General features: G+C 36.4%; 13 protein-coding genes, 1 non-coding gene and 1 pseudogene across 17 annotated transcripts in view; 9 read left to right on the top strand and 6 right to left on the bottom strand.

The window, feature by feature from the left end:
• Positions 1-33,498, top strand: part of LOC113504177 (neogenin-like) — a 191,824-nt gene extending 158,326 nt beyond the window's left edge. The window contains exons 2-22 of the mRNA XM_026886345.1: positions 18,612-18,801; positions 19,420-19,550; positions 20,209-20,393; positions 20,692-20,846; positions 21,125-21,225; positions 21,959-22,046; positions 22,491-22,632; positions 23,094-23,260; positions 23,794-23,915; positions 24,672-25,056; positions 25,699-25,822; positions 26,629-26,781; positions 27,119-27,331; positions 27,823-28,047; positions 28,637-28,757; positions 29,282-29,437; positions 29,775-29,965; positions 30,362-30,427; positions 31,202-31,346; positions 31,993-32,163; positions 33,166-33,498. Coding sequence (XP_026742146.1) covers positions 18,612-18,801; positions 19,420-19,550; positions 20,209-20,393; positions 20,692-20,846; positions 21,125-21,225; positions 21,959-22,046; positions 22,491-22,632; positions 23,094-23,260; positions 23,794-23,915; positions 24,672-25,056; positions 25,699-25,822; positions 26,629-26,781; positions 27,119-27,331; positions 27,823-28,047; positions 28,637-28,757; positions 29,282-29,437; positions 29,775-29,965; positions 30,362-30,427; positions 31,202-31,346; positions 31,993-32,163; positions 33,166-33,398 — 3,464 coding nt within the window. The 3' untranslated portion in view covers positions 33,399-33,498. The remainder of the gene's footprint in view (positions 1-18,611; positions 18,802-19,419; positions 19,551-20,208; positions 20,394-20,691; positions 20,847-21,124; positions 21,226-21,958; positions 22,047-22,490; positions 22,633-23,093; positions 23,261-23,793; positions 23,916-24,671; positions 25,057-25,698; positions 25,823-26,628; positions 26,782-27,118; positions 27,332-27,822; positions 28,048-28,636; positions 28,758-29,281; positions 29,438-29,774; positions 29,966-30,361; positions 30,428-31,201; positions 31,347-31,992; positions 32,164-33,165) is intronic.
• On the top strand, positions 33,463-36,488 carry LOC113504316 (the record flags this gene model as incomplete). Its single annotated transcript, XM_026886572.1, has 4 exons — positions 33,463-33,638; positions 34,342-34,457; positions 34,875-35,015; positions 36,316-36,488. Coding segments are annotated over 4 exons (606 nt in total), but the record flags the coding sequence as incomplete, so codon positions are not given.
• Positions 36,489-37,753: 1,265 nt separating this feature from the next.
• On the top strand, positions 37,754-43,335 carry LOC113504315. The gene is made up of 6 exons (XM_026886571.1): positions 37,754-37,855; positions 38,327-38,417; positions 39,027-39,153; positions 39,829-39,983; positions 40,899-40,976; positions 41,786-43,335. Exons 1-6 carry the CDS (start codon positions 37,754-37,756, stop codon positions 41,926-41,928), a joined length of 696 nt encoding a protein of 231 aa, XP_026742372.1. The 3' UTR covers positions 41,929-43,335.
• Positions 43,336-65,096: 21,761 nt separating this feature from the next.
• LOC113504176 (RYamide neuropeptides-like) lies at positions 65,097-75,390 on the bottom strand. Its single transcript, XM_026886344.1, has 5 exons — positions 75,010-75,390; positions 67,745-67,886; positions 67,095-67,173; positions 66,334-66,462; positions 65,097-65,810 (listed from the first exon to the last, which is right to left on the bottom strand). Exons 2-5 carry the CDS (start codon positions 67,839-67,841, stop codon positions 65,777-65,779), a joined length of 339 nt encoding a protein of 112 aa, XP_026742145.1. The 5' UTR covers positions 67,842-67,886; positions 75,010-75,390; the 3' UTR covers positions 65,097-65,776.
• Positions 75,391-80,308: 4,918 nt separating this feature from the next.
• On the top strand, positions 80,309-81,505 carry LOC113504175. Its single transcript, XM_026886342.1, has 2 exons — positions 80,309-80,395; positions 80,731-81,505. The coding sequence occupies exons 1-2, from the start codon at positions 80,342-80,344 to the stop codon at positions 81,001-81,003; spliced, it is 327 nt and encodes a 108-aa protein (XP_026742143.1). The 5' UTR covers positions 80,309-80,341; the 3' UTR covers positions 81,004-81,505.
• Positions 81,506-83,443: 1,938 nt separating this feature from the next.
• Positions 83,444-84,464, bottom strand: LOC113504174. Its single transcript, XM_026886341.1, has 2 exons — positions 84,340-84,464; positions 83,444-83,963 (listed from the first exon to the last, which is right to left on the bottom strand). The coding sequence occupies exons 1-2, from the start codon at positions 84,388-84,390 to the stop codon at positions 83,655-83,657; spliced, it is 360 nt and encodes a 119-aa protein (XP_026742142.1). The 5' UTR covers positions 84,391-84,464; the 3' UTR covers positions 83,444-83,654.
• Positions 84,465-84,774: 310 nt separating this feature from the next.
• Trnav-aac lies at positions 84,775-84,847 on the top strand. Its single transcript has one exon. It is a non-coding gene; the product is annotated as a tRNA-Val (tRNA).
• Positions 84,848-85,395: 548 nt separating this feature from the next.
• LOC113504173 lies at positions 85,396-86,717 on the top strand. Its single transcript, XM_026886340.1, has 2 exons — positions 85,396-85,420; positions 85,846-86,717. The coding sequence occupies exon 2, from the start codon at positions 85,879-85,881 to the stop codon at positions 86,701-86,703; it is 825 nt and encodes a 274-aa protein (XP_026742141.1). The 5' UTR covers positions 85,396-85,420; positions 85,846-85,878; the 3' UTR covers positions 86,704-86,717.
• Positions 86,718-106,908: 20,191 nt separating this feature from the next.
• LOC113504171 lies at positions 106,909-112,515 on the top strand (annotated as a pseudogene).
• An 878-nt stretch (positions 112,516-113,393) lies between these two features.
• On the bottom strand, positions 113,394-117,499 carry LOC113504172 (dihydrofolate reductase). Of its 2 annotated transcripts, none has more exons than XM_026886337.1 (4): positions 117,196-117,499; positions 116,393-116,564; positions 115,751-115,861; positions 113,394-115,343 (listed from the first exon to the last, which is right to left on the bottom strand). In XM_026886337.1, exons 1-4 carry the CDS (start codon positions 117,279-117,281, stop codon positions 115,155-115,157), a joined length of 558 nt encoding a protein of 185 aa, XP_026742138.1. In that variant the 5' UTR covers positions 117,282-117,499; the 3' UTR covers positions 113,394-115,154. The 2 variants fall into 2 exon arrangements, with proteins under 2 accessions (XP_026742138.1, XP_026742139.1); XM_026886338.1 differs by lacking the exon at positions 117,196-117,499 and adding an exon at positions 116,707-116,768.
• Positions 117,500-124,169: 6,670 nt separating this feature from the next.
• On the top strand, positions 124,170-242,251 carry LOC113504265 (diacylglycerol kinase 1-like). 3 transcript variants are annotated; one of them, XM_026886481.1, is made up of 25 exons: positions 124,170-124,848; positions 187,369-187,440; positions 191,861-191,945; positions 195,224-195,291; positions 229,722-229,795; positions 230,140-230,260; positions 230,892-231,006; positions 231,388-231,555; positions 231,656-231,778; positions 232,212-232,336; positions 232,899-232,975; positions 233,331-233,491; positions 234,293-234,406; positions 234,629-234,720; positions 235,206-235,346; positions 235,753-236,011; positions 236,464-236,550; positions 237,058-237,148; positions 237,735-237,837; positions 238,348-238,440; positions 238,852-239,007; positions 239,533-239,677; positions 240,381-240,449; positions 240,836-240,948; positions 241,791-242,251. In XM_026886481.1, the coding sequence occupies exons 2-25, from the start codon at positions 187,426-187,428 to the stop codon at positions 241,881-241,883; spliced, it is 2,688 nt and encodes an 895-aa protein (XP_026742282.1). In that variant the 5' UTR covers positions 124,170-124,848; positions 187,369-187,425; the 3' UTR covers positions 241,884-242,251. The 3 variants fall into 3 exon arrangements, with proteins under 3 accessions (XP_026742282.1, XP_026742284.1, XP_026742281.1); XM_026886483.1 differs by lacking the exon at positions 124,170-124,848 and having other exon boundaries at positions 187,111-187,440; positions 230,140-230,251; XM_026886480.1 differs by lacking the exon at positions 124,170-124,848 and having other exon boundaries at positions 187,111-187,440.
• On the bottom strand, positions 205,655-209,163 carry LOC113504264 (uncharacterized protein K02A2.6-like). Its single transcript, XM_026886479.1, has 2 exons — positions 209,045-209,163; positions 205,655-208,628 (listed from the first exon to the last, which is right to left on the bottom strand). Exons 1-2 carry the CDS (start codon positions 209,089-209,091, stop codon positions 205,853-205,855), a joined length of 2,823 nt encoding a protein of 940 aa, XP_026742280.1. The 5' UTR covers positions 209,092-209,163; the 3' UTR covers positions 205,655-205,852.
• A 20,380-nt stretch (positions 242,252-262,631) lies between the features above and the next one.
• Positions 262,632-267,596, top strand: LOC113504257 (cuticle protein 1-like). The gene is given in 4 exon segments (XM_026886473.1): positions 262,632-262,866; positions 262,869-262,892; positions 266,487-266,665; positions 267,166-267,596. Coding segments are annotated over 4 exon segments (414 nt in total). The 5' UTR covers positions 262,632-262,731; the 3' UTR covers positions 267,242-267,596.
• Positions 267,597-270,961: 3,365 nt separating this feature from the next.
• On the bottom strand, positions 270,962-272,598 carry LOC113504147. The gene is made up of 3 exons (XM_026886310.1): positions 272,504-272,598; positions 271,956-272,105; positions 270,962-271,229 (listed from the first exon to the last, which is right to left on the bottom strand). The coding sequence occupies exons 1-3, from the start codon at positions 272,549-272,551 to the stop codon at positions 270,990-270,992; spliced, it is 438 nt and encodes a 145-aa protein (XP_026742111.1). The 5' UTR covers positions 272,552-272,598; the 3' UTR covers positions 270,962-270,989.
• Positions 272,599-277,077: 4,479 nt separating this feature from the next.
• LOC113504230 (glucose-6-phosphatase-like) lies at positions 277,078-288,080 on the bottom strand. Its single transcript, XM_026886406.1, has 7 exons — positions 287,742-288,080; positions 282,954-283,115; positions 282,200-282,391; positions 281,686-281,816; positions 280,689-280,885; positions 279,606-279,727; positions 277,078-279,177 (listed from the first exon to the last, which is right to left on the bottom strand). Exons 1-7 carry the CDS (start codon positions 287,801-287,803, stop codon positions 278,931-278,933), a joined length of 1,113 nt encoding a protein of 370 aa, XP_026742207.1. The 5' UTR covers positions 287,804-288,080; the 3' UTR covers positions 277,078-278,930.
• Between the last annotated feature and the right edge of the window lie 278 nt (positions 288,081-288,358).

Here is a 288,358-nt window from a genome sequence, read left to right as displayed (position 1 = left end):
TAGCCCTTTTTTTTATTTTGATCAGGCTGCACTTCTTTTTTTTATAAGGTAGATTTGCTTAAAACCTTTTTTTCTTAAAGAAATTTGTTTGTTTTATGGACACAAACGTATTATTTTAAGACGTGGTGGTAAGCCCCAGGATCTTTTTAACAATTTTTTGTTCCATGGTTCAGATGCTTAAAAAGACAAGTCGAAGAAATCATCATCATCATATTAGCCTTTCCCCAAATATGTTGGGGTCCAGGGCTGGGTTGGGCTTCCAGTCTAATCGGATGCAGCTAAGTACCAGTATTTTACAAGGAAGGTAGGACTGCCTATCTGACCTCCTCAACCCAATTGCCTGGGCAACACGATACTCCTTAAAGTCAAAGTCAAAGACGTATGAATAACAGCCGGGACCCACAATTTTACGTGCCTTCCCAAACACGTAGAAACTCCTTATGACAAAGATGGTCACCCATCTATGGATCGACCGCGTCAAGCGCAGCTTAACCTGTGGTCGATCAAATAATGCAGTTATAGCTTAGCCAAGAGCTACTTAAACATATCAAAGAAGTCACGTAATATAAAACCCATGATATATTATAACAAATATACATGTTTGCTTTTTTCACATTGATCCATTGTAAAAGTATCAGAACTTCATTCAACACTGCAAAACATTTAAAATAGTGCTTGAACTAATCTCAAACAAAATGCAGTCACTTTATTCTTAACTACGCCATTTTCCACCCCCCCCCCCCTTAACCTGAGTAGCAAAGCATAAGATTATTCTTTTTGAAAGACATCCATCCCCTTAATTTATTCCTCGCATTTATTTGTAAGATAAGGGTGGGTAGGCACGAGCGACTTAGTCGCAATCTGCGACAAATTGTCGCAAGTCTAGACGGTGCCTATTTAGTCTTATTATAGAAGACTTTCAGCGGACCGTTTTAAAAGAATAATTGTACAGGTAAATCAGAAGGTTTAGTTATGTTGATGGCTGAAAATGAATGTTTTCAGAAGTGGTGGATCGGGTATACATGTTTAAGTGGTATTTCTGGAACCTTTTGCTATAGTTCTCGTTGCAAATGTTGTGGGAATATGATTATTAACTACCACGTTCTGGATTTGTCTGAAAATTCAGTTATAATGACACAGAAAGTTAAATTCAAAATATGGTAAATTAAACATCCGATGACTATCATTCAGACATCCCTTGTCATCCCAATGCTGGACCTTTTCTTTTTCATGCCAAATTTAATCCAAACCTTTAATTAAATTTAATTTTGTAATAAAAATAACAAATGCCCTCTAAAAACATCATTTATAATTAGAAATTTCGACGTCCAATGAACTTCCTATTCCTCTGTCATATGACATCACAGGTTGAACTTTAATTCAAAGAAACACTTTAAAGTCTTAGAATTTTGTAGTCCGAGCAAAAGTAAGCGACGCAAATAAATCTCGCTACAAAATGTTGACAGAACATAATAAATGGTAGGTGTATTTAAAAATGCCAGCCACTTAGGGATCCCTAAGAATATTGTATATGAACAAAAAACTATGTCTGTCATCAAATTTATTTACGTGCTAATCGTTGCCTAGCCTAGGTTGATTTTCGTTTTTGCCATTTGTTATTAAACTGTTGCAACAGGATACATTATCTGTAAAGATTTCGGCTGTAGAAAGCTATCACGATTCTTGAGATTACAGCCTGGAAAAAGAAGAGCGGGCAGACAGACAGATGGACAAAGTTACTGATTGTCTTAAAAACGTCTTGGCGCTTACTTGAAACAAGACAGTTTTGTCTCAAACAAGTTTGTCTTATTCGACTAGTCACCGAGCAGTTTATTTCAAGTTGATTCGCCTTCAAACCGTTACTCTTAAATGAGCACTTACCCTTATCTATTTCAGTAGTACTTCTAACGTTTATGATACCGATTTCCTCTTGGCAAATGTAGAAAAGAATTATTCTATGTTTGTCTGTCTCGTTCTCACAGATAAACCACTAAAAGGTTATTGATCGGTATGGTTTAAGCTTGGTTGTCAAAATTGATATAAGATATATTTCCTCTACAATAACTGAAAATGGGCATGTTATGCGGAGGAATGAAAATCATGTGGTAAGGAAGGCGTTAAGCATGGATGTGGATGGATATAGGGGAAGAGGACGACCAAAGAAACGATGGATGGATTGTGTGAAAGACGATATGGCTGTAAAGAGTGTTTCTTGTGAGATGACGGCCGATAGGAAGGTATGGAAGAAGATTACATGTTGCGCCGACCCCAAATAAAATAATTGGGATAAGGGCAGGGGAATGATGATGATGAACTGAAAAATTATATCTTTCCCAGTTCAAGCTGATAATGCATGTTTTCAAATACATAGTTACAAGTAGCTCTTCCCTCATTCGATTAAACCTCGCTTCTTCATTAAAAGCACACTCTACGCAAAGTCTTGAACATCCTCATTTAACTAGCAAAGCTAATACAGAGACTGCGTGTAGTACGAACTCTCTAGGAGCAGTTGTGCGAGCAAGATAGCGCATTACATTTTGTAGCATGCTTTCTCGCTTCCACAATTGACAGAAGCTTCCTATAAGTACTAGTACAGGCATTATTTCCGGTATCGTCATTATTAAGTCGCGTTTGAACCTATAATCAGTCTGTGATCAAGTGTTACGCAGTTAACTGTATACTAGCTGTTGCCAGCGGTTCTGTCCGCTTCAAATCCAAAATGATCCCACAGGAATTGTGATAAAAATCCAATAACTATTTGTGAATCAGATTTCATCTAAATCCGTTCAGTGGTTTTTGTGTGAGAGTAAGAAACTTCTATCCATCCAAATAAATTGTAATGTTTATTAAATTAGCAGGATTTAATTTACCACCACGTCAAACCCATTGTTCGAGATTTATCGCTCCTTTGATCCCCGCGTAGGACAAGCGACTGTGTGATCCACGAATGCTTACGTCTAGTCTGGGTGTCATTGTGCATGTGACTTGAATATTTGTGAAACTCCTAGCGATACAAGAGTTAGATACCTAACATTAAAATAAATAAATAAATGCGGACAACATCACATACATTGTTCTGAACCCAAAGTAAGTTGCTAAAGCACTTGTGTTATGGAATTCAGATACAACGAAGGTACCACAAACACCCAGACCCGGGACAATGCAGAAATGTGATTTTTTACATTGACCCGACCGGGGATCGAACCCGGGACCTCAGAGATAGCGACACCTTGAAACCGGTGCGTACGCCACTCGACCACGGAGGTCGTCACACATCACATTACGGGCTCACGGACGTTTACACATAAAATAGGGTACCTACTGCAGCCATCAAAGGGCGAAGGCAAAACAATTATTAAAATTAGTCAAGTCAGAAGAATATATGTGTATAAGTGCGGAAGTCGTTTACAAAAAAAAAATTTTCGCTAAACAGTTTTGAGGCGACCTCCTTTCATTTGTATTTCTGGTTTTGATCATCTACTTTTGCAGTTGACTGTACAAACAATGTAAATTTTCTCATTATAGTTATTCGACAACGTTTTAAGTCGATCCCGATTGAAGGAAATAGGTCGCTTTAGTATTCCTAGAGTTTACCAATGTTCTAGTTTTCTGAGAAGAAACATCTTGCTGTTAATTCTAGGTAATTGTGTTGAATAGGTACTTTTGGAACGATTGTCTGTTTATTGTTTTGTAGCAAAAGTTTCCTTTAATTTTTGGAATTAACGAAGTACTGGTGAATGATATATAGTGTGGGTAATAACGTCACCTGTTTTAGTCTATACAGGCCATGCCATGTATTTAATTGACTGTCCTGTTGGTCTAATGGTTAGTGACCCTGACTGCTATACCAAAGGTGGAGGTTTCGATTCCCACCCAGGACAAATGTTTGTGAGATGAGCGTGATCATTTGTTTTGTCTTTGGTTGCTATTTATCTTTAATTTGTATGTATTTAGAAGTTGGTATCTAGTACTCATAATACAAAATTTATATCATTTGAAACTAGAAGGCGTTGTACGAAATTTATGAAAAATAACGTATATCAGTTTTTTTTTAAATGTTATTAAATAATTTCGGTTTGTTAAAAAGGAATCCTTCATATTTGCCATAAAACGTTGTTTTATATCGAATATCAAGATTCTGAGTTCACGAAAAGTCAAGCAGTTTTCAAAAGTTAAGCAGTTTTCAAACGTAAAACCGCAGAACACACCCATTTGATAACTACAATCACATATATCTCCCTTAACTTTACCATCTAATCAAAACTTTCCAATTTCCATGACTACTAAAAGACAACCTTATCAATAAAGGTCATCCAGTTGTTTGACACCTGACACTAAACGGACTGATGGATGTCATACCAGCTGTCAATATCATGTCAAGTGGAGCAGCTCTATTATTGATTGATAGAGTGGTGCCGACAGCTAGCATTAGGCGATTGAGGTATGGGTTATAGTTACGTGGCCTCAATTTAGATTGAGATTGCTTTTTAATCCACAGTTTTTTTGTGTAGATATTAAATTCTGGAACCTCACAATTAACGTAGGTAACGAAAATGGTGAGTTTATTCTATGAAGAACATAAATTTATGCTAATATAAAGCTGAAGGGTTTGTTTGTTTGTTTGAATGCGCTAATCGCAGGAAATACTGGTTCGAATTGAAAAATTATTTGTGTTGAATAGACCATTTATGAAGGCTATATAACATCACGCTGCGACTAATAGGAGCGAAGATACAATGAACAATGTGGAAAAAACAGGGCAGGTATAAATCATGACATATCTTCTAACCACGCGGACGAAGTCGCGGGCGACTAGTATGTAATAAGAGCCAAGTTTAATATCGTACAACACGTTTTATTTTTAATTCATTTTTTGAAAGGAAACTTATTAAGGGCTTCCTGCACTTATTTGTACCTCCAAAATTCACTCAAAATTGCATTAAATTACAAGCACGATTACGTTTAGACTAAAAACCAATTTAGGTTCTAAATCGATTCCATTTTACCGAAGCAAACAGATTACGAAATAACCGAGATGCTTACGACATATAGACTAGTGTCGCAGAGCATAAGAGAACACATGGAAGTGCAACTACTATGCCGTAGTATTGAGGGTCAACCACCAAGTCTTACAGTAATATTATTAAAGTAGTAGAAGAGAGATGACGCTCTATGCTGTGTAGTGCGCTGTCACCCTTTCACTACTGTTATAATACATTTTCAAGTCGTGATGGTTAGTCCCCTGAAACCATTGTTGACAAACTTATTTGTGATGTGTGTGTTTGTCTAGGCGGTTTGTCAACTACCAAAATAAAGTCATTAGTGTTAGAGTTTAATCCGCCCTTGATGTGGCTAAATGCTGGCTTGTACACGATGTTTAACGTTACCTTTTTGAGCAAGTTTTTTTTAGTCTATATGTCTATGCTGGCCAAAAGCCTGCCCAAATCCTTCCACGATTTTCTGAAATGAATAAAGAAAATTGACACGTTCCGACTGGTCGGATTTAAATCTATACGACTATCAATCTATCCTCCGGTAGTGCATGGTCATACTATACCTCCTAATGTTAACATCAAAGCCCTCAAAGATAGAATGCCACTTCCGTCCACTTTTCTCTTCCATGTCTACATATGGAAAATGAATGCTAACGTTATATTTATGCAGGAGCAACGACCTATACGCGTAATGTTTTATTGATATTAGGTTTGTGACGGAATAGTTTTATATTGAATTGAATGTGTTGATTGTACAGAGGTAGGTAGAATATTTCAAATAGTTCATCATTTAAAAACGTAACGGACACTCGGAAATATCAATAAATCGGCCTTCGAAAAAATCGGCAAAAGCTCATGTTTGCATTATGTGATCTACACATAAAACGTGTTCCTGTTTTTGGGGTCGTGTACCTAAAAGGTAAAAACGGTCTCTTTTACTAGGGCTACACTGTCTATCTTTTTGTCACTAGGCTGTGTCACATGATAGCAAGACAGTTAAAAATTACAAATAGTATAATGTATTTCTGTTGTTGCTGCAACAAAAATATTTGATGTTTGTAACAGTTTTAAAATTGATGGGTGATGTATTTTGGTGTGGGTGGTTCTCAAGCTTATTTGTAAGGAACCCTCAGTGGCGCCAGTCCGACTCGCACTAGTTTTTAATAGTTGTTTTTACGACGTCAACAGAAATAAACAACGCTTGACAATTATAACTTAGTAATTATAACTTAATTATAACGAGTTCATAATATACACCCTTGTGATAGATGGATAAACAGACAGCTTACCGAAGGAGTTTGGTTACGGTAATAAAAAACGCCCAAAATGAAAATCTCTATAATTAATAAAAGCCTCTAGAACTTCATCACAATTTGCCAACAAACAAGAGACTGTGTCATATCCAATAGCAGTGTGGTCCTCAGGAAATAGTAATACTGGCTAGTGACGTCACAGGCTAGTGTGCTGTAATATCCGGCGAGCCCCGGGGATGGCCGGTCTAGTATTGTGCGGTTGTACAGCTGTTTGTCGACACTCAAGGATAGCTATGTGGCTAGCTTGTTATATGATGAAATGCCCAAGAAGTTTGAAGTTTATTTGTTTATTTTAACTATGATGATTAATCATTTGATTTAATTTCATTCATTTATTTGGCTCGTCAACAATGACTACCCTTTTTTTTTCGGTTAGGCGGGGAATCCTCATGGACGCCCACCTCCTCGGGCAGGAAGTGGGTAGTGTCAGACTCTTACTGACTAAACCTGAACCGCCGTACTGCGTCCCCGTATTTAGTAGGTGCGCGGGCATGCATAGCATTTCAACACGCACCGACTGCGGGGCACCGTCGGCTAATAGATGCCGACAGCTTCCTTCGTTTCGGAGGCCGACGTGTAGAGAGCGCCGGCCTCTCCCTAGTACTAGGACCACATCCACTGCACAAAATATGGCCCCCAATCAACAATGACTACCCTGTTACAAACCCAATGTGAACGACGTGTCGCAGGTTCGATCACCGGATGAAACCGTTTGTGTAATCCATGAATGCTTGTCCTGAGTCTGGATGTCTTGTGCATGTGATATATATTTGTGATAGCCCCGTATCATAAGGAATATATTCCTTAAAACATGAGTTGTTAATAAAAAAAAGATAGCGAAAATTTATGAATTACTCGTAGGAGTATTTATTTTACTGCTGCTCATTATTTATTTATTTACGGCGGACTTAACGCCTGAGAAATTACCTACCAGTCAACCAAACTCATTTCTCTTTTCTTTAACAAGGACAAAAATTCTCCAAATGCAATGCAGAAAAGGCTACTCTTCAAAACATTTCTCACGTCCAAACCTCCCCCATAAAAAGATAGATTGCGGTACAATACCAAATTGGAGATAGATCTCCCGGCCTCCCATAAGTGGGTCCCTTCGATTGAATCATTCGTGCCTCGGATATGTCACGGGGTTGTAATAATCGTAGAGCATAAGGGCAAGAGGAAGTGGCTATAGGATTATGCTCGGAGGTGTTAGGTGATGATGATCGATGAAGATTTTTCTTTTTGAAACTGATATTTTTTACTCACTGCTGCTAGAGTGTCCTCTGGTGAGTCCAACTCTCTCTTTAGAATTGTTATCTATTCCGTTACAGAAACTGACAATAAACTGTTTTGGAAATGAAAGTTTTGTAATATTATATTACATTTTAATTATTTACGATTAAGCGGAAACCAGAATAAGACTTAGAATAAGGTTTCTTAAAACTTGTTCCTGAATGTCTACACAATCTAAAATCACTTTAACGTAGTCACAGGTGAAAAATTACATTTTAAATGTGGCTGACGTTCCTTTTCGACAAGAGATCTATGCTCTAATTTTTTGGCTCTTCCACCTACTATCCTCTGGTCTGTGTCAATAACTATAGTGATAAATAGTTCGGATGTGCTCGGGTCTCTTCGTGCACTGAATCCGTCACCGGCCGTCCAATCTGGTGAGCTACCATTTTTTATAAATCCGATTGAGATATCGGGAGGTCGACTTGGTGTTTTTTAGAGATTTTCAATATTTTGCTTTGGTAGGGTAAATGAGAAATGGTTTTGAAATTGATTACCCAAGTCAATGTACTTGATGGACGGATGATGATTCGATTGCTAAAATGCTTTTTGATGTTGAGTCAAAAATTATTTCGGTCCCCATTTCTACAACAATGACTTTTTTCTTCGGGTAAGGAAATATATATTAGAACTACAGTGACATAAATTCCCACGTTTTTATAAACTCACTTTCTTGTTTGTTTGTCATTCCGGTTGTGTTTTTGTAACTCAATTTTGAGGCACTTCCCGATAAGCTAGCAGGCTGAAATTTTCAGGATAGCTTCAAACCCGATGACAAGGCAATTTATAACTATAAAAATGCTGGATCGATTTAATAAAATTTGAATGGAACAACATTTAAAAACGTGGGTAGAGTCTGGATGAGGCTAGCACAGGACCGTAGAAATTGGCTCGAGAAAGGCCTATGCCCAGCAGTGGAAGGATAAAGGCTGTTGATGATGATGATGATGAACATTGAAAAATGAGGGTCTTTAGTTTTTTTCAAATCTAATAATTTTATCTTAAAATTCTCTTGCATATCATTCAAGCTAACCTCGTTCAGTAACTCTGAAATCATGATAATATAAGCATACATCTTAAATCTCGTTCTACAACAATGCGATCTTCAGACCATCCTTCTATAAAGCCTTCGCGGTCTACACACTATCGTCACCTACCTCCTACCCGGCTACCTTAACCACCTGTCCACGTGACAGAACCTTAAGGACTGTCCCGTACTACGTGACGGATACGTGACGAACGTGAATACGTGTTTTGTAGCTAGTGGTAGTGCTAAAAAGGTTTCAGATATTTATTTAGTTATAGCTGGTTTTCAGGACATTTTCATTTTCAGGTCATTTTTTATCGGCTCCCATAGTAAGTATATTATCCCACATAGTATTTCTATCCTTGTAGAGGTGGTTTCATAAACATTTTCCGTTTTAAAATGCAGTATTTAGCTATTATATGTTGCGAATAATAGTAACAATTATAACGAATCGCTTATGTAAAAAGGAAATTTTGTTTCAACGTGACTTAGACCTGTCTTTTCCATAAATTCGGTCGTTTTCTACTGACGTTAATGATTCAAGAAATGTCAATTGAATAGAGCTGTTTTTCATGTGTAGGGCGGGTGTGTAGGATTTTTTATCCATTTTAGACTAAGGTCTTTAAGGACAGACTCTGGGTTTTTTTTCGAATCCTTTCAAAGGACTGAGTTATCCTATTGTCGAGGACATCCCATATAGAGTAAATAAGTATTAATCGTATTGTACTTTTTCAAAGCTTTTCTAACTCTACAAATATATTTAAACGACTACCAACTATAAACAGGCTGGCAGGACCTGGATGCGAGAAGCCGAAAATCGATCTCAGTGGCGTGCACTTGGAGAGGCCTATGTCCAGCAGTGGACTGCGATAGGCTGATGATGATGATGACTACCAACTAAAATAAAACCAAAACAAATCCCATTAAAACGAAAATAAATCGAAATCAGTTTCAAACAAAACCCTTTTTCTGTAAAATTCCCAACATATCCAAATTAAATATACCAGGAAGATATAAAATGGACGAACAGACACTTTGTTATTAAAGTTTAAGTTTATTTGTGTGGTGGTCCGATGAAGAAATGTATTAACTGTTTAACGCATTTAAAGATATGTGGACTCTTTCGTTAAAAACTCTTTGTTATTCTAGCTAATATATTTGTTAGATTAAGTTTATGATGTCATTAAAGAAAGGAGGAATTTCTTTATAATTCTGTTTTAAAAATAACTGGTAGAATGAGAGGATTTTAATACTTTTTTTGTAATGGTCATTGGACTGTAAATAATCCCGTTATTGTTTTTCTTTTATTTTAGACTAGCTGTTGCCCGCGACGTCGTCCGCGTGGTTAGAAGATATTTTTCCCCGTTTTTGCCACATTTTCCATTGTATCTTCGCTCCTATTAGTTGCAGCGTGATGTTATATAGCCTAAAATCTTTCTCGATGAATCGTCTATTGAACACAAAAAGATTTTTTCAACTTGAACCAGTAGTTCCTGAGATTAGCGCGTTCAAAAAAACAAACAAACAAACTCTTCAGCTTTATATATTAGTATAGATTATTAGCGATTGTTTTTTGACTTTGCTGATAGCTTAGTTATCTGTTACAAACCTTTATAAGGTTTAACCGTAGCTTTGGCGTGAAAACGAGACAAAAACGACAGACATACACGGATACTTACGCATGATTAAGGACTCCGGTTGGGTCCTAAACTACTCGGGCTACCCTGATAAATACGCGTGAGTAAACCGTTACATCACTTAATAATGAATCATTCTTACGACAGTTACTATTTAAAAAGTTTGGAGATATCTACTAGAAAAACAAATATTACTTATCGGCGTTTTCTCTATACAACAAAATTTCAATTTTTCAGTTTTACAAACAGTATTTAGACACTTTTAAAGAAACAATAGCTACATCAAGGTACACCTATCTCATCACTGGCACAGTCCAACTGACCCACATCCGCCATTTTTCAATCATGCCCACTCTTTGTTACTTTTTTTTCTATGACGAAGGCGCGCATCCATTCTGCCTTTGTACTGCGATCGGCCAGTGACACAGATCTCGGTTTTATGTTGGATTGCCGTCTTTTTTAGGTTAGCTGTCGAGACGGATTTATTGGGGATATTTTGAGGGATTCGTTTGTGTTTCTTGGAGATTGTTTTGCAGACAATATTTTCTGTGGTGATGATAATTAGATTTATTTTTCGTATTGCTTTGTTAGTATTCCGCTGCGGTTACGGTTGCATCTTAAGTAAATAAATAATTCAAATATTTTTAGTCTTTAAAGACGTTCAAAGACTTTTGAGTCAAAAAGCAGTTTCCATCCTCCTAATATTATAAACGCAAAAGTTTGTATATATTAATGTTTGTTCGTCTTTCACGCGAAAACCACTGTTCGAATTTGGGCGAAACTTACACGTACAGAGATAGATTATAACCAGGATCAGCTCATAAGTTTTTATCCCGACTTTAGGTCCTCTTTGGATCCTTTACGAAATGTAGCAAGCGCGCCCGCGGGCTATACCTAGTTTTCTATCTTTCACAGCTTTTAGACGCTCACCATCGCATTCGTGCTATCATCATATGTTACTGACGTCACACTTCTTTAAATATTCTATCTCGATAGCGAAGCTTACTCAGCTGAGTCAGATGTGCATACGTAAATAGCTTAAGTAAAGCTTTTAACACAAGTATATGCAGTAAGGGATATATTATGAAGTTCTATTATAGTTAGAATGGTTTAGTAAGTGAGATGGGTAGGAAGTTAGCGTCCTCCTCTTTTCTACATTGCCGTGCCCTACAGGGTCCATAGTGTACTATACTTATATTATGTAACACCTGTTGAACATATGGAGTGCAATAAAATATTGAGTATTGAGTATTGAACAAAATGTTTCCGCAACATAGGTTATAATGACGTCAGCTTTCTAAACTGCTCTTATTAAAAGAATAGTTGGCTAAGGGTTTCGGACCAATTTGCTATAAAATATCAACTTTGTAAAATTGTTTGCCTATCAAATTTATGACCTAATCAATCGCTGCTTAACTTCGATATTTATTTTCTTTTTATAGCAGCAACACAAATTCGTCATCTGTATAATCTCACATGTCTGGCTTCATGGTTCACGGTTCAGATAAAGCCTTGCGAAAGTTTTTCTGTAAGTTTGTTCGTCTTTCACGTACAAACAGATAGTTAATTATCAGCATTACACATAGGAAAGTTTCCCGATTTTAAGTTCCCACGGGATCATTTTCTAGCTAGTTCCTAATAAATATCAAAAAGAAGAGGTTCACTTTCTAAGTTAAATTACAACCTACCAACCTAATTGAATGAAAACTTTCACCTTTATACATCATAAAGATTTTACAAGGCTGAAGCCAGGCAAAAGTTTTCATAATAAGCCCCCGAGCTATGAATAGTTCACGACTTGTCAAAGTTTGTGGCAAATAGCGTAACTTTAAGACCACTTTACCATTGATAAGGTTGGAGGTCTACCACGATCTATTGAAGTTATTATTATTGTAATAGGTTATTTGATTAAAAAAAAAACTATTTAATTCGTCTAATAAATATCTAGAAAATATTGAATTTTCTATTTTATTTCGTAAACAAAAAATCAAGGGGATACGGTGATTTAAAATCTCGTGTGATGTCATTTACCAGTACTAGCAAGTGATGTCACTAGCCCCCTTCATTGTATGAAGTGCTTATAATCTTGCTTAATTTTTAATCTATACTAATAAATAAAGCTGAAGAGTTTGTTTGTTTGTTTGTTTGAACGCTCTAATCTTAGAAACTACTGATTCAAATTGAAAAAATCTTTTTGTGTTCAATGGATCATTCATCGAGGAAGGTTTTAGGCTATAAACCATCACGCTGCGACTAATAGGAGCGAAGATACAATGGAAAATGTGGAAAAAAACAGGGTAGATATAAACCATAACTTTTATCTTCCAACCACGCGGACGAAATCGGGGGCAACAGCTAGTGATGTGATAAAATGGAAGATACTTATTCATTATTTTTTGGATATCTGTCTTACGGACTAAACCGGTTTATATTATTAGATTTAGTTAAATACCCTATTGTAGGAAAGAGGTGGAAGAGAGAGCACTAAGCCGTGTACTTTACTATCTCAGTTCCACAATTTCGAATACTACTGGTACTTTTGGTACCAATAGGGTGAAAGTTTGAAGGGCAAGTTCTAAGTAATAGACTTCTTAAATATGAAAGTTTTGTAGAAATAGAAGTTTTGAGATGAATTAGAAATTTCGTGACTGTGATTTGGTTTGGAAGTTTCAAAGGGTATACATATAATTATTTATAGATATGTGTGTGTTGTTATCATTATTAGAATAAAAATAATTACCCTCTAAAAATTCAGAATTCGCTTCGTAATTGCTCATTTTTTTATAAATAACTTAATAAAGCCAGTTTAACGCACGGGTTACGAGGAGTCTTTAAAATATTAACACAGCAAGGAACTATTTTAAGAAAAGAAAATCAATTTTACCGCTTAAAAACAAACTATACCTAAATTTAAAGCGCTCAATTACTATTAACAAATCTTCGTACATTTTAAACTAAAAAAACCTCAAGAAATACACATACCATACCCCACCCCCACAAGAACTCCAAAAATACATCGTTATCACACAAAGTATACTAATTTCATACTCCCCTCGTCTACAAAGTTAGGACGTTGCCGACATGGTTTTTCTGATAGGGATGCCTTTGGAAGCAAGGCGATAGTCAACTTGATATCTTCAAAGAATTTACCAACAGCAGTAGTGGGGATGCGTTTGTGGGTCTATAGCTATCAAATAGAAGAAAGATTTAGGAAATATTAAGAAATCATAAATATTTACGGCTATATTTTAGGTTAAAATGTAAATATAACAAAGTCGTAGAAACCTTGTGGTTCCATCTACTGATTTGTTTGCATGGATGTGGAGTTTCAATCCCAACTCTTATTGAATAGACCATTCATCGAAGAAGTTTTTAGGATATATATGTATATATAACATCACGCTGCAACTAATAGAAGCGAAGATACAATGGAAAATGTGGCAAAAACGAGGAAATTATTCAAGAATTCCTAACTTACATCTTCTATATCACGCGGACGAAGTCGGGGGCAACAGCTAGTTAATAAATATAAGGAGACTAGGTGTTATAACGATTTTATAAACTTAAATAATGTGTGCCTATTACAATCTTAACTTATCAGTGGTAGTAACTACAACGTCTACAACAACCATAGAAAAAAATATAGATGAAATAAGTACCTCCTCCTTCCGAAGTCTGGTTGAAAAGAAGGCTTATTTCATAACTTACCTCTGCGGTAAACTTATTATTATTCAACCTTATATCAGGAGGGACGTTGCCCTGACGTCGACTCAACCCCTCTTCACATAGTTTAGGAAGTTCAACCGAAAGTATTCCTCTTGTGTCAAGTATTTTTATCGAAAAAGTTCGAATGAAAACCATCCCTTTGAGGACGGTTGTTTTAAGATCGATATTTTTAGGCGTCTTTAGAGGATCCAGGACTATCAAACAGTTTTTGGTTTTGATTGCACGGATAGCAGAGTGGTATCGCCAATATCCAAACTCACTGTACGCGACGTGTCGTGGTTTCGATCCCCGTGTAGCAGAAGCATTTTTGTGATCCACAAACGCTGATCAATCTCAGTCTGGTTGTCTTTGTGCATGTGACTTGTATTTTTGTGAAACCGCCCTGCGATACAAGGTTTAAATTCTTAACTATGATAGTCGTTTAAAAATATGGAAGAATGGAATATGATTGATCATTATAAAATAAATTTGCGTAGTAATAAGTTAGTGGAAGCAATGATAGCCTCGTGTTATGACCGTTGGAATGCCGAGTCAAAGCTCGTAAATTCATATCCCGGTACGTCTAGGTGCCATTGTCTTTTTAAATGTATATGCTTATTCATCATCATCATCATCCACAGCCTTTATCCTCCCACTGCTGGGCATAGGCCTCCCCTTTTTCGTGCTAATTTCTACGGTCCTGTGCTAGCCTCATCCAGATTCGACCCGAAATAATTTGCTTATTACAAAGTAATTAATTAGCACTCGCTAAAAAAGGTAAATGAAAAAATCTTGAAGGATTACGAACACTAAATTAGGCACATTGGATAGTTTTTATCCCGATTTTATGTCCCCTCGAGATCATTCTCGATATATAAGGGCCCGTGGGCATCAGCTAATGTTTAATATTATTTATAGCCTTTTTAGAAACACATCATCATCATAATCAGCCCATATTCATCCACTGCTGGACATAGACCTCCCCAATCACACGCCATCGAGATCTATCTTCGGCTGGTCGCATCCAGCTACTGCCAGCGATCTTGCGCCAACATCAACACCATTTTAAAACACAATTCACCTTAAAACAACCAAAAACATAAGAAACTCATTATGAATCATAATACAACAGCCGTTCTATCGCTCGCCACTTGCTAATTGACCCCGTTACTGTGCCGACTCAGCTCGTCCACTCAGAGAGTCTGCAATCAGCTGATGGAGATAGAACATGTCATGTGTTTTAGTTATTACGTCGATGGACTAGTAATATGACGGCTTGGTGGTCTTGTGGACACAACCACAAGTCCACCAAGCCGTGTGGGTTTTTATGCACTAGGTCCGGGTTCGATCCTAACGAAATAAAGTTTAAGTGTGACTTTTTCAAAAGTTAAAGCTATTTTCTTAATTTTTATGTGACACTGCCGACGGTGTAGGAAAATATCGTGAGGAAACCTAGATTTCATATATCGGAATCTGTAATAGCTAATCTGCATTGAGATAGCGTGGTGATTAATATTCAAACCTTCCCTATATGGTAACACGCCTGTGTCAAACTTCGGGAGAAATATACAGGTTGATATAATAATCTAATAATATTAAATTCTCGTGTCACGGTGTACTTATTAACTCCTTTTATTTAACTCCTCCGAAACGGCTCGACCGATAACAATAGGTCAACATTTATTTTTCATACTCTTTTTTAACACTCTTTAACTCATTAGTATGGCAAAACAACGTGTACTGGAACAACTAGTAATATTTATAATACATATTTGCTTGTTAAAAAGACTATTAAACTAAAAATGAACACCATTATCTTTAATTTATTTATAACGTTATCAGAAACCGTTTCCCTGTCACCCTGGCGCCGTGGCGTTATAAAAACGGGCTCTAAATGACAGCTAAGGGATCGTTGTGTCAACATAAATGACAAATGTCAGTTCAGGTAGTCGAAGTTTGTTGGTTTTGCAATTAGGATACCGTATGTTAGAAGTACCCAGATGGTATGAGTATTACATTGATTGATATGAATGAATGTTTTTAGTCGCGTATTTATTTATTTCTGTACACTTTGATATTTTGTTCTTAAAGTACTCCCGCAGTTAGGAATCTAATCCTTGGGACGTTTCTTTTTCATTTTTTTTATTTATGAAAAAAAAAAGAAATATAGAGAGAGATGGAAAATGCTACACCGACAAGGTGTCCAGCACTTAAATTGAGATGTTTGTAGTTTTTTGTATGATTTCACAAATAAATAAACACTATAAAATAAAATTCTATACAAAGAACCATTATTTTTTTATTGAATTAGAGAACAGAAAAAAGTGCACATTGTACATTTACGAATATAAATATTTGACTGACACATTAAAATCATAAAATTGTATACATTGAACATTAAATTTCTTACACAATTCTTTTTGTCTCTTATTAACTGAGCATTAATATTTGTCACTTTAATTCATTTTTTTTCTATAACTAATACATTAAGAAACTAGATTAAATAAGTACTTTTACAATTTAGATAACTAACTAGTCACCCAGATACGATCAGGACGATACACTTCGGTCTATAGCATCCGACATTAATTGTGTCGCCTTATTGTGAGCAATGATTTACAGAAGCTACGCGTGCGCATGCGGGCATACAGGACGCCATCGTCGCCATCTTGATTTGATGTTGTAGCACTATGTGGTGGTATGCAGAAGGTTCAATCGCTGGTTAGGGGAAAAATTTGGCTTTAATATTTTGTACTGTTTTTTTTTTTCGTTTTATGTTTTTGTCGAGAGTGCCTCCTTATATATAGGTGGTATATAGTATCTATAGTTAAAAATATATTATCGATTCTATTTATTTAAAACTTTTTATACAAAATATTTACTGAATACTTGCCGACCAGCCAATATCAAACGGTAAGACTGGATTGGATTGGAAAAAATCAATTTTGACTAACAGCTTTTAAAAAATAGCATACAAATAATATTTTATAAAATATAGGAAATAATTCCATATTTATTTGATATCTAGCCAACTGTGTCCCACTGCTGGGCAAAAGCCTCTCTAAAATCCATCCACATTTCTCTAATAAAAATCAAAAGTCGGTTTTGTAGTTACTACATGTCATTTGTCAAGTAAACTTCTGTTATGAGACCGAAAACTATTCAAAGTGATACTTCTGCCCTACTCTGTTTTGTGACTTCATCTATTTGCAAACTACTCAAGTATTAGGGTGCGATGGTTCGACAGATGGACAGTCGATAATAAGAATTAATGTAATCTATGAGGTTTGAGTCCACTTTAATGTAATTTGGGTGTAGTAGTCCGATGTTCGTTTATTGTAGAGATAAAATTATATTTTTGATGGGGGCTCTTGATGGTTTTTTCTGTGTTAACTGAACGTAGTTTTCGTAAATAATTCATGGTTTTATTAAGCAAATAATTATGATTATCTTGTAAGCGTTCGAGAACGGGTTTAATAAATAAAGGCGGACAACATCACATACATTGTTCTGAACCCAAAGTAAGTTGCTAAAGCACTTGTGTTATGGAATTCAGATACAACGAAGGTACCGCAAACACCCAGACCCGAGACAATGTAGAAATGTGAATTTTTACACTGACCCGACCGGGGATCGAACCCGGGACCCCAGTGCTACCGACACCTTGAAACCGGTGCGTACGCCACCCGACCACGGAGGTCGTCTAATAATGTGAATATTAAATTTAGTTCAACGATGTAAGTCATGCATAAATAAACAATTGAGAGAAGTTTATATTTATTACTTTAATTTATAACGATTCTTGAATAAGCCCGAAAAATGTTCGTCGATTATTAAAATATTTTATGAAATAAAATATCGGCGTATATGTTTAAATCAAGCTTGGCTCAGTAATTATTTGAAAGCATTTGTACGTTATTGTTGTTAAAAAAATATTTTTTTTTGGTACCGTTGCTTGTGACATATTTTTGAAAATACATAAATGTTTTCATATTTAAATTTTAAACAAAAAGTATCTCATTTTTTTATTATTAAAATTGCAAAACAAAGCCAAAAAGTCAAAGCAGAAAGTTTTGTATTTTATGAAACATGTCCCAAATGTCTAAAAATGGTTGAATTTGAAAGTGAAATGCATTAAGATGCTGTTCAGAGTCATGTATCTACCCACGGCGCCGTATAAGACAAATGTTATGACTTGTCGAGATTGTAGTGATTTGAAGGTATTTTTGAGACAATGTCGAAAAAAAAATTACAAAAATTTCTTTAACTTGCGAGATTAGGGTATTTGACTAAAAAGCGAATTATTCCGTTACACAGTTTTCCCAAAAATATTGAATACGTTTTTTAATTTTATCGCAGTGAAAGTTAGGTGGATTTCAAGCACTTAAGATAATAGAATGTATGATAGTAGCTAGTAACATCACTTGCTAGTGAAAACCGTACTGGCAAGTGACGTCATGCGAGATTTTAGAATCACTGTATCCACCTTTTTATTTACGAGATAAAAGAAAAGGATCATATCCAATATATCATGTCCATATGTTTGGAAATCTGCTGGATGAACTTAACAGTTTTTTTTCTCAAACACCCGACCGTATATAGAAGTGCAAAACAAAGTCACTTAATTTTGAAATTTCCTCGACAGGTGGCGAGGATCCTCTAGACTTCGGCGTCCGCTTTACCTCAGAGCCCAGCGATGCGGTGATAGCACCAGGCGAGGCAGCGCTGCTGGCTTGTTCTGCGACGTCACGCCGCGCCATACGCCTGGCGTGGAGACACAGCGTGGTGTCACCACCGACCAGGGATCATGGTATAACGGACACGGATAAATATAGGTGAGTCATAGTTAGAATCACACGTTTACAATTCTTTCTTTAAGATAAGCATGGGTAGCCGAGTGATGTAAGTCATCAGAACGAACGTATTGAGCACGAGGTGTAGCGGTTTCCGTCTTCGAGTAGTACAATTTGTGTGATCCACGAATTGTTCTGAGTTGTTCGTGTCTTGAGCATGTGACTTGAATTAGAGACAAGCATGTAATTGCTTCGTGCAGTTGTCTTTTTAAGGAATATATAAATCTGGTTGACAATCTACTGTAGAGGGAGGGATGTCCCTACCCTAGTAGAAGAATCTTGATCTGGAAATAAATAGCTAAAAGACTGGTTTGGTCTACTTGAAGATCCTTAGTTTCAGTTCCATATACCCATTTTATTAAGACTAACATGTCTTGTTTTTTAAGAGGAGAAAAATTGTATCGTTAATTATCACAGACATTCAACTTACATCCACAAACTCAAAACAAATCGTTTTTGTCTCACACAAAAGCTTGTCTTACGCGGGGCTCACCCAAGACTCTTCGTGCATAATGGCTGTGGCTGTGCCTTATACCACTCGGCAACCCTGTATCCTTCGTAAACATATCCAAAACAACATTTCATAACTTGTTTCCACAGAAAACAGCTCCCCAATGGCTCTCTATCGATCACGGAGATGTCAGCATCGCTGGCTGGGCAGTACCAGTGCGTGGCCACTGTGGACGGCGTCGGGACTATACTGTCGAGAGTGGCGACGGTGTTTTTGGCCGGTGAGTACTATTTGTCACTTCTAAATCCAATCATTATAGGTCTGACTGATGTATTGACTGGGCTATTAGAGTTGAGGTCTAGTATTTTTTACCAACTAAAGAGTTGACTTCTGAATGATTGTCACCAGGCTCTATCTTATGAACCGTGATAGGTAGACTGTTGGAAGTTCAGTTGGAATTTTCAGAGATGATGATTTTTTTACGATTGTTATCTACGGCGTCGCCATAGGCGGTCTAGGAAACGTCGGCTTTGATCTAGGAGCTTACTGCGTGGGCTAGTTGCATGTGGCCCAGAACAGAGAATCGTGGAAGGATTTGGGAGAGGCCTTTGCGCAGCCCGCAGTGTGCTAAAGAAAGAAAAGAAACTGTAAAAACAATAAAAAAAAATGTCGAATGGCAAGTTATGTTTTTAAGTTAGTTCTCCTTAATCGTATTAGTACAGCGTGGCACGGCCACCCGCCAGATGGACCGACGACCTGGTGAAAGCCGCTGGGTCTCGTTGGGCGCTGGTAGCAATGCACCGGTCGCGCTGGAGAACGTATGGAGAGGCCTATGTCCAACAGTGGACAGCTATAGGCTGAGATGACGATCAGTACAGATTCTTTAGTGTCTACTTGACCAGTTTACTTTTCTAATAAACATTTTCCATAATTTTCAGAGGTCCCCGACGTCGCCGGCGGGCCCCGCTCGGTGCTGGGCGCGGCGGGGGGCGCGGCCCTGCTCGCGTGCGGTGTCCGCGCGCCCCCGCGCCTCGCGCTGCGCCTACACACGGCCGCGCCGCCCGACCGACGTGTGTACGGCGCGACGAGACTTCATAATGCGCCTCCTATGCTTAAGTTGAATGTGAGTTGTGCTTAAATTCTTTTGTGATGTAATTTGTATAAAGATATGGTGGTCTTTTCTCCTGAGCGCATTGAAATTCGCTTTTTCAACGATTCCACACCCCGTGTAAGTTGGTGCGAATTGGCGATTTTTCAATCCAATATTTGTAATCTAGGTCTCCTTACGATGTTTCTCAGTGATTTGATTGAGGAAGTACATGTAACTGTGAAAACGTCACATTGGTACTTCACCTGCGTTGGGATCGAACCAGCAGACCGTCATTTTCTTCATAGACACTGATGTTGAATATTTTACCCAGGTGACCTGGCTGAAGAACGGTTCCCCGATGCGTGTGGACAGCGCTCGCATGTCGCTGACGCCGAGCGGCGCGCTCGAGATCGAACCACTCCGACACCACGACAGCGCGCGCTACGCCTGCAGGGTCGCGCTCGCCAACGACCCGCAGATCTTCAAGTAAGTCTTGTAACTATAACAGGATAGAGGTCCTTTTTTGGATGGGAAATCATCAAATGACGCTTCCCGCTTTGGATTGAGCAAAAAGGAGTGTCACTTTTACTGACTGAAACGCACGGGGTGCTACGATAACCCTTTCGAAAAATCCTCTAAAACAGCCCTATTTATGTACATGATAATTTGTAACCGCTTTCCTATATTAAACGACCAGTAAACCTGAGAATTTTTCCTCATGATATTTTTCGCATTTTTAATATTAGTGTGTTGTACTTTTACAGAACCAGTGAAGAGACGGAGCTACGTGTAAGCGCGGAGACACCGAACGTGGAATCTCCACCTCGGTTCATAGCCACTCCACAACCCGTCACCGTCATGGAAGGTAAGAGATACAACCATCATCATCGACATCCTATTCCTAACTATGTTGGTGTCGGCTTTTAGTTTAACCGGATTCAGCTAAGTACCAGTGTTTTGCTAGGAGCGACTGCCTATCTGACCTCCTCAACCCAGTTACCTGGGCAACACGATACCCCTTACTCAGACTTTCTAGCTTCTTACTCTCAGTATCGTTTCATCATTGGCCTAGCCTTTTCCCAACTATCTTGGGGTCGACTTCCAGTCTAACCGGGTGCAACTAAGTACCAGTGTTTCACAAGGAGCGACTGCCTATCTGACCACCTAATCCCAGTAACCTGGGCAATTCGATACCCCTTAGTCACACGGGTTGTCAGACTTTTTAGCTTCGTACTAACAGTAATAACTGTCAAAGATGTGTAAATAATAGTCAAATCTACAATTTAACGTGCCATCCGAAACACGGATAAACTCGTTATGAACTACCGCCAAGCAGAAACTGGGGTCCAATAGTTATTAATCAGAAGGCTGGTCTGTTTTTTACTCAAAACATTTTCATTCGACGTGTCAATATTACGAGCCTTCTTAGCTTGCTTTCCGCTGTAAGGAGGACTTTAATTTTAGGTAATTTTTGTATGTTATTTTTAGTATGTGATTCAAATGTCTGTAAAACCAAGAAGTATTACTACATTCTGGTCATATAGGTCAAGAGTCTATTGTTTTTGATCAAGATGTTAATAATGTGTTTTTGATTACAGGTGCATCAGTGACTTTTGACTGCGCGGCCGTGGGCAATCCGAAGCCGGAAATAACTTGGCTTAATAATGGAGCTGCGATAGACCTTAGGTGAGACTAAAACCTCTTCGAGTTTCCCAAATATTCTCGCTTTCCATTCTCTTCCCCAAAGATTTTCTTCCCTTTCGATCGAAGAGGCAATAGTAGGGACTATTGCTCCTTTTCGATCTGTCTCCCACCCTCCTACTTCTTCCATTTTCCACCAATCCTCATTCTCCGCCCTCCTCCTCTATGCTTACTTCTCCTTCTCCATATACTTGTCTATCTACGACCTCCGTGGTCGAGTGGCGTACTCACCGGTTTCAAGGTCCTGGTTTCGATCCCCGGTCGGGTCAATGTAAAAATTCACATTTCTACATTGTCCCGGGTCTGGGTGTTTGTGGTACCTTCGTTGTATCTGAATTCCATAACACAAGTGCTTTAGCAACTTACTTTGGGTTCAGAACAATGTGTGTGATGTTGTCCGCATTTATTTATTTCTTTCTTATTCCCCAGTGACTTGGACTCACGGTTCTACCTGGTGGGATCAGGCTCTCTACGCGTGCAGCAAGCTCGTGCGTTAGATGCAGGCGCGTACACCTGCCGCGCTCACAGCCGACTGGACTCCGCCGACCATACAACACAGCTGCATGTCTTGGTATGTAGTAATAATAGTAGCTATTGCAATGACAATTACGTTAAGGATAACGCTTGCCATCGCCTCGATGGAAGATGTAGCTGTTCTTTACGTAACTGCTTTTCTAAGTTGACCTTTGGGTTACCGGCTTGAGTGTTGTATTCAAAGCGTTATTTTCTGGCCTGATGGTCTAGTAGATAGTGGCTCTGACTGCTATACTGGAGGTCGTTGGCTCGATTCCCACCCAAGACAAATGTTTCTGTGGTGGAAACTATGATCATTTGTTATGTATCTGGGTAAATACTGAACAAATGATCGTGCTCATTATGTATTCATATAGAAATATAAAAGTATGCCTATCAGTTGTCTAGTACTCAAAATACAAGCTTTGCTTAGTTTGAGACTAGATGACGTTGTGTGAAAGTTGTGGAACATTAAACTATACTATCATACTACAACATTATCACACGTTCGTTTGGCAGACTTCCCCGCGCGTGCAGATGGGCGCTAGCGGGGCGCTGGCGGCGCGCGCGCGCGGTGACGTCACGCTCCGCTGCGAGGTGCGCGGGCGGCCGCCGCCCAGCGTCACGTGGCTCAAGGACGGGGACCCGCTGTCGCCCAACAACCACGACATCGCGCTGCTGGACGGGTGAGTGTGACACTTTGGCACCGCGCGAGTTGAGGCATCATTGTAACCTTTATAAGTGCCCGGAAAACGGCGCTACTTGAAATAAAAACTTTTGATTTTTGATTTTGATTTTGACAGCGTAGATTAGATTAATACTCCATCACATCCGTTTGCCGTCCTCTTTATTCCACTTTCTTCTCTCCTCTCATGACCTCGTACTAAAACTCTCATACTCTCAGATATGCCTGTTGCCACACCCCTTTTTTTTACTGCCTCCTTCATGCTATACCCTACTTAATCCGATTTGTCTCCACCAAACGACATATAAAATTTGAAAAACTACGAGATTTCGTGTGACACGCTGAAGGCTGGCTTTTATCAAGCAAAGATCATTACCACAACTGGAATGGATAGCAATCATCTTGACAAAACCGCCAGCCATTGGGGTACTCTATCAGCCAAGAGTGACGAATTTTTTGATGCGATTTTTTGCGCGTTTTGTTATTTGAAGTTAACACTTATATATAGTAATACCATGCCATCATCTTCTCTAGCACATCGCTGCGTATCCAAGGCGTGTTGCGTGTCGACGCGGGCATGTTCCAGTGCGCGGCCACGTCCGCCGCCGGCTCCGCGATAGCCGCAGTCAGGCTCATGGTGCTACCGCCAGATGACGGTAAGAATATGACTGCACGGATAGCCGAGTGGTTGAGGTCATCACGCCAAACCCAGCCGCGCATGTGTCGCGGGTTCGATCCCCACGTAGGACAAGCATTTGTGTGATCCAGTGGTATAGTTCACCACTCCCGTGTTGAACGGATTCGATCGCCGCGTAAGACAAGACTTTGTGTGATCCACGAATTCTTGGCCTGAGTCTGGGCGTTTTTATGTAACCTAACAGGGATCAAAATTATAAGGACGGGAAATTAAAAAAAATAGCCTTGCGTCTTAGCATCCCTCGTATAAAACATAATTCTTAAATTCGTAGGAAAAACTAACACACAAGTGCCGTTCTAAAATATTTCTCTGTTTCTACATTCTACGTGATAATACCGAAGAAACGATGACAGCTAAAGAAGACATTTTGCTGTGCGTCTGCTATGCCTCGAGCTTTACAGCTGTGATTGACGCAAGAAAAACACGATGAGATGGGAACTTATTTCGGTTATGTTTTTGATAAAATATGTTGAACCTAGATTCTATGGGTGATAATCGTAAGATCATAAAAAATCTCTTTGCGGCAATAAATGAATGCCGATTAGCAAGAATGACTTATGTTATTTTTGTTGTGTTTTTATGTGTTATGCTTTATTATTAATATTTTGTTTTTTTAATTTATTGATTGTCCTTACTTTATTTTACATTTTATTTTCTTAATTTATTTTTGTTTCGTTTTTTTTTATTTAGTTCCGCTAACCAAATTGTATTCCAGACATCAGCAACATAACTATCGAGGTCCCAAACTCGACGCACGATATATTCACGAGTCTGGTCTCGTCAGACCAAGACCACACTCTAGACCCGACGCCCGAAGACCCGGACTTCCTCGGCGAGACCTCATCAGCGTACACCTCAGGCCCAGACTTAGAGTACGATGACTATGATAGTGATGTTGATTTCCATGCTGCTGAAGGTCTGGATTTGGACCTGGATCTGGATTTGAAGTCTGGGAACGCGAGTCTGGTGTCGGCTCCTAGGGGCCTGAAGGCGGTGATCGTGAAGCATCGGTTCGTGACCTTGAGCTGGGAGGAGCCTCAGCATAAAGCGGAGGAAGTTACGGGATACGCTGTCATATATAAAGTTAAAGGGAGTGAGAGGTGGGTGGAGTTTAAATATGTAGTTTTGACTTTAATAGTTAGTATATAAAGGTTATTTTATCGGCATTGTCCGAATAGTTTCGGACCCAATCGGAGTCAGCCAGTGGAGTCAGTCAGTTCAGTTGGCAAAAAGAATAATTTATTAAAAGTTTTTGTAGTTTATACTACTAATGATACGAAACTTATGGGATTAAAAAATAAATTCAATTTTAGTTATCAACTTCAAATCAACATTAATCCCACTGGAATATAAAATCGGGATAAAAACCATCCTATATAGTGTTCAAGGTTATAAACTATCTGTATCTACTATATTCCATTAAAATCTGTTCAGTGGTTTTGCATGACAAACATAAATAAGAGTAACCAACATCCACATATCCATACACCCAAACATACAAACTTTCACGTTTATAATATCACTTCATCATAATATTATTATAAAACAGAAGCGCTTTTTCTGTCCCTATTTCCCCTTGACTACTTAAATCTTTGAAACTACTTGACGGATTTTGATGCGGTTTTTTTTAACAGATGTAGTGATTCATGAGGGAGATTTTTAAGTTTAGATTTTTGGAGTCTATTAATTTTTCGCAAATAAAATTCTGATTCTGAGTATTTCATCTTCTTGTAATCCCCCAGAGAGCGCGTGGCCCGCGGCGGTCCGTCGCGTCACGAGATGAACGTGGCCTCCCTGCAACCGAACACGACCTACCAGTTCACTGTCCTGGCGTACACTGAGCATGGCACTTCACCGCCTACTGATGTAAGTACTAGTTGTTTGAAGGTACTGATTCATCATTGGCCTAGCCTTTCCCAACTATGTTGGGGTCGGCTACCAGTCCAACCGGTTTCAGCTAAGTACCAGTGTTTTACAAGGAGCGACTGCCTATCTGACCTCCTTAACCCAGTTACCTGGGCAACACGATACCCCTTGGTTAGACTGGCTGTCAGACTTTTTCAAGCTTCTGACTACCTGTAACGACTGTCAAAGATGTAGGAATAACAGCCGGGACCCACAATTTAACGTGCCTTCCGAAACACGGAGGAACTCGTTATGACGAAGATGGTCACCCATCTACAGACCAACCGCGTCAAGCATAGCTTAACCTGTGATCGTATCACTTATGCGGTTATGGCTTAGCCACGAGCTCCTCTTGAAGGTACTGATTCGTTATTGTAAAAATTATTTCAGACTGATTCGTATTAAGATGCAAAAATATTGTGAACGTTTTACATAGTTTTGATTTATTTCCTTGACTATTGAATTTGAGGTTTGCCTTTTGACGTTTGAATTTTATCTTTGACCATGACTTTTGACTTTGATGATACAAAAGATTACTCAAGCGTAGTTATAGGCATCATGCGACCAGTTTCAAAGCCAACTGGAGTGTTTAATCATGAGCTAAAATTAAAGGCTACTTCAAAGAGTGCGTGGTTTCGTCTGGTGTCTAAGACAGTGTTAAACGTTTTAGTTTAATATACCTCTTCGTTTTGCCGTCTCTTACTCTAGATTACCATCGACTGGAAGATTTAAAAATCTTACTCATGCCTTCTATTTTCACCTCTCAGATGGTAGAAGTCCGGACCTCAGAAGAGGAGGTCACTCACGGCCCTCCGCTGAACCTCCGCGGGGAGGCCGTGGGCCCTCACACGCTACGCCTCACGTGGTCCCCTCCCGTAGCACAGCCGCCGCCTACGAAGTACTCTATACATTACACTGAGGTAAGATTTGTTTTAAATAGAACTGCAGTAAGCATTTGATAAGGATATTGTTATGTTTTTCTTTTGTTAAAGTAAATTATATTTTATACTTTATAATAATATTCATGTGAATATCAATATTAGAGTACTTACAAAATACTAAACCTAACTTTTTAATACTAAAACGTAAGTACAATCAGTTTTCGCATAAGGTGTTCTTCAAGGAACACTTTTAGGTCCAATTTTAATTTAATAATTATTCATGTGGTACTTAATTTGTAAGTCTGAAAAGGGTTGAAAGAAATTAACTTAATATTTTTTCATGAGGAACAAAATTTTGATGTCCAATTTTCAAAAGGTGGACAGCGGCCGCGAACAATTCCAATGGGTGGAAACGGAACCCGCGACCTCGACGATCACGAGCACGCTCACCGGTCTGCGTGCCGCCAGTACGTACGTGCTACGTGTAGCGGGTGCGGGGGGGGCGCCCGCAGAGCTACGAGTGAAGACGCCTGCTGATGCGCCAGCCGCCCCACCTGCTAACGTCACTGTTGTTGCTACGAGTGCTACGGTATTATAATGATAAAGATAAGACCAGTCTATAGACGTCCCACTGTTGGGCACATTCCTGTTCCCCTATAGGTTGAGCTACGATCACTACTTTAGCTAAATGCGGGGCGAATTCAGATTCCCGTATTTGGATCAAGTATCCTCAAGATGTTTTGTGTAACCGTTTGTCAGAACTGTCTCAGAATAAATAAGGAAGTAATTAGTATTATTATTCCGTCAGCTTTGCTTTTTGCTTTAGATAGCAAAAATTTAAATACGTATTTTTTTATGATTATTAAATCATATAATGTGACGTCATAAGAAAGCTTCATTTACTTAATTTTACTTACTTTCGTTGTAAAAGATAAAACATGTTTCTAATTCCACCTGCCTAATAACAAATCTTAAAATTGTCTCATTCATAAAATTGAGTAGTCATTTTTGATCCAGATTTTCCTAACCTTCATCTACCAAAGTGAAGAACCTAACATACCATAATTTCAACCCTTCTAGTCGATCCTAGTCCGCTGGGAAGCCCCTCCGTCCCGCACGCACCGCGGGGCCCTCACGGGGTACAAGGTCCGCTACCGCGCGGTGGGGGCCGCGGCGGGGGGCGCGGGGCCCGCCGGCAGCCCCCCGGGGTCAACCGCTGGACGCCGGAAGGCTGACTCTCTGACCACGCCGGCTGATCAACGTCGCGCTGAGCTGAGAGGACTTGATACCGCTACTACTTATCAGGTATGAGATATAATACTTACTACATATATCATCATCATCTCAGCCTATAGCTGTCCACTGCTGGACGCAGGCCTCTCCATATGTTCTCCAGCACAACCGCTGGGTGGTAATCCATTTTGATTTAGCAAACTTAATCTTATTTTCAAGACAGCTAGAATTTTTCAATTTAGTGAACTATTTCAACTTTAGTAGAATATCTTTATTAAACATCTCCGCCATTAAGTAGGTAATTTAATTCTTGTGTCGGAGTTTCACAAACATACAAGCACAAAGACTCTGCTTAGTCCGTCAGACAAATTTCCAAAAAAAATATTGTACAGGTATTTTTCATTTTAAGACATCATAAAAATCAAGAAGAGTAAAAACCTTACTGGTGAGTGACGTCACACGAGTATTTAAATGACTGTATCCCCGTCATAATTTGTTTACGTGATAAAAGAAAATATACATACCCAATATTTTTTTGAAATCTATCTGACTGACTAACCAGATTTTGTTACGTTTTTTTGTTGAAAGACAAAATACCTATCTTTGTTGGAAATCTGTCTGTCTAAACAGATTAATTTATCAATTAGATACGTTTTTCTAGATCCGAGTGTGCGCTATCAACGTGAACGGCTCGGGTCCGTTCTCGGAGTGGGTGACGGCGAGCACGCAGCGGCAGGAGCTGGACGAGAGCAGGGTGCCGCCGCAGCCGCCGCCGCTTACCAGTACGTAGCATAACCCACTGCTGGGCAATTACACCGTTTTGCACTAGAGAGGGGTTTCTGACGTTTTTTTTGTTAAGGCGGGGAAATCTTCATGAACACCCACTCTCTAGGGGGAGGAAATGGGTAGTGTCAGACTCTCACTGACTAAACCTGAACCGCCGTGCTACGTCATCCGAGTTTTTGTGACGGTGTATGGCAATGCATTGCAATCCTTCAAACACCGACCGCGGGCCAGTAGTGTGAGCCGGTCGGTCACTTTCTCGTGTTGCGTGGAGGCTGACGTCTAAAGAGCGTCGGCCTCCTCGCCTCATGTTCATGGGAGGGAATTTCGCCTACTATTTCGATAAAACCTACCTTGTACTACAATCTTCAAAGTTTCCGGATACGAGACTGAATTCAGTACATAACAGAGTGCGCATAACCGTCACACGCGATTGGAGAAAAACTTTTATCTAAATTTTTTGATGCATTTGTTTATAAACTATCTATTGATGAAATAGTATAATATTTTTTTGTCTGTTTAGCCCGCGCCGGGCGCGACTGGATCTCGGTGTGGTGGGGGGAGGAGGAGGGGGGCGTGCTGGTGCGGGGCTACGTGCTGGGCTGGGGGCTCGGCGTGCCCGACGACGCCGCGCGGGAGCTGCCCGCGCATCTACACTCACACGTCATCAGGGGGCTGGGTCAGTACACTGCTTGTAACTGGTGAGGTGGGGGGAGGAGGGGGCGTGCTGGGGGACCTGGTGGGGCAGGAGCCTGCAATTATTTGTCGGAATCCTCATGGATACCCACCTTGTTGGGGAAATGATTGAATTGAAGACTGATTACTTATTCTAGTCAACCAAATGTCTCGTTCGCACTCGGCTATCCGTGCGACTGTACGGATACTTGTTAACCAAATTATGTTGGAAGCATAGGACCATTTTTTTTACAATTCCTGATTAAGCAACCTGACTACTGTAACGAAAAGAAACATATTCATCCCACAAACTCAGACAAATTCCAATTTCCCACCCACAGAATCGAACGCGGAATACGTGATATCCCTCCGAGCGAGCAACTCCCGTGGTTTGGGTCCCGCTGTCTATGCGACAGTGCGGACCAAACCCCCGGCGGCTGATGAAGACGAATTAGACGATGGGGATGAAGAGGGGGACGATGAAGACGAGAGGGATGAACCCCCACCGCTTATACCCCCTGTAGGGGTTAAGGTGAGAGGTCTAGTTATAGGGGATAAAGGCGTTATTCCAGTTATAGTTGTAATAATGTGACCTTTTAAGAAATACCCGTTTTTGTTTATTATTAAAGGAGCTGTTGTGCTCGTAATTTCGTCCGCGTGAATAAGTTTAAGGGGGATCAAAGTTTGTTTGAGACCTTCTTTTGAATAGACTACGGCTTTGAAATTTGTCTTGAATATTTAAGATTTAAAATAATAAAATAATATTTGCACAGCGGTTTTCAGGTATTGTGATTTGATGGAGGGGTAACGGGATCCTTGCGCTGTAAACTGAATTCCACGTGGACAGAGTCGCGGGCTTCAACTAGTATTACATATTTTTTCTACCCAACTTAGCTTACTCTACAACTAATACTTTTTCTACATGCAGGTAATCATGCTGAGTGGTACCACCGCAGTCGTGTACTGGACAGACCCCACACTACCTAAGGGACAGGTAATAACCATATTAATAGACTTTAGTTAATAACAATAATATTCCACAACTTTATTTGAAGTGAAACTTCAACAACAAGATGGAGTTTTTTTAAAAAAACGACTCCCACGCTTAGACATGTATCGCTGGGATTTCACAAACATTCAATGACTGCTGTGCCGGAGATCGTGGGTTCGATTCCCACCCAGGACAAATGTATGTGTGATGATTTGTTCTGTGTCTGGGTGTAATTTATATACACGGTGATTTTTTAGTCGTCTTACAAAAGCAGCCCAGTTCATGTATCCGACGTAAAATACCCCTAGACGCGATTATTATTTTTTTATCATCAACTAAGATAATAAGTACGAAGATAATTAAACAAGAGAAATCTGAAATATACTCTTAAAAATGTTAAAATTGCCGCCGCCCGCGCCCCTCACTATTGTTACAAGACTCGGACCGCGCTCGCAACAGAGCTGTGTTTTGTTTCTAAAAAACTACGAATTGCATCATAATATTAAATAAAAATTGTATTTAAATTTTTTTCAAATCTCATAAATACCTATTTTTTTATCATGAACGTGTTCTAGTCATTGGATACATGAACTGGGCTGCTTGTGTAAGACGACTAAAAATCACGGTGTATATTATGTGTGCATTTAGACAACTGATAAGCACACTTACGTAGTTATCAGTTTTCTAGTACTCGTAATACAAGCTTTGCTTAATTTGAGACTAGATGGCGTTGTGTGAAGGTTGTGGAATATATTTTTAATTTCATTTGTTCTACAGACGGCGACCGATGGTCGTCGCTACGTAGTTCGGTGGTCGAGTGCGGGCGGTCGAGTGCGCAGCTTCAACGCGACTGACCTCAACTGTATGCTAGACGAACTACGGCCTTATACGCAATATGAGTTCGCTGTGAAGCTCATCAAAGGTGAGCCTTATGTTTTTTGGAACAGAGTCGATTTTTCTTATAAATGATGTAAAGTTATACTCGCGGCGTCAGCTCATGAAGAAGGTTGGGTCCGAAACTAGTCTTGTCTCCCGATAAATACGCGTGAGTAATCCGTTTCAACATTTAATAATGAATCATTCTCACGATAGTTACTTTAGAAATGTGTTGAATTTGTGTTTAAAGATTGTTTGGGATTGTAGGAAAATGAATTATAAGCCTTATTACTAAAGCTCGGTGGTCTTCTAATCCGTCTATCACAAGGCAGCATCATCAGAATGGTCATACCAGAAGCATTGCCATTGCTGCATTCTCTGTAAAAATCTGGGTAAAGTTACCCTTGGTAAAGCCATAAATGTGATAGAAAACCCAATATTCTTACACACTTTTTAGCTTTATTCTGCTAAATATGATATAATATGACCCAATATTCTTACCAACTTATGTTCTTCTCCATAAGAATGACACTTTGACACCGTGCACCTAGAGTCAGTAATGTAACGTTTTAAAAGTGCCTGAGAAACGGCCTATTTGAAATAAAATCTTTAAGCTTTAGCTTTATATTATTTGTACGGTACTTACCCGTCGAGTCGGACTCGCAGCTAACCAGTCCCTGCCTACCCCGCAGGAGGTCGCGAGTCAGCCTGGTCGATGCTGGTGTCCAACACGACGCTGGAAGCGGCCCCGGGGTCGGGCCCGCGCGAGCTCCGCGCCGCGCCGCCCCCGCCGCCCGCCTCCGCCGCGCGCGCCCTCGACCTCGCCTGGCAGCCGCCCGCCAAGCCCAACGGACTCATCACAGGTCAGTATTATGCCTCATCTCATACTGAATACAAAAACGAAATAATTAATGATGGATGGAGAGAATGGATAAAAATATACAAGTGGTTGTAATTTATTTCGGTTAAAAAGAAGCTTTTGATCCTGTTGATAAAGTGTTGCTACGCAAATTAAGCGAGACAGGCTTTTCACCTAAACTCCTTAAATTGTTCGCTAGTTATCTGCGCGATCGGCAGCAATATGTCCGTCATGGTTGCTTTGTATGTGAATTATATCACACTCGGTCAGGCGTTAGTCAAGGTTCAATTTTAGGACCACTTTGGTTCAACATAATGGTAAATAATCTGGAGACTATACTTAAACATGCTAAACGCCTATTGTACGCGGATGATCTCAATCTGGTTCACGGGATAGAAAACAGTTTCGAGAACAGTTTTGCAAGAAGACCTAAATTCAGTATTTTTTTTCTTTTTAAAACGACTCCCGTAGTAAGGAATTTAATCCTTGTGTCGCGGGGGGTTTTACAAACATACAAATCACATGCACAAAGACACCCAGCCTCAGAAAAAGCATTCGTGGGTTCACACAAATGCTTGTCCTACACGGGGATCGAACCCGCGACACGTCGCGTACAGTGGGTTTGGTGTGGTGACCTCAACCGCTCGGCTATGCGTGTAGTCCGTTTCGTTGAATACATTCGGCGTTTCATGTAATACGGCCAATTTATGTACGGGGACAAATGACAAAACACGTATTATTATACATTAAACTACAAGGCGGACACTGAAAAAAAGCATTTCATCCCTATCACCCCTATACAATGTTAAGAAAACTAAATTTGAATACAATGTGTCGTACACAAAAGCGAAATAATTAATTAATAAAGTATAAAACAGAGCTCTTCCTCTCTCCTACCATAGGCTGTGCCCTACGGGGTCCATAATTGTTTATTGTACCTAAAATTACCACCTGGAACTACATTATGGAAGCAATAAAGTATTGACTGTTCTTATTATTTTCCCAGGCTACGTAATAATGTACGCGGTGTCTCGCGGCGGGGAGGAGGAGTGGACGGCGATAGCAGCGCTCGGGGAGAGAACCCGCGCTCGGGTGGAGCGACTCCGACCTCGCACCACTTACCTCATCAAACTGCAGGCGCGGAACTCCAAGGGACTGGGGCCCTTCTGTCCACCCATCACATATACCACTGCTATGGGTAAGGGAAACTTGTATGATGATTTAATATGTATTTTTTGATTTATGACACGTTTTGTAGTTATTTTTCTTAAGGCAGTGTAATTTTTACGTCAAATGAATTACATATCACCATATATTTATATATACAGAGTCAGGTGAAGGCGGTGGTCTGGCGAGCGCGACCTCCGCCTGGTTGTGGGCGAGCGCTGGCGGCGCATGCGCAGTACTAGCGCTCGCTGCTGCGCTTGCGCTGTCGCTGTGCTGCCGACGATCACAACCGCCGCTATCACCAGATACTAGGTATGCTACGCAAGCTTGCTACGTAACTAGTGCTACGATTTGCTACGAGACTAGTGCTACGTAACTATTACTACGAGACTGTAACGCTACGTAGTGCTTGCAACGTGTTTGCTGCTACGTTGTATAGTTGATGCGCCATATCCGATATGCGAATACAGGCTATAATTGACAATCTCAGTGAAGTTGCCAAAGGTAAGTTTTCGATGGCTTCAAAATATCAAATTAGTACATAAAAGAAATGAAATCGGATTGATAAATTTTTGATCACTTGAATGTAATTTGCGTTACAACGAATTTAAGAACTGTTACGCATATCATCATATATACACACTCTGACAAAATAGAGTCTATGTTACAAACTTTGATGAAATGTTGCAGCTGATACATTGCTTTTAAAACGTTGTATTTGCTATCCCAATGAAACGTGGTACCTGCTACGAAAGTTTTTCGATGTTGGCTCTCGTAACAAAAACCCTGATGATTCGTAGTACCTGCTACGTCAATTTGAAGAAGCACCGTATCTGCTACGACAACATCATAAGACGCAGTTGCTTCTTCATCACTCAGATATATTGTTTTTGTATTTCTCCTCACAAATATTCTCATTGTATTAATATTCAAATGGAACTTTCCAATAACATATTCTCCAAGTGTGTATTTATGTGCAATAACATAAATTAAAATATTCAAATATTGTTCACAGTACCTACCAAAAATCATCGGCCTCAGCGGGAATCAAACCCCCGGACCTGTGGATACATCACGACCAGATGGAGTTGAAGCACATGGATAAGAGTCTCCACAGCTCCGCTAGTAAGAGTACGACGAGTTTATTTATATAACGAATAGAGAAAAAGTAGATAGGAGAAGTTAAAAAGAGAGTATGGAGATTGAGACGTGACAAAAAGTGTACCTAATGGGTGAATTTGAACGGTCGGTCATTGACCTTGATAGCTTAGTTGTTTAAGCGACCTGAAGCTGATTTTGCAGGTTCAACTTCTATCTTCTATCTTTAATTCATAAGATTAAATTACATGAGTTATTGGTTGGCCATAATTTGAGTTAATCATAATTTAAGCTTTATGCGTAATCTTGAAAGTATTGGAAGAGTTCCAAAAAACGTTTTTGCGTACCCCAACGCGTACCAACTTTCACGCGAACTTAGCCGCGGGTTAATCCTAGTTTATAATATTGACACAGACTGCAGGCTTGTATACTATGTCCTCCCGCTCACAGTGTCCGGAGGCAGTGCGGAGGGGGCGCTGATGTCGTCGACGCTGACGCTGGGGCGCGCGGCGGGCGCGGAGTACGAGCCCGCGCGACACCCGCCGCCGCCCGCCTCGCTCGACCGCCGCCATCACGTGCCCACATATGTCGGTGAGTCATCGATTATGAGCTGATATAACTGTAAAAAGGTCAAGTTTAATCTGCTTTGCTCGTATATAGACTCGTTCTGTTGGACTGAGTGTGATTTAGACTGACTTGGGCTGATTTCGACCGACTCGGGCTGATTTAGATGGATGAAGGGTGACTTGAATATGTGAAATGGACTGATTTAATATGGTTTGGTCGTATAAAGACTAGTTTCGTTTGACTTATTATGACCATAGACTTATTTAGACCAATGTAGGCTGACTTAACAGTGAAATGGACTGATTTAGACTGGTTTGGTCTGATATGGACTAGTTTCGTTTGACTCAGTCTGATTTGGACTGACTTGCTTTGATTTTCCTTTGATTTTGACTGACTGACAGGTCAAAGCACGTGGTTGCCAGACCTGACTACTTAAAATACGCTGCCCTATAGTAAGAGGAATTCAACGTGACTTTTCAAGACTTGATTTGACTTTGTCTAGTCTGAGCCTACGACCAAGTCCAAAAATAATATTGCATAACTTAAAAAGTCGGACAGTGATTTTGAGTTACGATCTTGACAGACGTAATGCATTTCAACTGCAGACGGTGAGCAATTGGACTGCAGTGTCAACTGCAATCAAACTGCAATTTGCAGTTTGAGACTAGAGCCTTAGACTTGTCTGTTAATTATTGTTGTAATAAATATAATGTTAGATGTTGCATGTAATGTTTGTAGACGCCCCTTTTTAATCTTCATTCATTGTTTTATTTTGTTTCTCATCAATCCTGCCATATTTTTTTCTTTGACTTGATTTGACGATTGTTCCTTTTAATATTTTTTTTATATTCGTAATACTTTTGTAACACTGTTTTGCTATTTTATACTCTAAATAAAATTTATTAAAAGTAAATTCTAGAAAGGCTGCAAATGAAACAAGTATGTTAGTTGTTCCTTTTACTTAATCGCCAACTCTCAAAGAGTTTGATCATGTGTCTGTATTGATCAGTTTTCTATCCTTGTCTATATGAAAGAAGACTCAATTTTCCAAGCAGTGAGATCTTAAAATATTTTTTTGAGTTTTGATTTTCGGTTGTTAGAATTAGTCGAATAAATCGCATTAAAAATTGTTTGATGAAATATCAAGAATAATACCTATAGATACATTTATTCACAAAAAATGCCTTTATAAGTCTTCTTAACCAAATAAACCTTAATAAAAGCCAATAACTAATAAAAAAAAGGAGTCTATCTTATCAAAATATCGTCAAATCAAGTTAATAACAGATCATTTATATAATTTGCGCTTAATCGGCACTGCTAGACTCGCGGTCCGCGTCCGCGGCCGGCAGCGACGACACGGCCGTGTTGCGCGCCTCGCCCGCCGACCTCTGCCGCCGCTGCGACCGATGCGATGCGTGCGACTATATGCCTAAACGTGAGCACATTAGAGATCATTATCGCTTACGCTTTGAGCTGTCACTTGTGACAATTTAACAGACAGTTATGATTAAAAACAAATATGGGTAGGTAATCAAAGTCTAAAATTATGTTGCTCGGAGAGTAGTGTTGCGACCGATGCGTGCGACTGTATGCCTAAACGTGAGAACATTAGAGATCATTATCGCTTGCGCTTAAAGCTGTCCCTTATGACAAATGGAATAGTTCTCGAATATAAATATAGGTATAAAATAATTGAAAGATGGTTGCTCGGACCGTCCGATGCTCTGCGTGCGACTATATGCCTTAATGTTAGCACATTAAGGATCATTATCGCTTACACTTTCCGTTGCATAATATTATGCAGAATGTAAGTTATAATTACTTAGGTAGACCGGGCACTAAAGTTAGATAATTATGATTATAAGATGATGTAAGAATTTCGTTTATATTGCTTCATCTTCGGTGCGTTCGAAAAATCATGAGTCAAATCATATACAAGACATTAAATCTGAACCATTTTGATTTAAACGAGTAACTAACTGCAAACATATTGTATGTGGTTTCACCGTTCACAATCACGCTTATTTTTTCCCTATTTCATCCATTTTTCGTTTAAAGTTTTGCTTGCTTTTTTCTAGTAATAATAATTTTGTTCTTCAAATAAACTAGTATTGACTGGCCTGTTGGTCTAGTGGCTAGTAGTGGTGACTGCTATACCGGAGGTCGTGGGTTCGTTTCCCTCCCAGGACAAATGTTTTTGTGATGAGCACGATCATTTGTTCTGTCTGGGTATAATTTATCTATATTATGTATGTATTTAGAAACATACAGGGTGTCCCAAAACTCAACGATAATCTGAGACCGGATGAAAGGCCAAGTGATATCAGATCAGGGAAAAAAAACCTGTTTCTATTTTTTGAAAAAAAAAAAAAATTTTTTTCATTGCATTAATTTATAGTTTCGAATAATAGAATCGTTAATCCGGAATTAAAATACTCACAGCGAAATTGTCTCATTGGTGATCACAGGACTTAAAAATGCGACGAGGGATGTCGAATTTCAACTTTTTAAATGTCTCTTATCGCTGAACTGAGTGATATGGTTTTTTTTATATTTTTCCCTGATCTGTTATCACTTGGCCTTTCATCCGGTCTCAGATTATCGTTGAGTTTTAGGACAGCCTGTATAAGTATGTTTATCAGTTGTCTAGTACTCATAATACAAGTTTTGCTTAGTTTGACACTAGATGGCGTTGTGTGAAAGTTTGGCTATATTATATTAATTAAAACTTACTTAACTGGTGACTGTGCTGTGCAGCAATGACAGGCATGGGCGTGGGCGTGGGCGTGGGCGGCGTGGGCTGCGCGAACACGTGCGAGCGACGTGCGCACGCGCGGATGCCGCATCCAGACCAGGTACGAGTACGTATTCACCGATGATATTATTATTATTAATTTAGAATATATTTTTCTTAAGCAAAAAAGGTTTTTTTTCGTACTGATTGACCTATATACTATGAGTGATTTAGTTAATATTTTTACATAAACGACTATACTTAATACACGAATTTATGTATCAATATTGACTAACATTATTGATTCATACAAAAAAACACATTGGCACAATTGTCATTGCTGATAAAGGTACCCAAATGGCTAGTATTTCCAAGATGAATGGTAATACCAATCCTTTAAACAAAAAAATTCATCCTAATCGAAGACCGGGAAGTGGGTCAAATTAAGATTCCGAGATTTTCTTACATACTTACTAGTGAAGCTAATAAAAGCGTGTTAAAAACAGACATAAACTTGACTTTTGTATTATTCCAGTGTCAGAGACCATTGAAAAGAACCCTTAACTTCTTAATAATTCGGTTTATTTTCCCTTGACAGAGCACCCCCCTGCTGGCGGGCGTGGCGCCGCTCGGCTCGCCGCAGTCGTCGCTGGCGTCGCTCGCGCCGCTTCACCCGCCACCAGCGCCCTGTAAGTGTCTACAGCATTTTATATTTCATTTTACTCAAAGATCAATTTTTAACTGCACTTAGAGTCATTACTGTAACGTTTAAGAGAACCTGGTTAACGGACTATTTTTGATAGTATAATAACTGTCGTGAGATTGGTTCCTTATTGAATGATGCAACGGCTTACTCACGCGTATTTATTCTGATTGCTTGACTAGTTTCGGACCCAAGCGGAGTCCCAAGATTGTGCAGAACTAGTCCAGCAATCCCAATAAATACGCGTAAGTAAACCGTTGCATTAAATAACGGAAATATTTTTTTTGATGAATGACGATGATGACTCTTTTTTTTAATGTTTATTTTAATGCTTATCGCAAAGAAACAAATTTTGGAATGGAGAAAATTGAGTCCTTTAAAGTTTAAATGTCGTACGTGCCGTCCGAAACACGGAAGCCGTGATATTGATCGTTAAAACGCATACAACATTCGAAAATTCTATGTCTCACCTTGGAATACAACTCGAGGATTTTGACTTGACAGTTTTACGGTCTCACCACTAAACTACCTTATGTTTAAAGCTTAAAGTAATAATAATAATGATGTCTTAAATGTAATATTTGTGATGTCCTAGGCGGTTCAGGTGGCTGTCCACTGGGCGCGGCGTGTTCCGCGCCGGCGCCGGGCGGCGACATCTACGCGTGCGCGGCGCGGGAGCGAGGACACTACGTAGCTTATGAACCGCTGGGACACTATACACAGTGAGTAACTACGTCCTAACATATTGTGGGTCTCAGCTGTTATTCATACATCTTTATTAATGGTAGTCAGAAGCGGCAAGTCTGATAACCTGTCTTACTAAGGTGTATCGTGTTGCCCAGGTAACTGGGTTTAGGAAGTCAGATAGGCAGTCACTCCTTGTACTTAACTGAATCCAGTTAAACTGGAAGCCGACCTCAATTTAGTTGGGAAGAGGCTAGGAAGATGATGACCACTTTTTATCTTAAGGATCAAAAAAAAATTCAGTACCAACATCTATCTTGGTCCCTGTCCTCAGCGACTTTCTGTCCTATCGTTATTTTGCTAAACAAATAGTAAGGCCAGCCAGACGAGATAAAAACGTAAACAAGCGGACCGTTACTGAGTTAAACAGCGATAGCGAGGGGTTATTATCACAGCATAGTTATGGTGTCAGTTGGTCGTTATGTGTTTTGTGGTTGAAAAAGCAGATTGTCAACGTCTGATCCGCCATGTTGTGAACAAGTTCATTCCTTCATTTTTGTCAAAATACGGACTTTATAATAATTTTTCAAATAAAAATGTTATGAACCCGTGAAAATTTATTTTCAATCTTTATCTCGTCTGGTTGGCCTTACTGATGTCTTCTGTACAATTTTCCAAAATACAGACTTTATTTAACCCTTATTTATCCCCAGTCGCGACTCGCTGAGCAGTGAGTCGGGCCCGGTCCCGGCGGCGGGCGGGTCGCTGCAGCGGCGGCCCGCGCCCGCGCCCTCGCACGCGCTACACAGCTTCACGCTCAGCGACAACGCGAGCGACCACTCCACACCTACACATTCACATTCGAGAGGTATTGTGTTGATGTTAATAATAATAATAACAGTTTTCCATAGCTTGTGAATGAAACAATTCCAATCAACATTATTATACCAATAGCAAGAAAAATAGTAAAGACATAGGATAAAGACACGTCGTAGAGGAAGCGAAGCGTACAAATAAGGATAGGGCGCGGACAATAGGGATGTACCTCTGTCAGATAAATGAAAACTTTCAGACACGTTTTTGTACCTTTTTCTGAAAAACTTATATTGATAAAGATAAACTGCTTTACAGTTAAAGAGAAATGGCTTAATATAAATTAAAACGTAAACGATATCGCAAAATAACGCATGACTCATACACCCTTCGCGACGTCATGCGTAAGTCCATATTGTTATACACTAAACTACAACACGGACATTGAAAAAAATCTTGTCATCAACCCCATTTTGTAGATACATCTGTTAGCCCTTGTCTTACGACTTTTAGATATACGTGTGCAAAGGTTGTTCATACTCTATATATTTAACTAGCTGTTGCCCGCGACTTCGTCCCCGTGGGTAGAAGATATTAGTTATGATTTATACCTGCCCTGTTTTTTTCACATTTTCCATTGTATCTTCGCTCCTATAAGTCGCAGCATGATGGTTTATAGCCTAAAGCCTTCCTCGATGAATGGTCTATTCAATACAAAAAGATTTTTTCAATTTGAACCAGTAGTTCCTGAGATTAGCGCGTTCAAACAAACAAACTCTTCAGTTTTATATGTTAGTATAGATGGTGTTAATAATAAAAAGGCTTTTGTTTCCTGTTTATACTACAAATCCCTTTAAACACACACTTAAACTAACGTCAAGCACTTAACCTATTGAAGTGCAGTACACCATACCCATATTTTAATACCTTCATATTTTATTCTTTAAAAAATCATTCATCTTATTCACAGGGAGCGTAAGAGAAACCTCTCCTTACAAGAAGAGCGCGAGTTCGTCCCCCGGACACATACCTAACAGACTTCAATTAGGTAAGATACGTTTGAGTTTTTTATTCCACTACCCTTACTTCTTAAATTAAATGCACTGTTAGTCGAGTGGCAAATATATGCATGCTATGCGCGACGTGTCCTTAGTTCGATCCTCGCGTAGAATAAGCATCTGTGTGATTCAGGAATGCGTGTCCTGAGTTTGGTAGCCTTTGTGTAAACCTTCGCGACACGAGGATTAAATTCATTAGTGGGGGAATTTTGTAAAAAAATACAAATAATTTTCACAAACTATTGAAGAGGAACATTGAAAAAAATGTAAAAAATAATTGAAAACCGGAAGGTTCGAAAACGTGACGTCATATAACCATAATGGACTTGCGTTGCATTGTCGTTCTTCAATATACACCGTGATTTTTTAGTCGTCTTACAAAAGCAGCCCAGTTCGTGTATCCAATGACTAGAGCACGTTCATGATAAAAAAAATTGTATTTATGAGATTTGAATAAATTTAAAATGCAATTTTTATTCAATATTGTGATGCAATTCGTAGTTTTTCAGAAACTCAGCTCTGTTGCGAGCGCGGTCCGAACCTTGTAACAATGGTGAGGGGTGCGGGCGGCGGCGTTTTTATCATTTTTAAGAGTATTTTCAGATTTCTCTTGTTTAATTTTTCTTCGTACTTATTATCTTAGTTGATGCTTAAAAAAATAATAATCGCGCCTAGGGGTATTTTACGTCGGATACATGAACTGGGCTCCTTTTGTAAGACGACTAAAAAATCACCGTGTATATGAGTGAAAAAAGCTCTTCCCATATAGCTTCAATTTAATTCCACATTTGACACGCAGGTGGCAGTGTAACCCACTGCGCGGAGGAACTCGAACCCCTGACCCCGTCCCGCTCGACGGAACGCCTTCACCGCGAGATGCAGAACCTCGAGGGTCTGATGAAGGACCTCTCGGCCATCACCCAGCAGCAGTTCCACTGCTAGTGCCGGCGAAGCTGCCGCTGCGAGCCTCGCCGTGACAGCCGCGAACGATCCGAGTACCGGTATTGAAATATAAACTTTGTTGCAACGGAATAAGACTCGATTTCCTATGATTATATGGTGAGAAAATTGTATCTGCCCTGGGAGTACCGGTATTGAAAACTAGATTTACTTGTAAAGGAGTAAGAGTCAATTTCCCGTAATGATATTGTGAGGTTTGAGAAATTAGTACCGGTATTAAAAAAAGAACCTTAGGCAGCAAGGCATAAGACTCGATTTGCCATGATAATATTGTGAAGAAATCATACGTGAAAAATGTATATTATAAAATGTCCTCAGTTGACTAAAGTCGAGCCTAATATACGGGTATGTAAAACTCAAATTGCTTTGACAACGAGCTAACAGTCAGAAGACACAGGTTTCTCGAATAGCAATGGGACTGCGACTGGAAATCAACCTTAATAGTCAACAAATACGACTTAATTTACAATGAAAGGATGATTCAAAATTTGAACAAAATACACAGAAATTTAAGTCTTATATAAAATCCAATATTATGACACGATGAAGAATGGAAATCGGGAGAAAAATATAATTGTGACGTCAGAAGTAGTAAAAACGGGTGACGTCACTCTCCTTGTGAGTCGCATAAGCCATAGAAAATAAATAAATACAAATAAGAAGTGATATTGAAAATAATGTGAAGAAAATAATAATAAAATTGTGACGTCATCAAACATAAGTTGCTTATGAAGAAGACAAAAAATAAAGTCAATTTAAAATACGCGAAAGAGAGCATGAAACTGAGAGAGAAAGAGAAAGATTGACTTATAACGAAAGAGTTCGATTTAAAGCGAATAGAACGACAAATTAAAGTGTTTTCGAAAAGTTGGTAAAAGCGCCATCTAGTTGTTTCAATCGGAACTAAGACAATTAGTACAGCGTTATAATAATAGATGGCGCTTATCAGTTTTAAAGTACTGGTTTACTAGTGGGACGATTTCGGGCATTTATAAGCATTCAGCAATTATTTGCTGTTTGCTAAAAACAATATAAATATTGTGACTAAGATTGTGACGTATTAAAAAGGACTCGATCGATAGTGATAAATTTTGGTGTATTAATAGTTCTGATTGCGAAAAGTGGTTCTAAGATTTGTTGATTTAAATGTCTTGCTTGTATTTGTAAAATTCGCACAATTTTTTGTCTTCAAAACCGTTTTAAAATCTGTGACAATTCAGACCTCCAAGATTGAAAAGGCGCTTATCCTAAGCGTGGAAAAGAGATGCTATATATTGCTATCTCGCTCACACAAATATAATACTCTTAATACAAGAGCTTATAAATCTGTTCACAGCAATACAACGCGAAAACGAAGTAAAATAATTTTGAAAAAAAAAAGATTTTGAAAAATGATTTCAAGTGACATTCAAAGCTTTATTATTTTAGTAAAATAAGTGTAAAATAAAACGATACAACTTCCAATAAATTTATTAAAAAATATATACATAATTGTTTATACAATTTGTTCAAAGAAATTTGTATAAATTGTTTTGTATGAGATTCCATTTATACATTCATTTTTACTTAATTGTATGACTATATCCCCGTGCCATCAAACTACTTAATTTTAATTAAAATAAGTTTATAATTAAATAGTTTTTTTGACTTTCACAACACTGCCTATTTTTGAGAATTTATAGTTTTTTTTTATTGTTTTATCTAAATATATTTGAACTATAAATATTAAAATTTGGGTATAAAAATCCCAGTGCTGGGCAAACGTAAACTACAATTGTGAAAATCTAATTTTCTTTGCCCAGCTGTGGGATTATACCTACCTATGTTAATAGGTACCCTGAACTTATGCCCACAGCTGGGCTAAAGATTATTGTTGATATATTTAGATAGTTCAATAACAATTTAAATTAATTTGTGATCTTATGTATTAGGTATAATTATGTATATATTTAGTATTAATTTAGTGATATAAGCCTAGAATAAATATTTCTTATTTTGACTGATAATAATTGAGTTATTACTATCGATGTTTGTAGCGTAATACTTTTCGAATCCTACTGTTGGGCAAAAAATATTAAAACTTAAAACTACAGATATACGTTACAATCATCGTTATATTAAAATGTCCTTTAAAATGAAATCGATAATCTCGATTCTAATCGATTTCTCAATCGATTCTTGAAACAACTCGCTCAATTTCTTTACACGGCCTATACCGCTCAACTAACTATAAAATAATGTCTTTACTCAAATATGAAAAAAATATTTCAATCTAAATTCACTTTTAAAGAAATTAAAATAAAGTTCAATTTTGCGTATCACTATTTGTACTAAAATTTAATCAATATAAATCGGAGGCTTACCCACAAATAAACTAAAAACATTGTAATTCTTCAAATGTCTTTATATTCAAAAATCAACTTTAAATGCGATGTCGTAAGGGTGAATTTAGCTTGAAATCACAAGTTTGAACGGGAGCAATACGTCTGTAGCTGTCAAGGAATTTCGACACCTATTTGAAAAACTAATTATTGTATGTATGTAAAAAATAGGCAAGAATAGGCGGAAATAGGCTCACTGTATATGTTAATGTAAAGAGCTAGTCATAAAGAAACGGTGTAGCCAGTGTAAGTTGACCTCCTTAAAGTATGGTATACTATAGATAGCAGAGACCAAGTAAGATGGACAGGGCTTTGAACATGGATACTTTTAAAATAACTAAATTTATGTTAAATAGAAAACAAAATGGACAATTTGTACAATGTTTACAGACGATATATCAATTTTACGATCAAAATACGCTAAATATGGTCTGTAATAGTAAGCGAGTAGCACAAGAGAGAAAAAGACGGCGTATACAAGCCTTAAGAGAGACAAAGACAGCTATATTTTAGCACATTCGGGACACAACTTACATTGGCTAAACTGTATAAGTACTCTACATTAGTTAAGTTTGTATAAATATTGCGGAAGATGTATAAATTTTGTCACCAATGTAATGTATGTAAATGTTATTTTTTTGTAAAATTAACAGATTTTTAATATTATGTATGTTTATCAATTTTTTCTGTGTACTTTTTCTCAATCGGAGTACTTTTTTCATTTTTTCTATGGGTGCTTTTTAAATACATTATTTTTTGTAAAAAAAATTACGAAGAGTTATAATTTATTACATTGGACATCCTATTTTAATAGTATTTATATTATATTGGTGACATCATAACATTGTATCGTACGCGTTAAAACAATGTTTTTTCATAATTTTCTATAGATAAAATTTCTACCCTTTTACTAAAGTCGCGATTCTTCGATAGTTCTAAGTAAATTATTGTAAAAATGAATCTTTTGATACGATTAAGTATATTTGTAAATTTGCAATTTCATACACGACACGTATTTTTAATATAAATAAACTATTGACGTATTCGCGCGATAGATTACAAAATATTTAATAAGTCGAAAAAAATTGTATAAATTATGTATAAATTACAAAAAAAACAGTAATCATTAATTTCTTAGGTATTTGAAATCCCTACTAATATTATAAATGCGAAAGTAACTCTGTCTGCCTGTCTGCTACGCTTTCACGTCTAAACCACTGAACTGATTATAATGAAATTTAGTACAGAGATAGAGTTGACCTTGAGAAAGAACATAGGATAGTTTTTATCCCGGACTTTTGAGCTGCGGGCGAAAAGCTAGTGTTAATTATTATTATTATTATTTTTATATTTTCTTTATCACTTCCTAAAACTTATCTAAATATTAGATAACAACGAATGTATACAATTATTTTTTTGTATAAATTACTATGAAAATGTATATCGCGTGAATATTTGAGTAGTTTAGCACACACGTTTGTTAATGTCATCCTCGAATCGATTGAAAAGGTTATCAGATCAATGAGGTCAAAATTATTAGGGTCAATTTAAGTGACCTTTACGCTTATTCCTTAATAATAGTTCATTTTTTATTTCTATGAATACATGGGGAATTAAACCTTATTTGAATGAGAATATAATTTTAATTCCAAAAAAAAATTTAAAGTTATCACATTACTTTTGAATTTAAACTTTATTGCTCTAGAAATTGGGTTGAGATTTTCTTAAAGCTGTGTTTTTATCGTATAAAAACGTTCCTAAGCCACATTGATCTGATAAACGAGAAATTTTGTAAAAAAATTATAATTGGATCGTCACCCGACGTTTGTCTAAAATTTACTAAATTATACCTATTTGTAAATAATTCTGTATTTACCAGTGAATTTATACAACAAAGCCCTTTTTACACGAGACTAAAGTTATCAAGGGCTACATAGGGCTAAATACTGATACACTAAGACATCAATTACAGATTTTGAACTCTATTTCTTGAAGTATAGAGTTGGTTTTTGTGGTGTCAAGTGACAAATCTAAGGAATTGCACGTGAATTGATTACGTAGATGTAAAGGTGAGGTCGTGTGATAAGCGGAGCGGGGAGCGATAAACGCTCAGCTTATCGCTGTCAGTACGACCACACCTCAAACTATCCTAAAAATATATTTCTGAAAAACCAAACTTCCACCAATAGACAAACAGATATTGGAGCCAATATTTGTATAAATTGTTTTATATCTTTCAATTGGTAAAGTGCTTTTTAAAGGCAAATTATTATGCCTTCTAATATTTTGTCGTTTATGAAATAAAATAGATTATTTATTTGTTGTCAAAAATAATTAACATGAAAACAACATAAAATATATCTTAAGTTTAGTATTGGTTCCAATATTGGACTGAAAAAAACTTCCTAAGCGTTGGTTACAATTATTGGTCCCAATGTTTGTTTGTAATACTATTCTCGTAATTATATTTAAGTGGAACAATTAGACTGATTTGATGATTTTACTGTCTTTTTTATAATTATTTGCAAATTAAATAAAAAAGCGTTGACTTTTTAACACCAGGGGGCTCAGGGCGTATCACAACCTTTTAAAGTAAGACTGCACGAATAGATGAGTGGATGAGGTCACCACGCCAAATCCACTGAGCGCGACGTGTCGCGGGTTCGATCCCCGCATAGGACAAGCATTTGTGTGATCCACGAATGCTTGTCCTGAGTCTGGGTGTCTTTGTGCATGAGACTTGAATGTTTGTGAAACACTCCGCGATACAAGTGTTTTCTTTAGAGCTTAAATGAAGAGAGTTATGAATGTGGGAACGAGACAGCGTTATACATTGCTAATAATGCCAGCTATCTCCCACAATAAGAATAGTTTCACTTAAATTCTAAAAGGTGGTTATAAGCCTCAGCTTTGGGTTGGCTACTTAAACTTTGAACTTAGTAGCATTTTTATAAAACCATCAAGTCCAAATTATAAGAGCATTTTTGACAACCTAAAATAGCTAAATTAAATTGTCAACGCTTCAATAAGAATGTACTTTATTATTTTGATTACTGTCATAAGAATTTTATGTAAAATGGATTCATTGAAATAGGCATTTATTTCACATCTATGATTCAATTATTAATTTAGTAACTGTCGTGATGAATTATACTTAAATGTTAGAACGGTTTACTCACCTAAAGATCGCACGACTAGTTTCGGACCGTCGCCTCAGCTCTTGATTAAGGACCTCAGTTGGGTCCAAAACTTTTCAGTTAATCCCGATAAGTAGATTCATCTATCTTAAAATTAAATTATTTAAATGATACAACGGTTTACTCGCGCGTATTTATCGGGATCGCCCGACTAGTTTCGGACCCAACTGGAGTCCTTAATCATGAGCTAACGCGACTGGGTCGCGAGTTGAACTAAATAAACCTAACATCATAACTCACGATAGCCAGTCAGAAACTTGAAAACTGTGACAACCAGCCTAACCAAGGGGTATCGTGTCGCCCAGGTAACTGGGTTGAGGAGGTCAGATAGGCAGTCGCTCCTTGTAAAACACTGGTACTTAGCTGAATCCGGTTAGACTGGAAGCCGACCCCAACATAGTTGGGAAAAGGCAACGATGATGATGACTCACGATAGTTACTGTTAAATAATTCGTTTTTTCTTTACTTAAATGGACTTTTTGTAAGTTTTTCAAGTCCCCACCCACAAGAGACTGGTGTTTCATTATTTATTGATTGCGACATCTCTGTATATATTCCAATTTAATATCCCTTTTTATTGATGTCGTTTGTACTATCGTATGTTATTGTGTACAGTTGGTGACAGAAGTGTGTTAGGTGTAATTAAAGAGAGATTTTTTGTGGTGTAAAAATATAGTAAATTTTGTTGTGGTTTTTGTTTTGAGCCATTTTCTTGGTTATGTTAGTTTGAGTTTTATTATGGATAATAATGCATAAAACAGAAATATAAGGTTAGTTAATAAACCTATTTTGCAAAAGCAGTGTATAGTGCTTTATAAAGAAAAGGCTTCAGTAAAAAACACAGCATAACAACAAAAATCAACTTTACTTATTTGAAATTAAAGTTGGTTTTGACTTAAATGCAATATTCAACCTTCAAATTTGTCAAGACTATTGTCATGTTGCATTATTTAATACATTTTTGTCATCGACTGTACTCGTCCTGTGTACACTCAGATATCTTAATTAAGTAGTTCGATATTGTATGACGCGACATTCTGTACAATTAAAACATACTTGTATTATTTATTGATATTTGCTGTTTCATTTTAAACTACAATCCAACCAAATCCTACAATGACTGGACGGATAGTCGAGTCGCGGGTTCGATCCCCGCGTAGGAAAAGCATGTATGTGACCTAACAATGCTTTGTGTGCGACACAAGACCGCGAAACAAAAGATGAAAAGCCTTAATGCGAATTTTTTTTAATTAGATTAGTTGAAATTGTGTACATTAATATAAAGAAAAATATATCAAATTCATTAAAAAAAAATACTAATCCAAAATTGATGATTTTTCATAGGATTGAATGACAGCTATTTCACGTGAAAAGAATCAACAAAATCGGTTAATGCAGTCCGAAATAACAAACAAAAAATAAAATTCAGACGATTTGAAAACCTTCCGTTGAAAAACATCCGAAGTCGAAAATCTTGCTCGTCACTGGTCTGCTGACTTAGTTTTTGGTTATCCTGATTACTAAACCCGGTTCGATTCCCATTAAGTACAAATTATGTGATCAGAATATAGATGTTTGCATGTATTTGGTGAGTATATCTACATGTAAAGTCAAAAGTCAAAATTATAGGCAAGTATTTAGAAATTTATAAGTTGTTTGGATATTACAACCTCCGCCTAGTCTGGAACGACCGAACGTTTTTTCAAGTCATGTTATTTTTTTATGCCGACACATAAAAATAAATGTAAGAGTAACACAATTCAGTAGTATTTTTTATCATTATCGTTTTTGTATATTGGTATTTAGTCGCGATTTGTTTTAATACTGAGTGTTTTAGCAAGACCAACCAATCTCCTTTTAAACACCATAAGAAAAGGAATCCAGATAGGACTATGTAACCCTACCAAACTAATTATTGTACTATATACCCTTAATAAATAGCATAAATAATAAATAACTATATATTCCATGTCACCAGCAAACCAAACAATTCCCTTATAAATAAATCAAAAACAAAAAGCCCATATGTATGCAAAAACGGAAAACATTGCCATCTTCCTCACAATTATGTAAAACTAGGTGCCTTTGAGAACAAAGTGGTAATCTCAACGTGTTGCACACAAATTGTATTGACGCCATCTTTGTTATAAGACGCCATCTTGTTTTAAATGTAGTTACGGTATAAATAGTCTTAGGATGTTATTTTTTTAGATTTTAAGATAAATTGAAATAAGATAACACGATCAATTGAAAGAGAGTAACCATCCCCTAAAGATTAAAATTCCATGGCTATCCTTAATATCCTCATAATGTGTTAGTGCCCAGAACTTATGCGTATCTATACATCTTTTATGGGATAATTTGTATGGTTCACATCTATTTACATTGTTTAGAGTTGATCTCATCATATTTCTTTGAATTCAACGTTTACAATTTAAATATAATAATGAGCAATGAAGAGAGATACTGAGATATTGAAAATTCAAAACACTAAATGAAATAAATTGCATCCTACTGGAACTAATATTATAAACGCGAAAGTTCGTAAGTATGGACGTTTTTCCCCTTTACACAAAACCACTGAAAGTATTTAGACGAAGCGTGGGACAGATAGTTTTTTTATATCCAGGATTAACACATAACATATTTTTTTAGGATTAACGAAAACCGAGTTATTCAGCTAAAAAAGTTAACCCATAACTGTATTTTTAAGCTCTCTGTTTATTATTAGAGTTAAAATCAACCTGTCATGAATCAGTTAATCATGTGAATAATTATTTTTCTAATATCGGTAAGACCTTGGCTGAAGAAATCCCTACTTCTAACCATTTAGAACCCCACGATGATAGTCCAGAAAATTCACATGGCACTTCGTTTGTTCTTTTTGAAACAACTGACAGAGAAGTTTATGAAGCTGTGATGAGTCTTAAATCTGAAAGCTCTCCAGGTTGGGATAACATACCAACAACATTTTTAAAACTTGCCCACGAAGTAGTCGTACCTTTAGTATCACATCTGACTAATTTATGTTTTAGGAAAGGCATATTTCCGCCGGCTTTAAAACTAGCTGTTATTACTCCCGTGCACAAGGGTGGAGACAACAAGTAGGTAATTATATTAGTGAGACTGCAAACGTAAGTTATGGTGTTCCACAGGGCAGCGTACTAGGGCCCACTTTATTCTTAATCTATATAAACCAACTTTGTAAAATGAAACCTGAAAATGGCCGCATTCTCTCATATGCAGATGATACGGCAGTCATTTTTGAAGGAGACTCATGGCAGTCTGTATGTGAATCGGCTGAAAAAGGTCTTTCGCAAATTGCTTCTTGGCTAAACTCCCATCTCTTAACACTCAATATATCTAAAACTAAATTTATAACCTTTACAAATTACAATAGAACCCAACCTAACAATCACCTAGCCCTTAAAATTCACACATGTGGCGCATATTTCACTAATCGAAACTGTTCTTGTCAAGGAATTGAGAGAGTCGCACACATCAAATACCTGGGTGTAATGGTTGACCAACGACTGTCTTGGCATGACCATACAGATATGGTTATGACCCGAATAAGAAAGCTTATCTGGTTATTTAAGATGCTTAGACACGTTACAACAAAGCGCCTTCAAAACATGATTTACCTTTCTCTGGCTCAATCTATCTTGGTTTACTGTATACCGGTATGGGGCGGTACCATAAAAACTAAATTCATTGAATTAGAGAGAGCACAAAGGGCTCTTATAAAAGTCATGTATTCCAAACCATACAGATTCCCTACAAATGAACTTTATTCTCTTAGTGGTCTACTTACAGTGAGAAAATTATATATCCTCAACACTCTACTAAAATTTCACAAATCACTTCCGTATAACCCTACAACCCAGGAAAAGAGAAGAAAATACTTAGTAGCACCTGTAAAATATGTTAAAACCACCTATGCAAAAAGACAATACGTCCAACAATCAACAACTCTGTACAACAAAATAAATAAATTATTAAATATATACCCTTTGACATCCCGAGACTGCAAAAAATCTTTGGTTTACTGGCTGAAATCTAAAAGTTACGATGATATAGAACTGTTTCTGCAAGCAGCAAGTATATGAGCTAGCACACACACACACACACACACACACACACACACACACAAACACACACACACACACACACACTAACACGCACACGCACACACACACAACGCGCACATATTGATCTCAATTTGTTTATTAATGTTTTATAAGTAAGACTTAAGTTTAATTTTGTTTTTTTTTTAATTTGTAATGTTTAATTTTTATCTACTATTAATTTGATACACAATGTTTATGATGTCATTAGGAAGAGCGAGGCCTCCTAGCACAGGTAAATACTTACTTAAAAGGAGGTCTCCATGTAAGATTTTATGATTATGTTTACTTGTGTCAAATAAATATATTTTTTTTTTTTTTCTGTATTCATGTCGCATTTTAAATAAATAATAAATGCGGACAACATCACATACATTGTTCTGAACCCAAAGTAAGTTGCCAAAGCACTCGTATTATGGAATTCAGATACAACGAAGGTACAACAAATACCCAGACCCGAGACAATGTAGAAATATGATTTTTTACATTGACCCGACCGGGGATCCACTCGACCACGGAGGTCGTCTATTTTACATAGCTAATTATAATTGTCTCATGCAATATCAAATATTTTGTTAGAAATAGATGAAAGTAAAGTAGAAGGACTTGCCCTGAAGAGGGGCAAGATAGAAATAACAATAAACAGTCTTTAGGTATAAATATCTGTCGGTCTCTTTAAGTAATAATTGGGCTGGACGTCAGCACCTGCGCGATACTCATTGATCATTGTGACATAGCGGAGAGCAAAGGCAAAAGGACAGACACATTAATGTATCACAAACATTTATATCTCTCGTCTGGATACCTATACTATAAGTGACACTTGACACTATGAATGATACTTTGGAACCGTGCAACAAGAGTCAGAAATGTAACGTTTTTTGAGTTGTTTCTGTTTATTCCTTTAAATAGAGAGTAAAATCAAGTATCAATTTTTTTTTAAATTTTTATTACTTCTTTATATTCTTATTATAAGTCACCACACTATGGGAGCCAACGGATGGACGGCGTCGTCGTGGGCGACCTAGGAAGCGGTGGCGAGACGACAACTTACCAACCAGGCTGGTTCCATGAGGCCCAGAATAGAGAGTCGTGGAAGGATTTGGGGGAGGCCTTTGCCCAGCAGTGGTACCTTCTTATAGTACAAACAATTACCTATAATGGTGGATTTTGAGGTTAGAGGCATTCACTACCAGTCAACCAAGAGGTGGTGCAGAGAAACAAGAGGTAAGTGTATATAGGTAATTAGAAAAGACAGTCGATGACCTAAAAGTATACTAAAGTTATGAGTGAAACAATCAGAAGCTCTTATCTAAGTTGCAACTGCACAAATTGATCTGTCGCAGGTTAAGCAAAGCTTGATGCGGCCAGTAAGTGGATTGTTAACCACCAATGTTATAACGAGTTCCTCCGTATTATGGAAGGCATGATATATTGTGAGTCCCGGCTGTTATTTACACATCTTTGACAGTCGTTACGTGTAGTCAGAAGCTAGAAAGTCTGACAACCAGTTTAACTAAGGGGTATCGTGTTGCCCAGGTGACTGGGTTGAGGAGGTCAGATAGGCAGTCGCTCCTTATCAGGAGGTACATTATAGGTCTCTCTCAAGTTGCATCAGAATGCCCGATCCGCCTTCTGTAAAGATATATTTTCCGTATTAAAGAATACACACGCTATATTTTCGCCAACATCACTTATCACGAAAATACACGTTTAAATTTGTTTGTAAAACATAACGAGTGGATTTAAGATACGTATCTTAACACACTTTATAGATTTATTCATTTTATCGATTTATACTTCCTTGGTAGTATGTTGGGGAGCATTTAGGAAGTGGGGAAAAGGTGGACGAATAAAATCCCTACTAATATTATAAATGCGAAAGTAACTCGGTCTGTCTGTTACGCTTTCACGTCTAAACCACTGAACTGATTTTAATGAAATTTAGTACAAAGATAAATTTGATCTTGAAAATGAACATAGGATACTTTTTATCCCGGACTTTTGAAGTTCTCTTGGAAACGCGATATAACCGACCTCGACGCGGGCGAATAGCTAGTTCCTTATATTTTACAACGCCACCTAGTCTCAAACTAAGCACAGCTTGTATTATGAGTACTAGACAACTGAAAAACATTCTACTAATATTATTAACGCTAAAGTTTGTATGTGCAAATGTATGGATGTTTGTTCCTCTTTCACGCAAAAAACCACTGAAAGGATTTAGACGAAACTTGGTAGGTACACAAATAGTTTATAATCAGGATCGACTCATAGGATAGTTTTTATCCCGATTTTATGTTCCCGTGGAATCATTTTCTATTTGTCCGCGGTCAACAGCTAGGGCCTATATGGTTTCAAAAATACATAATTACCTCTACTAATATTACAAATGTGAATGTAATTTTCTTTTGTACGATTTTACAACTCTTTCAGTGGTTTTTGCGTGAAAGAGGAACAAACATCCATACATACAAACTTTCGCGTTTATAATATGAATAGGTAGGTAAGTGCAGACATTTTACCTCTGTCAACACCGAACCTGAACAACTTTGAATATATAATTAATATCGGCTACTTGGGGAGCATGTTGCAATTAGCGACTATCTCAACAGCTGCTGTTATCACCCACTCCATGTCCGCTGTTTGTCTCGCTTGGATGAACATGTGTCTGACGGTTACACACTAAATAATGTACGATTAACTTTGTGTTGATATATGACATCGATATTTTATAAACGACTGCCGCCGCTCAAAAACATACAAGTCACATGCACAAAGACACCCAGACTCAGGACAAGCATTCGTCAATAACATAAATGCTTGTCCTACGACAGGTTTGAATCTGCGACTCGTGGCGTACATTGGGTTTTGCGTGGTTACGTCAACCACTCGGCTTAACATGCGATCAAAATATAGTTATAATTGTGATGGCTTAGCGGTATGGTTTATAGATTTGTTTGTTTGTAATTGGTAAAAAATGATAAATTCGCGACAGGACGGATGGAGAGACACATTCGTGCAAAATTATTCACTAACCATTCCAAAATATCAAAAATATACATCGATAATATTCAAGTTTTCACTTTTAGCAACACTCTCAGAGTGCAAACAGTCGCTTTCTTATCTTTTCTTAAATAGTTAACCAAAGGGCAGAATAACATTAAAAAAAGAACTAAAATAACGACTGTCAGATCGGTATAAAGTTCGCAAAGTCATAGAGAAAAAGAAAAGTCAAAAAGTCACATTGCGTTTACAAATGAAATCAATTTCCATTCTTTAAATAACTAATTTAATTTCACAACAAAATCTAAAAAAATACTTCTTCATAATCCTTTGTTTCATCACAAACTTTAAACTAATACTCCATACTAATTATTTCCAATTAAGATTACTGCTAATGTTAAAGCAAGACAGAGGATCATTCAGCATATCTTTATCTCGCTTTCACAACTTCAAGTATATTGTTGAGAGCTCATAATTGCGCTGTTTTTAATTAACAATAACTCAGAAAGAATAAGTTATTATTATGCAGATACAAGAGTAATGAAATGTCAGATCATATTAGCCATACGACCGCGACTGTCAAATGAAGAAACTGCGTTTGAAAAACTTTTGAAAGAGGTTTTGTTTATTTTTTAATCTTATACGTCTAGTTATTTATTTTATTAGTTACTAGATCAACGTCCTCACCTTTTATATTTAGTAATAAGAGAAGATGGCTGGAAGATATCACCTACTTGGGATCCAATAATAAATAAACTCAAGGCCAAACCGAAGAGCAGCGCTGAACACAGTGAGCTCATACTGCGTAGGTCGGACCACAAATAATTAATTAAAATATGAAGGTAGAACGAGCAACTTCTTCTGTCAAGACGAACACCATCTCAGTCTGCCCGTGACCATGATACCTGCAAAGGTTTCGAAACGTCGGGAACTGAAATCTAAAATTAAACCGCGAAAAAATCCGTAAAAGTAGTTTCATTTCAATGTCTAACATTCGCGTAAACCTAAGAAACCACTTCTTAAGTCTAATTTATTTCATACTTCATTTCAGTTTATTATTAAATGATGTAACGGTTTACTGTCTCGTATTTATCGGGATCGCCCGACTAGTTTCGGGCCCAACCGGAGTCCTTAATCATAAAATACGCGCGAATAAACCGTTACATCATTTAATAATGAATCAGTCTCAGGATAGTTTTTATAAAAAAATATTTAGTTTAATTTAAATCTTAGTTGATCATCAAGAACCCCACCTCTTCCCTATTTTAAGATCCAAGAAAGACCAGATATCTTAATGATTTCGTATGCAAAACACTCTGTATACCGACATTAATATTTTCTTAGCTTTTTACCAATGTAGGCAGCTAAAACTTAGGTGAAAGAAGATAAAAAATATAACTGAATCACGGTCAGGGACCATGCCTTCCGTTGTACATTTCCTTACGCCGGTAACTGATTTAGAACATCAACTTTTTCTTATTTACGACCTTACGAAACAACTTCAAGAAAAGTGGCGTGAAAGAGACTTTATTATTTCCTATTTATATTGCCTTATAAGACATTTAGGAAGATTTAAAAAATGGGAGGTTTTTTTAAGTGGATAAATAATAACGAAACACAAAGATCGTAAAACGTAATTTAAGTGATTTCAATCGAATTCACAAATGTGAAACTATGTGGCAGAGGTTGTGGTATGTGGCAAACAGACGTCACGGGTTTGGTTCCCGCGTGATTTTTTAGTTTATGCTGTTTTTTGGAAATCTGTCTGACGGATTTTTTCGTCAAATACCTTCTTTTGACTGTTAACAAAAGAATACCTAACTTTCAAAATTAAGCTTTGCGGTTTTCTAGAACCGTAATAATAGCGTAGTATCTTATCTAAGTATTTAATAATAAACAATTTTTTCAGAAAAAAAACTTACAACCGACTTCAAAATGTTAAATGAAAAATAATCTGTTCGTCCAGTATTAATTTCTAAGGTGATAAATATTACAAAAGATATGACGAATCGAGATTAATTAAGCACATTATTAACAATATTAGACAATGGTATCTCAATCATTACTTCAATTTCGAAAGGTCCATATAATATGCAAATCTCTTTGACCTGATATACGAGTATATGCGAGGGATGTAGGCAACAAAACAAAATGAAACAACTTTCATGTTATCATTACCTGTCCAAACATTGTTAGAAAACATTCTAAATATTATTATATTGTGTGTTTCGTTTTGTAAAAGGTAAAATAAATAATTGTGTTATTGTGTTAACTGTTTTTAATAAGTGTAAACCGAATCCTAATATATTTGAGCAAATAAATCTTATTCTAATTTGGATTGATGTATAAAATGTATTTAATACTATTTTAATAATAATATATTTTTTGATTACACTCTAAAATGCGTGAAAGTTGAAAGTGGAGGCTGGAAACGTCACTTACAAGTAAAAATAATGGTATTCTCGTCATACGAGATAGCAGCATACTGTGTCACATTTAAATTTTATTTGCTTAATTTAAAGAGTTTTTTTTTTTGGATTTTTTAATCAATCCAAATTACTCCTTTGGGTTGAGGGGAAGGGAGTTTCAGACTTCTAATGCCTAAAACCCACCCATGTTCCTTCATTTGCCTTTCGTGTACCGCGGCTACGGTAACCGTTTCGGACAATCCCGCTGCCCCGGCAGGCCTCTACCCTAATGGGTCCACAGACAGTTCAACTCCGGTTAAAAAAAAACAATCTTATAGCTTTACAAGATTACTTTTTTATTACAAATAACTCGATTTGACGAATTAAATAATAGAAAACATCCCAGTAGTTACGAGAAACAAATTATTTCAAATAAACTCCAATTACACCAAAATATACCAAAATGGTAGAAAATCCTCGGAATGATTAAAACAATGCTACTGTTAAGTAATTCGATTTGAACCAGAATTTACTGGAATTCAAAAGTTTCTTTTGACAATCATTTTTAGTGATAACGATATTACAAAGGGTTAGTTTCAATTAGTATTAATATGTTATTTATTTAAATACTAGCTGTTGCCCGCGACTTCGTCCACGTGGTTAGAATTTTCCCTGTTTTTTTTCACATTTTCCATTGTATCTTCGCTCCTATTAGTCGCAACGTGATGTTATATAGCCTATAGCCTTCCTTGATATATGGTCTATTTAACACAAAAATAATTTTTCAAATCGAACCAGTAGTTCCTGAGATTAGCGCGTTCAAACAAACAAACAAACAAACTCTTCAGCTTTATATATTAGTATAGATGAATTTTCGTTGACAACTGTTTGAACAGAGCCATATAAATATTTTTTAACTACAGAAACATAAACTTTCTTCAGATAAAAAATCTAGTGAGCGTCATGACATTTTGAGTAACCAAATGATAGCTATTTTAGGCTAAGCGACTGTTTAACAATCATTGATTGGCAACTTTCTGGCAGATGAATAGGGATGATGACAATTTTTTTTTACAGTGTCCGTCTTGTAGTTTTTTGTATAATAAGGGATACTTATTTTTTTTTTGTCCCGCAAACATAACTTGACCAAATTACAGAATGATAATTACTTAGCTACTTAATTTTACTCTATCGTTACGTCACAAGCCCCCTCTCCTAAACTTTAAAGCAGTTAATCTTTGTCAATTCTAGTTTTTCTGAAAAAGGAAAAAATACGTGTCTCATACTTATCAATAATTTAACTTTAACTAATGAGATTTTTTCTTTTTATACCCAGTCATCATCCCTATTGAAAATTTGATAAAAATAAAAAATCTGTCAAGTCATTTAGCGGAAGTCATGTGTGTATACTTAACTGTGTGAAACAGGCCCTAAATGGAAAAAGAACCAAATCGGTTCATCGTGTGCGAAGTTCTGAGATAACAATAAAAAAATAGAAGTATTGAGAACCTCCTCGTTTTGAAGTCGTTTGATAACTATAGGCGGTAAACTATGAAATCGCAAGAATATTGAATAGGGAAAGTAATTCGAATTGGTATAAAACCTTCTTGGTCTGTTATTCAATTAATAGGGACCGATTGCGATGCCTCAATAAAAGGGTATCGTTATACACTTTAGCATGAAACCCTCAAAATGATCTCACCGAAAACAAAATCTGGTCAAAATCTAAGAGTCAGATACTGAAAAATAAAACAATAATTAACTACTCACATAAAAATATAAGATATTATTAATATCAACTTAATTGAACAAATATTTGCCTCAAACAGCGTAGGTGTCGCTTAGTTTGTTAGTCCCCTATAAATAATGAAAGGGCGGGGGGGGGGGGGGGTAGGAGAGGGGGGCTATCAAAATACGAAGATAATAATTGTTTTACGTACAATGAGAACCGCTTGAGGCGTTTGTCCAAGGGATGTCTGTTACACCGTAGTGTAATAACCGATGGAGTTAGCAGGGCCCCGATTCTGATATTTGCACGGATAGCCGAGTGGTTGAGGTCATCACGCCAAACCCACTGTGCGCGACGTGTCGCGAGTTCGATCCCCGCGTAGAACAAGCATTTGTGTGATAGATAGTCCTCTCTCCTATATTTTTTGCGTGCCCAACAGGGTCCATATTGAACTGCTAGTTATTTTCTACCATCTCTGTAACATATGGAATGCAATAAATGATTGAGTATTGAGTATTGAGATGAATGCTTGTTCTAAGACTTTGTGTGATTGTGGATGTGATTTGTATGTTGTTGAAACCCCACGACACAAGGAAAAAGTCCTGAAAGAGGGAGTCGTCAAAACAAAAAAATATAATGATAAGATATTACAGTACGGTGTAAAGGCGGCCTTCAGTTACTGCACGAAGTTAACCGGTGGCTCTACAAATCAAAATAGTGAGTTCTTTGTATTGCCTTATTTATATTACGCTGTTGTTTGCTTACGACTTGAGGGTGAATCCTGAAGTCCAAAGCCGAAAATGGAAGAGAAACAGCCCTATATTTTAACATTTATCGTAGGCAGGTTAAACTAATAATTTGTTGTATTTTGGACTTTCAAATGATCCTATACTGGGCAATGACTCTCCAATTTAAAATAATTAGACTTTAATAGACACGCTTGGTTACTGGGTCGGAAAATATTTTACAAATACAATGTTGCGATTATAAATATGAATCTGAATGAAATAAGAGCAAAATTATGTTTTATCACCGTTTATTAGGATTGCTTTCCTAAAAGTTACAAACGAAAGCCTATTATTCAGGATCCGATTTTTCTCTGGCCATCCGTCTGTCACCAAGCTATATGTCATAAAACATAATCTCTAACTGTTTAAATTTTTACAGATGATGTGTTTCTAGTGCCAATATAACAACAAAATAGAAACGAAAATCGAGGTTAAGCAACCCAGCCGCCGTTAAATATATGTTGGGTGGATTTTTGTAAAAAATTCCTTTCATCATAGCCTATTTGTACGGAGCCCCAGTGCCACGAGTGCGACTGGCTATGGACCACATTTTTTTCAATATCAAATTATTTTTTCTTCAATGAAAAGATGTTACCGAGAACCAAAGTTCTAATTTAACTTATTGCCTTTCACAAACTATTGCAGTTAAGCTTCTTACTGTAATTAATATTTAACTACTTCACTGGAAGAAATATTCAATGGGAGCAATCTGAAAATATTATTTTCACATAAAGATGCGGTCTGAAGACTAAAAAGAAATATAATTAAACTGACTGCACGGGTAGCCGAGTCGTTGCGGTCACCACGTCAAACCCACTGAGCGTGTGGTGTCGCGCGCTCGATCCCCGCGTAGGACAAGCGTTTTTGTGATCCACAAATGCTTGTCCTGAGTGTATTTATCTTTGTGCATGCGAATTGAATGTTTGTGAAACCCCCGCGACACAAGGATTAAATACCTCAATGCGGGAGTCGATAAAAATAAAATTAAACTTTTGTGAACTTATTGAATTTTTATTTTATTCATCACCCAACTCTGTTGGGATCGGCTCCGTAACATCTACCTATCAGCTCCAACATAATTTTGACTTTCTGTCGAATGTTGCACGAAAATTTTGCAAACCGGAAAAAATTTGACCCATAGATTTTACAGACAGGTTATAAATAAAAGAGCTAGGATAGAAAATAAAAACCGGTCAGCAGATGACTAAGGACTCCGGTTGGGTCCGAAACTAGTCGGGCACGATAAACCATTGCAGGAGCTGGATGCGAGCAGCCGAAGATAGATCTCGATGGCGTGCTATTGGTTAGGCCCATGTCCAGCAGTGGTCGAATATGGGCTGCTGATAATGATGAAACCTTTTTGCATCATTTAATAACTAGCATAATTGGTATAAAACTCTCTATTTAATGTGACTTCTACCTTGTCTGAGCCCGCAACGGGCGCGGTGAATGCGACGAACCGACTGAAAGACAAAAACTCACTTTTACGGCATCTTTCTAGACCTAATTACAGCTTCGAGGAAAAACTAATATTCAAACCGTAACGTAAACAGACTGCAGTTTAATTTAAATTACTTTTCAAGTAGTCTCGTGTTGGCTTTGAGGTTATTATTGATTACTATGAAGGTGCAGGTTTGATCTAAACGCAGACAAAGTAAAAGGGGGGCCTATTTTAAAGTTTCATGTAATTTCTCGATTATTTTAAGACATCACTCACAAATGGTGAAGGAAAGCATGGAGAGGTAACCTGGATTCTACATGTTAAAATCTGAAATCACCCGCAGTGAGCTAGCGTGGTGATCAAAACTTCTGTATGAGGGAACATGATGCAGTTTTGCTGAATTATTTTTATTTCAAACTAGCTGTTGCCCGCGACTTCGTCCGCGTGGTTAGAAGATATAAGTTAGGAATTTTAGAACGAAACGCCCTCGAAGATTAATATTTTTCCCCGTTATTGCCACATTTTCCATTGTATCTTCGCTCCCATTAGTTGCAGCGTGATGTTATATAGCCTAAAACCTTCCTCGATGAACGGTCTACTGAACACAAATAGATTTTTTCAATTTGAACCAGTAATTCCTGAGATTAGCGCGTTCAAACAAACAATCAACCAAACAAACTCTTCGGCTTTATATATTAGTATAGATATAGATTATCTATTAGTTCATTCGTTATTTTAAATAACTGGTTCGTGGAACTGACTGCTATACCGGAGGACGTGGATTCGATTCCCACACAGGACAAATGTTTATGTGATGAGCACGATCATTTGTTCTGTGTCTGGGTGTAATTTATCTATATTATGTATGTATTTAGAAATATATAAGTATGTTTATCAGTTTTCTAGCACTTATAATACAACTTATACTTAGTTTGAGACTATAAGGCGTTGTTTGAAAGTTGTGCAATAATATATTGTATTATTTCCTTGGTCACGTGACTTTCATTTCGCAACTTCTACAACATTTATTGTTTAATAAATCGAAATGGTTCTGAATAATTCATATGTAGTCTTTTCAAGGAAACTCTTATATTACTTACGTGTATCATATTTGTCATATCATGTACCCTGTACCATGAGAAAAGTCGACTCGAAATTCGTTTCAAGCGTCCCACAAAATGGTCTGTCGTTTTTACTGCAAATATCAAAATCAAAAGTTTTTATTTCAAGTAGGCCGGGCACTTTCAAAACGTTAAGGTGATGTTTCTAGTTGCAATCGTGATCCATGCCTTTGCTACGATTGTCAAATGTGCTACGAACGTTGAATCATCTTTACCTGCCTTCGTTGTATCTGAATGCCATAACACAAGTGCTTTAGCAACTTACTTTGGGTTCAGAACAATGTATGTGATGTTGTCCGTATTTATTTATTATTATTTATTATCTTTGCTACGCAATTGTGCTACAAAGTTTACTTAATTTCATAAAAATGATGATGATGATGATAACGATGATGAAACAATCCAATCAAGTCTTCTTCTTGTGAATGTCAACTCAGAATCTCGAATGTGTTACTAATGTTAACAGTATAGTTCTTTTATTTTTTTATTTTTTCTACACTTATATCTTTACAAATATATAAAGTTGAAGAGTTTGTTTGTTTGAATCTCATCGAGGAAGGTTTTAGTCTATATACCATCACGCTGCGACTAATAGGAGCGAAGATAAAGTCATAACTTATATATTCTAACCACGCAGACGAAGTCGTGGGCAACAGCTAGTAATTGAAAAGCCCAGGCAATTTTCATCACTGTAAATGTTTAGAGCTAGCTAGCACGAGCCCGCGAATTCATCTGAAATTGAAAATAATAAAAATAATTTATCACGTAACCACCATAAAGATGGTAGATATTTTTGTGCTTGTAATATTTTTGATAATTTACACGATATCTCTATAAGTACGCGTTGTTCAGATGTATAAGCTATAATCAGTGCGTAAGGGCCACTGTCACCCCGGGCGAAAATATTGTGGCGCGCACTTGAGGGAAGCAATATCAAGTGTTAGTTTTTTGCTGATCCCAAGTAAAATTATATTAAGAATTTCATGTTTCCTTTAGCGTTACGTTTGGCGGTGGAAGTATTCCACCTCTAGCGTAGAGCACAGTTCTGAGGGTTTGCGCTAGGAGATGCAAGAGACTCCAACTTCAGACCTTGGCGCCCCCCAGAATTTGTCGCCCTGGGCCATCGCCCCATCACGCCCCCCCGTAACGCCGGCACTGGCTATAATGTTGTAAAGTTCCAATAAAAGCCATTCAGAAGTTTTTATTTGAAAGTACAAACATCAATCCGTACTTACAAAATATCGCGTTTATACAATTACTAGAGCAGCTATCTAGCAACGACCTCCGTGGTCGAGTGGCGTGCGCACCGGTTTCAAGGTGTCGCTAGCTCTGAGGTCCCGGGTTCGATCCCCGGTCGGGTCAATGTAAAAATCACATTTCTACATTGTCTCGGGTCTGGGTGTTTGTGGTACCTTCGTTGTATCTGAATTCCATAACACAAGTGCTTTAGCAACTTACTTTGAGTTCAGAACAATGTATGTGATGTTGTCCGTATTTATTATTTATTTATTTATTTATATTTAAAAAAATAAAAAAAATAAAGCTATCACCATAACGGGAATCTAAAATTAGGATAAAAACTATCCTTTATAATATTATCCAGATTGTAAGCTCTCTGTGTACGAAATTTTGAAAATATCCGTTGTGGTTTCGTGTGAAAGAGTAGCTATCGCGTTTTTAATATTAGAGAACTGAGTGGGACACATCTATACTTCTATATTAATATATAAAGCTGAAGAGTTTGTTTGTTTGAACGCGCTAATCTCAGGAACTACTGGTCAAAATTGAAAAATTATTTTTGTGTTGAATAGACCATTCATCGAGGAAGGTTTTAGGCTATAAACCATCACGCTGCGACTAATAGGTGTGAAAAAAACAGGGCAGGTATAAATCATAACTTATATCTTCTACCCACGGAGACGAAGTCGCGGGCAACAGCTAGTTAAAGATATTTAATAAGTACAAATACTTTTTAAAGGGTAAAAGGAAAATAGAAATGAAAACACAAGTATATGAGCGTCAGTTTATTATGACACAGTGCTATACAGGCACCTAACAACTTTGGGCTTAACATTAATCAGAATAATATAAATTAATTACCACTGCAACTATACACACACTTATTTTTTTTGACCAATCCATACATCGCAGTATAAATACAAAAATAACTGCGATTTAAAATTAACCTTTAAGAATTATAATTGAGAACAGTTTTTGAGATAATTTTTGTATAAAAAATCTAAATTTAAGTTAAGTTTAAATCTGTTTTTGGTATGTATAAAGAATTCGTGTATTTTTTAAAATAAAAATTATTTGTTTGTTTCATAAAATATATACTTTACTGAAAAGACAAACAGGGATGAAGTCTGATCCCAAAAGGATTGACAGAATCTATAGTTTATTCAAATTCGGGATAGCTATGATCAGTGCCTAAAATATTGAGTTATGTATTTTCGACCGTCAAAAGATTTCGTTATAAGCCCTGTTAAACCGGGAGATTTTTAAAGGGAATCACGTTTGTGGCGTGTAGTTTCAGTGGTTAGCGGTCTTGGCTGCTAAATTTTAGGTCGTGGGTTTGATTCCGACCTAAGACAAATGTTTGTTTGAATGATATTTTTTTAGTGTTTGGGTGTAATGCATTCGTTGTTCTTTGCTGACTGATGTAAATTTAAATTCAGGAATAATAAAACATAACAGTTTGATTCAATTATTTTAACATTCACTTTATAAACTTCCTTGGTCCTTGGTCTTGTGGTTAGTAGCTAGTGGTTAGTAGCTCCGGCATAGCTGACTGCTATGCCGGAGGTGGGGGGTCGATTCCGACCCAGGACAAATGTTTGTGTGATAAGCACGGTCATTTGGTCTGTGTCTGGGTGTAATTTATCTATAATATTTAGAAATATAAAGTATGTTTATCAGTTGTCTAGTACTCATAATACAAGCTTTGCTTAGTTTGAGACTAGATGGCGTAGTGAAAAAAATAGATTTCATTTGAATAAAACACAGATCAGAATATATAAGTTTGTGTACGTTGCAATAGTTTTGCTCCGCGTCGTGTACCCAGCCACTACAAGACGCGAATATTATAATTACTTATTTATTTAATTAATTAAAGTTTAATAATTACAATATTATTATTTTTACATATAAGGAGTGTACAATGTACGCACACCGACGAGCCACGCGCTGTCGTAATACAAAAGTTTACGTGTGTGAGTGACGATTTTCATTACGTAATAATGCTGACATATTTTTGTTTTATTTGGTAACTTTTTCAACTATTAGAAGCATGAAGAACACTTTTTTTCTTCAATTATAAAACAATATTATCTAAATATGAACAAAAGGTTTTTTTTAATTTAATAAATAACAGTCTTATTCACCAAAATTCTCATAACCTAATTTTCAAAAATGTTGGCAACACTTGTTATTTTAATGTAGCAACACAATAACTTACAAAAATCATAACTAACCATAACGACAAATATTAAAGTTATACATTAATATTTTTAGATCTTTTTGTCGGATTAACCGCATGTATCGTATCGTTCGTATCGGGCGTGTCGTGTTAGTCGTGCGTCGGTCGCAGCTGTCGGTGTCGCGTCGGTCGTGCCTGGTCGTTTGTTGTATGATTACTCGTCTCTTACAGCCTCTTCAGTGCTCCGTCTGAACAAAAAAGTAAATTAAAGCAAAAAAATGATTTTTGAAATCATAGAATATAACTATTTAAAGAAAAAGGTTAGTTAGCATTCTCATTTTATTAAATAATTTACTTCCCCAATTAAATAATTTAAACCTTGTGTCGCGAGATGTTTGACACACATTCAAGTCACATGCAAAAATACACCTATACACAAAACAAGTATTCATGGATCGCACAAATGCTTGTCCTAAGCGAGGGTTGAACTCGCGAAATGTCACTAGGCTAACCGTAAATTCAAATCAGAGAAACATCATTACAACATCAGCCTTAAATATCCCACTGCTGGGCATAGCCGTCCCATTCTTTACGCCATTCTCTTTGTCTTCTTCGTCTCTTGCGGTGCACATCCATCCCATTCCTGTTATCCTTATCCCATGGATATAAACTTTAATGGTAACAACTTATCGTATTCTAGCAACAGCCTACAACTAGTGGTACTAACTTATCGTATTTTAACAACGACAGCATACAACTAGTGGTACTAACTTATCGTATCGCGACAGCTTATGCCTGCACCGGTACAGCGGGAACACGCCGGTGAACTCGCACAGCAGCGCGCGCTCGCCTCCCAGAGACACGCCGGAACGCTTACCGTAGCGAGAGCTCATGAAGAACCTGATATATTAAACTAGAATATAATAACTTAAAACAAGAAATTAAAGACGTGTACTTCATTTTTTTAGGTAATTAAATAAAGGTAAATGATGTCGGTGTGTCTTTTTGTCTAAATAAAAATAATAGATATAAAAAATAAAAAAAGTCAATCAGTCATTCCATTAAAATTGTATCAAATTCGGTCCAGCTTTTTTTATAGTTTTATTGCATTGTCAACGGGTTTACAGGTACCCTGAAAATTTCAGCCTGCTAGCTTATCGGGAAGTGCCTCAAAATTGAGTTTAAAAATCCAACCGAAACGACAAACAAACAAAAAACAAAAAAACGATTTGATTTGATTTGAAAAAGGGAGTGTATTCTTCATTAGTGGAGAATATTCAAATCTAATATATAAAATTCTCATGTCAAGGTGTACCTATATAATTGCTCGACTGATTCTCATAAAACTCTGTGTACATATTCGGTAAGTCTGATAATTGGACAATATCTATTTTTCATATTCCAATGAGCATTTTTTTATTCAAATATATTAAATTACTTACTGTTAAAAAATGGAATTTGATAATCAAACGATTCAAATTATTGACGATATATTATTAGTCATGAGAACTGAAGCAGGATATGTAAGTTACCTGTCATTTCTTGGCGCTAGATGGCGTGGTGCAGAACTTCTCCCATAACGAGTGGCCATCAGGAAAGGCATTGGAGACACTGCATCAAATTAACATTAATTACAATTTAATTGTCTTATACCTTAATTTTACCCCTAATATGTCAGCTACTTATGGCTTTGTGTAGATTATATTATTCGTTTTAAATTTGATTGTTTTCATTTAAAATGTAGCATTGATCACCCTTCATTACCCTCCCTTAGAATATTTTTTTTCATTACGTATTTAAACCTTATGTGGACTTTAAAGAAAACACACAAAAAAAATATGCCATTTGGTCTATCCATATATAAAATATCATTATTGTTTTATTAATGACATAGTCTCATAGTATAGTATTTTAGTTATATACTATCTCTTTCTGTTTATCAATGCTGGTTAACCTATATTTGACCAAAGCATAAGTAATCATTAACTTAAGAGTTACTATTAAATGACGCAACGGTTTAAGACTCCGGTTGGCTCCGAAACTAGTCGGGCACTCCCGAAAAATACGCTTGAGTAAACCGTTGCATCATTTAATAATGAATCTGTCTCACGATAGTTACTATAAAAATTAAGGGTTACTGTTTAAACCTTTAATAAATAATCAAAGTTTTTCAAAAACTCACTCTCAGCCCTCTTGTCTTCCTGCGCGGCTGCTATAGCGAGCAGCAGCAGGAGCGCGCACGCGCAACCGCGACACCAATACCCGTAGCGCACACACATAACACACTGACGTACATACACTGATGACGTAAGAGTGGGAGGAGCCTGAAACAATGAGGAAAATGTCATTATTATTAGCCACTGACTGACCTGTTGGTCTAGTGGTTAATCGCCCTGGCTGATATACCAGTGGTCGTGGGTTCGATCCCACCGAGGACAAATGTTTGTGTGATCAACATGATTTTTTCTGTGTCTGGGTGTAATATATATATATATATATTGTATGTATTTATTAATGTATGTTTATCAGTTGTCTGTACTTATAATACAAGCGTCGTTTGTAGACTAGATGGCGTTTTGTGAAAAAATAGTATAAATTACGGTCACACACGATTATTATAAAACTCCTTTGCTTCTATTATATTGACCAGTTATTTTTTGCAATTCAATTCATACTTATTGATTATTTCAATTATTATTTGCATTATTTCAATTAATGTATATTAATCAATTTCATATTTATTTCTTTTTTCATTCACGGGTTAACTTCATGACAAGAGACCCGGTCGTTTTTAAAGGCGTGCACGGGGACACACGTCCAACGTGCAGAGAACCTTCTCGAGAACTTTAATCTATAATGTGATGGGGCATCTACTAGGGATCATTCACCTCCGCTCTATGGGAGAACAGAGATGAAGAATCCAAAGTAGATACAAAACTATTTCAAGAATGTGTGAAAGAAAAATTAGGCTATTATATGTCATAATTATTATTATTTTTATTGTATTTGTTGCGTCAGTCTATTGACAAAATCAAATAATTAAAAATGTTTTAAAACCGAATGGTATTTGGACTTGATGTAGGTAAGCCTGTCTCGGGTATTTGATCGATTTATATCAGCGTAATTATTTCAGGGCAATACAGCGTGATCGTTACATTTATAAAAATAAGTTTCTCTGTAGAAAACATGGTAAATTATTTTGGGACTTCAAAAGGTAAATTTATATGTGTCTTAATTTAAAACTCGTGTGACGTCACTGATTGGTAAATTTTTTAATGACATGTCACGTTATAATCTATATCTATACTAATCTATAAAGCTGAAGAGTTTGTTTGTTTGTTTGTTTGAACGCGCTAATCTCAGGAACTACGGGTCCAAATTAAAAAAATCCTTTTGTTTTCAATAGACCATCATCGAGGAAGGCTTTAGGCTATAAACCATCGCACTGCGACTAATGGGAGCGAAGATGAATAGAAAATGTGAAAAAAACAGGGCAGGTATAAATCACAACTTATATCTTCTACCCACGGGGACGAAGTCGCGGGCAACAGCTAGTACTCTATATACCTGGATGATGATTATAGCTGCAAAAGTATTATTCGTTTTTTAACGCTGTCGGATAAACCCAACTCCATACCAAATTTCATTGTAATCGGTTCAGCCGTTTATGCGTAAAAACACACACAAACGCTCATATCTGCACTTTTAACATTACTTTGATCACATTCTTGCATGTCCTACAACACCGTATCGATGTTCTATCCGACAACTATTTAGTTAAATTATACGAAGTTTCTTCGAGGGGAGTGGGGATGGGGGGTATAATTATAACAGAAACTTGTGTCGAAGTGATTTGAATATTCATATATATTTATCTTCGAGTTTAGATCCCAATTCTCGGGATAACGGCCTTAAGAAAGCGAAAGATATCCTCGTATTGAAATTTACTGGGCTGGTTGAGTGGTTAGTTGAGCTGATTGCTGTATGGACGGTCGTGGGTTTGATTCCGTGGAATTGTGTACTTAGAATCAGTAGTTCTGTAATTTAAAGTTTCTTAAACGTCTCTTTTAGGTCTATTTTAAATAAAAATAAAATATTTTTTGGTGTTTGAAGTTCCTAGCTTGGCGATCGTACTACTAATAAAACGCGAAAGATTGTATGTATGGATGTTTGTTTATCTTTCACGCAAAAATCACTGAATGGATTTAGACGAAACTTGGTACACAGATAGTTTGTAACCAGGATGAACACAGGATAGTTTTTATCCTAGTATTTCTATGTTCCCGTGGGATCATTTTCGAGCAGTAACTGGTACTTAAATAAAATAGTATATTTCTACTGTTTCTATACGTTCATCATTGACACTTTAATTACTACTGTCAAAGTTCCACGAACCATCTATGTATACAGTAATACAGCCTTCGGAAGAGCCTTAAAAACACGCTTCCGGCGGAAAAATAACGAAAGACCTCAGGGATATTTTTGTATCCGGCGTCCCGATATTACCGGCGTATAACGGGCTTCGTACACGTGGCGACTTCAGGCTTTAACTCGAAACGACTTTAATCTACAAGTGACTAGAAGTAAAAATCTAAATACCCACGTTTTTAAATGTCACTCCATTCTAATTTTGCTGTTTTTATAGTTGCAAATTGCATTAACATCGAGTTTGAAGCTTTCCTGAAAATTACAGCCTACTAGCTTATCGGGAAGGTACTCAAATTTGAGTTGCAAAAATCCAACCGTAACGACAAACAAACAAGAAAGTAAGTTTATAATGACGTGGAAAAAATCAAGAGGTGTTGCGTAGACATCTGAGTTGTACATGTCACAACCCATAAGATGTTTGTTTCATCTATATCTATACTAATATATAAAGCTGAAGAGTTTGTTTGAACGCGTTAATCTCAGGAACGACTGGTTCGAATTGAAAATCTGTGTGTTGAATAGAACACTCATTGAGGAAGGTTTAAGGCTATATAACATCACTCTGCGACTAATAGGAGCGAAGATACAATGGAAAATCTGGAAAAAACAGGGAAAATTATTCATCTTCGAGGGCTTCCGTTCAAAAATTCCTAATATAACTTATATCTTCTAACTACGCGGACGAAGTCGCGGGCAACAGCTAGTAGGTAATATTATGGAGACAAATGACAGCTATTTCACGTCAAATAAAACAGTCCAAAGTTCTAAGATAACAGACGAATTGAAAATGGCTATTGAAATCTATCCTAGTGTATAATAGTTCGAATGTAAGAGAGAGATAGATATACTTTCGTGTAACGCTGTCTCTTTTTGTCTGTTATTAGTTTGAGTTATATTGCTTAGTTTATTGAATTGGCGCGTGGATTAATGAAAATGTTGAAATTGTGGGCATGGTTTCCTATGGCGTAGGTTTGATTCTCGTTATTTTGATAAATATCAAGTGGTTTTATCGGCAATATATATAATAGTTAGTGTTGATGATTATGACGATATTGAAGCCAATTTCGGCCACAGCATCCACTTTAACTCCTTAAAGATTTTCTAAATTATTTTTGACTCTTAGAACTTTCTTAAAACTATCTTGTTTCAATTATAATATTCATCATCCTAGCCTTTTCTCAGTTCAACTATGCTGGGGTGAGCTTGCAGTCTAACCGGCTGCAGCCAAGTACCAGTGTTTTACAATGAGTGTCTGCCTATCTGACCTCCTCAACCCAGTTATCTGGGCAACACGGTACCCCTTAGTTAGACTAGTTGTCAGACTATCTAGCTTCTAACTACCATTAACAACTATCAAAGATATATAAATAGCAACCTACAAATTAACTAACCGACTGTATCAAGCGTAGATTAACCTGTGATCGATGAATTTCTGCAGTAGGGATGATGACAATTTTTTTTTGCGGTGTCCGTCTTGTAGTTTTTTGTATAATAATGGATACGTATTTTTTAATTTGTCCCGCAAACATAAATTGACCAAATTACAGTGAATGAAACTTACGCGTGACGTCACGATTGAGTATAAATTTTACTCTATCGTTACGTCACAAGCCCCCTCTCCTAAACTTTAAAGCAGTTAATCTTTGTCAATTCTAGTTTTTCTGAAAAAGGAAAAAATACAGGTCTCATACTTTTCAATTATCTAACTGAGGGACTGATGATTTTTTTTCTTTTTATACCCAGTCATCATCCCTGTTGTAGCTTAGCCACGATCTCATCTCTTATACCTTAATTATAATTAACATACATTAAGACAGCGTCAAGGGACTTGATGTCAGTCATACGATTGTCACTTTGTCAAATCATGAAACTTTTAATTAAGTTTGACATATTATATAATATATGTAATATGAAGATGTCTATTAGATGACAAACTTGTGGAAAAAGAAACCGGATTTTTTTATCATATAGTATTTAGGGGTTTATGCAACGTTAATTAATAATTAAATTATAATTTTAATTAATAAAATTTAGTTAATATATCCCCACAATGTTGTAATTGCTGGACCGATTTTTTTAAACATATCTTTGAATATGTACCCGCAAATAATTCACCTTCAATAAAAAAACAAGCTGATTTGAACTGAAATGAAAAAGCTGAATCTGGGCCCCAATTCTGCTATTTACAACGGCCGATGAATGAATAAAATTTGGCTTAAAATGACTATTTTCGAATTGTCTTAAGAATTTTTCTACACAATAATTGTAAATTCAGTACGGGACGGTACACTCAAAGTCAATACAATTAACTTCCAATTATTGTATTGGCAAAATGCTTAATAGAATAGGTATAATTTCAAATTTAATCCAACTGCTATTCATTCATCGGCCGTTGTAAATAGCAGAATCGGGGCCCTGTTCGGGAGCTATAATGCTACACACACTTCAAACAGATAACACCCCTCTTTTTGCGCCAGGGGTTAAAAATATTGCATCTTAACTAGTTTTTTACCATCCTTGTACTTAACATATGGAATGCAATAAATAATTGAGAACTGTGAATAAAAAGGAACAAAAAAAAACATATGAGTATTAAGCTTATCTTTGGCACCCGATCAAAAGCCCACAATAGACTACTATCTATCAATACCTACCTTAAATACAAAATTTAAACTAAATAAGTCAAGCAGTTTACGAGATTTCGTGTATACACCTGTTCTTAGATTACATTGCCCTGCATGTCACCCTTGTTTTAATAAATAATAACTCTACAAGATGTTATACCTATGAAATATTCATTTTAACTACAGTTTGCGACTTCAAGCCGTAACTTGCCCTTAAAGATACTGACTGAAGCCTGCTGTTTCGGTTAATTTTCTTGATTTTCCATAAACTATAGTTGTTTAGGATTTTGTCCTCAAAAAGTATAATTGGATCTTTATACCTACGGCTATATGTCCGTAAATAATTGAAAATAGTTAAATAGTTGAAATGTAATGAGGTTAAGGCGCGTTTGGTACGATCATTAATAGTTGAGTGATGAATAGCGTGTTAAAGTGTATTTCTTCTTATTTCCACGGAACCCTCGTTGGCAAGTCATACTCGCACTTGACCGGATTGTATTTCTAAATAAGATAAATTAATTATATTAAAATGGATATACCTATCATCACTTGTAGATATCAATTTTTTAAGTTTCTGATGTCGAAAATTTCCTATTTGACTACCCTGAGAAGAAATGTCGGAACATTTGCAAATATCTCAGTGCCTTTTAAAGTCTAAAAAGTTGTTGAAAATCTTCTTTAATACCTTTTTATGCTCATTAACACCTAGAATTTCATTTAAAAATACAGTTTCATGAAGCGCCTTTATAATAATTGTTTAACCACACATATTTATCGGGATAACCCGACTAGTTAAACTCGCGACCCAGAACCGACATGCTTATGTTTAAAAAATACATGTTGAGTCCAAAAGTAGTTGTGCTAAAGTAGATTGAGACTGTTACAAAATGAATAAATAATTACTCCTATAATCCGGCTATCAGGTCGTAAAATTTTATCAAAACTATTTAATTTAAAGATTAGTCAGAAAAGACAGTATATTTTTTACAAAAATGGTATATTGTAGTTTTCTTCGTATTATTAGACACATTAATCAAAATCGTTAAGTTATTTTTTAGTATTAAATATAAGGGCACCTCAACAATTAGGACAGCCAATTGAAGATCGTTTGATTTTAGTGAATTTTGATGACACCATAACTTGAATCAATGCCTTTTAAGGACCATAACGTTTTTATTGTTTTATTTTAAGGTAATTGAAAAGTAAAAGGTGAAGTTAAAATAGGTTGTATGTATGTAGGTAAAGATTTTAAAACGTAAAATGTTTAGCAGCAATCTTCTAATATAAAAAATTCCCGTGTCACGAAGTTTGTTACCGTACTCCTCCGAAACGACGTAACCGATTTTCACCAAATTTCATATGCGTATTCAGTAGGTCTGAGAATCGACTAACATCTATTTTTCATACCCCTAAGTGTTAAGGGTCGCTCACACTAATGTTTTATTTTTTGGGCGAAATTTGTAACTTTTATTTTTTTATAATGTGGCATTAAAAATACATAAAACTAGAAATAATGTATTAGACAAAACAACGTTTGCTGGGTCAGCTAGTTTTAGTATATTAGGCAATGCAATAGTTTAAATAGTTAAGTTTTACTTATATTCAAGTGTAGTGTAGGTATTTAAATATTGTTAACCGGAATAGTTTACATGAATTTGTGGATTATTTATTTATTTTTTTGTTTTATAGGCTTTTTATTTTATTTTAAGCTCACAAGTATACAAAAGACATCAACGCGTTTTCTTTTAAACTGAATAATTTTAACATTTTATATTGTAACGGACATTCGTTAGATTCATTATCTAATGTTAATTTATTTCGATGTACATACGATTATAAAATTACATAAACTGTATAATTATTTATAAAATTAACGGATTGATCTAAATATATGGCACATACATTTATTAATTATTTTTAAAAAAAATTATATCGTTTATTTATAATTTTTATTTTATTCTCACTTCATGCATAAATTAATGTAGAGCAACTTATAAATCATGAAAAAATAATTCAGTTTTATCAAATACCATGCTTAAATAAATATGCACTTTTATTTATATTTTAGTACACAAATAATAGCAACACTATTTATTACGAGAAACTTCTATGAATTATTTCAGTCGTCGTTAATATTTCATTGTTAGCATTTAATTATATTATCTATAGGATATTTATTTAAAAAAAAATTGATTGTTGATTTATGATTAATTAAATTTTACTTTAAAAGAGATCCCATTATAACGTACTAGAAAATTTATTTTCAAAGTATTTATTAGAATTTTAATAGTATAAAAATCTAATTAATAACGCATTTTTTTCAACCACCTCTATATAAAATTTATTACATTTAAATCATCACAAAAAATAATAATTAAATGAAATATAACATTACCTGTTACCCCCTGCACTGTAAAGGCACCGCAGCGAGCGATCGCCGACGCGGACTACCTCCGCGAAAGCCTTCCCGCCCTATATAAACCGCCCGCCCTACTGCGAGCAGCCTTCGAAGCCTTATTATAAATAGGTTTATGATTCTCGAAACTGCATTTTAAAAGAGTTTAATTAACGTTAAGACAAACGAACGCGGAGACAACGAAGAGATGTTATAGGGTTTCCTTTTAAACTTTGAAGGCACGGAACCCTAAATATAGATTCTTAATTTAGCGTCTACAATGTAATAATTGCTGCATTCGGATGTTTAGAACATATTGAAGAGAAATCTTATCTGTACTAATATATAAAGCTGAAGAGTTTGTTTGTTTGAACGCGCTAATCTCAGGAACTACTGGTTCAAATTGAAAAATTCTTTTTGTATTGAATAGACCATTCATCCAGGAAGGTTTTAAGCTATATACCATCACGCTGCGACTAATAGGAGCGAAGATAGAATGGAAAATGTGGACAAGTATAAATCATAACTTATATCTTCTAACCACGCGGACGAAGTTGCAAGCAACAGCTAGTATGTTAGGTATATAAATCTATTTAGTCGGCTAGCGTGCTGATCAGTGTTCAACTCTTCCGTATACGGGAATAGGCCTTTGCCCAGCAGTGGGACCGTATATAGGCTGGTATTATATTCACTGGTGATACTTTAATCCTTAAAACTAGTGGGTCTAGAATATGCTTTGTTTAAAATAACAGTTGAGACAGTAGAACTTATAAGCTTTGATGTCCATAGTAAAAATGGATACCGACCAAGTTAGAGTCGAATTCATAGTAAGGGTTCCGTACAAATAGACTGAAGGAAAAATAACAAGAAATTTATGATTTTACCAACCGTTGCTTACCCTTATGTTAGATTAAATGACATCAGAACGACGATTTACTAAAATATGATGAAGGTTAAGTGGCAACAGAGAAACACCAATGTGAAATATCACGGTTCTTGAGATACCGACTGCTGACAAACGGACTGACAGGCATAGTAATGTTGTTCCGTTTTGCCCCTTGTATGCGGAACCCTAAAAAACGCTTAGAAAACAATTAAGCAGTTTATTTAGCAATATTCGTACGAAGTAAAGAATTAGTTCACACTATATTAAACTACCTACCTATATGTTTATACTAGCTGTTGCCCGCGGCTTTACCCGCCAGGATATCGGTTTTAGCTGCAAAAATATAACCCTCTTCCAACAAAGTCTGATAAAAGTAGCCCATGTATTCGCTAGCTAACGCCATACCAAATTTTATCGTAATCGTTCCAGCCGTTTAGGCTTGGAGAGACAACAAACATCCCTACTAAATCACTTACATACTTTCCCATTTAGAATATCTAGTGTGATGGATACAAATACAAAAATTTAGTTAAAATAATCCAACCGGAACGTCAAACAAACAAGAAAAATGAGTATAAAAACGTGGGAAAATTAACCCATCTGTCCAAATATTGTTAGTTAAATTTGAACCACTTCCCGGTTTCCGATTGAGATGTAATGTTGCATACATATGCATGTTGCGTAACTAAGCAATATTATGATGACATGCCGCTGGCAGATGGCCATATGAGGGCCGTAATACCATATAATCCCAATGGTTTTGTTTGATTCATCTGGGTGTACTTTCATTCTAAGTGAGGAAGGGAGTTAGAGAGCTTGATTTAAAAAAATGTTTTCTTTATCCGGTTATAAACGATTCTTATCACTATGCTAAGCTGTTATGTTCGACCATCTGTCTGTTAGTCCAATTATTACCAGGCTGTATCTCAGGGCCCCGATTCTGCTATTTTACAATGGCCGATGAATGAATGGCAATTGGATTAAATTTTAAATTATTCCTAATCTCTGTGGATTTTTGCTAATACAATAATTGGAAGTTAATTGTATTGACCTTGAGTGTACCATCCCGTACTGAATTAACAATTATTTTGTAAAAAAAATGCTTAAGAGAAAACAAAAATTGTCGTTTTAAGTCAAATTTCATTCATTAATCGACCGTCATAAATAGCATAATTGTTTTGAATTGGAACAAGCAACGAAATTAATCAGAAGTAGTAAAAATTCATATTCTATTGGGAATATTTATTTTAAAATCGTCGTAGGTATTTTTAGACTAAATAAATACCTATATTTGTTTATTAGCTTGCCTGTAGGACTAGCGCCCACTAATCGCCCACCATCTACTGTGACGTAGCGTATTGGTCCGTTGATAACAATTACATGTGATAAGAAACTGGTATTCTGTACTGTGAAAATTACACAGAAGGCTTTATTTAGTCCTTTAAAAGAGTCATCATCATCGGCCTAACGTTTTCCCAACTATGTTGGAGTCGGCTTCCAGTCTAACCGGATTCAGCTAGGTCCCAGTGTTTTACAAGAAGCCACTACCTATCTGACCTCCTCAACCCAGTTACCTGGGCAACACGATACCCGTTAGACTGGTTGTCGAACTTTCTAGCTTCTAAATCTTACGGCTGTCAAATATGTATAAATCAAAAACATTCGGGACCCACAACACAGAATTTCAGACTGGTGATCCGATTTCGTTGACTCTTTTTATTTAACTTGAAATAGCTGTAATTTGGTAAGTAGCTCGTGGCTAAGCTATAACCGCATAAGTGATTCGGTCACAGGTTAAGCTATGCTTGACGCGGTTGGTCCGTGGATGGGTGACCATCTTTGTCATTACGAGTTCCTCCGTGTTTCGAAAGGCACGTTAAATTGTGGGTCCCAGCTGTTATTCCTACAATAAATAGCTGTAATTTGGTCCTATAATAATTTCATCCAGTGAAGATCAGTATTTCTTATTTAAAGTCGTATGTTTTGCATGTTCTCAAAGAAGATTATTATGAATTTGAACCATGGCGCCACCCAAACGTGTACAAAAACTACATTAAAATCGGTCCAGCCGTTTAGGAGGTGTTCAAAGACATCACACGATTACACCTACACCAGAAGAAAGTATAAGGATGTATATTATTATAATAACTATCGTGAGACTGATTCATTATTAAATAATGTAACGGTTTACTCACGCGTATTTATCGGGGTAGCCCGACTAGTTTCGGACCCAACCGGAGTCCTTAATCATGAGCAGACGCGGCGGGATCGCGAGTCGAATTGGTCGGGCTACCGCGATAAATACGCGTGAGTAAACCGTAACATCATTTAATAAGGATGTATATTCAATAGTTGTACAAAATAAACCTTCTGAATATACTTTGCACGATAGAAATGTGTAAATATTTAATTACTTTCAAAATATGATGTCAACATGTGCCGGTGGACGCGCCGTTATGATCAAATGTATCAAGATAGTCAGTAGGTTGTATGTGCTACAGAAAATACATTGATTTGATAATGATATCCTGTTGTTAATGCTTTGGAGATGCCGATCCTTCATACCTGGTTAACGGATGTGTGGGCGTTTTGTTTTGATGCTTTTGAACATGAATATAGAGTAACTAAAATGTTTTTTTTTTTAAATAACGTTTATAAACTTATGCTAATAGCAAGGTATAGCAAGTTAATTATAAGCTCTGTTGAACAAATATTTCTCAAAATTGACCTTGATTAATTTACAAAAATATAATTATTCTATTTTTTTTGTATTAACAATTAATATCAGCTGATAAAATGTTACGATAAATCTAACTGTTACATTCAGATAAATGTAAAAAACCTATAAGTTGGCTCAGCAGTGAACTCAAAAAAACCTGAGCAGGTTTCAGTTACTTCGCTATATTTCTGACATAGCGCCATCTAGTTATAAAACATTAAACTAATACAATAACCTTGTACTAAAGTTGTTCTTGAAAATTCCGCTGCTTGCTAGTGGCGCTGGCTGGAGATTCATGTATTCAATTACTTGTTTTAATCGTTTTGAATATTCTTTTTATTTATATTTATTATATAAATAAAAAGTCTCGTTACTATACGCGGTCGAGAACTATACAAATATAATTAAGTTTTGAGGCTATAATATTAGTATATAAAACAGGCTATATTAATAGGCCTTTTTGTTCTGTTATGGAGATATATTAAGTCTCACCATATTTATTAATAAGTAATTATTAGAAAAATACTTTCAACCAAATATATTCGGATAAACTTAGCTGTTAAATAGTCAAATATCTGTATGCATACTAAAGTTTCCTTTTGAAGTATAGATATTACAATGATTACGTTACGGCACGTTTTGCAGATAAGCATAACGTAATATTTTCTATTTAAAAAACGATGAAATGTAACGCGAAACTTGTAATTTGTGCAGAATTTAAGTAAAAGGACTTAAATTAGCTTAGTGATTAGATTAGTAATTAGCGTCCGTTGCCCGCGACTTCGTACACGTGGTTAGAATTTTCCCCGTTTTTTCACATTTTCCATTGTATCTTCGCTCCTATTAGTCGCAGCGTGATGTTATGTAGCCTATAGCCAGCCTTCCTTGATAAATGGTCTATTCAACACAAAAAGAATGTTTCAATTCGAACCAGTAGTTCCTGAGATTAGCGCGTTCAAACAAACAAACAAACTCTTCAGCTTTATATATTAGTACTAGCTGTTGCCCGCGACTTCGTCCCCGTGGGTAGAAGTATAAGTTGTGATTTATACCTGCCCTGTTTTTTTCACATTTGCCATTGTATCTTCGCTCCTATTAGTCGCAGCGTGATGTTTTATAGCCTTCCTCGATGAATGGTCTATTCAACACAAAAAGAATTTTTCAATTTGGACCAGTAGTTCCTAAGATTAGCGCGTTCAAACAAACAAACAAACAAACAAACTCTTCAGCTTTATATATTAGTATAGATAAAATATTAAAATCAAAAGTCATGGTTTGAGTATTTTGAAAAAAAGAGACACCAAGATTATTGACCTATAAGTACCTAAAAAAAATTAGCATAGGTTGCCAATTAAAATTGTTTTTTTTTCCTTTTCGACGTCAATTGAAAATTTATTAAAGCATTTTTAAAGCAAATTGAAGGTAAATTTGTGTTAAAATGTTTTTTTTTTCAAGTTTTATAAAACGTTTCATGGTAGACCTATTTGCAATGTATTTAGGTAATTAACTATGAGTGCTGGTTTCATTGATCAATATTTAATTCATCACGATCTTTTCCAGTAGCATTATCTATTTAAATAGAAAACAGATAACGCATTTAGACTTAATATTAGGTAACAATTATCACTTATCGATAAAATTACATTCGATTCTAATCGATTTTGTAACGATCGATATATAAAGTGGGTATTGACATTTGACATGTCAGTTATTTTTTTTAATATCTCATGATGTTCGGCAAATGTGTTGTGTTATTCTGCCTTCTTGCGACTGTTATTCATGTAAGTTTCAACTGTTCTTCAAAAAGTAAATAACCCTTTTTGTTATAGTTAGAAAAAAATATTTTTTAAGTTTATTACCTCCAAACTTCTGCAAGATCCAATTTTGATAATTATCCTTTTAATGAAAAATGGCTGCAATTTGGTCCCATCAAAATTTCATTAACTTAGGCTCAGTAGTCAGCTTTCTATAAACCGATAAACCGGTTTAGTGGAGCACTTCATATTGTAAATATATATATTTAACAAATAAAAATATATAAATAAATATTTTTGTTATAAAAACAAAGTATCTCTTGTTTATAAACAAAAATTATAAATTAACCTTTCCTTTTCAGAATACCACAGCCCTGCCAATCACCTACCCATCGCTCAACTCCATTTACAACCAAATCCCGCCAGACGCGATCGCTGGCACGCCTGTCATAACCGAGATAGAGCCAACATTACAATTCGGTGACATGTCAGTTACAGGCGAACTGCCGGTAGGTGGCAGCATAAGAGTGAAGGGTATCTTCCCTGTTTATGGCTCCGTAGTAGTCGATGGCAGTCTGCCTTCATCAGGCACGGCTGTTGTTAACACCGGTTGTGTGAATACGCAAGTTATTTAAGAGATTAATAAATTATTTTTGTTCGTGTTTATTTGTGTTTTGTTTTATTTATACTGAGTTTTGTTCGTTGTTATGTTATTCTTTATAATAATGTCTGCTGAATGTTTGACTGGTAATGGACTCTTAATTATAAGGGACACTTAAAATACAGAGGAAAATTGATTCTTAAGCACCTCACATGGTAATTGCGAGCAGGCCCAATGTTAGGGCGTGATTGTTCGAAGGCCTATTAAGCCAAATTTAAGATGCTTTAACGTCTGGAGTCTCCTACCTTCCGTGGTGCATATCGTATACCTATACTGTTTGTATAAGCTAAAAACTGACACTTGATATTAATTACCTAAGCCCTAAATACTTAAGTGACACAATGTTCTCCGCTGGCTCTGGGTAATTCTAAATTTCAATGTTTTTTTTTATAAAGCTGGTGGTTTAATTGACTATTTACTTGTAAGGGCCTTAAAGACATTGAGAAAGCAAAAGTAACTTCGATTCTTTGCTTGTACTATTTAAAGACAGTTTTTCTCGTTTTTTCAAAAAATCACACCCCTTTAACCAAATTTCAACTAGGTCATTTCAATAAATAATAATAAATCGTGTATCGCAGACTCGATTCGACAGAATATACGCTTGTGCTGGTGGCGAGTCTGTTGCGCCATTTCCTCTCGCGCAGGGGAAGCAGTTAATCGGTGAAGGATGGGTGACTCTGGTTGCTGTCAATGGCTTGAATGCACGGATAGCCGAGTGGTTGAGGTCACCACGCTAAAACCACTGTACGTGTCGTGTCGTGGGTTCGATCCCCATTTAGGACAATCATTTGCGTGATCCTCGGATGCTTGTTCTGAGTCTGGGTGTCATTGTGCATATGTGATTCGTATGTTTGTGAAACCCCCCGCGACACTAGGATTGAATTCCTTGGTGCGGGAGTCTTTTTTTTTAATTGCAATTTCACATTTAAGTCTAGGTACTTAGTAACCTTATTGGAAAAAATGATTTTTTTATTTGTCTTTCGCAAAAATTCAAGTCATGTACAGAACACACCCAGACTCAGAACTAGCACTTGTGGATAACACGAATACCTGTATTACTCGGCTATCGAACCCGACTCTCAATGCAGTCAAAACAAGTAGATCAAATTAAAGACTAATATTTTGCTGACGTCTTCAATAAAAGCGATGATTTAAACAAAACGTAAACTTACGATTAATTTATTAAAAGTGTATGCGTGTGTATAAGTGACCTACAAAACTCAATACATAATTTAAATACTTACACATAATGAACAATTGGTTGGGGACATGTGACTTTAAATTCACCATTACTTTTGAATGGTCAAACTGCTTTTCAACGTTTTCAAATATACTATCTTAATATAAATTCAAATATATTATTAAATATAAATATTATTTCAAATGTACTATATAAATTCGACGGTTGTTGGATCTCTCGTACGGATCAATAGATTTTGATTTTCGTAGAAACGATAATTTAGTTTTCTTATAAAAAAATATATTAAAATACGACTAAATTTTTTTTTTCAATTCTTTAACAATGGGATTTTGATTGAACGTCTACCACAGCAACTTCAGCCCTTTGGACGTGAAAAGTAAATAAAGATACACAAGCAAATACAAACACACTTACTCACATACATTCGTATTTATTACATTAGTTAAATTACAATATTTAGATTTCTAGTCTAGATTTTGTTTGGCTTTGTGCATGTTGCTTTAATGCATGTGAAAGGTAAATAAAATAAAAAAATAGTTCCACAACTTTTAACGAACGCCATCTAGTCTCTAAAACTACTGAACGGATTTAGATGAAAATTGGTACACAGATAGTTTACAACGAGGATTTACATATAGAATAATTATCTCGATTTTATGTTCCCATGGGATCTTTATCGATTGGTAACGTGCGGGATATCGGTCTGTATTCAAAATTGAAGATAAATTTCAACCAGATACAGTACCAATGTACGTGCTCATCGCATAAACTGTGATCCCAAGTTCGAATCGAGTTTATTATTCGTTTTCTATTCTAAAACTATTAGACTTTGTCCAGACAGTCTCCTGTTGAGAACTATATAATCAGCTTAACATAATAATAACAATAACGCTGTATTAAGTCACTAATATTCACGTTGACATAACTTTCTTTCACACAGAACGTGCTTTATCAGCAGGAGTGAAGTAAAACAATGACATTATGACAAGTTACTTTATTACAACATGCAAAGTAATACATATTTTGACACACTTATCAGTATTACACAATATTTACTAAGTCATTATGATTGGGGAAACTTTTAAACTGTTCTACAATTTTCTTTTTCTTTGTACCAACCTTCAAAACGAAATGTTTCAAAATTCTCGGTATAACAATTAAAAAGTAAGAAAAAAACAAAACAAAATTAAAAACAAAAATTTTAAAATGGCGTCTATTAAAATAAAGAACTATGAAAACTCTTCTAAAATTGAATTTTTAAGGCTCTTACTCAGATCTTAGATCATTTTCCATTCGTTAAAGTAAAGAAAATTTAATGCCCATCAGTACTCACCAGGCTAAATCTTCTAGAACGAACTGAAGCTTACGATTGAGTAAATCATACAGAAAGAGCCATAAAAAGGCTGCCAATTACTTGACCATACTTAGAAGATGTAAGAGTATCCATTGTAACCCCCACAACCGCAACCGCACCCACCCCCACAACCACCATAGGCGTATGTTGGGGCATAAGCTGTGGTGTACGCAGGGGCGTACGCTGGGGCCACTGCAACCGGTACAGTAGCGATCACGTTGGGGTTGAGGGGGAGGCTCTCAGCGAGTAGACTGCTGACGGTAAGCAAGGAGAGAGTGTCGGCAAGGCTGGCCGCGACGCTGGGTTGCGCGATGGTGGAGACCAGGGGGGAGGAGAGGGCGATGGGGGAGGGGCCGCGGATGCATTGTGAGAAGGCAGACTGTGGAAGTAGAAGGTGGTTAGAAAATTGCAGGATTGTTGAAGCAGTTGTATATTGCAATTGTAAATGGATTTTTAAATCGTATTATACTAAAAGGAGTGTAGTAGGATTACATGAAAAGCAGGATTGAAAATAACAATTAGGTTATAATCATACTGATGTTCAGTCTTGGCACATCCTGTGTACTTATATGACACGAGTAGAAAAGGGTAGTAAAACCTATGGTACTCATATTTTCAAAGCTATTAGATAGATATAGATATTGATTTAAAAAATACAGACTATAGTATACTACGTTTAGGAAAATAACGTCGTTAGGAAACTTGTTAAGGCAAACAAAAACAATTGATATTTTTCGAAAAAATTCAAAACGTACCTGGATAAGAACAGCCTGCACAATGACGAATGCAAATGCGAAGGATTTCATTTTGATTGATTGATCTTCAAAACTAAACTTTGAATGTACTTTCTCTATAAACGGCACACTATTTATATGAAATAATTTCATAATTATAAAAATTTCACATTTATTAACACGTGAAATCCTTTTCTTTTAAATATGAAAGTATTGAAACGTATATGGAGCAACCTTCGCCGATAGCACAGTTGCAAAATTAAAAAAAAAACGAATTGTTTTTTTTATCTGTTAAATGTCTATTTGCATTTCTGATACAATGCGAAAATCACTCTATTGCAATTACGGTAAAGTTTAAATTCTTTTGAATCGATAAACAAGGGAGTTTTTAGCAAAAATGTTTCGTTTATGTTTCTTGAATTTTGTATTGACAGCTGTTTTGACAATGTCAGTCAAGTTTCCGTGGTGTAGCGGTTATCACATCTGCCTAACACGCAGAAGGCCCCCGGTTCGATCCCGGGCGGAAACATAGCTTTTTGCGATTATAAATCGAAATAATGAGAGTACTTACTTTTTTATCACTCAAGCAAACCTGAAAATTTTCTGTTAAAATGACAATCAAAATTTTATCATATCGCAAAACAAATTGCTGAATTGTTTGATTTTACGTAATAACTTCTTGTGGTCTAAGATTAACCCATCCATAATGTAGCTTTATCAGCTTTCTTGTTGTGGTTTCTTTATCAATATTTCTCTCTTAAAAGATGTGTTGGTTTCATTCAATTTCGGATATTCGGACATTTTAAAAATTACGCAATTTGTATATTTAAAAATAAAACCAAATTTATAGTAAAAAAAAACTTTGTATTGACATTCGAAATTTCGAATTCCGGTGTAATTAAAAAGTTATCAAATAGTGATGCGAAATACATTATGTCATACCGATTATTGAAATCGGAATTTTGTAATCGATAAATTATATACAAAAACTTGCGATTAATATCATTTGTTTTATTGATAAGTTTATATTGTTAAAAGCGTGTTGTATTCAAGAAAAATGTTTGAAAAATATTTAGTTCTTGTTTTTTGTGTTATTTTCAATGTAAGTTTTATATGTTTGTATTTTAAACCTAATGAATTCTATTTTGTTTGCCCAAAGTAATATATTGGTTCTATTTTTGAGAAAGCGCTTCGTTTTGTATAAAAGTGACTTAGAATATTTAACGTTACAATTACGTGACGTGATAAATAGCGATGTCTTTGACAATGAGAAAATAATCTCTTGAGCTATCTCAAAAGTATGCATCATTGTGACCTTTATACTGTTGCGTTAAGGGTAAATTTGCAAAATCTTGGCGGTTGACGTTTTGACACAGTTTGACTCAGCCGTAGTAGGAATTGAATTCCAAGAATATAACTTGCCCTACTAACACAATACTGTTTTAATTAAAAAAAAATTAATATCTCACGTCAAATTAGCCAGATTTCAGTACCTTTTTATGTACATTTTAAATGATCTGTTAACAGGAAGTGACGTCACAAGTTGATGATTCAGTCCCAATGCTCATCAAGAACCTGAAATCCTCATCTGGTTCCACGACCACAGAATGGGAAGAGCTCTTACCACAGCTACAAATGATCAAAAATACATCGAAAATCAAAAAAGACAAACTTTACAAAGTCGCCAAAATCGTGAAGTATCTTTTGACCGAGGAAAAAGAGAATAAAGAAGCAACAGAAGATGTTAAGAAGGAGCCAGAACTTCCAGAACTTCCAGAAATTGATATTGATAGCATTGTAGAAGAAAGACTTCAGCCAATCAAAGAAGTGGTAGAAAATCAATCGTATATGCTAGATACAGTCAAAGAAAATGACACAACAGTTAAAAACACAACAGACTTCTCTGAAGTATTCAAGAAAATCGCTAAAGCCTTAACAAAATTAAAAGATCAATGCGAAAAAGAAAAAACACCAACTATGATGCCCATCTTTCGACCCACAAATGGCGGCCGCAGTGATTTTACCCCGCCAATTGAAACGTCACAATTTGACAGCCCGAAGCCAAGAACTTATTTTGACATACCCTGTCAAAGAGCTTCCGACATCTTGGGTGAAACTGCAAATATCCCGTTACCAAAAGAAATGTTTTGCGATAAACCAAATGTGAATTTAAAATCTTTAGCTAAAAATACGAAATTAAATTTAGATAATCTCCCTTTTAAAAATATTGTACCGAATTCTGTATCAGTTGTGGATTCGGACGATTCGGTAGCCATTTTGTTTAAGCCTAAAAATGTTTCTTTCATGCAAATGTATGGGAATCTGTTAAAAAAGATAACTATAACTGTTTTGGTACCTTATTATGTGTCCAAATTGGCAATTTAGAATTTGACAAGTTATTTAAAATAATTTATTGTATCTAGTCTAATTTTTGTGTTATTTATTTAAGACAAGATTTAAGAATAATAAAGTGATATTCTAGAAAGTTTTTGTGTTTTTTATAAACCAACAAACTTCGCTACAGCGATATTCAGGCTTAATGTTTTAAGAGATCCAAATTTTCTTATTATTTTACTGATCAAAAAATCACATTGGTATCAATTTCACAATGGATTTTAATCTGTAACCTCAACACAAGTTACTTATAGCATAACATTATTTTTATCTCTGAGTGATCGGTAATAAATATAATTTGTCTTCATTGTAATCTCCGTTTCTTTAATATTAATATGTAATAAGTTATTATCAAAATTTGATAAATTTGTTTCGGTATTTAATAACGAAGCAAATGTGTTTATTTTGCAACTCGCACGTGATAAAATGCATATTTCGGATGGCGTTGACTTGAAATACATATATGACTCAGTACATACCTATAGTTATCACCTACCTACCGTCACCTTTAAATGTAGAACTGTTGAAGTTACATGAGTGAGATAGCACTCTACATTGCGCGTAGTGGCATCTCTCTTTCACTACGGCAATAATTCTGCTTTAATAGTGACTGGTTTTGTGGTAGGCCGGCCATAGATATCAAATTACTGGATGATACGAAAATAAATTACCTCCTTTTAGAAACAAAAACATATTCTAAGTATTTTCGGTCCTCTCATATAAAATAATAAAATAAATTTATTAAAAACCTAGTTCACATTACTTAGTTCATGTACGAATACAAATGAATCAGATGTAAAACCAGTAAAAATATCTTAATAGTTATAATCATAGGAGTTGAGTTAATCTACACCAAGACGTAATAATATACGAGAAGGATGGTCTAAAGATAATATAGGGACACCCGAACTAGGTTTGTTTTAAACCTGTGTTTCGGGTTATCACAGCAGAAAAATGATTGATGCATATTTTAATTGTAATTCTATCACATAATTGTATAATAACAGACTAAGCAGGACAGGCTGTCCTGAATTATTTAATTACATTAACACTATTTATTATTATAATTTCTAAGCTAAACAGTTTATTGTAATATTTCTAGCAATATGGCGTATTCGTATAACAAAATTACTTTTTAGTTTTCAGGATTTCTGGGTATACAGTTATATACCCTCAAATTGAGTAGTCCCCAACCGATGCGTCTTCGGATTTTTTAAGACCGCTTCTTTTATTTTTTTAACTTTTTATTTGTACTCAATTTTGTCTGTAATTTGTTTGTTACCTCAGAACTTCGGACTGTTTTTTTTTGGCCTAGCCTTTTCCCAACTATGTTGGGGTTGGCTACCAGTCCAACCGGTTTCAGATAAGTACCAGTGTTTTACAAGGAGCGACTGCCTATCTGACCTCCTTAACCCAGTTACCTGGGCAACACGATACCCCTTGGTTAGACTGGCTGTCAGACTTTTTCAAGCTTCTGACTACCTGTAACGACTGTCAAAGATGTAGGAATAACAACCGGGACCCACAATTTAACGTTACCTGGGCAACACGATACCCCTTGGTTAGACTGGCTGTCAGACTTTTTCAAGCTTCTGACTACCTGTAACGACTGTGAAAGATGTAGGAATAACAACCGGGACCCACAATTTAACGTGCCTTCCGAAACACGGAGGAACTCGTTATGACAAAGATGGTCACCCATCTACGAACCAACCGCGTCAAGCATAGCTTAACCTGTGATCGAATCACTTATGCGGCTATAGCTTAGCCACGAGCTCCTCTTACAAACCCATAAGTTTTCGATTTGAAGTCTATTTTATATATTTGCTGTTACCTTAAAATCATTTGTTTAACTTATCAAACGTTATTCATAAGCAATAATTGATACAAAAACGTCTATTAATCCATATTGTTGATACTTAATCTACATGAACGAGGCATATACACATACATAATATATTGCTATCCCATATATCTACAGGTGGGGTTATAAAGGAGTATTGCGTCAATCGGTAACCTAGTTCTAGTTCACTGGCCTATATTCCTCGGAAGCGAACCGTACTGTATTGTCATTTTCAGTCAATACGCAAACATCTCAACTGCAATCACACTAATATTATAAATGCCAGACTATGAGAAAGCGTTTGTATGTGTGTGAGGGTGTGTTTATGTTTGTAGCGCCTTTGCGTCTAAACGGGTCAACCGATTTTGGTGCAATTCCGTTTGAAGGTAGCTGATATCTTGGATTTACATAGAGACTTCTCAGGCATAGACTTTTATCCGACTTCTTTCAAGGAGGGTCGATATTTTTGCAGCTTTAACCGAAATCCTAGCTAGTTATTAATAGTCATATTTAATTGTTCAATTAAACGAGTTATGGTACAAAACCAGCCTATGCAGTATTTGCAACTGCGATACAAAGGATTCTTTATAAATTGAAGTATACCTGGGTACCAGTGATCATTTATTTGCTACTCAAAGTACATCATACCATTTAAAAATATAGGTTTTAATGAATTGGTTAGCTACGCTGAAACCTGAGAAGGGCTGGTATGATTCAGCGCGTTTTGCTGTTGCCGTATCTAGGTATTACAGAATTCTTCTGAAAATTTAAATAATGAAGTAATTACGAAAATATGTTTTTTTTACCTGCTACGAAGTATGGTAAAAACAACAAAAACAGTTTTTTAATCAATAATAATAATAGAATAAAAAGTGCAAAATCTAATGAGAAAGTTGGCTTTACACCGCAATTCCTTAGCTATGGTTATAAATTAGCTACATATTTTTCAATGTTTTTTGTTTTTCTATATTAAAGTCTTTTTTGTTTAGTTATGGTACAAACCAGCCTATGCAGTATTTGCAACTGCGATACAAAGGATTCTTTATAAATTGAAGTATACCTGGGTACCAGTGATCATTTATTTGCTACTCAAAGTACATCATACCATTTAAAAATATAGGTTTTAATGAATTGGTTAGCTACGCTGAAACCTGAGAAGGGCTGGTATGATTCAGCGCGTTTTGCTGTTGCCGTATCTAGGTATTACAGAATTCTTCTGAAAATTTAAATAATGAAGTAATTACGAAAATATGTTTTTTTTTACCTTGCTACGAAGTATGGTAAAAACCGTTTTTAATCAATAAAATTCTTAGGTATTTAAGTAGTGCATGAATCCAATAAGTCTGGCTGGAATAATGCGACATAGAATCGCTGCGTAACACAGCGTGCTGCGTAAATCGATCAACGCGTAAGTCAAATGAAAGTTAAAAAGTCGAGAAAAAATGGTTGGTACGTCAAAATTGAGTCAAATTAGCAACTTATTCAGTTTAATGAGCTGTTTAATTGGTCTTTTTGAATGTCGTATAGGTTCAAAACGAAAAATAATTAAAATTGAATAGTTTTAAATGATTACTGGCGATTTAAGTAATCTTTATTGAACAGAAACTGTTGGCTTAAATAAAGCTTGTAGTCAAATTATTTTTGACATTTTCGGCGGTCGATTTTTCGTGTCGTATTATATTTATAGTTATGATTGAAAAGAGAATCTATTTTTATATATTTTCTTGTCGATAAGGACTATTATCCTTTTGGGAACAAAACAATCGAATGTGCTAGAGGTGGGTGTAAACAGTGTGACGTCACGGGAGACGGGGCGCATGCGCGAAAGTCCGAGACGGACCACACTAGGGGAGATTTTGGATAGCGATATTGAATTTAGTAAGGAATCTGTTTAACAGATTATATAACCACAGTGTGGTGACTAATAGTAATTCTGTACCACGCAGTCACAAAAATTCAAATCGATAGGTACCTACTCACTTCCCTAACTTTGAACAAGCCGTTAAGCTACAAAACTAGCTAGATAAATTATACACAAATAACTAAACTAAAAACCCCACTTGGACATTGAGAAACTGAGCTCATGTATCTATTTATTTTCACAGTTGGCATTTAATACACGCAGTGATCACAAATATAAATAAAGCCGTCAATACTAAATACTAATTAATTAACCTTGAGGAACATTTCACATGTAGCTTGATTCACAAAAAACGAAGACTGAGGCCGGAGAACTCTGGAATATCTGAGTAAACTCTATGGCTTTTTGCGGATATGGGACTAATAATTATACTTAATTACTGATCTTGGGCTGCCCATACCTATGTATAGCGTTGCCAGGTCGCCAAACCTAATAGCTGGACAGACCAACCAGTTTGGCCGGACATTTGGTTAAAAAAGCCGGACACCCTATATTATTGAGGATTTAGGTACGACAATTTTATGTAAAATCAGGTCTTTTTGATTATTAAAATAAAAAAAAATCTCTTTGAGTTGCACAATAAAATTAAATTCAAGATAATTAAACATTTATGAACAAATAAGACATTTTTAACTCAAAAAAAACTTTATCGTAAAAAGCCTAACAAAAGCCGGACAAGACGGACACCGTTTACCTATTTTAGCCGGACATGTAATCAAAAAGCTTATCTATGTCCGGCTTTATCCGGAAGCCTGGCCACGCTACTTATGTATGTACTTCTATAGATATTTCGTGATTGTATTTAGTGTCACTGAATTCTGGACACCCTATTTTACCTGAATTGGCTAAATATCTAAGTTTCACAACCTCTTTTACTAGGCAAAAATGTCTCATGACAAGGCTGGTGTTGTGAATTGCCTGATTTTTTTGTAATTGCAAAATGTTGTCAGGCATATTGCCAATCAAAAATTATTAGGTAACGGGTAGTAGGTGATTTAACTCAATCTCAGAGAAAAGATTATACAAAATATTATAACAGAATGCTTTGAAATTTAGTATCTTCAAACTGTACCCTTGTCGTTACCCGACAATTCTTTGAGACCCTTTATGATGTATACCTTTGTGATGAATTTTAGTTACAGACAGATTTAATTCTATTTTTATCCAGAAACCTGACAACAAAAATCAACCCGTGTAAACCTTCCCATCCTCCCTAAAAATAGAGGGTGGAGATCCCTCTACGTATATCGTACCTATAATACCGCCGCTGCGGCGACTAGCACAGCACTAGTCGTGACCACGCTGCCAAGCCTGAATGTCGTTACCCAGGAACCGAAAAAAATCTAGAAAGTACCAAAAAAGTATAAACATTGATGTGCGGGCCAGTAAAAAAACTAAGTATTCCTTAATTGGAAGGTTTTTGACAAGTGAAGTGTAAACTCAAAGTGAAGTTATGACGTTACATGCCTTACCGGCATCAAGTTACATGATACAAAAACAAATATTAACGAACATTGAGCCGTCAACGAGTAGTATGCCATCGTTAATTTTTCGTAATCGGTAAGTTTTTAATCGATTTTAGTTGTTATGTATGGTACGCATTACGGCGCAGCCCAATCGATAGTGCTGCAGCTAACTTCACTATGGTCAGCATTGACGTTATGTTTTCAGAGAACGGAACGTTATCCTAGCAACACAGTTGTCAACGAAAGTATTGATCGTCAATTTTAAGTCTCGTTTTTGCTTATGTAGCTTTTAAAACACATCTTTACGTATTCTAGTAGAATTCTAATTAAACAATAGCTGTATTTCGAGGAACCGAATCACTATTATGTAACTAAAAAAATTATGGATAAAATGTTTTATCCTTGCACGTGGAATGGAACGTTTTTATCTAGAACAGAAACGTCACGTTTCCGGTGGCCATTATGGAAAAATTGTGTTATGCGACCAATTTCAGACGGCTTTCTGCACGTGCGTTTTGTATGTAAATAGTATACCACTTAATTTTATGGTTAACGCCTTTCGCTCGGACTTCAAGTTGATTATTCATCAAATCAAATTAATTTACACTTCGCTTGTTCGTGTTCGTGTGAACTACGCAATTCCTGCGATCCTCTACGGTCCAACCGTGTTTTTCTTCCCAAGTATTTCCAAGGCTTAAATACGACTTGTCAAGATGACGAAGTTAATACAACAGTTAAATTTTAGTAGTAGTATTAGTAGTAATTACAATAATTACTACGATGTCGTTGGTTTGGAACCCCCCGCTGTCGAGGAGAAAAACTACTAGTAAGTGATTTCTTTTGATAATTATCTTTATTTCTTATCATATTTGTAATTAAACCCGTCGTAGCACTGATAGATTGTTCTGTGTGCTTGTTTGAATTTGGAACGGCACTTATTACGTATTGCGCCGTGCATTGTCCTTCTATTTCAATACGTCATCATGTAATTGGCTGATTACCTTCGTGTCGCAATCTTTATAATTTTGTCTAACCTTTTTTTCACGTGGAGGTTATCACCATCGAGGTTTTAACTTTTATGATTAGAACGTGAATCATAGACTTCTTTTGTTTATAGTCTTCCGATCGTTTGATATGTGAAAGTTATTTTGAGCACTGGTTTATTAACTACGGCTGAGAAAAGTTTAACATTTTGTAATCGTATTTTTACATTAGTTCTCATAATACTGTTGATTTTCAATGTCGTTACGTCTACGAAGTTTTGAAGTAGTAACTAGGATTTATGTTCGACTTTCCTTTGTCATTTTAAACTATGACCTTCAAAGTTTATAGTTAAGTTGACAACTCTATAATGGCGCCTTTAGTCCTTCCTTCGATTTTAGACTACAGTAGATTTTTTTTTCAATATCATCATTAACTATTTATATAATATTATTGTTTATAATCTTCATGTTCTTATTGTCATTATAGTTCATTGAACCTTCAATGTATATAAACAAATAATGTAACACCTAATTACTTTTTTATAAATGAATCTATAATGAGAAAATAGTATCAAAGCAATTACATTTTCTAATGTTCTACTTCCTACCCTATTAAACATTTAATTACACGATGCTCTGTAAATTTCTCAGGGAGTACTATGATTATTTTTGACCACTTTTAAAACAATTTTTGTCATGGTTTATTAAGTATTTAAGTGTGCCACAAATCATATTTAAACTTCAATCAAATCAATAGAATATTGCCTGTCACTTTGTGGACAATTTGACAACCCGTCAAAATGGTAAACTTAGCATGGACAGAGTATGCAATTGTAAAATCGAGAGAAGGCACTGTATACCACACCATGTATTGTGTGTTCTCTCTCCATAGCTGGCCTCTTACAGTATTAATCAAAAGTCATGATAGATTTAACCGTATCATGTAGGATATTCAAAATACAAAAAAAAAGACAAAAAATTGATGTCTTAACAAACCATTGTTTTATTCTGGGCTAAAATAACAATTATCACTACACAAACAGGCAGACAAACATAATATACTATGCTAACAGACAGGATGATACAAAAGATAGCAACAATCAAACATGGCTACCAATATGTATAATTATTTATTGTACATTGAGCGTCAGAATAAACTTGCATTGTCTTATATGGTTAGTGAATGGAAATAATGTTTGGAATTGAAGGTAGAATTGTATAATTACAATCTTACTTCCATATTTTGTCAAAAAGTTAACATTCAAGGCAAGGCTGTTAATGCCTGCATTATGCAAACTTCATAAATCTATAAAACGATAAATTTAAAATGTGTCTTCTGTAAATATTTTTTATCAATCATCATGGCACAGAAATACTCTGATAGTTGCTATTCTTCAGTTTCACATGACTAAAGGAGAAAAATCGAAAGCTCATAATATGGATACTACCGATACAATCTTAACAGTGCAAAAGTGTCCAAGTCGTTTTAATAGTATAAATTACATTAAAACTTAGACAAAAATTACTGTTTGGCAGATTCACTGGTGTGGATTTCTGTTATGCCATTTAAAATATGAGGATCTAGAGATATATGTTAATGCAGAGGGTCAAGTAGTTGAACCTAAATTTCACTGTGAATGGAAACGCCCAAACACACATACAAACCCATCCGTATATAGTATTATTGTTTCATGTTGTATGGATTGCTAAAAGAAAAGCATATAAGGAACATAGCAAATCGTTTTTTCCATGCATAATGGATTTTATTACAAAAGAATTATCTATAATATTATTTCTATGTTTAATTAAACTTTAAAAAGTGTAACTAAGGTACTTCAAATCAATATAAAACTGAAAGCTATACCCAACACATAAAGACTTGAGACGTCCAAATAGGAAGTCAGTTTTTTAAATAAATTTTGGGATGTTTATAATTCGAGGATAACTTAACTGATTATTCTAATGATACTTTTCTGATACGCTGTTACGACTTTTGTACTTTTTATCATAAATAAATTGAAGAAAAACAGATGCAGCCTATTTAAAACCTGACCTCTCAATCAAAACTTGTCACTTGCCTATGAAAAACGTGATTCGTTTTTATTAAAACAATGAGTATTGATCGAACACAATGCGGCGGCATTTGGCCTTGGGTTACCGTCACGATAACAAGTAGGTAATTTAAAAGTAGCTGACTTATTGTTTACCGTTTCATTGGTTGCGTGATCACAAGAAAATTGTGGTTTCAGTTGCTGAAATTAACGGTAGAAAGATTTTTTGGGATTTGATTTATTCGAAATTATACATATTTGTATGTACATATCAGGTTTATTCGAAATAGATAGAAAACGTATTGCTATGTAATATTTTTATATATGTGGAAGAGAGATGTCTCTATACGCCGTGTATATGTATCACGCTTCTCCAACTGAAATAACACTTAAGTAGACTTCGTGAGATACAAAACGAGGGTAGTTTCGAAAATACTAAAAATATTGATTCAAACACTGAGTCAAGACAAAAACGACGTGTTTTTTGTTTGAGTCATATACCATTCAGGCATTTAAGGAAAACTGTGTGATCGTCTTGAAAGCGGGAAGTTAATCATGTTTTGTCCGTACCATCCAAACTCCAATCTATTGAACTATAACCTCTAATAATATTCACCTGTATCAAAATTAAAAGAATGACATAACAAGTAGAATTTAAATATAATTCCAAGCAAATAAATGTGGGTAGTCATGCAAGTCACGTAAGAAAAAAGTGAAGCCATTTTAAATCCTTGTATTTCAATGCCTTCACTAGCAGAATCGTCGTTAGATAAGCGGCCATGTTTTAAGTTTATTTATAGATTACTTTTACTCGGCGTGTTTAATTATGCAGATAATAGAAATAGGTCGTGTTTAAATGTTTTACTGCCCTCCTACCACGAGATGTTAGCAGGAATGGTAACGTAGAGAGAGTGAGAAGCCACTATATAATGAAACGCGGTCTCGTTTACGCACTGTGATAGTACTGTTTTATGAGTTTTCATGGTACATGTTTTTACAGAAATGGTTTTCAGTTTCGTGATTCTATGTTAGTATTTTTTTATGATTATAACGATTCTGTTTTACTACCCGGTTTAGCAATTAAAGTTTCAAGTACACTGTAGTGCTTTTTTTAACGAAATAATTACATTTCTTTTGACGCTGTTGAATGTAAATTTTCTATAAAAAACTAGTTTTTAAACGCGGATTCGCTTGATTGTATGTCGAATATCGTGGCATCAAAATGCCGTGTTATTTAAACTTCAAGCTATCGCCAAGTGGCATAAAAATGAAAGATGATGTGGGGAAATTGTAGTCAGATGAAAAAGGGGGGGCTCCTTTGCCCAGCTGTGGGACCTGGCACAGGCTAAACAATCTAAAACATCACCGATGTTTTGGACTTGCATGTCTGATGGAATATCATGTTATAAGGTTAGTAGCTACTGACCGTAAATAAGAATGTTTAAAAATCTCACTTCATATCTAAAAAGAAAACAATAATACAAAATGTTTTTCCCATTATTAAAATTTCAAACCGAGATTTATCTTGCCGCCAACCCAAGTGACAGCTGTCACTTTCCACGGGGGACTGCGATAGCGTTCCATTTATGAAAATGTCAGCAAAGGTAACGTCCTATTCAGCCGTTATTCAACCTGAGATCTTTATTGTTCTCAATGTTTACGGTATTGCGTGATTTCTTGTTGAGCGTCTTTTTACTTTCATCTGTTCGTCTCTTTAATTCGCTCATTTATCACTTGAGGAAAGATATATTCACATACGAAGACGGATTTATTTCAGTGCCATATTTTATTTGATAAAATCTTTATTCTTGGTTAGCTTTTTTTGTAAAATTATTCCAGAACTTGAAAATCGTTACTGAGTTAACTTTAACCTTAGTTTACGTAGTATTTTGGTCAAAACTCGCTTGGCAACCAAGAAGAATCAATATGGAAACCTTACTCCATACTGTTTGTGCTCAACGAAAGCAGAAACAACGGTTCTATATTTAACAACGGAAAATTTTGGTAACATTGTATTTGATTAATGTCAAGGCTGACGTATTGACTTCGTAGGAAGCGTACGAAAGAAAACATAATAAAATACCGAATATTTAACTAAGGAACAGTTAATATATTGATTCTGTGGCACAGTAGCTTGTTGGTTTATTTCTACTTTTCTGTCGAATCTATTGATCTGTGTCTATACTTTCTCAGCGAATCTTTGATAAAACTACGTAGAAGGATATATTTTATTTTTATTTTGATTCAGTGGATATGCATGCTGGTTACATAACTTGTATTCGCCCATAGGCCACAGGCCCATTGATAGGTGTAAGAAAATGAAGCTAGACTAAGCCTTGCCGTAATAGCCGGCATCCACGCTGCCGAAACCTGGGACTAAAGCTTCTAAAGCAGTAAATCTCCTAAAAGTGAGAGATGACTTAAAACCAGCGTAACCGATCAAACATGTTTGAGTCAAAACTACGTGTTTGAGTAAAACAGGTTTGACCATCGTGCATCGCCCTCAAGCTTGCAATTTGTAAAAACAAAACATGATTTATCAATGTCATTGCAAAAAACACTTACACTAGATAATTATGATAAAACTATTTAGTTGGACCTAACCCAAACGCAGAATGACGAGACAACCACGCCCGGCCGCGATTTAAAAATAAAATGTAAACAATTTGCGCGCCAATAAGACGGTATGGCGGCCATTTTTCATTGCTCACTGTTTTCCTTGTTGAAAATAGAAATTTTGCAAAATAGTTTTTTATCTAGATTATTCAGTATCATCGAGATAATATCAGTCTAGAAATGTCTCAATGCTGGGTAAAGGCGTTTTCCCGTAGAGGGAAGGATCCCGGTATCTTCTATTAGCTTTTCTCATTAAAAAATACGTCTTCCGCGCTAAGGAATCGAATCTTTGTATCATGGGGATCCGCAAACATTCATGTTAAACACACGGACATCCAATCATCAATCCTTATTTCATTGGATTCCCATTTCCCATTCATCAAAATGGTTGTCCTACCCGGGCATTAAAACCTCAATACGTCGCGCACACCACGTTTGGCGTAGTGACTTATACCATTCGGGTATCTGTGCTGTTAAATATTAAGCTATTACAAAGTAAAATGTTGTCAAGTCAATCCCATATTGCTGTAACATTTATTTTCTTCGTTTCCTATCAGAGAATTGCACTGCTTTTGAAAAGAGTCTGCGTACTACAGAGATGATCGACATTTTGCTTTCACATACATAAAATGCTTACTGAAAGAGGATGTAGCAACCATGATGTGGTAAATGTCTTAAAAGTGAATTAAGAAATAAAAGAACATACTGTAATAAGTATTTACTACAAGTATTGACTTAAAGAAATCTTCTCTCGTTGCTCGCTTATAACAAATGGTCAATCATCAATCAACCTTTACACATGCATGTTAGATGTCTAAAGTATGATGCATTTGTCTTATTGTGCGTCAGAGAATAGATGAAAGTATTGGCAGCAATTGACGTCAGTCGGACGGTTATCATTTGTGAGGTTTATACTTCTAAATCATGTTTGGACGGTCTATGTCCCTATCCATCCCAGTCGGATACAAATTTAAATCGCTCAAAGTAATTTAGGTCCTTCTCTGACCTAGCCAGATACCTTGAATTTCAATCCTTGAAAGTTTGTTAAAAATTTACAGTGCAGTCAAATAATATTTATTTTCGTCCTAATTTTTCTTTTGGAATAGGAAAGATTTCCCCGAGAATCCGAAGGGACACACCCCAGAACTAAATTGACTTTACCGCCCACGATAGCGATTCTATTATTCACATAAAACTCGAACGTAACAAGGGAATTTTCCATAATTCTCAATACTTGTTGTCTTCTGCTTTCGGTAAAACCTTTTATTAATCTAATTCGGATAAATTACACTACTTATAACTCGAAATTATGCTTTTATTATTTCTTTAATCTAATAAGATGATATTACTTCCCAATGAGGCTAAATAGCAGTTTGATGCTATTAATCAGTAACATTAATACACACGAGTAAGCTATCAACAATAATTTCGCACCCTAAATACAGAACAGACAGTTGCAAAAACAAGCAAACATATTTCAGTTGCCAATTGCCATAATAACACGAAATACCGTAGCGGTAACATGGCAAAGATTCAAACGAATGACGCAGTGTTTTGACGGTAGTTCTATTAAAAGATTAATACAATATAGTTAAGTGGCGACCGGCGAAAGTGTCTTGGATTTCAACTCGCTTTACTTTGGAAAATTCCATATCTTATTGTTTTACAATGGAAAGTTTTGGAGTCGTGTTTCTTAATATTCAGTTGTTTTGTAAGTTATCCTTTGCTTATTGCTGAGTTTTCTTGGTGTAGGGCTCTTATTTCAAGGCATACTTTGCCCGTTTTTTGTTCAACGACCCCCGCTCTAAGCAATTCACACTAGTCTTGATACATATTACGGCATCAAGACTCAGGATAGGCATTCGTGGGTCCTATCACACATGCATACATACATTGCTTTTGACATGGAGTCTACGAATGTATCCGTCAACACGTTACTCAATAACTCTGCGCCTTTCAATGACATAGATAGTATGTCAATTTTGAATTATTTCGATCGGCATGCTTTGTCACCTGCGGACGGATGAAAAAGTTGAATATCTTCATATTTTAGATAGAACTTTTTCCATTCCTCAACAGTTTTTCCGTCGGTTATCCCCCGATAGTTACAGTATTCGACCAAGAAAATAGAATAAACGAGTCGTTGAAATTCTTTTAATAATTGGGTAGTTGAGCATTAAAGCCATCTGCAAAAGACGGTAGGCGGAAGAATATTTGTCGAGTTTACCACTTCCTCGGCTAAATGCCAATGTCCGTATTAACTAGGAACTTTGCGTGACGGCGCAGAACGCAGTGTAGAACGATGTCTCTCTTCCACTATCAATAATTTAAGGGTGGTAGGACCTCTATAAAGTCATCGACAAACTGATTCAATAACTCTGTTCGACATCGTTCGGTAAATGTATAGCAACGGCTTGGAATAAGTTGCTGAGGATCTGGTGCAAGAAAAAAGAAAAAAAATAACATCGTTGGTTTTACACAGTAAAACCCCCGTATACCGCTTCAACTCTCAGGGCGGCGAAAGTTCTCGAGGCATTCTTCGGATTAAAAGGGGTTAATTTTGAACCTTGTTATAACTACACCACCAGCTGCGAAAAGTCTATATTCTACCTACAATTTCAGCTTAGTTCAACGACTTTTCAGAAATAAATATGATGAGCAAGTACTATAAAAGCACGTATAAGTACGTTATATGGCAAACGAAGCTTTTATGGATAGGAGCCAAGTTTAACCCATAAATTTTACAAAGAGTTTTGGCAAGCACCTAAAAAGCTCTGAATATAATTCAGCCATATTTGAAATGGAGATTTTGCTATCATTTCTATATTTTTTGGCGAGAGAACAAATGAAAATCTGACTACATCAATTAAACTGTCTGTTCATTTGACACTTCATCTGAAGTCTGTTATGTGAAATGGGAGACTGGAAGACGATATGACTCGCAGCTTGACTTTTGGTTCTACACAGATTTTTCAAGCCTGTAATATTTTTTTAAAAAATTATCACGCTATCTGAATTGCTTTTTTTTTGTTTTAAGAAAACGTAGTTCAGGTCAATCTAAGTCGATTTTGTAACCTTTTGCGCTGGTTAGATAAAAAGTCCAAAAGCTATAAAAGCTGCAAAATTGATTACGATAAAAGTAAAAGGGAAAAGTTATGATCTTATGATGCCGTTTCCGAGAGTCAACTGAATTCTGTAGTCATCTAAATGATTCCACACTATAAGTCTACACGTTAAAATAGTACCTAGAACTACAACTAATCACTGTCGTATTGTTAGGACTGAGAAGCTCGGCTAGTATAATTTACACCGTAATAAAATAATATGCCAGGATCGTAAATATACTGTATTAAATGCTTACCACGTTTTCAAAGCAAAACATACCATTGGAAACGAGACAGCACTATATGCAGTCTATCGCCGTCTCACTCTTACAGCAACAGTTTTGCACGGTAGAAGCTTTGAAACACGTGATATTTATGTAAATTTACTACCTACCGGTCTATAACTGCCTAACTGTAGGTCAAAAACCGTGTAACCGCATGCATAGGTCAGTCACTGCGGGTATTTCAACGTGAAAAGTTAATTATGAGCTGTTATATAAGTATGTGAAATATGTAAGTCTATTTAGGTCAAATATTGTAAGCTAAATTTGTTTTGTTGAAGTAAAACTTCTTCAGGCGCGACTAGATGGTAAATGGATGACAATGCAATGGAATTCCGTTACGGCAATATGGCGTTACGTGTCTATACCATCTGGTTTTAAAATATTTTTGATTTTGTCAATAGATGGTTTATAAACAAACCAATCAAAGAGTTGAAAAAATCTATACATATAATAAATCTGTAGAAAAGTAATTTTTGTACATTGAAGACATTGAAAAAAAAAATAGCCAGCGTGTGAAAAGATAAGTAACAGAACCCATTTCCATCATTTTTGAAATTTTTGTCTGTTTGTCTGTTTATATGTTTGTTTGTGCGCGCATCACGTAAAATCTACGAATTCAATGCAGACAAAGTTTATATACAAAAATTATACGTAACTTGAGGTATAACTTAGTTTTTATTTCATCGAAATCGGTTCACTCTATCAAAAGATGTGATTAATTTAGTGAGTTTAAGAAGTAAAATATTACGTTACGCAATTCAGTATAGTACTTGCAACGACATCTTAAGACTAAAAATAGAACTAATCATGATAGTTGAAATCCAAATCCGATAGATGGCGTTGTGCAAATGACGTCATTTTCTGAATCGCGGTGTTAAGAGTAACACCGCGATTAAGAGTAACACCGCGATTCAGAGAATGACGTCATTTGCACAACGCCATCTATCGGATTTTTCGCGCGAGAATCACCTCGACCGTGTTTACTTGACAAATTAGATTTCGTTTGGTGTCTTAAAAGTTTAGTCTTAGGTTGCTTGGAAGATAATCGTTGTTCTAAATTGGTCGATATATTAGTATTGGGCCAAGAACTGAGCACGGCAAGCTCTGGGGTGGGCCTTTCAATGAGTCGGTCTAAGACCAAATTAATGGGAAAAGCTACTGGTCTATGAAGACGCTCATGAAGGGTGATCTGCCGATTTCCCTGAAGCGGAAGCTCAACTTACGGTGCTCAGACCTGGTCGCTGACCGACTCGCAGAAATTCCGCCTTGGAGTTTGCCAAACAGCTATGGAACGCAGCATTCTTGGTGTTAGGTTACAAGACCGAATTCCGAACACCGCTGCGTTCCAAAACTGGGATTATAGACGTCGGCAAAAAGACTGCCAGGCTAAAATGGGATTGGGCGGGTCATGTTAGCCGCATGGAAAACGATCGTTGGGCCAAAGTCACCACACTATGGGAGCCAACGGATGGACGGCGTCGTCGTGGGCGACCTAGGAAGCGGTGGCGAGACGACCTTAACGCTTACCGCGCAGGCTGGTTCCATGCGGCCCAGAATAGAGAGTCGTGGAAGGATTTGGGGGAGGCCTTTGCCCAGCAGTGGGACACAGTGGGCTAGAGAAAAAAAAAATAAGTATTGGCTGTTTGGTTTCGTTTGGTCATTGGTCTGAAGTACGAAGTAGTATTTTATTTACTTCGTAGTTTGTATCCAATAGTGCCAATCGTTTTACAGTAACTTAGCCAATTCGTTGAGTCACGACCACGAACAGACGATTCGTTGTCATACTTAGACTGTTCGACGCACCGTTCTTTTAAGTTTGTAGGCTATTCGGTCATAAGTGTTGTTGGTTTTTTTATTGCTTTAATTTTCCTTGAAAATGCCTCAAAGAATGAGATGCGAAAAGGATGAGACTTAGTAGGTCTCAGGAATCGGAAGAAGATCGTGAAGCACGGTTATCTGCTAACCGAGAGCACATCGCTCTATCACGTGAATCTGAAACGTTCACCGAAAGGGAGTCACGTTTAAGTTCACAAAGAACACGGACCGCGACTTTGCGGTCTCAAGAGAGCATCGAGGAACGCGAAGTAGGTACGGCTGTCTGCTGATCGGGAGCGCCACTCTCTCTCACGCGAGTCAGAGACGAAGCATTAACGTAATAAACTATACCAAAGTCACTCTTATCTAAATCATCAAAAAGGTGATATACTCTTAACTAAACGACGTTGTTTTGTTCTCATCAACCACGCGAACGAAGTCGCGGGCACAGCTAGTATAGTAATAAAAATCCTAACTTAAATCCATTTATCATCATCATCATCATCATCAGCCTTTAGTAGTCCACTGCTGGACATAGGCCTCCCCCAATGTGCGCCTTAGCGCCCTGTCTTCGGCTTGCCGCTTATTAATCCATTTATACCTAGGTTTAAAAGAATTTCCATTCTTTCCACGAAATAGCTAGAATCAGAACCAAAAGTATTTATTTCAAGTAGGCCGTTTTCCAGGCACTTTCAAAACATTATTATGGAGAAGAACCGGCAAGAAACTCCAGGGCAGTGTAGTGAAAACATATTTTCCTCCTATTTTTAGAGTTATTGACAATTTGTGTTCTGTTATTACTGTTTATGTAGGAAACGAGTTGGCTGAATAAATTTGAATAGTTTACATCTTCCATGTGTTTTGTTCTATTTTTGAGTCACCATTTTAATTGCAAAATATGTATGTAGCCATGATGTTGTATGTTTGAAAGCCACTTAAAATAATATATATATATTTTTTTAATTTAATAAGATTATAGAATGCGAAGATTTCTTCTCGAAGAGACCGCTCAAAGTATGTCCTACTTTTCGATGTTGTTGGCTTCCAATCGCTCCGAATTTTGCAAAACGCTTGTTTAATATTAATCCAGAGTAAATAATACAAACAGATTGTTTAAAACAATACAAGAAAATAAACAAAATACATGGACGCGTATTAAAAAAATTTGGCTAAAAAATGTGTGAAAGTGATGACATCACGTGAAAAGAGCACATCCCTATAATTTATGTTATTTCAGTTTCACAACAGAAGTTCTATTTTTGAAATTGGCAAGGCCTCACTGGCCGACTGTTTACAAATTAAATCAGTCGCTATTCAGAGCTCTAACTAAACGCACGTAAATAAAAGAAGCAAAAATAGATTCTATTTTCGTAAATAAAAATAATATGCTGTATAATTATTACAGCATAAGAATATTCTTCAAAAAAGTGCCAGAAAAGAATCGCTATTTAATACCTTAGTTTTTTGTTTTTGTTTTTCTTTTGTTTATTTATTGAAACATTCCATTTCTTGTGATATATATTTTGTTTATTGTTTTGTACGAGTTCTATTTCGTTGTTGTGTACAGAAGATTTATTTATTATCTATAAAAATGGTTAAGCTGTACCGGTAAGTAAATTAAATTGAATATACTACTATAGTAATAAAAAAAAACCTATCAACTTTGCCCTTCGCGGTCCACTGCTGAACTTAGCCTCTCTATGCATCGCCACAATACCCGGACTGATTTTAACCAAAAAAAATCAGGTCGTACGTAGACTACTACGAAGATTACTCATGTTCCGAGTCGGGAAAACTTCTAGTAAATAAAAAAATAACATGTAACTCGATTTGAACCTAACTGCGTAGTTTATTTCCATATCAAAATGGAAAGAGAAAATTTAACTTCTTATCCTGTCCTTTATTACCCTGATGCATATCTACCGGTATTTTTTCAAGTATTTCCGTGTCTAGAGCTATAAAAATTGCCGAAATTCAGAATGTTAGAATACTCAAAACATTATAGATTAAATTGCGGGTAGTCACGAATTCGTCATGAAATTTCGACAATGTGTATTTTGTTTTGCTTTTTCATGTTTTTTTGACTTCTTATTGGTACTGTCTTTAATATTTGGTCGCTTAACGATATTCAAATTACATGCCCCAAGACATACGGACAAGCATTTATTTTTTAGTTCACAAAAGTAGTTGTCCTACGCGGGGATCGAAACCGCGAAACGTCGCTTTTCGTAATCATTGGCGTGGTCATCTATACCACTCAGTTTACCGTGCAATCAAAATATATGGAGTCTTAGCCCAACTGTGGGAGGTTTACAGGCTGGTGTTGTTACTGTCATTACATTAATCTCAGTCATTAACTAATTTAGCTATGTTTATTAAAACACGTGTAATATCTTAAAGATTACGTAAGTTCCCAGTATCAATGTTTGTATAAAGTTTATAATGTAATAAACTATGCTATTTCTATTTAATCTTGCTGTTTATAATAGAAAATGAGTTGTCAATATGATATTATGTCAATCTTTTTGATCAGAAGTTTGTGTAAATTGGGCTTAACTAGAGAAATTGAAAATCAAACCATTATTAAAAAAAAAAAACAAATTCGGATTACCCGAAAATTCAAGCCAAGTGTATAAAAATAACAAACCTTCGTCATCAAATCAGTTTATACAATAATCCGCTTATGGGACTAACAAATAACGTGGCTTTCTATTGGTAAAATAATTTTCCAAAATCGATTGATTAGGTCCCAAGATTGCACTCACGCAAGGACACAAATCCACAAACTTAACCTCTAAATTATACCATTACAGATACATTATAATAACTATGGCGGATTGCCAAAATCATCCTATATTGTAAAAATAAATAAATAATCTAATTGAGACCAAATGAAAGCATCAAAAGTTGGCACGAAATTTCTTTATGCTATTTTAATTTCACTTGTTTTTTCATTTCCAAGGTTTTATTAGGACACCTACTTTCTCAATTTATAGTTGTTCTAGAATAGTTTTAATTGGCAGAATGTTAAGGCATTTAGAATTTTGCATGTTACCTCACGAACCAAGTAAATTGCAGTTTTAGTAAAGAGATGCCGTATCTTCGCCGTATATTCGGGCTCGCCTCTATAACTGTCAAAGTTTTACTTTTATAACTAGTGGTAGGCACTTAATACCAGTGGGATTTTCTGAAGGGATTACCGTGGCCCCGTTCCACGAAAGGCAAAGGAAGGAACATGGGTGGGTTTTAGTCAGTAGGAGTCTGACACTCCCTTCTGCTCAACCCAAAGTGGGAGAAGTTTTACGGGGATTAACGATTCGAAAAAAAGGCAATTCAAACATGAATACGATATTCCAAAGCATAAATGTGAGGGTTGTGAACTTCAAAAAACATGTTTTGTTTCATTTCGTTTCACGAATATTCTATTTGTTAATTTTCTCTTTATAATAATGCAATGGTTACAAATAAGGCTTGATTGTACATCCAGAAAGCCAGTTTTAACATCATCACAACGAGTACAGTTATCTGATAACAGTATCTAATATTGTCTGTTTATCTGAACCCTGATAACAGAGATAGTATTGTGTACATTTACTGAATATTTTTCGAAGAAATTAGGTATAAAACTGAAGCATATTAGGGTAGATATCTGTCGCGCTAGCGTGATTGTCTAGAAGGGTTTCCGCAGCCCCGGTAAACGAAAGGCAACGGAGCAAATTGGGCTTACTTAGGTCACGTCGCGAAACGAGTCAGAAGTGAATACATTTTTGCACTTGATTGTAAATATATTCCTTTTAGTATTTAATAAGGTTTGCTGCCTCAAATTTTCGATAATTCTTATAGATGTATGAATTTTGTCCTCATAAACAGGGACTTATCCTTGGAAGTTATTCCATGAATCAAAAGAGATGGGATCACGGTTAAAAACAAAAACGTAATGATTCGAGTGTGATAAAGATGTCGTCAAACAAAACATCTCAACTAAATAACATCCTTATTTGATTAAATATTTAATAAAACTCTAACGCTGTAACAATGTTATCTTTTTATCCTATTTGTTCACACTAAAGCCAGTGTCACAAATATTTGCTATACAATACTCCGTGGATATCATTTAATGTCTAGTACTTGACAAGTCTGGTTGCAATCATGCCGTATTACAATTATTTTGAGAAGAAGTCAGGTGACTTGAAGAGTTTAGCGGAGTATTTGAGGACTGATAAATATGGATTGAAAAGGTATTTATTATTTTTAAAGATGGCATTAAAAAAATATTTGATCTTTTGGCAGTTTATAATATCTCTAAGGCGGTCATTCTCAAGATACACTCGCGATCACATTCGTTTTCCATTTTCAAGCGACTTCAAAAGGAGGTTCTCAATTCGTCGTATTATGTTTTAAGTTGATCGATTAGAGGCTAAGCTACGCATGATACGGTCGGTCCGTGGATAGGTGATCATCTTTGTAATGACGAGTTCCTTCGTGTTTTGGAAGGCACGATAAATTGCAGGCTTTATTCAAGTTTGACAGATTGTACGGTAGAAACCAGAAAGTCTGGCAACCAGTCTGACTAAGGGGTATCGTGTTGCCCGGATATCTGGGATGAGGAGGTCAGATAGGCAGTCACTCCTTGTAAAACTCTGGTACTTAGTTGAATCCGGTTAGACTGGAAGCCGACCGTGACATAGTTGGGAAAAGGTTAGAATGATGATGATGTTTAACCTATGTTTTTTTTGTTACAGTGGCGACAGCATGTCGCTGAGTGCCGCCGGGAGCAAGCGCTCGGCTTTGTCGGCTTCCGACGCCGAGTGTTTTTCGCTGTGCCTGGGTGCCGGGCCTCTGTGGTAAGTGATAATAATAATTATGACAGTATAACACGAAAAAAAAACAGTACAACTTTCACCACTCCATAAATTTTAAATTGCTCGACCGATTCTTATCGCACATAATTTACCTTTAATGGAAGACATACTACATTGAATCCGCTCAATCCGTTCGGGAGCTATGATGGTACAAACCGACTGACACGTTACAATTATAGCGCTCTTATTTTTGAGTCGGGGTTAAAAATAAAGGCTAGTGAAAGTAATAGTAAGGGTCCTGAAAAGGTACTTTTTAATATTTTAGTAAACTGAATTTCTGTTAATTAAAATTTATTACGTAATAAATTAGGATGTAGCGTTACTTTCAAATGTTTGCATGAAGCCGTGTTTTGTTTAATCAATCGGACAGTAAAAATGTTCGCTAAACCGCATAATCATGGAACTAATTTCAGATACCATTTCCACACTTGACAGGCCTACGTATCATTATATAAATATGACCTCTTGAAACCGAATACACGTAAGCAATCAGCTAGTCAAAACAACTGCGTCATATAGGGAGATATAATCTCTTCACGTGACGTCACAGCTATGTAATAGCGTGATGTCTGAATGTGGGTAGCCTGATCATCGCTCCAAAGGTTTAAGATAAGATGGAGGAAAAGGTTTAAAAAGGTCGAGGGGAAAGAGGGTCGTATAGGTTATCGTTTCTGAGTCATAGGGATTGAATAGTTTCACCTGCGGAATAGAAAATAGATGGTCTTATTTTGTTTCTATTAAAATTAAAGCGATAATTCGACAGCATGGATAGGTGAGTGAGTGTGTGAGTCCTATGCCTTGCAGTAGGAGGACTAAGGCTGTTTATGATGATGATGGCAAATTACTGAACATGTAATGATGTGTAGGTGGTCCTGATGTTCCTGCTCACGGCTCAGCACCGCCCGGAGGGGTGAATGGCGGGGCCGCGAGCCCCGCTACCCCATCAACACCCACCCACGACGACAACAACCGTGAGTAAAACCTATTTAAAGAAACTCCTGAAGAAAGAACGGGCAAGAAAGTCCATATATGCCATATGTCCATAGTCATTCATTATCGAATTTTGGCGGTTCTTCTCTATAAGATGTATGAAATTTTTGGAAGCGTGCATCTAGAATCAATATTGTAACGTTTTGAAAGTGCCTGGAATGGAAAGCCCACTTGAAATTAAAACTTTTTTGATTTTGGGGCCCAATTCCGCTATTTGAAATTGCCGATAATTGTATTAAAATTACATTTTTTGTATTGTCCTAAGCATTTTCCAATGCATAAAACAATAATTGGTAATTTAGCACTGGGTGGCTTACTCACTGCCAATTCAATGAAGTGCCGCGGGTTTGATCCAAGCGTAGCACAGGCATTTCGACGAATACTGATCCTGAGTCTGGGTGTCTTTGTGCATGTGGCTTGAATAATTGTGAAAGCCCCCGCGACACAAGGTTTAAACTCCACAACGCGGAATTCGCTTTACAAATATATGCAGAAGGCCTATCTAGAGCATAAGCTATGACCAAGACTCTTACAAAAGAACGACTTTTAATTTCATACCTAATATTATATTGTTCGTTTTTGCAGGTGACTTGTTGAGCGCCTTACTATGGGCCAGCGCGAGTTCGCTCGCGAGCAGTGCGGAGAGTCTCGTCAGCGAGTCCCAGTCGCCCACCTATGGGCATCCCGCGCTACACCACCAGCGTCGGGAAGCGGTATGCATCCACTATATATGCTTCGAGATCAGAAAAACCAATTCGAATCGATTAAATATGTTTAAATATAAAGCCTGTCTGAAGATCCTTTAAAACGATTTTTTTTTTCGGATGCTCAAAAATGCTCAATCCGACTTAGCCTGTCGTTGTCAAATGCTAGATATAGGTAAATTATCCCTTGACCCATCTCTGATGGTTCACAACTGAATGGTTCTTAAAATAAAGCAACCGATTTTTATGATTGCAGGTTATCAGCAAGATCTTGGAGCGCAAAGACCGCCAGCCGGTTAAGATCGACTTCAAAATATTCTTGACCGAGAACACCGTGACTCGCTGGGAAGCGGTGAGTAACATATATATCAAATATTACTTATATTCATCTACATATCAAATGTGAGACGAATTCGCGAAACTGAGGTACAAAATATGCTTAAGAGAAACAAATTGGTTCGGGTACATATTACTTGACAAAATGCATTAAAGAAACAAATGGTCACAAATAAATTGAGGGACAAATGGACAAATTTATATCTCTCTCAACAAATTTATGACATTAACTGCAAAAAAGAGTATTCATATTTCGTTGTGAAACACTAAAAGAAGTATATATTAAATTACATTTAACGAAAGCAAGGTCTTGGTTTATTTTACACTTAAATTTCTATTCTTTTCGTAATGTTCCACTATAACTACACTATAGATATACACTAAAGCTACCATTTTAATGGGGAAAATAGGCAAATAACGTCCTACAAAATACAAATTAAGTGACAAAAATTGACAATTAATTGACGGATCTTAATCCAATGTCTACAATTACATTATCATCTTTCAAGTGCGCTAATAAATGCAACCTTTGCCACTCTGCGTGCATAAAGCATGCGTAATATAAGATACAAGTAGTACATGACTGATAACTGGGGTCATACAAGGGAAAGTGTTTTAATAAACAATTTATTATATAATGGCGTGTTAAGCAAATCCCAGATGTTAGGGTTCCGTAACTTTTTGAGGAACACACAACACTAGAAAGTGACAAACCGGCCTACACTACTGGCCGGTCGAAACCCGCGGTCGGTGTATGAAGGATTGCAACGCATTGCCATACACCGACACAAAAACGCGGATGACGTAGCACGGCGGTTCAGTTTTAGTCAGTAAGAGTCTCACACTACCCATTTCCTCTTCCGAGGGAGTGAATATATTTTTTTTAGCATTTCTTTATTTTTTGACTAGTAATATGCTTGTTAGCTTGTTGTTACTAGTTTACTTATATTATATCTTAGTGCATTGACATAAGATAACCTTTTGTTTTGTTTAAAAACATATAATTGTGTCACATGTATTATATAACCAGAGACACATATAAGATAGCTATTGCTTACAATATCATCATTTAAATATAAGTACCTACTGCTAGCCAATATGCCTTGTAAAAGTTGACACAACTGCAATAGCACTACCAAACGTGCAATGCGATTACAGTTCAATAGTATTCAAATCGCCCTAGGTTTTACCTAACCATAACAACTGTAAAAAATGTATGTATGACAGCTGGGACCCACAATTTAACGTGCCTTCCGAAATACGGAGGAACTCGTTATGACAGAGACCTACCGCGTCAAGCGTAGCTTAACCTCTGATCAAAATCAAAAGTTTTTATTTCAAATAGGCCGCTTTTCAGGCACTCTTAAACGTTACATTACTGACTCTAGTTGCACGATCGATCATCTTATGCAGTTATAGCTTAGCCACGAGCGCCTCATAGTGAACCTATGTGTATCTTGTCGTGTCAGGTGGTCCAGGCCGGCACGCTGTACCTGCGCATGCCGGGCGTGCTGGCGGCCGGCAGCAAGGAGAGCTTCATGCTGCTGCTCGACTTCGCCGAGGAGCGCCTGGGCTGTAACAAGTTAGTATCATAGTATCCTATAGAAACAATCAAAAGAAAACCATTTATTCGGCGCTATGACGCATATCCCTACTAATATTATAAATGCGAAAATAACTCTGTCTGTCTGTTACGCTTTCACGTCTAAACCACTGAAATGATTTTAATGAAATTTGGAACAGAGATAGAGTTGACCTTGAGAAAGAACATAGGATAGTTTTTATCCCTGACTTTTGAAGAGTTCTTTTGGAAACGCTATATAACCGACCTCGACGCGGGTAAAGCCGCGGGCGAAAAGCAAATACGCATTCAAAACAAAAGTATAGTTACTGGCACGGATCTAGAGCGCTGACTTACTATATTATTATAGTGTCGACCTGGAAACAGATTCTTAATTTACAACTTTAGAAAGCCCGTAACTTTAAAGACATTTTTCTAACTTCAGCTGCATCATTTGCGTCCTAAAGAGCCGGCCTGACCGCGCGACCATTCTCCGCACCTTCATGTTCATGGGCTTCCAGCTGCTAGCCCCCAACTCTCCGCTCATGCCGCAGGAGATCACCAACCCAGAATATATATTCTTACACTACAACATGCAGTAACTCCCAACCGAGTTACCCCCTAATCGGATATGTAAAGATATATACTCGTAAGATAGTTTGTCAAGGTTGAAACTTTCGAGTTGTTGTGACAACACTTTTGAAAAGACTTGTCTGAACATCTGTCTGTCATGTCTACTTTGAATTTGTGTGGACTTTGCTCAAGTCTTGCTTTCTAAAACATCTTTAAAAAATTGTTCACACATATTAAATGGTACGGACTCGTAAAATCGCTGCCTTCACCTTAATCTAAACTGGTGTGGATATTTGCTTGGTCTTGTAAAAACAGCTTTCAGACAAGCGTGTAAAGTTGAATTGAAAATGTCTATATCTAGGGTTGTCACAAAGCAGACGTTTTATATTTCCTTCATAGGAATTTAACGTCTTTTTCCGAATCGGGGGTAACTCGAAAGTTTCGAGATTGCATGTAGTAACGTTTAATATAGTAACAGTATTTGAAAAGTTGCACTTTTTCATATTAAATATTATCACTGGGCTTGCATAGTATGGCGTCAACAAGTCTGTAGAATTAGATTTTAGTAGATATATTATAATTGTATTAATAATTCGAATTCCTTTTTTTTAACAGCGAGTTTTTAACTCGAGATGAAATTCAAGGGATGAAGTGCCAACCCTAGTACAATTCTTCAATAGCGGGTTGTATTGATAAAAAAATTGAATTCGAATTAAATTAAATGTATTATTTCTACGATTTCAGCTTTGAAAATAACGCTCGTTTTATTTTTTCCATACAAAACTGATTATTGTAGAAATATTTTTTCTTCTTAAAGTAATTTTTTTAACTTGTTATTATTACTTATTATATTGTTATTGTAATTAAAGTATGTATTGTCGTCGTGTTTAATAATATTCACCCGCTCCGGGGTAGAGCAAAAAAAATATAAAAATGAAAAATCCAAAAAAAAAAGATTTGTAAAAATATTTCGGATTTTCCACCTTACAAGTCGGGACACTTAATTTTAAAACACCTTCTTATGGCAAGACTTGATTTTTTGCGACTAGCAACACTCGTTCGAAATATTTTTTTTATCGTTTGCGCATTTATGGTTGTTGTGTGAGAGATAATGGCCCTGAATGCGCTTTGTATCTTAGAATAAGTATAGTTATAATTAAGAGGTTTTATGTTAATATTTTAGTATTAATATTCTGACGATACAGAAATTATTTGTCTTCCAAAATGATTTTTCTCTTAAATCAGTCAAATTAAGTAAAGAGACTCATAATATACATAAACTCAAAAATTAAAATCAAACGATGGCGGGCTTATCAAAACAATATCTGTTCGATTCCCGCTTGTGGCAATTGACAATTTGCCTCATTAAAGAAAGCCATCTTCATAACTACATTAAAACCTTTGGCTGTATGAGAGAAACCTTCGCTCATTCATAACATCTTAAAAAAAAACACGCCAATGACAGTTCTTGCTTCAAAATCATGTCACTTAAAAAATCATTACACTGTGAACTGTCGAACGGAACGGTCGTGGATTAAAATAATTTCTGTATTATACCCTAGCCTACTTTCAACGGCGTTCGTCTCATTTTCTTTCAGTATTCTTCATATCCACCCTCCCACATAAGATTTTGTTCGTGAGACACGCCGTACGTAGTTTTAATTGTAAGTCTTATTGTATTAATTGATAAACAATTAAAGTTAATAATAATCAGTTGTTTTTTTATTTGTAGTACAGACCCCGCTCCTTTAATGTTTAAGTAAGTAAATTTTATTATAAGGTTGGATGAAAAAGCGAGTTAGAGCCAGTGGTTGGCAAGTCAATTCGATAATTACGGTCAGTCAGATTATTTGCTAATATCTATCAAGGCCCCCTTCCTTAGTGAATTGAGTTGGGCAAAAAATGGAATAGAATAAATTTCTTTGTAGGTCACTCTGTGGCCTGTGTATTGAGAGTGCCTGTGGATTGAGACGTATTTTGTATTAAAAGTTCATTTTTGGGTTACGGTACAAAAAAACATGAAAAATTTGGTGCCTGAATAATGAATAACAGTTAGGCATATTTGGAAGACGGAGTGATCTGGATTTAGCCGCACATATTAATTCAAATAAAGGGCTATGCTGGCTAGACAGAACTTTAGGATTCCTAAACGGTATTGCTTACACAGTTGATTAATAAATAAAAACAAATTGTACAACAATGACGCATTTAATTAATATAAACATTTCCAAAATTTTAAGTTTACAAATTAGGAAGCACTTTAAAATAGACATTAATTCTTTAAAATGTAAGCTCATGCGAATAGAATAAGATATTCATAAATTAACGACGATTATAATTATCATAAACATGCTCTCAAGCACATCTATATTTTTTTGTTTATTCAGCAATATGTCATTGAAAGGTTTCATTTTAATTGCATTATACACCTATCAATTATAAACAGATCAATTCATTTAAAAATCTTTGGAATATTCAGAACATGCTAGATTTTTATTATAACTTGCTCTTTTAGGTAAAAATTTCAATTTATTAAACTTTCTTTTGTACTGAACTTGTAACATTTTTCTTTCCTTAAAAAATATAATATAAACTACTTTGTTCATATAAACATTACAATTATAGGTGTATACCTACCATATAAGGCTCTAGACAGATGGACAATATTTCATCTGCAAATCCAACTGCAAATTGCTGTTACAGTGCAGTTAACACAACTGCAGTAGAACTGCAAACCAAACATGCAGTCCGTTTCCATACTGACTGCAATTGAATTGTATTCATAGTGCAATTTTATGTTGAATTGCAGTTTAAATGAGATCCGTCTGTCTAGAGCCTAAATTACAATCATTCTATGGGTGTAAACAGTTAAATACACAATGCATAGGCCTTACATAGTATTCATTAAAGAGATTCCACTCATTCTACAGCTGTATTAGATCGACACTGAGTAAACTGTCGGCCACAACGGACGCAAATCCTTTGTTTTTAAACCGACATCAAAAAGACAATTTATCTCGGAACTACTATCCTGATGAACCGATTTTGTTGATTCTTTTTTCATTAAAATAATGTGAATCTTATCAAGTTTTTATTGAAAGTCGATTGTATGCCTTGTTCTTTAAAAAATAATAGCTTTCTTTTTTTACTCAAATTACGACGATAGCGTCGACGGCGGTTCACAGGCAATCAAGCCAAAGCACAAAGACATCCAGACTCGGGACAAGCATTCGAGGATCATTATCTACTTAGCTAATAGGAATGTTTATCTTGTTACCAAGCAACGCATTACAAAACTTGGCCAGGGTCTCAACTCTCCACTCTTACTCTCTCTTACAATCTCTTATAAACCCTGAAATAATAACTAATATCTCCTTCCACCTGTTTCTCCGAAGGTATCTTCTCCTCATCAACGAGATGGAACTGCTGTTTGTCAATATTCGGGAAGAAGGTGTCACAATCAAATGATTTCTGTATCTCAGTCAGGTAGATCTTGCCGCAGTTTTCGTGAGTCATGGCCGCCTGAAAAGGTTTCATTGTTATTTCGATTTTTATGCATACATCTTAGGGTCGGGCTCTCGGGCCACCGGCTGCAACTACAAAACGCAGTCTATGGCATATTCACTATAGTTAGACGCATTTCATAATAAAGTAGCCACTTTACTTAAAATTAGCAACGGTTTAATCCCGCCTATTTTTATTAAAGAGACTCCCACATTAAGGCATTAATTCCTTGTGTCGCGGGGGGTTTTACAAACATACAAATGAGTGCACAAAGACACCCAGACTCGAAACAAGCATTCGTGGATCACGCAAATGCTAGTCCTACGCGGGGATCGAACCAGAGTTTGGCGTGGAGACCTTACCCGTGCCGTCGTAATTAGATCACAGTCTAGTAAAAATAAGGAAATTAACTCGTGCATGCTTACCTTGTATATTGAAGATCCGCCAATAACCCAAGTTGCCTCTATATCTGGCCTCTTCTCTATGTAGCTGATGGCCTCATCTAACCCCGGGACTACAATCACACCTTCCGGTACCTGTAATATACAGTATTTTTTTTATTCTTTACAAAAAAGGTTCATTGTAGAAAGTTTGTCAAAAAGACAGGTAGTCAGTGGGAATGTTTGTCTTTTAGAATACTGTGAAGAAAATGAGTGAGCTAGCATGGTCACTGGATAACTTCTTCGGAAGAAACCTGGACCTCTACACATTTCTATACATGAGGATACAGGTTTCAAGTAGTTTCAACATGCAATGGACTTGTTGATAATGTTAATTAAGCTTGTGAAGATTCAGTGAGGGGCATCTACCAGGGGCCATCCAACCTGGAAGCATGAAGATCAGAAATGGACTGAAAAAGGTCACAAAACTATGGTAATTTGGTTCCAAAAACATTTTGTTTATCAGATAACAAATAGACTTTGAGTTACACCAAGGTGTCAGCTTACTCTATTCTGAATTTGATTGAAATTGGTGCAGTCATTTAGACTAGGCAATGTACCAAACATACAGACGCACTCATACTTTCACTATTTTTAATGTGATTAGTAAAAATTGTCATATCTTACATTTTCCTTCACACTATCCACATTATGTGTCATAACTATATTGATTCTGTTGTCTAACGGTCTGTATTTATCAGGGATACAATCCCAGGTACGACGGCCCATGATGACAGCATTCACTTTGGTGGGGTCTGAGACTTGAGTTGTCATAGTTGTGAAGTATGCCATCTCCTTTCTGAAAACAAAATAGGACTGATAAGGTTTTGTCTTAAAATAGGTTGTATATAATATTTTATTCATGGAGGTTTACACAAATACACAAAATTATGTTTGTAAGAAGTAAAAGTTGCAAGATTATCTTAATAACTATGAATTACAACGGCCTTTTGGTCTATTGCAGACGATTTATGTAGTGGTGTCTGTGTTACAACGCCTTTCATGACTGAACAGAGTGATATGAGAGCGACATATCTCCTTATCTCTTATCGTAGTATTATCAATAATTATTCCTGTCTTCTGAACATGGATTCAGAATACTTATGCTGACTTCTTTCATCAAGTTCTTCTAAGCATGTACAAAATGAACACCAAAATGCATTACATTGATATGATAGCTAATACTAAGTATATTTCAATAAATTTTATACATAATATAGCTATTATAAAATAACACCAGCTTATTAATTGTAGGGGTTAACAAGTTGAATGGAAGTGAGGTATCTAACTTTCTTCACGATATAATTGAAACTTAACTGGTTACTAGCGGCCAAAATCTTTCTAGTCGTGACCGATTTATTTCACCGGCATATTGGCTATTTGGAAGTTAAAAGGAACTGAGAATATATAGAAGATCTTTAAAAACTTACTTTAAACGCCAAGGCAGGGTACCATTAGTTCCAATACCCATATTTTCGCAGGCAGCCGCGATCAAATTCAACTTAACTTTCGACATTGCGAAATAGTTTAAAGCACAAAATTCTTATTAAAATATCACACAACACCAAACTTTTACTGTCTCAAAGATCGACAGATAATTATTTAAGTAATTGGACAAAAATCAAACCGTTTTTCGCTAAAATAGAAATTGTTTTGCTAAGAAAAACATGTGGACAATTCACGCGCGAATTAGCTTTCAAATGAACGTCTTGTCAAACTTGACGGCGAGATAGACATAAGAAAAATAGAGATAATAAATTTTGGGGTCACAGTTCACGTTACGCAAAATCAATAGAGTTGTGAAATAATTTTAAATACTTAAACGACTTTGATAAGAAGACTAATTGTTTATTTATAATCTTTAGTAGGTACATAGTACATCTAGGTTTGTAGGAACAATATCGATAAAATTAGTTGGTAGGTATAGACTTTAGTCTCAAGAAATGTTGTGAAAACGTGAGGTTTTAGTTTTTTACTGAACATTTTACTGAATTTAAAATGTTTGGCATGGTTAAATGTTTACAACAAATCCAAAAAAACGGGTTGCGGAGTAACTTATTTGATTATGACGTCCGCCTGTTTTTGACAAGTAGGGTAAACATTCTGACTCAGATTTCAAAAATACAAAAAAATAAGGTCTACCCTACGGCGACGTATTTTATACACTACGACGAGCGTACACAGAGTATTTGTGTGCTGCGTTTGTTTTTATCTGGCAATGGTAGTGTTTTCGGCGTCCGGCGTCATCAACGCGCCGCCGTCACGGCAATGGTGCGTGTCAACCAATCATAATCTCTCAGAGTTAACTTTGAAATTTAGAAAAGTAAGTATGTCTGTCTGTTGAAGCAAAGCGAGATTGTGGAGTAGAGAAAAGGAGAAATTCTAATATCTTAGTGAAATCTTGAATTGTCATGTATATTTTTCTCTTAATCTCAGTTTTAGGTACTACACTTAAATGAATAGGTAGCCTTAATTATTGATGTATTTCGTTACTTTAATTACAAGTAGCAAATATCTAATTTAAACTGTTTACTGCCCTTTATGATCTAGATAAGTATATTTTACATCTGTTTTTATAAATTGACTGGACGCAATACTAAAATACAAAAAAAAATTGCCTCTAAAGGCTAAAATTCGAATTTAACTTACAGTTTACTAAAATCGATATTAAAATGTAACTAATTTAAATAAAAAACGTTTTCATTAAATAGATTGACTACACAAGTCCATAGACAAATAAAAAGTCAATAAAAACTCATTACAGCTTACCAATGCCTAGAATTAAAGTTAACTGCTTCAAAGATTTCTTTTATCACGTCTTATCTACTGTTGAAATAAATAAAGATTTTATAGCGCCATTTCGTGCACAATAAAACGAGTTTTAAGATCTTTATTTAAACTTACAACGTTACAATTACAAATGAATGAGAGTTTGCTAGTTAATCTTGTGATTTGGTTATATGATATGTTTTAAGTGAATAGTACACCAGAGGGTCTGAATTCTCTTATAATAGAACTATTGAAACCTTTTAGCCAGGATCTACGAAAACCATCGAAACACTTTATACTAAGTGTGTCCCCAACGAGATGGAGTACGAAAAAATATATGTACATACCTATAATCCACTTCTCTCGTAGCATAGTAAATATATAAAAACTGAGACTCAGTTATCAGGCGCTACGGATATAAACTTACAAATTAACGGGACCTATCATTTAGCCTCTTGATTTGAATTCAAAAATACATATGTCTGGCATAAAAAATGGTGTCTCAAGACGACCTATCATATTTGTCAATCATTACAATTGTCCAAACTATTTGTGGCATAAACAAAATAAATTCTGCCCAAGAATTATCCAGTCTACCATTACGGTAGCAAGGCTGCAATCAAATTGGTTAATAATCGTATATAATTAATCTATTGATAGTCGATCATATATGGTACGGCAGCCATTGTTGTTCCATTGTTCTTATAAACGCATTAAGGTTGACCACCCAAATAGCTAGAAGGTAATTAGTTAGGCTGACTCAGATTACAATGGGCTTGATGGCCGCTACGTAGTCAAGTAATATTAGGTATTGCGGTTGTGGAAAAGAGACGAGGCTAGACCGTGAAGCGCGCTATCACGCTCCCACAATTTTCAATTATATCTAGAATAGTTTTAAAGAGTCAACCTGGACCCCAATTTCGTTTTCCTCAATGAATGAATAGAAATTAGATTGAATTTGACACTATTCGCATTTTGCGTTTTCAAGCAAAATGCCCACAAAACTTTTGGAAATTCATGTTATTGACAGTGATGGTCGCTTAGGAAAATGCTCAGGACGATACAAATAGTGTCAGTTAATCCTGTTTCCATTAATTCCTCGGCCATTGTAATAACGGAATTGGGGCCCAGTGCCAAAGCAACCTGTGTCAAATGTAGGCCTAAAACGTGTTTGTTCTAATCATCGAAAGCATTTGATAAACTTATACAACGGTTGTGCGCAATTTTTTGTTTCAGTGACCGCTATTTTCAAGCCTACATCGTAAAAAAAAGAACAAAGTCACAAAAAGCAATGTATTAATACATCTTGACATTAATCAATGCTTTTAGTACTTAAACACAGTCTTAATACTCCCGCCAAATGTCATGAAAACTCCAGGCGGCCATCTTGCTGACGCCATTACACCATAAACAAAGAGGGACTGTTAAAAAAGGTTGGCATTGTTATTTTTATTGTTGCTACGGCTAGATTTATCTTGTTTATGCTTTCGTAAACGGATTTTGATGGGAAACAGGTGTTTGTAAAATCGAAGTAAGTAGTTACCTGTTGCAAGATAATGTATGCACGAACTGTTTTTTAGGCGATGCATTATGAAATGTGTTTGGTAAGTTTTTGTGCTGTTTTCTATTGCGTAGTCTTTACCGAATAAAATTTAATTTTTGTAGAAAAATTTTCCCGCATTTACGCAATCCTTGTATTGCGGGGATTTCGCAAACATTTAAAAAGATACCCAGACTCGGAACAAGCATTCCTGGAACGCACAAACGCTTGTCCTACGTGGGTATCGAATCCACGACACGACGCGCCCTATGATTTTGGCTTGGTAACCTCTACCACTTTGCTATCCGTGTATTAAGTGAGGTTAGAGTTGAAGAGCCAAAAATAGGCAAATAATGATAACAAGACGATTGTTCTAAAATATGCGCATGCGTATACATAAATAGAATACATAAAAAACATACCTGTTCTATAGTTTTAGTTACAATAGAAACACCCTTTTTCCCAACATCAAATAAGACGACCTATTCGATAACTTATTTCATGTCTTTTTAACCTCAAACCTTGCGAGTGGATAACTTACTCACGAAAAGAGTTTTAATTTGCGTTCTAAATTGCATTTAATCATTCTATATTCACCTTCGGTTCAATCAAAATCGGTTCAGCGATTTAGCAGTTAAAATGATTTAGATATTAAATATGCTCGTATTCCTGCCATATACCTATGATGCATTCCGCTTCGTCAAGCACGAATATCCCGTATCAATTTCTATCTAGTTTGAATACTAATAATAAATAAATTTGTCTGTCCGTTTGACTCCCACAGACTGTTTTTAGATATCGCCATCTAACCTATTACCTATTGTTAGGAGTCCCTACTCAAAAGTAAAAACGGCATCGCTGTCTATCCGTCTGACACAAGGCTGTATCTCATTAATCGTGATAATTAGACAGTTGAACTTTTCACCGATGATGCATTTCACTATTACAATAAATACTTTAAAAAAGGTTAATTTGAATATTAAACATGAAGTCTGTAGACTGAGTTGTCCCAGGAAACGTTTGTGTTGTATACTTACATTTTTTTCTGAATATATTTTGAAGAATACCTAGTAATGCCTACCAATTTATACATAATTTATATTAAAAAAAATACTCTCAGTAGTCTGACAATTGAACAAGGCACTTTTAAACTAGCTGTTGGCCGCGACTTCGTCCCCGTGGGTAGAAGATATAAGTTATGATTTATAACTGCCCTGTTTTTTTCACATTTTCCATTGTATCTTTGCTCCTATTAGTCGTAGCGTGATGGTTTATAGCCTAAAGTCTTCCTCGATGAATGGTCTATTCAACACAAAAAGAATTTTTCAATTTGAACCAGTAGTTCCTGAGATTAGCGCGTTCAAACAAGCAAACCAACAAACTCTTCAGCTTTATACATTAGTATAAAGAATACTCATATGTATACGGTTTATATAAAAAAATACTCTCAGTAGTCTGACAATTGAACAAGGGATAATTATTTTAAATATGCACAGAAAATTTCAGGAGAATCGGTCAAGCCATTTCGGAGGAGTTTATCTACAAACACGACAATCATACTTATTAGCAGATAATTTTGATAAATACCAGACCAGGTCAGGAAACATTGCTAGTCTCCCACGATTCCTGCAACACTGGCGACAGCTGATTCGCATCGCTGAATATCGTTCATTACCTATGACGTCTGCACCTGCATTTAATGATATTGGTCCTATATTTATTTACTATGTGATTCTGTGTGTAAGATTTTCCTGATGTTGACGGTACGCCTTATCTATGCTAATATTATGAAGCTGAAGAGTTTGTTTGTTTGAACGCGCTAATCTCAGGAACTACTGGTTAAATTGAAGTATTTTTGTGTTGAATAGACCATTCATCGAGGAAGGCTTTAGGCTATAGACCATCACGCTGCGACTAATAAGAGCGAAGATACAATGGCAAATGTGGTAAAAACAGGGCAGGTATAAATCATAACTTATATCTTCTAACCACGGGGACGAAGTCGCGGGCAACAGCTAGTTTATAATAATTGGATTCTAGTTTTTCTTTTAGGCAAATTTTATTGTTTATCATACTTTAATGTTTTAACACTTTCATTACCACTACGATTTTCACAATGATTTCTCAGATGCCGCCTACATTTTACGTTGGACTCGCTAGGCGAGTCGCTGGCACTGCAACATGAATTGCATCGACTCGCCTCGCGAGTTCAGTGGCGTTGGGTTAGGGTAAAAACAATGTTTTGTTATTTTTGTGGCCGTGACAGTCTACGTTGCCTGTTTAACGCAATTAAAAAGTGTTTAACTAATATACGATGTAATTTAACATATAAAAATGGACAGAAACACTGCAGATAAAAGAAAAGGTATGTTTGTTTCGTAATTTATGCTGTGGTTGTCAATCTTATAAATAGTGGTAATTGTTTAGGTTATATTTTGAATATTTAATATTGTTTTATAAACAGGTTGTTTTTAAATATAGTTTAAAAGACAGTAAAGTTTTAAAATGTTTTTGTGAAGTTTCGAAGAACGTTAATATATGTTATGATTATTCAATTTGTTATGTTTTAAGTAAAATTACATTTTGAATACGTTCGAAATTTATTAAGAACATAAGACAGCACCTGCGCTATCGCCCACCCTTCAACGCTTCCTAAGTGCATTAGCTGTGATGAAGAAACGGCGCAACAAACTCCCCAGCAGCACGCTGCCACAATATAATACAAACTAATTACATAAATACATACATGAATTGAATATGAAGGAAGTATTCCAGTAGTCCATTCCTTTGCCTATTTAATAACACGAAATTCGAGCCCTACAAGATGTAGAACACAATCCGCCGTTGTTTTGCAAGTGAATGTGACTTGGTAAAATGAAAATAAAAGTATCTATCATAATTATATATGTTTCATTAATAAAAGTTTGAGATTCTATGTCAGTGAACTCGCCTAGCGAGTTCAAGGCATTGCAGAATAGTTTATTTTCTTTCGATTATAAACTGCGTCTGCGCACCCGGCCCACCACGTAATTCTTTAGATTAGGGTATATTTGGTCTTCAGTATTATTTTAAGCAAAAAATACACATGCATTTTGGAAAAAAACAGCAAACTCATTGAACTCGCCAGGCGAGTCTACGGCACTGGGATAAAATTTACGTGGACTCTCCGGGAGAGTCGGTGGCACTGAACGTGTTAATCACGCGTGTTTATCGGGATTGCCACACTAGTTTTGGACCCAACCGGAGCCCTAATTAGTTGGCGTAGAGTCAAGAGGAGTAACTTAATGATTTCCCATTCGGAAAAGAAAAGAGACAACAAACGGAAAGAACTACGCAAAATATGTTTGTTTTTAAATAAGATTGTTTATGATGGGCATTTATGAGCTGGGAAAGGCCCCCACTTTTCTTTGGAACCTTTCCGTCTATTGCACTTTCTAGCCACGTTCGTCCTGCATATCTGTCAAGATCACACCACCTTCTCCTGGGATGACCTCAATGATGATGTCCTTCCTCCAAGTAAGTCTATACTTAATAATTTTATAAAACACTAAGCTAGGGAATTACTGGTCCGATTTCAAAAACTCTTTCAATCAATAGAAACAGATCAGCAAATATAAATGATACAAAAATGGGGATATATTATATTATCACTTTTTTATGTAAATCATAGCCACGCAGACGAAGTCATAATATTATATTGTAAATATATACCTACAACCTTTATAAGTAGGTATATATAAGTATGCTACAGTAAGTTTCCCAAAAGTAAAATAAAGATAAAAATCTTTGCACTGGTTATTTTTGCTATTTAATTCCGCCTTAACCTAATTCAATCCAAATAAAGTGAAGTATTTAATACCGCGGCCATGTCTGGTACTTTTCCTTTTATTTTATCTGACAGCCAAAGCGTTACGACATATTTATTTTAGGTCTTATTTAAGGATATTGAAATATGGCCGCCGCTGCGTTTTATATAAACAACTCTATAATTAAGTCATTTGCATTCGCTTTATTAACATTTTGCTATCGTTAATGAGAAAGTGATTTACTTGTTAATAAACAATAAAGAGCGCTTCTTAAAAATCTGATGTGATAATCTATTTTGACCTCCTTTCTATTAAAAAAATAAACTGTCAAACAAAAAAAAAGATTGATGAATCTTCGCGCCAAAATAAACGTCACTTTCAACCGCGCAACGGCTAATTAAAAAACAAAAACATGAAAAATTAATCGCGTTCCAATTTACGAATAATGAGAGCATAATTCGATATTTTTATCCGACGTTTTTCGGTTTCAGTGGCAAGGATAATAAGTGAAAGGGATGGGTGATGTAATTTCTTTGCGGTTAGACAAGGACCGCGCTATTGTGTACTTTCTCATATAGATTTGTTGAAAGCTGCGATACTATACGTTCAGCGTTCAGTTTTCAGGGAGCGTTTCGCGAGAGACGACGTCGCGTCGAGTTTTATCGGAATTTTCGCAATTTAATACATGTGATTTATAAAAAAAACTAGCCATGTCTCTTGGGGGTGATTTTCGAAAAGATATAACCTTAACGAGGGTTCGGTCTCGTTATAATGGTTAAATGTGTAAAAAAATCCCTTTTGGACATCAAAACAAACTCGGTTATTTGATTTGATGGAATTTTGTGCGTATATATTTGTGTTGTAAATATTGATACCTTTGCTTCAGTGAAACGTTATTAAAAAAAAACAAAGTGCAATGTGATGTGTCGTTCGGAGAATCGATTTTGAATTTGGAATTTTATTGACAGGTATGTTTTCGATTACATTTTTTATTCCTTTTTTGTTTATTTTATAACGTCAAATGTAACTTAGAACGACCTTGTTTTGTTTCAATATTATTTTTGCTACGCAAGAAAATAAACAGATTCAATATTATTAGCACATGCTGATAACGTCTTAGATAAGTGTTATTTGCACTGATTTATCAACATATTCATAATTATGTAAGCTAGGTAATACATACGGAAAATTATAAACTAAATGGCTCATATTATCCACGCATCGATCCATAACATAATTAACATTAAAATAGGTAAACGCAGAATGTTATAAACAATGGTTATTTACAAATCCTTAGTAATATTATAAAAGGTTAGGCTGTAGAGGGTAATCTAAGGATCTTCTAAACTGATTTTGACCGATTTTTTTTTACGAATAGATAGCCATATTAGTATAGTGTCATAGGCTATTATGTTTAAAAAATATATTAATGGAAAAATACCGCTCAAGGGAGAAATCTCGAGTCTCCTAGTATTTTTAATATTTCTATATTATTAAAGGGAATCGTTTTTTTTTATCATTCAAGTAGGTATCTAATGTTTTCGAAAACTCTATAAAGGTATCGAAAATATATTATCAATTTAATCTTACAAATATTATAAACGCGAAGATTCGGAAGAAATTTGGTACTCAGATAGTTTATAACCTTGATAACAGGTAACACATTAGGATAGCGTTTATCCCGGCGGAGCCGCGGGCAACAGCTAGTTCAGTATTGTATCCAAGGACTAGCTGATAATAGGTTTCATATTTCTTTTATTCATACTGACTGTTTGACACAGTTAATTTATTTCTTGTATATCAGGTTAGGTTAGGTTCAAAATCCCATGTGTGTCTAGACAATTCTAGATCATCTACACATTATCTTAGCCTTTTCCCAACTATGTTGGGGTCGGCTTCCAGTCTAACTGGGTGACGCTAAGTACCAGTGTTTTACAAGGAGCGACTGCTTATCTGACCTCCTCAACCCAGTTACCTAGGCAACACGATACCCCATAGTCAAACTGGTTGTCAGACTTTCTAGCTTCTGACTACCCGTAACGACTGTCAAAGATGTGTGAATAACAGCCGGGACCCATCATTTAACACGCCTTCGCGTTATGTCATAGATTACCCATCCATTAACCGACCGTATTAAGAGTAGCTTGACCAGTGATCGATCAACTTGTGCAGTTATAGTTTAGCCACGAGCTCATTTAGCAATTTTCGATCACAACACAAAAAAAAAACATCAATTGTATGTGAATGACATTCCTTCTCGGCAAGTGACGTGACTTTGACTTGTCAGTTCAATACATTTGAGGGAACTATCGGCGTTAATGTTCTTTTGTTTAAGTAAGTAATACCTCCTTAGTCCATCCCTAAGCGATCAATTTTATTGCGCAATACAAAATGTAATGATCTAGTCAAATACGCGGGGCGCACGTGGCCGCGTGGCAATCGTGAAAATCGGAAATCGCAAAGGATTGAGAGGTTTGGGAGAGAAAGGGGGAGGGATTTGCCCAGCAGTGGGATCTAAAACAGGCTAGATAAAAAAATACTCCATCACTAGTAGTAAAAATTGCTTTTATTGTGTATTAAAGTTTCCGTTCTTAATCACAAAATTAAGTATAATAAGTATTTTAATATTTCTTGGTACTCACTTCTGATTTATTTTAGGAATTACAGTATCAAAATCGATTATTGCGTTCTAAAATTAATCGTAATACGTAAAGATTTTTCCAAGTACATAATATATCGTTCTCCCGGGTACAGGCCTATCCTAAATCCATAAAGATTTTATAGTAATCCGTCTAGCCTTACTCAACTATGCTGCGATCGCCTTCCAGTCTCGAGGGATGCGTCTAAATAACAGTGTTTTACAAGGGACTGCATCACGATACCTCGGTAAGACTGGTTGTCAGACTTTCCGGCTTCCGACTACCCATAGCGACTGTCCAAGATTTGCAAATGACAGACAAATCCCACGAAGGTGCTTTCCGAAACAAGGAACCAGTTATTAAATCAAAGTTTGTATGATAAGTATGATTTATCGGGATTGCCCGACTAGTTTTGAACCCAACCGGAGTCCTTAATAATGAGCTGAAGCGGCGGGATCACGAGTCCAACTGACCACAATAATTTTAAATCTTATGGGTGGGCAAAAATTTCATTAAGTCGGTTGCTAAAATTCGTATTATTGCAGAGCTCCTATACTCACTTGACAGATTACTAAATAGTTACTACCTTGATAGCTCCAGCATCAAATCAGCTGCATAACGTTACATTGCCAGGCAAAATGCTAGTCAAACTAGAAAATGGGCTAAATTTAACTAACAAGATTTGACAAAAAACAGGTGAAAATAAAGTCCCAAGAAATTAAGATTCTTAACAGTTCAGTATATCTAGAAAAAACTGCATTTCAAAACAACAGAAACCGAAAACTCGAACACCTTCAAGAATAGCCCCGAAAATCGAACTATTATGATAACATTCTCCCAACAAAATGAGGTCCCACATTGCTTAGCATACCATTGCGTTTAACCATCAAACGTTTCTAAAACATTCGCCCGGTGACGTATACAAACACAGCAATGTAATCAAAACATAGATTTCTTTACGAGTGACGTAAACCAATAATCTTCGGTCTATTTCGTGACTTACCTAGTGTGGCTATGAATAGAAACCTCTTTTTGTATGGTGTAATCGTGGAACAGAAGAGTCGAAGGAACTGCATTGCTATAGTAAGTGAGCCAATGTCGCCAAACAGATTATATTCGGCAGGATTGCGCCAGTTCTGCATGCAACACCTCCGCAACTGCAAGTCTATGTTTAAGAGGTTTGGAGAGCCTCTGGATTTATTGGAGTTATGAAGCCTATTGAGATAACCGACATACGATTGTGTACAGCTAAATGTCACTCTCAAGCTGTCCTTGTAATAGTCTCCCACGCTAAACTCAAAGTGCACGTGTCACGAGTTCGATCCTCGTCTAGGACAAGTTTTTCTGTGATCCCTAAATCCTGGTTCTGAGTTCAGGTGTCTTTGTGCATCTTACTTGCTTATGAAACTCCGAATTAGAATGCCACTTTCCTAAGTACAATTATTCGATTCGTCTTCTAATTCTTGTTAGTCTATAAGAAAAAATAAAAAAAATATTATAATTATACCATATCAGTATCACAAGGAAGTACTACGGCAGAAAATAATTTCTACAAGAATCTATAGTTAAAAGATGCTTGGATCCTACATAGCTACCCGGTGTTAAAGAGACCACTATTGCGCCTGAAAAAGGTACATTTGCATCCAAACCAAAGATTAAACTTTGGCTACAGATTGAACCGTCACAGTCTTACTTTTTTCCCTTTTTTTTAGTCTAGTACCCACCTGAGGCAAAATCGAATGCTATCGAAATAGTAATCGTATGGAAGAATCACAAATACGGTATTCGACAAAAATCAAATTTGGCCGTTTAGCATAATTGTAAAAAAAACTAGCTGTTGCCCCCGACTTCGTCCGCGTGGTTAGAAGATATAAGTTAGGAATTTTTGAACGGAAGATGAATATTTTACCCATTTTTTCCACATTTTTCATTGTATCTTCTCTCCTATAAGTCGCAGAATGATGTTATGTAGCCTAAAACCTTCCTCGATGAATGGTCTTTTGAACACAAAAGATTTTTTTCAATTTGAACCTGCAGTTCCTGAGATTAGCGCGTTCAAACAAACAAACTCTTCAGCGTTATATATTAGTACTAGCTGTTGCCCGCGACTTCGTCCGCGTGGGTAGAAGATATAAGTTATGATTTATACCTGCCCCGTTTTTTTCACATTTTCCATTGCATCTTCGCTCCTATTAGTCGCAGCGTGATGGTTTATAGCCTAAAACCTTCCTCGATGAATGGTCTTTTGAACACAAAAGATTTTTTCAATTGGAACCTGTAGTTTCTGAGATTAGCGCGTTCAAACAAACAAACTCTTCAGCGTTATATATTAGTATATAGAGTATAGATATAAACCGACTAAATAGATTAACATTTGGTCTGGAGTCCAGGACAGTATTGAGTGCTAAAAGTGATCGATAATAATATACGTAGGATAAATTCATAGCAATCTGCAAACATGCACTCATAGTTTTAATGAGTAAAGTTTGATCGAGACTACGACCAGTGCAGTTTATCGTAGGAAGTACTTTTCAGGAAGTGTTAACGTTTATGGACAAGGTTTGAACGTTTGGACTGATAGTTAGTACCTTTTGTTACCTCGTTGACTTGTAAAATGTCATTGTCGTCTGGAGAAAAAGAGATATTTTAGAATGACACTCATGATTTCAGTGATTTGCAATTTGATTAGTAGTAGACAGTAGTAGTATCTACGTAGGCTGTATTTGCCGCTTCATGGTTGAGCAAAGATCGTAACCCCCGTTAAATTTGGTAACCCAAGCCCTAACCACCCCAATTTGTCTTCGCCTCCCGTTCAATTTAGTTCTCTTTGCCCGAACTGTCGTCCGATTATAGGACCCACGGCGGGGGGCCACATTCGGTGGTATGGATGTGGTCCCAATATGAGGCGAGAAGTCCAACGTTGGCCTCCACACAACACGAAAAATGACCCACCAGCTCACACAGGCCGGTGGAAACCCGCGGTCGGTATATGAAGGATTGTATCGCATTGCCATTCAAACGCCGGTGCAGGTTTACTCAGTAAAAATCTGACATTACCCATTACCTCCCGCGAGGGAGTGGGTGTCCGTGAGGATTCTCCCGCCTTACCAAGCTCTGAGCCCTGCCTCGCTTCCCATTTGCCCTCCAGTGCAAACCCTCAATGACCTAAAAGTTCCTGAAATAATTCCCAAATTATCTTCTTAAACACTTTTTTTAAGAAAATTCTTAACTTGTACTTCAACAAAATTATGACACAACAACGACTTAATTAATTTAAATTTCATTACGAACTTCTGGTAATTGCATTTCATTCTCATTACTCGTGGAAACCGAACTACAAAATTAATTAAACCAACATTTTAAATTAGTTCGCTTTGGTACATTCATCTAAAGTCTTGCAAATTTAAAATCGTATCACGTACTGCAACTCTTCGGGGACCTTTCCACAGTTCCGGGGCACCTAAAATGGTTGTTTAGCAGAATCATAAAATGATTCCTTAATTTACTTATTTCTTTTTCAAATTTTTTTCGACTAAACTTAAAAATAATGTAAACTTAAAAAATAAAATTATATGACCTTCATTCGCTAGTAAAACAGTATAAAAAACTAGTCAAAAACAGGAGTTTCATTATTGCCACAATTATTTCTGACAGTATCTTGTAGTACATTTGGTATTATAATGTTCTATTTACGAAATTTTATCAACTAAGAATCTTTTCATCTAATAAAACGCTAGTTTTCTCAATGTCTTACCGCGGTAAATATAAATATTTTTGCATAACAATTTCAGTATCCCATTCCTAGTCAAAGATTGGCATTGGACTCCAAAATATTCTGTTCCAAGCAAAAGGGCTTGATTTTGAGCTGCTGACCAGTCACCAGCTTTTCCCAATCTATACTAATATATAAAGCTGAAGAGTTTGTTTGTTTGAACGCGCTAATCTCAGGAACTACTGGTTCAAATTGAAAAAATATTTTTGTGTTGAATAGACCATTCATCGAGGAAGGCTTTAGTATAAACCATCACGCTGCGACTAATAGGAGCGAAGATCCAATGGAAAATGTGAAAAAAACAGGGCAGGTATAAATCATAACTTATATCTTCTACCCACGGGGACGAAGTCGCGGGCAACAGCTAGTCAAATATAAAATTTAATACATTCCAAGCAAACCTTGCTATCATATTATGATTCTGCCAAAGCACCATTTTAGCTCCCCCGGTAAAAAACCATAGGTTTTACTGTCGGTATTCAAATTGATGGCTAATTTGATTGATGAAGGGGAAAGGAGTTGCCATTGTAATTTTGTTACTTGGGCGGAGTATGGAGTCGACATGAAGGTAAAGTTTTAGATGTGTTTTTGTCGTACATGTATTTATTTGATGTAGATAAACGGCCATGTTTAAATATAGGATGAAATTGAAAAGCGTTACAGAAATGGAATTAAAATTAAGTTGTTTTTTTACTAAAAATATAAATAAAGACATAATTTAGTGTTTATTATTTAAGAAAAAATACCCAGAAACGTTAAGAATTATTTTTGCGATTAAATTTAGGCAGCACTCGAAACTGTGACTGTACCAGCTGTGGAGTCAGGCTGGATATACATAGTTGCAAATAAATTATTACGTATTGTAAATTATTATAAAATGTATTTAGAATCTGCTCTTGAAAAGGCGTTTGTCCATTAGTGTCGCAGTCACAAGCTTTTAATTATACCTCGATTAAGAATAAAAGAATATATTCAAAAAAGTACTATTCAATAAAACATGACAACAAAAAAAGCCCAAATAATATTTACAAAAATGTGTAGAAAGTAATTTTTTGTGAAATTGTTTGAAAATGAATGTCACAATGTCTTGAAAAATGTTAAAAATATATCAAATATTCTAAAAAAAAAAAAAAAATCACCTTCGTCAATCCGAACTTGACAATGAATAGAGAATTGGTGATATCCGATAGATCAATAGCGTCTCTGATTGTACTATTCAGTACTATTAAAAAAAACATGACAACAAAAAAAGCCCAAATAATATTTACAAAAATGTGTAGAAAGTAATTTTTTGTGAAATTGTTTGAAAATGAATGTCACAATGTCTTGAAAAATGTTAAAAATATATTAAATATTCTAAAAAAAAAAAAAAAAATCACCTTCGTCAATCCGAACTTGACAATGAATAGAGAATTGGTGATATCCGATAGATCAATAGCGTCTCTGATTGTAGAAACTGCACCTGGAGCGACAGGAAGTGAATCGAAGGCGAATAGGGGTTAAACTTGATGCGGAAATGACGTCATTTGATCGACTGAATCGTCATACTCAATTGTGTAACGACCGGTTTCAAAAAATTGAAGTCTAATTCTTTATCAATTTAAGCAAAGCTTGTGTTATGAGTACTTGACAACTCATAAACACACTTATATTATTTCTAACTAGCTGTTGCCCGCGACTTCGTCCCCGTGGGTAGAAGATATAAGTTGTGATTTTTACCTGCCCTGTTTTTTTCACATTTTCCATTGTATCTTAGCTCCTATTAGTCGCAGCGTGATGGTATATAGCCTATAACCTTCCTCGATGATTGGTCTATTCAACACAAAAAGAATATTTCAATTTGGACCAGTAGTTCCTGAGAATAGCGCGTTCAAACAAACAAACAAACAAACTCTTCAGCTTTATATATTAGTATAGATATAGATTATAGTAGAAAGACTATATGAAGATACAACACACATGATCGTGTCGTCACACAAACATTTTTGGAAATCGAACCTAAGACATTCCAAATTTGCCTGTCAGATTAAGATAAATGTCCAAACTTTTAAAAAGAATTCGGACACCTTTCTAAAGACTGAAGTGGGCAGTAACTGTGACATTAATGCTCATTTGGGTTTCCAGACCACTGGGTATAATGGTAAAAACCTTATCTTAAATATATCAATTTTATGCGACTATGACTTCGATATTTTTGAGAAAAGGTCGTTTTTTTCGGCCGTCTTAAACGGTTGGGTTGCTGATTATTATCCATGCTGACATTTTTCTTCAACTTCTCCACAGTTTTAACCCAACGCCATTTTATCTCATAGGTACTAAGCAAGGCTAGATTTTTTTTATACCCTGTCATCATCTCTATTCAATTTCCATTTATGTGCGTCACTGTTTCACAGGTAAACAATTATGGTTTACTAGCTGTTACTCACGGGCCCGCTCGCTACGAATTGAAAATAATCCCACGGGATCAAAAATCGGGATAAAACTATCCTAATTGCTAAGCGTGGATATAAACTACCTGTGTACCATGTTTCGTCTAAATCCATTATAAGTTTTGCGTTACTGACATACAAAAATACACCTTATAGTACTTAGTAGTGCTACTACTTACAAATTGTACCTTTTTAATATATATGTATGTGAATATGTACGTGTATTGTGGGTCCCGGCAACAGCCGGAATGTAGGAATAACAATTCCTACATCTTTGACAGTCGTTACAGGTAGTCAGAAGCTTGATAGTCTGACAATCAGTCTAACCAAGGAGTATCGTGTTGCCCAGGTAACTGGGTTGAGGAGGTCAGATAGGCAGTCGCTCCTTGTAAAACACTGGTACTCAGCTGAGTCCGGTTAGACTGGAAGCCGACCCCAACATAGTTGGGAAAATGGCTATAATGCTGATTTATGTGAATACATGTAGACTTATGATAATACTAGCTGTTGCCCGCGACTTCGTCCACGTGGTTAGAATATTCCCCGTTTTTTCCACATTTTCCATTGTATCTTCGCTCCTATAAGTCGCAGCGTGATGTTATATAGCCTATAGCCTTCCTCGATAAATGGTATATTCAATACAAAAACAATTTTTCAATTCGAACCAGTAGTTCCTGAGATTAGCACGTTCAAACAAACAAACAAACTCTTCAGCTTTATATATTAGTAATATAGAGTATAGATTTAAAGAATTTTCACTCAAAACAACGTCACAAACACAAATTGAACCTATTTTGTATAATTAGTTTAAATTATATGAATAGATTGGTTAGTCATTGTAATCATTAATGTGTTAGCAGTAAACATCTTTGGGTGTTTATTTAAAGATAACGCTTCAGTAAAAGAACGCTTGTTTTTTGTTTCCCTAGTGTATATTCAACTACAAAAGTCTTATCACAATCTGATTTGAACATTAAGGAATGTTTCTGTGACACATATGCAAAATAATAAATGTTATATCGAATTTTTTTTAAGTTATTATCTGTGCTAGAGACCTTGCTCTTCAAAGTAACATACTATAAAAATTGTTATTAAATGATGTAACGGTTTACGTTGCGGTGTCGAACAGTTCGACTCGCGATCCCGCCGCGTCTGCTCATGATTAAGGACTCCGGTTGGGTCCGAAACTAGTCGGGCTACCCCGATAAATACGCGTGAGTAAACCGTTACATCATTTAATAATGAATCAGTTTTACGATAGTTATTATAAAAATTGTGTTTAAAAAATCTGAAAGAAAACTGCAGAATAAAATTCAATAAATTGCTGTTGTTTTTTCTACAAATTATCATAAAATAATCGAATTGTTTTTTTTGGAAATACAGAAATCAATCTTGGTGTATTTATTTATTTTATTTTATTTTATTTAATATTTCTTATACAAATATGTACAATGGCGGACTTAATGCTAGAGGCATTCTCTACCAGTCAACCAAGAGGTGGTGCAGAGAAACATCTGTGCATCTGTTTATACGAACACATATTTGAAAAATAAGGGCCTAATGTATTTTGAAATGAAATGAAATTATTTATTCTGCAAGTAGGATTTTTTGTCACTTTTACATGTCTTTTTTGAGAACGAGCCGACATTTCCTATCTGACTACCCTGAAAAGAAATGTCGAAACAAACTCAGGGGTCGCAGTCTCTTTTAATGTCCAGTGCTATAATCCTTTTTGGTATTTTAAATCACTTCAGTCCCGCTTCTAAAAATACACACTATGATTTTTTACCTTTTTAAATACCTAAAATAATGGACATACATTCCTAAAGACACTTAAAACCTGATTACATTAAACGACTTTTGTTGCCGATTGTACCTGTATAAACAAAATACTACGCCAACGTAAGCAATAGGATTTGATGTAAACCTCATTACATATACTTAACTAAAATTGTGGTGTACTTTTAAATTTAAGCACGTGATGATAACCGCAGAACATTGTAACATCAGGGTTGTCAGATTTGAAATAATAATAATTAATAGATATAAAAATGCTAAAATCTACGTTTTTTAATATCACTCCATTAAAATTTTAACAAAATCGGTCCTGCCATTTTTAAAATTGTAAATTGCATTGTCATCGGACTTGAAGCTACTCTGATTTCAGCCTGCTAGCGTATCGGGAAGTGCCTCAAAGAAAAAAAAGTCGCTCCTTGTAATACACTGACACTTAGCTGCATTCAGTTGTACTAGAATAGACCTCAATATAGTTGGGAAAAGGCTAGTCCCTATAAGAATAGATAAAAATCCTATCTTTATTTAGAAAACTAGCAGTTGCCCGCGACTTCGTCTGCGTGGTAAGCGAACCTGTACATCATTTTGTTCTGTTCTGAGCGTACGCAGAAATAGGTTTCCGATTTTACACCTTTGGTTACATTATCGCAATTTCCTTACCAAACCCTAATATTTTTCAAAATAAATTATACCCTATGTTCAGCGGGGATAATGTAGCTTCTCAACAGTGAAAGAATTGTTCAAATCGGTCCAGTAGTTTCGAAGCCTATTCGTGTCAAACAAACAAACAAACAATCAAATCTTTCCTCTTTATAATATTAGTAAAGATTATATAAGAAAAACAACGACACATTCTTTCAAAGATTTTATCTCTCAAGGACTTCCCAAGGTTGAGTTAACCCTCCCTTCTCCCAGAATTTCTACGTTAAGGTTGCAATTCGAAACATTTAAATGAGATCGTTTGTTAAACTTAACATTCTACGGCAACACAGCTTAAATAAAGGTTAGTTTTGTTAAACCTTCGACGGAAAAAAGAGGGGTGTTATAAGTTTGGTCGCTTCCTCTGTGTACACACACAGAGGAAGCGACGACGCTGTGTGTCAGATAGTATACCATACCGCATAGTAATAAACGGGTGAACAAAATTGGATGCATATAAATTACAACCAAACAAGCATGGCTATGTATGCATGAGGTGCAGGTTCGATCCCTACGCAGGAAAAGTACCAATGTGACTTTTTCAAAGTTATACGTTAATTATTCTAAGACACCACTGACAAACGGTGAAGGGAAACATCGTGAGGAAACCTGGATTCCAAATATTGCAATCTGAAATCTCCCGCAGTGAGCTAGCGTGGTGATCGATGCTGTGCAGTGGGACGTATGCAGGCTGGTATATATGTATAGAATGATAATGCTTATGACAAACAAAAATGTCCTGGGTGAGAATCTAACCAACGACCTTCTATGAAGCAGTAAGGGTGACTAACCACGTATGAAGGATTGCAACGCATTGCTATACACCGACACATAAACGCGGATGATGTCACACGGCGGTTCAGGTTTAGTCAGTTAGAGTCTGACACCATCTATGTCCTCCCCTGAAGGAGTGGAGGAGCATGAGGATTCCCCGCCTTGCAAAAAAGGTTACAAAAATCACTAAACCCTACACCAACCATCTTTGAGAAGTACATTGTAAACTACCATCCCTATTAGATAAACAGTGAATGATTTCGAATGCTAATTATCTGCTTAACAATAAGCACGTTATTTACAACTACGATTAGGTTGCAGGAGACGCCAAGACATGTTATCATTCGTTTAATTAAACAGACGTCAGCTGAAAAAATCTTGATTGTGCAAACTGTTTTATTTGACTTATTTTTTGCTTATATTTGACTAGTATGCTATTATATGGAGGTTGAAGTGATGCTGGGCAGATCACTTGGCCAGACAAAGTGACGGCAGGTGGACTAAGGAATCCTTATGTATGAAGGATTGCAACGCATTGCCATACACCGACACAAAACGCGGATGCCGTGCACGGCGGTTCAGGTTTAGTCAGTAAAAGTCTGACACTACCCATTTCCTCCCCCGAGGGAGAGGGCGTCCATGAGGATTCCCCCGCCTTAAGAAAAAACGGCCGCTTGGCCAAACGAAGTGATGGACTAAGACGGTGGCAGAATGGTGGGCAAGGCAAGGCAAAAAAGGGGTCGTCCTGGAGTAAAATGAATCGACGATAAAATAAAGGTCTCGGGTCGAGTCTGGATGAGGCTAGCCAAGACTGTAGAAATTGGCACGAGAAAGGGGAGGCCTATGTCCAGCTGTGGGAGGATAAAGGCTGTGGATGACGATGATGATGTATGATTGTCTGTTACTCTTTCAAGCAAAAACCGCTCAACGGATTTTGCGAAATTTTGTACACAGATAGTATAATTTGGTTGAACAAATAGACTAGTTTTATCTCGATTTTATGTTCCTGATCATCATCGATGCTTGCGCCAGCTAGTGTGTGGCAACTTTTTGTGTCTTTTTCAAGTGAAACTTCTTGATCGGCGTTGGAGAAAAATGAATAAGAGCATCTTTCATTTTTATTTTTATTGAGAGGAGATGGTTTTTTGGCACATTTCTGTTTCACAGATTTTTCTTTTTTTTCAGAACCCTTACCGTCGCGACTCCGACTCACAAGTTTATCAAAACTTCTTCAAAAATTAATCCACCGATTCCTTTAAATGACTTTATCTAAAATTATAAATACTCAGACATAATAAAACCAACGTTAGCACTAAGAATGTATGTCATAACGTCATCAGTAACCGTACCTTATCGCCGCAAAATCCATTACTTAAATCAAATCAGTTATTATGTTTCGTTATGCTTAGATCCGATGAATTATATAAACGCAGTCGAGGGCAGCTGTTGCAATACATTTGACTGGTGTGTTAGTCTTGTGGTTAGTGACTGCTATACTGGAAGTTGCAGGTTGGATTCCCAGTTAATACAAATGTTTGGTGAGCTGTCGGTATTTTACAGGGTAAATTAAATGTCTAGTAGTCGTTGCTTGCGGCTTAGCTCGCAAAAACATAGGTAACCCTCCTAAATTAAGTTCTATTAAAATATTCATTAATCGCAGGTGTCAACTACCTGCCTAAAAAAATCACATCGATATCGGTCTAGCTGTTTGGAATTGAAGGGGCAACTAAAATACACACATACATAAAACACGCTCTTATAATTTTTAAAAATAATAATACGTACTTTCATACTATTTCATTTTTTTAATTTGTGTAAATTTAGGTTAATCAAATCAAAATTCTGTCGTAATACTTAGGAAGGATATTCAATAATAAGTACACGCATTTTCAATTAAACTTAATAATTCATACAAAAAAGCTCCAATTCGGAGGTGTTTTAAAAAAACGACTTAATGACAGCTGTCAGTTTGACAGATGACATTGGCTTAAGTGGAAAAGGCGCTCACGGACGAAGAAGCGAAATGAATAAGTAATGAATTTAATTGTTTCAATCGTGACAGATGCTTGGGTTGTTTTGTGCTATTTTTTTGTTTTTCAATTCGCATGCTAGGATCTATCACGTGAGTTGGTAAACAGGATGACGTCTGCCACAGCGTAGAGTGGCCATTTGCTTCTATAACTGCAAAAGTTTGTCTTTTAAGAAGTGATGAAACAAATCTAGATTAAAAAAAGAGCTGAATATCTAAAAAAAATTATGACACCTTCAGAAATATACTTTTTGTACGTTTTCGTGTTACCCACTCCACCAATAATTGTTTTTAAATGATATTACCGGTAATTTAGATTTCAGAGTGTAATTGTAATTGTAAATATGAACGTATTTACAAATATATACGTATGTTTTTAGTTGTCTTATACCCTCATAATGCAAGATACGCTTAGTTTGTATTGACGACCTCCGTGGTCGAGTGGCGTACGCACCGGTTTCAAGGTGTCGCTAGCTCTGAGGTCCCGGGTTCGATCCCCGGTCGGGTCAATGTAAAAATTCACATTTATACATTGTCTCGGGTCTGGGTGTTTGTGGTACCTTCGTTGTATCTGAATTCCATAACACAAGTGCTTTAGCAACTTACTTTGGGTTCAGAACAATGTATGTGATGTTGTCCGCATTTATTTATTTAGTTTGATAATAGATGGCGTTGTGTGAAAGATGTAGAACATTATATTAAGGCTATACTAAATACTTACGCATTGATAGGTACCATTAAAACTAGAAAAACAAACGCACTGCCTACCTGGATTCTTTAATGTTTCTCGAGATATTAAGTACCGCTTTTAGCAAAAAACTTTAACAGTCCATCCAGAGTGAATCTAGTTTATGACTAGTCATTTCCTGAGATCATAAAAATGAGTGTTCAAAGGTGAAAGGAAACGTAAAGCATAGACAATAAAAATCTAAATGATCTTAGCTTCTGCAATTAAAATGCAAGTATTTGAAGCCAGAGAAAAACTCTAAATGTCAAATTGATTTTGACAGCTTTGGCCGTTATGTCACATTTGAATTTAGAAATAACTTAATGAGTATTTTTTCCCACGTTTTTATACACTCATTTTCTTGTTTGTGTGTTTGTTTATCGTTCCGGTTGGATTTTTGTAACTCAATTTTGAGGCGCTTCCCAACAAGCTAGCAGGCTGAAATTTTCAGGGTAGTTTCAAACCCGTTGACAATGCAATTTACAACTAAAAAACGGCTGGACGGAACCCCTTTAAATTGAACCCCAATGTAGTAAACCTCTTCGATTTTGAAAATAAATAAGTGTTGATCATGAAGAAAATTTTTCATCAACAATTAAAAAAAGCGGTATATAAATGTTTATATTATGGTTAAAATCAAATAAAGCCGGGTTATATGTAAACAGCAAGTTTGAATGATATCGCGTGCCTAACTACGTGTGACTCATGATATTATATCACACAAATATTATAAATGGTAACATAATAATTATGTATGTTTGTATGCGTGTACGTTTGTACCCCCTTCACGCCGAAACTGCTTGACCGATTTCGCTGTAATTTGGTATGAAGGTAGCTGACACCTTGGATTAACATATAGGCATTTTAACATTTTATCCGACTGCGTTAAAAGAGTGTAGTGTTGTTGCAGCTATAACTGACTAGACTTTCAGGCAGGCGATCCTGCGAGTAACAGCTAGAAGTTTTATATAATTATATAGCTTGTTTAATCTCAGATAACAAAGGTTATCTCTTACAACGTAAGAACACCTTGTATCACCCTTACTATTATATGTATGTACTACACATAAATGTCAAGTGTTTAACTTTCTACATAAAAAACGGACCAAGAGCAAAAACGGATGGATAAAAAATAAATGTTTGTCTTAATCGGGGATCAAACTTGAGACACGTCGTGCGATATTTTTTTAGCGTGGTGTCCTTTCGACTCAGCTATCTGTGTAGTCAAATATGAATATGTATTTAAAATTCTGCACATCTTACAAATTCAAAATTATATTAATAACAAAAATAATACAATCATCTATAAAAATAAACATAAAAAGTGCAAAATTGATTTATTGCGGCTTATAGCGGGCTGTGAGTAATCATAGGTATTTATTATCGGAAATTTTAAAGCTTGGCTTAAGTCATAAGCGGAGCGGGTAGCGAGATATCAGCAGTTTGAATTTTGAGAAATAAACGATCCTGAGAATGGTTCTTTATTAAATGATGCAACGGTTTACTCACGCGTATTTATCGGGATTGCCCGACTAGTTTCGGACATAACCGTAGTCCTTAAGCAGGAGCTGAAATGGTCGCAAAACTAAATAAATAAATATATAAATAAATGCGGACAACATCACATACATTGTTCTGAACCCAAAGTAAGTTGCTGAAGCACTTGTGTTATGGAATTCAGATACAACGAAGGTACCACAAACACCCAGACCCGAGACAATGTAGAAATGTTAATTTTTACATTGACCCGACCGGGGATCGAACCCGGGGTCTCAGAGCTAGCGACACCTTGAAACCGGTGCGTACGCCACTCGACCACGGAGGTCGTCAACTAGTTGGCAATCCTAAAAAATACGCGTGAACTAACTAAATATTCCACGGGATAATTTAGTAATAGTTGACGAAGCAGTTCCGGAGACGATTGGAACTAGAACAGTCAACAGCAAGAGATTGAAAGACCGAAGACTGGTACCATGTCGAAGCCTGCTCCTGATTAGGCGGTGAGCTACTTATCACTCACCACAAGGTCTTGATACGGTGGTAGGGAGTTATCACATGGTTCCCGACACCCGGAGCATCAACAAAGGCAGCTGGGTAGAGGCATTCTGCCTCCGTTGCCAGCATGACTAGGTACTTCGCAAAGGAGGCGACAGCTTTTTGTTTAAAAGGGATTCCCGCAGTAAGGAATTTTATCCTTGTTTCGAGGGTTTCACAAACATTCAAATCACATGCACAAAGACACCCAGACTTAGGACAAGCATTCGCAGATCCACAAATACTCGTCCTATACGGGGATCGAACTAAGTAGGTTCAACCACTCGTCTATCCGTGCAGATACTCCCTCTCGCCTCGTACCATGAATATGGATGTTATAATCGCTTCAGTTCGTGCCGTAAGCCAGAAAATTATCATCAAATATAATTCATGCACAGACAGAGAGATTTCAAGTGCACATTCAGTTATGTATTGATATTATGTTATTTAGATGTATACGTTTATTTATTTAATTATAGCAGTGAGGATGATCAGGTGTTTGCCTTTTGCTAAAAAGCACTGCGATGCCATAAGATTTTATAAATTGTTTTTTTTTGCTCTCAAGCATTCTTATATAATTTATTCAAAATAGGCTTCTAAATAAATCTTTGTAGGTTATTTTACTGAATGAACCTTGTGTTAAGCCGTCGAAGTTGACGGCCGCTGACTAAAATTACCCCGGGATTCTGCCGTACTGTCAAATTCAATTCTAAGACTAAGACAATTCTTTAAGTTTTACTGATGACGACAGTTGGTGCTTCATTCCATTTCATGCACCATCATTGTTTTCGGTTGTAAAATCATCATTAGACATCATCAGGGAGTGTCAGACTTTTCCTGACTAAAACCCACCCATGTTCCTTCCTTACCTTGTGTATCGGGGCAACGGTAACCTTTTCGGACAACCCGGTTGCCGTCTTTTTTTGTTAAGGCGGGGAAATCCTCATGGACACCCACTCCCTCGGGGGAGGAAATGGGTAGTGTCAGACTCTTACTGACTAAACCTGAACCGCCGTGCTACGTCATCCGCGTTTTTGTGTCGGTGTATGGCAATGCGTTGCAATTCTTCATACAACGAAAGCGGGAACCCAGCTGCAACGGCAGTTGTCAGCCATAATGGGCTGCTCAGTGCCTGCATCACCATGCTTCAAAAGCTAGTGCTATTTATCGTTTTGGGGGCCAATGATGAATCTCACACATAATGTTATTTACATTGATGCTTTTTGATTAATGTTTATCAGTTGCCCGATAACAATGGTATCATATTATTGGACGATTACGCAAACATTGATAAAGGGATATAGGTCAACGAAACCTTCTAATATTATAAACGCGAAAGTTTGTATGTATGGACGTTTGTTCCTCTTTCACGCAAAAACCACAGAACGGATTTAGACGAAACTTGGTTCACAGATTGTTTATAACCAGGATTAACACATAGGTTTGTTTTTATCCCAGTTTTATGTACCGTCTGATCATTTTTGGTTTGTAGCGGGCGGGTCCGCGGGCAAAAGCTAGTGATTTATATATCGCTAACTAATATTGTGTAGATTTCGTTTTGGTGGTAAACAGATCAATAATCGGATCGGGATATTGGCATTATATTTGCGAATCACGGTGTTGTATTTCGTCAGAAATGATAGTGTGGTTTTTGAATTCAAAATCAAAAGTTATTTATTCAAATTAGGCTACTAAGTAGCACTTTTTGAAGGTCAAATTACATTGGACAGCACCCAGTTCCGCCCACCCTTCACCGCTTCCTAAGTGCTTTTGCTGTGAGAGAAGAAGAGAAGAAGAGAAGGAGGCTTTAGGATTTTGTATCCAAGGGGGAAAAACAGAAAACTATTAATGTCAGTCACCAGGCTATATCTCATGAACTACTATACCTAGACGTTGAAATTTTCACCGACGATTTATGTGAATTGGTGCTTTAATGACCAATAGCCGAGTGGTTGAGTGAGTGCGACATGTTGCGGGTTCGATCCCCGTGTAGGACGAGCGATGGTGTGATCAACGAATGCTGGTCCTGAGCCTGGGTGTCTTTGTGCATGTGACTTGAGTGCTTCCGAAACCCCAGTGAGACAAGGATGAAAGTCCAAAATGCAGGAAACGTTTTAAAAAAAAAAACACGATCGCTGGTGAGTATGGATGTTTGTTACTCTTTCAAGCCAAAACCAATGAACGGATTTAGACGAAACTTGGTACACAGATAGTTTATAACCTAGATTACCGCGTATTATACTTTAAATACCATTTTTATGTGCCCTTTCGATCATTTTCAATTTGAGCAGGCGTAGACGCTGGCAACAGCTAGTTCCTGAATAAATACTTATAGTACTTATTAAAACAAACAACTTTTAAAGCTTTTCCACTTATTAATATTTTCTTATTAACTTTAATTGGTAGTTAAATGTTCGTTACAAAGAAAGTCGTTATATTTTGACATAAAGATCGCCAGATGTGTTGAAGAGCCTCTAGAAGTCTCGTAACTGAAATATGGCGATATAAGAAGTATTAAAAGGTTATATTCGTTCAGTATAATAATAACTTCTAGCTTAATAACCGGTTAAGTGTGAGTTATACTCACGACAATGACGGTTCCGTACCGATAATCTATAGAATATATTAATAAAAAAAATACTATCTACCGGTAACAAAAATACATCTGTGAATTTTTTTACCGTGTAACTTTTACATCTATCACAGTTTATGAGATACAGCGTGATTACAGACGGATGGACAGACATCGGAGCGGTAGGGTTTCTTTTTAACCTTGAAAAGTTAATCTGTACATACTTCTTCAAGCTGTGATAGCCTAGTGGTTGGACAGTTGGACTGCCAAGTCAAAGTTCTTAGGATCAAATCCAGCACTCATCAATTTATTTTCGGATTTTATTTTCAAAGTAATTATCAATTGTTAAAACACACCTTTTTTAGGATGGGAAACCATCAAATGACTTTTCGCTTTGGGTTGAGCGGAAGGGAGTGTCAGACTTCTACTGACTAATCCCCACCCATGTTCCTTCCTTTCCCCTTCATGTACCGGGGCCACAGTAACCGTTTCGGACAATCCCGCTGGCCTTCGCTTGGAAAACTTTCAAGGGTTTCTTAAAGCCACGTCAGAAGTGGTTAACAAACTTTTGAGTACATCAACGATATGAAAAAGAAAGAAATAACCATGAAGTTCAATTTATTCATTTCATCATTGGCCTAGCCTTGTCCCAACTATGTTGGGGTCGGCTACCAGTCCAACCGGTTTCATCTAAGTACCAGTGTTTTACAAGGAGCGACTGCTTATCTCACCTACTCAACCCAGTTACCTGGGCAACACGATACCCCTTAGTTAGACTGGATGTCAGACTTTTTCAAGCTTCTGACTACCTGTAACGACTGTGAAAGATGTAGGAATAACAGCCGGGACCCACAATTTAACGTGCCTTCCGAAACACGGAGGAACTCGTTATGACAAAGATGGTCACCCATCTACGTACCAACCGCGTCAAGCATAGCTTAACCTGTGATCGATTCACTTATGCGGTTATAGCTTAGTAACGAGCTCCTCATGCGCTTCTTTCATGAAGTTCAATTCAAAAAAGGTTTTATTTCAGAAACACAAACTCTTTACATATTATTTTTAAACGAACCTTCTTTTGTAAACTCTTTAGTGGTTCATTCTATTTAATAGCTGTGTTTGCCTTTCTTCTATTTCTTCAAAAAACTGCCTTTGTAACGATGACAATAGAACTGAAATTCCCTTGAAAGTTTTCTTTATTATACCCACAATGACAGTAGGACAGTAATTACGACTGTACGCAATTTTGGACCTTAATTTCATATAACGTTATTGTTGTTGCTTCGCTGATTTTATTATAAGTTTATTTTTGTTTTCTTTTAAATCTGTTTTGAGAAAAGAAAAGGCATTTTCTCCGCGTGTTTTTTTTAATTATGAAGTACCTTGCAGCGGGCGTCTTAAAATAGGTTTTATATAACAAAAGGTGCAGAAATATGTTTATGTTTTTTGCGTCATATTCAAAAAGCACTAAAATTTCATAATCATATGCAATATTTAAACAAGCATTCATTAATTCAATAACCATAATTAAACAATCAAGTAAAAAAATAAAATCTTTTTGCCTCAATTTTATTTTTTATGCAATATTATTAATGCTTAAACAGCGTAAATTAGCAAAACAAGTATCAAATAGCAAAATTCTAAAAAATCTGACATCTAATCATGGAAGAGAAAACATTACAATGAAGTAAGTTTTGCTTAAGCATACTATAAGTACACCGTATTAGCTAGTATATCCTCACTAATATTATAAGTGTGAAAGTCTGGATGTTTGGATGTTTGTTACTCAATCACGCAAAACGACTGAACGGATTTGGATGAAATTTGGCATGCATATAGCCACTGACATGGAAAAGAACACAGGCTACCTTTCATCCCGATTTTTGAAATAGTTCCCGAGGGAAAATTTAAAAGTTGTGTAAAAGCTATGAAATCACTAAGGGGATGTATTCCCATGGAAACGGGGACCACCGAACGCTGTAAACTGAAGTCCACGCAGACGGAGTCGCGGGCAACAGCTACTTAAAATTTTACAGATATTGTTCCCCCAAAAGGCGTAAGCATCTGCTATCTCCCAAACATGTTTACCTGCGGCTCACTGTAGAATGTTTTAAAATCTATTTTTGTGCGCGTATACACGTATGGCGTAAGTATATACTGATTTCAAATGTTCGTAACATCATTGGAGATAGAAAACAATGGCTTTGATCGTTTTTTGTTCAGCATTTGATGTTAAAGTTTGTTTTGGTTTGTTGAGTGTCGAGTTTTTTATTTGGAGAGTTTTTTTTGGCCTTGCTCTGTATATATTTTTTTACCCTATTTTTTCTACCCGGTCCAGATTTTTTATATTGATTTAGTTGGAACCTTGTCTCATATAAGAGCGAGCCCCTATATTCTGCTGTGCAGCATTTTGATTCCTGAATCCAATATTTGAAATGCGAGTTTACTCACGTTTTTTACCGTGAGTACGCATTGTCTTAGAAAAAAATATGTAAATTAGATTTTAATTAAAATTATATGCTATAAGTTAGTAGTCACATTATTAATCGCTCTGGGATCGAAGATGCACCTCGTACGTACAAATCCATGCCTAGAATCATTAGAAAATAGAACAGACAGATTGTCAGTAATGTCTAAGAACTAATTGCATTGATGAATACCTTATATCGCTAATGAAATTGCTGTCTAAAACTGTACTAAGGCTTTTTAAACTAAATATCGATTGAGCATAAGGTTTATAATGCAAGCAGAATCTGTTTCATTATTAATATTGTCGCATGCGGTTACACGATGTTACCGCAATGCTGCCCACAACCACGGTAGCTTAAACTTTATCATTAAACAGTCTTCCTTTATTTTAAATATAACACTCTTATAATTAATCTAATGAAGTACATAATAATTAATATTATATAGGTACTTGATTGTTATTATGATACAAATTATAGTAAATATACACCGTGATTTTTTAGTCGTCTAACAAAAGCGGCCTAGTTCATGTATCCAATGACTAGAACACGTTCATGATAAAAAAATTGGTATTTATGAGATTTGAATAAATTTAAAATGCATTTTTTATTCAATATTATGATTCAGTATATGAATTTCAGATGTCTTTTGTTTAATTTTCTTCGTACTTACTATCTTAGTTGATGATCAAAAAATAATAATCGCGCCTAGGGGTATTTTACGTCGGATATATGAACTGGGCTGCTTTTGTAAGACGACAAAAAAATCACCGTGTATTTAAGATATACATTAAAATTATATGCAACAAAATACCAAACATAATGAAAGCATTAATAATTTGGAACAATATTTATTTGACTTAATTGCTATTCTGCCCTCTTCCTCTCTTCTATACTTTTGCGTGCCCAACAGAGTCGTCATTAATCTAACTGTTATTTTTTGTACCATCTCTGTAACATATGGAATGCAATAAATGATTGAGTATCCCTTTTTAGATTCATTATATGTATAAAAAAAAATACAGAGATTACTGTTGAAGGAGATTTGTGAAAAAAACCTGGCTTTTTATAGTTTTTCTGCATCTGCAATTGTTAGCTAGCCTGGCCATCAAAGCTCGACCCTATACGGGAAGACGTCTGTGCCTAGCCGTGGGACTCATATAGACAGGTAATATTATTATAAAGATAACTTCTTTACCAGATTATGAAAAAGTCACTCAAATAACCCTTCATCATTGGCCTAGGCTTCCAGTCTAACCGGTTTCAACTAAGTACCAGTGTTTTACAAGGAGCGACTGCCTATCTGACCTCCTCAACTCAGTTACCTGGGCAACACGATACCCCTTGGTTAGACTGGCTGTTAGACTTTTTCAAGCTTCTGACTACCTGTAACGACTGTCGACACTGTAGGAATAACAGCCGGGACCCACAATTTAACGTGCCTTCCGGAACACGGAGGAACTCGTTATGACAAAGATGGTCATCCGTCTACGGACCAACCGCGTCAAGCATAGCTTAACCTATGATCGATTCACTTATGCGGTTATAGCTTAGCCACGAGCTCCTCAAGGGTCACGTAGTTTATGTATTATAATTACTATTCAACAAAGACAATATACAATAGAGATTCTCATCTTATAGACCCTCTATATTCTGGTCACGTAACTTTAACACAACATAATATATTAGGTTTGTTAGCGAGCAAATCCATAGCCTTACCTGAAGTCCTATTAATATTATAAACGCGAAAGTTTGTAAGTATGGATGGATGTTTGTTACTCTTGTACGCAAAAATCAAAATCAAAAAGTTTTTATTTCAGGCACTTTTAAAACGTTACATTACTGATTCTAGTTGCACGGTTCCAAAGTGTCATTCTTATGGAGAAGAACCGGCAAGATACTCCATAAGTTACTCTTTTCAAAATAAAATATTACAGTAGCATTTTACATTAAAATGAATGTCTGCAAAAACAGCGTCAATTAGCAAAACAATCATTTAATCCAAATCAGATATTTGGACGGAATTTGGAACACAGATAGTTTACAACCTGAAATAACAGATAGGATAGTTTTATAAATTTATACCGATTTCATGTTCCCTTGGGATCATTTTAGACGTGTAGCGGTTGGAGTCCTTGGCATCGACTAAAAAGTATAATTTATTGTAGAGAAGGAATTTTTTTTTTGCCATCTGAAAAGTCTTTTACCAATAACCACGTTGTCTTTCAGTATCTTAGTCTGAATACGTGAAAAAACACTTCCTTTTGAAGAGACCTTTCGTTTTTTCATAGCCGAGTGGTATATAGGTCACCACGCAAAACCTTGTCTTGTGCAGGTGACTTGCTTTAAAAGGATCAAAGTATTTAGTTGTAGAAAAAACTATGTATAAAGAGGTCTGTGTCCAACAGTGAGCATAAATAGGCTAGAATACACATATTCAAAATACATTTTCATCTTATAGTCTCTCTATATTCCAATCACGTCAACAGCGCACGACACATCTATACATATAATATACAATGTGTCTGTATGTGGAAGATTACAAATCCCTACTAATATTATAAATGCGAAAGTAACACTGTCTGCCTGTCTGTTACGCTTTCACGTCTAAACCACTGAACAGATTTTAATGATATTTGGTACAGAGATAGAGTTGATCTTGAGAAAGAACATAGGATAGTTTTTATCTAGGACTTTTGAAGAGTTGTCTTGGAGACGCGATATAACCGAGCTCGACGCGGACGAAGCCGCGGGCGAAAAGCTAGTAATACATATTATGATAATACATCAGGTGTTCGTTTACAATGGAGGACTTGTATCGTGTTTCATAAACATTCAGTTGACAATAACATTATAGATGTGATCTAAATCTGTGTATTACGCGATTACTGCTAAACCGCTAGATCGATTTTGATAATGTTGGATGTAAGGACTTTGGAGCTGCTGTAGCGTAATATAGGTCAAAGTTTTCGTGTTCGATCTCTAGGAAAACGGACTTTGATGTAAATGCCTGTCATCATATTCGAACGTCTTCTATCAACTTACTATTTGCCAGAAGATATTGCTTTTATGCTTAATCCTAGTTTTTTAATTAATCCCTCCAAGAACATGTGTTCAAAGTTTCATGATGATCGGCTAAGTATTTTTCGCGTTAAAGCGTAACAAACAAACTTACATTCACATTTACAATGTTAGTAGGGAAGGCTCTTGAGGACTAAAGTCATTAGCTACCGGAGACTTACTTTGCCCCGTGTTAAAAGGTTCAAACAAAAATTTGTTCGTCTTTGCTCTCAACCTTGGCACCTACTAAGCCGTTACTGAAGAAATAATATTTATTATAATGATTCACGCAAGAGTGTTAGCTGAAATCTCTTGTGTATAATAAAGACTGCCTACTCAAATAATAATTTTATTTTGAACACATAAACATACGGATAATATCTAGCGTTTTTATATATTTAACAACAGGTGAACGGCCAAACGTTTATAAATATAGTTTGTTTTATAAAATTAACTGTTTTCCTGAAGTTATCTTGACAATTTTACTTGGTAATTCAACATACGGTACATTTTTTTAAACTACTCCCGCATTAAAGAATATTATCCTTGTGTCGCGGGGAGTTTCACTAATATTTAAGTCACATGCACAATGATACCAATGCTCAGGACAAGTTTTTAGATCACACAAACTGTTTGGCGTGGTGACCTCAACCACGCGCCTATCCGTGCACTTTGCACTTGAAAGTTTGGTTTGAGGTGTAACCAAAAAGTTTGTAAATCTGACATGGCTTAACACACCTTTAAAGAAATTTCGAATGTTCTGGCTATCTCACGACCTTTGCCCTCCCACAGCTGGGTATAGGCCCCTCTTTATTGTGACAATTTCTACGGTCCTGTGCCAGCTTCATCCCGGCCCGAGACCTTTACTATGTCATTAACCCATCTTGCTCCCGGACGACCGACGCTTCTTTTGGCTTGCCTTGGCCACCATTCTGTCACTGCCTAAGTCCACTTGCCGTCACTTCGTCTGGCCAAGAGGCCTGCCCAGCTCCACTTCATTGTCGTTATCGTGGCACCAAGGTGTCGAACTTTTTAGTAAGTTATAATTATAATTAAATTCTAAAAGATATTGGCCTTTGCCGGGGTTCAAACCTACAACATCTGATTTGGAAGGCAAACCGTCTTACGACTGCGCCATCACTGCTACAGCGTCGAATAGACAAGTCTTTTTTGAAGTCGGCTAATAGAACAAATAAATAACATTAGTGTTTATTTAAATGAAGGAAAATTAAACAAAAATCCACAATCCGTTCTGAGTCTAAAAATATGACTGAATTGTTATTATTTCCTCAAATGAAGAGTTATGTGATTCTATTGGATGTGTTGCAAATTGTTATGAAAAAATATTATGATTAAATCAGTAAATATTGTCATTACAATTTTAAAAGCAAATGGCGAAATAATATCGCAGAGAATGGTCGGATGTTTCGCATACGAAATCATTCATTTTACTCACGCGTATTTATCGAGATCGCCCGACTAGTTTCGGACCCAACCGGAGTTTGACTCGCTCGTCACCGCGCGCCGCGTCAGCTCATGATTAAGGAGTCCAGTTAGGTTAGCTAACTATAAACTAAAACCGTTACTAAATAAAAAATTATGAACCCGTTTCATTAAAGTAATTTCAATAGTATATGAAATAATGTATTCGGTATTAAATATTCGGCCATATCTCAGAAAACCTAAAGAAAATGTTAAAACTGAAATAGGCATAACCGCACACACATTCTTAAAGGCAACGATATTGCTTTAAGAGGTCTTTTATTGATAGTTATTATTCTAGCCTATTCTAACCCTCTCCTGGAAAGCGGCCTCTCTTAAATTCTTTGACCTATTAAACTCCACCTTGAACCAGTTCTGTGGTATATACATACATTTGTATATTTTTATTATTTTTGAATTCCGTACCCAAAGGGCATTTATTACTGAGACATCGCCGTCCAACCGTCGATTATCAGGCTGTATCTCATTAACCGTGACAGCTAAATCATTGAAATTTTCACAGACGATGTTTTTCTGCTGCCGCTGTAACAACAAATACTAAAACTAGAGATCGAGGTTAAGCAAAGTTGTTAAGGTCATACATTTGTTGGGGGATGATAAATAAATTTGAATGCAGTTAATCAAATATTTAATCTATATACTAATATATAAAGCTGAAGAGTTTGTTGGTTTGAACGCGCTAATCTCGGAATCTACTGGTCCAAATAGAAAAATTATTTTTGTGTTGAAAAGACCATTCATCGAGGAAGGCTTTAGGCTATAAACCATCACGCTGTGACTACTAGGAGCGAAGATACAATGGAAAATGTGAAAAAAAAACAGGGCAGGTATAAATCATAACTTATATCTTCCACCCACGGGGACGAAGTCGCGGGCAACAGCTAGTTATCATATAAAATATTTTCTCTCGCATTCTTTTTCTTATTAAAAAAGCGACTCCCGCACGAAGGAATTAAAAAAAAAACCTTCTGTCACGAGGAGTTTCACAAACATTTAGTTCACATGCACAAACACCTTTACCCTAGTTGTCTATTTTTACCCGATTTGTACGGTACCCTTTGTGTCGCGTGTCCGACTCCCACTTGGCCGGTCTTTACCTACTAAAATCGAGAGCAACAGATGCAAATACGTTAAAACATCAATAGCTCAACTCATCTGTATATTGTTTTTTTAATCTATAAACATTTTTATTTTAGAGTTTCTTTGAATCGTCCGAGTATTTGACGTAAAATTATTTTATTATCTGTTTATCATAAGTTGTAGTGACTGAGAGTGTTAAATGCGATAAAAATGATTAAAATAATAGCAGCACAGGCCTCTTATATCTTACAAGTTGTTGCCCGCGACTTCGTCCACGTGGTTAGAAGATCTTGAACCGTTTTCCGCAGCGCACGCAACGATGAATAATTTTACCCGTTTTTTCCACATTTTCCATTGTATCTTCGCTCCTGTTAGTCGTAGCGTGATGTTATATAGCCTATAGCCTTCCTTGATAAATGGTCTATTCAGTACAATAATTTTTCAATTCGAACCAGTTGTTCCTGTGATTAGCGCGTTCAAACAAACAAACAAACTCTTTAGCTTTATAATATTAGTATAAACTAGTAGTAAAGGTTTGAGCATTGCTCACTGCAGATTAGCTATTACAGATTCCAATATTTGAATCCTAGGTTAATAATAATAAAATAAATGCGAACAACATCACATACATTGTTCTGAACCCAAAGTAAGTTGCTAAAGCACTTGTGTTATGGAATTCAGATACAACGAAGGTACCACAAACACCCAGACCCGAGACAATGTAGAAATGTGCATTTTTACATTGACCCGACCGGGGATCGAACCCGGGACCTCAGAGCTAGCGACACCTTGAAACCGGTGCGTGCGCCACTCGACCACGGAGGTCGTCGGTTTTCTGGAGTGACTTCCATTTTGAATAGATTTTCTTTAATTTGCAATTATAATAGTTGGAATTAAGTAGTGATAGACTGAAAACAAAAGTCCTAGGTTCGATTCCTAGCACACACTGATTAACTGAAGTGACTACCAGGAATTTGATTGCCAGACTCAGAATAAGAATTCCTAGAACACAAATGCTTGTCCTACGCGGGGATCGAACTTGCGACACGTCTTGCTCAGTGATGGTTTCGCGTAGTGACTTCTACTTGGCTATCCGTATAATCAAGTACTTTATTTTAAAGTATAACTGTTGTATTTTAATAAATTGAATTTACGATCCCCTTTTATTAATGTACTAGCAGTTGCCCGCGACTTCAACCCCGTGGGTAGAAGATATAAGTTATGATTTATACCTGCCCTGTTTTTTTCACATTTTCCATTGTATCTTCGCTCCTATTAGTCGCAGCGTGATGTTATATAGCCTATAGCCTTCCTCGATAAATGGTCTATTCAACACAAAAAGAATGTTTCAATTCGAACCTGTAGTTCCTGAGATTAGCGCGTTCAAACAAACAAACTCTTCAGCTTTATATATTAGTATAGATATAGAAGTATAGATAAGGGTAAAAATACGAAGAAATAATTATCTATCTATTATTGTTATAATAAATTATCAAAAGTAACTCGCCCTTGACGTTACTTTATATTGAAATATTGGTAGAAAATATACTAGCTATCGCCCGCGGGTCCGCCCGCTACCAATCAAAAATGATCCCACAGGAACATATATTCTTGATAAAAACTATCCTATGAGTTAATCCTGGTTATAAACTATCTGTGTAACAAGTTTCGTCTAAATCCGTTCAGCGGTTTTCGCGTGAAAGAGGAACAAACATCCATACATACAAACGTTCGCGTTTAGTAGGATAAAATAATAAACAAAATATGATTCACATTCACAATATTTTGTTTTGAAACAAAAGAAATAATGAAATGGTAATTTAATGTTTACGTGAATTAATATTGTTTTGTTGGTTTTTACTGTTCTTTGTTCAATAATTTATGAGTTTTTTTTTTCTGTTATACGCGTGGATGTGGCTTTCAGCTGCAAAAAATCAATTCTTTTTCTGTAGTCTGGTAAAAGTATAAAACTTTGGTTTTTCTCCAGAGGAATGATATATATATTTTTTTTATTTATATAGGTTTACCAACAGCTTCTGTGTACAGTAATGCTTATGTATTTTGATAATTATGTCTAAGACTTACACAGTCGCCAATTACTGGTTAACCAGTATATGGAACTGAGCACATTAGAGGCATTGTTATGACGTTATAAGAGCCACTGGGCTCCGTTTCTGCTATTTACAATGGCCGATGAATTAATGGAAATGGGATTAAAATAACAGCATTCTGATTAACATGTTTTCACCAAAATTACTTATTGGAAATTCAGTAAGGCGACGGAACACCGAACACTGACGGTCAGTACAATGGATTTCCTATTATTGTGTTGGCAAAAAGCTTAAGAGGATACGAATAGTTTCAAGTTTATTTCAATTACCATACATTCATCGGCCATTGTAAAATAGCAGAATCGGGACCCTGGAATATGGTTTACATGAAATAAAAACTTGAATTTAGTGTACTAACACACTAGCTAACGACTCTAAGATGGGTCACAATGCAGAACAGATTCTTTATCAGTGATCTCAATAGCTTAGTCGGTAGAGCAATTGACTCGTAAAGCCAGGACCGTAGGTTCGAATCCAACCTTAGGATTGAATGTTTTCATTGTGTTTTTATTTGTTTAATTGCATTTTTTATCTTCATTTCGAAAAGAATAGTCCAAGTTGTCAAACCAAATCAAATTTCATCGAAATCGATCAAAATTGGTGATCATGAAGAATTATACTTGTATCATTATAGTATAGTCCATCCCACTTACAAAACTGGAGGTCACTCGAACTTAAGACAAATTATCTCAAAGTGATCCCACAGCGATCTTCATCCTCGTATCCTTATTATAGCTGTTAAGATTTAGATTTAATAGTTGGCTGCGATCCAACACAATAGATGTCGTGGTTTCAGAGATCATAGCTAGATAATAGCTTCTTTCTTTTCAGCTTCTAGTGGTGATTGGTACTTATGGTATAAAAGATCGTTGTAGGGTTGTCACATATCTAGTTGTAGGGTTATTAAATGATGTAACGGTTTACTCACGCGTATTTATCGGGGTAGCCCGACTAGTTTCGAACCAGTTCGACTCGCGATCCCGCCGCGTCTGCTCATGATTGGGACTCCGGTTGGGTCCGAAACTAGTCGGGCTACCCCGATAAATACGCGTGAGTAAACCGTTACATCATTTAATAATGAATCATTCTCACGACAGTTACTATCAAAAGTTGTAGGGTTGTCAAGAGTAGCGCGGAGCATTTGCGAGACATCAAGTGACTTTTTATGCGACTTCAAAAAAGGTGGTTCTCAGTTTGATTGCTTGTATGTATGTTTGTCCGAGATTATCTTGCGTTTGGCTGAAGTAATTTTAATGCGGTTTTTAGAAAAGTATTTTTTACGGCCAGGAGAAGGTTCTAGTGCTGTAACCGACTTAAGAAAGGAGGTTCTGAGTTTGTCCTGTTGGTATGTGTATACTTTTATCCGCGATTGTTCTCATAATTATAATATAATATACCTGTTGGTTTTGTGGTTAGGGATCCTGACTGCTATACTGGTCGTGGGTTTGATTAACCACCACAAATGTGTGAGTGATGATAATTATAAAATATTTTGCATAAATAATTATTAAAAAATAAGCATATGTTTAGAAATAAAGCAGTATATATATAGTGTTTACCAGTTATCTAGTACTCCAAACACAAGCTTTGCCTACTTTGAGACTAGATGACTTTGCGAAATATTTTACTTAAAACACATACACTTCAAAAAGCCTTAAATAATTCCAAATTACTGACATCCAATACCCATTCCATTTAGCAAATTATTTGTATCAAATATTAACACCTGATATTCAGAGACACGGTTCTCAAAGAGACCGCGTAACCATTAGAAGCTGAATGCTAAACGTTTCTGTATTATTATGTAAATTTGATTCTATATAATCTGTGTTTCATTGGAGCTAGGCCCCAATTCTCCTATTTAAAATGGCCGATGATTGAATGAAATTTGGCTCAAAATGACAATTTTTGTTTTATCTTGTGCAGTTTTTTACACAATGATTGGAAATTCAGTGTAGGACGCTAAACTCAAGGTCAATAAAATTAAGTTCCAATTATTGTATTGGCAAAATGCTTAAGAGAATAGGAATAATTTCAAATTTAATCCAATTGCCATTCATTGTTAAATAACAGAATCGGGGCCCTGATTTGAATCAGGTTGATGTATTAATTTTGAGCTGGTCTCTTGGAATTCATCTTCTTAAAGATATTTTGTGGGCTGACTGCAGAGTGAGTTTAGTGTCTTTGTGCATTTGTGACTTGAATGTTTGTGAATCCCGCCGCGATATAAGGATTATATTTCTTTTTGATTCCTTTTTCATTTGTATCTTATCGTTTTGTAAAAAGAGAAAAAAAAAAACACTTTTCTCGGTTTAATCTATGATACACACAAATAATGTGGCTGGCTACTGGTAAAAGAATTTCTAAAATCGGTCCGGGGTAAAAACGAAAAGCGAAGGACCAAAAGCAATTTAGTGAAACTTTTATTAAAAAAAAAATCAGTTTCATTTTTAACATCGAAAACAACTCTTTAGTAAAACTTTTATCAAAATAAACAAACAATAGAACTATTATTATTATTTACGTCACAAACCTCCGTTTTTATGGCCACAACTTGTAGCGTTTCGCGTTAAACAGCCATCTTTATCACGCAAACATTTGAAGTTGTTTTTAAAGATTATCTTTGGGTTCCGTAGCTTTTTGTTTGATGGAAAACAAATATTTAAAAAGTGTTATTATTATTATTTTAGGGACTTTTGTTATGTTGTAAGAATTGGCCTATTTTTTATAGGTCGAGGTTGTTAGTTATTCATATTGTTTGTTACCGTGGATTTTAAAAGAGACTGCGACCCCTGAGTTTGTTTCGACATTTCTTCTCAGGGTAGTCAGATAGGAAATGTCGGCTCCCGCGTTCTCATAAAAAGACATGTAAAAGTGATGAAATATCCTATTTGCAGAATAAATGATTTCATTTCATTTCATTTAATTCCGTGCTTGGCAATTAGTGACCAAGTGGGTACACGAAAGGCCTTATGATACTAGTGGTTTGGTAGCGGCTACTTAGCGGAGGGAGGACGTCTATTTCATTTTCCCACGTTTTATACACTCACTTTCTTGTCTGTTTGTCGTTCCGGTTGGATTTTTGCAACTCAATTTGAGGCACTTCCCGATAAGCTAGCGATAATTTTTAGAGTAGCTTCAAACCTGATGGCAATGCAATTCACAACAAAAAAAACGGCTGGACTGATTTTGATCAAATTTGAATGGAGTGACACTCAAAAACGTGGGTATTTCGATTATTTAAATCTAATCATTTTATCTAAAAAATATTTTATTCACAGAAACTACTTTGGAGTTAATAAAGACAGAAAAAAAAACTTTTTATTTTAGATAGAACAACTTAACACTAAAAATAAGACATCTTAATCATTTATCAGACAAAACAATTTGTTTGAATGACAAAAAAGTTTTGCTTCTCCAAGATTTACGGGCAGCCATAGATTTGTTTTTAAAGTTTTTCAAAATTATGAGCGGCCATTAATTTTTATGCGATGATGGGAACATTATAAATATTTTGTCGACAGATATTATTTAAAGGGCTCTTAAAATGATGAAGGTAATGTTTAATCCCACTAATATTATAATGGATGTTTGTTCCTCTTTCACGCCAAAACCACTGAAAGGATTTAGACGAAACTTGGTACGCAGATAGTTTATAATGAGGATTAACACATAGGATAGTTTTAATACCGATTTTATGTTCCCGTGAGACTTTTTTCGATTTATAGAGGGCGGGCTTCTAAAGCTAAAGAATTTGTTTGTTTATTTAAACTTATTATTACCATCAAAATCTAATTTAAAAAAAAAACTGACTACGATTCTCGCCCTCGCCACCGCGTCAGCTCATGATTAAGGACTCGGGTTGGGTTCGAAAATCCGGCAACCGTTATAAAAATAATTAACCAAAAACTCAACGCAAATTCAAAAATGACTAAGAATCTTTATCGCGTTTCTAAACCACTCATGAACATAATACATATCTATACTAATATATAAAGCTGAAGAGTTTGTTTGTTTGTTTGAACGCGCTAATCTCAGGAACTACTGGTCCAAATTGAAAAAATATTTTTGTGTTGAATAGACCATTCATCGAGGAAGGCTATAGGCTATATAACATCACGCTGCGACTAATAGGAGCGAAGATACAATGGAAAATGTGAAAAAAACAGGGCATGTTTAAATCAAAACTTATATCTTCTAACCACGCGGACAAAGTCGCGGGCAACAGCTAGTTTTAAAATAAGTCCTATTCTAAAACTTTCAAAACCGGCGCTAAGTAAGCGCTCTTATAAAAGTAAAGTGTATTTATTTAAGTGCTAAATAATCTCGAGACCTATCCACTTTAAGTTTTCTTTCGAGTGTCGTCGTGCTATTCATCGCGAGATAAAAACGTGTTCTAGAAAGCAACAAGTGGTATAGACTTACCCACGCGTGTTTTATTGGGTTTCAGCTACTAAGGGTACCAACATATCTTGAACTAGCTGTTGCCCGCGACTTCGTCCGCGTGGCTAGATAATATAAGTTATGATTTATATCTGCCCTCTTTGTTTCCACATTTTCCATTGTATATCCGCTTCTATTAGTCGCAGCGTGATGGTATATAGCCTAAAACCTTCCTCGATGAATGGTCTAATCAACACAAAACGAATTTTTCAATTTGGACCAGTAGTTCCTGAGATTAGCGCGTTCAAACAAACTTCAGCTTTATATATTAGTATAGAAGTATAGATTAAAAAAATAGGACATTTTCTTTGTTTTGTTTTAAAAACTACCGCATTAATGAATTTAATCCTAATGTAGCACAAATACCCATTCTTAGGGAGGCCCGTCCGCTGCAAATCACCCCATCACACAAAAATGACCAAACAGAAACGTAAAATCGGGATAAAAACTTCTCGAAATCCTGTGTGTTAATCCTTATTATAAACTATCTGTGTACCATGTTTCGTCAGAATCAGTTAAGTAGTTTTTGAAGGAGGAACAAACATCCATACATACAAACTTTCGCGTTAATAGTATTAGTAGATAGTATGTTCAAATTTTATACGATTATATTTAGATCTAAATCATAACTCATTATTTATCAAAATAATCTTAGTTATATAAAAACACATATATTAATGCTCGCTTTGATCTTCATGTTATATTTATGATTGAGATTAATTTACGAGCGAATAGCGATTTATAATATATTTGTTTATTAATTTGTTTGTTTATTTGTAATGAGAAGTGTGTACTATCAAACTTTGGTGAGATCTTATCTCACTAATATTGTAGTATGTCTTTAACGCAAAAATAGTCAAAAACCTGGATTAATATAGGATAGATCCCGGATTTTATCCTGGTTTTGTGAACGTAGGATCAAAACTTTGCGTCGCATGCAATATTTTTTGCTTTATAACGTTTTTTAATATTTGATTCAACATTGTCACAAACATTGAAGTCATAATAATATGCACAAACCCGGATTTTCAAGAAAGTAAAGCAGTAGTTAGTTAGTAAAGATGTATGAAGGATTGCAACGCATTGCCATACACCGACACAAAAACGCGGATGACGTAGCACGGCGGTTCAGGTTTAGTCAGTAAAAGTCTGACACTACCCATTTCCTCCCCCGAGGGAGTGGGTGTCCATGAGGATTCCGCCGCCTAAACAAAAAAAAAAAAAGTAGTTAGTAAAGAGATCACACAAATGTTTTTCTTACGCGTGGATCGAACCCGCGTCATGTCGCTCACAGCCCGAAACTAATCAAACGATCCCGATAAATACGCGTACAAAACTGATGTAACAACATAAAAAAAGTGTATAACAATACCGCTACATCTTATAACTTGTAAGACCATATTTCCAATTGTGCTCAAGAGGATTCGATCCAATGAAATTGTAACACCGAGGGGAATCTGAATGCCCTTCATTCAAATCAACTTCGATGCTCACTTTTTTATGGTATTTTTCTTCAAGAGTAGCTATTTATTGGTAAAAGAGGTTTTTTAGGAGTTCCTTATCCCTAAAAAGGTTTGTCCGTCTGTTTCTCTGTCTGTGACCATGTATGTATCTTATGAACAGTGATTATTACAGTTTTATGGACGGTTGAAATGTTCAGAGTTGATTTATGTTTATCTGTAGCCGCTTTAGCAGATATTAATAAAAATAAAAAATCGAAGGAAAGCAATGATCTTAAATTTGATGGGTGAAAGTTATTTTTATATCGACGTCCTCCGTGGTTGAGTGGCGTACGCACCGGTTTCAAGCTCTGAGGTCCCGGGTTCGATCCCCGGTCGGGTCAATGTAAAAATTCACATTTTCTACATTGTCTCGGCTCTGGGTGTTTTCGTTGTATCTGAATTCCATAACACAAGTGCTTAAGCAACTTGTTGTTGTCAACTGATGTTGTCCGCGTTTATTAATTTATTTATATCGACTTCAAAATGGAGGAGTATCCCAATTCGTATATGTTTTATTTTTGTTACCAAACTTCGGACTGGATTGACTGATTTAGTTGATTCCTTTTTCATTAGACGTAAAATGGCTGTCATTTGGCCATTTTATTCACATTTCTTTTTCTGCAGCTAATTTTGCACGGTATCCTATTTGTGGCTAGTCAGATTAATACTTGACCGGTTTTTATAATAGATTGTGGAGACACACAAGCAACGTTTTCTACCACAATCTTAATATCATTATTCACGTCTCTCTTCCTTATTTGACCTTTAGATACGTGCCCCCATTATCTGGGTGATGCAAGAATAGTACTCTGACGTCACCCTACGTCACTACTCCGTCACAAGTCTTGGAGGCGCCATCCAGGGATATTGAACCTTTGGTGAAACCTCTACCGTTGTTAATGAGGTGACTTGGTTTTTATATATTTGTATCAGATATTGAATGACGTGATTTTTCTTATGGTTTTTCTCTTGAGGTAGTTAGTTACTGCAAAACGGGTTGCATATCACTGGCGAACTAAATGGAAACGGATTTTGTAAAGGTATTAAAATGATAGTGAGTTTAAACTAATAGATAGAAGTGGATGTCGACTGCTTGATAAATTAGTAGCTTATCCGGCAATCTTCTTACCGCCTAACAGAACAAATTTATGCAGACAGAAATAAAAAAAACGAAGTCCTAGTGGCGTGAAATCGCAGAAGATAACAAGTTCTGGAAAAAAGGAGAGGCCTTTGTCCAGAAGTGGGATCTGACAAAGATACAAAAAATGAAGCTGTCTTATCTTTCAAATAAAAACACAGACACACACACTTTTGAAAAAGTAATATGGCTTATTTTAACTTTGTGAATCTATAGGGGAATCTCTAATACCCACGAAGCTATAATGAAGAAACTGAACGTTGAAAGCGTAATACAGTTCTACCAATAACTACGCCGTAAAACTATAAAATGAATTATAATAAAATCGTAATTTCTCGTATTTATTTATTCCGGGTTGAATGCGCCTTGGACTGAAATAGATGAGTCTCTGTGTAGGCGAATACAGAAGGTTAAGAGACTTGTGTGGTCAATTACGTAATGTCATTATTCTATACTTCATTTATTATAATATTAGAAAAAAGAGGCTCGTAGAAGCAGGAGTGCGTAACATTTTATTTCTATTTTAAATTACAAAACAAAACAACAACCCAATAACAACGCTAATAACTATAAGAAAACAATAACTAAACAGTAAAAAATAACAACAAAATCACGAAAACTTGGCAATAACAACGAACAGGATGCAGTATTCACAAGTGAATGACATAGATAGATACTTTTGTGACATATAACTTCAAATGACATAAACCGACGAAATGAGAAAATCCCTTCTGTCACAACTTATGAAAGGATTAGGTAACCTCTTAGATTTGGTAGGATTATACTGAAGGGTGAAACGTTCCGGGTGTTGTGCATCGCTGCTTCTTTTAAGTTTTTAGCATTGACACTGGAATTTTAATATGGCTGAAATAATGTATTTAAATGAAAGTCACTTAATTTCATAAGGTTAAGTATCGAAATAATTACAGTGATTTGTACGAACTGATATATATAGATGTGTAATAAATTCGGCGTAAATCACAACTTTAAGATGTTTGTTGTATTTTTGCTGCAAAGTGTGCCTTAAAAAGAACCCTTTTTAACTTCTGTCTAATGCTATAACAAATGAAGTATAGACACGCTGTATTCGCGACTTCGTTTATTAAATATTTTTATAATAGACGTGAGAGAAAAGTTAATTAAAGAAACCAATTTTTTTTTAAATGACTTATAAATTAGCTTTTTTTTCAAAATAGAAGTATAGTATGTTGCTCCTTATAACATCAGCTAGCTAATAACAGTTGAGTTAAAATCGGTCAAGCCATTTCAGAGATTAGCCGAAAGAATTAAACTTTTTAACTCGTTACGTTTAAAGTAAACCAGAATATCTTTTACTATTAGTAAAATGAGAAATATAATTTTGATAAGTGTTTTCCAAAATTACACGAGAAAAGTTTCTACAAAAAATCAGTAACTTATTATTATTTATTATTATTATGTATCTGTTTTTTCGGTAACTTCAGCATTATTGACTTTTGTTTCCAAAAATAAGTCTAGAAATCCTGAATATTTACGCGTCAACCATTAACGAGTTTACGAATAAATAACTATATTCAGACATTCATCATTTTATGAAAGTTTAGACGTCAATTCGCCTCGCTCGCCCGCCGCGTCAGCTCATGATTTAACACTCCGATTGGGTACGAAACTAGTCGTGCAATCCCGATAAATACGCGTGAGTAAACCGTTGCATCATTTAATAGTTATTAGTTACTAAATATTTGAAAGACATTACTAATTTATCCTACTGACTTGGTAGTAACAGCGGCCATGTTTATAATTAGCTAATGCTAACTGCCCCCAATTTATCATTGGTTCGGTCCATTGATCAGTTCACCAAGACAGTTTCTTAATTAATTTATATTCTTTTTAGGTTTAATAACCTAATTCTATTTATTTTTCCCACCGCTGGGCAAAGGTGTCTCAAATTTGACGTTAAAATACTATGTTTTCTTCAGAAAATCATTATTCTTAAGGGGCTTTGGGTTCAATGAGTGGATTTGCTTGCACGAGGTAACAAGTATAAAAACTATAGAGACTGAACTGCGTTTGAGGTTTGCGCAGTCAAAAAGGTTAAAACGGAACTTTATTACTTAAACTACACGTCTGTCCGTCTGTTTGCCACCAGGCTATACCTCATGAACTGTGATAACTAGACAGTTGTCATTTATACTGTCATAAATTAGATGACTGACTAATTTTGTTTTGAAATATGTTTTTTTTAGCCTTTTCGTAAGGAACTCCTGATTGACGTGAATCTGAAACGAATTTGCCTGAAATTTATTTTAAAGATACTAGTTTTCCTCGCTACTTCGCCCACTTGGATGTCCGATAAAACAGCAAAAGCTATTATGTATTAATCTAAGGTCCATATCAAATTTCATCAAAATTGCTTCAACAGTGTGCACGTAAAGAGGTAAAAAACGTTCACACATACAAATTATCGCCTGCATAAAGTGTGATGAAATAGAAATCTATATCTATATCTATACTAATATATAAAGCTGTGATTTGTTTGATTGTTTGAACACGCCAATCTCAGAAACTACCGGTCCGAATTGAAAAATTCTTCTTGTGTTGAATAGACCATTCATCGAGGAAGGCTTGAGGCTTTAAACCATCACGCTGCAACTAATAGGAGCGAAGATACAATGGAAAATGTGAAAAAAAACAGGGCAGGTATAAATCATAACTTACATCTTCTACCCACGGGGACGAAGTCGCGGGCAACAGCTAGTGTTTTAATACTTAGTTACTAATTTTAATACTTACTTAATCTATTACAAGTGATACGTTAAATCCAGCACAACGTCAACAATTGACCGATACCACGGCGAATATCTTCTAAATATAATCGTTCTAAATACTGATTCGCTCGTAAAACACAATTACTACCAACTGTGTAGACGACGGCAGTTAATATGTCGAACTAACTAAATGTGTGGATTCGATTCGAATATCTGGTGTTTGAATATTGGGTATAGGGAATTACCCTTTTAACCCTTTATAAAATAGCAGGAAAAATGAGGAATAATTCAAAACTTACCTTAACAAAATTGATATTTAAAAAATGTCCGAAAATTCCCGCACTCCCGCCTCAAGACTGTATGTTGAAAATTGGATTTCCGTATTCTATTTTCTGACAATCAATTTTCTTATCAAGCGAAGTTAAGATGTCTTTTGAACCCATTTAGACCTACCGTACCATATAAGGCAGCAATCAATATTTTATATCAGTGCACTTTCATTTGAGTCCAAACTTGAGTGTATTTGCAGATATACGTCTAATAAAACTCGAACATACTTCACCTTCAATGCAAAACAAAGTAAGCTGAAAGGGCTCAATCCATTCGGGAGCTATGATGCCAAAGACAGATAGACCAGATTTTCAAGTGAGAGAATTCAGTCTTTGCAATTCTACAAAAATTGATTTGTCATGTGGATTATTGTCGGAGGTTTTTTTTTTTTTTTTTTTTTTAATAATTATTAATCTATTTGTCCGGAACCCTATTTAGTCCAAAATACCCCATTAGCCTCAATCTTTCCTGATTGAATCAGGAAGAAAATAATTGAGAAGATTATTGTGAAAACACCCACGCTTATCAGATTGCTGCCTGAAAATAGAAAAGGTTAGACCACGTATCAACCCTTGTGACATTTGATCAAAGGACAAGAATAAAACTATTCAAATAAATAGCGCTATCTCCGTCCTTCAAGAGGGAAAGGGAAATAGTGCTATCTCTTGCTCACAAGAATGATTGATATAGTGCCATCTCTTTTCTACAATAATTGTTTTCCAAAAAGGTTCTTGAACTCTTAACCTTTTGCCAATTACAGGATAATATAGCCTATTTATAGCTGAGGCCCATTATTCGAAATGCCTCTCAGAATACAGGGTAGGTATTACTGGTACGATCGGCCATATGCCTATTTTTGGATGGTCATAAAAATAAACTGTCAAATCCTGATTGAAACCTCATTGGATGTATCATTATCATCATACATGGGTTCAGTATGTCACTATCAATTATAAATCCGCAAAAACCATGAGAAATGTGAACTCAGACAATAAAAAAAACCGATGACTGACGTTATTCATGTGATAACTGATACGTCATCACACAAACAAAATGGCGACTGATAGCGTCATATTGACGTCATATCATTATTACTGATTTATGTTGTAATTGTATTATTATCGGCATTTTGCGTTTGGAGAATTTAATTATGTGCGTAAATACATTTTCGACTATGCGAATGACAGGGTGGTATAGGTTGTCACGCCAAAAACACAGTGCTCGTAGCATCTTTGTACGGAACTCTCAGTTTCGTGAGTCCGACTCGAAGTTGACTGGTTTTTATTAATTAACCTTTGGATACAGTCGTGATTTATTCGTACACGTAAGATTTAAAGTACCAATACCTAATTTACATTAACTAGGTATACCAAAATATAAGTACAAACGGTAAAAGAAAACATTTTGAGAAAACCTAGATTCATAATATTGAAATCTGAAATCACCAACCCGCAGTGAGCTAACGTGATGATCAACGCTCAAACCCTTTCTACTTGGGAAGAGGTCTGTGTCCAACAGTGGGAGGTTTCCGCCTGGTATTATTATTAAATAATTAATAGATTTAAAAAATCTAAAAACCCACGTTTTAAAATAGCCATTTTTATAGTTGTAAATTGCATTGTCATCGGGTTTGAAGCAACCCTGAAAATTTCAGGCCGCTAGCTTATCGGGATATGCCTCAAAATCGACTTGCAAATACAACTGGAACGACAAACAATCAAGAATGAGTGTATAAATAAAAAACATAGGAAAATACGTTAGATTCCAACTGTATCCTGTCATCATCGTTCTAGCCTTTTCCCAACTATGTTTGGGTCGGCTTCCAGTCTAACTGGTTGAAGCTAAGTACCAGTGTTTGACAGTTACCTGAGCAAAATTGAGATTTTTATCCTGTATGTCAGTTTATTGTTCTATATTCCATACTCTCACACACAGCTGTAAATTTCCATATCTATTGTAAAATACAGTGTCTGTATAATTGTAGAAACGATTGTATTGAGGTCGCCATAATGAATGCATTGGTAATGCGATCAATAAAGCCCTATTATTTCTACCTTTGTCATGTATCGTAGCTTTAGATGGTTAGTTATGTTTTAAAATGATATAATGTTGACTACCTTCTATAGGTAGATCGACAATATATATTCTTTTCTTAAAAAAAAACGAGTCAAGTAATAAGGAGTTTTATCCTTGTGTCGCGGGGGGTTTCACAAACATTCAAGTCACATGCACAAAGGCACCCAGACTCAGGACAAGCTTTCGTGGATCACACAAATGCTTGTCCTACACGGGGACCGGACCCGCGACACGTCGCGCTGAGTGGGTTTGGCGTGGTGACCCCTACTATTCGGCTATTCGTGCAGTCAAAATATTATTTATTGCACACCACATTCGTACAAATAAATCAAATAGATCAATTTGAAACTGCGCAAATTTGGTTTCAAATGATTGAACGTTGACCGATAGATCAAGTTTATTTGAAAACGGTACAAAATTTCATGTTGGTACGTAGGTATATTGCCACCATTTTTTAAAAAAAGAGGACATTCTCGAATCTTCTGTTTCTTTTTGAAATTTTTTACCTCATAGCATCGGAATCGATGAACCAATTTTTTTATTGATTATTCTTTTATTTAACGTGAAATTTCTGTAATTTTGTAAATAAAAAAGTGAATTCCTGTTCGTTAGTCTCGCTAAAACTCGAAAACGGCTGTACCGATTTGGCTTATTTTAGTCTTGAAATATTCGTGAAAGTCCAGGGAAGGTTCAAACGGTTTTCAACTGTTAAACTGTTAGGAGGTACGTAGTTCGCGGGGACAGCTAGTTTTGTATACAATGCAATATGAAATTCATCAAGTTTGGATTAGATTTTATTTGAAGATGGTTGTATTTATTTTTTACCTGCCAGTCGTTTATAAGAACCATTATAATGATATTTAGCACTAAATTATATTATAACTACTAACCAAATAAAAAACAAACATCTTCTCCCCATAAAATTTACTCCCCCTTTTTCCTTAACTTAATCTTGCCAAGATATCGGATGTCACCCGTCTCCGGTGCAGGATACATTGATCTTCATTTGTTATGCGTCAAATCCTGAATACTTCACAGTAGGCGATAAAATGGTTGCCCTTAGTGGCAAGATATTGGTTTTAAAAGTAATCATATACTTTTTTGTAGTGGTAGCCTAACGGTAAGACTGTTGGACTGTCAAATCAAAGGTCGTGGGTTCAAATCCTAGCACTTGCCAATGTCTTTTTGAATCCTTTTGCATAATTCAAAGTTATTATCAGTTTTTTTTTATTTCGAATAATGGCATAGGATTTTACATAACTCAAAAAATCGCCAAACTGTACAAGAGTTTGTTGACGTTAATAATGTTTTTACATAACATTGTTGAACAACGCTGAAAGAAATTATCGTGAGAAACCAAACACACCGAGGACATTTTTCAAAAGTGTCTTTAGCCATTTTGGAAAATAATGGCCGTATCATAGCCGTTTTAAGAGTTAAGGGCAAGAGGCCGAGGAAATGGCATTTACAAAATAATGCTTATTCAAGGCTATGGTGACAAAATTCATGTTTTAAGCCAAGTCAAACATTTACAGGCGGTTTAAAACTCTGACTTGAAGTTGCACATCAATCGTACAAAATCAAAAGCAACTCACAAAACTACCGTCATAAATTAATAGTATAAATTACCTGGACACAATCAAGGTCTCTATTAAGTACCAAATAACATACATTAGCATAAATGTTAGTGTTTGTGTGTGTGTGTATCAAATGTCAAATGTCACTTACAGCCGCAAAACGGCAATGACACGGCTGTGAATATTTCACGAACTATTGATCCGATTGCAAGGGACGACTTTATTATAGCCACTGTGTAGGTAACTACAGAAAAACAAGTACCGTATCTATACTAATATTATAAAGAGGAAATATTTGATTGTTTGTTTGTTTGACACGAATAGGCTTCGAAACTACTGGTCCGATTTGAAAAATTTTTCACTGGTGAGAAGCTACATTATCCCCGCTGAACATAGGCTATAATTTATTACAAAAATATTAGGGTTCCATAAGAAAATTGCGATATTGTAACCCAACGTGTCATAACTTATATCTTCCAACCACGCGGACGCCGTCGCGGGCAACTGCTAGTATAATATAAAGGTGTACTACAAACGCGACATGGATTTTTGTTATTTTCTGGTACACAGATAGTTTATAACCAGGGTTAACATAGGACCGTCCTCTTCCCCGAGAAGATGGATTGGATGTCCATGAGGATTCCCCCGCCTTAACAAAAAAAAGGTCTCGATTTTGTGGGCCCGCAGGCAACGACAATTTCTACGTAAAGAGGAGATCGTGACTAAACTGTAACTGGACAAGTCGATCAACTTTTAAGCTACACTTGATAAGGTCAGTCCGTAGATGGATGACCATCTGCGCCATAACGAGTTTTATTTCCTCCGTGTTCAGAAGGTTACCACTCGGCTATCGAAAACGTTTGGAATGGAACTTCTGTTTTATCATATACTATGGCGACCTGTATAAGTAGGTCAGTGCAACTACGTATTACGTGTATTAAAGACCTCAGCTGTCCGGTGTTCACCTATTTCAATTACTACCTGATTGATTGATTTTGCTCTGGAAAGTTTTACCGTGTAAGTACCTATGTTCAGTTGGACTTTTACACTTTGAGGTGTAATATTGTTTCAACACTTAAAACATACAACGGCTTCGTTTAAAAGCTGTTGAGCCAAACTTAATTACATTTTTCTTCGTCACTCGTTAATTTTTCGTCTTCATTTAAAAAGCGTACTGGTAAGTGACGTCACACGCGATTTTATATCACTGTATTTTTGGTTCATTCATTTTTGGTTTGCGATATTAAAAAACGTATCCAATATTTTTGGTAATCTTTCTTGATGAAGTTTTTACCTTGATTTTATGTTCTCGTAGGACCATTTGTAGCGGGCGGAGCCGTTAGCAGCAGCTAGTATCTGTATAGTTTTAATTTTCTGACTTCATTGCAATATAACTAAGGGCCGATTTTTCCATCGCCAGATAACTTCTGACGAATAAGTTTGACGTTTTGACAGCTTTTGTATAGAAAACATGTCAAACGGCCATATTTATTCCTCAGATAAAAATTATCTGATGATTGAAAAATCGGCCCTAAATCAAATAAATACAAACTTTATTAAAATACGAACGTTACAAGCATTCCAAACGAAATTCGTTTCGAAAATTAAATTTCGAACAATCAAACTGTTTGCTTTGAAATCTGACGCTTCACAGAAATATTGTAACAAAAAGGTTCTAAATTTAAAATTCGCCGAATCAAACTTTTTGATTGGATATATGGAAGTGTCATCGCCATTCATAATGTTCGTCCCAAGTTTTTTTTTATCTTTTTGGGGTTGTGTTTGTAAAAGGTAAAACGGAAGGTTATCAGAAAAACTCCGCTGTTAGTTTTACTGTCCGTCTCTCACAAACCATGATGCTAAGGCTGTTGCAATTATACACAGATGGTGTATTTCTGTCAACACTCACTAATGAAAGTAATGATAGATATGTGTTCTCATACAATAAAATAATAATAACTAACAGCCCATGCGCGTTTATGTCTATTCGGTATTTATTCAAAATATTTTTTTACAGTCTTTAAACTGTCTATGTGACGAATTTCATCAAAATCTATACAACAGTTTGTGCGTTACACAAACAAACATCAATGCATCCTCACAAATTTTCACGATTATAATAATAGTAGATATAACATAGTACAGTACCTTCGTGCTCAACTCCAACTCGCTCTTGACCAGTTTTTTCTTTTCACATAATAGAATAAAGCAGAAACTGTCAAAGAGTTTGGTTAAGATAAATGTCTTTGGGATAACGTAATGGCAGTTTAGGAGTTTCCTTTGCGTGTTCGTCAAAGCAAGTGAAAAAGTTTTATGGAAAGTGTTTTAAAGGATTATAAGTTTATAGTGTTTGCTTTTAATTTTGCTTTTTAAATATATTGATCGTGTATATTTTATTATCTATATCCTACTAGTAGTCCAAGAAAATGACTTCTAGCTAATAAACTAATATAATATACGTTTTTTGATTCTCAGACCTACTCAATTTCCACACAAAGTTTCATGAGAATCGGTCGAGCCGTTCCCGAGAATTTCAATTACGTGCACGAGAATTTTCTCATTAGATTTAAATATAAAAATTTAACAACGCCATCGAAAATCTATAAACATTATGGTCTATAGTTTGAACCCTGAATCAAAGTACTCTATCAAAATGACCACAAACTATACACCCAATGTAACACTAGAAACTGTCAAAATCACGATCCCCAAAGGTACAATACCATAGTCAAAATTGTAAATTGTGATATCGGCCATCGAAAACAGAATACTTAATCGAACTACCCTCAAAAGTGATACCAGCACGTTTGGGGTCAAAGATTAACTATCAAGTCAGTAAAGGGTCCAAATTATGCGTATCAAATAATAACGATACAAATTAAACTAATTCAGAGGGCGCTTCAGAGGGTTCCGGAAGATTTGTAATCTTGTTATTTGTTTGAACGCGCTTATCTCAGGAACTACTGGTTCAAATTGCAAAATCTTTTTGGGTTCAATAGACCATTCATCGATTAAGGTTTTAGGCTATATACCATCACGCTGCGATTAACTTTTTCTCTCAATCTTTCTCACTTGCTCGTTCGCCTTGTCTTACTCTCTCTCAATCGGTCTCGATCGCTCTCTCTCTCTTTTTCGACACTTCCGTTGCATATTGGCGTGACGTTACATCTGTAAAAAAATTACACTCCTGCGCCTAAAGAAGTTTCACTTCAAAAAAACGTGGGATAACTACATCATCAATAAACATTCTTCCCCTGAACCGTTCAATTCTGAGTGGCATCATAAAATAATTACGAAGAGCGTCTCCCTCGGGATCTCTTAATTATTTTGATCCGGTTACTACCGGCGATTCTAATGACATTATAACTGAGGGACTGATACCGGCTTTTTCGAAAAATGGTTTGGTAGAGGTAAAGTAAATGAGGAATTTTAACAAAAACGTACAACCGATATCGCATAAAAAACTACTGAGCCAAATTAGATGAAATGATAGACAACGGAACCGATAGTACAGAAATAGAGATAATAATATATTGAGTTTCGTTTTAGGCCATTGCTTACAATCTGATGGGCCTGTTGGTCTAGTGGTTAGTGACCCTGACTGCTATACCGGAGGTCGTGGGTTCGATTCCCGCCCAGGACAAATGTTGTGTGATGAGCATGATCATTTGCTCTGGTGTCTGGGTGTAATTTATCCATAATATGTATGTATTTAGAAATATATAAGTAAGTTTATCAGTTGTCTAGTACTCATAATACAAGTTCTGCTTAGCTTGGAATCAGATAACAGTGTGTGAGTGGTCCCAGAGCATATATATTATAACTATAGGGACAGCGGTTTCAACTGTCTTATTTATATTTAGTAGGTATTATATAAAATCCATTCCAGGCACAATGTAATTAAAAATGACAAATCTATACTTCTATACTTCCATACTAATATATAAAGCTGAAGAGTTTGTTTGTTTGTTTGTTTGAACGCGCTAATCTCAGGAAATACTGGTCCAAATTGAAAAATTATTTTTGTGTTGAATAGACTATTCATCGAGGAAGGCTTTAGGCTATAAACCATCACGCTGCGACTAATAGGAGCGAAGATACAATGGAAAATGTGAAAAAAACTGGGCAGGTATAAATCATAACTTATATCTTCTACCCAGGGTGACGAAGTCGCGGGCAACAGCTAGTTGATAATAAAAAGACATTAGTTGTTTTGTTTAATAAATCTGTTATTATTAACTATGTTTTTCCCTTCTAACAAATCCATCCGGTTGTATTTCCATAAATTCAATTCTATTCTCTGTAATACAGAGTTATAATTAAGCAATATTTATTTAAAACGTGTTTGCACGATATCTGTATCTAATAACTTACCTAAAATTATGATTATGATATTGTGATAGGTAAATCGGATAAAGTAAAACTGCTATAACTTGGCACTTCGGAAAAGAGATGAAAGTTTGTTAGAGCGAGATCAAAGTATACAAGTTAGTTGTGTGAAACAGGGACAGCGATATTTTGTAGCACCTTCCCGAAGTGCCAAGTTATGCCAATTCGTGGTCTCCTTAAGCAACGCCAAGCTCCATCATTTTGTTTTCAAAACTACACAAACGTTCAAGTCACATTCACAAAGATACCCAGACTCAGGACAAGCATTTGAATAAAGCAAATGCTTGTCCTACGCACACGGTCGGTCCGTGGATGGGTGACCATATATAACGAGTTCCTCTGTGTTTCGGAAGGCACACGGAGGAAAGTCATAAACCCCCACCGGTTTCTATTGTGGTGTTGGTTTCTAAACTTCGAAATATTACCGATCCCAAAACATTGTGGAAAAGAGAAGTCGCTATTCGTCGCGTATCGTGCTATCTCCTTCCACACCTTCAAATGTCTTTAAAAGCGGGTAGATTCTTTCCTTAATGAAATGTAATTATGCGAGTGAGGAGCATTAATAAAGTTTGGACTTTATTACTGTAGGTACTTACAAAATGGTTGAGAGTTTTGGAGAAGGTATTTTTGTAGGTTAATCAACTGCCTTGTTGATTTTACTTTACTTTTTACTTTAAAAAACGACTCCCGTATTATGGAATTGATCCTTGTGTCGAAGGCGATTTCACGAGCACAAAGACACCCAGACTCAGAACAAGCATTCGTTGATCATAGAAATGCTTGTCCTACGGGGGAATCGAACCTGCGATACACTGCGACTTTAGCCTATTTATACAAAACTCTCAATATCGCAAGCCTGACTTATTCTTCACCGGATTTTCTAGATTCCTGTGTAATCTTTCTTTATCACAGCCAAAGATAACTCGAATCAATCTTTCAGCAATCTTTCCTAATGTTGTAGTAATCGTCTCTGAGGCAGTGACGTAGCTATCCGATGGTGTGACGTCATCAAATAGCGGTGAAACCAAGCCGGACATAAAACATGGGAAAGACGAACATAATGTCGTTCCGGGTGGGTTTGGTGTAAATGGCGGGAGAAGGCGGGTTATAGATAAAAAAAGGAGTTGAAAAGGTTTCCAAGCAAGCTTCTGACTACCTGTTACGACTGTCAAAGATGTAGGAATAACAGCCGAGACCCACATTTTAACGTACCTTCCGAAACATGGAGGAACTCGTAATGAAAAAGATGATCACCCATTTACGGACAAACCGCGTCAAGCGTAGCTTAACTTGTCATCGATTCACTTATGCGGTTACAGATTAGCGCTCGAGCTCCTCCTTTTAACTTTTTAAACGTTTTATATCTATGTAGTATCATTTCAAACTTTAATTTCATTTTCCGCCACCTCTTCCCCTTGCACCAAAATCTGAGGAATTTCATATCCCCGGGGCTCGCATTAAGTGAGATTTCCGAATAAGACTTGGTTATCACAAGTGCAGAATCCAAAGCGCTATAATAAAGAGAATTTTCTTTAAAACTTTATTCTGCAAGGTTTCTTTTACTGTGCAGGATGTTTCACAGAGCATTCGTTTGAAAAAATAGCTTCGTAATTGAAGACTGAAATATGACTGAGATCCCATTACCCCGGATTAAAATGGACGAAGGACTGGTCTGTTGGTGTAGTGGTTAGAGGCCCTGATTGCTATACCGAAGGTCGTGGGTTCGATTCTCACCCAGGACCCAAATGTTTGTGCGATAAGCTCAGTCATTTGTCCTCTATCTGGGTGTAAATTTATCTATAATATGTATTTAGAAATAAGTATGTTTATCTCTTGTCTAGTACTCATACAAGCTTTGTTTAGTTTGAGACTAGATGGCGTTGTGTGCAAGATGTGGAAAAAATCTTCTAATTCCGAAGAAATCCCGTGTATGAACCACAAGGCCACCGGGTATAGGTCCAACTGTTTGGGTGACCAAACATCTAAGTACTTTTAAAATTCTGGGCTAGCACTAGCTATTCCTTTGATGTGATGCCAACGGATTCTTTTCAGTTTATTCTGGCAGCCCAAGACATAATTGTACGATCGTAAACACTAATCGCATTGTTCTGGGAACAAACAACACGAAAATCTGAACCATGACACGTGTCTATAAGGTTGGGACTTTTTTGGGTTCTGTACACCTAGGGTTAAAACCGACCTGTTTTACTAAAACTTTGCTGTTTGTCTGTCTGTTAGTCATGCTGTTTCTCATGATCCGTGATAGTTAGTTAGTTAAAGTTAAGTTATTTCTGTTGCCCGTATCATCATTGGCCTAGCCTTTTCCCAACTATGTTGGGGTCGGCTACCAGTCTAACCGGTTTCAGCTATGTAGCAGTGTTTTACAAGGAGCGACTGCTTATCTGACCTCCTCAACCCAGTCACCTGGGCAACACGATACTCCTTGGTTAGACTGGTTGTAAGACTTTTCAAGCTTCTGACTACCTGTAACGACTGTCAAAGATGTAGAAATAGCAGCCGGGACCCACAATTTAACGTGCCTTCCGAAACACCGAGGAACTCGCTATGACAAAGATGGTCACCCATCTACGGACCAACCGCGTCAAGCATAGCTTAACCTGTGATCGATTCACTTATGCGGTTATAGCTTAGCCACAAGCTAAGTTAGTTCTGTTGCCCGTATAACGACAATTATAAAACTGAATTCGAGGTAGAACAACGGTTGTAGGGTGGTCACCTAACATCTTACGAACTAACAATTTTTTGCAAAATGTCATGGATGGATAGGTCTTGGATGAGATACAGCTGTAATTAATGAAAATGTTTTATGATATTCATAAAGTTATGAGTACATGCTCTGTAGAATTTGGAAGTTTATATTTTCAAGGGTCTCGAATCATTAGTTTCTTACCCCCGACGCAAACAGAGGAATGTTATCAGTTTGCCGTATCTGTTTATAAATTGGGTTTGGAAATGGAAAAGAATAACCTAAAAATAGCAAATATTCTCAACTTGGTACTGAAATAGAAACGCACTAAAATTTAATGATGAAATAATCAAAAGAGAGCTTCTCCAAAGAAGTTTTGTGATGTCTGTTATTAAGGGTTTTAAATTTTAAATTTGATCGCCACTGTCTTCTCGTCCTCTCTCCATTTGTGTACAAGTCCTGTCTTAATCCCTATTCACATTCAGTTACTTAGAGAATGACCCCTATTATCCTTCCCTACATAATGTCCACATTATAAAGACATATTAGAGCAAGCCACTTTGCTTGCAAATTAATCCCTTAAGGCCCATATTTCTTGGGCTAATATTTAAGTAGTGAGTTTTGCTTTAACTAGCAAGGTGGTGGAACTTTTGGTACCTTATTAGTGGAGAAGTTTTTGTAGAATGGGTAAGTCCTAAGTTTCTACATTTTTGTAACTGTAAGTCATAAGATGTAGGAACAGACACAAAAGTATTGACGGCGGCACTGTTATCATTACTAATATTATAAATGTGAAAGTGTGGATTTTTGGATGTTTGTTACTCAATCACGCAAAAACGGCTGAACGGATTTGGATGAAATTTGGCATGCATATAGCCATTTACATGGCAAAAGAACATAGGCTACCTTCTATCCCGATTTTTGAAAGAGTTCCCGAGGGAAAATTGAAAGATCACTAAGGGGATGTATTTCCATGGAAACGCAGACGGAGTCGCGGGCAACAACTAGTGAAATACATATCTGTGAAAATTATATTTGTATAGCTATCAGGGTTAATAATATACCCTGGTGACTTATAGACGAATAGACGGATAGTGCTTCTTATTTGCATACCTAGTAAAAGTAGATTATGAACGGAGTTGGCATCGGTAGTTCGGGTTTACTTGGCTGGCTGATACTTCGGTTCACATATCTGTGAATTCAACGATTTACAGTTCTGACACACCTTCTTCATAAGCACTACTTCTTTCTACGGAAAGAAAATGGGTAGTGTCAGACACTTACTGACTAAACCTGACCATCATTCTCCTGCCCTTATCCCAATTATTTTTATTTTGTGGTCGGCGCAACATGTCTTCTTCTTCCATACCTTTCTATCGACCGCCATCTCACAAGAAACACTATTTCCAGCCATATCGTCTTTTATTTTATACTGGCAAAATCTTACCGCCGTACAATTTTTCAGACTTGTTTCGGTTGTTGGCAAAATTTTACTTTTAAAATGTATTAATAAATGTAATCTCCCGATTTAATTTTCACATTTAAACAGAATGATAAGTCAAAAGGCTCAAGTTAAACCCAAAAAGCTTCTGTAATGATGTCCAAAACAGTTTTTAATATCAATCAACATCAAAGCTCACAGGAAAATACCTTGGAAACGCCAAAAATGTATCTCAAAACGGGATTAAATTTAATGAAAAAACATAATTATACTTAAAATGTAATCTATTCAAAATAATGAAAGTTATTAAACAAAAGAATGTTAGTAAAAATAGGTTTGTTTATTTTTTGCCCGTCTGAATATGTTAACTATATTTTTATATCTCCGACACTGCGGTATATCCTTGTGTCGTAGTAAGTTTCACATTCATTGTAAATAACCGTGGTTCTTGGCCTAACTCAGTTGCTGTTTTGTCTCCCTCTTGCTGTGAAGGGAAGTGGAAAATATTTTCCTACTCCGGCCATTTACTACTTCTGTCTAATTGGCCTGTGGGCTCCCATAAAAACCTGTCAACTAGCACCGTAACTTTTACCAAACACCTTTATCATGAAATTTAAGTGCTGTCAAAACAGCATCTTCGATCTTTCTCTATCCTATTTCATTTCCCATTCTTCCTTATATGTATGTTGTTACTTTTGCCTTTTCCTTCATCATCATCATCATCATCCACAGCCTTTATCCTCCCACTGCTGGGCATAGGCCTCCCCTTTTTCGTGCCAATTTCTACGGTCCTGTGCTAGCCTCATCCAGACTCGACCCGAGACCTTTATAATGTCACCGACCCATCTTGCTCCCGGACGAACGACGCTTCTTTTGCCTTGTCTTGGCCACCATTCTGTCACCGCCTTAGTCCACCTGCCATCACTTCGTCTGGCCTTTTCCTTCGGTTGGTCTTAATACTTCTTTCTAGGTGCATGCACTTCCTCCCCAGTGGAGGTTGAAGAGGATTCCGCCGTCTAATAAAAAAGGTTTTTTTTGCCTTTCCTAGCGCCCTTCTTCTAATGTTTCATACTCAAAATTCCTTTTATCTTAAAGGGAACAAATAAAAGGAGTTTTGCTTTGTGTAAAGTAATATAGATACGTAATTAAGACAATATAATTTAAGTAGTTAATGAGTGATGAAATTGGCTCTTAATAAGAGTGATGTGACATGTTTACATTTGTTATTGTGAGCCACGGAATATAAATGTCGAGGGAAGGGTCTACACTGTCGTGGTACTTTAAAAAAATTAGAAAGTGATCCTTAATTATTTGATTTCGTCTGATCTAGTTTTATAAGTTTGATTTTTTGTAAGTTTCAAAAAAAAAGAGAGATCTCACCTAGCTCAGAGTCAGAGTTTGATATGAAAATGCAAACCCTCTTTCTATTAAAGAAACGTATTTCCAAATGAGTTTAATAGTTTCTAAGATTATCATCTGAAAGAGACAAACATAAACACTTTAACTTTGTGAGGGTACAAAACCCTAAAAGAAGGAACGAAACTTGAAAGCTCCTCTATCTGTCCGTATATTTGACATCAAGCTGAATCATAAAAACCGTGTTACAGAGGCGTAAGTTTCTAGTTGAGTTGATATAATGGGTAACATTTTTTAAATCTATTTTTTTTTTTACCCTATTTGTACGTAAGCCTCACTGTTGCGAGTCTTACTTGACCAGTTTTTACAAGTATCACTTTTAGACGTGCACATTATTTTGACGACCTCCGTGGTCGAGTGGCGTACGCACCGGTTTCAAGGTGTCGCTAGCTCTGAGGTCCCGGTTTCGACCTGGTCGGGTCAATGTAGAAATTCACATTTCAACATTGTCTCGGGTCTGGGTGTTTGTGGTACCTTTGTTGTATCTGAATTACATAACACAAGTGCTTTAGCAACTTACTTTGTGTAAAGAACTATGTATGTGATGTTGTCCGCATTTAATTTATTATTTTTATTTTTTATATATTTAAACCTATTTTGACGCGTACCCACGCGTTGCTCGAGCGACACTTCCATTCACTCTTTAATGCTCCATGGTTCATATGAATCTAGTACGAACCGGCCTGCTATAAATACGATTGTCAACAATAGAACGGACTGATCGCTATTACTGATTGTAAACATCGACGCGGATAGACGGTACCTAGATTTAGTACTTTCAGCCTAACCTAGATTTGTGCTAGATTTTTTTTCTATACGATAAAATAAGTCTATAAAATTGTAAGTATCGGTGAAAGATTTTCGTTCAATATTAGCCATAATTATTGAGGGACAAAAAATTGATTCACTATATTTTTTATGGCAGTTAGTTCAATGACTTCGATCAAGATTAGGGAGAAGCAATATAATTCCTTTTTACGTGGCATATTTATATTATAACCTTGTATGGCCTACTGCTGATTATAGTCCTTCCTTTGTTTATGCAATTGTTTTTTGTCCCCTTCTTTATATCGTCCGCCCATCTCATCAGCGTATTCAAGCGACTTCAAAAATTAGGCGGTTCTGTATTCGTCTGTAGTATTTCCATTATACGCTTAAATCCTATGCACAAGGTGAATGGGACCATTCACCTTTAAACATCTTGCAAGATCTATAAACCCTCAAAGGAAATGCAAAGGAAAATTTCAAAGCGTTATTCCAAACAAAGATCCCTTCAAAGGTAAATTCAACCATCAACAATGGCGGTTTGAATCGAGGGTAACCGGTTTAAACTGGTTATATCTAACCGCATCTAAGGTCCTACCTCTAAATATAAAGTAAGGTAAAGGTGTGGAAGGGAGATGCCGTATGTTTTATTTTTTGTTTGTTAGTTCTTCATGTAATATCTGAATTTCATTATTTCGTTTGAAGTACCTTTGAACGAGTTTTAAAATCAGCAACAACTTAATCAAACGAAGCAACGTTTCACACAACAAAATATATTATGTTAAAGCAGTAAAGTCCAAATTCGCTTGTACCTAACATAAACTAACTTATCATTAAACTCAACCCCAAAACACTACACATAAACAGATAAACTAAAATTTACCACCGCCATAACGATCACGGCACAAATCACAGAAGCAGTTTTATCCGGTTATATCTGGTTATATCCGGTTTAATCCAATAATATCGGGTTCGAGCGCAGGTCGGGAACATTAATATGTGTCGCGTCGTTCACTCGATACCTGTTCAGTTTTAATCAATGCGTTGACATGAATACATGTTGTTTGTGTTGAATTAATAATTTGTAAGCTTTAAATAAAGTAAATAAGTACGAAAAAAACACGTCTTTTTTAATGAAAGACTATATGCAGTAGAGATGAGAATGTTAAGAGGAATGTGCGGTATTACAAGCACGAATAATGTCAGAAATGAGTATGTAAGGGGAAGTTTGAAAGTGGCACACTGTGCGAAAAACTAGGTGGCAACCGACTGTCATGTTATGCGGAGGAATGAGAGTCATGTGGTGAGAAAGGTGTTGAGTATAGATGTGGATCGATATAGGGGAAGAGGACGACCAAAGAAACGATGGATGGATTGTGTGAAAGATGACATGGCAAAGAGTGCTTCTTGTGAGATGACGTCAGATGGAAAGGTATGGAAGTAGTAGACATGCGGTCAACTCCAAATAAAAAACGATGTTATATGGGCAAGGGAAAGATGAAATGTTATTTTTTCTCTTGGCTGTACGAATTGGTACTATAAATAGATTTTCACCCATAGGACTCAGCAGAAAGAAGATCATCGTCGAATTTGTCCGCGGAGAAGATGTGAAGATTAATGGAAAATATTACGAAAACTAATTTTGGGAAGGCCGAAAACAATTTTTTCGTCTTATTTTGAAAACGAATGATTCCCCGACCCTGTACTATCTGCTAGTAAAATCTGTGTATGTATTTGGCCTAATTGGATTAGTATTTACCTTTAACCCTGTACTATCAGCCAGTAAAATCTGTCTACAGCTGCTAATGAACTATTGCGTAATAGAACTAATACCTAACTTTGAGTATCATTAAATAATGCAACGATTTACTCACGTCTGTTATTTTATCGTCCTTGCCCGACTAGTTTCGGGTCCCCATAAATACGCGTGAATAAACCATTGATAATTTGATAATAAATCAGCCTCTTCATCTCTCTCATCTTTTAGTTATTTCAAATAATGCTTTCAAATTCAAATCTTCAAATATTCATTTAAAACAATTAAGATCAGCTAAACTAAAGCTTAAATTAAATCATTACCCAACATAAATCTAAAAACATAATAAATTACCAAGCTAGCAAGTTAACGAGCGTTCTTAGAACCGGATACAGCTAGTTATAACCGGTTAGACGCAGTTATAACTGGATATATCCGGTTACAAGTCTCGCCTTACTTGATGCATTAGGGTTGATTTAGACGATGCGGGTTTATCGAATATGTAGCAGTACATTGCTGGGGATGGTACGTTGTATTTGATACTAGCTGTTGCCCGCGACTTCGTCCGCGTGGTTAGAAGATATATAAGTTAGGAATTTTTGAACGGAAGCCCTCGAAGATGAATATTTTTCCCTGTTTTTTCACATTTTCCATTATATCTTCGCTCCTATTAGTCGCAGTGTGATGGTATATAGCCTAAAACCTTCCTCGATGAATGGTTTATTGAACACAAAAAGATTTTTCAATTTGAACCAGTAGTTCCTGAGATTAGCGCGTTCAAACAAACAAACAAACTCTTCAGCTTTATATATTAGTACTAGCTTTTTGCCCAAGGCTTCTTCAAGAACTCTTCAAAAATCCGGGATGAAAACTATCCTATGTTCTTTCTCAAGGTCAACTCTACCTCTGTACCAAATATCATTAAAGTCGGTTCAGTGGTTTAGACGTGAAAGCGTAACAGACAGACAGAGTTACTTTCGCATTTATAATATTAGTAGGGATAGAAGTATAGACTAGAACGGCGCGACTCCGCAGTGTATTGCAAATAGCACGTATTTCTCGCCTTGTGCTAACGAACCTTTAGACTATATCGCCTTATTGCAAGATAATGTGCTAAGATTTATGTGTATGCAGATTAGTTTAACAGTCTCTTGGTCCGCTAGCTAATTGATTTTGCTTAAGTAATGTTCTACAGTTGTAAATGTGAATTTGATTTTGTTTCGTGAGTAATTTTTGTTATGGATTTCTCATAGTTTTTCAGGATTGCGTGGGAGTTTTTAATTTTGTTATCTTCATTGTCAATAATATGTTAAACTGAAATGATTCACTGCTGGGTAGATCTTTCGTTTGTCCTGCCACTTTATCGTCTCAGAAACGATTGGAGTCTTTAATTTTAAGCTGACGATCCAGGAAAATAAAAAGGTCGGTTTTATTTTAATAAAACCGAGTCAAGTGCGAGTTGAATTCGCGACACTGGGGAATGCGTACAAATAAGGTAAATAAAACGAATCGGTTGGGTGACGGTCGATGGGATCAACGATTTTATGACCGTAACAGTCGTTGCTTGACATCGATCTTTATTTTTTTATTTCGGCAATTCAAATACATCATCGGTAAAAAATTCAACTGTCTAATTATCACGGTTCATCGGATGGTTCATGCCAGGCGCACGTGCAAGGCGGCCATGCCATGGGCACGGCCAGACGAACAAGAATCTAAAGCCACTAAAGCCATCTAAAGCCACACTTAAGTGATTCAAGTTTTACTTTTTGGGTACGGAATTCTAAAAACGATTCAAAAGACCATTCCTTCTAAAAAACTTATCTAGTGTGTGTAAACAATATTTATTTTTACTGCAATTTTTATTTCCTTTCTTTGCGAGAGCACAACTCGAACGTATCCAGCCCCAAAGGCGATCAATAATTATAATATTCGGCTCAAACACCAACCTTGACTTTGAATTTGAATTAACTGAGGAATTCAATGCTTTCTATAAAGGGTGTAACCCTTCTTAAAATTCCTTCCTTTTCTTAAAAATGGCTTCAGAAATATTCAAATATTACAAAAACACCAATTTTTCAAACACAAATTAAATACAAACGCTTTTCCTACGCGGGTATTGAACCCGCTACACGTCACGCACATATAGTTTGGCGTGATTAACACTCAACTACTCCCATTGACCCTTCAAACGGTTTCTTTAGGGCATTAATACAAAAATATCAAAATTGATTTTTTTTTCAAATTTTAAAACATATTGCGGACATGAAAGATTAATAAATTCAAATATGAAAACTCCAATATCAATAAAGTGAAGCCACCGCTTATTGCATCAAAGTGAGGTATCGAGTAACCGGATATTACCGGTTATATCGCTTATAACCGGTATCCGGATATATTGCCATATTTTATTGGTTGCATCTTACCCGTGAGAGCGGTGATTTTCTATATAGGTAACACATTAAAGAAGGGTGTTATAAATTTTAGTGCCTGTTGGTCTGTCTTTCTGCCTACCTGACTATCCGCCTGTCTGTGTGTATGTTTGTGGCATCTTTCTTTTACCTATAACAAAAAACAAACTAAATTGTTAATAAGCAGAAGCCCGGCCGTCTTTCAGCAGGTTGTAACTCATGAACTGTTATTTTATAGAGAGACTTCGTCCCCGTGGGTAGTACATGTAACTTATGATTTATACCTGACCTGTTTTTTTTCACATCTTCCATTGTATCTTCGCTCCTATTAGTCGCAGTGTGATGGTTTATAGCCTAAAACCTTCCTCGATGAATGGTCTATTCAACACAAAAACAATTTTTCAATTTGGATCAGTAGTTTCTGAGATTAGCGCTTTCAAACAAACAAACAAACAAACTCTTCAGCTTTATATATTAGTCATATACTTCAAGTTTAAGCAATATCTGTAGTTTTTAAAAGACGACCTCCGTGGTCGAGTGGCGCACGCACCGGTTTCAAGGTGTCGCTAGGGTACTCTGAGGTCCCGGGTTCGATCCCCGGTCGGGTCAATGTAAAAATTAACATTTCTACATTGTCTCGGGTCTGGGTGTTTGTGGTACCTTCGTTGTATCTGAATTCCATAACACAAGTGCTTCAGCAACTTAATTTGGGTTCAGAACAATGTATGTGATGTTGTCCGCATTTTTTTTTTGTTGCAAACATGTTTAAGCTCTGAGTTTGACCGCTTTTTTTATCCCCGTAACATAATTTCCCTTTAGATCCTTTACACTTTATAACCGGCTTTATTTAGTTACAACAGTCCATTGTTAAAAGACCAGTAAAAAATCAACAATAGGGACCTTAGGCTCGTTTCACAGGACGACTGTAGAACCCCCACCGAGCGTGGCGTGTAGCAAGGTTCATCGAAGTGTAGGACCAGCATTTGATCCACGAATGCTTGTCCTAAGACTGAGTGTCTTTGTGCATGTATCTTGAATGTTCGTGAAACCCCCGCGACACAAGAATTAAATTCCTTACTGCGAAAGTTTAAAAATAGGATAACTTATCATTCCCCTGCCTTTACCTATATTATTTGGGGGTTCGCAACATGTCTTCTTCTATACCTTTCCATATGACGACCTCCGTGGTCGAGTGGTGTACACACCGGTTTCAAGGTGTCGCTAGCTCTGAGGTCCCGGGTTCGATCCCCGGTCGGGTCAATGTAAAAATTCACATTTGTACATTGTCTCGGGTCTGGGTGTTTGTGGTACGTTCGTTGTATCTGAATTCCATAACACAAGTGCTTTAGCAACTTACTTTGGGTTCAGAACAATGTATGTGATGTTGTCCGCATTTATTTATTTATATAAAGAGAAGCTTAATAAATAAATAAAAGATTAGTTCGGTGGTTTTATATAGTTTTTAAAGTTGCTTTCTTAAGGACGATTCATAATTAAACGATGCAACGGCTAAGCAAAGAAGGAACATGGGATGGGTTTTGTCTGTAAAAGTCTAACACTCCCTTCTGCTTGACATAAAGCGAGAGGAGGCATTTGGTAATTAATTCTCATCTCAAAAAAGAACCCCATTTCTCTGCCAAAATTAAGTGGTTGTATGCCTTCAGCCCTCCCCTGTAACATCGCCCGGTACAGCTGTGTAACAAGCCTTATGTTGTCATAAGCGGGTAGCCGCCATTTTGCCGGGTATATAAATTATATCCGGATGAAGTGAACCTGAACAAAATATGGAATATTCGAAACCGTTTTGTATTATTTTAGGGTCTAAAGGTTTATCATTGATGGTTTAACCGTTAATTTTAATGGGTTCTTATTGTTTTGGGTTTATTGTTTTGAAATATGTGGTTTTAGTTTGATATTCATAATGTTTTGATATAGCGAGGCCTTGTTTAAGAATCCATAGCTTCTGTAAATTTAATTAAAATACTTTTTTAAATTTAAAAATATAATTCCAAAAAAACATGAACATGTATTTTATGTGAATTTCCTAACACCATCTTTGATTTCCTCCTCCAAAGCAATATTTTAAACAATTACTTGCATAACGAAAAGATTTTCAAGATTCAACCGATTAATCTATACTCTATACTAATATATAAAGCTGAAGAGTTTGTTTGTTTGTTTGTTTGAACGCGCTAATCTCAGGAACTACGGGTCCAAATTGAAAAATTATTTTTGTGTTGAATAGACCATTCATCGAGGAAGGCTTTAGGCTATAAACCATCACGCTTATAATAGCGAAGATACAATGGAAAATGTGAAAAAAACAGGGCAGGTACAAATCATAACTTATATCTTCTACCCACGGGGACGAAGTCGCGAGCAACAGTTAATTAAACCATACAAATTTAAGACACCACATTCAATATAAGTAACTATGTACAAATTCACCTATTAAGTTAAAACAATTTATTAAAAAAATCTACAAACTCAACTTACACCAATAAAAATTTAAACTCTATCAGGTATCAACCCTATACAAAATCAATTTTAAAGTTCAACATAAACTAGGTTAGTGCAGCCCTAGGTGGCGTGACGTCATAGCAGCCGACAGGACGGTATAATCGATTCATAGATCAAATAGAACGGCGCGTGACATAGGTCGCGCGAACGGGAAAAGGTGGAAGGGTGTATGTAGGGTTGGCACTAACCAGTTAGTTACCGTACTCACCCGAAATGGTTCGAGCGATTTTACCAAATTTTATATGCGTATTCAGTAGATCTGAGAATCGACTAACATATTTTTTCATACCTCTAAGTGTTAAGGGTTGCTCACACTAAAAAAAAATATATTATTTTTGGACGATTTTTTTTTTTTTAATAATGTGGCATTAAAAATACATACAACTAGAAATAATTTATTAGACAAAACAACGTTTGCTGGGTCAGCTAGTATATAATAATAACATTTTTCTTACTCCTTCCTTTTACTATTTCTGATTAATTTCATCAATTAACTGCCTTGGGACCCCCCAAGGCAGTTAATTGTTCCCCCTAGGACACACCGAACTTAAGTGTTTCGGTGGTTTTCGTTCGTTTTATTGTAGATTCTGGCTTACAGGAGTTGCAATGACGGGCATATGTGGCGGGCTAGGCCCATTCAAAATATAAGTCATTGTTACTTTCTTTGATATCTAATGTGAATTTGCGGTTTATGTATGATTTTTTTTGCTCGGTATGGAGGTTCGATCTTAAGGTAGGTAAAGTATCAATGAGACCTTTTTAAATTTTCTTTCTAAATTATTCTTAAACACCACTGATAAACGGTCAAGGAAAACATCGCGAGGAAACCTCGCATTCCAAATATTGGAATCTCAAATCGCCTGCAGTGAGCTAACGTGGTGATCAATGCTCAAAACTTCCTTATAGAAAGCGGCCTATGCCCAGCAGTGGGAAATTTAACGATTGCTATTAATTGACGTTTCAAGGCCTTTATTAGTTACATGATTCCCAAGTACAATTAACAAATGTACTTATTATAATAATGAAACAACGGTTGACATCGACGAACTGAACGAACTTTTGAATTCACTTAAACATTTACATAAGGAATGTAGATGGCGCTAGTTGTATTGTTATTGTTACCATATTAATAAAAAAATAACACTTTTATAATAACTATCGTGTGACTGATTCATTATTAAATGATGTAACGGTTTACTCACGCGTATTTATCGGGGTAGCCCGACTAGTTTCGGACCCAACCGGAGTCCTTAATCATGAGCAGACGCGGCGGGATCGCGAGTCGACGAGTTCGCCGCGTCTGCGTGAGTAAACCGTTACATCATTTAAAAATAACACTTATTCGCTAAAGATTGTTATTAATTGTCACCAAATAAACCATTTCTCACCTTCTACTAGTTTTTGCCAACCCTAAGTTACTAACTAAACCTATAAGAGATTGAACCGTAAATATTTGTCAATTTCGGTACAAATATGGCGGTGGTCCGAGCGTGGAATGCGAAGGGCTAAGGGTTCGCAGGTCAGTGATATTTATATATATGTACAGACGGACCCGACAGATGTTTGTTCTATGTATATTTCAAGCGATTAGGGTATCGAGCTAAATTGGAAATTAAAGGACGATTTAAAGTAATTTCAGTATGATCTATTTTGATATTACAGCTATTTTTATTATATAACAGATAAGGAACCAAGTGCCTAGAAAATATTTTTTTTATTAATTACCATTACTAAAACCATTGATATACATAGCATTCAAAAATTACAAAAGTTTTTAAATTAAATCGGTGCTGCCAATTAGTAGGTGTTCAGTGACATACACACGTACCTGCAGTAGGCTTAAGGCTCTTTAGAAAAGTTCTCCTAGAGTCATAATCAGCTCCTTTAGCTATGGCACAGTTCTACACTTAATATAAAACCTCCTTCATTCATTATTTTGGATTTTGGAGCGTTTTTCCTTCTTATTATATGTACAAAACCCTCCTTTTATAACCTGTTTCTTTATACAACGCAAATACTCGTTTATGCACCATTGGTGGAAGGAAAAGTGACTAAAAATTAAAATCTATATCTATACTCTATACTCTATACTTACTTACTTACTTACTAATATATAAAGCTGAAGAGTTTGTTTGTTTGTTTGTTTGTTTGAACGCGCTAATCTCAGGAACTACTGGTCCAAATTGAAAAAATATTTTTGCGTTAAATAGACCATTAATCGAGGAAGGCTTTAGGCTATAAACCATCACGCTGCGACTAATAGGAGCGAAGATAGGTACAATGGAAAACGTGAAAAAACAGGGCAGGTATAAATCATAACTTATATCTTCTACCCACGGGAACGTAGTCGCGGGCAACAGCTAGTAATAATATATCATGGGACAAGTCACACACGGTTACCTGATCCCAAGCTAAGCAGAGCTTGTGTTATGGTAACCAGACAACTGATAAACTTAATTATATATTTCTAAATACATACATATTATAGATAAATTACACCCAGACACCAGAAATGAAATGCAGAATCAAATGCCAGTATGAAGAACTTTTTTTCAAAGTTATGTTTCTTTTGTTTCCAGATGAACATGGATTTGGATCCGCTATTCATATCAGAGTGATAACGAGACGTCAGCAAGATGACTGCAACAAAAGTAAGTAAATTATATAATATTATTTTGATTATTCACTATCTTACAGTCACACAAATATGTAGTAATCCACAGCCACCCGAATATAAGTTTGGGTAACATAGTGGTTTCTTAGGTTTACGCGAATGTTAGACATTGAAATGAAACTACTTTTACCTACTTGGGATCCAATAATAAATAAACCCAAGGCCAAACCCAAGAGCAGCGCTGCAAGAGATCACGACACAGTGAGCTCATACTGCGTAGGTCGGACCACGGTAGAACGAGCAACATCTTCTGTCAAGACGAACGCTGTCTCAGTCTGCCCGTGACCATGATAAATGCAAAGGTTTCGAAACGTCGGGAACTAAAATCAAAAATTAAACCGCGATAAAATCCGTAAAAGTAGTTTCGATTCAATAAGTTTGGGTAGCTAGAGGTACGAGTCAATAGTCAGGTGATTTGGTCAGAGCTAGCGGCTATGTGCGTAGTCTGAATCAGTGAGAGTGGGAGTTGAACTCAACGGATTCCCCGCAAACAAGGAAAAACATAGCCACAAAAGGAATTCAGAATCTGTGCAAAATTTCTCGTGTCTTGTGATAGATAAGAGGAAAGCTTTACAGATCCGTTTGTACGCTTTAGATACAGAATCTTACGAAAAGAGAACCCATTCACCAATTATTCATTATTTCTTAATTTAGGAAAGTTTGGACCACTCCAGTCCTTTGTTGAGGATTCAAAACTCATTTGGCATCTTTTTTCACACTAACCCATGTTTCCATGAAATCCATTCGGATGTTAGTTAAGTCTAACTGCATCTAAGGCAAATCATCTTTCTTAATATATTGTCTCGTCTCCTGTATCTCAGTCCTCGGCAAAGGACTCCCCCCAAATCTTTCCAAGATCCTCTATCCTGCGACACTTTGAATCAGCCGACTTGGTAAGCCTTCAAACTATCCCACCATCCCTTCCTTTCTTCTTTCAAATTTTGTTACATCTTGGTCAAGATTCAATTCCATTCATCCTTTTATGTCATCATCCAAGAACATAAATATAACATTTCACTTTACGAAATTTGAGCCATAAAAAATATAAAAGCGAGGGGCCATTAAGCGGTATTTTTCCGCCAAATTTTCCGGTGACATGCCATGTTCGAATTGAACGAAAAATGTCCTTTGGAAAGGGTCGAAATACGTCGCCTTAAATGAAAATGGAAGGTGGTATCAATGGTTATAGCTTCATTTTGAGGGTTATTTTTGAATACCGACGCAAAAAGAGGGATGTTGTAAGTTCGACACGTTGTTCTGTTTGACTATCTGTCCGCCCCTTTGTCTAATTATCCATCTGTCTGTTGGTCTGTCGCATCATAGCACCAGAAAAGATTGATCGATTTCAATTTAGTTTTGTATTAAAGGTGAATTATATGCGAAAGTTCTTAAATATTATATTTCTCCATTCTTCTGTATTTAATTTAGTTTTATTTTAATGTTTGTTACCTCAGAACTTCTGACTTGTAGTAGCGATTTTATTGCTTCTTTTTTTTCCTTTGACGTGAAGTAGTTGCCATTAATTCCCATAAAATCATCAAGTTTGGCTTAGTAGTTTTTTATGTGTAGTCGGTTGTATGTTTTTGTAGTAAAAACAATATTGTAATTATTTTGCTATTACATTAAACGGGTGAAAGGGTGACAATAGAACGTCGCATTTGTCGCGTCCTAGATACAACGGTTTTAAGTCGCTTATCTCGTAGTCAAGGATAAAAATGCCCGTTCTAATACAATTCCGACTATGAAACTGAGAAGGAAAACAAAATTTACAAAAAACATCGGTCACCCAACAAATTTATGACCTTACCAAGCGTTGCTTAACCTCGATTTTTTTACTTATCATAGTGGCTACTGGAACACAGCATCTCGTTAGCCTGATACTATAATTAACAATTCGACGCACGCCCGGTGCAGTTACAATGAATAAAGATCAAAATTAACATGCGTGAAACGCGTGAAACGCTCCGAAAATACGAATGCATGCACCCCTAAACAAACACCAATCAAAATGCAATTCTACGCTTTTGGTTTACAGTTGAATTTTGCCTAAAATTTATTTTTTGTATGTCTGTATTTGTGTGGGTTGAAACTAATAGCTTCCCTGTATTTCATTCATGGTTAATGGGATTTAGATGTTCCAAAATACAACCTTTTGGGGTTTATTTGCGTTGCCTTGGCTGTAAGCTATATTAAAGCAGCTTTCATACTAAGTCTATAACCTCTTAAGTTAATATTATAAGGAGGTTTGTTCCTCTTTCACTCAAAAACCACTGAACCGATTTAGACGAAACTTGGTACGCAGATAGTTTATGGCCAGGATTAACATGTAGATTTTATCCCGATTTTATGTTTCCGTGGGATTATATTCGATTTGTAACAGCTAGTCTAGTACTGTATACCTATGAATTAGAATCTCAGTTAGCCAATTTTATATCGCGTTGTAGCCAAATCTAAGGGGAAGATCTCTCTCACAAGCCTTCAGGCAATTCTATTTCTATAAAAGTTACTTTTTCTTTCAATCACACTTTTTATTTTTAGATAAAAATATTTTTGCTTGTGCCTCAGGGTGCCTTAATCTAAGTGATATATTTGTATAGTAGAAAACCTTTTCCAGGATGTTAAATTAGCCTAGTGGTATTACAGATGGGCTGTCGAGTCAAAAGTCGTAGGTTCAAATCACTGCACGAAGTAATTTTATTTTTAATAATGGTGCGTGTTATGTACTCGTTCATCACTTATTAAAAGCTGTGACGGAAAATATCGTGAGCAAATAAGCAGACCTTTAGACCAAAGAAATGTAGACACAAGGTATTATGTACAATGTACCTACATACATCAGTATATCAGTGAACTATGACATCATCATCATAAGCACCACTTTCGGTCGGTACGTTCGTCCGTCTGTCACTAAGCTGTAGGCTAAAAACTGCGACTGTTGCCTTTACAATAACAAAAAAAAAACATAAATCAAGGTATAACGGTTTATTTTAAAAGCAGTATTTTTTTTTTACTAAAGTTTGCTTATTTTAGCACATTTGTGCAAAACACCACCGTGTGTCGCATTTCACTGGTTTTTAGGGTACAGTACCCAAATATTTACAAACAAACAAACAAACGTTATAAACAAACCAAAAACTACAAATAAAGACAGAGTTTAAGCAACGCATCATACGACCACACTTTTTTTGATGCATAACCAATAAATTTATCACCCAACCGAATTGTACATCTTAAACCTATTTATCCAAAACCATCAACCTCATCACAACTCGCTCTCGTCTTTAAACCTATATTTATCGGTTCCCTAATGTTTTCCAACATAGGTCGTAGGTGATCTAAGTAATAGAGATGTTTTGTCTTCATCGGACATCGCTTGAAAGCTTCTGACAGGGCCATCTATCACGGTCACGTGACTGCACGACGCGATGTACCACTTACGATGTATTAAACGTTGAACTGGGTTCTTGCGGCGGAGTTAGTTGATATTTCTGAAAAATATGACTTCGCTGCACCAATTTCTAAGTTGTGAATGGTTAAAAAATGTTTTGGAACCTGTCTTGGGGTGATTTTTGATCATTCCGAAGATTTTAAATACGTTTCTGCTAAATAATATGCTTTTTTGTGTAACATTTAGATTCCTCATTGCTATTTTGCTTCAATTGATTATAGCGTGATGGTATACAAAATGTAGCTTGATATTGGCATTTTTTTGGCGTTTCTGTAAGTTTAGAGACAATTAGACACAAGACATAAGAAGTAAAAAGAATCTTTCTCTTTTTGACAATAAAAAGGGAGTTTCCTTAAATCGCGGGGGATTTCACAAACACACCCACATTTCCTCTTTTCAGTATTAGTGTAGGTAAAATCATTTGCCTCTCAAAACCCTCGCTATTCAACCCTGATGAAATCTCATTTGCTAACATTTCATGTCATGTAAAGATTAGGGATAATAATCCACATCTTTCACACAACGCCATCTAGCCTCAAACTAAGCAGAACTTGTATTATGAGTAACAGACCACAGATAAACACACATATACATTTACTTATTAAAATAAACATAAGTTAGTCACAGAACAAATGACCGTGTTTATCACACAAAAAATACTTTGTGTGGGAACCGAACCCACGACCTCAGGTATAGCAGTCAGGGCCACTAACCACTAGACCGAGGAAGCGCGGATCACTAGAATCTGACAGCGTCCTGCTGGGGAGCTTTTTGCTCAGTTTCTTCTCTCACATCAAAAGCTCTTAGGAAACGGTGAAGGGTGGGATAACTGGTTGCTGTCCAATGTAATCTGACCTTCAAAAAGTGCTACTTAGTAGCCTAATTTGGATAAATGATTTTGATGGACCAACATTCCAGTTATATTAATGTAATCTTCTTTTTCTTTCAGACGGATATGCAGCACGCGGGCAGCAGCTTTCAATGGGACAAGCTGTCGCCCGCCGAGTTCCAGCAGCTGCAGGAGTTGACCTCGTGTGAGTACCTTCCTCTCATCATTCCTTACCCAACTATGGAGTTTTTTGCCGGTTCTTCTCCATAAGAATGACACTTTGGAACCGTGCAACTAGAGTCATTACTGTAACGTTTTAAAAGTTCCTGGAAAACGGCCTATTTGAAATAAAAACTTTTGATTTTAATTTTGATATGTTGGTTCGGCGTCCAATCTAACCGAATGCAGCTAAGTTCCTCTATTTTGCTTTTATTCTTTAACTAATGAAAGAAAATAGAAGATCATCCTATTCTAATCTGGATTAGGTTGACTTGCAAATACTGTGACAGGTTGGCTGCTTAGATAAGTGTTTTATGTGCATACATGTTGAAAACGTTCTTAAATCTTACAAAATCAATTAAAAATATTGATTCCCTTTAATTAAACCTTATGCTGCCCTTTTAAAGACCTATTAAAAAACGACTTCTGCACTGAGGAGTTGATTCCTTCTGGTGTTACAAACATTAATTGGTCGAGGTCCTTTTAAATTGGTCTTTTCAGACCTGTGCAACTAGAGCCAACCAATGTGAAATTTAACGTTTCTTAAGTGCCTTTTTTGTCTACTGGAAATAAAAATATATTGTTTTTTTTAGTTACTTCGTCTCATTTTGCCCACTTTCCTATTACCAAGAAATAATGATTACTTTCTAAAATAAAACCCAGTACTTTGTGAACGATTCTAATCAAATAACATTTTAACCAAACTAAACTAACCGTCCATGCTATTAAAAGCACAGATAATCATAAAATAGAAAACGGAATAGCCGCATTTATTGTCAGCATACGTTTGGGAATAAAAGTAGTCCTGTAGAACCACTTTAATATAATTCAATTAGACGTATGGATACCAAATGTATTAGAGAATTAAATTTATACGGTTCGCGAATTTGGGTAGCCGGATTAGGGTTGTCAAAACTGCTTGTGGAAGTGATGTTTCGCTATTGGTCATTTGTAGGTCGAAGCTTTGTTTCGAATTAAAAGAAGAGATTTTGTCGTTTTTGTCATTTTTTTAGAGTACTTTAATTGGCTTGTTAATCGCGGCCATGTTTAATCAGGCTATTAATTGTTAGTATTGGCCGTTTAATAATAATATGTTTGATTTATGGTCTTCAAATTGAAGTATCGCTCTGTGACATATTTCTAATAAGATAGTAATAGTAATAAGATTTTTATTAAATTTAAATTTTTAAATGAAAAATGCAATTTAATTAGACTCGTTTTGTAGATTAAAAATCAGCTTATACCAGTAAGGTTTTTTTAAATTGCACAAATCTCCATTTGTATATGACTACAAAGTTGCATTTAAAGCAATCCGTCTCATACTTCCGACATTTAACTCCCACTACTACTACAGTACACATCAATCAATCTCACCCTATCGAGGCCCACTGCTGGACATAGGCCTCGCCCAAGTTGCACTACAACACCCGGTCCTTCTCTTTCCACATTGAATCCTCACCAGCCACCTCCTAACAAAAATTCGCAAAACTGCCAACCCTAAATGCAATTTCCCCTTATTACTGCCTTCATATAAGCATACCCACTTCGCGAATGGCTATGACTAATTGAAATTGATACCTTTTATTTAGATTAGGCTCACAATTGCACGAACCGGACGTCACTCGCGAAAACGAATTACGAAAATGGACTGTCGCTTACAGCATACAGAAATGTGTATGGAAAATGTTCTCATTTTACTTTTTTTAGGGTCGACTTCCAGTCTGACAAGTTTCATCTGAATAATGCAGCTACCTGGCTAACATAATATCGTTTTTTTAGACTGTAAGCTTAGGTACTCCCGAAGCAGAGGGATTGTCCGAAATGGGTACCGTGGCCCAGGTACACGAAGGACAAAGGAAGGGAACATGGGTGGGTTTTAGTCAGAAGGAGTCTGACACTCCAAATCTCTGCTCAACCTAAGGAGACTTTTGATAATTTCCCATTCGAAAAAAGGCATAGTTACTGCCTACACAATTAAGTTCCGTTTTAGTCCAGTTGGTACTTAAGAACCCGATGGTAAGTATCTGATATTTTCTTACGTCTCCGTCTTTCTGCTCAGATTATTTTGTTCTTGAGATTTGGACTCTTACTCCTCCTCTTTAGATCTAGGATTATCAGTAGAAGATTCAAATTCATATAGTATTATTCAGAAGGCACGTTTCGTTGGCCTTTTAATGTCATTTTTTAAAACAGTATCCTACAGTTACAAAAGTTCAAAGAAAAACAACGATTATCGTAGATGAATGAATAAAAGTCAGGACCAGTCTAACTTGGTCTCCGAGACTCGGCGACTCTGTACCTAGCTTAAACATGTTTGGCTGTCTGGGTGGTCCCTTTTTATTTAGCCACAAACCATTACCTAGTATTTTAACGATAATACGGTCCCACTAATGCGTGGTCAAGGGCTACAGTTGTAGGTTACAAACTCATTACATTATGAGGTCCCTAATATGGTTTAGGTAATTACGCTTTGTGCTTTTTCGCTGGGAATTGGGAAAATGTTGTTATTAAATGATTGAAGTAAAACTTCTTTAGGCGCGACTAGGAGGTAACTGGACGAGAATGCAATGGAAGTCTGTTATGGCAATATGGCGTCACGTTTCTATACCATTCAATAATTTTTTTAATATTTTTGTTTTTTTTTGTCCTTAGACAGTTTATAAACTGTCTAAGGACCTTTCTAAGAAGAGAAAAGGTTGTGCCGACGACCCCAAATAAAATAATTAGGATAAGGTCAACGGAATGATGATAACGGTGATGATACAGTTTATAAAGAAATTTTTCAAAATATTTTGAATAAAAAGTAAAAAAAAATGAATAATAATAAAAAAATGTTATAATAGCAAAGATTTTTTACTTCAATGCTTGTGAAGGTTACACACTCTTGTAGCTTCAGAATCAGAATCAGAACTTCATTTGTGAAATATAAGTATACACTAGATCACATGTAATTTTAATAGCTGTGTTTTGCTTTAAGCTATACAAATATTATTACACATTGCATTCGTGCAGTATTAAAACAATAATAAACGAAAGATGAACAACGATTTACTCACGTATTCATCGGGTTTGCCCGACTAGTTTCGGACCCAACCGGAGTCATTAATCATGAGCTGACGCGGCGGGCGAGCGAGTCTAACACTTTTGTTGGGACCGAAGCTAGTCTGGCAATCCCTATTAATAGGTACGCGTGATTAAACCCTTACATCATTTAATAATGAATTATACTCAAAATAGTTACTATATTTTTTTCCTTCTTCACAGATTCAACGAAAAAGCTTCAAGATGTCCTCAAAGAATTTTGTGAAGTCAAAAAGCAGAGTTCCGATGGGGTAAGTCAGTTTAGAAAATATTTTAATCAAATTTTTCAGGTTCATTAATGAGGGTCGGCAATTCGCTCACTTAATTATTAACTTTATTATTTTGTTTAAAAAAAATTGCGAAATCGTACGTCATCATGATTCTTCGTCCATTTTAAAATAAAAAAATTGTAGGTTTGTTACTTACGTAATAGTTTTAATTGGTCGCTTACCGCGAGGTTTTAGCTAGGAGGCCCTTGCCCAGCCCAGCCCAGCGGCCAGCAGGCCTTTTTAGTTCTCACTGCTCTGCAGGACTTCATTTTTTCTATAAAATATAAAGCCATCTTTAAATACCATTTGGCGTTTAAAGAGACAAATAAATCCAAATACTGAAGATACAGTGGGGACAAGGAACCGGTGCAGTCAGTAATGGCCTAAAAAATTGACTCAAAACAATATTTTCCATAGTAAAAGTTATTAAAAACCCTATTACGAACTGCAAAAGAACTTATTTCATTTCGAAATAGCATCCGTATGTAATATTGCAATGACCAACTTCCACCCCCTACCACGATATCTTAAACCAAAGTTATCTCTATGTGGAAACAGGATGCCGCTCTACACTCTGTAGCACTGCATCCCCCTTTTTCAACGACAGTAGCGCTTCTACATAATAATATAACGTTCTGCAACTTTCACACAACGCCATCTAGTTTCAAACTAAGCTAAACTCGTACAAGACAACCGAAAAACATACTTGAACATTTCTAATTACATACATAATATAGATAAATTACACCCAGACACAGAACAAATGATCATGCTCATCACGCAAACATTTTCTCTGGCTGGGGATCGATCCCACGACCTCTGGTATAGCAGTCAAGCCCACTCACCACTAGACCAACAGCTAGTAAGTGATCATGGTAGAGGGTTAGAAGAAACTTTCTGAAAACTAATATCACTTGAAATGTATCAATGATTAGGTTGCGCGTCCGCTGCGGATATGGTTCAAGCTATCGTGAAAGTAATTTAAAACTAAAATTGTGTTTTTGATCTGCAATTTCTGACATATCTAGTCCACTATAAAAAGGACTATTTGATATTAATAAGTTTGTGTTATTTTTGCTGTATGATGTACTATTAGCTGTAGCGCGTTGTCAAGAAGATAGGATTTTTAAAATCGGGTTAATAGGACAGGTTTTATTTGGCGACCTCCGTGGTCGAGTGGCGTGGCGGTTTCAAGATGTCGCTAGCTCTGAGGTTCCGGGTACGATCCCCGGTCGAGTCAATGTAAAAATTCACATTTCTACATTGTCCCGGGTCTGGGTGTTTGTGGTACCTTCGTTGCATCTGAATTCCATAACACAAGTGCTTTAGCAACTTACTTTGGGTTCAGAACAATGTATGTGATGTTGTCCGCATTATTAAGTCCGCCCTTGTGCATTTTAATGTATAAGACGTGTAAATAAATAAAAAAGTCGGAAAACGGAAAAGTCTAGTTTAAGCTCGTCCCCCCATTTTCCTACTTAATAAAGCCTGTTTATCAACAGTTAATATAACTGATAATATTATGATAGCACGTACAGTTAGCAAGAGAATGTGTTTAACAAAGTGGGATTTAGAAAGTGCCTGTATTTTTCAGACTGGCAAAAATGGTAGTGGTGGTCTTGCGGTTCTTGGCATAGATTGGTATGCACAAGGTGCAGGCTCGGTCCGGACGCACGTTAATTATTATCATTGTGACTACAGTTTTAGACATCCAACCTACCTTTATATCCGCCCGAATAGAAGGAAATATAGCAAATATGTGTTTCCCGATTATTCTAAGACACTGCTAATCAATATTTTAGGAAAATATCTAGACTAGGCCATTAAAGGATCTACGACCACATCCTAAAGTAATATTGCTTCCGCAATGAAAGTGTGGTAGAGTGAACACCGGTGTCTCTCAAATTGCAATATTATAATTTATTAAATAATTATTTGATTATTTTTTTAAAGATTAACTTATGGAGTTCTCTCACTTATTCTTCTCCAAAAAAAAACAAAAAATATTACCGATTCAAAACTGCTTGAAGAAGTCATTCTTGCAATCAAAACTCTTTGATTTTGTTTTTTGAGATGGTTTTCGATCACTGAAAGCTTTAAAGACTTTGTAGCTGACAGTACAATATGATGATATCAAATCAAATATATTGCATTTCTGTGTAGATTTATAGAAGCTTTCCTATAGCGAATTAATTTACTAAATTAGAATTAACCGTTATCTCTATTGACGTAAGTATTTGCGTTTATTAGGGCAATGCTTTTTGACATTTTGATGTTGTTTTTTTGCTTGTCTGGCTGGCTGAGTCAGATTTTATTTGCACTTTTCTGATAGTCAAATTCAGAAAGTCTGACCACCAGTATTACCAAGGGGTGTCGGTAACTGGATTGAGGAGGTCAGATAGGCAGTCGCTCCTTGTAAAACACTGGTACTGGTAAAACGCACTGAACGGATTTAGGTAAAACTTGGTGAATAGATAGTTTTTAACCAGGATTAACAAATAATTTTTATCCCGATTTATGTTCCCGTGGGAACATTTTCGATTTAAAGCGACGGGCCAGCGGGTAATAGCTACTGAAAAGATAAGAAACCATTATTACTTAATCTATATCTATACTAATATATAAAGCTGAAGAGTTTGTTTGTTTGAACGCGCTAATCTCAGGAACTACTGGTCCAAATTGAAAAATTCTTTTTGTGATGATAGACCATTCATCGAGGAAGGCTTTGGGCTATAAACCATCACGCTGCGACTAATGGGAGCGAAGATATTAGAATGAAAATGTGAAAAAAACAGGGCAGGTATAAATCATAACTTATATCTTCTACCGACGGGGACGAAGTCGCGGGCAACAGCTAGTAAAACATAAGATGACTGAAAAAAATATCGTTATCCCTATTACAGATTAATTACGTCCAAAAATACGTCACATACGTCAACTGATGACTTATCCCCCAAGTACCGAAAACCCACATCATATTATGAAACAACACGATCCCAAAAAGAGATCTTACTTCAAAATAAGTCCAAAAATATTTTTGTTACTATTCCCGAATAAAAATAACATAAAAATCTCTATCCAGGACAAAAGGTATATTAAAATATATTTGGCTGGATGCTTTACACCTTTGCCTATTTTACGAGCCTCAGATAAGGAACAGAGTTGCCATTTATAACCAATAGCCATCAAAAAAGACATTATAGGAAACATGAAAACTTTTATAGGCACACACGAGAGAGCGAGACAAAAATCCTGACGTCATATCTCCCGTCCCGCTCCAACAGAATGACGTCACTGCCTTTGACAATCAATGATAACAAGTTATGTATGCAATTTATTTTAGACTGTATTTCTATAGGCGTAGAGCAGGAATTTCATTAAATGGTCATAGATAGTAAATGTGACGTCACTGAGAAGGGGTGTGAAGTTTATCGGGATTCTTGGTTTAGATTTTCGATTTTATTCCTTTGTGGTAAGGTTGAATTTTGCTTGCGGTCTATAAATAAATTTGATGTCACAAGTTTGCCAAGGATTTGCGAGGCCTATATATTTGTTCTAAGTGTTTTTTCTTGTATCAACGATTTGATAAGAGTAGAGTTTCATTCTTCCGGGGTAAGGAGTGAGGGGTAAGCTGAATTAGGGGTAAATATCAACAATAGGGCAGAACTTACTTCTAGTTAAGGAAAATAAGATTTAGGAACGTTTTTTTATAACTATAGTAATTGAAACCTGTGGTTTTTCCGGTGTTTTTCTCTTTCCCCCATTTTGTATAGTATAATTTTTTTTTTCCAATATTTTCTGCTTTTCGAGCCGATTTAAAGGTAATTCGGTGCCTAAAGCCTTTACATTGTCATAGGACAGGACAGTACCTGCAATTAAAAATATCGAATAATCAACGATTCAGGAAAATAAAATATCATGAATACCAGTGCATCCGTTCTTGAGATGACAAAATTTTCCAAGCGCAATTACATCACAACTCCAAAGATGTAATATTCTGTGGTTTACGGAAATAGTAAAATTTAACCCTACTAATTAGTCACCGATGACAGTTCGTCTGCCAACAGGCTGCATCTCATGAATCGTGATAGCTAGGCATTTAAAATTTCCAAAGATGATATTAATATCATTATGCGGCCGCTATCACAACACATACTAAAAATACATATCGAAGTTAAGCAACGGTTGCTGAGGTCATTAATTGTAAACGGTCATAAACCCCTAAATTTAATTGCCCAACCGATTCGCTTATCTTTTCTAACAGAACTCCCCGTACCGCGACGTGACTCGCACTTGCCCGTATTTTTTCAAAGCTCTATCGCTCTCAAAATAGACTTACCTAAGTCATTGAAACTTCCTTTCGCAATACAATGAAAATTAACTGCAGAACAATATAGTTCGGTAGGGGGTAAAGGGGGATAAACAAACAGACTCGTAAATTAACATTTGAATGGGGCAATCAGTAGCTATCATGGCTTTTACAATGAGCGGTAGGTTTGGATCAGATCTATACACCGTGATTTTTTAGTCGTCTTACAAAAGCAGCCCAGTTCATGTATCCAATGACTAGAACACGTTCATGAAAAAAAAATAGGTATTTATGAGATTTGAAAAAAATTAAAATGCAATTTTTATTGAATATTATGATGCAATTCGTAGTTTTTTAGAAACACAGCTCTGTTGTGAGTGCGGTCCGAGCCTTGTAACAAAGGTGAGGGGCGCGGGCGGGGGCGTTTTCATCATTTTTAAGAGTATATTTCACATTGCACATGAACTGGGTTGCTTTTGTAAGACGACTAAAAAATCACCGTGTATAATAAACCTGGTCTCTTAAATTTGACATGATGGATAACCGGGATTCAAAATTATTAGATTTAAAAAATCTGAAAATCCACGTTCAAAATTTTATTAAAAGTAGCGAATGCCATCCAGCCCTTATCAGGTTTAAAAGGGGTAGTCCCTTGAAGTGAAGCAATCTTCTTAAAACTGTAACTCTTTGTTTGAAAGATCTCTGCCTATCCCCTAATGAGGCAAGCGTGATGTACAAAACGGGGACATTATAAGAAGCAACATCGCTAATAGCTGAACTTCACACGATTGGTACTCAAACGGGAATTTCCAGTTGAAGTGATGAAGAGGCTAGGAATGCCATCAGGTATTCATATTATGAGACTCACAGATCCTCCCCACTATTTTATACACTCACTTTCTTGTTTGTTTGTCGTTCCGGTTGGATTTTCGCAACTCAATTTTGAGGCACTTCCCGATAAGCTAGCAGGCTGAAATGTTCAGGGTAGCTCCAAACCCGATTTTAATAACATTTGAATGGAGTGACGTTTTTAAATTTATTCATTGATTATCAGCTATAACTGCAATTGTAATTATTTGTAATAGGTATGACCGACTTATATAGAGCTTTAATAAATAAAAACTATGGTATTTATTCCAAACAAGTAAAGTATTTGTCCTGTGTAATTTTACCAGCTATGTTGCTTTCGGTTTCCAGTTTTACTGAATTTAGCTGCTAAAGAAGAAGTTATGTGGATCATGTCTTTTCTTCTATTAAACTGCTTTTTTTTTCATATACCTGTTTTATTTGATTGTTCTGTTTATTTTTTTAATTGGTTGCAATCAATTTGACTGAAATTCAGCTGAAAAATGCATTTAAGTAGAACCCACATCCAAAATTAGATTAAGATCCTCAGTGGGAAAGCCCTTTCATATAATAATAATTAGACGGTGATTTCTCAGTCTCTGTTTCCACAATCTCATGAGAAAACAAACCCATCAATTCTCCGAATTTACGTAGTTAACAATAAATAATGATTATAACATAAAAACTACTGGTTACTACACCAAAAGCGATATTTTTTTCACATGATGAAAAAAAATAAAAAACTCAAGTTTTGACGTAAAAAAAAGAACATTCAAATTTAGAAACTGTTCCAGGAAAGAAAAAGAAAAGTTTTACGTCCTAAAAATAAATTCTTATACATCACTCTACTTCTGCCCTGTGCACATTTACTTAAAAACCAAGACACTTAGCAATTCCCCATGACACTTGACAGCACCCTATTCTTATAAAACCATAATATTACGGGTTCACATAATTTGACTTGTAAATTCGGGAAAGTCCCGACCTTAATATCCGAAGCGTGGCGACCCTACTCTACAGGGGGATGAGTGCGCCTTGATTACGAGGCGCCGACACGCCGACAGTGTAGGGTTACCATGGGTTTTTATTTTGAAGGATAAATCATAATAAATTAAAATCAGTCACGTCTTTAAAATTTTATCTATCCATCAAATAACTTTCTATACCAAATTGTTGGACAACCATACATAAATATTTAAAAAAACATAAATATTTAACAATGTCAATGTCAATTGTCAATAAAATTCTTTTCAACTACTCAATTTGTGCTTACTTGTTTGGAGTCATTTATATTCCTTCCCGTCCCATGTACGTAGTATTTGAACCTGCAAAAAAACTCTTATTTAGTATTAATCAAGCTAGACAATCCCTAAGAACATGCATGGGTTAAGTGATAGAAATATAGTTTTTAATATGACCAGGTATATTTTTACGTTGTATATTTTTTCCCACATTTTTCCTTTCCTAAGCTTCCTGGGCTGGCTTATACCATTCACCGTAATGCCTGTACTAGTTCACCCCTCCGTATTTCCTCCCGGCCTTATATGGTAATATATTTGCTAAATCTACAGTCCGTAACAAAAATCGGTTAACATAATCCGATTAAAATTGCCACTAATTTTGCCGAAATGCAACCATAGGGTATTTGACTGTTCAGTCCGTCAGAAAGTTTTCCAAAAAATCTTCTAAACTGATTTTATTATTTTATCACTTAAACAAAAATTGAAGGGAATAAATACAGTGAAATAAATCTGGGTGCTGTCCATTGTAATTGGACATTCAAAATGTGCCATAGTAGCCTAATTGTATTAAATTAATGAATTTTGATATAGCAGTTAACCGCGATCATAAAATCAAGTCAAAAGAATAAAAAAATCGGCTTATCCAGCCCGAAGTTATGAGGTTACAAACATTAAAAAACCGACGATTTTTGAACCTATTTTTTTATGTCAGTTGATAATCTGATTTAATTTTGCAGTTGTTTTTGATGATCTCATTTTGTTGTCTATTTTTTGTTGCTAGCTGTACGCTTTCGTATATTTTTCTCATTTCTCTTCCTCCCTAATGTGGCTTAATCCTGTAATTTTCTGTGTTATCCGAATCAATATTAGTTTATGTTTCCTCTGTGTGTCAAATGTGAAAGTAATGGGAGTTTTATATTGGTATCAGGGTTGGGAAAGTCAAAAATAATATAGATTCATTTTATTTTCTGTTTTTGATTTGATTAAATTATTTTTATTGAAAATTTGTTGTTTTTGGGTATGTAGGTGATACTGCTAGATAAGTGTGCTTAAAGTTAGAAATTTTAAGGGACTGGTAGACTTATTATTTAACTTTAATTGTGACACTCGTGTAAACAAAACTACTTAAAATTATTAAAACGTTATACGTAGACTGTGAATCAATAAAAAAAACACTTAAAAAGGACGAGGCTAAGAACAACGAAGAAACTCATAAAACTACATTTAATTATTTAGAAAATGGACTAAGAAATAAATTATATAAAAAACACAATACAACAAAACAAATAACAACAAAAAAAACATTAAATACAAAAAAATATGTCCGACTTTAATCCAAAATCATAGTCACCCTACAAACAAACCGGCTACAAAGGCCCATGCCGTCACTTTACCACTTATTTCGGGACATTTCCTACCGACACTCGCGCTTGAGACGCTCACTGACTTGAACGTAAAATATGACGTCGTTATGAGAGCACTCATTTAAACTAATCACTTTAGCTAATACACTTTAAGTAAAGGGAAGAAATTATGTAAAAAGATGTAAAGTTTTTTTCATGGTAAGCAGAGGTTGATGAGGCTGGTATGTGGATGGGTGACCGAAAGTGTTAGCTTACGAATTTTGTATGGATTGTATAAGGGAATAGGGAAAGACTGATGGCTTTTAAGTCTCGTAAGATATAGGGAAAGGTAGAGCTCCGATCGTCATGCATATATACTCATTGCTGGTTGGCGATTTATAACCTTCAACGCAAACATTCAGCGATTTCAATTTACAATTTTTCGGAATATATATTTTTTTTTCCTAGCCTACTGTGTACCACTGCTGGGCAAAGGCCTCCCCCAAATCCTTCCACGACTCTCAATTCTGGGCCTCATGGTATCTATGGCCGCTTCCTAGGTCGCCCACGACGACGCCATCCATCCGTTTAATATTTTAAAAAGATATAATAATGACTCTAGGTGCACGAGATGATTGTAATGGTGTTATTACACCATCATAATCATCATAGGCGTGCATTTAAAGCTATCTAAAAATCATATTCAAGTCATTTATTCAAATTAGGCTACTAAGTAGCACTTTTTGAAGGCTAGGTTACATTGGACAGCACGCAGTTTAAGTGATTTACCTGTGTGAGAGAGAGCGATTTGTTTTCTGTACTCATTCATAGAGCCTTCTTCATCTAGGACCTCAGTTGCCTAACCTCAGTTTTTCGTTGTAATTGTTGCTTATATGAGAGTAACAGAAAGCAGCTGTCTGTTCTTCCCTTCGTCCGTAAGAACGGTTCATTTTCCTTCGTTTTTTATAAACTCACTTTCTTGTTTGTTTGTCGTTCCGGTTGCATTTTTGTTACTCAATTTTGAGGCACTTCCCATTGAGCTAGCGGACTGAATTTTTCAGGGTAGCTTCAAACCCGATGACAATGCAATTTACAGCATAAAAACGGCTTGACCGATTATGATAAAGTATTGAATGGAGTAACTCCAAGAGTAACGCCTTACATTCTTATTTTACATCGACTTCTTATTTTATGGACATAAAAAAACGTGGGAATTTTAGATTTTTTTGAATATCTATTAATTATTACCGATAGTAAAGTTATTGTGTAGGTGTAGAGTTATTAGCTGTTACGTATGACTTCCGAAAAGAAGAACCTCACTTTATAACTTCATTATTCCAAGTCGCAACTTAATTAAAACAACAAACTATCTTCAAACGTATTGTTAAATATCACAGCCGTTTGATGTCACCGCCGCTTTGTTACAATCCCTTAGATCGCAAGTTTAATCGTATCGAATTCGCGATTGTCATCAGAATTAATGGTTTCTAGAGATAATGGCGTATTGGGTCTTCGGGTTTCAGCATCAATATTAATGATGAAGGTTTAACGTAGTTGTAAATTTAATCTGTTTTTTATATGATCACCCAACGCCATCTGGTGTCAAAGTAAACAAACCTTATATTATGAGTACGAGGTAACTGGTAAATATTCTTATTTTTAAATACCTATGATACTTCATCTAGACAGTAAACAAATGATTTTGCTCATCAAACAATTATTCTGGGTGGGAATCGAATCCAAAACCATCTAGTATAGCAGTCAGGGCAACTAAAGTCAAGATCAAAGGAAGAGGTTTTTAAAGCTTCATGGCTTATAGACAACATGAAGTATGTTGCTAAAGTTAGTCATTTGTATTGTACAGAGATTATGTCTTAACAACCAATGTTTTTGTTTTTAGTTACAGCGTCAAAAAACGTCATCTGTGAAAATTTTCATTTGCCTTCCTATCGCGGTTCATGAGAACTTTCCCGGTGATCGACGAACCGACAGAGAATGGCCTTAGAGTGGTGTAATGGAGTCTTGATTTTACCCCAAAAACATAAGCCATTGTCAAAAACCAAGGCAAAGAAATAGATATACGGTAGCATCTTCACTTGGAGCAAGGTTCAAACAAAATTAATCTTTAACTACTCGACTCCTATTACAACTTACCCCATAGGTCATTCTAATTTAGGGTTACCGTTGGGGTAATAGTTAGTGTCAAGTTACGAGGGGTCTATTGTACCCCCTATTTAGTTGCCGAAATTGTTTCAGCAAGGTTGAGGGATCATTACACCCCGTAACGTGGTGGGGTAACAGTTGCAACTTGTGCGAGAGTTTGCAGGTTCGAAACCATGAGATGGTTTTTGTAATGATTTGTAGAATCGGGCATCAGCTATTTGCTATAAGTTAGGCGTGATTGTCAAAGATGATTCTTCTGTATTTTGACAGGGGTGCTTACCCAGCAGTGGGAATATTCTTTCATAATTTTGGTTACGATACGATTTTTTCCCAATCAATTAAATTAATTTTAAATTATATCGTAAATATGAGTACTGGCATAATGGTGAAGTATCCGGGATCTCAGGAATAACGGGCTAGGTGATCACAATCAAACAAGTATCTTCCGCTAGACGTATATTCGAACTGAGACCGTTGGTACAAAATAATATTAGTTGATGAGCAATTACCCACACATATTGATACATTAAATAAATACCCACATACATTACACCTCCCCACTTAATCTAAACATACAGATTATACACATGATATATTTATATATATTTTTTTTTTAAGATACAACATTTACTAAAACTAGCTTATCCTATCTTAAATCTACTAACAGGTTTCCTAACACGCTTGGATCGCTCCTCTGGTAGCGGTGATAACTGAGGCGGTTGAGCTTGACTTTCAAGTTGACCCCTACTCTCGCCCTCCCTTAAGTTATCTGCACCGTCTGTGCCTACCCCTACCTCTGATGTCGCGACCGCATCCCCCTCTCCAGCAACCGGTACTGTCGCTGGTGTTGAACTATCTAAAGCGTTACTATCAGGACAGGTAACATCTGATAATCGCGCTCTGCGCTTTATATGATCTATATGCTTCCTTGTAATTCGACCGTCACCGTTATCTATTAAGTATTCTCTCGAACCTACTTTAGCCTCCACGACGCCTTTTAACCACTTATCCCCGCCGGCGTAGTTCCTCGTCCACACGGTAGCATGTGGTTCAATCTCTCGAGATACACCTCCTGCGTTATCAACTTGTCGCTGTTGTGCGACCCGTACCCGTTCCTCTAGAGTACGGTCACTGCGCAATACATCTAACCTGGTGCGTAGCGAACGCCGCTGCAATAACATAGCTGGGCTTTGGCCAGTTGTAGTATGCGGTGTGTTCCTATAGCTTAACAGAAACGCTTGTAAGGCCGCATCCACATCCACATTATCTTTATAAGCTTTCCTAATGGTCGATTTGCATACTTTCACAGCATTTTCTGCTGCACCATTGGAAGATGGGTGATATGCCGGTGAGAAAAGTTGCCGAATACCATTACTATTTAAAAAGTTTTTAAATTCAATGCTTGTAAATGGCGGGCCCTGATCCGACACTATTTCAATAGGCAAGCCAAACCGTGCAAATGTATTACGTAACACTTTAATAACCTGACTAGCATTGGTACGCGGCATTTCGAAGACTTCCAACCACTTACTGCTTGAATCCGTTATAATCAGGAATGTTTTACCGTGATATGGTCCCAGAAAATCAATATGTAGCCTACTCCAAGGTTGCGCAGTGTACAGCCAGGGCTGAGGTTGCGCTCGCGGTGGGGCTGCGCCCTCTGTTAAACAAGTTTCGCAACTTTGACACAGTGCTTCAACGTCCCTATCTATGTTAGGCCACCATACATAACTACGTGCCAGCGACTTGGTTTTAACTATACCCATATGAGCTATGTGTAATTGCTTTAACACATTTACTCGTAACGTGGTTGGTATAATCATTCGATAACCCCACATTAAGCACCCACAATCTGAATACAACTCATTACGTCTCATGAAATAAGGTTTTACTGTTTCATCTGTACATGACTGTGGCCAACCTGATTGTACATACAACATTATCCTGCTTAGTATTAGGTCTTTTGCTGTCTCTTTTCTAACTTCATTATTCGTTACAGGTAAAAAATCTTCCACAAAATTTAAGTACGACCTCTCGTTATTATTACTGTGACCATGTTTCTGTTTAGTATGCGGTAACCTCGATAATCCGTCGGCACAATTCTTCTTAGAAGCTACATATTCGATTTCATAGTTATAACCAGACAACAAAATTGCCCAACGTTGCAACCGTGAAGCTGCCATAATCGGTATTCCTACTTTGGTTCCAAAAATATATGTCAATGGCTTATGGTCCGTCCTAAGTATAAACTTTCGACCGTAAAGATATTGGTGATATTTCCTAATACCAAACACTATAGCCAAAGCCTCCCGGTCTATTTGTGAGTATGCTCGCTCCGCGGCGCTCAGTGACCGCGACGCATACGCCACTGGCCGCTCGCCGGCCTCGGTGATGTGCGATATCACCGCGCCTACCCCCACTGCGCTCGCGTCAGCCGTCAACACGAGTGGCTTATCCGGAGAATAATGCACCAATACCTCACTAGAAGCTAGGATGTGTTTTACCCTATTAAAAGCTGCCTCACAATCACTACACCAGTTAAACACCACATCCGCTCTGAGCAATCTGTATAGGGGTGCGAGTATGGTACTAACATTCTTAATAAATTTAGCATAATACATGGTCATTCCTATAAATGCTCGTAACTCGGACACATTGCAGGGTGTTGGCGTATTAACTATAGCCTTGACTTTGTCTTGGCACGTATGTACGCCCTGTTTGCTGATAACATGACCTAAATAACTAATTGACTCTGAAAAAAAAGTACATTTTTCTTTCTTTACTTTAAGACCATGAGATAGTAAACGGCTGAATACTTTGTGCAAATTATTAATATGATCCTTAGTATTGAGTCCTGTTATTATGATGTCGTCTAGAAATACCCCTACATGTGGCAAATCGGCAAATAACTGCTCTAGACGTTTCTGAAATATGCCAGGACTAGAAGCCAACCCGTAAACTAACCGATTAAACATAAACATACCCTTGTGTGTGTTAATAACTGTATACTTTTTAGATTGATCTAGTTCCAATTGTGCATACGCTTGCGACAAGTCAATTTTACTAAAACGCTCCCCGCCGTGCAAGCGAGTTAGCAAATCTTCGACTCGAGGTAACGGATAACGGTCGATTTCTAAAATCTTATTCAAAGTTAATTTATAGTCAGCGCAAATCCTAATAGTACCGTCTTTCTTCACCACCGGCACGATCGGCGTAGCCCAGTCGGAGCGGTCTACCGGGGTGAGGATGCCGTCGCGCACCAGCTGGTCGAGGGCGCGCTCCACCGGCTCGCGCAGCGCATATGCCAGCGGGCGCGCGCGCATGAACACGGGCCGCGATCCCGGCCGCACGTGTATGCTCACTGTGCCGCCAGTGAAACGTCCCAGGCCATCCTCAAACACTTTAGAGTATCTGGAACTAAATTCCGACAAATTAAATTCAGCAGTTGTTACATTATTAACTACTAAATTGTCACTATACTCTAAAACCGGAATTTCTATCTTTAATTCTGCCATCCATTGTCTGCCGAGTAATATAGTTTTTCCATTTTTGATGATATACATTTCTAAACATTTCGATACATTTTTGTATTTGACAGTTGGTTTTATTACACCCATGGGATTCACACTTTCCCCCGTGTAATACCTTAACACAATATTACATTTCTTTATCTGTAAATCGCTAAATAAATTGATATAAGTATCATAATCAATGCAAGATATTGCACTGCCCGTGTCGCACTCCATATTAATGTTTCTGCCTTGCACATTTAGTGATACATAAATAGGCGGGCACTGAGTTATAGATAAGCTATTCATATCGCAAAATATTACCTCCCCGCTATCCTCGCTATCCGATATTGAATCATATGTCTGTACATCTCCCAAGTGATGATGTCCCACTTCTAGCGGACACACTCGACGAAGATGTCCTTGTTTATTGCACATCCGACACACATATCGTGTAAATTTACATGAACGCGTATGATGCGAGCCTCCGCATGCGCCGCATTGCTGGCGTTGTTGCCGCTCCGCCCGCTCGCTCGGGCCGGCCGCGGCCGATGCACCGCCTACTGCACGTGAGCCGCGCCAGCTCGCACGCCGCTGCCCGCTGTGGATCCGTGGCCGCGTCTCAGACTGCACGACACTTGCCTCACGACCACTTCGTCGTCGCTCCTCCGAAGCTATCACTGCCAGACAATCGCTTGCTGAGTCAGGCCTACTGTGTCCTTCAACCACAGCCGCATTCCTCTCCGCCGCCTCCAAACTCATCGCCAAACGATAGGCCTTCGCAAAATCCAACCCGTCCTCTGCGAACAGACGTTGGCGAATCACTTCACTGTTGATTCCGCATACAAACTGATCTCGAATACTTTCTTCAAGCCATGTTCCAAATTCACAATATTTCGTCATTTTCTTTAAACATGCTACATATTCCGCTATGTTCTCACGTTCTTTTTGTTTGCGTTGACGGAATTTGTAACGTTCAGCAAGAACACTCGGCTTCGGTTGTAAGTGTTTTTCCATAATGGCCGTTAGCAGTTCAAATGACTTAGTGTTCGGTTTGTCCGGTGTGCACAAATTCACTAATAGTTCGTAGCTTTCGGCTCCCATAACCGTAATCAGCGTAGCTACACGTAATTCACTTTTAATATTGTTCACTAGAAAATAATTTTCTAACCGTTCTACGTACAACTTCCAGTCGTCCGATTGCACTTTGAACTCACTAATCTTGCCGATCGACATTATTATAAGCGTTATTATTGTCTTTATTAATATTTAATACACTGCACACGCAAAGCAGTATCCCAACTCGTCGCCACTGAAGTATCCGGGATCTCAGGAATAACGGGCTAGGTGATCACAATCAAACAAGTATCTTCCGCTAGACGTATATTCGAACTGAGACCGTTGGTACAAAATAATATTAGTTGATGAGCAATTACCCACACATATTGATACATTAAATAAATACCCACATACATTACAAATGGTAGCACTGAAAACTAAAAACTACTTGAAATCAAGTTTTGTTAGTTTCGGGAAATTTCAAAAAATACAGAAAAAAACATTATTTGTCATTAATGCTGTGTTAAAAAGATATATTTTGATGTTAAATTATAATGACCTACATCTTTTCAATATTTTTTAGCAAGTCTGGCAAAACGCACGTCCTTCAAGGATCAGACAGGGTTTTTCATACATCTTACTATCCCACTAATATTATAAACGCGAAAGTTCGTATGTATGGATGTTTATTCCTCTTCAACACAAAAACCACTAACCGGATTTAGACGAAACTTGGCACACAGATAGTCTATAACCAGGATTAACACATAGGTTAGTTTTCATCCCGATTTTATGTTCCTGTGAAATCATTTTCGATTAATAGCGTGCAGACCCGCGGGTAACAGCTAGTACTGTATATAACACACCGTTCATGTGTGGGTTGCTAGTTGGTATTTATTTGAGACCTGTGATACGCCTACGATTGTCTGGTTCCGTTGCTAAACATTCTATTTTCGGTACCTTTCGGGTAGATGTTAAAATGGTACGAATGGGACCTAAACATGTCTATTAGGGGTCTATTTTCGGAGCTCTTGAGAACTAAATCTGGTACGATTGTATGAAAATATTTTTATTATTTCTGAATCAATTTCGTGGCTTCCAAGCGGTTTGATTAGTTTTATTGTAGATCCTGTCTTATAGGAGTTGCAATGACGGGTATATGTTGGGGGCTAGTCCCAAAAAAAAAACGCATCATATTTATGGTTATAATAAGGTCATAATAGAATCAGAAAATTTAAAAGATATTTGAATTTGAATTTGAAAATAGACTTTGTTGTGGAATAATAGCCGACGTTTAGCAACGATTGATTCGTATCTACTTATAAATGACTATTTTCTCTTTGCTTTTGCGGAACCCGATTCCGAATCGCACTTGTGCAGTTTTGATTTCATTTTAACAAAATTGAACCAGACAATTGAAACCTTAGGTATTATATATACCTACCTACCAATATACCTACATCCAACTGCTGGGGCTCAGGCCTCTTCCCATATAACGAAGGTTCGAGCATTGATCATTAAGATATTACCAACATATTATACGTCAAAATTTAATGTATATTTTGACCAACCGTTTTGGAGCATACACATTTTCCCATATTAAATACTATGCATGATTGTATTGCACCGGTTATAATGACGTAGGCGTATGACGTCATCGTCATTTAGTTAACCTGTCACGTGGGTAGTATCACAGAACTTGTGTGGGCTTCGGAACCATTGGTGCAAATGGAAACTCAATTAGGTTTTGAAATTCTGCGGAAATATACATATATAGACTTTAATAATTATGTCCAGATCTGGAATCTGTATTCATTTACGTCTAACTAAAATGCGTGGTAATTCTAGGTGGGTAGGTCTTAAATTAAAATAAATGAGAGGGATGTTAGCCGGGGTCGCTCTTGTGGGAGGGTGGTAGTACTCTTTCTGACTGAACCTGAACCGCCGAGCTGCACTTACGCGTTTGGTCGATTCGTGGCAATGCGTTGCAACGCGTATGGGGCACTGCCCGACCAGCTAACAGGCCTAGAAGAGGATAGGTGCTATGTTCTTTGTGTCCATTCTTTTGAGGTGTGAGGCACTTTGTAACCCTTGAGAAGGTGTCCAAATGGACTGAGGCCAGCCACAGTTGCGTAGAGCATGCGTGAGAAATCTCGAGGCTCTGGCTAATGCATTGGGCCCCGAGTGTTTTGAATTGGTGAAAGACCGCCATATCGCCATGCTGTACCCTCGGTATGGGTTCAAGTCATTAATTTTCCAATAACGAAAACAAAAAAATGTTTTTTTAATACGATGCGGAACACAGTGGCTTGTCGTTTAACAGCTATGCCATGGTACATAGGTAACTGCAATATAGTACTTGACGCTATAACTCCAAAAAAGGTAAGAACTAGAGGCGTTCAAACCTTTCTAGAGGATGTTAAAAAGAGATTATTTAATTCCTTTTCAGTAAATAAACATCTGAAAATGAAACCAGATACTGGCCCGTTGATCTAGTGGTTACTAGCCATGATTGCTATACCAGAGGTCAATCAGTCTGATTCCCATCCAGAACAAATACATGATGACCACAATCATTTGTTCTGAATTTAGGTGTTTTTTCCACAATATTCATATATTTAGAAACATATGTATACGTAGATACGTTTAACACTTGTCACGTACTCACAACACAAGCTTTCCTAACTTTAAGACTTCCTGGCGTTGAGCGACAAAACTGAATCTCTTTCCCGACAAACATCCATAGCCCAATCTACATTACACTACAAAGGTACCCCCCCCCCCCATTGTACACCGCACACGACCTTTGTCAACCACAAACACACGAACACTTAACGAAACGACCAATCACTAAAGCAGTCTGTTTGTCACAAGTACTGTATAGGATACAGTACACAACTCCCTTTGACTTGCATACCAAATACCAGGGACAGTGCCACCAGGTCTCAAAGGAGTATGATAATACTTGTGCAAGAGAAATACCGTAAGGTTTCCACAAATTGAGGTGGTCGTAGGTCCTATAGCAATGTTTTGTTGCAAACTTATAAACGGTAAAGTTCGAAAAAGTTCTTGAACAAATCCTACCAATATTATAAACGTGAAATTTCGTATGAATGGATTTCTGTTACACTTTCGACAAACGTTAGTTAACACAAAGGATAGTTTTTATCCCGATCGTAATATTTTCTTGGCGTATTTGTAGCCGGTGAGACCGCGAGCGACAGCTAGTGCGTTAAAATATTATGTTTTTTTAACGATCCCAAATTATTATGATTTTGTTGAATTTACATTGTATCGGTCCTTCGACAGACACCGGCCGTCTTGTTAACTCTACAATCTATGTCGGTTCCTAAAATTTTTCTCCAGATAGCTTCGTTTTTGATCTCTTATCCTACATATGATAACATATGAGTATATCCCAAACGGGTTTATTTCAGCACTGCAGTGCAAAACCAGGCCACCTTTCGCTATGCAGCGAAAGGGGGCTGAAATTTTTACCAGAAGGTTGCAGATGAGTCTGTATTGCTGGCTAAATAAGTCATAATCTCGCGAATTTTTGGTAGGGTCTGTACCTAAAGGGTGAAAATAGAACCCTGTTACGAAGTTTCATCGTCTGTCCGTATGTCTGTCACAAGAACTTGCTAAACTGTATTACTTAACCCGCTATAGATTGACGGTTGAAATTAACATCATGATGTATTTCTACAACAATAGTAAAAAAACGATGATGAGCAGCAAATTTATAAGGTCACGAATTTGATGGGTAACTGATTTTTTCTAAAATATTTTTAGCTTATCATTACGGAACTCCTTCTCTCGAAACTCACCTCCCTTGGCACATGACTGGTTTTACTTTTCAGCTACAATCTGCGATTGCATGGAAACGCGTCAATTTTCTCGAGCCCGTAAACATTTCTTAGAATATTGACTATATGATGTTCAAAAACATACTTTCTGTAGAAAGCAGTCTTGCTTTTATCTTCTACATTTTTCTATCAGCTTTTCCATCATTAGGAAATTGAATATATTAGCTAAAATAGCTAGCTCCTGAACAAAATGAAACAAATGCAGTTTGTATTCCAACAATAGATAATGTGTAGATGTGTAAGTAGATAATGTGCCAACGGAATCAAGGTCAGAGAAGGAAAACTCGAAAGAAACCCTGTGCCAACCCGTCTAGCCAGCGTGGCACCAGTAGGCTAAATACCTCCATGAAGAACGCACCAGGAACCAGGCCCCTAGTCCCCGGCAGCCCCACTAGTCCTGGCCACGGTAGCAGCCAGATAAACGGTGGGGCAGGGGGTGCTAAGAATCTCCGGCAGACGCCAGGCTACCACCCCAACCGACCACTGGCCCTGGTAACACATAACGTGCGCACTTTGAGGACAGACGAGAAACTGGTTGAACTGGAAGAAGTATTGAGCAAGTTGTGTTGGGACGTAATAGGTTTGTCGGAAATCCGTAGAGAGGGTGAGGATACGATAACCTTACAGTCCGGTCACTTGTTCTACTTCCGGGAAGGAGACAGAAAGTCCCAAGGTGGTGTCGGGTTCATCGTCCACAAGTCTCTCAAGAACAACATTGTGTCCATCGGAAGTGTGTCGAACAGGGTAGCGTACCTTATACTCAGAATATCCAAGCGGTATTCGCTGAAGGTCATACAGGTCTACGCCCCTACAAGTACACATTCTGATGATGAGGTGGAAGCTGTGTATGAGGACGTAAGTAGAGCCATACACAACACCAAAACACAATATACTGTTGTTATGGGAGATTTCAATGCAAGGCTGGGCTGTAGAAGTGATGGTGAATTGAAAGTGGGGCAATTTGGTTATGGGCAGAGGAACTCCAGGGGACAGAGGCTGGCCGACTTTCTGGAAAAAGAAGGACTCTATATGATGAATTCTTTTTTCCAGAAGCCGCCTCACAGGAAATGGACCTGGATGAGTCCCGACGGTATGACCAAAAATGAGATAGACTTCATCATGAGCAACAAAAAACAGATATTCAATGATGTCTCTGTGATCAATATGGTTAAAACCGGAAGCGATCACCGCATTGTGAGAGGCACATTGAATATCAATGTTCAACTCGAAAGATCGCGTCTGATGAAGTCTACGCTCCGACCGTCTATTGCACATATCGAAAACCCCGAGAACTTTCAACTCGAATTAGCAAATCGCTTCGAATGGCTAGACAGCTGCGCATCGGTGGACGATTTGAATAGCAGGCTGGTAGACACTGTCCGTACGATTGGGGCTAAGTATTTCAAGCCCAACCGTAAAAATAAACCTCAAAAACTATCCGACCACACCCGGAATCTCATGGCTAGTCGACGTTCTATGACGCTCCAAACTTCTGAGGACGCAGAGTCATATAGGCAGCTCAATAGACAGATCTCAAAGTCCTTGCGACGCGATATTCGCTCCTTTAATACGCAGCATATTAAGGAGACGATTGAGCGGAACCAAGGCTCCAAAGTCTTTTCAAGAGACATGTCTATTGGGCAAAGCCAGCTGACGAAGCTGAAGACAGAGGATGGACGCGTAACGTCTGATAAGTCAGAGATACTACGGGAGATAGAGAGGTTCTATGGACAGTTGTATACCTCGGTCTCAGTTGAGCCACCTGGCTCGGAGGGAGACCCAAGAGCCAAGCTAACCCGACACTACACCGAAGACATCCCGGACATCAGCCTGTACGAGATTAGGATAGCTCTCAAGCAGCTTAAAAACAACAAGGCGCCGGGCAAAGATGGAATCACCACAGAGCTTCTGAAAGCGGGCGGATTGCCGGTACTGAAAGTCCTTCAGAAGCTTTTTAGTTCCACCTTGCTCGAGGGCAGAACGCCGGAGGCGTGGAACGGGGGTGTTGTGGTACTTTTCTTCAAGAAAGGTGACAAGACCTTGTTGAAGAACTACAGGCCCATAACACTGCTGAGTCACGTCTATAAGTTGTTTTCGAGAGTTATCACGAATCGTCTTGAACGCAGGCTCGATGACTTCCAGCCTACCGAACAAGCCGGTTTCCGAAAAGGCTATAGTACCATAGACCACATACATACGCTGCGGCAGGTTATACAGAAGACCGAAGAGTATAATCGGCCACTTTGCTTGGCGTTTGTGGACTATGAGAAAGCCTTCGATTCCGTCGAAATTTGGGCAGTCCTTAGGTCTCTCCAGCGGTGCCGTATTGACTATCGGTACGTCGAAGTGTTGAAGTGTTTGTATAGTAACGCCACCATGTCAGTCCGAGTACAGGAGCATTGCACGAAGGAAATCCCTTTAAAAAGAGGAGTACGACAGGGAGATGTCATATCTCCGAAACTGTTCACAGCTGCTCTAGAGGATTCCTTCAAGCTTCTGGAATGGAAAGGACGAGGCATTAATATAAATGGCGAATACATCACTCACCTTCGGTTTGCCGACGACATCGTGGTCATGGCAGAATCGCTGGAAGAACTAGGGCAAATGCTCGGAGACCTCAACAGAGTATCACAACAAGTGGGTCTCAAAATGAACATGGAAAAAACTAAAATTATGTTCAACGTCCATGTTAGACCCACCACAGTCACTGTTGAGAACTGTGCTCTTGAAGTTGTACACGAATACATTTATCTAGGACAGGCAGTCCAGTTAGGTAAGTACAACTTCGAGAGAGAGGTCAGTAGACGGATCCAACTCGGCTGGGCAGCGTTCGGTAAATTGCACAACGTTTTCTCGTCCAAAATACCTCAGTGCCTTAAAACAAAGGTGTACAACCAGTGTGTGTTACCAGTGATGACTTACGGCTCTGAGACGTGGTGCTTCACGAAGGGACTTTTCCACAGGCTCAAAGTCGCTCAGCGAGCTATGGAGAGGGCTATGCTCGGCATTTCTCTGCGGGATCGAATCAGAAATGAGGAGATCCGTAGACGAACGAAAGTCGCCGATATAGCCCGTAGGATTAGCAAGCTGAAGTGGCAATGGGCGGGCCACATAGCGCGAAGATCGGACGGCCGATGGGGCAGAAAAGTTCTGGAGTGGAGACCACGTACCACCAAGCGCAGTGTGGGACGGCCACCTGCCAGATGGACCGACGACCTGGTTAAAACCGCTGGGTTCCGTTGGATGCAGGTGGCAACGAACCGGTCGCGCTGGAGAAATTATGGAGAGGCCTACGTCCAGCAGTGGACTGCTATGGGCTGACATGATGAATGTGAAAGATATCCATTTTACTTATTCTTGGGACAATCTCGTGTAGTTAAGGGCTAGTAGAGTTGTGACTGTACTTTTGTTAAGTAGTTTAAAGTAAATAGATAATCTCACTTATAAAAAAGCGATTGTCAAAGTTTTCTTATTTGAAGAGAGACCTATGCCAAAAAGTGAAACGCTGATAATCACGACGAGCTCATGATTGAGGACTCCGGTTGGGTCCAAAACTAGTCAGGCGATCTAGATAAATATGCGAGAGTAGACCGTTATTAAATAAATGAAGAATTCGTATCAAGAAAGTTGTTATAATAATTATCAATCTGTTGTTAATCACGACTGCTGGAGTTAGTCAGGTTTTCAATTTCGTTTAATTCTATTTTTTTTCTTCTAAAACTCCCGCACTAATCAATTTAATCCTTCTGTTGCGGGGGTTTCACAAACATACAACTCACATGCACAAAGACACCCAGACTCACAATAAGCTTTCGTGGATCACACAAATGCTTGTCCTATGCGGGGATCGGACCCGCGACACGTCACGCTTAGTGGGCTAGGCGTGATGACCCCAAACCGGTAGGCTATCCGTGCAGTCCAAAAATTTGTTACGGTCTTTAGGGATGTCAACAAAGGGATTATAACTCTGTATTGTTCTCAAACTTCCACAACAGTTCGAATTATCATGTCAATTATATATTACAAATTTCCATAAGTTCATACATAAAAAACCCAAATAAAGACTTCCAATTAAGAAAAACGAAAAGAAAATCAAAACCAAATATAAATCCGGATTCCGCTAACGACTTGATCTTAAAATTCAATGACCTTACCAAAGCGGGAAGCAACGAGCCAAATTACTCTAGAGCTTACCGAACATCACCTATAAGGGTGCGATTCCACTGGAGAAAGATCCCGAAAAAATCCATGTTAAGAAAATAATGTGACCGCCTCTACCAATACTCATTATCATCATCATCATCTCAGCCTGTAGCCGTCCACTGCTGGACATAGGCCCCTCAATACGTTCTCCAGCGAGACCGGTTCATTGCCACCTGCATCCAACGAGACCCAGCCAATTACCAATACTATGTATAATTATTATATAGTCCTCCTTATCGTTTTCGATAAGCAAGACCCTTGGCAATTCACTTCCTAGCGTGAGCCCTGATGTGAGTGGCTAGACCGAGTTTGGATCTAAACACTTGGTCGCAAGCGCTGCAGTAAAGTTGACCCAATATGGGTGTGGGCTGTATTACTACTACTAGATGGGTGTGACCTCCTAGATTCGCAACGAAATTAGCCAGAAATAGTAAAAAGGAGGAGCAAGAAAAAAAATCCAGTTCCTTCCATAGCAAGCGGGAGACAATAGAAGAAATAGCTAGTTGTAGCAAAGAAAAGAGATTGACTTTAAATAATCGTCGAAATTGAACATTCGACATCCAAACAGATATATTATGTATGAGTATAATTAATGATATTGGAGTTTAAACTTCGTATTAACATCCCGAGGGATTGTATCGGGAGAGGTACGGATGTGACGGAGATTGCTGACTGGTTTCAGATAAGTTTCAGTCTATCTGTATTTGTATATTATATAACTGAAGTATAGTTCATCATTGGCCTAGCCTTCTCCCAACTATGTAAGGGTCGGCTACCAGTCCAACCGGTTTCAGCTAAGTACCAGTGTTTTACAAGGAGCGACTGCCTATCTGACCTCCTCAGCCCAGTTACCTGGGCAACACGATACTCCTTGGTTAGATTGATTGTCAGACTTTTCAAGCTTCTGACTACCTTGTAACGACTGTCAAAGATGTAGGAATAACAGCCGGGACCCACAATTTAACGTGCCTTCCAAAACACGGAGGAACTCGTTATGATAAAGATGGTCACCCATCTACGGACCAACCGCGTCAAGCATAGCTTAACCTGTGATCGATTCACTTATGCGGTTATAGCTTAGCCACAAGCTCCACAAAAATAGTTGATGTATGTAAATGATGTATTCTTTGTGTTGCGTTGTGAGTGTTTAGATTTAATTGTCTTGGAGTATATGGTGGATTGTAAACTGGTTGGAGTTTTTTTGTTTCTTTAAAAAACGGTCTAATCTCAGAAACTACTGGTCTAGCTATAATAACAGCCATGAAACTTGGCATTTCAACCGCCTTCAAAAATGAGTAGTTGCTGTAATTGTCGGCTTGTTTATATTTTTAACTTAGAACTTCGGACTGAATGAACCGATTTGATTATATTTCTTTTTCAATTTTATGAATTTTGGATCACTTGTTTTTGTTTTAAGTCGGATGCATATATTTATACTTAAAAATATATTCATTGTATGACACAGAAGTACACAACACAAATATTGTCGACGTAGCCTCCACACGTGACCTATTTAAAGAAATAACTCAAATGCCCCTTTTTAGGGTTCTCTAAACAAATGGTAAAAACGTAACTCTATTCCTAAGGTTCCCCTGTCTGTCCGTCTGCCCGAATGCCATTCTGTCTGTCACCAGGTTATAATATATCTCCTGAAACGCGAATGCTAGAGAATTGAAATTTTCATATTATGATGAGATTTAGAATCTCTAACAGATGATAAAATTAAACAAGGTTAACCAGCTGTAACGGTCATAAATTTGATAGGTTATCAATTTTCTTTACAAATTTATTTTCCTCGCCTATTTGTACGGAATCCTTAGTCTCGCTACTTAGGCTCACACTTGACCGATATTTCTAGAACTGCAAATGAAATTCCATTCATCCAATGCTTTTCTCTCTTTGAGATACCGTTTCTCTCATAATAGTGCTATTAGAGGATGAATCTATTATTATATCAAAGCGAATGTCTTTTTCCTGTTTATTTAAGATCAAAGAAGTCTTTTGTGACGTAAACAAAGGGATTATGGGAGTAAAAATGGTTGACTGGATAATCAAAAGTGGGAATCTATTTATAAATGTCGTAGGTAAGAAAAAAAAACCCATATTTTTCTTATTAAATGATGTAACGGTTTACTCACGCGTATTTATCGGGGTAGCCCGACTAGTTTCGGACCCAACCGGAGTCCTTAATCATGAGCAGACGCGGCGGGATCGCGAGTCGAACTACCCCGGGCTACCCCGATAAATACGCGTGAGTAAACCGTTACATCATTTAATAATGAATCATTCTCACGACAGTTACTATCAAAACATATTTTTCTTGTTTTTAATGACAATTTTTATTTAATTATCTTTCTATTTGACGAAAATTGTTTCCTTATTTTGATATTACAAAAATATAAACTAATTATAACTAAGAGGTATCGTGTTGCCCAAGTACCTGGGTTGAGGAGGTCAGATAGGTAGTCGCTCCTTGTAAAACACTGGTACTTCGTTGAATCCGGTTAGACTGGAAGCCGACCCCGACATTGTTGGGAAAATGACTAGGACTATGATGATATAATAAGCTAATTTTAGTTAAAAGATTGGAGAATTGTGACGTCATAAGCCTCTGACACTACGAATTTAAGGTTCAGGTACTCAAAACTAATAGTAAAATGGAAAGTTCCCATATTTTAATGACAATTATTGGTATTTTTTTAATTTTGATGTGTTATGACGTCAAACCCAATGTGTTTCTCAGAGCAGTCAGATAATAATTGTCAACCTCAGCCAGGTCAAACAATCGGTGAGTAAAAGTGATTATATTATCCCAAAAATAGACATTTTAGAATTTCATTTATATAAGTATTCTTCTTGTACGCTGAAAAATAACTTGCTCTGAGTATAATTTGTCCATTAGCTGTCATCACTCAGACATCCAAACTTTTTAAGGACAAAATCGACTTTTCCTCCGCAAAAAACTCGAAGTTAATAATCATATAAATTGCTTTTAACAAAAACATTAGATCTTACGCAAATATCCTCCACACAACAATTGAATAGATAATCACTTGAACCTTATTCCTATAGACATAAGATCGACTATCTCCTCAGCAAATTTAATTCACCGTGTTAAGTGATTTTTTACTTTATTGCAAGGATATTATGGTTGAGTTTTCAGTGTAGTCATCGGGGCATAGATTCGACCTAGTGATATTTATTTGACCTATATAAAGACTGATTTTATTATTTCGGTTATTTCCACTATGGAGATAGGCAGGGAAGTATGGCTTCTGTCATATCAAAGGGAGAGCGAAAACAAAATTAAATGCTATTTTGATTCCAGAAAAATATGATTTTTTTTTCATGAAAAAAATGAAATTCTCTGGAATATGTTACTGGTGAAAGATTTATTACCTATTCGTGCTAAAAAAGCTGGGTTAATTTCGATAAAATTTGGTTTGTTGATAGCGTTCACAATGACAGCTAGCATAAAGGTTACCTACGTTACGCCAGCAATGGGCGTATTCGCAAAAATAAAGTGAAAGAGTAACAAACATCCATACATACAAACAAACTCATCATCATCATCAGCCCATATTCGTCCACTGCTGGACATAGGCCTCCCCTATTGCACGCCATCTTTATTTTTCTAAAAATCCATTCTTTCACTCAATTTCAGTCAATTGCAATGCAATTTACATTCACTTGAGTAACTCGAAAAAGGTGGAGTTAAACAAATAGACGCCACAGCATGAGCTCGCTCTCCGCATATATTTGCATATGCAACCATGTTTGCATGCACGAGACTGTTATTACAACGTGGGATACAAAAATCAATCTTTCAGCGTGCCGGAGTAATATATTTCGAGCTCAGTTTTATTGAATTTATTTATAAAGTAATTAATTTTCGATAAACTCGTTTTCTACTAGCGGTAGCCGTGGTTTATCGCTGTAAAATATATTCTTGTTTTTTTTTGAGATGATTAAAACACCCTATTTTACTTTTAATCAATTCAAGAACATGTGTGCGAAGTTTCATGATTTTCGGTTAAGTATTTTTCGAGTGAAGCGTAACAAACAAACTTACGTTCATATTTATAATATTAAGTAGAGATTGTTTTTCGAGAAACTTAAATTTAACTTATTTATCTATAGTAGTTTCTTAGATTTACGCAAATGTTAGACATTGAAATGAAACTACTGTTACGGATTTTATAGCGGTTTAATTTTGATTTTAGTTTCCGACGTTTCGACACCTTTTCAGGTATCATGGTCACGGGCAGACTGAGATGGTGTTCGTCTTGACAGAAGATGTTGCTCGTTCTACCTTCATATTTTTAATTAATTATTTATGGTCCGACCTACGCAGTATGAGCTCACTGTGTCGTGATGCCTTGCAGCGCTGCTCTTGCAGCGATGCTCTTAGGGCTCCATTTTTAATCTAAATAGCCTCGCGAAACATCCTAGGTAGGAATTTGGATTCTTTAGCGAGGATCTGTGGTTGATCAAATCTAATATAATGGCTGGAGCCTTCAGCATGTTCGACGACTGCAGACTTCTTTGACTGGCGGTGTTTAAATTAAACCGCGATAAAATCCGTAAAAGTAGTTTTATTTATCTATGCAAGTATAGCCGTGTTTGCGTGTAATTTTCCTTTATATTTAAGACGGTAAAAAATACCTTGGCTCTGACTACTATACCGAAGGTCGTGGAGTTCGATTCCCAGTACAGGCAACAGCTACCATGACGTAAACCTGCACCATAGACCAATATAATAATATGACCCAATGTTGGCTACAAAGTTTGTCCCAATTTTGTTTTACAACTTCAATACAAAACCTTATTTTAAGAGCAAAAATACTATTATCGTGTAAATAAATTTCTATTGAGGCTATAAAATGTTAAGGGCTGGAGAGAGGCCGGATTGAGGGTAAGAATGTGCTCGGACTGCCTCTCACACCGAACTGTTTAAGCAAAAATAAATTTATTGACAATTTTGTTGAAGTGTGGTGCTATTTTGTTTTTTAAGGTCACATATCTACATAAGTGTAATTAAATTAAAGGAGTACACGTTATTTGAAGAGTTTTTTTAAAAAGGATGATACGCGATGCTCTACCTATTTAAGGAGCTTAGCCAAAAGGTAAAATTGAAACGCTGTTGCTGAGGCACCGTTTACCGTCTGTTTGTTCGTCCGTCATGTTACTCAGTAAAACGGTTCTGCTTTTAATCCATGTGTACGAAAACTCATCTTCTTATCAAGGCTCCGCTGTCTGTACATCTGTCTATGACTAGGTTGTTCCCACTGCTGGGCAAAAGCCTCCCCACATGTTTCTCTGATATGTTGCTACTATGACAATTAATAAAAAGAGTATATGTAACCACATACGAATGAAATAAAACCTTTTTCCAAAAAAATATTGATTAGTTTATAAACTTTTTTTTAATATGTTAAGCAACGCCTGGTGCTGACGCAATATTAATGTATTTTGATAGTAACTGTCGTGAGAATGATTCATTATTAAATGATGTAACGGTTTGAACCAGTTCGACTCGCGATCCCGCCGCGTCTGCTCATGATTAAGGACTCCGGTTGGGTCCGAAACTAGTCGGGCGATCACGATAAATACGCGTGAGTAAACCGTTACATCATTTAATAATGAATCATTGTCACGACAGTTACCATCAAAATTCAATAATATTGCGTCAGCACCAGGCGTTGCTAATTAATGTATTTTCTTTATTCCCTTTTTAGCTCGAATGTTACGAGTCCGATTTTACTAACTGATTCATAGTTGAATGTTACACAACGGTGTAACAACCCCCGCCTGCCTACAGTAATGAAGATTTGTGTTCGCTTCGTTCGAGAACCATTCGTTTATATTATTTTTAAACACATCTTACGTTTTTTACTTGCCCTGCAAATTACTAACTTACAGCCAACCACAAAGTAAAAGCTAAATTAACTACGACTCTATCTGAAGGTAGTAGAGTTTATTTTATCAGAGTTGTGTAACGAACTTGTGTCGCTTGGTGTATTGTTGTGGTCACTAGGATAAGATAAATCGGTTGGAAAATAGAAACTGGTGTTTTTAGAAAGGTTTTGTTCAAGATAGAGTAGAATTTAATAAATAGAGGAGTTTAGAAATAGATCTCAGTTTTCGAATTTAAAAATGAAAACGCCGCCGTGTTAGCTCATGATAAGTAACGAAAACCTTGACTGCCGTAAATTGGAATATTACTTTATTTTCCAACTATCTATTTTTGTAAATATCTATCATTTTTCCCCATTTCGTAAAAATTGTAACACCATCTTACCACAAAAATAATTTTATTGATTCAAGCCTCCTTCAGGGACCCTTGACAAGTTGCTAGATTAAAATCCTATTCTAATGAAAAAGAAAAATCCAATAACTACATAGATTACCTTCTTTTCTGAAAAATCTTGAAAAAAAGACAATTTAGGGCTGAGCAAAAAAAACATAACACTTCTAATGTAGGATATTGATATCCCCAAAGATATTTCAAGAAAACACAATTTACAAGTATGTTAATGGTGAGAAAACTTCGAGAAACTGCCGAACCACCTGTTCTTGTTTCCATTTTCTGCTTCATACCATTAAAACCCCAATAATTCATCTTTCCAACTTCATTAATACACCAACCGCCTACTTTTAAATTCATTAAACTGCCTTAGACCGTGTACTATGAGATCGTAGAGAACAACTCTTGAAACCGTGGGAGTAGGACAGCGCTCTACATTGTGTAGTGCTATCTCGCTTACACCACGACATTAAACTTTGAAACCTTGACAGTGATACAGGAAACCTCTTTTTAATAATTTTACATCGGGAAGTCGTACAGTATGTAGCTGTTATAATATTTATTTGCGTTTGGAAAGTCTGTCGGCGGTTTTCCCTCCGACTTGCTTTGCATAATATTAAACTTATTTTAAACTAGTAGTTGCCTACAGCTCTGCCTGCGAAAATGCAGGTTTTTACTCAAAAGCTTAGTTCTGTTGTTTAATTACAATACACACCGGTCAAGTGAAAGTCGGTTTTACAAAACTGAGAATTCCGTACGAATTAGCTAAAAAACCGATTGTGCTACAAAAATTGGTCATTTTACAGACCCCTGTTTGGGTTTGCAACGAGACGGGCGATCCCGATAAATACGCGGAAGCTTACCATTTTAAAATATAAGTATGAATAAGCGGTCATAAAGTTATTTCTAAAGAAACGAAGAATTTTGTCGCGAGGGGTTTCACAAACATTCAAGTCACAAGCACAAGGACTTCCAGACTCAGAACAAGCATTCGTAGATCACACAAATGCTAGTCCTAAGCGGGGATCGATCGTCGTGCTCAATGAGTTTGGTGTGGTGACCACAACCACTCAGCTGTCCGTGCATTTAAAAACATTTCAGCTGTTCATAGATAATTCCGAACATAGACAACTTTGTTCATCTCTATTATCTATGGTTATACCACAGACTTGTTAGTCTTGCAGTCGGCCGTAGTGATGTTTTCTCCCCATGGGACCAACCGCCGTCGTAAACCATAGTTAATCTAGTTTTACGACTAGTGATGGGACACGTATGCGGATTTTTTGGTGGTATCCGCACTTTCGGATATTATATTGTGACACTGTTATACAATGTTACGTTTAAATAGCGAGGTAAACGTTTGTGGTTTGATTTAATTATAATAAATATATTCATTTATCTATGTAAGAATAGCCTTACTTACAATAGTTGACAACTGTTTAAAAATAATATTGTTAAGCAGTTGCGAGAGAAATTCAAAGTACCTATCAAATTTAATATATTTTGCATCTAACATGGGCACACAATTTATTATAACATAACCGGAATGTCCGAAAATTTTCGGATATTACAGCACATCACTACAAGAAGGGTTAATAGTCCGCCCCGCTGCGCTGTTCCAACCAGATTCTTACATAAAGAGACCTATTTTGTTCAACTTTTAGTTATATTTTCATTCACTCACATTTTACAAAACTTGGAAGAACAATAAATTGTTTAAACTTTTCGAAGTAACACTAAATTTTGTTTTCTGTTAAAGTTTTAATGAGAATTTAATTTACAACACAACCAGTGTTGCGGTTCTGCGGTTTTATATTCGGATTCGTTTGTATGAGGTTGTAAGTTCGTTAATATAGAAAGTCGCTGTAAGAAAACAAGTTTTATGAATACACAAAATATTTTGTTTACCCGTTTTATGGGGGTAATCCTCAAAACGACTAGACTGATTTTTACAAAATCTTCATAGCAATTTACTGACAATATGAAGATATTTTTAATGTTCGATATATTATTTAAAAACAAATGTATGGCCTTTACAATCTTTTTTTAACCTCAATGCGATTTTCTAGTTCATTATTTGTTCATGCGATACAAACCCACGGAAGACAGACAGTGGAGCCGCAAAAATACTGCTATCATTTTACCCCTTGACCTACCTACTAAACCCTAAAAAAACCAATAAGCATCTTTTTTCAATAGATTTATCTTTCTCAACTCATCCCCTGGTTTAGGACTCTGGTTGGGTCCGACACTAGTCGGGCAATCCCGATAAATACCCGATATGCCTGACTAAACCATTGCAACATTTAATAAAGGTTTTTTCTTTAGACAACGGAAATAAAACAAGTGGAACCGCGGTTTTAGTTAGTATTTTAATAAACTTACTATCGCAGGCTTGCAGGGCAAACAGTTGCCAGCTTATCCGATGTTTTATTTCACTTTGGTTAAAGATTTTCACATTATTTCTTCTGACATATACTGAACATTACTTTTAGTTACGGAAACATTAATTTTATTCTAGTTTAATAGAAGCTAGTGAAGTTATATGGTTATAGGTACCTGTAACGGTATCATCATCGGGCCTAGCCTTTTCCCAACTATGTTGGGTTCAGCTTCCAGTCTAACCGGACTCAGCTAAGTACCAGTGTTTTACAAGGAGCGACTGCCTATCTGACCTCCTCAACCCAGTTACCTGGGCAACACGATACCCCTTGATTAGACTGGTGGTCAGACTTTTCACCAGACTGACTACCTGTATCGACTGCCATAGATGTAAGAATAACAGCCGGGACCCACAATTTGACGTGCCTTCCGAAACACGGAGGGACTCGTTATGACAAAGATGGTCACCCATCTACGGACCAACCGCGTCAAGCGTAGCTTAATCTGTGATCTACTCACTTATGTGATTATAGCTTAGCCACGAGCTCCCGACCTGTTACGATGTATTTTACTTATATTTTCCAATACAAATAACTCTACAAAGTTTGTTTGAATTTTCATAATTATTATGTATATACCTGTTAAAATATTTATGGTTGATCAAGCAGAATTTTTTTGTTCAAAGTTATTTCAAAGTATTTTCCTTATATTTTTTCATGAAACGGAAATCCTTGCTTTCTTGCGTAATTGTTTCTTGCAAATAAATGTATATTTGTTGCTTTACAAAAACTTATTAAAGCACGCGTCGACAAAAGAGGGGTGTTATAAGTTTGACGTGTCTATCTGTGACATCATAGCTCCTGAAATGATAAAGCTGTTTCAATTTAATTCGTTTTGTAGTGAAGGTGAATTATTTACAAGTGTTCTAAGACATGTTTAATAAAAATCGGTCGAGCCATTTAAAAATTGTGCGGGGATTTTTTTTTTTGTGTCGTGGGTTTTTTTAATTCTTGTGCATTCAATTACGACTTTTAAACAAAGCTTATGTCTAAAAATTAATCTGTGCTATAGAGTTTGTTGCAACGATTTTATTTCCAAATCAAATCAAAATGTTTTTAATGTCTTGTAGGACTAACCACTTGCCTATCCATGCAATTATAAAATCTGTTAGTTTCAAACAAGTCTGCTCATCTCGGTGGCAACGAGAACAAATCCTCTAACGCAATAAAACCTTTTTTTAATATACAATACAAAAATCTTGGAACCTTCTACAATGGTTTACGAGCCCAAGAATTTCATTTACACTATAATCGGATAACAGTCGCCGCGGGAAAGGCCTTGTAATGTATACCGTACCGTTTTATCAGAGTCGAACAGACTTAGCATACGCGACGGAATATTGCGTCTTGTGGAGATGGTTGCTATGGCAACGGGTTTTTGTGTTAGTCTTATAGTTGCTATGGTAACGGGTTTTTTAGTAGACTTTTTTTTAGCTTTATATTTAAATGATCATCAGTGCTACTGGCGACCTCTCCTTCGCTTCAGTGAATGATTAAGGACTTCGTTCTTGTTCGAAAACTGTAGTTCTATTAAAGATACTATAGAAATATTTTACGTTTTTCTTAGATGTTAATATCGCTTTTGAGTGAGAAAAATGTAATTTTAGCTTTGTTTTTTTATGACTAGAAATAGACGTTTAAAATGCATTTACCAAATTGGTAATACTTCATTTAGTTAGTTACTTAAAAATGTAAAATGTCTTGCTGTATGTAATATTAAAAAAAAACATATTAAATAAATGAACGACTTTTACATCAAAGATTACATTTAATATACTCAATTTTGTATAATATGTTTCATTTTCGTTTTAATATTCTAACTGAGTTTTTAGATTAAATAATTTTCAAATAAAGCCTATCATTACAATTTGGGAGACCAAGCACTTTTAACTTTACAATATTACAATGATAATAAAAATGCCGTCACTAATGAACATCCCGTAGCGTATACTAAGTATGTTCTATCACCGTTTATTTGTTTGTTTGGAATCAAAGATGGCAGACGTTAGACGCGATGAGCGTTGCCTAGCAACGCCCCGGCAACTGATAACACGTGCCAGAAATAGGGCACACTGGAAAATATTCATCGTTTATTTTGGAAAAGGTTTATTAAGTGTTGATCTTGTATATTATTTAGCTTTGTCTATTAATTTCAATTTAAAGAGATAAAGAGACGAAGAGACACTTAAAAGCAAATTTGAAAGGCTTGTTGGTCTAGTGGTTATCGGGGTTAGATAGGATAGCCTGATTATCCTAGCCTTTTCCTAACTATGTAGGGGTCGGCTTCCAGTCTAACAGGATACAGCTAAGTGCCAGTGTTTTGCGAGGAGCTGACTGCTTATCTGACCTCCTCAATCTAGCAACCTGGGCAACACGATACCCCTAGTGGTTGTCAGACTTTTCTGGCGACTGTCATTATAGAAATAATAGCTGGGACCCACAAATTAACGTGCCTTCCGAAACACGGCGGAACTGGTTATGACGTAGCTAGTAACTCATCCACGGATCGACTGTGTCAAATGTTGCTTAAACTGTGATGAATCAACTTGTGCATTTCTAGTTCAATAAGTAATGTTTTCAGTGTCCCGCTCCACAATTCGTGTACCGAGTGACACGTTCGTGAATATCTATTGATTAGTTTCAGAAATAGCCGAGAACTCGCAATAAGCATTGATATTCAGTCAGGTATCAGTAGACAATAATATCTTGGGAATTTTCCAAATTAAATTGACACTTTAAGAAGAAAATCCACAGAAACGCATGCGTATACCTATGTATGTAGAATAATAATAAATAATGGTATATTCTGCCAAATTGTGTACAACCACTGGCCAGAAAAAAAGCGGTAATTTGCGAAGCGGATTTGCGACACTGAAAGTTTCGTTCAAACAGGCTAATGATGATCTATTGAAAATGATCACCCATCAATTTCATGTCCTTGAAAAACTTTTTTACTATCGTGGCAACAGAAATCTGTGGATATTTTGATATCTACCTTTCACGGGTCATAAGATGCACCCTGGTAATAGACCGACAGACAGTGAATCCTGCGGGTTACCCTTTGGGTACAGAAATAAGTAGTACAACATGTGTGAAAAACTAACCTCATTGTTTCCTTGTTTCAGGATATCGACTATGAAGGCTTCCGCTGGTTCCTGGACACCTTCCTTGAAGTCACCACTCCTGATGAACTCTCCAGGTACAAATACATCATCAGCATTGACTTGTTCAATAATGTTGGGGTCGGCTTCCAAGGAGCGACTGCCTATCTGAGCTACTTAACCAAACCTGAGCAACACACTACCCCTTAGTAAGACTGGTTGTCAGACTTCCTAGCTTCCTAGCAATGAAAGTTGCAGTCTATTTAAAGTAGCCAGAAATGTAATAAAATATGGTGGAGATAAAACTAATTTGGGCTCTTTTTAATAGTTATGAAAGCTTATTTACAGGAAAATTAAATCAAATTGGCAAACGGTGACTCGCCGACTTAAAAAGGCCCCCTATTATAACGTTGGTTATTAATAATATTATAATCACCAACAGACACCTGTTCCTATCATTCGTCCGTCGAGACCGGCGGCCCGCGCTCCGGGAGATGGCGGCTGCGAGCTCCACCGCCGCGTGCGCCGCCGTCACCGCGCATGCTGATCACCAGGTACGTCAGGTACTTGAGATTATATACATTTGATTATTGCTTTGCGAGTTGTAACTTTAAGTTTACCAAGTCTTGCCACGCATTGATGAAATGCGGGGACCCTGTACGGCGGTTCAGGTTTATTCAGTAAGAGTCTGAGACTACTCACTTCCTCCCCCGAGGTGGTGGATGTCTATAATGTTTCCACTGATTAACCAAAAGGTTTTGCTAAAAGCAGCGGCCTGATATAAATTTCAGTTCAAAAGAGTTTATCCTGATTGATTGACTCAAATGTATTCAAATTACATTTCCTTTTGAAAGGTTACGTGTCTTCAACTTATTTTTTTATCTAGCCAAACAATTATCTCACATGGGCCACTTGACACCAGCCTTCGCTGTCTGCGCTTTGATCATCCCGCCACCACATACCAGGCAATGCTGACTTTTGTCCAGTGGTCACTGTCCATGCGGCTGACTTATTTTAGCATTTCAATTAGGGTAACTGTTTGAAGGAATTATACTTTGTAGACCCGAACTACGGATTCGGGTCTACGGTCAAAGCATAGCTACATTACTTCGATTCTGTTATTTTTCTATGAGCCTACTGCTAAATCATGAATAACCTGAAATTTTCAATGTACGTATCTCAAAATGTTTACAGGGCAAACTAAGCTTGGCATCTAAGATCCACGGCCTTGCTGAGAGGTTGCAACAGCTGGGCAAGAGTTCGGGGGACTCCGTCGATGGAAGTGATAAGGGTTCTCGAAGTCGAACAGGTGAGAGGAGAATAGAAGAAGTGTCACGCTATCAAAATGAAAAGGATTTATTCAAAAATTTGTGGCAGTGAGAGGTACACTTCACTCGGTGTAGTGGTGTCTCACTTTAATAATGTTAGAAATGTAAGGTATCCTAATCATTCTGACTGTCCTGTTAGGCTAGTGATTACTGGCCGTGATACTCCACCGAAGGTTGTGGGTTCGACTTGTAATTTGTCCATAATATTTATGTATGTATTTAGAAATATGTTAGTATGTTTATCAGTTGTCTATAAGTGCTTACACATACACAGCACTAACATAAGATGCACATTTAGATGGCGCTGTGCGAAAGTTGTGGAATATTATATTTTATTAAAAGAAAATCCTCCACGTTTCTAGGAAGCGTCCACCCAATGTTCACGGTGACCACGCACCCATCCTACTCTTCCCACGAGCTGTGCTTAGACCGGCGTAACGAGACCAGTCCTAGTCACAGCCAGATGTCTCGGAACTCCAGCCGGAAGAGCAGCAACTCGCTCAGGGTCAACCAGTCCACTAAGATCGAAGGTAAGCATAGCAATATATTACGTTTATTGCTTTCTTGCTATAAGGGTTTTAACAAGATATTCAAAAATCTTAATACATAATACGCTTTCCCTATTTTCAGATTTCCGTCACCTTATGCGTCGCTCCTCTACCCTGGAGGTTCACACCGCGCGGGTGTCCCTCAAGGACATCGTCTGCTACCTGTCGCTGTTAGAGGCTGGGCGACCTGAGGATAAGTTGGAGTGTGAGTTATTCTTCATAGTTTTATATTTTCATTCACATATTACATTGATGCACAACGTGTACAGAAGCGTACTTAATGCCTTAAACATTCTCTACCAGTCGACCTTAGGGTGATGCAGACATAAAATATGGTAGATGCACTGTAAATTGGAAAGCGATTGCTAAGCTTATAATTGACTGGATTGTTAGGTCAAGTGGTTAGTAGCCCAGACTGGTATAATGGAGGTTGTTTCTTTGATTTCAGCCAAGGACAAATGCCTTTTTTTATGAACAAAATCGGTTCATAAAGTCCGAAGTGCGCATTGAGAACCTTCTCCCTTTTTGAAGTCTATTGAAAAACAGCTTGCACAAAAAAACAGATAATTCACCTGCTAGAAAGAACACAAACTCCTAGTCTTTTTATCCCAGAATAACCAAAATCTTCTTTTGTCTAGTCATGTTCCGCCTCTACGATACGGATGGTAATGGAGTGCTCGACACCAACGAGATGGACTGCATCGTCAACCAGATGATGACGGTGGCCGAGTACCTGGGCTGGGAGACGTCGGAGCTAAGGCCGGTGAGTAGACCACAGTAGAAAATATCAGTGAGGATAGTAACACTATAGTGAGTGATAAATGATGCAACGGTTTACTCACGTGTGTTTGGTATATTGGTGTGGAATGTAGGGTTCTGGTCCTACCAAACACCACTTTGCAAACTGATCGTCTTTTCATATAATCTATCCCGTCTTCCTTCATCCCGCCTTTCCACTGACACCTCGCAGTCTATCTCTTTCTTCCGGTTGAGTCCGGTTTACCACATTAGTAGCCAGTAGACTATAGCAGAATAAAGGAGTCTGCAATATTCTAATGCAGTAGACCGCAGAAGAACACAGGCGCCCACGAGATGGTCTGCATTGGTAGTCAGATGTTGAGCATCTGGGCTAGGAGTGATCTGAGTTACGGCTGTTAGTAGACCACTGAAGAACGCAATAGAATACAGTAGACTATAGGAGACGGACTCTAAGAATATAATGATGTATTTTCCACGCCCTCCGGTTCTGGGTGAAATGACATGATTATTTGTTGATGCCTATGAAATAATTATTTGTTGATGAAAATTAAATCACTTTTTTGCAGATCCTACAAGACATGATGGTGGAGATAGACTACGATGCTGACGGTACCGTGTCTCTCGACGAGTGGAAACGAGGAGGGTCAGTAACTTCTGAAACAAATTTTATTTTTAAATAGTTGTAATCAATTGTTGTTTGTAATTTGTAAAAAGTTCTGTGGACTTAATTGATAGACAACTAGACCTGGGTTAACTGGGTTTTATACGCTTTACCCATAATCTGTAAAATATCCCTGCAATAATTAAATTTGGGTTTGAGTTTGAGGTGAGCGGTACGGAGATTTAGACTTCTAGTGGCTAAAACCCACCCATGTTCCTTCTTCTGCCATTCGAGTTTTGGGGCTACAGTAACTCTCTCGGACAATCCTGCTGGCCCGGCTGGTTATTTGCTCTATCTTTATATTTTTCAAATTGTTTCCATTAATCTTCTTTTCCAGCATGACAACTATCCCTCTTCTCGTCTTGCTCGGGTTGGATACAAACGTGAAAGAAGACGGCGAGCACGCGTGGAGGCTGAAGCATTTCAGCAGGCCCGCGTACTGCAACCTCTGCCTCAACATGCTGGTCGGCCTCGGCAAGAAGGGACTCTGCTGTATATGTAAGTATATTAGGTAGAACGAGACCCAGAAGTTGGAAAAACATCAAACCCGTGGACCCACCGATTATTATGTTTAAAAGACATATTACAATGATTATGTGATTTCCCGACTTGAAACCAAAATGGTCCTTTTTTTCGATTCCTCGTGGACACTCATTCCTTCGGGGGAGGAAATGGATAGTGTCGAGCCGGTGGGTCATTTCTCGTGTTTTGTAGCCTCCTCGCCTTATATTGGGACCACATCCATAGCACCAAATGTGGCCCTCCACCAAACCAAAATGGTCCTACGGCCATAGTTTTACTCTAAAGCAATAATAAAAACAAATGGATTTTTTTACATCTTGATCGGGTTAAGCTTGGAGCAGTCGAGTGGCGTACGCACCGGTTTCAAGGTGTCGCTAGCTCTGAGGTCCCGGGTTCGATCCCCGGTCGGGTCAATGTAAAAATTAACATTTCTACATTGTCTCGGGTCTGGGTGTTTGTGGTACCTTCGTTGTGTCTGAATTCCATAACACAAGTGCTTTAGCATCTTACTTTGGGTTCCTAATTTATTACAGCTAAGCAGCTTTTTTTAAAGTTGTCGTATAAATGCACGGATATCCCAGACGTGTCCGGGTGTCTTTATGAATGTGACTTGAATATTTGACACAAGGATATAAGTAATACTTAAGTGTCGTATACAAAAAAATACATGACAAAATTGCAAATCCACCTCAAATCCTCATAACTTTAAACATTACTGGGCTATTTCTACAATGATTTTACTATGACCATGAGATAACCAGTTCTTATGTCCGACAGTCTGCAAGTTCACCGTGCACGAGCGATGCGTGCAGCGCGCGCCGGCGTCGTGCATCGCGACCTACTCCAAGTCCAAGCGCGCACCCGCCACGCTGGCGCATCACTGGGTTGAGGGTAAGAGAACAAAACCAAGGTTTTTTTTATAATACGTTCTTTTTCTTTCTTATTTAAATATTACAAACTGCTTTTTATTGAATCTATGGACCATGATGATACTTACCAGTATAAAATGATCTTTTTTACCCATTTTCGCAAATAAATGATTATAACTTGATTTGATTGATAATTTGAAAGGAAGTATCAAATTAAATAAATAATTGCTAATTTTAATTTCAGGCAACTGTCACGGCAAATGTGCTCGGTGTCGGAAAAAGATCAAGGGCTACAATGGTATCACTGGACTGCACTGCCGATGGTGTCACATCACTGTGAGTTGTGTTAACCATACTATCATATAGATATTTCCATAACATCTTTCCAGAATCCGGTGCATAAATATTCGGGCAGCGAGCACGATCAACTTAAATCTTCAAGTTAATGGTAGAAATCTTCAAGCAAATGTGTTGGATATCCTCATAACTCCTTCCCGGCTGGCAGGTGGACCAGCGTTCTAACCTATTACTGGATTCCCCTCCCAAATTTGATGAGTGATGAGTATCAAGACCAGGTATGTGACGGACGGCGCGTTTGGTTTCCACGCTTACCTTAAAGAGATGTCAGCAAGCTTAGCGGAGCTCATAAAGGCTCATATCTGCCCAGCCCACGGGATTGTCTAAAAGGAACTTTTGTGGGCTTTAGTCAGTAAAAATCTAGAAGCCCCTTATCCAAAGAGCCTCCCTCTTTTTGCCTCCTTCCTTTTCATTTAGATACTAAGGCTGTTTGTATAACATTTAACATGTATGTTCTTGTCCAGCTCCACAACCGCTGCGTGGGCAGTGCAGGTGGATCCTGCTCGCTCGGTCGTCACGCGCGTCACATCTTGCCGCCGCCCGCCATCCGCCCACTGGTGCTCGACCGACAACGCTCGTTGCCGCATCGTCCTCATCACGACCAGGTAAAACACCTTTCACATCATAACCAGGTATAGATTGAAATACCTTTTTGGGAAAACTTTGGAAATCCTCGGAGACTGCCTAAACCCTGCGAAAATCGAAGGGCTGTGCTTACTTCGACCGGGTATCAGTTCTCCGTTTTGAATAGGAGATAAATTCCTTAAAACAAAATATATTTAATACTTGATCTCCATTTACATGACAGAATGCTCAAAACATTGCCACTAAAGTCAAAGAGAAAAACTAAAACTTATGAGTACATTAACATATTCATCTTAATACAAACTGTAAACAAAGATTGTTAAAAACACATTAACAGAGGCAAATACATACAAGTCATATCGTAACCTAGATTGTTCAAATCTTCTTGATAAATGCATTCATCTAACAAATAATACTTTCTTTCAGCAATCCCTCCCCACCTCAATATCCCTCCCAATATCAATAGCAGCGACCTCCGAAGAGAGAAAAGAGGAGAAAGAGAAGCGAGAACCTCGGGCTCCCCCCATCTCCTTCCAGATCACTCCTCCCGATGGCTCATGCCCGCTGCTCGTCTTCATCAACCCGAAGTCTGGAGGCCGGCAGGGGTCCAGGGTGTTGAGGAAGCTGCAGTACATCTTGAATCCAAGACAAGTACATGACATAGCCAAGGGAGGACCGACGCAAGGTTGGTGTATTAAGATGTGGTTGATTTTTGGGGTTGAAAGAAATGGTTATCAGGAAGGCAAGGTTGATAAAGATGTATGCATGGATAGCAGAGTAGTTGAGGTCAACAAGCCAAGCCAGTAAGCGCGACGTATCGCGGGTTCGATCCCGTTGAAAAGCATTCATGTGATCCATTAATGCTTGTCCTGAGTCTGGGTGTCTTTGTGCATGTAAAACGAATGTTTTGTAACCCCCCGCGACATGGTTTGAATTCCTGATTGCGAGAGCCATTTAAAAAAAATCTATGCATGAATAGCCGATATGCGCGACGTGGCGTGGGTTCGTTCTCCGCGTAGGCGAGCGGTTGTGACTGTTGGTTAATAATTAGTGCAGCAGGAGCATTAAAAAGAAACACTAAATATTCTAAGTGTACTCACTCTTCCATGTATTCATGTACAATTTTATCCTTTCCAGGTCTCCAGATGTTCAAAGACGTAAAGAACTACCGCGTGATCTGCTGCGGGGGAGACGGAACAGTCGGCTGGGTGCTGGAGACTATGGGTAACAAAGCTAGTCTAAAATAATAGTAAAAAAAAGTGCAAGTTGGTTTCGTGACCTAGATAGATACATAGATAGAATACTCTTTATGGTACACCATAAGGAAAAACAAATTAATTAAGTAGATTACCTAGATTTCATACAAAAAGGCTAAAGTGTATAAATAATGAAAAGATTCAAAAATACTAAAAGCCCACGTTTTTTAAAGTCCATTGAAATTATAGCAATAGTATTGCTCAAATCATTTTATAGTTGTAAATTGCACTGTCATCGAAGCGGTTTGAAGCTACCCTGAAAATCACAGGATGCCAGCTTATCGGGAAATACCTCAAAATTGAGTTTCAAAAATCCAACCGAAACGACAAACAAACAAGAAAGTGAGTGTATAAAAAACGTGGGAACAAATTGTCAACTTTCTCTATTCCCGTCCATTTCCGAAGCCCAATTAATGTCGCATTTATAATATTAGTATGCATCAATAATAACTTCAGCATGTAATTTGGATTTCAGATAAAGTGCAGATGGAAACACAACCGGCTGTGGGAGTGATACCACTGGGGACAGGCAACGACTTGGCGCGATGTCTGCGGTGGGGAGGAGGGTAAGTCAATACACAAAAACTCCGAAAAATTGAAGACTTCATTGTCACTTTATGTTTCTTATACTAACTAAGTTTTGCTATGAATATTATTGTCCCTTCATATTTCTTCAAGTTTCTGAAATACAAGCTCCAGTTTCTGACCATCAATGTCATAAGAAGTTCCTCGGCTATTACGATGCCGTACGCGGCTGATAGCAATATGAATAGGCGTGACCAAAATTGTTCAGGATATCGCGTTGAAGGTTGAGGAGGTCAGAAAGGCAGTCGCTCCTTGTAAAACACTGGTACTTAGCTGAATCGGGTTAGACTGGAAGCCGACCCCAATATATTTGGGAAAAGGCTAGGACGATGATGATGATTCCATATTTCTTTTTTGTCGACTTTTAACTGAGTTTGTCGAGTGCTCACTAATTAAGTAGAATATTTTCAACAAAAGCATTCAATCGACATCAAATAAAGCTAGTAAGCCATAATTAAGTTTGTCTCTCAATTGTCTAGTAATCATAATACCAGCTGTGCTTAATTCGAGGCTAGCTCGTGTTGTGTGAAAGTTGTGGAATATTATATTATTTTGATTACTTCACAGATATGAAGGCGAGTCCATCCACAAGATCCTGGATAAGATAGCTCGCGCCAGCACCGTCATGATGGACCGGTGGCACATACACGTCGAGAACTCTACCGCTGATGTAAGATCAATTATTTTTAAGAGTAAGACTGTTCTTCCACAAGGATGTGATGCATGTAGAATTATCAAAACTGAATACTTTCATTCTTAGGTGGTAAAACTAACACTTATAATTAGAGTTTTGGCTGGGCTGTTGGTGTAGTGGTAAGTGCCCCGGACTGCTATACCAGAGGTCTTGGGTTCGATTCCCACGCACGACAATTAATCGTGCAAAGAGAAAGATCATTTTGTTGTATGTCTGGAAGTAATTTATCAATATTATGCATGTATTCAGAATCTATAAGAATGTCAATCAGTTGTCTAGTACACACAATACAAGCTTTGCTTAGTTTGAGACTAGATGGCGTTGTGTGAAAGTTGTGGAATAATGTTACTTCTTTGAAGCAGTCTATTGAATGATACCTAACTACTTTTCCTCCCTCCCTATTATCATTAATAATTATAATACTTCTACCAGAAGACTCCGAAGCATTCCATTGAACAGAACCCACTTTTTCTTATCCCCCCACAGTGTGAGCAGCCCCAGCTGTTCTCGTCGGACTCGGCGCCGCACCCCACCACCGTCCCGTACAACATCATCAACAACTACTTCTCCGTCGGAGTTGTGAGTATACTACTGTTGTTTGTTACTCTTGGTTGATTGCGAAGAGCGTACCTATAGCTACGGTCATATCACTTCTAGACAACCCCCAAATACGTTCACAAGGCAATTTTTAAGATATAAATCCGCCTTGTCCTTGTGCGACCCTTCAATTTCAATTCTATATTATAGTAAATAGTTCTTTTTTATCAAATTAAATGGCGCCACCCAGCTGCCATGTTTTTTCTAAAGCCACTTATTTAAGAACACTTGGGCTGTAAAGACTAATCCTCAATTATGTAAAGCTGTTCAGCGGTTCAGGAGATATGAGATAATAAAGACAACATTCAAAAAGTCTTTGACATGGCATGTGTCTTACACGCCTATCACACTTTTGTTAATATTGAGTAAATAGACCTCCATTTTGTTCACCAGGATGCAGCGATCTGCGTAAAGTTCCACACGGAACGAGAGCGGAATCCGGACAAGTTCAGCTCTCGGATGAAGAACAAGCTCTGGTACTTCGAGTTCGCCACCTCCGAGCAATTCGCAGCCAGCTGCAAGAATCTACACGAGCATATTGATATTGTGGTAAGCAGGACATTTAAGGTGTACTGAGAGTTACGTGGTAAAGGGATTGGGGTTTTCCTGATCTGTGGTCTATTTAATAAGGACCCACTGAGTGCCGCCGAAAAAGGTTTTGTTCCACTGAAAAAGCTGTCTTAGGACGACTATTTGTGTGATCTATCAGGGTTTACCCTGACTTCGACCTGACCAGGCATAGTTCACCATCTTTCGAGTCCCTGCATTTATGCTCAGAGCACGCCTGCATTCACGAAACCAGACGCCTCGCGAGTGCGGGAGATCGACCTAGATTGATTTCGAGTAATCCTTGAAACAAGTATTAAATTCCTTATTGCGGGAGTCGTTTTTGTTTTTTTTATAAATATTATCATCGAAGAGTTCTCACGACACGACCCAGAATTCTTCTTGTTAAGATACTTGCGATATTGTGAATGTGCTGAGTGACAAAAAGTTTTTTGTTTTTAGTTTTGTGTAAAGAGCCACGGCAGTGCCAATTTATTTTTTAATACATAAATAAAATCTTCCCGACAGTGCGACGGTTCCTCCCTGGAGCTGAGCAAGGGCGGCGCCCTGCAGGGCGTGGCGCTGCTGAACATCCCGTACGCGCACGGGGGTTCCAACCTGTGGGGCGCCGGCGCCGCGCACCGCCGGGGGCGCTTCCCCAACGCGCAGCAAGGTCTGTGGGACCACTTGTAACTCATAGTACAAACATAGTAACCAGTGTTCATGTATGGTCTAGAATATCCAGGGCCCCGCTATTTATAATGGCTGATGAATGAATGGAAATTGGATTAATCATTAATAGATAAAAAAATCGAAATATGGAAGCCGACCCCAGCATGCTTGGGAAAAGGCTAGGCCGATGACGAGATTAAAAAAATCGAAATACCCACGTTTTTAAATGTCACTCCATTGAAATTTTATCAAAATCAGTCCAGCCGCTTTCAAAGTTGTAAATTACATTGTCATCGGGTTTGAAGTTACCCTGAAAATTTTAGCCTGCTAGCTTATCGGGAAGTAGCTCAAAATTGAGTTGCACAAATCCAACACAATAATTGGAAATTCAGTACGGGGATGAACGCTGAACGCTGTAAGCAGAATCGGAGCCAAAATGAAGTACAACTTCATAAGTGAATAAAAATTTAGTCTAACGACATACTGATTTTGATAATTAATTCGACATACTTATTTTTTATTTAATGAAGCAACGGTTTACTCACGCGTATTTATCAGGGTTGTCTGACTAGTTTCGAACACTTCCTGTACAGAAATCTCATTTATTCTCTTCTAAAACAATTTATTATTGCAACCAGTTATTTTCGCTAAACAACCTGCACTTTCTACGCCTACTTATAAATAAATTATCCTTTATTTTTCAGATATTGGCGACAAACTAATAGAAGTGATTGGTTTGGAGAATTGCCTACATATGGGACAAGTCAGAACAGGTAAATAACTAACTTCACTCGTAGCAATAGGGTATATCACTTAAAAGTAGTCAGCCATTACATTATGAATGTAAAACACAGGAAATCTTAGCTGCATCCGCTTAGACTGGAAGCCGACCCCAACACAGTTGGGATAAACTGTGTATTTGGGGTCACCACGTCAATCACGGGTTCGATCCCCGAGTAGAACAAGAGTTTGTGTGATCCCAAAATGCTTTTCTGAGTCTGGGTGCACGTGATTTGAATATTGTGAAACCCCAGCGACACAAGTATTAAAATCCATAAAGCGGAAAAAATCCGATCTACGATCATGACCAAAGAGTTTTTGTTTCAAAAATGATGTCGATAATTTTAATTATATTTTACTTATTTTACTCCGTATGTAGGTCTCCGGGCATCAGGCCGACGGCTGGCTCAGTGCAGCTCCATCACTCTGACAACCAAAAAGACATTCCCCATGCAAATAGATGGGGAGCCGTGGATGCAGCCTCCTTGCAAGGTAACCTTTAACCTTAAGGCTCTACACAGACAGACTGCATTTAAACTGCAAATTTGCAGTTCGAATGCAGTTAATACGGTCCAATTGCAGTCGGCGTGCAGTCTTCTGACGGTTTCTGTAACGGTTGGTTTGCAGTTCTGTTGCAGTCGTTTCAACTGCATTCGAGCTGCAAATTTGTAGTTGGATTGCAGTTGAAATGCGGTCCGTCTGTTTAGACCCTGAGCCTTACCGGTAGCCGAGTGGTAAAGGTCACTCAATACTTTCTTTCACTCCACAATGTATGAAGGTCTATATTGTGCTGTGTCGCGCGTACCATCTTCCCGTAGTACAAGCGTTTGTGTGATCCACGAATGCTTGTCCTGAGTCTGGGTGTCTTTGGGTACGCGACTTGAATGTTTGTGAAAGTCGTCGCGGCAGAAGGATTACAGGGCTTCTGGATAGAGGTTTTTGCACTCAATAACGCTAGAAGGAATTAATGGATCAATATGTAACATCGCACAATAATAGATCATAGTCTAGAATATCAAATAGGCTACTTTTAATCCCGGGAAAATGTTGAGATAACTAATTATGACAGCGTGCTGCTGGGGTGTTTGTTGCGCCATTTTTTCTCTCACACCCAAAGCCCTAAGTAAGCGGTGAAGGGTGGGTAAAACAAGGTGCTGTTATTGTTCAATATAAATTTTTGACTTTCAAAAAGTGCTACTTATAAGCCTAATTTGAACAAATGACTTTTGTTTTTAGATTTATTTTGATTCATCTAATCTTTAACATTTTACAATTAATTAATAGATAACAAAGGTATTATTTTCAACTAGCTAAATATGATGTTTAATTTCCAGATTACTATAACTCATAAGAATCAAGTTCCAATGCTGATGGGACCAGCGCCGGAGAAAGGGAGAGGATTCTTCAAGCTCTTCACTCACTGCTAACTTCACTCAGTGAATCAATCAACTGATTTATCAATCAATCAACTCAAATACCTACTTCAACTTAGAACATCAAACTATACAATATGTATCCGATTCATAAGTGATATAAATTTAATAACACATTAAAATGTTTTCAATGACAACTAATTGAAAAATCAGTTTCAATTTTAGTCATCCAATCAATTTAATTATGAGTAATTTTCGCTTTAAGATTAGACAGAAAATTACGCTTAACTATTGATTCATTATTAAATGATGTAACGGTTTACTCACGCATATGTATCGGGGTAGCTCGACTTTTAGACTATTTCGGGCCGCGTCTGCTCATGATTAAGGACTCCGGTTGGGTCCGAAACTAGTCGGGCTACCCCGATAAATACGCGTGAGTAAACCTTTACATCATTTAATAATGAATCGTTCTCACGATAGTTACTATCAAAATAACCATTGATTGATTGTCATCAAATATTTTACAAAAATATATGTGTTGATTGATACATAATCAATATTATTGTACTTTGAAACAAAGATTACGAGTAAATTTAACATCTAAGAATATAAATCAAGTATTTTCTGACCGTAATAATAATATTTTCATACAAGGATTTGATTAATATAATAATTATTACAGTAATATATTTACAATTCAATTATTTATTTGCATACTCCTGATAAAATAATTAATTGAAATTATTGCTTAAAGAAGTTAACAATAGCGCCGATATTTTACTATACAAATAATACTTAATTGATAAAAAAGGGGCTTTTTATATCTATAAATATTTTCTAGCTTCTGTCTAAGCTTTTGCCTATCTAATCCATAGTTACCAGTTTCTGTAGCCAAATGACATTTATAAAGTCGTTAACATCAAATAATAACTCAAATGACATTTTCGTTTCGACAATTCACGGGACCTTGACCTGTCATCTTTATACAGTCGAGCCTTTTCTAGTGACATTAACGATTGTAGAATTATCAAAGTCACGTGACCTTGACCTGTCATCTTCATACAGTCGATCGTTTTCTAGTGACATTAAAGATTGTAGAAGTCTTTGGCTAGAGGAGCTGTCTTGGTGGATATAAACAAAACCTATTTAACTGTAATGTGTAAAATGTTGTAGCAATCCATCATCCCTTAGTTAGTGTTTGGCAGAATTGTATAAAAGTTAAAGTTTATAAGCCGGGACCAACGGCTTTCCGTGCTTCGCGAGCACACATTAAAGTCAATTTATAAGTTGCTATAATCCTGCTAAATTCCTAAAATTTGCGTCCGATGTTCTAGTCTGATATAACTTCAATGCATTAAATAATGCTCTTGCCGTAACCCTAACGTCCATTTTTGCTAAATTAGATATAAATATACATTTATAAATATATTTATATGAACCGTATAAAACATTTGACGTCCAATAAATTATTTATTGAAATGAAATGAAATACGTCCTTGAAATGTACGCGATGTGAAATGAAAGTACGTCCCTGTATTTTCTCTTAAATTTGAATATTGAGGAGTAGAGATTATAATGTATTACATCTAATATCTTAAGGATTGCGAAATGAAATTACAAAAATAAATTGACCTTATTTGCAAGTGCCATAAGGTGTATATTTCCATGCGAATTTCAATGCGTCGACTATAAAAAGCAAAAGAAAAGGTTGTGAAATTCAACATTCGATCTTCTGTCAATAACTTACAAAGGCTACGTGGTGATGGGAAATTCAGCCTTATGCGTCACGACAGAAGTTCTGGATTCGAGTTAAAATCTGATGCGATGCTTAATTGAGTAGTCTGTCGATTGACTTGAAATGAAACTAAAGAAATATAAAAATCTGAAATCGTGTTATAATTCAACAGCATAGCTGAAAATTCATATGATTCTTACTTTAAAGTTGAAAATTTGAAAGTTGAAAGAAACTTCGAAATTTTATATGATGCCAAAACTCGGTAATATTTTTCAAAAAAGGCCAAAATAAGGAGACCTAAGACTTAAAGAACAAAAGGCTCTTAGTAATACATTTATTGAAAATTAAATGAAAATAAAATCGAATAAATGAATAAAGTCAAAATAAATGAAACTCGAGACGAAAATCTGTTATCTTATATTTATTATGCGTGTTCATATTTGTCGAATATATGTAATTAAATATCTACAATTTAGGAGTTATTATTATTTAATAAAAGTAACATTTCGTTCGAGATAACTTTCTGCTAATTTCTCAAGAAAAAACGGTAAAATTATTTTGTCAATGTAATGATTTTCGCGCATTTGAATAAACGTCCCATTTATTTATTTAAAATGAAAATGTATCCGTATTAAATGTAAAATTAAATGTTAATATTATTAGATAATAAATGTATAATTGTGTTTATCATAATAAAATGTTAAATTTATTGTTATAAAATGTTTAAAAACTATTTAAGACATTATCAATTTGTTGTATTAATTTAAGATGTTACATTTAAGGCTTGTGGTTTAAATTATCTGACATTTTATTCATTTTAAATGAAATAATTATGGTGTTAAATGTAATATTTTGTGTCGTGTTTATGAAAGTGCTTTGTCGTAATTAAGATGCAAATAAATTTAATTTAGAGTCACTATAACGCTCCACTACCGATTTAAATAATATTTATTTAATTTATAAGTACTTAATTCATAATTATAATTTGGCTACGACATTCGTTTTGGCGTATTCAAACACAAATATGATTAGCGAATAATTTATACAATTGAAGGAAAAGTAAATTTTATTATTTGACTAAATTTTAAAATATAAATTTTAAACAAACAAAAAATAATATCAATGTCGTGCCAAGAAAATTGGATACGTCCTAAATTTCTAGCCAGCATTTTTGTAAATATTTTTCTATAGGAGATTTTATCCATTTATAGGAAAAATAGATTTATTTAGGATAAACGCGCCATCACAAACCGAAAGTTTAATTAGTTAAGAACGTGGAATTAAATTTTCTATCTTTGACTCGCAAAAATATTGTCTTTATTATTATAAACATAATTTTCATTTCTCTTTTGAGACATCTTTATTTATTTCAACTTATACAATTAAAACAATTAAGGCTATTTGTTTTCAACCATTAAATAATGATTATTTCTAATTACGGTACAACTCACATCTATCTACACTACAAGAAACTAGTCAATTATTGACTATCAAAGTCCAAACCATGGGCTTAAATTATTTATTACAATATCTACGGCCTAATCATCAATCGGCAAAGTCCACATATTTATACAACACACGCAATTTCTGTATAAACTATACAAAAAAATCTGTAAAATGTATACAATGTCATTACAAAAGGCCTATTTGTGACTATTGTATAAATTTAATTCCACGTTTATGTATGTAAATACATATGATATACCACTGTCTGTCTGTGTCTGTGTTGGTGCTTATAGTGTAATGTATAGCATATCGTACCGGCAATGTGTATTCAGTTACATTGTTTATATAGTGATGTGGATTGTATTTGACCTTGATAAAGTGATACAATTGCACAAGTTGATCGTTCGCAGGTTAAGCTGCACTTGATACCGGTCCATGGATACCATTTATGTCGTGACGAGTTCCTCCGTGTTTCGGAAGGCAAGTTAAATTGTGGGTCCCAGCTGTTATTTCGGTCGCATCTTTGACAGTCGTTACGAGTAATCAGAAGCTACAATCAGTCAGGCTAAGGGGTATCGTGTTACCCAGGCAACTGGGTTAAGGAAGTCAGATTGAAAATTCAGTTCTTTTGTTTTCCAAAGATTCAAGTCGAATGCAATCCACATCACTATAACATTCAAGAAACATTATTAATTAATATTCATATAATTATTATAGCCCTCTAAGATGGTGGCCTTTCTACAAGCATAGCAATGAAAAAAAATGCTCAAATTTATCAAGTCAATATTTTCCTGTCAAATTTCATACAGGCAACAGAAATATGACATCTGTGTAAGTTTCATCTGTCTACCACAACGGTCTAACGTTTCATAAGATAGAGCCTGGTGACAGACGGTCAGACACGTAATAGGGTTCCGTTTTTACTTTTGTGAATACCTTGCTTGACTTATCACTTCTACACATTTGAGCGATTCAAAAGTTGAAGCTTCTAGAAATGTCACTGTCAATGGGTTGGCAGAAGTTTGAAGATATAATTAAAATATAGATTCACTTGTTTTATACATTCCATTGTAAATTCTTTAAAATAAATGTTTTGAAACACACGTTTTGACGCTTCAAACTATGTCATTTCTTTGCTGTGTTTTTATCTAACTTAGCAAAACCATGCGATTTGATGAAAAATATATTTGATAATTAAATTGTATACACTGCGATTGTAGTTAGATAAATAAACGTCGCATTGTTTTGTAAAGTCAGATCATGTGAAATGGGGCTGTAAAAAGAAAATTCCACCGATTTTTTGTTTTATGTTTAACGTGACCGAAAAATCTCTCTGTAACCAAAAGCCCCCGTTTTTAAATATCACTCCATTAAAATTTTATCTAAACCGGTCCAGACGTTTTTAAGTTGTAAATTGCATTGTCATCGGGTTCGAAGCTATCCTGAAAATTATAGCCTGCTAGCTTATCTGAAAGTGCCCAAAAGTTTACATGCAAAAACGAATCAGGAACGACAAAACAAACAAGAAAAGTGAGTGTTTAAAATCGTGGACAAAATGCAATTAATTTTAGTACTATTATTTCTCAAAGAAATAAAATAATTCTTACTATTTCTCAAAGAAATTTTGTAATTATTATTACTGAAATATTTTATTTGCTAGTCATTAAAATGAGTCAAGAAAGGAAATGATATCTTATGCTTTATATAAATTTTACTAGCCCCATTTTACAAGTATATTTTATATGTTATAAATGTATTAATATTAAAATACTAATATAATATTTGCTTAAAATGTAATCTTTGAGATAATATACCTACATTTAAACTATTATATGATCCGTTTTGTTCAAAACGGCAAATTTTTTTAACAAAATTAATGAAAACACATTTAAGCAAATATTATATTATAAATATAAAATATACATAAGAAATTATCGAATTATGATATCTGATAATATAAGAAGCTTAATGCATAGTTCAAATATACAAAAATAGATATTTATTTTATTTTTAAGTTTTTTTTTTAAGATCTGTTGTATTCGCAATTTAATCTGAATAATGAAGATCTTGGTTATATTTTAATTATTAAAAGTACCTAATTATGTGTACTATCAAGAGTATAATTTTTATAAATTAAATGAGGCGATAAAAGTCACAGCTACTTTAGCCAATAGACATTTCTGCAATTATAAACGTCAATAAATAGCTCTCAAATGTATAGAAATGACTTTTTATTTCTTTAAGGGCCGATTTTTCAATCGCCAGATAAGTTTTATCTGACAAATATGTTTTACGTTTTGACAGCTTTTGTATAGAAAATATGTCAAACGGCCATATTTATTCCTCAGATAGAAGTTAACTTATGATTGAAAAATCAGCCCTAAACCACTTGTCTTCGGTCTGTCATCACTATATATTCTCGTGTTTTGTATTGACGTTAACGATTATATAAATGTCACTTGCCTAAAGAGGTTTTATATTTTAAACCTATTTTTTTTACTATGTGAATGTTTTCAAACAGATCTGAAAGAATGCTAAATGATGTTAAAGAGGACCTCAGAAAACTGTTGTAATACTTATGAAATGCATATTTAAAGCGGCTTTATCTATTTTAATTAATTCAAGTTTTGATGCACTATTTATTTTTATTTTTGCACGATTGAACACAAAGACACATGTAATTTTACTATAACACGTTATGAATGACACAGCACATTAAATTTTCAGCAATTATAATTATTGCTCAAAATAATAATAGTGGTTATATAATTGCTTTGAGCAATAATGAATAAATATAATTATTACTTGAGTTAATTAAAGTAAATAGACCTCAAGACTTTATTTAATTTAGTTTTTAAGCCAAGGTACTTATTGCTATTAGGAGTTATGATAATTATTATTTGTTATTATTATTTAAAAAGATTAGTGTCGCGGTAAAACCAATTTAAAATGTGCCAGCTTTAATAGCGTTGTAAGAGATAATTATTATTATTATATTACATTATTAAAATATTATTATTGTAACGAATATATGTGCATATGAAAATTCACTTGTTTTTTTTTTTAGAACCTGTTTTAAATTAATTAGTCCACAAAAGCTACTGATTTTTCAAGCAACTTATACTGAAGAATATTTAGACAATGCGCCATTTAATTCGACGCCAACGCCATCTAGTTACAAGAACTTCTTGTGTTGATTGATACTTTTGATGGTTGATACTTTTCATATTATGAGTGACACAACTTTTTCAACATTTTGCATCGCTATATCTCCGAAATGGTGACTCTTAGGAAAAAATTGACTCAACAATTTTTATAGATAAGTCCATGATGAATAATTTTAGTTTTATCTAATTTATAATATAACTTACCGGCTAGTTAAAAATAAAAAAAACTGACATTTGCAACATTTGACCTTGATTTTTTTTTCCACACGCTGGATTGATGTGGATAATTGACAAATTGTGTGAGTCCTCGATATTATAAAAAAAATTAGTACAAAACAAATTAGGATAGATAAAACTAATATAACCATTAATTAAAGGAAATTATATACAAATACGCAATTCACAACATTAAAATATATCATAATACATATGTCATAAATTTACTTAATAAATAGCATTATCCTCCTCTCTCCTACTTTTGCTGTGCCCGACAGGGTCCATAATGAGCTGTGAACCTAGTTATAATTTACCACCTATGTAACATTATGGTATGCAATAAAGATTTACTTACTTACTATATTCATGCCAATTTTCAGCAGCGAATTAATGTAACCTTACCCCTATTTTAGGAGCTAACTTGACCAGACTATTAACTATCTATTAATCTTGTTGAATATGAAACTGTGACGTCACAAATAAATTAGGGTTGCTACGAAGTATTATCCGCGCTTGTATCCACTACCAAGTATGTACAAACATACAAACATTTATCAATAGATATACAGACAGATAAAACTCGGAAGTTTCATATTAATATGCAACGTATCAAATATTCGACCATGCTATTGTATTGTAATGAAATACCAGACGTAGGCCAAGAGACGGGGGACTTTTAGATTATTCATTAAAATTATTTGATATTTTTTGTTTGTCTCACAAAATTACTGTTTATGTGTTATTGGGTGGTTATAGTGATATGTTGCGCTCAATAGTAGTTTGTTCTTTAATATTTTGTGATTATATAATTTATTATTGCAATAATCTTAACATTTTTTTAATAAATCAGCCCAGTTCATTCTTAATTTGTGCATGATTATGAATTAATAAGTAATCAGTTTATGAAAAGATTGCAGAGCATTTCTATTGTTAAATTGGCTTATTCTATTACATGAATAACTGTTCGTCTACTTAATGTATGTTAATCGATAATAAATTATGATTAATAATAAATTAATTAATAAATATATTAATTCAGATATAGGTAAGTAACAACAACAACGTTAACCATTGCTGGTTATACGTTGAATTACAAAAATACGATTTCAATCTTTGAATTCAATACTATGGCAAAATAACAAAGCCACTTCCATTTCACCGTGTAACGAAACCATAGCGCCATCTAATTCGATCTCAACGCCATCTAGTTACATTTACATAAACTAATTACGAAATCAACTAAAGCTATTGAGCACAACAATAAATAACTTATAACATACTTATCTGTGTGAAATAAAGATAAATAAATTAAAATAATAGTTAAGAACTCGCTTTTTTTAGTTTTAATCCAAAAATATGATTATTAGTTATAGTAATAGTCGTAATAGATATTGACTTTACAAACGAAGGTATTTGGTTGTTGACTTTGTGCTTTCTGCATACAATTTAACGGTAAAAAATGTGTTACGTGTAATATAAAGAATAGTTCAGTTGTTCAGACATATTTTTGACTCTATTCCTTTCGTTAACAGACGAAAGCCGATCCTCCGTAGTGTTATTTTCCGTAATTATACATAATTTATATATTCTAAAATCTAAAACAAGTGTTGCTACAGGTTGTTCCATTACAAAACAACGTTTGCCGAGTCAAATAGTGCTATTATCAAATGCAAGGAGAACTTTGACTGCAGGGATAGCCGAGTCGTTGGGGTCACGAAGCCAAACCCACAGAATACGACGTGTCGCGGGTTAGATTCCCGCGTAGAGCAAGCATTTGTGTGATCCACGAATGTTTGTCCTGAGTCTGGGTGTTCGTGAGAAAGTGAATTGAATATTTTTGAAAACGCCTGCGACATGTGGATTGAATTCCTTAATGCGGGAGTCGAATTGATACCTACGAGAAAAATAGAAAGAACTTGAACTAACAGGCTTTAGAAAATTTTGCCAATTTTTATATCTAAAATCGTTTTGTTTTATGTTTAACGTTACCGAAAAATCTCTCTATAACCAAAAACCCCCGTTTTTAAATATCACTCCATTAAAATTTTATCAAAACCGGTCCAGCCGTTTTTAAGTTGCAAATTGCATTGTCATCGGGTTCGAAGCTACCCTGAAAATTCCAGCGTGCTAGCTTATCCGAAAGTGTCTCAAAATTGAGTTGCAAGAACGAAACAGGAACGAGAAACGTACAAGAAAAGTGAGTGTATAAAAACGTGGAAAAATAATTAAATCCACAAATATAAGGATTCAAATTAATAAATGATGGTTATTTTTAAAGCTGCCTAGCTCCTATACGTTTCGTTTGTTATAATCTGTGCATTGTTTGCTGGGCGTTGACATTGCACGCATAATGTTTGCTATCAAACCTCCAAATGTGGGTTGCTATGCATTTGATTTGATAGCTGAATGTATTAGCCATCTTACAAGGTAAGGTTGTTCTTTACCTAAAGTATTATTCGATAACGACATTATATTGGAATAGAGGAAAGAGTAAATAAAGAGGTAATGATAAGAAACACAAACTGTGGAAAAAAAAATGTCGCTCATTTTTTTATTTAAATACTAGCTGTTGCCCGCGACTTCGTCCGCGTGGTTAGAAGAAATTGCGACTATAACTTGAGATTTAAACTATCCTATCTCTCAAGTTGGATCGAACTGCACATGGTGTGCGAATTTTATTATAATCGGTTAAGTGGTTTAGGAGTCCATTGAGGACAAACATTGTGACACGAGATTTATATATATTAAGATAGCATCTGACATGAATGACACTTATGACATTGTTATAACCAAATCTAAATAACGGAAATAGCATTTAAGAGTGAGCAACTATAATCACTTTTATGGCAATAGTTATTGAAAAAAAAATTGGAAAAAAGTGAGTTGTTTTCGAACATATTTTTATCAAAATATGTTATGCTTAATATTATAACAAATACCATAAGCGTTACAATTATTCCGTTTTGAAGGTAGTTGCCTTTTACATCATCATAATATTTCAGTTAATATCTTAGGAGAAGTTTAATACATGTACACTCTATGTTATTTCATAGTCGTGTGTGTCGCGTTGGAGGAAGTCGCGAACAACAGCTAGTACTTATACATAATGTATTATATATGTCTTAATTTCTTACAATCCTATCCTTAACAATACCTTAATTAACTAATGACTAAAAACGAAATAAAAAAACTGTTCTTCAAACTATAAATCACGATTAACGTAAAAATTGCTTTGTAACACACAATTAAATATAGTTACACTTTATTACACAAGGTGGCAACACCCGCTAATCACTCGCCTGATGAAATTACTGACACATTTGAATCAGAAAGTTTAGTAAGTTAATGCTTCGCTAATAAATCGGGCGTTGGTAGTTACAATAACATAGTAAATTTATATAGTTTACTAGCTGTTGCCCGCGACTTCGTCCCCGTAGGTAGAAGATATAAGTTATGATTTCTACCTGCCCTATTTTTTCACATTTTCCATTGTATCTTCGCTCCTATTAGTCGAGCGTGGTTTACACCTTCCCCAATTAATGGTCTATTCAACACAAAAAGAATTATTCAATTTGAACCAGTAGTTCCTGAGATTAGCGCGTTCAAACAAACAAACAAACTCTTCAGCTGTATATATTAGTATAGATGAAAAAATATAGAAACTTGAATTTAAAGAAATACTTTGATTACTCACATTTTATTAAGTCAAACATATACTCGTGACTCATTGAAAAATAAAATCAAAGAGACGTCTCAATTATGTTGTCACAAAATGTTTCACACTTTATTCAATATTGAGTGTCACGAGAATATGATATTTATTCGTTTTAATACTTCTCACACTGAGTGTTTATATGTGTGTGGGTATGTTTGGTACCGTGAAACCAAAACGGCTAAACCGTTTGCGATGAAATTTAGTTTGGAGGTAGGTGTTATCTTAGATTTACATACATATAGGCTACTTTTATTTGACTTCGTAAAATGGACAAAATGGTTTTTACAGAACTGTCACTTTTAACAGGTTCATAAGGTACAGGATGGTTACAAAGGGACAGACTGCGTAGTCTTAGTTGTAAGGTCCTGTTTTTACCCTTTGTCTAAAAATGGGCTTGGACAAAATTGTAATCATCTAACTAAACTGCTTGAAAAAGTTATTCATTAAAGTGAATATTTAAAATTACATTGAACAGAGTTGAACATTGAACAGTTACATTGACATTCTGCTCGTGACCATGATACCTGCAAAGGTGCCGAAACGTCGGGAGCTAAAATCTAAAATTAAACAGCGAAATCCGTAAAAGTAGTTTCCTTTCAATGTCTAACATTCGCGTACACCTAAGACACCACTATAAATTACATTTTCAATATGATCGGGTTTCTGTTATACATTGTATAATACCATATCTAAATTTCATTCATAAAACATTTAATTACAAAGTTAAACCAATTAATTAATATACATACAACCATAAAGATATTAAAAACTGATGAATGTCAATAAATTATTCAATTATTCAAATGTAATTACAAGTACATGCACGTACACTCGTCAACAAAAGTCTTTTGACACAATAAAAATAATCAAAATCTATTTATTCAAATTCAAAATCAACTACAAAACCATACACAATGTAATTCCAAAAGGGTTGAACGGCCCATTTCAAATAGGCCGTTCCTCAGACACTTTTAAAACGTTACTTTACTGACTCTAGTTGCACGGTTCCAAAGTGTCATTCTTATAGAGAAGAACCGGCAACGGCAAGTAATTCTTTTCACGACGTCTTGTCACGATTGATGGATTGTGTAAAAGACGATATGGCTGAAAAGAGTGTTTCTTGTGAGATGACGTCAGATAGAAAGGTATGGAAGAAGAAGACATGTTGCGCGGCCCCGAAATAAAGTAATTGGGATAAGGGCAGGGGAATGATGATGACACAATGGAATTCAATGGCTGTTGTGTTTGGAACAAATAGGCTTGACACAGTCACTTTGACACCTTGACACCACAAACACATTCAGGGAACAGACATTAGGGCAGAAGACTGCCGGACTAACGGGATTGTCCAAGGGGGTTACCGAGGCCCCGGTATACAAAGGGCAAAAGAAGGAATATGGGTGGGTTTTGTCAAGAAAATTCTGACACACGCTTCCGCTCAACCCAAAGAGGTTGGAGTCATTTTATCTTGTCTCATCCTAAAGAAATACTTATTATAGCACTTACATAGACAATGAATTAATGAAAGTTGTAGATGGCTATCGGCAGGGTTTAAAATAAACTTTTTTTAACAGTTGTACGTTCGTACTATGAATTCTAAAATATCTTCTAGGGCTTGGTTTCGAACCTACGTCCTGTGAACTCCTGTGACTTGGCAGTCTAACGATCGCGGTCATACCACTATGATATTATATACTGGCACTTTGTAAATTGACTTTTGTTGGCGACTGTACTGTTACGTAATGAAGGTCGTTTAATGTTTTAATTTTTTGAACTAGTTTTTGTTATGTTGATTAACAAAGTTTTTAGTGAATTATAAACAAGTATACTGCAGGTATAAAGTCTTCAATAAATAACATTACAATATGTTTTATAGCAAGTTTCAGGAGGTTGATTCATATATGTTTAAGAACGGCTTAATCACGCGTATTTATCGGGATAGCTCGACTAATTTTAGACCCATCGGAGGCCTTTATCCAATTTTAAGGTGATTTTTCGTTAGAATCTTACCTATATGCGGATGATAATGCAAATTCTTTCAAAATCAAATAACTTATTCATTAACAAAGCTTTAAGTTACAAAGATTAATTTTTATTAAATGATGTAACGGTTTACTCACGCGTATTTATCGGGGTAGTCCGACTAGTTTGACTCGCGATCCCGCCGCGTCTGCCCATGATTAAGGACTCCGGTTGGGTCCGAAACTAGTCGGTCTACCCCGATAAATACGCGTGAGTAAACCGTTACATCATTTAATAATGAATCAGTCTCACGATAGTTATTATAAAAAAAATAATAATATTATGACTAATTTATTTGACCTATTTAAGGTATTGAATAATTGAGATTGTTTAAAATTGGTTCCTTTCATAGTTTATTTTTCGGTTAATCGATGCTTTTACGGTTTATAAGCTCTATAACATTCAAGTATCATGTAGGTATCACATCTATACTAATCTATATCTATACTAATATATAAAGCTGAAGAGTTTGTTTGTTTGTTTGTTTGTTTGTTTGTTTGAACGCGCTAATCTCAGGAACTACTGGTTCGATTTGAAAAATTCTTTTTGTGTTGAATAGACCATTTATTGAGGAAGGCTTTAGGCTATAAACCATCACGCTGCGACTAAAAGGAGCGAAGATACAATGGAAAATGTGAAAAAAACAGGGCAGGGATAAATCATAACTTATATCTTCTGCCCACGGGGACGAAGTCGCGGGCAACAGCTATATAGTTAAAATATAAAGCTTATTAACGTATAGGAATGACATTCCGTTAGACAAGTGACGTGACTTTGACTCGTCAGTTCAATACATTTAAGCGACTCGTCAGCGTTAGCGAGGAGACATGTAACTTGTTCAAAAGACGTTACTTATAGGACCTTATTGTTTATTTCTTTCATTAAAAAAACTTGTCAACACCCTTAATAACACATCCGTGATAAAATAATATCATACATAATAAAATAATAAATTAAATTATCATGTATATTAAAATACATAAAAAACTTAACAGGAAATTTCTATAGGGCAACATTTTTGTACATTGCCAGTAAAATGATGGTTGTATAATAAAATAATAAACCCTTTTCGATAATGCTATTGTGAACGGGTTTGTTATAGATAATATTAAGGAAAACTTCGGCAGAAGGCTGGTAGCTGGTGATTTTATTGAGATAGTATAAAGGTTATGTGTCAGTGATAGCTATGCTTTTTTTATTCGAATGCTCTACAAATTTGCCGAATTTATATGGTCTCCAAGAATCCGAGTTAATAATTAACATAATTATAAGGTTCAATATACGGATTTTTTTATAAAAAATGTAAAAAAAATGTCGGACTCTATTGACATTTAGGAAGCGGCAGTGAGCGGCCGATAAGGGGTGCTGTCTACACAAAATGTTATGATTCTTTGGCCACCAAAATATGTATGTTACTTTGTAGCTTAACTTGAAATAAAACTATTTTCATGGGTATTTTTAACCAACTCCCGCATTAAAGAATTTTAGCTTGCATCGCAAAGGGCTTCACAAACATTCAATTCAAATACACAACGACACGAAAACTCAACACAAGCTTTCGTGAATCACAGAAATACTTGTCCGACGCCTGGATCGAACCCGCGACCAATCGCGCTCTGCGGTTTAGAAGTTGTGACCTCTACCACTCGGCTATCCGTGCAATCAAATTTAATTTAGCGATAATATAATAATGCAAGCCTGTTTAAATAATAGTAAAGCGATAATATAATAGTGCAAATAAACAGGATTGCTTTATTATATTATCGCTTTCGCATCGCTTGCAATGTACAGCAGACCAGAATGCGGACCAATAAATATAATTGAAATGGCCCAATACCTGGTCTGACCGTAAGATCTTTATTATAACCAGGCTAACCGTGAGTTACAAGTAAAATTAACTGGTACACTGAGGTTATTGTTAAGGTAAGTTTAACTGGTGAATAAGAAGGGGGTGATTATTTGAGAGAAAATCGACTGCTAACACCATTTTTTTGGTAAGGCGGGAGAGTAAAAATTTCCTCGGTGGAGGAAATGGGTAGTGTCAGAGTCTTACTGACTATACCTGAACCGCCGTGCTAAGTCAACCGCGTTTTTGTGTCGGTGTATGGCAATGCGTTGCAATCCTTCATACAAGTGTTATATCCATAATTGTAAAATGATGATTCTGAATAGACTGATTTTGTTTTTGGTACGGCTAATTAAACAATGTTTGTAGTGCAAAAATCTTTATTTTACTTCGAAAAGGAGAAGGTTCGTAATTCATCTGTGATTTGGTTTGCTTTGTATGAACTTATTTTGCTGATTCTTTGTTCATTTAACGTCAAGTTTGGGTCAGTAGTTTTTTTTTCGAAACAGGTTGTATGTTTTGTGCTGTTAAAAAAAATATTTGGAGATCTTGTTTTTCTTAAGCATTCATACCTACTGAAAATAAAGAGCGGCTGCTTTTATTTTGCTTTATTTTATTTTACCGTTGCATCATTTATAAACAATTTAAAGTTATTTATTTTCTCGTTTCGTTTGCTTTATTACTACAACTAATTTGGTTCAAAATATAAGGCCATTTTCTACCACAGTATCCCACCCAATAATTTCTGTCAATCATATTTTTTTTAGTTTTTTTTTTAAGCTGTCCCTTAAGTATTTTCTTTTCTATTTTAATATTTAATCCCCACACAATGTCAACTACACACAATTACAAAGTTGTCAATACAAATTGGCCATCCGCGTCACAAATCCCCGCCCATACAATTACATACATAATTACATACATACATACATGTTAATACAATTATAATGTAAACCTGCCGCGCCCGACTTCGGTATGCGGAAATTGTAGCAATGAGATCTAGAGATGGAAATGTCAAATTGTAAGGGATGTGGGAAAAATAGATGAGTTGGTATTCGGCCAAAAAAAATGTGAGATAGGTAGCAAACGAGCAGATTGGATTGCGATTTAGTTAAGGTTCTCAATCCTTTGTCTGTACTCTAAAGAGTGAGTTTGTTGGAACTTTTTCAACTCTCTCAAAAAAATATGCTATGCTTTACCTTGCAGCAGTACCAGAAGTGTGTGTGTGTAATGTATTTAATATTAATTATTCATTTAAATGATACTTATTTTTCTCATTGTCCAGATTTTCCACCGCAAGACATACATAACTACAAATATTTGCCGCATATTTTTTACCAAAATACCGCATCCATTGAGCACACTCGCTTACCCACATCCGTGGCACTAAAGAGTACTTGTTGCGATGCACTCAGCAATTACCTTTAATTAAAGTGTCGGCAAAAAAACTTTTGATGTCAAACGCAATAATTATGTCACCTTGAACGTTCGGTAGCTATTGATTAATTAGTATATTATGTTTTATTAAGCTATTTTTAAGTAGATATGATTTTATTAGATGGCTAAAAAACTGGGTAAGTGCGAGTCGTATGGTAGCGCAGGGTTCAGTGCGAATAGGACGTATAAGATGACATTGTAGCTCAGGGTTCCGTGCAAATATGCTAAAGAAAATATTTTTTTAAGTGAATTATGAGGTTGTCTATACATTTATTAGTCAACTTAATTTATGACCGTTAGGGCCCGTAGTAGCTAGGGGGGGAGGAGCGGTCCGCCCCGGGTGCCATTACCAGGAGGGCGTCAAAATTGAGAAAAGTCGCCAAATTATAATGTAATATATCGATGTTGTCTGCGCGCAAAACAGACAAACAGGTGTAACTTTTTTTTTGATTTCTACTTTGGGCGGCAATGTGTGAATCTGCAACGGGCGACGGTGACCCTTGCTACGCCACTGGTTGCAATACTTTGTAAGGATATCTAACGTAATATCGTATATTTCTGGCATCATCTAAATAGGCTCTTATTACAAGTTAGTATTTGTTTTTTTAGCAGCAATAGAAATTCATGATCTGTAAATTTTCAACAGTCTTGTAGCCACAGTCTTCATAAGATACAGCCTAGTGACAGGTAGACAAACATGTATGTCTCAGAAATGAGGTTACATTCTTATCCTTGGTAACGTGTCCTTAAAAATAAAGATTAATTTATCCAAATGATTCTTCTGAATAGCTAAACGGATTTTTAAATATGGAGTATATAACATATTCCTTAAATTGTATCTGCCAAATACAAAAATCATTATTATATAGCTATAATGTCACTTATACTTATACGCAGACTTATCATTTTAATTAATACGGAAGTAACACTTTTTTGTCACGTATATAATCCATGGATGTCTGCTATAGCTGCAAAAACATAACCCTCCTTTAACAAAGCCTTAGTGTTAATCCAAGGTATCAGCTACCTTCGTACCAAATTTCATTGAAATCGGTCCACTCGTTTGGGCGGTTGAGATAACAAATATACTCACAAAAACCCTAAGATACTTTCGCATTATAATATTAATGTCATTATTTTAAAATAAATTATGTTAACGATTAATTGGATCAGATAATAATTTAGCCCTTAAATAACACATCTGTACATCCTGTGATCTTTTTATTACGATTTTTGTGCCCTTTTCAAAAACCCTTATTTGGTACGAGTCTACAAGTCAGCCAATTAATCGAAACTTTTTGGAGGAAACTCAACTTTAGCATACCACAAATAGGGTTGCAGTTCACTTGTTGACATAGAAGGAAGAGCTGATTTTTGCATTTCTTTTATTTTTAATAAACGACGTAACATAGTGGATGCGACAGATTAAATCGATGTGAATTTAAATGTCTTTTTTTTCGTTCAATTTATTTATTCTGTTAACCTGTCGGTACAGTAGCGAGGTGTGTGGTTTGTGACTGTTTTGTACACAATTCTTGTCTGGTGGAGAAATGGAATTTTACAGAACATAACTCATAAATAAAAGGTTACAAATACATTGAAAAAAACATGCAAAGAGTAAAAAACATTAAAAAAATAATAGACTCGGAAAGAAAATTGTTTATCACGAAAATACTTTTTCTACGTGGGGTTCGAACCCGAGACACATCATGTACATGGCCCCGATTCTGCTATTTACAATGGCCGATGAATTAATAGAAATTGGACCAAATTGACACTATTCATATTCACTTTAGTATCTCCTAAACAATTCATTGTATTGACAGTGAGTGTTCCGCCCGTACTGAATATCCAATTATTGTGTTGGCAATATACTAAGGAATCCTCCAAAACATTTGCAAATACAATTTCAAATTTAACCCTATTACCATTAATTCATCGGCCTTTATAAATGGCAGAATCAGGGCCATTATGGTCATCGGTGTGTACTTCAACCACTTTGTTATCTGTAGAGTCAAAAATATTTATAACAGGTACACTTTAAACGTGCTATGTCACTTCCAGGGCCCCAATTCTGCTATTTACTGGCCGATGAATGAATGAAATTTGGCAAAGATTAAATTTTTGTATTCTCTTTTTCATTTTTCTATCTTTTTTATTCTTCTATCTACACCCAAGGTCAATACAATTAACTTCGAATTGGCAAAATGCTTAAGATAATTCATTCATCGGCCATTATAATATAGCAGAATCGGGGCCCAGTAGCTGTGTCCTTCATGCGTCACACAAGGTTGGTTCTATTAATTAAATAGGACTGAACGATCGGTATTAATTACTTATTATCTGATATCTTTGACATCTATTGAGCTGTAGTGCCTCAGCCAGATAATATTTATTCGATTTTATTATCATGATTTCATTTTTTGACTAATAATTAATTAACTTATGAGACTTCTCTAGCCTTAAATATCAAGGAAAGAGGGGATGAGGGGAGAGGAGGAAAGAGGAAAAAGAGATAGAAGATAAAAACCCCTACGAGTCCTCTTTCTAGAAATAGAAGAGGAAGAAGAAAAGGAAATGGTGGAATGAGAGAAGAAAGATTGGCTAAAAGAGGATCGTATAAGGAATAAGAAATATTTGCACAGACTATCGCCACATTGCCAAATCTATACTTTATATCTATACTAATATATAAAGCTGAAGAGTTTGTTAATTTGTTTGAACGCGCTAATCTCTGGAACTACTTTTTCAAATTGAAAAATTCTTTTTGTGTTGAATAGACCATTCATCGAGGTAGGTTTTAGGCTATGTAACATCACGCTGTAACTAAAAGGAGCGAAGATACAATGGAAAATATGGCAAAAACGGGGTAGATATAAATCATAACTTATATCTTCTAACCACGCAACAAACTACTAGTTACAAACATACAAACATATATTTTATTATTTGTATGTATATGTTACTTGGCTACACTCATATTCTAATTGTGTTAATATTATAATTATCTTGCCGACCGTACAACAGCCTACGGTCTACGCTAACGAATTGACGCGCGATACACTAATTTTACGCACAAATTAAAATGTGGTAATCTGTCAGTTATTTCATATTGCACTTTGGCTGGTAACTAATTGAATTAGCTTCATGTACGGTCAACAAAACAGTGTAACAGTTTAAGTTAAAAAATCGTGTGCAGGTAAAATAGCGATAAGGTTGACATTAGTAGCTGACAGAATGTATTTGTACGGGAAAGTGAACCTTATTGCTTTATGACGCGCGAATGATTTTCAATCTTAAGGTGTTAGACTACTTTTTTTGCTGATTCTATGTCAATAAATGTTCAAGTGCGAGTCGGACTCGCAACACGGAGGTTTCCGTACAGATTGGTTAAAAAAATTATGGTCACCTATTAAGTTTTTGACTGTACCAACCGTTCCTTTCCTTCGATATTGATATAAAATACAATATTGTTATAACAATTTCAGCTGCTTATATGCTGCTATAACGATTGACGAGATGCATCCTGGGTAAAGAGCGGAGCCTGAAGGGTTCAATTTTTTCAATTTATGTACGGAATCCTAAATACTGTGATTTCCAAATTCTGAAACATGATATGCACTACTTAATTAAATGATTTACTCGCTAATTAGGCGAGAATATCCTTATTTCGATGTATTTTAGTTAATTATTAATCAAATATTTCTTTTTGATTGAATTATTGGTTTGATTCATTAATTAATTGATTGATGTTTATTTTGTAACATCTAAAAAAGGGGATTATGAAAATAATATATTAAATATCTGTCCCGGCAAACGTTGTTTTGCCATACAAATCAGTCCTAGGGAATAATAAAAATGGATGTATGAAAAATTTATGTTGTCCGGTTTTCAGACCTACCCAATATGCACACAAAAGTACATTTCTCTTTTTTAGGGTTCGGTACTCAGAACCTAGCTCCATTACTGAAGCACCGTTATCCGTCCATCTGTCTGTTGGTCAGCCACCATATGAAACCAGCTATCGGGTTTCATATGTATATATTGTTGAAATTTTCACCATTGATGTGTTTTTGTCGCCGCTATAGCAATTATACAAAAAAAAGATCATCGCTCTTGGGGCATCATAGTTGTCACAGCCAAAAACGGTCTCGCAAGTCAAACTCACACTTACCTAAAACGTTTGTTTCTTTGTTTGACACGAATAGGCTTCGAAACTACTGGTCCGATTTGAAAAATTCTTTAGATAACTACACTGTCTCCGCTGAACATAGGCGATAATTTATTTCAAAAATATTAGGGTAGGTAGGTGTCATAGCTTATATCTTCTAACCTCGTAGACGAAGTCGCGGGCAACTGCTAGTATTATATACATATAGAACTAACTACATAATGTTTTATTTTTATTAAGTGTCTTAAGTTTAAGGTCCAAGAAATAATTAATTTTCTCTAGGGTCTTTTGGAACGACGTGCTAACTACCAGTTCAGTAAAAAACGATTTATATTATTATTATAGCAAACACGAAAAAAATGAGAAAATTTGAAAATTTGGCAATTTCTTCTTGTTCAGAAATCAAAGAGATTATTTAATGTCTTTGTCAAGTATAAATGGGAGAAATATGGGTGAACGATTTGTAAAGGTCTCGGGTCGAGTTTGGATGAGTCTGGCACGGGACTATAGATGTTGGCAAGAAAGAGGAGGCCTATGCCCAGCAGTGGCAAGATAAAGGCTGTGGATGATGGCGATGAAGAAAAAATTAAAGGCTTTTAATTAATAAAATATTCTGTATCATCTGATTATAAAGTCGGTGATAAAGTCGGTGAGACTGCCCGTGTGTAAATATAGTCTATGATCTTGGGAGAATAGAACATTCTCCACCATCTCTCAAAGCATTTAATTTTAAAAAAATATAAAAAAAAAACGTTATTTTGACCTCTCATAGCATTAGATACTTACTTTGCGGAAGCACAGCAACACACTTCCCCATAGACAAAGTGACAGATCTAAATGCTAACGAATTAATAGAAGCATCAGGCAAAGCCACGAAAGTTATTTATTCAAAAAAAAACATTAATGCATTTAACTAATCTGTATCATAATTTACAATTACAATAAGTAAACCATCACTAATAATTAATTGTAAAAATGACAGTTTAGTTATCAATTTAAAATATTTAATTATTATTTTTTATTTCCAAATTATTATAAGTACATATAAAATTTTCAAATAATATGCAATTTATTTTATCTTCAAAACTATAACCTTACCTTAATTACAAGCTGTTTTAAAAAACATATCAAAAACAATATCTAGATGCCTACACGGAATTTCTTCGAGAAACATTACAATACAGGCCGATATGATACAAAATCAACTCCTGCGCAACTATATAAGCGGTCAGCGTCGAACAAACAGTATCAGTCTCACTGTGCAGTCGAGAGGATAAACAATCATTCAAAATGTTCGCTAAATTGGTGAGTTATTTACTATATAGTATTTATTTAAAATAATAACAGTATTCATTTATAAAAAAATCCTTAATCGTAATACTGGTATTGTTAACTACCTGTCCCGAAATAATCTTTTAAAGGTTAAATTTGATAAAGCATTGTACAGCTATGTTCCATAATCTGAGCTACCTATCTGTTAAAATCCCATCGAAATTGGTACAGCATTCGTGGAGATTACCCCGTGTAAGCAAACGAAAAGTGAATGAAGTTTAACGTCAGTTTTGCATTCGTTTTAATGATCCAAAAAGTTTACCTCTCCAAACTAAAATAAGGGTGTTATAAGCTTAAACTTTCTATTTACCTATTTCTTTGCGTGTGCATCTGTCTGTGGAAGCATATCTCTTAAACGAACAAAGAGACTCCGATAAATTTCTCTATAGTTAATAAATGTCCTAGATCGTTCTCGGGTTTAAATTGAACGGTGCAAAACGATAACGTGTTTTTCCATTTGCAAAAAAAAATGTTCAGGTGTAGTTACAATTTTATTTTATAGTTATTATAACACTTAATAAGTTGTCATTTCAAACGTCTAATCATAACACAGGCAACATATAATTATGTCACCTTTACAAATTACCGCCTAAATTACATTCGATCATGAATAATTCCATAAATTATAGATTATAATGATATCTATGAATATTTCTTGCAATACATATGTCAATTATAGTTACCTTGCACCCACATTTTTTTTTTATAGCGTGGGTAATACGGTAGTGCCTAAAATATGCTTCTTATTAAAAAAAAATTGTTGACAAACGTCAAAAAAATGTCATTCAGTAATTTTGACTTAATTAATTATTTAAATTTAGTTTAGTTAGTAATGACAACTTATGCTTTATATAATTGAAAAAGTATAATAACAAAATGTGACTAGATGGTATTATTTTACAATTTTGGCGCACTTTTTTGCATTCTTGTTAGAGGATGATACTTGTTTTTAATTTTAATAAAACCAAACCGCTCTTTTTGGTTAAAGCGTGATATCTATATATATACTAATATATAAAGCTGAAGAGTTTGTTTGTTTCTTTGAACGCACTAATCTCAGGAACTACTGGTCCAAATTAAAAAAATCTTTTTGTGTTGAATAGACCATTCATCGAGGAAGGCTTTGGGCTATAAACTATCACGCTGCGACTAATAGGAGCGAACATACAAAGGAAAATGTGAAAAATAGGGCAGGAATAAATAATAACTTATATCTTCTACCCACGGGGACGAAGTCGCGGGCAACAGCTAGTTATAAATATTAACGAAGGTTTCTTCAATAAAAAGGCTAACTAACTCTTAAAAATGTCCAGTAGTTCCTGAGATCCATTCAACGAAACTCAGCAACATAATATTAGAATATATTTTCCAAGTTTGCGCCCAATCTTAATCAAAACATTCCAAAATAGATTTATAGCATTAATCTATAGACAATCAAGAGAACAATGCCTGAAAATATATTAACATCATTTACACGCCAATGTCATTTAATTTGAATAAGTAACATGCAACATTCGTGCATAAAATAATTGTTTCTAACGCCCACAGATAAAATAATCGATTGCCGCCATCTTGAATTCTGATAGAAACGCGGAATGACAAATATTTGACGTATAACACTTTCGTAATTTGAATTTATGTACAGTTGTTAATTGTAAACTTGTCTTGATTCGATTTATATTTAACCCGAAATGAATATTAAAAGTAATTTAAACATTCATGTTTTTAATGTAAATAAAGTTTCTGATGCCTGGATCGCTAATTTATTGATTGAAAATCATCTTAATTGATGCTAAAAAAATCGCAGAGTGCGACGAATTTAGGAAATTCCTAGAAGAAAAATGTCGTTTTATAGGCTAGTATTAAAATAATCTTCGAGGCTTATACGCTTATGTGTATGTGCATTTCAAGATTTCTCTAAATCAATACGATATCATTAGATATCAATTTCAATTTAAAAAACCACCACCTGTGACATGTTTTGCAAGTAACTACTTATAAAATTGAAGAAATAAAATCATTAAATTTGAAATAAATATGTTCCTTCTTGATTAGTTTTGATCGACAGAGCTGAGTGTCACAATACAAATGAACGCATTCCAATATCAAATTTTCGTTTCCAATTAAAACAATTTTAGACGTTTAGAAATATCGTGTTTTATTGCCGTTACGCGAAATATTGATTAATAAGTCTTGCGCACTCACATTGCAACTACTTTGTTACGGCCTGTTTGGTGCAATATCAACTGCTAAGGGCGTAATATTCAGTATTTCAGGGGTACGCAACCTTTTTTTTGTTTGGTTGTTGATCATATTTAAGTGGGTTCTTGAATATTGATTGCATTTGGAAATGTGTTCATTAATAGTATCTTGGAAATGTGTAGACTACCTATGTGTATATTGATAGGTATTATTGTTTGTAATGTGGATAATGCAGTTTTCAAAGTATTTTTATCAATATAGTGTATGGTCCCGTTATTATTGTTAATTACAGTTTATTGCCAATATTATTGCGAGTATGCGACCAACCTGTTTTACCTATTTTATTCGAGACAATTTTACATACGAGACTCCTCGTAAAATCCGAGCACGAAAAAAATAAAAAAAAATTATACATAGGTACCAAAGGTTGCGGACCTCTGGTTCCTAGAATCAGGAAGTAAACTAAACTTACATAATGTTTTGGCATACCTTTAATATTGTTATCACTGTTCGCAAGCCTACGCCCTAGGCAATAAATAGCAACTCGTTTAAAACGGCCTCTTGAAGTGAAACAGCGGTTGTGGGAGCGAGAAAGTGCTCTACACGGTACATAGCACTGTCTCTTTCTAAAAAAGTCTTAGTTTGACAGGATGTAGTGACGGTATCATATAATTTAAGAAATACCATTGCTGGGCACAGGCCTCATCCAATACAGGAAAGATTTGAAGATTCAGATTCCAATATTTGGGTCAGGTTTCCTCACGATTTTTCCTTCGACATTTGTCTGAAATGTCTTGCCATGCATTCAAGTATGCTTTTATAAAAACGGTATTGCAAAATTTGATTGAATAAAACATAAATACAACTGAGAGTAAAGTTCGGTTTTCAATTCGCATCCATATTTCATAACTTTATGCAAACGAATTATTGTTTTTAATTAAAATGTCAGATCCCAAAGGTCTAAAAGTGAATATAAATCATCCAATGTACATGTTTGAATTAAATCATTTATTCTTTAGATGTCTGACTACACTGAGAAGATATGACGATAGGAACAGGGGCTGCGGAATCTTTTTCAATCTAGACAACTGTTCAAATTACAATTTAATTTTTAGTTTATTTTTCTGTCGAAAGTTATTATTTCGTCAACTGGCGCAGTTGGCTCATCAGCAAAAATCCTGGATTTCAGTCTTTTATTCATCTCCTCTTTAGCCTAATTAAAATAAATTTACTTGTATTTAAATTACGCTAAGCAGGTTATAGAGAAAAAAAATCATTACATTTCAACCAAACCTTTTGCCTCCACAATTTTAATTCTTCACCTTTCCCTTTTTTAACAATACTTTTTGCTCCTTGCTCCAACAGTTGGTGTTCTTCGCCCTGGTCGCGGTAGCCCTCGCTCGGGAGTACCCTGCCGGCGTGCACCCCGCCGTATGCCCTGACTACCCGTTCTGCGCGGCCGACGCTCTCGCGCGCCACACTCCCGACGGCATGCCCATCCCTCAATGGGGATACAACCCCGCTATTGCCCCCGCTGCTCATGGGTAAGTTGAGATTTTACCCCAAAGTTAAAGTCGTGATTAGCTTGCTCCTAAGTCCAATAAGAAGGATGTAATACTCTCGATGTCGCCACTAGACATGGGTAAGAAGTTACCCCAGCGTGGAGGGTATAGACTTTTGATTACCCCTGCTATACATGGGTAATTTGTATTGATAATTTCTTTCCCCAGACTAAGAGTTGTTTCGACTTTTAGAGTAGGCTGATGTGGTTATTATGCAGGTGTCATAATAGGAATACATCTCGCAATAAATAATTGTCAAGAACAAATTAACAAAAAGGTCCGAGTTCAATATGAAAAAGAGCTTGATTAATACAAGGCTACTCTAAATCACTGACAAATGCTTAATGAGAATAATTAAATTTTCCTGGAATTAATCTCAAAGCTATCATTTCAATCTCATCTCAATTGTATCATCACCCTCCACAATCCACCCACTCGACGTAACTGTTTTTTAAATTCTATTTGTTTTTCTCTTTTTACAGAGCCGTGCCTGCCGCCCCCCGCTACCCCGCCGGCCTTCCCCCCGCGCTCTGCCCCAACTACCCCTACTGCTGGTGATTCTACAAATAACCCTTCAAAATCGATATAGTAGCTTACTAACAAATAAAAGTGACAACCCTGAACACTAAACACAAATAACAATACACTGTCACAATGTGTGCGTGTGTAAACACGCCACAAATGCCTATGTGTGCGTTGGCTTTCACAGCTTAATTGTCAATGTGTGCGCACAAATTGTCCAGGGTTGTCACTATTGGCTGTTTCAGAAATTTCCGTAGTTTTTCAACTGAAGCACTGCCATCGTATAAAATGTAAACAGACGAGACGTTTCGTCTTATAGTGCTTTTGCATTTTATAATTTTATGTAAAAACGTGTAAAAATTATGTAAATAAAATATTTTTTTTTATAAAAATATACTTGTATTTTAATTACTGATCAAGTCGTTACTGGACCTTACCAAGTTATCCCTATGGAAAATATGTTCTCATAGATAATTAATTCATAAAAGAAATGGACTGCTCTGTGATAAACCTCATAATTTTTCATGGTGTTTGAACAAACCAAACCTTCAATATTGCTTCTTCACTTAAATGGAAACCATTACTTATACCTATCAACAAATTTGTCCCCTATTTAGGGAGGCTGCGATGTGTGTCCGTCTGACAATATTCACTGATGATCCATTTCTGTTGCCGCTATAACAAGCAACGATGGTCACCCAACATATTATTTTTTCTCTATCCTATACCCACTGCTCTCGTTATAATGGTGCATTAAAAAAAAAACATTTTAATTTCTAGCACCGATGCAGTTTTAGCAATGCGCGATATATACCTACCTTATTATAAGTACAAAATGAACTCATACACTTAAATCACAATAATTGCAATATAATTTCAACACTACAGATTTATCAATACACGCTGTATAATTTATTTCGACCTGCACATCATAATGAAATATCCGCACACATATTTGGTAGTGGAAGGGCGGGAGAATTGCCGCGCTGTCAAACTGACAGTTGTGTCATGGCGGCATGTTATGAAAGAGCACATCATTTTATGATTGATTTAATTGGGCAGTAACTGTACCTGCGACTTAGTCGACGTGGAATTTGATAAAAAAAAACTTAGTCGTTCTAGCCTAAATTATCAGCTTCATTACATCAGCTATCTTCCAATAAAAGTCCCGTCAAATTCACTCCATCCATTTAAAATTACCTTTAACAAACAGACTGACACATTTATAAAACAACTAGCTGTTGCCCGCGACTTCGTCCCCGTGGGTAGAAGATATAAGTTATGATTTATACCTGCCCTGTTTTTTTCACATTTTCCATTGTATCTTCGCTCCTATTAGTCGTAGCGTAATGGTATCTATCCTAAAGCCTTCCTCGATGAATGGTCTATTCAACACAAAAAGAATTTTTCAATTTGGACCAGTAGATCCTGAGATTAGCGCGTTCAAACAAACAAACAAACAAACTCTTCAGCTTTATTTATTAGTATAGAGTATAGATATGCATGTAGCAAAAACGGCTAGTGCAAAATGACAGACAATTCAAATTTTATACGTGCACGAGTAAGTATAAATATTTATTGAATTACTGATGCAAAAAGAGAAACGATCTTTTTTAATCACACCGAACTCCCCACGCACGGTTTTTCGATCCCCGCGTAGGACAAGCATTAGCGTCCTGAGTCTGAGTGTCTTTGTGTATGTGACTTGAAAGTTTGTGAAACACCGTGGCACAAGAGTCAAGTTCCTTAGTGCGGGAGACATGTTTAAAACAAAACCCAATCGCATAATAGGACTGCCAATGATGTAGCTTTATGGCACCGTTTTGTCTCCATAGCCAGAACACTTAGAAAGTGGTAAAGATTGGGCTAATCAACGTGCTGTTCATTTAAATCTTGACATTAAAAAAAGCTCAGAAAAAGCTAATTTTAATAAATGTTTTTTTTTTCATTTAGTTGTCTGAACCTAAGCTGTCGAAATATATTATCTCATTTTTGGCCCGTGGCGTATCTGAGGTGGCGGTGCATAAGATAAAATTTACTGTAACAATTTATTTTATTAAATAATAGAGTTTTTTCCGGTTCTTCTCTATAGGAATGACATTTTCGCACCGCATGCACCTCGTGTCCTTACTGCACCGTTTTTAACCACCTGGAAAACGGCCTATTGAAGATAAAAACTTCTGTTTTTTAATTATCGATCAAACCGTGCACCTATACTTGGTATCGAGTCTTTAAGATAAACAGGTTTAAAGATCGCATTTTATACGCAAAAAAAATACAAAAATAATCTCTTAACCTACAAATACCAAAGGAGGTAAAAAAGTTAACATCCTTTCAGAATACTACCATTCATCTTAATCCAACAGTATCAAGGTTATATTTCCAGTTCTGCATTCCCGCGTAAAATTCTGAACGCCATTAATTTCGCGGGTAATGTCAGCCGGCCATCTTGTTTCAACGCATCAGTCAACGACTCGGCCTTGCGACCGATATCAATTGGTGGTAACTGTTATGTGACGTGTAACCAAGAATAGAGTTGAATATTATGAGAATAAAAATTAATAAATGTTTTGATGGTTCATATTATTATTTGATTTAGTACGTAAGGTTACATATTTAATTAGACCTATACAAAAATATCTCATGAATAAAAAATGGAAAGAATTTGGACATTTTTTGTTGAAATGAATATTAATTAACAGTAACAGAAATGCACCATATGTCATGATTTCAACTGTTGACTTAACATGGTTTCAACGATACATCTGTTTATAGACGGATAGACAGCACATCCTTAATTATAAGGTTCCGTTTTACGTTTTATGTACTGGGACACCAGCACAAATGTTGCTCCTTCAGAAACTAGACCATCCAAAAGGTTGTCTGTAAAATATCACTTTTAGCGAAAATACCAATGTGGCACCATGTCACTTTTTACGTGTATCCAATCCTGTACTTATGTAGTGTGTAATAAAGAATATTCTATTCTAAACTCTAAAAATAACCTAGCTCTATTAAGATGAGTTCCATTCACAAGTCGATAAAACTTGTTTCAAAAAAATCTTGGCTCCCTCTCTTGTACAACCATAATTCGAAATGTCACATATCAATTGACGTTAAAATCTGGTCGGCACCACGCACAGCACTTCCTGCAGCATTAACGTTTTTACTTTTTATTTGACTTTGACACTTGATTGAGAGCCGGCCCGTTAAAGGGGTGGTGTTGCCAGTGTAATAAAAGGGTCATTTGTTATCAAGATAAATATGAGTTGTAATTTAATAGGCAGGGTATAAGTGGTCGGTTTTGATGAAAGTTATTGGTTTTCGATTGCGTTGAGTATATTATTAAAGGTTCGCATAATTTAGTGTTATAAAGAGGAGTAAAACAGGTATATATTGCTATATTTTTTAGCGCTAAAAACTGGGGTCATATTCATTACATAGATCAGATAAAAATAGGTCACAAGAGTAGCTTCCATCTATATGAAAATATGACAATTTCATAGATTTCTATGACATGGGTTGATTTCTGTGATATTGATTTAAGCGTTCTGAAGTAACGGTAAAATAAAAAAAAATACATTCATTTGTGAACTTTGAAAACTTTGGTTCTTTTTGTTCTTTCGTTCATTTGTGGATCACACAAATGCAAGTCCTACACGGGGGTCGACACCGCTAATCTTCGTGCACAGAGGGTTGGAATGGTGACCACAGCAACTCGGCTATCCTTGCAGTTATGAGATAAATAAAACTCAGCTTTTTAGAATCACGCAAGCAAAATTTATTACATTGAGTACAATATAAAAGAGACCGTAGGTTGTCTACCATAAGGTACCAATTCGGGATGCACTTTGTTCACTCTATTCTTCCTATAGCCCTTTTTGACATTTTGGTCCATCATTTGTATATTATGCTGTTCATCGATGAGGTTTTTAAGTAAATCTAAAATGGCCGTCGTCGATTCCTCACCATCTGTTAAGTTGTCGAGTTTGACAGCGATTTTGGCGCAGCTTTCTGGTGACATCTGTAAAACAAAGTTATGTTTAAACATGTTTTGGACCAGGCTAAACAAGGAATCATGTAGGTTTAGGAAGGTTCTATATAACATGTGTATGATGGATGAGCTCGCTACTAGATATACACACCCCTAAAGAGCTAAGTTCTTGCTTTTTGGTTTATCGGAATGATTCTGGTGAGCTCTTCCTTGGGGGAGAAAGAGAGTAGTGGCAGATTCTTCCGACTGAATCTGAACCACCTTGCAAAGGCTTGTGTATGGCAATGCATAGCTATTCATCATATAAGACTTAAGGCCTGCCTACTCTGGCCTAGGCACTGGAAAGATGTGAGATATTTTCAATCGGGCCAAGGTCGACATATATCTCCATATTATTTCTTCAGCGTGAATTGAAATTATTAGTTACACTCCCCAAGAAAAATATCTACCTCTATGTACAAACCTAATCCTGAGGGATCGCCCGAAAAGGTTACCGCGGTTATACACAAAGTGCAGAGGAAGGAACATACTACACACAAAAGGCTTTTAGTCAGTAAAGGTAAGGAACTCTCAACTCCCTTCCGCTCAAACCAAAACGGAAGTAATCATTCATTTCCCATCCAAAACAATAAGTTATGAACCTTATAAGTACTAAGTAACACAATGGCTTCTCCCCTCTTCCCTATCATCTCTTATCTCCCACTGATTCTTATTCGTCGTTCTTTCTCAAACTAGCAACGCTCTTTTAAGTTCTACCTTCTGCACCATCGGCCGTAGAGTCTCCAGTTCTCGGCTGCTCCTCATGTGCTCGTTCTGAAGGTGCCTGGATGACAGCCAGCTGTAGCTACTAGCTTGTTGCTGGATGTGGGCCTCGCGGAGGTTCGCGGCTTTTAGTAACATGTCTGCCTAACGAAAAAAAACAGCATGTTAAGGATTTTTTGTGGTATGTTAAGGCAAGGGGAGAGGTAAGCAATATAAGATAACTTAAGAGTTTTAATATATTTAAATCTCTTTTCAGACTCGCACACGGTTAACAATGACTAGTTAGCCAGTTATTTATACTAAAGTACGATTAAAGCCCGTACGATACGCCTGAATAAGAGCAAACTTTTTCAAAAAGCTGCATCTTTAGATCCTTCAGAGCCACGACCTTTGTAACTTTTCCCTAAAAATTTCAGCCCGCTAACTTATCGGGAAGTGCCTCAAAATTGAGTTGCAAAAATCCAACCAGAACGACAGACAAACAAAAAAACAAGAAAAGTTAGAAAATATTATTAAATGTCAATAAGTATGTAGGTACTTACATATTCCAATAAATCTGTTGGCGAAAATTTCTTTTCTGGGCCAAGCATTTTATTACAAAAAATAAAACAAACGTGCTTACTACCAGTAGCTTAACGTAAAAGAACTTAACACCTACAGATTTATAATAAATGTAATAGAATTAATTCCATACTTAATATCGTTATCAAGAGATAAAACGAATGTAGAAAACCACTAATTTTGTTAGGAAAAACCGGTCAAGTGCGGGTCATTGTGACACACGGGATCCCGTATAAATAGGCTAAAAAAATGAGCAACAAAAAGTTGTAACCTATTAAGTTTATGAACCTAGCAAGCGTAACTTAACCTTCATGTTTAGATACATTATTCTTTCTAACAGCAGCAACAAAATGCATTACCTAGCTATCACGATTCATGAGGTACACCCTGGTGACAAAAACTCAGACGAACAGAGGAGCCTCAGTTATAGGATTCCGCTTTTACCCTTCTGATACGGAACCCTAAATACTAGTAATACAACAGGATGCAAAATTGTGAATGTGTATGTTTGTTACTCTTTCTCGCTTCAACGGGTGAACCGATTCTGATAATCTTTTCTACACTAAAGTTAGTGGCTTACATCGACTTCCTATATTTGTGTGTCTGGCACGGCATTTTCTAACTATCTTATGTGTTAAACTATCCTATGTGTTAATCTTGTTAATAAACTAAGTATCTGTACCTATACCAAGTTTCGTCTAACTCCGTTCAGTGGTTTTTACGTAAAAGAGGAACAAACATCTATACATATTTTTCGCGTTTATAAATATAAGTATTGTATTTTATACTAGCTGTTGCCCGCGACTTCGTCCGCGTGGTTAGAAGATATAAGTTATAATTTATACCTGCCTTCTATCTATCTATCTGCCTTCTATCTATCTTGTAGGATTCAGTCAGCGTTTGCAATGTAAGCGCAAAAAATGTGTTTTTTTACGACCTCACATTAGAAACCTCAAAAATTGTAGCCTATGTGTTATTCTGATGTATAAGCTATATTGTGGTAAAGTTTCATTCAAATCCATTCAGTAGTTTTTACGTGAAAGAGTAACAAACATCTATACATCCATACTTACAAACTTTCACCTTTATAATAGTAGTAGGATTGTTAACAGAGCGACGGCGTGCTGCTGGGGAGTTTGTAGCGCCGTTTCTTCTTTCACAGCAAAAGCACTTAGGAAGTAGAAAAGGGTGGGTGAAACAGGGTGCTGATGTATTTTGACCTTCATAAAGTGCTAGATCCTAAAAGCCCAATCCCAACCCAATTAAAAAAAAATATCTCTTAGAGCTATTTTTAACCGCGGTTAATAAGGTATAAATTACAGGTGACACCGCGGGGCTTAGCTAGTATTTAGTTAATTTAATTAACTATTAACAGATTGAAGTACCTTAATCAGTCCACTTGACTTCATGATAATAAATAATTAATAATGACTGCCCCAATAGATGATTGGCATAGATCAAAACGTTTTAATTAGATACAGAATGTTATACCCAAGTAATAGGTAGCTACGATAACTCAATTCTGTCCACATAATTATTAAAATAAATAAACATGTCACTCCTTTCATCACCATCATCATCATCATCATCATCAGCCTTTGTTTATGTCTTTCTCTTCTTTGTTTCCTTTCCTTCGCATCCATTCTATTCCTGCTACTGTCATAAATGTTCTTACTCTCTTGGGGGTACTCTTTTGGGGATAACTCTTTTGTGGGTTCGGTATGACCTTGCTTCCTGACATCTACTTATTATAATAATGAGCTTTACTTCAGACATTGTCCATAGATTGCAAGAGGGTTGTATGAGCACACCAATTTAAAAAGTTTATATCATATTTGACTGTTTTTCAGCAATGACTTTTAGGATGCTTTTGCTGCTCCCTCGCACTCTGTTTAACAGCGATGAGGACCGCTTGCGTATGATGGCGTGGAAGCCATCAACAATAGCCTCCGCAAACATGCTAGATGCACTACAAAAACTTATGCTGAAGGCAATGAAGATATTTCAGTATTCCACGAACAATAAATCTTCTGGCCAACTTTCAGATGCAATGTCTATCTCAACATATATTCATAAAGATCTTTACTCAACTAAAAACTCAATAAGTCTACCTTCTTTTACTTCACCCTTAAAACGTCAACCATCAAAACAATCTGACAACCAGTTACCATCAACCAAACAACGTTTAAAAATAGCAACAAAATGAAACTATATGAAGAAAATTCGTGCAAAAAGACTGATATACCACTTACAAGATTATTAAGAAATCTATTAAGACGAATTATAATATGTATAAGAGCCGTATGTTGTTTCCCGATCGACAAAATAGTGCCAGCGGAGAGCCTTAGAGGTAACAGAATGAGTCTAAGACCTGGAGTGTCGCAGACTGTTGGCATCTTGCAAGAGAGGAAGGAGGCAACTGACTCGAAGACTCAGCTCAGACCGAGGTCAAGAGTAAGCATAAACGAATACGTTAAGGTCCGAAAAGAAGTTTCGGCCCGGAGTATGAAGAGAAAACGATCGAAGTGCTGCTTCTTTAGAGGGAGAAGCAAAAAGAAAATGGACTTAGATTCCGAATGTTTCGTGGGTAAGTCTACGTCGAGAAAGTCAGCGAAAAAGAGCAGGGGATCCCTCAAGGGTGCAGATTCAGTTAAAAGTAGGAAAGATTCGCGGCATGAGAACTTGTGGGGTTGGGTCAAAACGATTACGAAGATAAAGGAAATACAGAGAGAAAGCAAGCAGGAAGAAAATCTGCCAAGCACTTACCCCATTGACAACGAATGGGCTGGTGATGGGATAACATTACCCCAATATTCGAAACGACCTGTCTCACACTTGAGAGCGCTAGGTTTGAAAAATAATTACAGTGATTCCTATATAGAATTTATTAAAAGACCGAAGATACTGCAGTCCGATCTAATTCGTTTGCAGTAGCTTGTAGCATCTGTACTGGTTGTCCAATAAAAACAAAAAAGATTTTGGGGTTTTATTTCTATTGGCTATTATACTGGTCACTGACTTAACGGTGGTGATCAACGCGGGTCATCAACGCGCATGATTTTACTCACAGTATAGACAAGAGTATCACCATTATGGCGTGATGTATTGTCGTGGAGGGGTGGCGGTTTTATCCCAAGGCAGGCAATTTCTCAATGAGACTTTTTCAAAGTTATAATCTAATATATAAAATTCCCGTGTCACGATGTTAGTTACCGTAGTCCTCCGAAACGGCTTAACCGATTTTTAGCAAATGTTATACGCGTATTCAGTTGGTCTGAGAATCGACTAACATCTATTTTTCATAACCCTAAGTGTTAAGGGTTGCTCACACAAAAAAATTGTTTTATTTTTTGGACGAAAATTTTTATTTTTTTATAATGTGGCATTAAAAAATACAAACAACTAGAAATAATTTATTAGGCAAAACAACGTTTGCTGCGTAACAGTAATAACAGCCTTTTCATTTCGCACTGATGGGAGCAGTCGTCTTCCCGTATAGGGAAGGTTTGAGCATTGATCACCACGCTAGCTCACTGCGGGCGATTTCAGATTCCTATATTTGGAATCCAGATTTCCTCACGATGTTTTCCTGCACCGTTTGTCAGCAGAGTCTTAGAATAATTAAGAAAGTAGATACAAATTTGGAAAAGTCACATTGATACTACCTACTTTAAGTGCGTTGGGATCGAACCTGCTTCTCGTGCATATAAGTCTATGCATTATAATCGCCACGCCAACTTTATATGTACCTTTTTATTCTTCTTAGATACCACTGAAAAACGGTGAATGAAACCATCTTTAAGCAACCAAATGCTTGTCATACGCAGGTATCAAACCCGTGACACGTCGCTCTCAATGGGTTTGGTTTGGTGACCTAAGCCATTTTGGCTACGTATGTAGGTGAATGAAACACGAAATTTCTTTTTTTTTTATTTGGGTTTTGCAAATTAAACATTAAAGCTCTTGGGTGGGTTTCACTTACCATTATTTAAATATATTACAATAGATTTTATTACAAAGGCAACATTTATATAATTTAACAGTCCAGGAATATTTAGTATATATTTTTATTAGTTATATATTTCATATTGAAGGCGGAAGAATCGTATTTACATAGATTTAACCCCAAAAACCAATATAAAAATTACAAACTCAACAATTTTACTATTTTTATAAATAAAATATACAACATAATTATATTAACAAGACTTAAAAAATCTTGTATTATTGTAAACAATTAAAATTTAATAACAATTTAAAACTTTTCAAAGTCTTATGACCGAAATATCACAGAAAATCTAAATACAAATAGATATTTTCAACACTGACTAGTTAAAATGAACTTTATTCTCATAAGAATAGGATTAATTTAACCTTATTGTCCAATAATTTTATATATTATTTAAAAACTACCTCCTAGAGATCAAAATATGTACATTTTTTAAAGGATTTGAAAATAAAAATTGAGCATTCAGTCGTTTTGTCTAAAATAATTAATAGATTCAAACCCTCATCAGTCCAATGATAAATATTTTCGTTTTTGATAATGCAATAAGGGATAAAAATAGAAGTAAAATACTAGGATAGATAGAAAAAAAAATCAAGTCCCATTCTCCTCTCTATCCCAATTCAGTTCAAAAACAGCATTGGGATGGGAAAATGGGTCTAGTAGGGAATGAGGAGGAGAAAGGCGTCGATATGGCGGAGTGAGGCGGAATATGGAGGAATAAGGCGGAAAAGGAAAAAAGGAGTTGATTCGAGGTAGAAATATATGTGGCAGTGGTAATTATTATTTCGATATGCACGGTACATATATAACAACAATATTCAAGTATATTTAAACTAGCTAAACATCGATAAAAGCACATTAAAATCTTACAGCACTATTCTATATATTTTCAGACTATATTCATATAATTTGCACCAAAAGTACATAGGTACAGTCAAATCGATTTTCTCGATAAAAAGTCGCAACATCGCGTATAACGCGGCAAGTTTGTCTATAATGAGTTCAAATGGGGTAAATAGAGATGGGTTTTATCGATACATTATATAATTTGTTAATAAAACTCTATTGTTTAAATAAATTATTAAATAAACAATTTAGATTTATTAACAAACAAATTGATGGTATTAGATGTTTTTGAGTCTTTCAACTTACCCCAGTTTTCTCTTACCCCATTTGACAAAAAAATTAATTTTCCATTAAGCCTGATATCAGTACTTATGAAATCTTTCGATTTTTTTTACCCCACACCAGGATTTTCTTGCTTTTAAGGTGTGTTTTTTCAACATTGTACTAGGTGTTGAAATGTAGCAAAAGATAATTATTGTCGTCGAAATTGAGAGGCGTATGCCCAGCAGTGGGTTGATATAAGCCGATTTATAATCGAAATGTATAAAGTTGGGAGAGGCCTTTTGCCTAACAGTTCATTGATCAGACGTTTATGATCAAAAAGTAGATAGTCATCATCAAAGTTTGGTCATGTCTTTGCCCAAAAGTGGGCTAATATAGGCAGTCTGGATGTAAAAGCCGATTTATTAGATATAGGAACATGCATAGTCATTTTACGAGTAAATATGGCAACACGGCCCCAAAATTCAGTAAAAGTGGCAACACGGCCCTAAAACGGGATATAACTCTGGCAACACTGCCGAAAAAGTTCATGCACTTGGGCAACTTACAGTTTTAATATTACTATAATCAATAATCTTTTGACCTCATGGTCATATAGGGGACACATATATATTTTTTTAGATTTTATGTTTTTTTACTTTTTTTGCATTTTTTATTTTTTGATACTTTTTTTTTACGTTTTATGTTTTTTTTTTAAGATCCAATATATCACTCTAAACACATAACATCAATATATTAATATATTTTAGAATTTAGTCGAATATATTCATCATATGAAAGTTTAACAGACGCCAATAAAATCTACCCTCTCTTTCCGGCACTATACATCTCTTTCCCACACTACTCAGTCTCAAAAACTTGCGCAATTTCCTAGAAAATATGTTACACACATAGAACAATCAGACTTTTAAAACTTAGAGTAGATAGACAGTCATAAGCCCTAAACGGCTTTTAAATACTTATACTATACAATTTGAGACCTGGGATTTTCCAAAAAACAGACAAACAGAACGACATGCCTTTCGGAAGCACCAAAAAATCCCAGATCGAACCACTAGAGTAGTTAAGCTCAAAAAATTGACACAAAATGTTTGTACAATTTACACGGGCTCCATTAGACACTCTGGGCACTGGGGGATTATTGTCACAATAGGTTCATCGTTTCGGCAAAATGACACACGGTCTGCCCCTACCTCGAAGGTGACACGGCGGACGTCGTCCTGGTCACGTGACCAATAACATCCCTCCCCCGGACACCGGGTGGCCGTATTTCATTGTTCCATCTTCAGAGCCAGTTGCTCGCAGCAGGTGATGCAGAAATATGGCAACTTCAAGATACTTGGCAGTACACGCAGGAAGAGGCCAGGCTTGCAGACTGTGACTAAGAATTGGACTAGATAGTATGTCTTTATGTCTAGATTGCAAGAGAAATGTTCGATCAGTTGGAATATTTTGAGAAAGAGTAACGCGATGAGCAGACCCAGAGGTATCGAGCGAGGTTTAGTGAAATAACGGTATCTGGAATAGAAAATTGTTAATTAAGAATTATTAATAAAAATAAGTTTGAACCCCAGAGAGGACAAAAACGACTCCTCAAAAACTACTGCACGAATTTGGACGCAATTATGTAGACAGATAGTTTATGACCTGGATTTGTTTTTACTCCCGCCTATGGAATTTAATCCTTGTGTCGCGGTTTCATTATCATTCAAATCACATGCATAAAGACACCCAGACTCAGGACAAGCATTCATGGATCACACAAATGCTTGTCCTATGTGAGGATCGAACCCGCGACACGTCGGCGTCGCGCTCAGTGGGTTTGGCTTGGCGACCTCAACCACTGACCTATCCGTGCAGTCATACATATTATGTTCCCGTAGGGTGGTTTTTGATCTGTAACGCGCAGAGTCGCTGGCAAAAGCTAGTATTTCCCAAGACCTTACCTGATGACTGCAGGAGACACGAACAGCGCCCACCCCAGCATGTAGGCTGTTGATGTCATGATGGAGAACAGCGGGATGGAGGTCCGCGTGATATTAGCGGGGTTGTCACAGTAACGGTAGGCCTGGAATAGAAAGTCGTATTCATTCAAATAATGCATTTTGACAACCTGATTTAAAGTTAGACAAATGGTTTAAAATATGACCTAGAAACCGATCGTATTTTGGGTGGAATCGTGAAATGACTTCTTCCGCTTTGGGTTCAGCGAAAGAAGTCATTTGTTAAAGATGATTTGATTTATGTTAAAGAACGAAACGCCTGCAAACTGCCGAAACAGTTTAGCGATTGTTAATTATAGAAACTTAATTGCTGAATTGAATAATAACTAAATAAAAAGGAAATAATGAACTTATGCTGACTAAAACCCACCCTTTTTTTAACGCCGCGATAATGTAAGCTACTCGAAATACGAATTATGCGCAGACGAAGTCGCCACCAGCTAGTCATTCCTAATCTCTAAATATATAAAAATGTCGTGTTACGGTACAAAACTGAACTCCTCCGAAACGGTTCGACAGATTATCATATTTTTTTTTGCGCATATTAGTTAGGTCTTAGAAAACGCTAGCTAAGCTAGCTAATATGGGATAGCTTATATCTTTTTAGAAATAACTACTTTAAGGTTAAGTACTGTCCGTACTTAGCCTTAACCAACATCACATACATTGTTCTGAACCCAAAGTAAGTTGTTACAGCACTTGTGTTATGGAATTCAGATACAACAAAGGTACCACAAACACCCAGACCCGAGACAATGTAGAAATGTGAATTTTTACATTGATCCGACCGGGGATCGAACCCGGGGCTTCAGAGCTAGCGACACCTTGAAACCGGTGCGTACGCCACTCAGAGGTCTTATTATAATCGATTATATTTGAGTATCTACTGAATATGAGTTAGGGCGAACACGACAGTTGACTTTAACTTCAGTTGTAAAAATATGAACAAATATACGTGAATAAATCCACTATATTTAAAACAATCCAAGTTTCATTTATGAGATAAGGCTCTGATCGTACACTTACCAGCTTTATGGACCAAGACGGTTGCCACCCGATCGACTTGTAGCAATAGTACGTGAAAACGGCAATCAAAGTCATGCCTATAGTTGACAGGACGTACCAAACCCGGACAACGACGGTATCCTTATTGGACACGGCTCCATATTGCCAGATATATGGATCGATGATGTAGACGCATAACACCGGGACTAAAATTGCCCCTGAAAAGAATATGGGGTAAGTTTTTATCATGTGCAGTAATTATGGGATATAAGATAATTTATTTTTAACCGACTTAAAAATTATGGAGGTTTTCAATTCTTTTCTTGTTATTGAATGTTTGTGATATTAGAACTTTGGTCAGGATGAACAAATTTTTCTCATTCTTTTATAATTTAACATGAAACAGCTGTCATTTGGTCACATAAAAATTTAATCAAGAATATCTCAGTAGTTTTTATTTCAAGTCCTTCGTAAATCTTTTGGTCTGTTGATAACATTTTTTATTTACATTAATGATTAAATAAATTTACTTTCTAAATAGGAGACATAAGATGGGGGCCAGAAGGGACGGAAGAGTTATCTCTATTCCGGTAATTTAAGTAAACTTTAAATCTCTCTCTCTCCTCGCTGGATATTTTTGGATTATTTTTTATTATTATTTTTGAGTATACTCATAAATAATGTTGTTTTCTATTAACAAAATAGTTTCCGAAATCCGTTCCTTAGATTCTAAAGTACCCCCTACAGTGTCACCCTACTAATATTAGAATAGCAAAAGTTTGTAATTATGTAATGATGTTTGTTGCTCAATCACGCAAAAACCACTGAACGGATTTAGACGAAATTTGGTACACAGATAGTTTATAACCTAGATTAAGACATAGAATTAGTTCGTTTAGTATTCTTAGTTTTTAGTTAGCTTAGTTTCCATCCCGATTTTACGTGCCTGTGTGATTTTCAATTTATAGCTGTCGGGCAAGAGGGCAACAAGTAGTGAAAGTAGATAAAAGCCACTTACCGATCATTGCACCGATTAGACACTGGTGAGGAAAGTGCACGGCCGTGTACAGTTGTGCAATCATCACAATCAAAGCGTTGTAGAAACAAAAAGGAAACATGATCCAAGATGACCAATTTATCTTACACTGACTGAAAAGCAAAAAAGATGATTATTTTAAGGTCTAGAAAACTGGTCATGTTTCTTAAAAAAAAGCGACTCCCGGCATAAGGAACTTTAATCTTTGTGTCGCGGGGGTTTTCACAAACATACAATTCACATGCACAAGGACACCCAGACTCAGAACGAGCATTCGTGGATCACACAAATGCTTGTCCTACGCGGGGATCTCGCGACACTTCGCGCAGAGTGGATTTGGCGTGATGACCTCAACCACTCGGCTATCCGTGCAGTTGCAACTGCCTATCATATCACAGATGGACAGACAACAAAATCTACCTATAAGGTAAACGTTTCTATTCTTCACGTACGTACAGAAACATAAAAAAAAAATATAATTTGAAACACATGTTACCATTCGTCTAAATAGCTAGTCATCCACATACAAAACAGGATTGAGATGATGACGGCTGAAGTCATATGTTCAGAGGGATTCCCCGACCCAATCTCACAAGTTTGACTGGTTTGCTTCAATATTGGGCGCTGGTCGTGCAGGTAGTACGAGGTCTCTTGTACCCACCAATAGGGACGGTCTGATAGTGATAACCTGGACAGATTTTTAGGGTCAATTAGCAAATTAAATCGAAAATTGCTGCCAATTATTATTATTATTATTTTTTTGCTTGTCACCTTAAAACGTCGGACTGAATGATTTTGTTGATCCTTTTTTAATTTAACGTGAAATAGCCATTATTTGGTCTACTAATATACATATATTATGGTAATAAATCTTCCTTTAATAAATATCTCTTTATGTCAGTGACCATATAAAATCTGAATGCTTTCTGCAATGTTTGCTTTCTTAGTTTAAATATTTTTCCTGCCATTACGAATAGGGTAATTATTGCCAATTTCAAGAGCGCATTAAATGGCGCCCAACATGGGGCATTCAAATTTTTTCACAGATGCACAACTACTGTTTGCTCGCAATCGACGCGCTATTTAGAAAACATTGATAATATAAACTTTAATTTATTAAAAATTAGCCCGAAAATTTGCTGTATTACACAACCCAACTGTAATAAGTTACCAATACATGACGCCGTCCAAAAAAACGAATTCAATTAAGTAACTATGAAATTATTATTAATCCCTACATTTTCAATTACCATTTGATCATGGAGGTCAGCCATCCGCTGAAAGCCATACATAGCAGGAGCTGTGCCGCGAATACGGAGTCTATGACGGCCACGAAAGGGAAATAGAACATCAGCAGGTGCTGGGGGTTCGATGCTTCGTTGATAGCGTAGATGATGTTCTCGTTGAACCCTCTGGGGAAAAAATATATTTTTATAATACCTATCGTGAGAATGACTCGGGATCGTAAGTCGAACGCGAGTCATCAGTTCGACTCGCGATCCTGCCGCGTCAGCCTATGATTAAAAACTCCGGTTGGATCCGAAACTATTCGGGCACTCCCGATAAATACGCGTGAGTTAACCGTTACATCATTTAATAAACAATGTATTAGTGGTCATAGCTTATCTGAAACGCAAACAACTTTTTGTTGAAAAGTTAATTAAAATCTTATTGGAGGCGCGGGGTGACGCTTCTTGAACGTCGGCATCAAGTACAATGATTGGCCACCACGCGCGGGAAGCGTAAGCAACTACTCAAATATCGCTTACACGTTCCGCGGCGGGGATTTCAAATTTAGGTAATTAAATGCCCTCTACATCGTGTTTTTTTTTGTCGATTTCCCTTTTTTTTCAACGAGTCCTATACTAAGGAATTTGATTCTTATGGAAGGTTTTACAGACATTCAAGTCACATGCACGAAGACACACGGACTCAGGACAAGCATTTTTGGATCAGACATTATGATTGTACTCACTGATCGAACCGCCAGACCTCGCGCGCTTTGAGTTTGAAGTGGTGACCTTAACCTCTCGGTTACCCGCGGAACATACTTAAAAGATGCAACGGTTAATTCATGAGTATTTATCGGGATTGCCCTTAACCATGAGATAAGGGCGGGGTCGCGAGTTTTAGACTATTTTTTAAGCTAGGATTAAAATATGAACCCATCATCATCACGGATAGCCAGGTGGTTAAGGTCATCACGCCAAACCCACAGTGCGCTTCGTGTTGCGAATTCGATTCCCGCGTAGAACTAGCATTGGTGTGGAATGCTTTTTCTGAATCTGGGTGTCTTTGTGCACGTGATTTGTATGTTTGTGAAACCTCCCGCGACACAAGTAATAAATAATTTACTGCGGAAGTCGTTTCTTTAAAACAGAAACAGGACCATTTCTTCCCGCAAGTTTGAATCGCGACCCCGCCGCAACAAAAAATATATCATGTGTGAAAATTTTAACTGCCTAGCTATCACGGTTCACAAGATACAGTCATTTTCTATTGCTGTGGATATTTCCTGGTTATTCGCGGCCTCGGGGGAGGGAACGGGTAGTGTCAGACTCTTACTGACTAAACCTGAACCGCCGTGCTACGTCGCACGGCGGTTCAGGTTCGTACACAACGAACAGACGGACAGATGCCTTAGTAATAGACTTCCGGTTTTAACCTTTACAAAATAAACGGAGAAGCAAAAAGCTTAAATACCTATTCGCGGCATCGTTACTATAAATGCTTTACATGTTATAAGTAATTTACATCTAAAGAAAAATAATTTACGAATTTTCTTTTGATACAAAATGAAAGCACACGTGAAATGTAAAATCTTTATTACGTAACATGCCAATTCAATATTTTCCTAGAATCCAGATGAGTTTTCAATTAATAAACTTTCGACCTGAATTCGTGAAACTAGAACAAGCTGGGATGCTGCGCAGTGTGCCTCCGGGGTAAGAACGCGCAGGGGACATAGGTCACGGGTCAGAGGTGAAAGCCCTGAGGTCATACGGTTCGCGGCGTGCTTTGGTTGCGCGGGGGTAAGTGCGCGCGGAGTAAGTGGCGCGGGGGGTAAAGTGGGATTACATCGATTGGATCTGGTTGCATCAAGCCCCCTTCGGCTTCAACCCCGCCCGGGCTTCAACTCGAAATAGCACAGATAGTTATTACAAAAAAATTTTTGGTATTTTAGTTTCGATATTTTTTTAATTTGGAGCTCAGATGACTGATTTTATGTTATTTGATAGAGAAAGAATGCGTAAAATAAGGACAAATAAGTGTTTTTCTTCTAGCCCCCTAGCAAACCCATCTGTATCACGTACACGTAATACTTGTACCTACTTACAATACTACAACTTAGAGAAAGTTGTGACCAAATACTTTTACCCAGCGGGGATCGAACCTGTATTACGTCGCTCTTATTGTTAATTGCCGTGGCGACCTGCCATTCTATAATCTGCACAGTCAAAGTATTAGATAAAACTAAATAATACCAGCCTATGACCAGCAGACCCAAAGATAATAGAAGCAATGACATATTTACAAAAAAAAACTGTTAAAAACCGTTGCAATAAATTTTTACTGTGCTTCATTCAAAAAAGCATTAGCGCAAAGGCATCATAATTATATATAGGCAAATATACAATAGCTGTGCTGCGGTTTCTCTCGCATTTTCATATTTAATACATAATGATCAACAGCCATTGCATAAGCATCGGTTAAAAGCAGGGACCGGCCGGATACTCATTGAAAGGGTTTTTGAAGGGGTTTTTTTAAGCGCTTCAAGAAAAAACCCTATGACATATGTTACACCTTCGAACGGATTACTGGAACCCTGTTCCGAACAGGTTACCCTTTCACTACCCTGTAACACTGTAACAGGGTAACCCACTCCAACCTAAGACAGTGTAATATGCACTCTTTATTATAGACATTAGTTTGAAAATAGTATAACCACGAGCGCACGTGACATCTTACCGCCCAGCGGCGCCATTGTTGCATTTACCGAGCAACTTGTAGACATGGAATAAAAATCATTGTGGATATGATCTTACAGTTTAATTTTGCTTGTCGCACATTTCAAACGTTGTGATATATATTTTTCGTGTCTATACTTGTAGACCAGGGTCGATAATTTTTAAAACCAAAAAAAATAATAGTAGGATGAAACCCATTAGAAAAGGAGGGGAATATTATAAAAATGAAAGGAAAAATAATTTACGGGCGATCAGAGGTCGGGAAGGGGGTGGGAGTGACGTTTGAAGAGTAAAAAACGGATTTTCTCGATTTCCGGCAAAACTAAAATTCGTATCGAAAAAAGTCAAATGGCAAAGTTGTAGGAAATAAAAAGATCTAAAACTTTTGTGTTTACATTTTTTTCACATAACCTCAAAATTTATGTGAAAAATCCAAAAAACCAAGATTGTGGTTTTTTATTTTTATCTTTTACAAAAATTTATTTTTGTAACGAAATTTGGTGAAAACTTACTTTTTTGTGTCCCAAATACGCTGTAATTTATTTGATTAAAAATATTTATTTTTTCACCTTATTCTGAATTAATATAAAAAAACACTCTAATTTTCAATCGAAAATTCACCCGTCAAATCTTCTCAGAAAATGAAAAAAAACTTGTATTCGATTTTTTTTTAAATTATTATAAATAATTTCATCTAAAAAATTTGATCTCATTTTGTGTTCAATAGACCAATAATCGAGGAAGGTTTAAGGCTAGGTATAGTAGGTATATAAAATTACGCTGCAACTAATAGGAGCGAAGATTTAATGGAAAATGTGGCAAATACGGGGAAAAATATTAATCTTCGAGGGCATTCGTTCAAATATTCCTAACTTATATCTTCTAACCACGCGGACGAAGTCGCGGGCAACAGCTAGTTACCTATATGGCTGGTTTTCTTATCATGCTGACATGACGCGACGTTTCGCGCGTAGGTAGTTTGTCCGAGAGGCGCGAGTCGCAGCGCGTCGCCTCGACGATAGAAGAAAATCAGTTGTAGTCTTAGTAAAGCAATGAGGGGCCGCTAGGGTGCAAGTATGCAGCTCAAGTTTAATGGGTAATTCAGGGTAACACGAATAAAAGCCTTTCGTGAAGGTAACCACTTCAAAGGGTTAAGTTATTGAAGGGGTTAACCCCTTCACGTGGTTACCATAATGAAGGTGTTAACCATTTCGCTGGGTTTCGAGGATGTAACTCGAACAAAAGGTAACACTGCGATATGAGTTACCCCGTGTACGGGTTACCCTGTCAAACGGCTTAACTCTAAAGTGGGGTTGTCCGGTCCCTGGTTAAAAGGGAGCTATATAGGAATGTTAATTTTTCTTCATATACTTGAAATAAATGATTAAAATATTACTCTGATAGTAGATCCGAGTGACATTTGTAACATATTAAATGTTTGGTTTTCTGTTCTTTAAAAGTTTGTCACCTATGCTTGATGACTGTGAACACAGGTAAACATCAATGTGTTTGGATCAGTGTTGGGATCAATGATCCTAATAATAACATTTGATAAACTGAGTGAGGTGAGAAATAAACAGATGGACAGGAGTACAGAACCACTCCCGGTTTGGTCCGACCTGTGTAGTCCTGAAGCTTTCCGGATCCTTCCAGAAAGATTTTCTTTGACATTCATACGTTTTAAGTAATAAACAACGTAATTTTAAGCTTATTTTTACCCAAAAGCTAAACTTGTGAAGTAGAGTAAATTGAATTTATTAACTTGGTTTTTTACTTGAAATAAATCGTATTTACGTTTGAGAGACATTTTTTCCAACAAGATCGGTATAAGAGACACTCATAAACTATTTTAGGTTATCGGACAAAGGACACAGGGAAAAGTTTAAGGAGAAAATTGAATAATAACGAAATATTTAGACGTTGTTTCGCTCAAAAATTACCCCAGAAGTACAACATAGTTTTTACTCTCTACTGTCGTAACTTAGAATATAATCACCGGAAAATGATTCAATATACCTTTTTCACGGACATTAATATAGAAAAGTGGGTAAATAATGCTTTAAAACTTACCTAGCTTGTAATACACTGATAATTGAAACGCCGAAGGCGTTTACTCGGTCCATCACAGACATTTTGATAAATTAATATAAATGGCGCTTGTTACATTATTTAAAAGAACTAGATTTTATTATTTAACAATTTTTTTATCACTTTATGCAAAATTAGCTACACGAAGAATTTTGTCAGCAAATACGTCAATGTCACAGGACGGACAAGACCACAGTGTCCACAGTAGATTCAGAATTCAGCTGCCAAGTTGAACTGTGAACGAATGAAAATCAATAAAGACCGGGACGGTACCAGAATGCTCAAAACTCTATATAAGTTTACGATAACAAATCTTCAGCAATAAAATGTATGAACTGAAATTAAATAATTATATAAAAATTGTGCGAGTAAGTTCACCGTAAAGAAATATAAAAATTAATTAAGAGCTAAGAAAGCTACAGCGACACCTAGCGACAGTTTTTGTATTACGTTTACAGCGTCATCTAGTAACGAGTTGCTACAACATTTCAGTTGAAGACAACTTTAGAACGCTACTCACTAATAGATGTCGCTAGTATCGGATTAAAATTATTAAATGCTTATAGTAAAACTTATTTGTGGACGCAATTCTACGATGA

Source organism: Trichoplusia ni, chromosome 21 (assembly GCF_003590095.1).
Source record: "Trichoplusia ni isolate ovarian cell line Hi5 chromosome 21, tn1, whole genome shotgun sequence".
In the NCBI taxonomy this organism is placed as follows: Eukaryota; Metazoa; Arthropoda; class Insecta; order Lepidoptera; family Noctuidae; genus Trichoplusia; species Trichoplusia ni.
The sequence above is the reverse complement of the archived record's forward strand: the minus strand, read 5'-3'. Positions and strand labels throughout refer to the sequence as shown.

What these genes read in the sequence shown, in the direction of transcription:
- LOC113504315 (XM_026886571.1), top strand. Translation starts at nt 37,754, where the DNA reads ATGACAGGCATGGGCGTGGGCGTGGGCGTGGGCGGCGTGGGCTGCGCG. An exon ending in TCACCCGCCACCAGCGCCCT is followed by an intron (nt 38,418 to 39,026) that starts GTAAGTGTCTAC and finishes GTGATGTCCTAG; the next exon opens with GCGGTTCAGGTGGCTGTCCA. An exon ending in CCGCTGGGACACTATACACA is followed by an intron (nt 39,154 to 39,828) that starts GTGAGTAACTAC and finishes ATTTATCCCCAG; the next exon opens with TCGCGACTCGCTGAGCAGTG.
- LOC113504176 (XM_026886344.1), bottom strand. Translation starts at nt 67,841, where the DNA reads ATGTGTGTGCGCTACGGGTATTGGTGTCGCGGTTGCGCGTGCGCGCTC. An exon ending in GGAAGACAAGAGGGCTGAGA is followed by an intron (nt 67,174 to 67,744) that starts GTGAGTTTTTGA and finishes AATTTGATGCAG; the next exon opens with TGTCTCCAATGCCTTTCCTG. An exon ending in AAGCTGTCGCGATACGATAA is followed by an intron (nt 65,811 to 66,333) that starts GTTAGTACCACT and finishes TTTTTTGTTCAG; the next exon opens with ACGGAGCACTGAAGAGGCTG.
- LOC113504175 (XM_026886342.1), top strand. Translation starts at nt 80,342, where the DNA reads ATGATGTTCGGCAAATGTGTTGTGTTATTCTGCCTTCTTGCGACTGTT. An exon ending in TTCTTGCGACTGTTATTCAT is followed by an intron (nt 80,396 to 80,730) that starts GTAAGTTTCAAC and finishes TTTCCTTTTCAG; the next exon opens with AATACCACAGCCCTGCCAAT.
- LOC113504174 (XM_026886341.1), bottom strand. Translation starts at nt 84,390, where the DNA reads ATGAAATCCTTCGCATTTGCATTCGTCATTGTGCAGGCTGTTCTTATC. An exon ending in TGCAGGCTGTTCTTATCCAG is followed by an intron (nt 83,964 to 84,339) that starts GTACGTTTTGAA and finishes CTACTTCCACAG; the next exon opens with TCTGCCTTCTCACAATGCAT.
- LOC113504173 (XM_026886340.1), top strand. Translation starts at nt 85,879, where the DNA reads ATGCTCATCAAGAACCTGAAATCCTCATCTGGTTCCACGACCACAGAA.
- LOC113504172 (XM_026886337.1), bottom strand. Translation starts at nt 117,281, where the DNA reads ATGTCGAAAGTTAAGTTGAATTTGATCGCGGCTGCCTGCGAAAATATG. An exon ending in ACCCTGCCTTGGCGTTTAAA is followed by an intron (nt 116,565 to 117,195) that starts GTAAGTTTTTAA and finishes TTTTGTTTTCAG; the next exon opens with AAAGGAGATGGCATACTTCA. An exon ending in GCGGATCTTCAATATACAAG is followed by an intron (nt 115,344 to 115,750) that starts GTAAGCATGCAC and finishes AAACCTTTTCAG; the next exon opens with GCGGCCATGACTCACGAAAA.
- LOC113504265 (XM_026886481.1), top strand. An exon ending in TGTCTGCGGTGGGGAGGAGG is followed by an intron (nt 237,149 to 237,734) that starts GTAAGTCAATAC and finishes ATTACTTCACAG; the next exon opens with ATATGAAGGCGAGTCCATCC. An exon ending in GGATGCAGCCTCCTTGCAAG is followed by an intron (nt 240,949 to 241,790) that starts GTAACCTTTAAC and finishes TTTAATTTCCAG; the next exon opens with ATTACTATAACTCATAAGAA.
- LOC113504264 (XM_026886479.1), bottom strand. Translation starts at nt 209,091, where the DNA reads ATGTACAGACATATGATTCAATATCGGATAGCGAGGATAGCGGGGAG. An exon ending in ATAGCGAGGATAGCGGGGAG is followed by an intron (nt 208,629 to 209,044) that starts GTAATATTTTGC and finishes GTCGGAATTTAG; the next exon opens with TTCCAGATACTCTAAAGTGT.
- LOC113504147 (XM_026886310.1), bottom strand. Translation starts at nt 272,551, where the DNA reads ATGCTTGGCCCAGAAAAGAAATTTTCGCCAACAGATTTATTGGAATAT. An exon ending in CAACAGATTTATTGGAATAT is followed by an intron (nt 272,106 to 272,503) that starts GTAAGTACCTAC and finishes TTTTTTCGTTAG; the next exon opens with GCAGACATGTTACTAAAAGC. An exon ending in TACGGCCGATGGTGCAGAAG is followed by an intron (nt 271,230 to 271,955) that starts GTAGAACTTAAA and finishes TTTGTTTTACAG; the next exon opens with ATGTCACCAGAAAGCTGCGC.
- LOC113504230 (XM_026886406.1), bottom strand. Translation starts at nt 287,803, where the DNA reads ATGTCTGTGATGGACCGAGTAAACGCCTTCGGCGTTTCAATTATCAGT. An exon ending in ATCAGTGTATTACAAGCTAG is followed by an intron (nt 283,116 to 287,741) that starts GTAAGTTTTAAA and finishes TTTTTTCCCCAG; the next exon opens with AGGGTTCAACGAGAACATCA. An exon ending in GTGTCTCCTGCAGTCATCAG is followed by an intron (nt 279,178 to 279,605) that starts GTAAGGTCTTGG and finishes TTTCTATTCCAG; the next exon opens with ATACCGTTATTTCACTAAAC.